This window comes from Podarcis raffonei, chromosome 14, assembly GCF_027172205.1.
Source record: "Podarcis raffonei isolate rPodRaf1 chromosome 14, rPodRaf1.pri, whole genome shotgun sequence".
Classification (NCBI taxonomy): domain Eukaryota; kingdom Metazoa; phylum Chordata; class Lepidosauria; order Squamata; family Lacertidae; genus Podarcis; species Podarcis raffonei.
Genome location: NC_070615.1, coordinates 34,336,995 through 34,552,397, shown reverse-complemented (window position 1 = coordinate 34,552,397; position 215,403 = coordinate 34,336,995). Strand labels below are relative to the sequence as shown.

At 44.8% G+C, this 215,403-nt stretch overlaps 6 protein-coding genes and 1 long non-coding RNA gene across 32 annotated transcripts; 4 read left to right on the top strand and 3 right to left on the bottom strand.

The window, feature by feature from the left end:
• The first annotated feature begins 27,985 nt into the window (after positions 1-27,985).
• LOC128401704 (galanin receptor 2b-like) lies at positions 27,986-33,747 on the top strand. Its single transcript, XM_053365077.1, has 2 exons — positions 27,986-28,388; positions 31,869-33,747. The coding sequence occupies exons 1-2, from the start codon at positions 28,015-28,017 to the stop codon at positions 32,617-32,619; spliced, it is 1,125 nt and encodes a 374-aa protein (XP_053221052.1). The 5' UTR covers positions 27,986-28,014; the 3' UTR covers positions 32,620-33,747.
• A 29,721-nt stretch (positions 33,748-63,468) lies between these two features.
• SMIM22 (small integral membrane protein 22) lies at positions 63,469-65,993 on the top strand. The gene is made up of 4 exons (XM_053365081.1): positions 63,469-63,645; positions 64,263-64,439; positions 65,153-65,229; positions 65,727-65,993. The coding sequence occupies exons 2-4, from the start codon at positions 64,304-64,306 to the stop codon at positions 65,772-65,774; spliced, it is 261 nt and encodes an 86-aa protein (XP_053221056.1). The 5' UTR covers positions 63,469-63,645; positions 64,263-64,303; the 3' UTR covers positions 65,775-65,993.
• Positions 65,994-67,526: 1,533 nt separating this feature from the next.
• On the bottom strand, positions 67,527-84,167 carry ROGDI (rogdi atypical leucine zipper). Of its 2 annotated transcripts, XM_053365080.1 has the most exons (11): positions 84,000-84,165; positions 78,932-79,003; positions 78,000-78,082; positions 75,687-75,741; positions 73,439-73,519; positions 73,216-73,311; positions 71,954-72,052; positions 70,198-70,311; positions 69,418-69,467; positions 69,032-69,158; positions 67,527-68,369 (listed from the first exon to the last, which is right to left on the bottom strand). In XM_053365080.1, the coding sequence occupies exons 1-11, from the start codon at positions 84,042-84,044 to the stop codon at positions 68,328-68,330; spliced, it is 864 nt and encodes a 287-aa protein (XP_053221055.1). In that variant the 5' UTR covers positions 84,045-84,165; the 3' UTR covers positions 67,527-68,327. The 2 variants fall into 2 exon arrangements, with proteins under 2 accessions (XP_053221055.1, XP_053221054.1); XM_053365079.1 differs by lacking the exon at positions 67,527-68,369 and having other exon boundaries at positions 68,480-69,158; positions 84,000-84,167.
• A 4,923-nt stretch (positions 84,168-89,090) lies between these two features.
• Positions 89,091-126,611, bottom strand: GLYR1 (glyoxylate reductase 1 homolog). Of its 20 annotated transcripts, none has more exons than XM_053365055.1 (17): positions 126,429-126,611; positions 117,581-117,617; positions 115,896-115,975; positions 115,064-115,120; positions 109,651-109,789; positions 108,921-109,139; positions 104,764-104,850; positions 101,266-101,322; positions 100,451-100,501; positions 100,273-100,346; positions 98,083-98,182; positions 96,517-96,627; positions 94,154-94,255; positions 93,288-93,450; positions 92,455-92,634; positions 91,815-91,939; positions 89,091-90,829 (listed from the first exon to the last, which is right to left on the bottom strand). In XM_053365055.1, the coding sequence occupies exons 1-17, from the start codon at positions 126,482-126,484 to the stop codon at positions 90,755-90,757; spliced, it is 1,713 nt and encodes a 570-aa protein (XP_053221030.1). In that variant the 5' UTR covers positions 126,485-126,611; the 3' UTR covers positions 89,091-90,754. The 20 variants fall into 20 exon arrangements, with proteins under 20 accessions (XP_053221030.1, XP_053221032.1, XP_053221035.1 ...); XM_053365057.1 differs by having other exon boundaries at positions 94,154-94,252; XM_053365060.1 differs by having other exon boundaries at positions 96,517-96,609.
• Positions 126,612-126,984: 373 nt separating this feature from the next.
• UBN1 (ubinuclein 1) lies at positions 126,985-158,580 on the top strand. Of its 5 annotated transcripts, none has more exons than XM_053365050.1 (18): positions 126,985-127,220; positions 130,144-130,962; positions 132,753-132,839; positions 133,675-133,770; positions 134,828-134,962; positions 136,161-136,264; positions 137,062-137,500; positions 139,140-139,210; positions 140,401-140,530; positions 141,703-141,821; positions 141,969-142,097; positions 142,550-142,693; positions 144,694-144,744; positions 145,453-145,495; positions 146,331-147,581; positions 148,253-148,508; positions 149,564-149,653; positions 153,480-158,580. In XM_053365050.1, the coding sequence occupies exons 2-18, from the start codon at positions 130,714-130,716 to the stop codon at positions 153,530-153,532; spliced, it is 3,447 nt and encodes a 1,148-aa protein (XP_053221025.1). In that variant the 5' UTR covers positions 126,985-127,220; positions 130,144-130,713; the 3' UTR covers positions 153,533-158,580. The 5 variants fall into 5 exon arrangements, with proteins under 5 accessions (XP_053221025.1, XP_053221023.1, XP_053221027.1 ...); XM_053365048.1 differs by having other exon boundaries at positions 133,675-133,812; XM_053365049.1 differs by lacking the exon at positions 126,985-127,220 and adding an exon at positions 128,986-129,078 and having other exon boundaries at positions 133,675-133,812.
• Positions 154,365-210,808, bottom strand: PPL (periplakin). 2 transcript variants are annotated; one of them, XM_053365046.1, is made up of 22 exons: positions 210,438-210,808; positions 183,594-183,693; positions 181,506-181,660; positions 180,286-180,406; positions 177,537-177,662; positions 176,364-176,405; positions 175,340-175,501; positions 173,901-174,008; positions 173,684-173,779; positions 170,174-170,296; positions 169,871-170,017; positions 169,004-169,155; positions 168,512-168,609; positions 167,594-167,751; positions 166,519-166,697; positions 165,798-165,936; positions 164,574-164,767; positions 163,730-163,880; positions 163,110-163,193; positions 162,834-162,950; positions 161,893-161,985; positions 154,365-161,271 (listed from the first exon to the last, which is right to left on the bottom strand). In XM_053365046.1, exons 1-22 carry the CDS (start codon positions 210,497-210,499, stop codon positions 158,611-158,613), a joined length of 5,268 nt encoding a protein of 1,755 aa, XP_053221021.1. In that variant the 5' UTR covers positions 210,500-210,808; the 3' UTR covers positions 154,365-158,610. The 2 variants fall into 2 exon arrangements, with proteins under 2 accessions (XP_053221021.1, XP_053221020.1); XM_053365045.1 differs by having other exon boundaries at positions 154,365-161,274; positions 210,438-210,806.
• On the top strand, positions 165,930-171,273 carry LOC128401707 (uncharacterized). The gene is made up of 2 exons (XR_008327510.1): positions 165,930-166,419; positions 171,126-171,273. It is a non-coding gene; the product is annotated as an uncharacterized LOC128401707 (long non-coding RNA).
• Positions 210,809-215,403: the final 4,595 nt, after the last annotated feature.

Below are 215,403 nucleotides of genomic sequence, written 5' to 3'. Positions count from 1 at the left end.
TTTAGAACTAAGTCAAGAATTTGGTCAAGTGGCAGGATTTAAACTTAACAAGTCAAAAACTAAGGTTTTAGAGAAAAACTTAACACCGATTGAAAGAGAGAGGTTTCAGAATGAGACAGGTTTAACCGTGGTCAAGAAAGTGAAATACTTGGGGATTAATATGACAGCAAAAAATGGGAACTTATTTAAAGATAATTATGAAAAATGTTGGATGGAAGTGAAAAAAGATTTAGAAATTTGGTCAAATCTGAAGCTTTCCTTGTTGGGTCGAATCGCAGCTATAAAGATGAATGTTTTGCCTAGAATGTTGTTTTTGTTTCAAACATTGCAGATTGTGGACAAAATGGATTGTTTCAAGAAGTGGCAGAAAGATATTTCTAGATTTGTCTGGCAGGGCAAGAAGCCCAGAATAAAATTTAAGATATTAACTGATGCAAAGGAAAGAGGCGGATTTGCCCTGCCAGACTTTAAACTTTACTATGAATCAGCAGTATTCTGCTGGCTAAAAGATTGGCTGCTTCTTGAGAACACAGACATTTTGGACTTAGAAGGTTTTAACAACGTTTTTGGTTGGCATGCATATTTGTGGTATGACAAGGTTAAAGCACATAAAGCATTTAAAAACCATATTGTCAGGAAAGCATTGTTTAATGTCTGGATAAGATACAAAGATTTATTGGAAAATAAAACCCCAAGGTGGTTGTCACCAATGGAAGCGAAGGCTCAGAAAAAGCTCAATATGGAGGCCAAATGGCCGAAATATTGGGAAATTTTGGAACAGGAGGGATATAGACTAAAACTGCAGAGCTTTGAGAAACTAAAAAACAAAGTGCGAGATTGGCTACATTATTATCAGATAATGGAGGCATATAATTTGGACAGGAAAATCGGCTTCCAGGTGAAAAAATCAAAATTAGAAACAGAACTGTTAGAACCCAAAACTAAGATTTTGTCAAAGATGTATAACTTGCTGTTGAAATGGAATACTCAGGATGAAACGGTGAAATCTGCTATGATTAAATGGGCACAAGATGTTGGACATAACATTATGTTTGCTGACTGGGAACAGTTGTGGACCACAGGTATGAAATTCACGGCATGCAATGCCTTAAGAGAGAATATTATGAAAATGATATACAGGTGGTACATGACCCCAGTCAAGCTTGCAAAAATGTATCATTTGCCCGACAATAAATGTTGGAAATGTAAAGAAACTGAAGGTACATTCTTTCACCTTTGGTGGACGTGCCCAAGAATTAAGGCTTTCTGGGAAATGATCTACAATGAAATGAAAAAGGTATTTAAATATACTTTTCTGAAGAAACCAGAGGCCTTCCCTCTGGGCATTGTCGGCCAATTGGTGCCAAAGAAGGACAGAACGTTTTTTATGTATGCTACAATAGCAGCAAGAATACTTATTGCAAAGTATTAGAAGACACAAGAACTACCCACTTTGGAAGAATGGCAGATGAAGGTGATGGACTATATGGGATTGGCAGAAATGACTGGCAGAATCCGAGAGCAGGGAGAAGAGTCGGTGGAAGAAGATTGGAAGAAATTTAAAGATTATCTACAGAAATATTGTAAAATTAATGAGTGTTAGAATGATGTTGGATTGAAATTAAGTGGTTTCCAGCTGTAATGCTTTAAGAGATATGAAAAAAAGGATTATAAATAGGTAATAATATAATGGTAAGGATTTGCTGAACTAACAATTTGGGGTGGAATACAAAAAAGGGAGGTATGAGGAGGTCCGGGAAACAAGTTAAAAGAAAATTAAGTAATTGAAAATGTATGTGTGTTTTTCTTTTCTTAAAAAGTTTCTTTATTCTGTATTTTTGTTATTCTGTTTTTTTCTTTTTTCAGTTTATTGTAATATTATAAAAAATCTTAATAAATATCTTATAAAAAGAAAAGAAAAGCCTCCTTTGAGCACAGTTAGATCAGAGGTTCCATGATCAGGATTCCTGATGGAACAACAACAACAACAAAAGAAAATAAACACCCACACAGAAACATACTGTATTGGTTTAACTCGCTTGCCAGACGAACTCGGAGGCTGTTAAAAATAAACGAAGGATTAACATTGGATTGATTTATTGGAACTACCTGGACTAATTAAGAGAAGCAGCACAAATGTGAGATGATCATCACTCCCGACCTCAGAGCATGGGAAGCCAACCAAAGATTTATAATTTGGCATAATATTTGGGTCGTTTGATTATTTTATAATTTGGAATGTTTTTAGTTTTTTTATTGGATTGTTAAAATGGAAAACTTAATAAATATTATTATTAACAACAACAACAACTTCAAGGGCCCCAAATCACAGCAATGCAATGCAATGCAGGAAGGTTTTTAAAAGAACATTTCCTCCTGATTAAATCTCCCAAGCCACTAATTGCTGGGGTGCTTTTAACAGCAGCTCAGAGCTCATCCGCTCTTCCTTTTTGTGCTGTTTCTAGGCACAAGTCAGGACTTTCCAGGTCTCTCTTTTTGCCTTTTCTTTTTGTCCCAGCACTTTCCATGGGAAAACCCATATTTTACAAGTGAATAGGAGCAAATGGTAATCCATGAAAAACTCAACTGCCATTTGCTTTGATTCACCTGCAAAATGTGGGTTTTTATAGAATCCTAGAATTCTAGTTGGAAGGGACCCCAGGGGTCATCTAGTCCAACCCCCTGCAATGCAGGAATCTCACCTAAAGCATCCGTGACAGATGGCCATCCAACCTCTGCTTAAAAGCCTCCAAGGAAGGAGAGTCCAGCACCTCTTCTGGTAGTTTATTCCATGGCTGATCAGCTGTTACTGTCAGAAAGTTTTTCTGAATGTTTTGTGGGAATCTCTTTTCTTGCAACTTGAAGCCATTGGTTCGAGTCTTACCCTCCAGAGCAGGAGAAAACAAGCATCCTCCCTTCTCCATGTGACAGCCCTTAAGATATTTGAAGATGGCTATCATATCTTCTCTCAGACTCTTCTTTTCCAGGCTAAACATACCCAGCTCCTTCAAGCACTCCTTGTAAGGCTTAGTTTCCAGACCCTTGATCATGAGTAGGCAAACTAAGGCCCGGGGGCCGGATCTGGCCCAATCGCCTTCTCAATCCGGCCCGCTGACAGTCCGGGAATCAGCATGTTTTTACATGAGTAGAATGTATCCTTTTATTTAAAATGTATCTCTGGGTTATTTGTGGGGCATAGGAATTCATTCATTTCTCTCCCCCCTCCCCCCCAAATATAGTCTGGCCCATAAGGTCTGAAGGACAGTGGACCGGCCCCCTGCTGAAAAAGTTTGCTGACCCCTGCCCTTGATCATCTTGGTTGCCCTTCTCTGCACACATTCCAGCTTGTCAACATCCTTCTTAAATTGTGGTACCCAGAATTGGACACAGTATTCCAAGTGGTCTGACTAAGGCAGAATAGAGTGGTACTATTATTTCCCTTGATCTCTGGACACTATACTTCTGTTGATGTAGCCTAGAATAGCATTAGTTTTTTTTGCTGCTTCATCACACTGTTGACTCATGTTAAGCTTGTGGCCCACCCAGATCCCAAGATCATTTTCACATGTACTGCTAGTAAGCCAGGTGTCCCCCATCCTATATTTGTGCATCTGGTTCTTCCTGCCTGAGTGCAGAACCTTACATTTGTCCCTATTGAAATTCATTTTGTTAGCTTGCACCCACTTCTCCAATCTGTTAAGGTCATTTTGAATTCTGATTCTGTCTTCTGTGGCATTAGCTACCCCTCCCAGTTTGGTGTCATCTGCAAATTTGATGAGGATCCTCTCAATTCCTTCATCCAAGTCATTTATAAAGATGTTAAACAACAACGGGCCCAGGACAGAACCCTGTGGCACCCCACTTGTCACTTTTTCCCAGGATAACAAGGAACCATTAATGAGTACTCTTTGGGTTCGGTCAGTCAACCAGCTACAAATCCACCCAACAGTTACATCGTTCAACCCACATTTTACCAGCTTCCTTGCGAGAATATCATGGGGGACTTTGTCAAAAGCCTTACTGAAATCAAGATACACTGTGTCCACAGCATTTCCCTGATCCACCAAGTCTGTAATTCCATAAAAAAAGAAAGAAATCAGATTGGTCTGGCATGACTTATTTTTGAGAAACCCATGCTGGGGCTTAATAATCACAGCATCCTTTTCTAAATGCTCACAGACCGACTGTTGAATTATCTGTTCTAGGACCCTGGTATCGATGTCAAACTCACCGTTCGGTAGTTACCTGGGTCTTGTTTTTGAAGATGGGGACAACATTTGCCCGCCTCCAGTCTGTAGGGATCTTACTTGTTCTCCAAGAATTTTCAGAGATAATAGACAAGGGTTCTGAAATTACATCTGCAAGCTCCTTTAGTACCCTTGGATCCAGCTCATCAGGCCCTGGAGATTTTTCCCCAGGGAAATTGCTGGGACCAGGATCAGGACCTGAAAAGTCTGGATCTGTGCCTTGAAAGCACAGCACAAAGGTTGTATGGATAAGCCTTCACTCTGCACCAATCAGCATGTGGCAATGCTCCCCTCTTTGTTGTGAAAAGTTTTGTGAACAGGTCAAGCTGTTGCTAAAGGCAGAAAAGCAGTTCAAGCTGGGTTTTGTTGGGTCGGTTGGCACCCCTAGCTGGATTTCCACACAGCAGACACTCCAGGAAAAACTCAACCACGTTCCGTCATAAAACAACAACACAACAGGTTTTTTTTTGCAGCTAGGAAAATGACAAACCAACGCACAGAAAATTGTCGGGTGGACAAACAATTAATGGGAAGATATGTAAACACCCCACAAGCAAGTCAGGATCTATGCTCATAGTCGTATCACTGCCTTGAAAACAAGTCACAACAAATGCTCCATAAGGAGAAAACATAGTCTGACATCCGCATAAACTTTGGGTCAGCCAATCATGATGAATAAACAGGTTTCCTGGAGGAGCCCCCAACTTGAATTCCAATCATAGTCATCATTCTGGCTTCACCCCACTTCCAACAGTCTCCAGAAGCTAAATCTTGGAGCAATAAACTAGAGGGAGCCTTAATGCCATAAATGGATTTCTTGGCCTCTTTTTATTTTTAACAAAAGGCAGCTGTAAGGTGAGGGGAAAAGCTATATGGGTTGGCACCATAGCAGAAGGGAAAGGGGGTTCAGCCTCCTCTGCACCATTTTATTGCCAAATGCCCCCCAAGCTGCTATTCAGGACGAACCCAATATATTTTGCTACCTGAGACAGAACAGCGAAGGAGGACCTCTCCTGCCTCCGCCTGCCCCCCCCCCACTCAAGGAAGGTGCACGTTACCCAAGACAGGTCAGCCAAGTTATTTTGGCAACAGAGGCAGAAAAATCTCACAAGCACCTCTTCCATTCCTTGGCAGTAAAAATGTAAACAATGCTTTTAAAAAAACCCAAACAGCCATTAGATGCCCTTTCTTGACACCCCTGATGAGTGCTGGGGAACCTGTGGCTCCAAATATATTGCTGATACCCCCCCCCCCATTAAATGCTCTTATTATTGTGTCAAGAACTTGTTACACAATGAACCCCAGTCAGGGTGAGGGGCACAGTTCAAGGAATTGCTCAAGCATATGTGCTTTTGGAAACACCAAAAGCATAATAAGTGGCATACCTACATTATATTTCTTATTTCCACATTTCTTTTGTTTTGAAGATTAATGTGACTATTGGCTGAATATATATATATATATATTCAGGGAGATTATATGAAGAAATACACACATGGTTGGCATGGGTGCAATTGGCATAGACAAGCCATGTGTTGATGGAGTTACAGTTGATGGGTTGGGTTTACAGATACATGCATTAATGTGGGAGGCTTTTGTTTTGTTTTCAAATGGGCTTGCTGTAAAACCATTCCCCGAGGCTTTCCCAATGGTTAAACAATATAAGTGTAACAGGAAACTGGTGTGATCTTGCTGACGTGGCATCGCAACACATGCACACCCACCCACACCTCTCCCGTCTATATCAAAGGGTGGTCTAGGCTCCCTCCAGCTGTATATTTTACCTAATTACACCTCTGGCTCTGAAGGTGACTTGCGTGCATTCCTCTTAACGGCGGTTTCTGCAGAGACACTTATATCAAACTTTTAAGAGCTCGTAATCTAAACAGGAGGCAGTTTGGCCCAGAAATCAAACCTCAACATTCCTTCTTTAGCTTAAGGACCACGTAGCAGCCACAGATCGGAGACAGCCAACTGCACCCCCACCCTTCTCATGCCTCAGATCCCTCTCAGATTCCCACAAATGGCACAGCACCTTTACAGATCCCATACCAATGGCCTGGGTGTCAGGGAGGGGGGATCAGGATCAAAGGGTCATTAGAAGGGAAGATCTGAAGTAGCTTTACAGATTGTCAAGAATGAACTTCCCTAGGATGTGGGACATAATCTATTAATGACGGATTGGGAAAGGCTTTGGAAGTTAGATTTGAAATTTTCTGCATGTACAGTGGTACCTCAGGTTACAGACGCTTCAGGTTACAGATTCCGCTAACCCAGAAATAGTACCTCAGGTTAAGAACTTTGCTTCAGGATGAGAACAGAAATTGTGTGGCGGTGGCGCAGCAGCAGCGGGAGGCCTCATTACCTAAAGTGGTACCTCAGGTTAAGAACAGTTTCAGGTTAAGAATGGACCTCCAGAACAAATTAAGTTCTTAATCCGAGGTACCACTGTACTTTACTGAAAGAGAACTACATGAAAATGATGTATCGGTGGGATTTACCCCCGGTTAAATTAGCAAAAATGTACAGAGCAAGTTCTAATAAGTGTTGGAAATGTAGAGAAACAGAGGGTACATTTTATCATATGTGGTGGGAATGTAGGAAGGTCCAAAACTATTGGGCAATGATTTATAATGAAATGAAAAAGAATGTTTAGAGTTACCTTTGTTAAAAAACCAGAAGACTTTTTATTAGGTATTGTAGCAGCAGAGATTCCAAGAGACCAGAAAAAAATGTTTATGTATGCTATGACAGCTGCCCGGATACTGTTAGCTCAAAGATGGAAAGAGGAAGCAGTCCTGACCAAAGAAGATTGGCAAACCAAGTTAATGGACTATGCTGAAATGACTAAATTAACTGGAAAGCTCAGAAATGAAGATGACAATTTAAAAAAGAATGGGAAATGTTTATTATGTACTTACCAAAGTATTGTAAACAGGTTAATACATCAGCAGGATTTTAAGAACACTTGTAATTTTAGAAATAATGTAAGAAATTTGAGGTGGTAAAGTAATTTGGAGTAGAAATGATACACAGTTGAAAAAGAAAATTAAGGAACTGGGGGTGGGGGGCGGAGTCATGGGTTTCAGAGAATCCCATTTTATGGATTTGATATTGTTTTTATTTACAGTTTTCTTTCTTTGTTCTTATGGTTGTGTTCATTTTTTTTATTTTTTTTGATTTTTTTATTTTTTTTGAAAAATTAATAACAAAAAACATTTTTTTTTAAAAAAAAGAATGACCTTCCCTGACTAGCCCCTGCTCTTTGAGGACTTTTCAAGCTTCAGTGCCAGAGTGGTGTAGTGGTCAGTGTATCAGAGTAGGACCAGGGAAAGACCAGGGTTCAAATCTGCAGGGTCCTTTTGCTTAAGGCTGCCATATTTCAAAAAGTCCACAAAATTGGTGAGCTTCTTTTAAAGGAAAACCTGAAAGTTGTTGAGCTTTGTTTTACAACCCCGCCCCACAATTAAGCCACAATTTTTTGAATGACTTGCCTAAGATCCAGAACAAAGTGCCACCTTTCAGAATTCCACTCCCCCCCCCCCGGATATCAATTCCAACTTTGAAATCCCAGTAAAATCCAGACATATGGCAACCCGACCTTTGCCTCACTGTGAGTTTTGAAGGGGGGGTTGTGTGTTTTGGTTCGGTCCTAGTTTTGAAATGTTAACATCTGGGAGGTTTGCATTGGAACCCTAACCTTTTGGTCCTTGACCAAATTTCTCCTTCATCCCTACCTAACGCTGAAGCAAAATCTGCATCCTTGGAATTCCTGCCCGCCTGGTTCTAGCCCTGCCCTAGCCATCTCCTATTACCACCATTCTGTTCTTGCAAAAGAACACCTTTCAAATACTGCAAAGAAAAATCCAGGTAGAAAATTTAGGATGGAAGAGCAAGCAACTTGAATAGGAGGCTGCAGAATACAGCGGGGGGGGGGGGGACATAGTAACTATGCTAATTTGCATAATGTCTTTGGAACACCAAGGCTGAAATCCTAATATACACACTAATCAAACAGTACGTTCCTTTGAATACAGTGGGGACTTACTTCTGAGCAGACCTATATAGGATTACGCTGCTGATTTGGTTTTTCCTGGATCCAGAATTTGGCATCAGAATTTGAGGCATCACTTCTCCATAGGACAGGCATAAGCAAACTCAGCCCTCCGGATGTTTTTGGGACTACAACTCCCATCATCCCTGACCACTGGTCCTGTTATAGCTAGGGATGATGGGAGTTGTAGTCCTAAAACGTCTGGAGGGCCGGAGTTTGCCTATGCCTGCCATAGGAGCATAAGAAGAATCTGCTGGATCAGCCCAGTGCCCTATCAAGTCTAGCATCCTGTTCTCATCTAGCCAACCAGATGCCTGTAGGAAATCCACAAGCAGGACCCAAGCACAAGAGCTCTCTCCCCTCCTGCTGTTTCCAGCAACTGGTATTCAAAAGCATTATTGCCTCCCAACATGGAGACAGAGCACAGTCATCATGGTTAACGTAGCCAACGATAGCTATCTCCTCCATGAATTTGTCCATGAATAAAGCAATCCAGGTTGGTGACCATCACTGCCTCCTGTTCCATAGTTTAACTATGTGCTGCCTAAAGTCGTAAAGTGGTACCTCTGGTTAAGAACTTAATTCGTTCCGGAGGTCCATTCTTAACCTGAAACTGTTCTTAACCTGAGGTACCACTTTAGCTAATGGGGCCTCCCACTGCCGCCGTGCAATTTCTGTTCTCATCCTGAGGTAAAGTTCTTAACCCGAGGTACTACTTCCGGGTTAGCGGAGTCTGTAACCTGAAGCGTTTGTAACCCGAAGCATTTGTAACCCGAGGTACCACTGTACTTTCTTTCTCCAGCCTTGCTCTAATATATATTCCTGCGCCACTTTTTGGTCATAGTCCTCCAGAGCAGCGTAGAACAATTTAAGAAAAAACACATAATTAAGACCAAACCTGATCAAAACAAAACAAAGCAACAGCAGTGACTGTGGCGCCCAAGTTGGTTAATGAAAGGAACGACCACTTCTAAGCTTTGCAAAAAAATATATATGCTGTGCAGTTTTGGAGCAGAGCAATGGTGCCTCTGTAGTTAAGTAAGACATTTGGACTTCAAATGTCACAAGCTGTTGGAAGGAGAATCTTTTCTGTCCCCAAACCATCTCCTTTCCCACAGCCAATCTGTTATGAGACTGGAGAGGTGGGTGGTTGTTTCAAATCAGGTTTAAATCCATTACTTAAAAAAAAAAAAGCTCTTGTGAGAAAAACCAAACAACATGTAACATCACAAACATATATGAACCGTCTCATTAAGAGTGTTGCTTGATTCTCTATTGTACTGTAAAACATTTGTTATTTTTTTACTTATGACCAGAATTCTCTTTTTTCATTTGAAATGCTGTGATATGCAGTCAATTCCACAGAAGGTCATGTGTGCCTGGTTACCAGTAATGTACCTTTTGTGCTACTTATTTAATAAAGGGATAACGTGTCGCTTGAAACTTCTTTTGTCTCTTTAGAATTGTTCCTGTCTTTCACCTTTTGCGTCAGTTTTCCCATCAATGCAATGGTCCAAGTTTCCTGGTACAATTCAGATAGCAGGTTGATGCCTAACTCTTTCCACCTTCTATCTATTGTCAAGATTGCTACTGATAGTAAGAATTTTCTTAAGTCCTTATTTGTAACATTTCAATTTCCCCCATCAAATATGGATAAAAGCACCATCCTGGGATCTAAGTCAAGTTTCTGACCTGTGAGTAGTCACATTTCATAAAATATCCCCCCCCCCCTGAATTCATGTACCTTCTTACATGACCACCACATATGGAGATAGGCACCTGACTCTTTGCACCCTCTCCAGCATACTATCAGCACTTGAACTTCTGTTAGGAGTGCAGGGAGTCAGGTACCATCTATGAATATCTTTAAATTAGTTCTTTCTCATTTGGGATGCCACTGACCGGAATGGAACGATGTCCCCAATTTTGTTCCACTTCATAGCGTCAATTTCAACCTGTAAGTCCTGTTAAAATCCTTACTTCTGCATGAATGGAAGCTTCTTCTTCTTCTTCTTCTTCTTCTTCTTCTTCTTCTTCTTCTTCTTCTCTACAAAGGCTCATAGCCCTGCATGGTGGTGTGGTTTTACCAAGATTGTGGCCCCAGAAGAAAGGATTGGGACCCTCTTCCCTGTGCACCATGGTCCCAATGAACTCTTTCCCTTGCCTGCTTCCAAATACTGTACAGTGGAACCTCAGGTTACATACGCTTCAGGTTACAGACTCCGCTAACCCAGAAATAGTGCTTCAGGTTAAGAACTTTGCTTCAGGATGAGAACAGATATCGTGCTCCGGCGGCACTGAAGAAAGCCCATACCAAGAACTAACTTAGTTGGTCTTTAAGGTGCTACTGGAAGGAAAAAAAAAATTTGTTTTGACTATGGCAGACCAACACGGCTACCTTTCTGTAACTAGATCTAGATATATATCTTTTGCCCCTGAACAGCACGCTTTTTGAGAAACTGGATTAATTCCAAAAATGAAAACTCATTGCAGATTGGTTCTGCTTTACCCCAAAGCGTGTCCATTTGAGAACAGATGCAGGTGAGGAAAATGACATTTGTGTGTGTGCTACAAATGGGCTAATGTGTGTGTGTGCATCTCAAGCCTAACCTGTGTTAATAAGGTATTCCAGGTAGCTATTAAAGATACAGTTGTTGTTGTTGTTGTTTAGTCGTGTCCGACTCTTCATGACCCCAAGGACCAGAGCACGCCAGGCACTCCTGTCTTCCACTGCCTCCCGCAGTTTGGTCAAACTCATGCTGGTAGCTTCAAGAACACTGTCCAACCATCTCGTTCTCTGTCGTCCGCTTCTCCTTGTGCCCTCCATCTTTCTCAACATCAGGGTCTTTTCCAGGGAGCCTTCTCTTCTCATGAGGTGGCCAAAGTTTTGGAGTCTCAGCTTCAGGATCTGTCCTTCCAGTGAGCACTCAGGGCTGATTTCCTTAAGATTGGATAGGTTTGATCTTCTGGCAGTCCATGGGACTCTCAAGATTCTCCTCCAGCACCATAATTCAAAAGCATCAATTCTTCGGCGATCAGCCTTCTTTGTGGTCCTGCTCTCACTTGCATACATCACTACGGGGAAAACCATAGCTTTAACTATACGGACCTTTGTTGGCAAGGTGATGTCTCTGCTTTTAAAGATGCTGATTAAAGGTACAGACTGACCACCCATTAAAAGAAAAGGGAAAGTTGGCAACCCTGGTGACAAATGTGGATTGTGAGTTTGCTTTGCACCCTGTTGCTTTGTGTCCTTTCCACCAGCCCAGTTTCGCAGCAATTGCTTCGCACCGGGAGTGGGTGAGCTCTCCTCAAAGTCAGGGGGAGGGAAAACTCAAAACACACAGGCAGAGAGAAAAAGAGAGAGAGAGAGTGTGTGTTTTGTGAAACGTCAGCAGAAACAGCCCCACAGCTGGGAAGGAAGGGGTCCAGCTGGCGCTCTGCAGATTGCAGACAGATGTGCACATGGTGGGGGGTGGAAGGGGGGGGGCAGAGCAGAGGAGGCAGTGGGAAATTCAGGCTGAAAGGAAAGAGAACCGAGGGGAGGGGAAACACCCAGTGTATGACAGCCTGCCCTACAATTAGGCAGCGAGGGAAGCAGGAGAAAGATGCTGAGAAGAGGCAGTGAGGTGTTGGAAGGACAGATTGGGTTTTGCCATGTGCTCTATCCTGCACTCCCTTAATCTAGCGTGCCATCTTCCAGTGGGGTGTCAGAAGCAGACCCATCACTGCTGGTGAAACAAGGGTGCTTCCACACAAAGCATTTGTGGAGCACTCATCCTGATTTGTGTGCAGGGCAATTAAATGATTCTGGCTATGTAAGCAGCATACACCCAATACATTGACAGGACACTGAAAGTACATTGAAAGCATGTGTCTCCCTGCCCCACCACCAAGAATCCTGGGAACGGGGTGGGGGGGACATCCTCATGTTGTTTCACCAGCATTTAAGTGCAATTTTACCCTAATAGATTAATGTTTGTATGCAATTTTGCCTAACATGTTCATTACAGCAAAGCATTTTCCCCTAACACAATGCATTTTTCTATGTTATTTTCACCAATATATACCTTTTGATGCACAATTCACCTTAGCATATGCATTCATGTGCACATTACTTGACGGGAGAACTGCACTGCAAAATTCAGAGAAGTTTACAAGGAGGGCTGTTTCAGTGTGCCGATTCTTTCGGAAAGTATGAATTACCGGTAGGTAGATTCGCCTCTCAATGAGAATCGGATTTCTCCCCCATCTCTAGTGCTTGTGGACTATCCTGGGTATCTGGTTGGCCACTGGGAGAACAGAACGGTGGATTTCACATGGGCCTTTGGCCTGATCCAGGCTCTTTGGGTTTTGCACATGTAATTCCTGAAAAGGACAAAAGGTGGCAGTGTGGGATAGCTACCTAAAAGAGAGAGGGAAATGGTGCTAAAATGGTAGGACCTGCTTTAAATCTAAAGCCATTCCAAAGGACGGGGTGGGGGCATGAAAAGCATGTGTCAGTTGGCATATGTACCTGGAGAAGGGTGACAGGCTGGAGCTTCCTCTTTTATACATGCTGCAAATGATATAATGCCTTCCCCACCCCTGAGCATGGACATGCTTGCAATGCATTCTCACTTCTATGCTCTACAAGCACATCTTTATTAACTGCAGACCATGAAATAACTTATTCCCATGAGTGCCCCTCAAAATCATACAATCAATGTAAAGTTTGATGCTGAATTGCCCCCAGCTCGCTCCTCCTAATACTGAATTCAGGCGGTGCATGGGGGAAATATTTATAATATTTATAGTTGTATTGTAAACATGCTCCTACCAGGGAGCTCATCTTCTGCTGAATACAGCCAAATCAAAATTATGCTCTGACACACTGCAGAAATTCTTATGTTACATTCATTTCATTGTTTGTCATCAATGTTCACTGGTCTCTGGTGGTGGTGAGGAACCTGTGACCCTCCAGGTGTTCTTCCTCCATCTCCCATGAGCCAGCACGGGCAGTGGTTAGGGATGGTGGAAGATGATGGTGGCAGTTAGAAGGGAACCCAAGGATCATCTAGTCCAACCCCTTGCAATGCAGGAATATGCCACTGTCCCATACAGGTTTCGTATCTGCAACCTTGGCATTATTTGCACCACACTCTAACCAGCTGAGTTACCCTTGGATGTCCAGTTCAGAAGCAGCTGGATGGCTGCAGGTTCCCCATCCCTAATAAGGGGGGACATTGATGACCACCATTCATGGCTCCAACCTGATGCAGCCACCACACCGCAGAACAGTCCTTCTCACAGGAAATTGCTGTTCCATTCTTCACGGCAACTCCAGAAGACCAGGGCCAACAGCACGAGGAACTGAAGCAACTCTGCTTTTATCTCCTGTTAAGTAATCAGGCTGCCTTGAAAAGGATGCGATTTAACAAGCTGAAATTACCCGCAGATTCCCAATTAATGGGGTTGCATTGTGCTGTTTGCTTCTAGAAAAGTTACCTAGTCAATGCTACGTGTGGGTTTGGGGGATTGCTTTGTCTCCAGTGTTCAAGGTTTGTCCTTTGATGCTAAGAACAAAAGAACACAGTGTCAAAGGACGTTTCTCACCCAGCAAAAAAAGCCTTCCTTTAAAAAACAGCCAGGCTAGAGTGATGAAAACCTCCACAGATGCTGCAGGCAACTAGTTGCGTAAGTTGGGCAAAGCCACGCTGGCAGTGACTTGGTTGCTTGGCATGCAAGTTTTAGGTTTTTGCAAATGTATGACTTTTGAGTCAGCTAACTTGACATTTCGAAAATGACACCGTCTCTCATATTGTCCCTCCCAAGGACAACTTTTTGCAAGATCAATTTGCTTCCAGAAGAGGCGGCGGCACCGGAGAGTTTTAAATTATCTTTGCACTCCACTCTAATCTCCAAACAGTGTGTGATTTCCAGGATTCCAGGAGTTCACCCAGGGTTTGTGTTTCCTTTTGGAAATGTGGCACAGCGGAGTCTATGGTGTCTTTATGATATATGGTTTCTTTACACATATATACAACCTGAGTTTACAGTGGAGGGGTTCATAGCATTAACATTCCAATAAGGTCTTATTTCTCCCATAGCCACAGTCTTGGATTCAAGAAGAGATCCGGCACAGCAAACTCTCTCTCTCTGCTTGCTGCTTTGCTTCTGGTCCACAACCACTCACCCGGATTCGAGTTTTGTCCTTTTCACTCTCTGCTCACAGAGTCCCTTTCTTTGTTCTCCTTACATCTCACTAGGTGTCTAGCCTGTCTGTTTCAAAAATCAGAATCCTTTGTTGGATTTTAACACTTGCTGAATTCAGGGATTAGAGGGGCCTGACATACAGTTTAACACCCCAAACTCCTAATAGTATCCATTCAGGGGCAGGGAACCTCTTTCTGATTGATGGCTGTATTCCCTTCAGGGCAGTGTTCTGAAGGCCACATGCCAGTGGTGAATGGAACAAGAAATGCACACTGTGTGTGTTGTGTTTCTCACCCTAATAGTGAACTCAGCTAGTGCATGTAGACAGAAATGGAACCACAACAGTATCACTGTGTGTTAGCAAAGGCGTTTAACACAGGCAGAGTGCGGGGAGAAAAGTCTTGGTGTCATTGTACTGAGGAAACTAAGCAAAACACTATAATTTGAGGAGAAATAAGCAGAGAGGTTTTGTCTTTATAGGTTCAGGCCTTGCACATAGCAGGAAGAAATGCAACTAAATGTACAGAGCAAAAGTTCCTAATAACTCCACAAAAAATCAGAACACCATGCTCTCTCACTAGAGATCGTGCCACCCTGCCAGGTTGCTAAGCAACACCTCCATCACCACCCCTCTAGGTTAGCTGACTTCCTGATAACAGAATTAACCCTTAAGTTACAAATGGAATGATCCCTGCTGTTGCACTCCCAACACTGAGAAACAAGGAGAAGTCACCAGAACACTTTGTGGGCAAACTGAATAATCTCAACTGCTTCAAGAATTTCCCAGGGTCCACTTAGAGGGAGCTATACCCCTGTATCTAATTTGTCATGTTTGTGGCCCATCTTTCTTCTGAGTTCTGAGAATTACAGGTAGGAAAACGCTAAGAGACAGTGACTGGCTCGTGCTCATTCAGTCTGCTCCATGTCCAACCATGATCTGAACTTAGGTTTCCACCAACAAAATCCAAACCACTACCTCTTTACACAGCACACAAATATTCCCTTCTTTCACTCCCACACTCTCTCCACAAGAACTTTTAAGATGTCAGATTTAACCTGTTAATTAAAGTGATTGCAGACACATTTTTCCCGAAACACACTGGGTGACTTTAGTATACCGTAATTACAGCCACAGTGGGGTTCAGAGAAAAATATCACCTAGAAGGCTAATGAATGGATATTTGTTTTTAAGGATGTGACTTCCACTTTGCGGGAAGCAGATCTTTTTGGATTGAAGGCTTTGGGGAAAATAAGAAGCAATCAACACATTTTGGAGAACATGGTGGCAGAATTCTGGACTCTACTGCTTGAAATTACAAGTGTGGGAATGGTCTTCATATTTTTTTAATCCTCTCCTATCTTACAAAAGACAAGAACCCTAACTGCCTTGAATGTAGAAAGCTAGTATATCACAAAGGAAAGTTCTCCTCAATATCCTAGCTTACTACATACATGGAGGATTTGTTTGCTTTTAAACCCCCCCCCCCCAAGAATGTATTCAAAATTAGTGGAATTGAGGCATTTGGGCCAGAGTCCATAGGAGGTATACAAGTTTCCCCCGACAATTCAGTATGTCTTTTGGCCAAGAGAACTTCCCCATATAGCCCTGGAGGCAGTGGCGTAGCGTGGGTTGTCAGCACCCGGGGCAAGGCAAGTAATTTGCGCCCCCTAACCTGTGGATTTGCACCCCCTAACCCTAACCCCCAGATGTTGCGCCCGGTGCGGCCAGCCCCCCCTGCACCCCCCACGCTACACCACTGCCTGGAGGCCTGAGGTGCCTGGTCAATTATGAAGCACCTGCTTAGCATGGGTAATCTCAAGTAGTAATGTTCTGAGGTGTCCATTGGGACTGGTAGAATGGGAGGCAGGGAGTCTAACTGTAGGTGGCGCCAAAACTAATGACAAGCAAAGCGAGAGCAATGAATGAACAAAGGATGGAAGAATTTCAGCAGTGGTTGGTGCACAATGGGACTGGTAGGGTGGAAGGCAGGGAGCCCAACAGTAGGTGGCACCAGAGTCAATGACAGGCAGAGCCAACTCATTCTAGGTGTCCCCATTCTCATCCTTCTCCCTGCTGCATTCTATAAGAGACACTGAGACCAGGAGGCGTGCATTGAAACCCCTTGGACTGGTTGTAGATACCGTAAGTAAGAAGCCTGGCAGGTGGGGGCTGGCTGAAAGCAGAGTGAGCTTCTGGGGACAATGCCACACACACCTTAACAGAGGAAGCTTCACTGATCTCAAGCAATCTGGCCATAATCACAACCCACTTCTGCCAAATTGCCTTCTGCATGGAAAACGGTTCGCTTAAAAAGATTTCTCATATCTCCCAAATTACTCTGAACAGAGAGTCGCAGAGCTAGCAGGATGAAGATGCAATTTCAAGGCCAAAGGATAAAAGCAAAGGCAGCTGCAAATGTACCAGATTATGTAATTTTTTAAAAAAAAATCGGCTCCAAACTCCATCTTGGCAGAAATTCTCTTGGGAGATGAAAGGGAATAAGCAAGTTGTCTTAGGGGAAGGGTCTGGCTATTATTTACCTTAACTGAGGATGTGGAGAGAATTCTAAGCATCAATAGCACTAGAGATGAGTTTGAAGTGCGGATCTTTAGGGTGAGCAGATTCAAAGGAAGGCTGATGGGGAAAGGATAAGATAAGATATAGATAAGACAATGGTCTGAGGCAGTGTGACATTCCTACAGAAAATGGGGGCAAGAGAGCCAGTCAAGAGAGCCAGCGTGTGCCACAGGGGAAGAGGGGCAGCGTTGTGTAGTGTTTGGAGTGTAAGATGAGGCCCCAGGAAGCCAGGATTCAAATCCTAACTCAGTCATGAAGCTCACTGAATGACCTTGGGCCAGTGACCGTCTCTCAGTCTGACCTGCTTCACAAGGTTGTTGTGAGAATAAAATGCAGAGAGGGAGAACTGTGTACACCACCTTAAGGAAGGATGGGATTTAAGCACAACAACAACAACAACAGCAACAGCAACAGCAACAACAACAACAACAACAACAGCAAATCATCTCAAGTTATTCCAGTGCCTGAAGCAGAAAACCACACAAAACTTTTCATCCTTGACCGTAAAAATACAATGATAATAAATAAAACAATTGACAATCTGAAGCTATGTAGAAATATGGGAGCAGCAGCCATGTTTTCCCCTGTATGATTTCCTCTGAGAGCACATCAAGCCATGTGATAAAGAGTTGCTATGGATCCAGTGCTGAAGCCTGCTTTTAATACTGTTTGTGCCTGCAAAAGTTTTGCAGAAAGCAACAAGTGGACCTAGCTTTCTGCTTAGTTGCCAACTTTTAAACTGATCACTTTCATATCTGCTGGGCTGGCAGGAATTAGCAGGTGTCAATGTCTCTTTCCTGCAAACAATCAAATCATAGAATTACAGAGTTGTAAGGGACCCTGAGGATCATCTAGTCCAACCCCCTGAAATGCAGGAATATGCAGCCATCCCATAAAGGAATTGAACCTGCAACCCTGGTATTATCAGCACCATGCTCTAATCAACTGAACTATCCAGGCTTATCTAATTCAAGCTGGGTGGGCTTGAACCACTAACCTTCTGGTTAATAGCAAGGCACACTGACCTACTTCGCCACAAGGGGCTCAAAAGTGGAAAGCGGAAGGAAGAAAGCATCACATTACAACCTCTACCTATCCAGCAACTCTTAAAAGCACAACAACAGGCAAGTCTATTCTTTTTTCTGGTCGGTTGGCACTCCTAAAACTAAGGCCAACAAGTAACTGCAAACTTTTTGGTTAGAGGAAAAGATCCTTCTCAAGACGTCATGATGCCATGCCTATTTCAGGTAGATAAAACAGCAGGGAGGGCATTTAAATCTGAAACTCATTAAATTGAGGGATTGTAACTGCAATATTTTCCCCCTTCCTCATATAACAGTGGAAAAAAAATCATCGTATTGGGTGGCAGGTTTTAAAGAATTATCTTCCCACTTTTAATACAACACAACGCAAAATTAATTTACCATTCCTAAAGTTAAAAAAAAATGGTTATGAAGGCAGAGAGATCTGTAGACCACTGGATTTGATTTGTATGCTATTGGAGAGGCCAGCAGCACTTTCGCAAAAGATTGCTATATGAATCGGCATCCTCTGAAGATTACCCGTCAGTGGTAAAGGAATGATTGCTAGAGGATGAGCAAAAGATTGGTTTGAATGTCATCAGGTTCCTGCTCCTAAAGTCATTTCTAGATAGAAACTAATTTTGATGATTTCGTTTCTTTTCAGCCTGTGCCTGCACCGCAGGAGGGACTTGTCCCAAATCCAGCCAAATTCTGAATCCCAGATTGGGCTGGTTTGGGGTCATCTGGTCTTGGGTTGAGTCAGGTCAAGGCAGCACCAAATCACTCTGGGTTGGACTGCCTGGAGTAGACCAGAGCTGCAGGCGCTATCAGCATAGTCATTCACAAGCGCCTTCCCCTCAGGGGAGGGGCTTTCAAGCTAGGGTTGCCATATGTCCTCTTTTTCCAGGACATACCCTCTTTTTCATGGGTATGGGAAATGAGAGTCGCCCTAGCAATCCATAGTTAAAAGTAGAAGTCGGCAAATATGTCCTCCTTTTTTACTCTTCAAAAGATGGCAACCCTATCAGGCACCCCACAAGATTGAATCCGCCTGCTTCCTACTGTGGTGGAGATGCAGTATTTTCTAACCCCCACAATAATATGTTTGATTAGGGGCAAGAAAGAGGGAAAAAATGTAAGGATAAATGGAACTGCTTGTTGAATTTAGGAAGAATAAATTATAAATGTAGATGATTCTAATAATTTCCTATGCAGCAAAATATTAAATAAGTATAATCTGAATATTATATGTATATTATGCAATGTGAGAGATTTAATAAAGTTTGTTTTACAAAAATTAAAAACCTAGTTCAACATTAGCCCTGGCCCCTGCCTCCGATGCCCAAATTGATTTGGAGCTGTTGAGCAACCTGCTCTTTTGTGCTTGTCCCACCCCCTGACTTCATGCAAATCCAAGGTTGTAATGTGCCACTACAAATCCTCCAATAGAGATTCAGTGATGGCAGGATTACATTTTTATGTATATCAGAAGATATACACAAGGTTAAATAATGTTTCTTTTTAAAAAAATCAACAATAAAAAACTGCTAATGAAGCATTACCCCTACTGCCTCACAACTGATTTGGATCCAGGTTAGGTGTTCTCTTGGTCAGCCTGGATTGAGGAAGGGGGACCGTTCACAGCCCTGAACTGCAACTCACCAAGACAATTGCCTTTGCAGCAGCCTCTAAGATAGGGTTGCCAGTAGCAATGGGATCTGTCAGTTTCGGTTCTCTGTGTTCCTCATTTTTCCAATCACGAGTTCAGTTCTCCATACTTCTGCAGCAATTTGCCATCTGAAAAAACCTTCCTAATGAAAATTCATCAACACTTTAATAAACACATTCTTTGTAAGCAAATGGGTTTTTTTTTTGCAAAGCAATTGATAATGCATTTCTGCATATTCTTCTCACAGATTTATATGCACACTTTATACTAGTACAGGTATATGCATTTTTGTAAACATTGCTTGGCTAGAGAACTGTGTTGCAAAATTCAGAGAAGCGTGTATTACAGGAAATTCCCAGAGATCCCAGGGAAGAGGGCTTTACTGTTAAACCACTCTGGAAATCATAGCTCTGGGAGTGGGGAAAGCGTCACCTAAGAACTCTCAGCACCCTTAACAAGTGGCAGCTCACAGAATTCTTTGGGCGAAGCCATGACTGTGGTTCCTTAGTGCTTTAAACATATGGTCTGAATGTGGCCTTGGTGTAGTTGAATAGGGGATTTAGTATCATAGAAGAGTTAGAAGTGACCCCAATTGTCATCTAATCCAGGCATAGGCAAACTCGGCCCTCCAGATGTTTTGAGACTACAATTCCCATCATCCCTGACCACTGGTCCTGTTAGCTAGGGATGATGGGAGTTGCAGTCCCAAAACATCTGGAGGGCCGAGTTTGCCTATGCCTGATCTAATCCAACCCCCTTCAATGTAATAATCACCACTAAAGAATCCTTCACAGATGTCCATCCAAACTCTGCTTAAAAACCTCTAGTGAAGGAGGGTCTACCACCTTCTGAAATAGGGCTTTCTACTGTTGAACAGCTCTTACCATAAAGTTCTTCATAATGTTTAGATGGAATCTCCTTTCTTCCCATTTGAATCCATTGGTTCAGGTCCCAGCCTCTGGAGCAGCAGAAAACAAGCTTGCTCCATTGTCCACATGACAGCTCTTCAGATATTTTAAGGTGGCTATCCTATCAGTCTTCTCTTCTCCAAGCTAAACATACCCAGCTCCCTCAACTGTTCCACATAAGGCTTGGTTTTCAGCCTATCCTTTCAAACTCTGCCCATCTGGTTACTCGGTGCAACATCAGGGTGGACTTGATGGTCAGGGAGGGGGAGTTGCTGTGGTTTGTAGAAATTCTCTCTCTCTCTCTCTGGTTGAGGGAGGGTCTAGAGTAGCGGTTCTCAACCTGGGGGGTCCCCAGATGTTGTTGGACTACAAATCCCATCATCCCTGAGCTCTGGCCTTGCTAGCTAGGGGTGATGGGAGTTGTAGTTCAACAACATCTGGGGACCCACAGGTTGAGAAAGGCTGGTCTAGAGTGTGTGTTCCTGTCAATAGGCAATTGGGACAGATTAGGGATTCTGTTACTTTACCACCCACCTCACTGCCCAGCAGTCTCCCTGAACAGTCTCCCTGAGAACTCCCAGACTGCTGGTTTGGGGAGCCTTCAACATCCATGCCAAGGCAACTGGCTCTGAGGTGGCTCAGGACTTCAGGGCTGCCATGACGACCATGGGGCTATCCAACACATATGACAGGCCACATTCTGGACCTTGTTTTCTCAACTGGGCAGGAAGAGGGGATATCTGAAGATGGGGAATATTGACATCATATTTCTGCATCAGTTTCTGGTAAAGATTCAAGTCCTCGCAAATTCATCAGCATTTTAGTGCAGATTTTTTTTCTAATAGACCCAATTTTCTTATGTAATTTTTCTAAGTATACACAGTTTTGCAAGCAACTTCCTGTAACAGAATGAATTTCTGAATGTCATTTTCACTTATCTGTGCATTTTTAAGCACACTTCTCTGTGATACATATACATTTTTGGTACACATCGCTCTGATTGCAGAGCAGCAAAGCAAAATCTGGAGAAGTGCGAATTTGCAAAGAGAATCATCTTTTTTGGTTTGTGCATTGTTTCTGGAACAGCGGATAAGCTTCGCTGCACTTCAAAATGTGAAGCAAAACAAATCTCTCTCCACCCCCAATCTCTAGCAAGCTACAAGGTGTGTTTTGGACTGAACACACATGGCTTTCAAGAGAATGGAATCTGCAGAAGCGACCAGGTCTCGAGACTCAGTCAGAGGCGATGGGGAGACTTGACTAAAGTGGAGGGCAAGAGGTCAGATCCTGGCATCCCAGTGTGGGTACGGAGCCAGAGAAATGCCCAGGTGGAATCAGGGGGAGTAGAAAGAGGAGGAGGAGGGTGGAGAAGCAGTGGCAGGAGGTGTGCAGCTGAGAGGGAGGGACGGAGCCGACATCACTGGCTGAGGATCAGACGGAGCCACGATGTGGCAGCGAAGGTCTGCAGCAATCAGGCAGGATCCTTTCTCTTGCCTGTGTGGAGCTGAGGCGCCAGGCGAGGTGAATGGAAATCTGTGAGCCCAGGAGAAGAGGCAGCAGTTTGGTGCTTGAGAATCAGGTAGGCTGGAGCTGAAAAACTTGCACAAAGACCTAAAGTGGTCAGACGCAAAAGCAGGAGGGACGAGTCTGCGGATGTGGCCCCTTTCTGTGTCTGCTCAGAGAGGTTTTAATGCAAATGCCACTTGCATTTATTACCAAGACTAAGGCTAAGCAGTCCCTGGTGGCCATTGCTAAGTGGATGTATTTAGCGCGCTTGCGAATTTTCTCTTTTAACACATGGTAAACAGTTGTGCACTGCATTGTTACGCTTGTGTTAAGGTTCTTTTGCATAATTATATATTGTGTTATGTTATGGATTTAGAAATAAAATGTAAGTGGGGCAAAATTAGGTGGCTGCTGTTGCTGCTGTTAGCAGCATCTTGTGGCACACTGACTTTCTGATAGTCTCTTTGCTCTCAGATGCGGGCAATGCCAGCAGTCAGAGTGTTTTGGGACCAGCTACAAATGTGGCTGTAACACCCTGAGAATCTTGACTGAGGATGGAGTTACACCTTGTACACCTTGTTAATATCTCATCTGTTCTTACATGAAGTTGCATTTAAAGGAAATACTGTTTTATTGTATTGTATCATTCATTCATTTTATTTCTTATTCGCCCTTCACCATTAAAGTCCCGGGGAGGGGGGGAGAGGCAATTTAAAAACACAATATTAAAAACGGTTTCAAATGTTCCTCACTCTGGGAGTGTGTGAACAACCAACAGTGGGTTATTGAAATAAGAAATAAGCACAAAAAATCTTCTGCCGTGCCAAAGTTGTCATAATAGAGCACGGGATGCTGCCTTATACTGAGTCAGACCCACCGGTCCATTTAGCTCAATATTGTCTACACTGACTAGCAGCAGATCTCCAGGGTTTTAGGTTTTAGGAGAAGTCACACCTGGAGATGCTGGGAATTGAACTTGGGACCTCCTGCATGCATAGCAGGTATTCTGTGGACTTTCTAAATGAGATATCTTCCACTCTAGTTTGCAGAAGAGATAGTAAGAGGGAGCAGTTAGAAGAGGGCTGCGCCTCCTCCTCCTCCTCCTTCTCTAAATATGCAAAGAAATTAAGGAGGTGAAGTGTCATATGGAGACCTGTGTGTGTGTGTGTGGCAGGGGAGACTCATCTGCATGTTTGTGTTAAAGACACAGAAGTAGGTAAGTTGTGTTTGTTTGTTTGTGGGTTTTTCCTAACCCACCCCAGTTCTGGGTTGAGGCAGGAGAAGCCAGGATGCTCATCATCACCCCAAGGCTTCAGGATTTAACCTCCTTCCATCAGGCCTGTAAGACAGAGCGATTCCACCTGGCCTTTAATTTGAATTCAGCCTGATCTTTTATTTCCCATCTCTTCCTTCCCCCTCCCCTTTTATGAAGATCACCTGCTCTGAGACCCCACAGCTAATTCTCCCCTGGTCTCCTTACTGGCCCAAGTAGGACCAATTCAACCAGCTAGCGCTGGGGATTATCTAACTGATTTTTGAATTTTATTGTTATTCATGTTTTTATACTGTATTTTATGCTGCTTTTATAATGAAGTGTTTAAAATTTGTTGTTAGCCGCCCTGAACCCGTTTTTTGAACCAGGAAGGGCGGAATATAAATAAAAATTTATTATTATTTATTATAAGGCATTTTTTTCAACTTCACAGCCAGTGCTTGATATTTTAAAAACGAGAGGCGTGGTGGAAGCTTATTTTCCGGGAAGTGTCCCCTTCTGACTGGCAGACTCAGAGATGAAGAAAGATACTTTGCAAATGCCCTAAGCAGTGAGGAATCCCAGCTGAGGTTAAGTCGTAAATGTTGATGCGTATCCTCAGTAGAATCTTGGCATAACCCTCCATTGCTTTCTGTAGAATGGACCCAAGTAATTCCTCTGGAAATGGAATGTGTCTGGGATGATGGCTTCCTGAAAAATTGCTATTTATTAGATTTTTATTCTTTCTTTCTCCCAGGGTGGCATATATTGTGCCCCCCTTCCATTTTACCTTCACAACAGTCCAGTGAGGTAGACTGGGCTGAAAGAACGAGTCTTACAAAAGCTCACTCAGCAAGCTCAGTGACTGAGCACAGAAAAGGATGCCTTCTAACCTGGAAGCTCTACATCCTGAAGATATACACAATTAAGCTTACCACTGCAGACATTTATATTAGTTCTAAATGAATCTGGACCCCTTTCCTGGATGATTTTGCTTTTAAGCCATGGGGAAAGAAACAAATCTCAACCACACACACACACACTTTGTCAACATTTGCCTGCTTTTGAGGTTTATAAGATGTCCATGGGATACATATAATTAAGTCAAGAAGTGTGAACTGGACTGGAAAAGATATTGGCAATGCGTGCCTTAATGGCGATGAAACACCAGTGCAGTAGCAGGCAGAGATCTGTTTCATCATAATCCCAGAGAGCTGGTGCCAGTCAGTGGGGCCACTACTGAGCTAGATGGAACAAGGATTTGACTCAGTATGAGGCCGCTTCCTGTGTTTTGCTCAAGAGCCCTAGCTCAGTGAGAGAGCATCTGCTTTGCATGCAGAAGGTCCCAGATTCATTCCCTGACATCTCCAAGTAGAGCTGCTGCCGGTCTGTGTAGGCAATACTAAGCTAGATAGACTCTCCAAGTAGAGCTGCTGCCAGTCTGTGTAGGCAATACTAAGCTAGATAGACCCACTATAAAGCAGCTTCTTATGTTCTTCCATTGCCTGGCCTATGGTCCTGGTATTAAAATTGTCCTCTCTTATTTATTTTTTATTTTATCACAATACTGGAGAAGATGGTGACGAGGCGGCTGTGGGCCTCCTAAGTCTGTTGTCCAGAGCTAACTGTTGCTAGGCAACCTGAGGCACCTTTCCCCCCATCTTTCCATTTCACCACCTGAGGCAAAATGAGAAAGTGCCGCCATGTCACCAAAGCCTCTCTGACCTCCCTTACCTGTGGTGGCGGATCTCGCTGGGAACCTGCCCTACTGCCGGTGGCTGAGGCTGCAGGGTGGGCCTGCAGGGGTGGCCCCTCTTCAGCTTCTGCCACCTGAAGCAGCTGCTTCACTGTGCCTCATGGGCAGCCCGGCCCTGTATCAATGGACTGTGGCTATGAATAGCTATTAACCACATTGGCTAAGCAGAGACAGCACCATAGTGCTCAGATCCTGCTTGTGGGCTTCCCACAGCCATTGCGGGAAATGAATGCTGGACTAGATGGGCACTGGCCTGATCCAGCAGCCAGGCTCCTCCAATGTTCTTCACGGCTTCTGCTCTTCCTGTTCTCTCTTTTTTAAATCAGACTTGGGCCGGAGAGCCCCTTCACACACAAGACTGTCCTTTGTAAGGTCAGACACCCAGCCCCTCTGCCTAAAATCCACCCACTTTCAACAACGACAGCCTAATTTAGAGTTATTGACCACATTCACATCATCCCACTTTAAACAGTCATGATTTCTTCCCCCAAAGGATTATGGGAGCTGCTGTTTGTTAGGAGAACCCCTATCCCCCCTAAGCTACAATCCCCAATAAGTCCCTCTTCACAGGGAACTCTGGGAATTGTAGCTGTGTGAGGGGAATAGGGATCCCCTAACAATTACCAGCATGTTTAACATAGTACACTTCCCAGAATTCCTGTGGCAGAAGCAATGACTCACAGTGCTTTTTCAATGTATAGTGTGAATGTGACCTTAGCTGAGTACCACCTTCTGCCTTTCTGGTCCTTCAAATACCCTTTCTGGTCCTTCAAATGGAGGGTAGTCCTTCAATCAGAGGATTGTCCTCTGTAAAGTAGGTCCCATGGCTCCCCTCTGGCCGAGTGTGGATTTGAACCTGAGCCCACCTCAACATCCTAGCTAAAGCATCAAACTGTGTCCAAAACTGTTAATTTAGAGCTGTGTTGCAAGAGAGACTGGCAATTATAACACTCCTTTCTCTGTGCAAGGCTCACGACTGTTGATTTAGCAAAACAAAATCGAAAAGCCGGGGGGAGGTGCGGGAGAGGGACGGACAGACGTCAGAGTCATATATTTCTCTAGCGTAATAAAACCGATTTTCTGGGCAAGTGTGTTGATTCGCCCCTTGAATCTTATTGCTGCACTGGGAACAGCTCTGCCCAGCTGTAGTCCATCATCTTCGCACAGAATGTGAGTGAAGTAATACCAGTATTAAATTTACAGCGACTAGAGATGTAGTAGCAAATATCAGGCTTGTATTTCCCTCCCCTTCCACGCATAATTCAACACTGAGTATTTGTTTTCCATTGCCAAATATTTAGATTAAAAACCTTTCTTGGGAAAAGCCTAAGACACTTTGACTGACACTGAGTAATGAGAGATCTGCAGTTTGGGAGTTGCTCATTTTCAAGGCAAATTTTTACCACTCACAGATTAAATCTAGGCTTCATTCAGCAACTCTCGGGCTGGGGTTCAACAGATCAAGGGCTCCTGTGCTGTGGTGCAAGGATGAAATAGTTCCCCTTCTTCTCCTTCTCCTTCTTCTTACATTTATATACCATCTATATAACCACAGAGCCTAGGACTTGCTGATCAGAAGGTCGGCAGTTTGAATCCCTGTGACGGGGTGAGCTCCCGTTGCTCAGTCCCTGCTCCTGCCAACCTAGCAGTTCGAAAGCACGTCAGAGTGGAAGTAGATAAATAGGTACCACTCTGGCGGGAAGGTAAACGGCGTTTCCATGCACTGCTCTGGTTTGCCAGAAGCGGCTTAGTCATGCTGGCCACATGACCCGGAAGCTGTACGCCGGCTTCCTCAGCCAATAAAGCAAGATGAGCGCCGCAACCCCAGAGTCGGCCACGATGGGACCTAATGGTCACGGGTCCCTTTACCTTTACCTTATCTCCCAAGAACCTCAAGGTGGGGTACATGGTTCTCCTCCCCCATTTCATCCTCACAACAACCCTGTGAAGTAGGTTAAGCTAAGAGATGGTGACTGGCCCAAGCACACCCAATGGCTGGGTGGGGATTTAAACCCTACTCTCCCATGTTCTGGTCCAACACTCTAACTGTCTAACACCACACTGTCTCTTTGCATGCAGAAGGTCCCAGGTTGGAAATGTCTCCTTCTTGAAACCCTGGAACGCCACTGCCAGTCAATGGAGACAGGACAGAGGTAGATGGACCAATGGTCTGATGTGGAACAAGGCAGTTTCCTATGTTCCTATGATGGGAGAGAAATTCGATTTTGTTTTGAGAAACTCCCTAATTTTCACTTCCCAAATGAATACATTAGCATGATTAGCTGAAACAAACCGATTCGTCAAAATTTATATTTCTCCGACTTTTGCTGTGTTTGCCAAAATACATATATTGGGGGCAATATATATATATAGCAAAACAAAAAAAATATTAAAATGAATTATATCGGGTAAGATTGCTTTCAAAAATGCGTTTACTACTCAAAACTGCACACAGAAAAATGTGTATTTTAGGGGGGAAATTGCACTAAAACACTAATGAATTTTTGCAAGATTTTTTTTTTTTTTAAATCGCCTTGTTGCAGAAATATGGAACACTGAATTTAAGACTGGATAAAGGAGAAGTTTCCCAGAGATTTCTGGTTGGCTGCTCTTGTAAAAATGGAGCCAGAGCATATGGACTTTTCATCCAATATATCAAGGCTCTTCTTCTGGATTCTTCTGGGTTTTTCTGGGTTCTTCTGGGTTCAAAAGCCAAATTTCCCGCGGTGCAAGATTTGGATTATTATTTTATATACAGCCTCTGTTGCAAGACCCTCACAGTCTCTTTCTCCCACCATTCACCCACAGATTTAAAATAATAATAATAATGACCGAACAGGAAGACTTTGCCAGCTTGGCTGGACACTGGAACGCCTCTGATGCCCACCAGTTCAGCTTGGCCAGTGTCATCGTCCCTGTCGTCTTCTCCTTGATCTTTCTTCTGGGCACCATCGGCAACAGCCTGGTCCTGGCCGTGCTGCTGCGGAACGGGCAGGTGGGGCACAACAGCACCAACCTCTTCATCCTCAACCTCAGCCTGGCCGACTTCTTCTTCATCATCTGCTGCGTGCCTTTCCAGGCCACCATCTACTCCCTGGAGGGCTGGGTCTTTGGCTCGTTCATGTGCAAGGCTGTCCACTTCTTCATCTACCTTACTATGTACGCCAGCAGTTTCACCCTGGCTGCCGTCTCTGTAGACAGGTAATGGAGACCCCTGCGCTGAAAAATAATAATAGGAGATCCCGATTCATCTAGTCCAACTCCCTGCAGTGCAGGGATCTTTTGCACAGTGTGGGGCTCAAACCCACAACCCTGAGATTAAGAGTGTCATGCTCCACCAACTGAGCATTTATATCCCACCTTTTGCTCCAAGGAGATCGAGGTGGCTTACATGGTTTGCCCCCTTCCTCATTTAACCCCCACGGCAACTCTGCAAAGTGGGTTAGGTTGAGAAGCAGTGACTGGCCCAAGGGAGCTCCAGTGAGTTTCATGGTCGAGCAGGACTTTAAACCGTGGTGTCTCCCAGGTCCTGGTTTGACACGTGGTTGGCGCTGTGGTCTAAACCACTGAGCCTCTTGGGCTTGCTTATCAGAAGCTCCGCGGTTCAAATCCCCCCAACGGGGTGAGGTCCCATTGCTCTGTCCCAGCTCCTGCCCAACCTAGCAGTTTGAAAGCATACCAGTGCACGTAGATAAATAGGCACCGCTGTGGCAGGAAGGTAAACGGTGTTTCCGCGCGCTCTGGTTTCCGTCATGGTAGCCCATTGCACTAGAAGCGGTTTAGTCATGCTGATCGCATGACCCAGAAAGAGGTCTGTGGACGAACGCCGGCTCCCTTAGCTTGAAAGCGAGATGAGCACCGCAACCCCATAATCGCCTTTGACTGGACTTAACCGTCCAGGAGTCCTTTACCTTTTTTCAGTCTGACACTCAAACCCTAGAACACACTGTCTTGCTGCTTGATGCTGGGCAGTGGTGGTGAGGCTGAGCAAAAATAAGAACTTTGCACAAATTCAGATCTCTTCTCTACCCCCCCCCTTATTTCAGTCCTTGAAATTTCAGTCCTTGAAATTTCAGTCCCTAATTTTTAAAGCTCAGTATTGGATGAATTATTAGTAGTATTATTAAAAACATAGTACAATATGATAGCTTAATCAACTCTGCTTTTGTCAGATTTTTCGATAAATTATGAGTAACTGAAGCATAAATATATGCCCCCCCCTTGTCTCTTTGTAATCTTGCAGAGCAGAACAATCAAAACAGCTTGTAATTTAAATCAAAATGAACTATTAAACTCTTCTCATAATGTTGTCACCAAAGTTACTCAGAAAAGACTCACTGAAATTAATGTACTTGTTTGGGTCCATTAATGGGCTTACTCTGAGTAGAACTTAGTTACACACAACCCATACATTTGCATGTGGTTTTGCAAATATACAGTGGCGTAGCGTGGGGGGTGCAGGGGGGGCCGGCCGCACCGGGCGCAACATCTGGGGTTAGGGCAAATCCACGGGTTAGGGGGCGCAAATCCACGGGTTAGGGGGCGCAAATTACTTGCTTGCCCCCGGGTGCTGACAACCCACGCTACGCCACTGCAAATATATATGCTATTTTGCCTATGTTGTCTCTTTAAATTTATGTTTATAATCTGATTATTAATAGTTTAATTAAATACGCTACATATATAAATAAAAAGAAACAACAATAACAATAAATTAATAAAACTTGCTTTGCCAGGTTTGATATTTTACTCCCAATTCAGTAAAAATCTGAGTAACCCACAATGCAGCCAGCAGGAGGGGTCCTATTGCTGGAACCCAGGGGTCCCTGGCCTTGTTCCCCCCTCCTCTTTGTCCTCACTACCCACCTGTCTTCCTTCCTCAAGTGTGCAAACATGAGGCCCGTAGGATTGCAAACATAATGCATTTGTTATACAGTACTTAGTGGCGCTGTGGGTAAAAGCGCGGGTGGCGCTGTGGGTAAAAGCCTCAGTGCCTAGGGCTTGCCGGTCGAAAGGTCGGCGGTTCGAATCCCCGCGGCGGGGTGCACTCCCGTTGTTCGGTCCCAGCGCCTGCCAACCTAGCAGTTCGAAAGCACTCCCGGGTGCAAGTAGATAAATAGGGACCGCTTACTAGTGGGAAGGTAAACGGCGTTTCCGTGTGCAGCTCTGGCTCGCCAGATGCAGCTTTGTCACGCTGGCCACGTGACCCGGAAGTGTCTCCGGACAGCGCTGGCCCCCGGCCTCTTGAGTGAGATGGGCGCACAACCCTAGAGTCTGTCAAGACTGGCCCGTACAGGCAGGGGTACCTTTACCTTTACCTTTTTTTACTTAGTGTTTTATTTTGTGCAACCATTTGAAATAAAAGAAATAAAGCTTGGAGCGTGTTTGGACAATGTGCATTTAGGGGCTCGCTGTTTTGCATTGGCTTACAATGCCTTCATAAGGAACGCGGGTAGAATCATAGAATCATAGAATCATAGAGTTGGAAGAGACCACAAGGGCCATCGAGTCCAACCCCCTGCCAAGCAGGAAACACCATCAGAGCACTCCTGACATATGGTTGTCAAGCCTCTGCTTAAAGACCTCCAAAGAAGGAGACTCCACCACACTCCTTGGCAGCAAATTCCACTGTCGAACAGCTCTTACTGTCAGGAAGTTCTTCCTAATGTTTAGGTGGAATCTTCTTTCCTGCAGTTTGGATCCATTGCTCCGTGGTGCTGTGGGTTAAACCACAGAGCCTAGGACTTGCCGATCAGAAGGTCGGTGGTTTGAATCCCCGTGACGGGGTGAGCTCCCATTGTTCGGTCCCTGCTCCTGCCAACCTAGCAGTTCGAAAGCACGTCAAAGTGCAAGTAGATAAATAGGTACTGCTCTGGCAGGAAGGTAAATGGCGTTTCCGTGCGCTGCTCTGGTTCGGCAGAAGCGGCTTAGTCATGCTGGCCACATGACCCGGAAGCTGTACGCCGGCTCCCTCAGCCAATAAAGCGAGATGAGCGCTGCAACCCCAGAGTCGGCCATGACTGGACCTAATGCTCAGGGGTCCCTTTACCTTTTACAATGCCTTCATCCAGTACACCCTACAAACCCCCAGGCCCCACCTTTTTTGGCTCAATCCCCTGACTCTCTGAACTTACAGACCTTCCCCAGTCTGCCTGGCAGTTCCTCTTATGCATCTCAAGATGTGATATGTGGGCAACCCGTGCTCTTGGCTGTCATGTCAATCTGACGCCTTTCCACAGCTGTCAAAATAAACTCTCTCTCTTTCCCCACCCCCGTCCCGGTTTTCTCCCCTGGAGGAGAAACAGATGGTCCATATCAGTCGCTTGTCATTTCTGCTCCCTGGGGTGCAACACCCCCTTCTTTCCCTTCTCCCTCTTCCTCCCCCCACCCTCAGCCTACCAGGGGAGAAGAAGCAGATTGCTCTTGCCAGACTTCCAAACGGAGTCCTTCCTTACAGAGGGCATACGGACTTAGATTGAGGGCCACATAAAATTAGGCTGATCTTAGGGTGTGTGAGTGTTGGGTGCAGAGGAGTGGTGGGAAGAACCAGCTGGGGCACCCCCAAGGGGAGAAGGCTCAGCCTGGGGAGTAATGGTGGGACAACAATGAATGGTCAGAAGGAGAAGATAAATGGTGCAGATAATCCCCAGCAATGCTTAACTCTGTTGACTTTTCTGGCAGATACCTGGCCATCCGATACCCGCTGCGGTCCCGGGAGTTGCGGACGCCCTGCAACGCGGTGGCTGCGATGGCCGTCATTTGGGGCCTCTCCGTGATCTTTTCGGGGCCCTACCTGAGCTACTACGACCTGATTGAATGGGAGGGCAGCTACATCTGTGTGCCAGGATGGGAGGAATGGCGCCGGAAGATCATGGACACCTGCACCTTCACTTTTGGCTACGTCATCCCGGTGCTGATCGTCAGCCTCTCCTACACGCGGACGATTAAATACCTGTGGACGGCGGTGGACCCCCTGGAAGACATGTCTGAGTCTAAGAAGGCCAAGCGCAAAGTGACCAAGATGATCATCATCGTGACTGTCCTCTTCTGTCTCTGCTGGCTGCCCTACCACGTCGTCGTGCTGCGTTACCTCTACGGAGACTTCCCTTTCAACCAGACCACCTACGCCTTCCGGCTCCTCTCCCACTGCATGGCCTACGCCAACTCTTGCCTCAACCCCATCGTCTACGCCCTGGTCTCCAAGCACTTCCGCAAGGGTTTCAAGAAGGTCTTCAGCTGCCTGCTGCGGAAGAAGGCCCGGAACAGGGTCCACGTTGTCCATGCTGCTCATACTGTCCACGGCTTTGAGGCAGGTTCCACAGAAGTCTCTCAGATGAACGAGGACAACAATGGGCAGCTGAATGGATGTGAACTGGATGCAAGGTCTCTTGTGGTCCCCACTGGACCCGGCAGGACTCTCCATGTTTCTTAAGCTGAGTTGAACGGCAACTCAGGCAAGTGGAGTGAGATGCTTCAATTCCAGAGGGTGTTCTCCGAGGGAAGAGGATATCTTTGGTGAAGTTCTTTGTTGAACGTGACAATGTTCTTTCTTCTGGGGCTGGACTCCAGGGCCAAAGGCAAAGGTCATAGGAGGATTGAAGGCCTGCTACTATTTCTGCAGCAGGGTCCCTGCCTCCAGCAGCCTAAGAGTCACCCAATTAGCATGAAACGGGAGCTTTTTTGCCAGTGTATGCTCCAAAGTTCAGTTCTTCAGTTTCACAAGAAAGGCATGCAAGCTCTGGAACAATGGAACTTTGCAGGGAACACAACTTGAGTCACTCTGAAAGAAGATATTGGAAACATGTACGTGCACATCTAGCTGAAAGGCAACACATGGAGACCTGCATTGATCATTGCAATATATCCCAAATGATTAATATTATATAATTATAAGACTATTGCATAATCTTAGAAGGCTGTGTAATCTTATAGGGGTGTCACTGTAAGGGGGGCGGTTGTGACTATCATGAAGGGACCCTACACTTCTGAATTTGCCACTACACTGCTGCCCATAGCCCAGCCTCAACCCCTCAAATGAGCACCCAAAGTTTATGGGGGAGGCACTGGCAAAGAGGTTCCACATCAACACTTGGGCCCACTGGGGCAAGTTGGGGACCTACAAGAACTAATGCTAGTCATCACAGCATCGTTTCTTTTTTCTTATTCCAACTTAAAAAACAAAACATTTTATAGTCAGCAGGGAGGCGGGTGGCATGTACATAGTTACAGGTGCTCATTTCATTTATTTTTACTTTAAGAATCCTTTATGCTTTTACTTCTGCAGACCTCAGGGTTCTGGGTTCCCCCGATTTTGCTGATCCCTCCCTCTTGTTTCTCATTTTGGCTCAATTTCCACTGGTACTCACCAACTGAGTTCCTTATTAGTGGGAACAACAGCAGCCCCTATCATGTCTATTATTCCCTTTAAAGTCACCATGCATTTTAAAAAAATAAAAAATGGTGTTTTCACACAAAGGCTAGAACACCATTGCCCAGTTAGCAGTCATTATTGAGTGTCTATTAACAAGTTTTTTCGAGCGGAATAAAAATTACAAATGTCCCTCCCCCCCCTCTTCTGACTACATAAAATAATTGTCCTCCCCTGTGGTGTTAATAAGAGCTTTCTCTCTATGCAGATTGAATCCTAATTGGCAGGCATCAGGGTACACGCCGTGCCCTGTGGCAACAATGGGAGTGGGAGGTGGCCGACTCTGATTGGATTAGGAAGAGATTTGCATCCACCTTCAAGTCATCAATTGGGCTCGGAGACCTTGTTGAATCACAGCCTTGTGACAGTGCAAAATCTCTTTCCTTCACATCTTAATATCACAGGGCATAACAAAGAGTGGTGTAATTACCAGTAACGCTCGCTTATAATTTCTGGGAGCCTAGAGCAGACCAGGTCATTTCCCCCCCTGATTAGCTAGCATTGCGGTTTTCTAATGTGACTTGGCTCCTACTCCTGGCTGATAGACTGTAGCGCACCGCTTGGCTTCATATAAATCAAAACACAGAGGGTGGGTGGGGGGAAGCTTGTTATTCAGCACGACCGGAGGGTGCGTGCCACAAGTTATGCAGAACACACTACAGTTTCACTTGAGTACAACCAATTTGCCTCAATACACCCAGTGAGTCACAACGGGCAGAAATGCCGGGCGCTCAGTCCATCCTTGATAGAAGCCTTCATCAAGCTTGACTTCAGTTGGAGGCGATGAGGGAGACACAGTGCAATTGAAATCTGCCTCTGTGCTTAAGGATTAAAGGGTGTCTTATCATTTCAATGGTTGGCTGGAAGCCAAGAAGGCACCCTATGGATGAATCCTATTCCAGAAGATAAACAGCAGCAACACAGAAAGAGGAACTACATTCAGAAAACTGTTTCATAAATCACTTTGGAAATCTAGCATTACTGAGATGGGTGGGGAACAAATTCAATTCGGCTTGCACTTAAAGGTGAACCAACCTAATTTGCACTTTCTGAAACAAGACGCAAACCGAAACAACAGCTGTCCTTCAAGATTCGGCTTTCCCAAATTTGGCAATGCATTTCTCTAGCCAATGCGTATGCAGATGCATGTACAAGAGTGAAGCCTGCATAGAAATGGATGTATTGGTGAAAATAACATACAAGTAGCACCGTGGGTTAGGGAAAATTTGTGTATTAGGAGAAATTCGAACTAAACTGCTGATGGGCTTTTCATGAGGACTTTTTTTTTTAAAAAAAAGCAATAATTCATGTTAGGCAGGTTCGTCTTTAAAAGTGAACAGGATTAATCTTTTCCTCCAAACCTAGTTCATATTTAAGAATGTAAGAAGGGCCTACTCGCATCCGACTAAAGGTCCACCTGGTCCAGCATCCTTTTCTCACAGTGGCCAACCAGATGCCTCTGGAAAGCCTGCAGTCGTGACCTGAGCACAACTCCACACTCCCCTCCTGCAGTGTCCAGCAACAGGGCATTCAGAGATATCCTGCCTCCAACAGTGGCGGTAGAACACAGCCTTATTCTCTGTGACTATATCTACTTCTTGTGCGAGCAAATGCCATAGTTTAACTATGCACTGTGTGAAAAGGGACTTTCTTTTGCCTGCCTCGGATATTGCAACATTCAGCTTCATCCCCGAGTTCTAGGGGTTTAAAGGGAGAAAAGTTTCTTTCTCCATACACCTCTATCATGCCTCCCTCCCTTCCCCTTGTTTCTAAACTAAAATGCCCCAATTGCTGCAACCTTTCCTCATATAGGTCTTGTTGCAGAACTGATGAAGAAGATAAACAATATTAAAATAGAAAAGTATAAAGAATTAAGTAGAAATTTTTTATTAAAATGGTATAGAACTCCGGCACAGATGGCGTATATAGGGAAAGGGTTTAGTCCCAAATGCTAGCATTGTGGTCAGGAAAAAGGACTATATTCACACATGTGGTGGGAATGTAATCTGGTTAAGGAATATTGGCAAAAGATTATAAAGGTAATTTCTGGATTATTTCAAATGAACATAGAAGTTAATAGGGATTTGTTATTTTCGGGAATACTGGGAAATAATGAAGTAAAAAGTAATAAGCAAGAGTTGTACAAGATTATGATTTTAGCTGGAATGTCAGTTATTGCTTTGGGGTGGAAAGAAAAGGCCAAATGGAATATGGAAAAATGGAATGATTATGTTTTTGAATACGTACAATCAGAAATATTTGCACAGATAGTGGCAGAGGATAGATGGGAAAATAAATGCCAAAGAATCACAAATAAATGGGCATTTTACAGGAACTGGATAGAAAGAGGGGACGCCAACCCTAACATACAAGCTCGAATGAACAGACTGTGTACCTGGATAAAGATATGAAGAAGGAAGGCCTGACTCGGGGGGAGGGCTGGAGTGGGGAGGGAGGGGGAAGAAAAAAAAATAAAATATATAGGTCTTGTTGCATGACCTTGGTCATTTTGGTTGCACTTTTCTGAACCTTTTCTAGTTCTAGAGGTGGCTCTGCTAAGTTGAGGTGGGCCCTTCTGGGGTCTCATTGTCACACACACACACACACACACACACACACACCTCTCCCAAAATGTCACCTACGCCAGTCATGAGCCTGCTTCCTTATCAAGTGTGCAGCCTCAGCGAGACCAGCCTCATGCAAACAGCCTCACCAACTTCATCCTGAAATTTTAATTAACTGCTAGACCATAATCAAATTACAATGCAGCTTGTCAGCTTGGCTAATTCAAAGCCATTTGTGGGGAAGCTAATCTATTTAATTGGTAACAAAAAAGACGTTTTCCATGGCCATAGACCATGGGGTGACTAAACATCTTTTTTTGGCCTGAGGGCAATAGTGCCCCATTACAGCCCTTTTGGGGGCCACATCCCAGTGGTGCCTGTGTCCAAAAAAAGACTGACAATGACCATGGACACCACAAACTTCATCAGCTGTTGTTTATGCTGCTTTCCACCCTCCCTGTCCCAATGGGCACCAGTCACCACTGGGTAGGTGCATTGATCTGCATCCCCTTGACTTCCATCCTTATTGCGGTGCTGGGCTGGGCAGAGAGGGACCACTCTGTCCAGCTCAGTGTTGCAACAGGGAAGAAAACCTCTCTGCTCGGCCCAGCACTGTGAAGCCTTGACTTGGGGAACGAGAAATTAAAATGGCTAGGGGATGCAGGACACAGCCTCTGCCATAGTCAGCCAGTAGGGCAATGGGGGCAGTCATGTACCCCCACCCCGACAACATGCACCTAGAAGGATGATACGTTGTGAGGATGCAGTACTGAGAAGTATTGTGGGGGAGGAAATGGTCCATTATCAGACAAGAAGCACCATGACTGCATGTCCTACTTGCACACACCGCAATGGAGTCTGGAATGTGGCCGGGCCTGGTTTCTCCCTGAAATTAGCAATGCTCTGAATTGGGAATCCATTTCTTAGGGTAGAAATGAACCCAGAGGAAGATTGTAGGCATGGAGAGCTTTTCGTTCTGTTTTTTGCTCTGCCCTTCAGATGCAGAACCTGGCAGCTTGCAGTCGTCAAATCCTTGCCAAGTTCTCCGGTCTCGTGGGTGTCGCTAAAAGGGCTTTTTGCGATGTCGTCCATTGCAAGTGCCCTTCCCTCCTCATCTCTGCCTGCTCCTAATTAATGGTACTCAAACGTCTTGTGTTCATCATTCGAAGGTCAGTTGTTGCTGCCACCGAAGACGGCTGCTTGTTATTGCCCTTTTTATTTCTTAACAACTTCCCAACATTGATTAAATCTGGTGCTAAAGTTGCCCAACATCTCCTTCCGTGGCCTCACATTCTCTTAAATGAGCTGGCTTTGTGGATGAAAGTTCAGCTTCCTCAAGTCCCTGCTGCTTACAGAGAGCTCTTCCAGAGGTGTTTGGTTCAGCTGGCACTCTGCATGTGCCCTAGAACTATGTGGCTTCTTTAGCTTCACTCTGCAGGGTGACTGCGCAATGGATATTCAGTCTTTGCCAGCAGAAGAGGGGAATCAACCCTTGGCACAGACTGCCTGCCCTCATTAGAAAGGGATTGCTAGTCCTTACAAGACCCAGAGGTGCAGGAACTTAATTGCTAAATATGTGCTTGATCATTTGCCATCTCCTAACATAGCACATGCCTCTATTCAGTCATTAATTAGCTCTGACGAGGCGGACATTTCCTTCTGGCCAGCACTGCAACCACACTGGTAACCTCAGCAACGGTCATTTGCAACATTGGCTATTTCTACTACATTATGGATTTACAAAGTGTTAGCGCTGTTCAGGCCTGTCACAAAATATACAGTGGCACCTTGGTTCTCAAACGCCTTGGTTCCCAAACCCTGAAAACCTGGAAGTAAGTGTTCTGGTTTTCAAATGTTTTTCGGAAGCTGAACTTCTGATGTGGCTGTCAGCTATTGTTTCCGGGATGCCTGCACCAATCAGAAGCCGCACCTTGGTTTTTGAACATTTCGGAAGTCAAACAGACTTCCAGAATGGATTAAGTTCAAGAAACAAGGTGCCACTGTATTTGGCGCTTTTGGTTTTGCTATTTATTTTGCGTTTTTGAGGCTTTTTCGGTTAATTTGTTTTTGTGACTGTGTGGAACCCAGTTCAGCTGATTGATTGATTGTGTGACTGTGGAAATGGATAAAAATCCCCCCTCCAAACAATGACTATCATCAGAGCAAGTAAGAAAAAATAATAATTTTAATTTTCATAAACTACAATACTGTTTTATTTATTTTATAGTACAGTACATTGATCATTGCTTTCATTTTATGGATCAATGGTCTCATTAGAGAGTAAAATTCATGTTAAATTGCTGTTTTAGGAGTTGTTTTTAAAAGTCTGGAATGGATGAATTCATTTTGCATTCATTTCTATGGGAAAGCGTGCCTTGGTTTTGGAACGCTTTGGTTTTGGAACGGACTTCCAGAACAGATTAAGTTTGAGAACCAAGGTGCCACTGTAGTTCATTTAAGCCGGTAATGTAGCATCTGACACACTTTTTTGACGGCAGATTTGCATGTGAATCAGAACTGTCGTATGATTCAGCCTCCTGCATTTTTCATTACAAGCCTTTGTAAAATCAAGCATGACCCTTATCTTTTGTGATTCCAAACATTATCAGTGTGGGGTGTATAATGCACTGTCATCCACAGATGTTTATTTGCCTCAGCCACTAGCCTCTGTAAATTGAATATAAACTACAGAAATGTATCAACAACTAAGGAGGTAAAATTAACGAACTAAATTATCACACGGCAGCCATTGCAAGGCAGATAGAATTACCAAACTCAGTTGGAATTTTTAAATTACGCAAATTAAAATGTGCAGCCCATTGTAGCTGCTCTTATTTTAATGGTGGCCGTGGAGAATTTTACACTTTTGTCTTGATCCGTAAGGAGAAAAGTCACACAATTTCCTGCCCTTCCTCACAGGTGAGCCTGTCTCTATCATCACTTGCTTTCAGAGGAATTTGAAAACATTCCAGTTCTCCCAGGCATGTTTGGTGACTGAAAAATGCTGTTCCTGGCAACCCCGAGATCGTTGGATGAAGGAGTGTTTGTAACTTTCACTGCTTTTGGAATGCTTTCCACCGTAAATGATTTTAGAATGTTTTAACTGTTTTGGAAAGTTTTTGCTTTCTTTCTTTGTCTTTAAATTGCATACCTGTTTGCCATCATGGTCTCCTTGGGGAGGAAGGGTGGGGTATAAACTCAATTAATCAGCAACAGCTGGCTGAAAAACCCTGGATGAAAGAGTAAATAACTCTTTATGTGAATCTCTGTACAGTCGTACCTTGGTTTTCAAACAGTTTAGTTCTCGGACATCTTAGCTCTCGGACGCCACAAATCCAGAAGTGAGCGTTCCAGTATTTTTGGAAGCCAAACATCCAACATGGCTTCCGCGGCTTCCAATTGGCTGCAGGAGTTTCCTGCAGCCAATCAGAAGCTGCACTTCGGTTTTTGAATGTTTTGGACTTTGAAAGGACTTCCGGAACATATTCCGTTCAACTTCCAAGGTACGACTCTACAAACAACAAAAGAACAGTACGTGAACCACGTTTTCAGCACTGCCATCTCCACATGGAAGAATCCAGTATTGCACCGGGATTCTCTTATAGCAACCCTCAAGTGCTGATGAAGGAAGCACATCCTAGATATCTCCTTTGCCCTCTGACAGTAGCCTTGTCCGGGCATCCCAGATCACCTTGGTCTTTGGCCATTTCAAAATTGCTGCTATTCTGCAAGTGGGATTCAATTGCATATCACGGCAAATTCAGGTTGCACAATTAATAATTGACTGGGTGGTATTGCATAACAACAACAACTATTATTGTTATTTGTTAAATTTGTATACCATCCTTCCTCCGAAGATCTCAGGGCAGTTCACAGCATAAAAATAGAAGATAAAAACACAAAATACATAATGAAAACAAGAATGAAAACAAAACAAGCCAATAACCTCCTTTTACTCTCTCCCTCCCACAAACACATTTAAAAGAATATAGGATGTTAATCAGCCAAAGGCTTAGTTGAAGAGGAACATTTTTGCCTGGCACCTAAAGGTGTACAATGAAGGTGTCAGGTGAGCCTTCTTGGGGAGAGCATTCCACAAATGGGGAGCCACTGCAGAGAAGGCCCATTTTCATGTTGCCAGACCTCTTGTGGTTGAGGCACGTGAAGAAGGGCCTCAGATGATGTTCGAAGGGTCCAGGTAGGTTCATATGGGGAAGAGATGGCTCTTGAGGTTATCACAGTCCTGAACTATTTAAGGCACTTTGAATTGGGACCAGAAACTTAACTGGTAGCCAGTGCAACTGGACCAGGGTCGGTGTAATAAGCTCAAATCATCTTGCCTGGTGAGCATCATAGCTGCCAAATTCTGCACCAGCTTCCCCCAAAGGTCAAACCTGCCTGCCAAAAAAGTTGGACCTTTTGCAGTAAGGAAAGTGACAGGAAAATCCACTGGTAAGTGTGGGATAATGGCTGCTTTGATGCCGTTGTCTAACCTTCCTGCAAACAAATCAGGAAGAATCCTCATAAACCAGCACCCATAGTTCATCGCTATGGCCATTTTGCTAATGAATATCCATTTCCCCCATGCAGATTGTGGTTCCATCTAGCCACATTATATCAGTTTGCTTCTAATTATGCTAATAATGTGCATCTCTCCTCACAGCAGTCTGTATGAAAGCACAAAAGTAATTAATTTGAAATTGAAGGGGAAAATAAACAATATGCAGAAAGTTCAGTCACTCTCTCGAGAGTCTGATGTGTTCTAAATTCAAACGTACAAAAACTGAGAAGATGGGAAGAGTTTCAAGAGTCCCACAGGCGAGGTTTGGCACCCTTGAGACTCTCTAGGCAAAAGCTGAAATGCCCCTACTGGCAGTTCATTAAAGAAACTTCATTGGTGCATGTTGACTCAATGCTTATTTAGATCTTTTTCTGTGATTTAAAACCTTGCCGGATCAGCTTAAAAACACACAAATATAATTAAAAGATATCTAAAACTATGAAACAGTAGAAGAATAAAATAACAGCATTAAACACAATTTTCACCAGAAATCCAAAACCTGGTAAAATAAAGTTCTTTGCCTGGAACTAAAAAGGCATTAAAATGGTTGCAAGGCAAGTCTTCTTGGGGAGAGGATTATGCACTTAGGGCCAAGGGTAGGTATATATCTTCCATTACTCTTTGAAAGCATCCTCTATTTGAAGGACAGTCTGGTTCAAGTTTGGGTGAAAGTTATCTCTTTCCAGTATGGGAGAGAGAGGGCCCAATTCGAAGTGCTGGTTTTGATCTTCTCCTGAGCTATGGCCAGCAGGTACCTTGAAAAACACACCTCCTTTTCTTTGGCTGAAACCATCCCCCATCCCCAGCAGCACCCTGAAATGCCAGGGTCCTAGTACCCTTAGCTTGCCTTGGGCCCTTCCTTTTAACAAAAAAAAATCCTGGTTTAGTGGCTCTGAGCAGTGCTGGGTCTAGCCACCATTTCAATTTCTCACAGTTCCCCAGAACAACACTACATTTTTTAAAAAAATAATTTTTTATTAAATTTTCCATTATACAAATTTGCCGTATCGAACAATTTTCACAAATTTCCACTTTTCGACTTCCATCAGCTTCTCTGCCAATCATCCATATTTTTCCATTTTTACACAATTTCTAAATTTAATATTGCATTTCAATATAACCCTTACTGTCCTATTTCTGTTTAACAATACTCCTCTAACTTTCACAAAGCCTCTTTAAATCCCACTAGCGTTGTTTGTTCATCACATATACTTTTCAGATATTCAGCAAACTTTCCCCAGTCCTCGATGAACTTGTGGTCCCGTTGATATCTAATCTTCCCAGTTAATTTGTCCAGTTCTGCATAGTCTATAAGTTTCATTCTCCATTCTTCAAGAGTCGGTAGTTCCTCCTGTTTCCATTTTTGGGCCATTAATATTCTTGCTGCTGTTACTGCATATTGAAAAAGTTTGTGGTCCCTCCTATTTATCTCTCTTCCTGTTATTCCTAACAAACAGAACAACACTACATTGAGGTCCGCATGGTCATTCTCGGGGTGCAGGAGGAGGCTAAGGGTGGAAGTTTTCTCTCTCTTAACCCTTCCCACACACGGGCTTCTAACAAAAAGTGAGCATGTTGAGGTTCTGAGGTAAAAGAATGCAAATCAAAAGCTCTGGCAACGCCTGTGAAAACAGTAATCACCCAGCATATCTTGTCTTGAGAGGCAGTCAAGTGTGTCTGACATATCTTCCCACTCCTCCTCAGGGGACTTCATTAGCATTTTCTGAAGGTTTATCATGCCGATCGTTCGGCAACCACTGACAGTTCCTCGGTTTATGTTGCTCTGGGAAAGGGGGGGCAAACTTCTGTGGGAAAAGATTTGTGGGGGTGTCATCCCCACCCTGGGGGTGGGAGTTTCCAAATGTGGCGAGTGGCCTTGGGTGCCCCCCTCTAAATCCTAACAGCCATCAAGACAGCTGTCTAAGAGAAGAACGGGAGGCGAGGAGGAGCTGTTCAGGGAAAGGGAAAGGCAAAGGACTGGATGGTTAAGTCCAATCAAAGGCGACTATGGCGCTCATCTCATTTTTAGGTCAAGGGAGCCAGTGTTTGTCCCCAGACAGCTTTCTGGGTCATGTGGCCAGCAGGACGAAAACGCTTCTGGCGCAATGGGACACGTGACGGAAACCAGAGCACATGGAATCACTGTTTACCTTCTTGCCGCAGTGGTACCTAATTATCTACTTGCACTGGTATGCTTTCGAACTGCTAGGTTGGCACGAGCTGGGACAGAGCAACGGGAGCTCACCCCGTCATGGGATTCAAATCTTCTGATCGGCAAGCCCAAGAGGCTCAGTGGTTTAGACCACAGTCGCACCCGCATCCCTAAGCAAACTATCAAGGACAATGCAGCCATAACTGCCACAGACATTGGCTGCAACTTGAAGTGAGTGCACTAGGAAGGAGGCGAGGGAGTGTTGGAGGGGAACACAGCATCGGTCCTCTGAGATTCTCTGCAAGGGAGGGGAGCCTAGAGGGGGGGAGTCATCCTATGCAACAGATTGGCAATAATTTACTCAGGACTGCTGTAAAAGGGTGCCTTTTTCACACATGCTTAGGCTTTAATGATCACTGACTGTAATGCTCGCCTCTCACTGCTATCCAACTCCTTCCTACCTTGCCATGTCCTCCTTTAATATACTAAGAGTTCACTTCGAAGAGTCAAGAAAAGCCCAAGCGGTGACGACCGCTGTTCATTTTTAAGAGGCCAACAAAGACTCTTTGTTTTGTTGCCAGAGACATAACACAACTACCCCTCTGGGGGACGCGACCCAATAGTATATGAGTACACCTGGATTTCTCCTTTCTCGTAAGCAAATAAGCACTCAGCTGTTATACATAACTGAAATATCTTTCGATAACCTTCCCTACAGCTAGCCATTTGATGCATTTAAATTGACAAATTATCATCCTTGCAGACAATGTTTGGTCTCCTATTGATTGGATTGGATGAATTTGTTTCTTGCATATTGCTTGAGCGGCAGAGATGGCACTTCATAAATTCAGGGTGGCTGGGTGTGGGGCAGAGCTGAGGGGCGCCATAGCTCATCTAAATTCAAACGGTGTTACTCTAATTTCTTCCTCCATTATTGGCCATTGTGAAAATATTAGGTTGCTTCCACAGCTAAAGCCCTTCTGAGGCATTGTTTTCCAGCAAGCGTCTAGAAGTGGGATTCAAAGGGAGATTGAGTGGATGTTCAAGACTGGCTAATTCCAGGTTGGAGGGGGCTCTTGGACAATGGCAGGCCCCTTCACCCATTTGAATACGAATTCTCTTCTGATTGACTGTGCTGCTAAGCCTTCTTGGTTTATAAGCACCGGGTAATTATTATGCTGTGTTTATTTCAGCTGCAAATTTCATAAAGGTCGCCATAGTTGTGACGTAGGTATTCCTGTTCAGAACCAGAGTGCAATGCTGCAATTAATCTGAGCTTAGAAACTAGAGGCAAAATTTCATTAGAGACTTCTATCGAATTATAGCACAGGGCAGGTAATCTTACACCACCATGATAAAGAATAATCATAGCTGTCAACTTACAGATTTGAAAATAAGGGACCAGCAGCCTTGAAAATAAGGGACCAGCAGCCAAAATAAGGGATTTTCCGGGCACAGGTATGTTCAACTTCTGAACCCCTCTGAGCCAAAGGCAGAAAGCCCAGCCAGCAGCCAAATGAAGCCTCATCAATAAGGGACAGCAGCGGGACATGGCGCTGGGATAAGGGACTGTCCCGCCAAATAAGGGACACTTGCCAGCTATGAGAATAATCGAATTAGAATTGTAGTGTTGGAATTTAAAAAATAGCATAACAACCCTCTTGACCTTCTGTCCCATATGGGGATCGAACATGCAACCTTGTCTTTTATCAACACCACACTGTTTCGCTTGCTTGGTTTCATTTCTGTTATGAAGCTCATACAAAGGCCTGCGGGGGCCCCAACAAGCTGTTAGCTTTGCTTTGCTTTTACAACTATCCATCGAGAGGATGCCCATTTGTCTCCACTGCAGACATGCTTAGGAGGACACTTCATAGCTTTGTCAAAGATGATAAAATCGTATTATCAGTGGGGGAAAGGGGGGGGGAATTGGAGGGCAAAAACAACAAGCTTCATCACTTCCGAGAATACAAGCTATAAAATTAACAAGGGAACCAGTCTGCTAGAGGTATATAGCTTTGGGGAGCCCTTTCAATAGTAGATAATGATGATGGATCTCCATAATTTCAAATAGTTTGGCTTAAGTCAAGGATTGGGACCTGTGGCCCTGAGGATGTGGCTGGACTCTAGCTTCCTTCATTCCTGACCATCCCTGGCTTTGCTTATTGGGGCAGACAAGAGTAGGGGGTCCTGCAACATCTAGAAGAGCACAGGTAGGGATGAAGAACAAATCTGATTCTGTTCACAGTGAAAAGGGCATTTTGCAATTTCTGAAACAAGAAGCAAACCAAAACATAGCCACCCCTTGAAATTCACACTTCTCCCAATTTTGCAGTGCAGTTCTGCAGCCAAGCAATGTGTACAAAAATGTATATGCTTGGGTAAAGTGTGCATTGAACATGCATACGTTAGTGAAAATACATGCATGCAGTAATGCAGGTCGTTAGAATAAGCTGCTATGCACACAAAAAAGTATATTATGCAATGCTGCATACGAAAAATGAAATTCACACTAAAGTGGTGATGAATTTTCTTGAGGATTTTTTTGGGGTGGGGGGTTGAATCGAAAAATCAATGTAGAAAAGTAGAGAGCTGAAGATTGAGAGATGGAAAGAAACCCCAGTTGACAGATTTGCCCATCCCTAGCCAGGAAGGAGTTCCACAGCATTGAGCTGGCAATACTGAATACACGACTCCTGGTTGGACCACGAGCAGTGAATTCCCTCAAAGACTTCGGTGACTGGGAATTGAGATGAGGACTCAGGTGGTATCCTGGACCCAAGTTGTCAAGGGCATTGCAAATTAATTTAAGCACCTTGGCCTTGGCCTGTAGCGTATGAGCAACCAGGGAAAGATTTTAAGCACTGGAGCTGTGTGTTGGTGGTACTCTGTCCCCACCAACAGTTGAGCTGCAACCTCCAAGGCTTGTGCTGGTGGCTTCTTTCTCAAGCCAAGAAGCATTGTGGTGGAGATTCTGGGCATACATGTCAGCTGTCTCAGAGGATAGCAGGAGAAAGGGGAAATGTCAAGGTGCCATGCAAGGGCAGCCACACAATCAAAGGCAAGGTTTCAAATGTCATTGCGCTTGACCTTTCATGGCCACCAGCAATTTCTGTCTCTGCAGCTTTGATGCAGCCCATGAAAGTGGTTCTGCGCACAGACAGAGCAGCCTTTTGCAGAGCAGAAGTGGAAGCTCTGCAGATCTTCAAGCCCTGAACACCAAATGGTGGCATCTAGCTCTGCAAGCCAAAGGTGTCGTGAGTGGTGGGTTTGGGTATGAACACCCACAAACTTCTTTGTCTGCAGGAAGGTCAAAGAATTCTGATGGCATCTGGAGCAGAAATGGCCATGTTTGCTGATTTGTCCTACATCTGGAACAGAAATCCATCCAATTTCCAATCTTAGTTTAGTTCTCCATATTTTCATTTATGAGTGCTTTTGAAAATTCATCAGCATTTCATTATGGATGTCTCCCAAGAAACGCATATTTTGCATGCAAGTTTGCCTAAGATATACATTTTTGCAAAACAATCTTCCCTGATATAATGCATTTTTGTATGCTGTTTTCATGACATTTATGCACTCTTTATCCTAGTACAGTGGTACCTCGGGTTACATATGCTTCAGGTTACATACGCTTCAGGTTACAGACTCTGCTAACCCAGAAATTTTACCTCGGGTTAAGAACTTTGCTTCAGGATGAGAACAGAAATCGTGCTCTGGCTAAACTGGTGCTTCGGGTTAAGAACAGTTTCAGGTTAAGAACGGACCTCTGGAACGAATTAAGTACTTAACCCAAGGTACCACTGTATTTGCATTTTTAGGCACACTACCTAGCTACAGAATGGCACTGCAAAATTCAGAGATGCTTGCATTTCAAAATATAGGCTATGCTTTCGTTCATGCACTGTTTTGCAAAGTGCAAATGTGATTTGAATTCTCCTCCATCTCTAGTAGCTAGAAGCCAGCAGCCTTCAACAGTCATCGGTGCTCTTTTAAGCAAGGCCTCTTTAGCCACCAGTGGTCACTTAAGAAACCTATTTAGCTTCCAGCTTTACAAGTAACTAGGGGAAAGGCTGTCTCCTTGCTTGACTGCTTTAATAAAAAAGCACATTAGCAGATGAGAATTGCCCTCATATGAACTCAGAGAATTCTAGCAATTGCTAGCTGGTGGTGACCATTGGGTCTGGTAGGGCAGAAGGTAGGGAGAGGAACAGTAGGTGGCGCCATAGCAGGCAGAGCCACTCCTGATTAGTAAGAAGTAAGAAGGTAGGCCAGTGGGAGCAGATTCAAGGGCACAGCCCCATTCATCCTAATAGACCAGCCGCCAAGGAGGGAAATAGCACCAAGCACTTAGACACTGTCCTTTGTTTTCCTATTGTGGGCCAAGTTCTATTTGATTCCATGTTCTCTCAAGCGAACATTTTCAATAGGCTTTGTTGTTCCCAGCAGAATGTTGGTGCCAGTAGCGACTGGCCACAAATCTGGATAAAAAGGAAAGAAGATAGATTGATGCTGCTTTTATCGACTCCTGCACAGAATGGTGCACCTCATATTTATTTTATGGCAGGCTGCGCTCACAGCATCTTGGCCCAGGGAGGCGGAGGGACAGAGAGGGGGACCCTGAATACAATTACCTTAGAGGATGCATTTGGAGCACTGGTTGCCTTTTAAATCACTGTGTACCCAACCAGATAGATCTTTCCAAGAGCTCATTCTGCTCTTCCTGGATCCCAGACATGGGCCATTCTCTTGGGAGGCGGTGCGTCCTCTCGCTCTTTTTCAAGAGTTCATAAATAAAACTTCTACGAGTCTGCAGTCACTGAGAAGTTTCTCTCATTCACTTTCTCCCTGCAGTCTTGTTTATTAGTTCTTGTCTTGCACTTTTATGAGCTTTGCAGGAATGAATTTCCAACATTGCACCGGTGTAGATTTAAGGGCAGTTTAACTGATGGATGCCTTATTAAGGACCATGGACATACTGTGACCATGGACTACCAATGTGTTCGATTCCTCTGCTCTGGTGAATGCTTAACGCAGCCATCAGGCAGCACCTCCTCCCACTCTTCCTTGCTGGGATCCGATGAGTTCTTCTTAATTTCTCAATGAGAAGCACCATAGCAAAAATTAATTTGATGTGTGTGTGTCTCAACAATTCTCCATCAAGTTATAAGAAAAGAAACAGCATCCAAAAACTTCTCAAAGGGCGGGCATATTGTCCAAATTCATTGCCTAGATTGCATGACCAGGCAGCGACAGCCCCAGCCCCCAGGGATCATAAGGAATAAAGACTCTGACAACGTTCTATGGAATTAAAATTAAGCCACAACTTTATTAAACATCTGAATGTAGGAAGACCTTAGGTTAGGCCTTGGGCGTTTATCTCTCCCAGCCCCCCAGCTGAGGGGAACTGGGGCTCATCAGGGCAAACGGGATATCGGGGTGCTCTGCGAGAAGTAAGTGTAGCAGGCAGCCCGGCCCATATCCCAGCATGCAGGGTAGTTCACTGACGACCTTTCAGTGTATGGCCAGTGACACCCATATATATAACCCCTTTAAGAAGAGGACCCTGGAATCGCAGTCGTGGGGGGGGGGTGAGTCACTACTTCACATCCCCCCCCAATAGGGAAGAAAAGACTAACGGATTCCACCCAAGGCCATAACAGCCAAAGTTGTGATGAATTGCTACAGGGAAGACAAAACCTGCCAATGCAGGAAAATTTCTTCCTAGTCCTTCAATAGCAACCATTCAAAGACCGTAGCAGCGCCCGCTAAACAGGAAGAAAAAGTTAACCTGCAAACTAGAAACATTAAACAAAGGGAGGGTAGGGAGAGTGAATCTCCAGAGCCGACTGCCTAGCTATTGTCAGCTCCACCCCCTATTTATAAATGGGGCTGGCCCCACCTCCCAGCAAGAAACTTGATTACTGGGGCTGGGTGCGAACCTCCAAAAATTAACACTGAGAGGCAAGCCAGCCCCTGTTTGCCAGTAAGCTCCTTGGGCACTGTAGCACCACGTGCGATCCCACAAAGTGCACCCACAATGTAAAGTGTGAGTGCTCATTGCTAAAGGAGTAGCTACTGTTGACATTAGGGGTCAACAACCTTTTGTGGGTCTGCGGGGACACAATTCAGGGAGTGACACATGCACAGGGTTCTGCCCAACTGGGGGGGGGCAGCATGCATGTGTGATGTCACGCGGTGGGAGGAGGCCCAATGGGGCCTGTCATGGTGGCAGAATATTGAGGAGGCCCGGCCCCCTCCTTGAATTTTTTTTTGGAGGGGGGGACTTGCCCCCTGCTCCCCCAGGTGGCACCCCTGCAGAGTGACATGGACACACACACATCCTCTGGCTGCCTCTGACTCCCAGATCACCCCCCCCCAAAGACAGAAAGATACAAACCGCGCATGCAGGCCCACTTTGCTTTTCTGTGGGGTATGCGTAAAAGTAGGATCCAGGAGAATTAAAGCAAATCCTCTTGGATGTGCAGGGATTATCACAGAGTGCTAACCAGTGCTCACCCTCAAATTAACTTTTGTTTACTTATTTATTATGCTGATATCCCACACGAGAGCCAGTGTGGTGTAGTGGTTAAGAGCGGTAGTCTCGTAATCTGGTGAACTGGGTTCGATTCCCCGCTCCTCCACATGCAGCTGCTGGGTGACCTTGGGCCAGTCACATTTCTCTGAAGTCTCTCAGCCTCACTCACAGAGTGTTTGTTGTGGAGGAGGAAGGGAAAGGAGAATGTTAGCCGCTTTGAGACTCCTTAGGGTAGTGATAAAGCGGGATATCAAATCCAAACTCCTCCTCCTCCTCCTCTTCCTCCTCTTCCTCCTCCTCCTCTTCTTCTTCTTCTTCTTCCCTCCAGGGAGCTCATGGTGGTGTAAACACTTCTCCACCCACCTCCCCACTTTATCCTCACAACATCCCTGCGAGGTATGTTGAGAGACGGTGCCTGGCCCAAGGTTGCCCAGTGGGCTTCATAGCTGAGTGGCCCCTGGAACCTCAGGCTTCCAGCTCTTAGTCCAACACTCTAACCACTACAGGACACTGCCCGCTCCTGCGCTCTTTCCCCTTTTAGGGCTCTTTACCAATCAGAGGGTGCCTTCAAATAGAGGACTGCCATCTGTAAAGGAGGATGCATGGGCACTCTACCAGAAAACGGGAAGGTCACATACAGTTCAGAGCGGTCCGATCATCGGCCTTCAAGACCTGTTGTGCACCAATCTTGAAGAAGCCATAGACACAAAGGTCAATGACTCATGCTGTCATTTGTGCCACCCCCACCTCAAATGCTGGGTCCCTTGAACTGCAGACTTGTGGCAGAAAGCTTCAAAAGGAATTGCTATGGCATGCCCATTGTGATCCATGTTTGCTGGCTGGGTCTGAGCCACCTTTTAAATTTAGGAACATAGAATCGTAGAATCGTAGAGTTGGAAGAGGCCCTGAGGATCATCTGGTCCAACCTCCTGCAATGCAGAAATCTGAACTAAAGCATCCATGACAGAAGACCATCCAACCTCTGCTTAAAAACCTCCAAGGAAGGAGGTTCCTTGGAGCAGGGGTCTCTCCCAGATGTACCTGGAGATGCTGTGAGGGGCTGAACCTAGGACCTTCTATATGCCGAGCAAATGCCTGAACACTGCATTGAAGGATTAGATAATATCCAAGTTGCCTAATCCTTTGAAAGAGGATTAGACAACTCCATCTATGATCACTATGTTCTACCTCCACTGTCGGAGGCAGTATGCTAGGAATCAGTTGCTGGGACTCACCTGAGCGGAGAGGTCCTGCTGGTAGACTTCTTGCAGACATCTGGTTTCCCAGATGTGAGAACAGGATGCTGGACTAGATGGGCCACTGGCCCAATCCAGCAAATCTTCCTATGTTCTTACGTCATAGGGCAACTGGATAGCTCAGTCAGCAGAACATGAGACTCTTAATCTCAGGCTTATGGGTTCGAGCCCCACATTGGGCAAAAAGATTCCTGGGACCAGATGACTCTTGTGGTCCCTTCCAACTCTACAATTCTATGATTCAGATTAACTGTCCACCTAGCTCAGTATACATTGTCAGTGGTTTTCCAGGAGCTATCCTCAGCCCTAGCTGGACATACAGGGGATTGAACCTGGGACTTCCTGCATGCAAAGCTGATGCTCTGCTACTGCTCCAGAGCTGTTCCTGACTCCTCTCACCCACACCAGATAAGCAGCTGGGAAGACAGAAGACTCCACTTTTGATGCCCCCCAAGGTGATTTCATGACAAGTGCTTTGTCTTGGAGAAAGAAAGAAGGAAGGAAGGAAGGAAGGAAGGAAGGAAGGAAGGAAGGAAGGAAGGAAGGAAGGAAGGGGGAGAGAAAGCCTCCATTGCATGGAAAGTATTTTGTGGCAGGAGGATCATCTAAAACTTTCAGATGTTTATAGCACTAAATGGAGATGAAAACCTTGTCAGAAGATTATCTGTAATTTCTCATCAGGCTATTGAAGAAAGACAACAGGACAGCATTATAGAGCCCAGACAAAATGTGACTGCAGTAACAGTTCACCTAATTATAGCCACCGAGGAGCTCAATAAGGAAAAGAGCTTTTTCTCTTTGACCTTTCTGATCACCAGGGCTTTACATAAAAGAGTGCATTAGCTTCTGTCTTTGTGAACAGCAGGAGCCAATCTTATGTTGACTTTAGCGGTGAAGCACAACACATCTGTACTGCTTATGAAACAACTTCAGTGAAGCTTAGGCAGGAATGGGCAAATTTCAGTTTTGCTTCCTCTCAGTTCCCCATTTTTCAAATCTTAATTTCAGGTCTCCACATTTTTGGATTATTAAAAAGTCCTTGTGAAAATTCACCAGCATTTTAGTGTGCATTTCTGCTAATATATTATTATTCTTACCATTATTCATTTCATTTCTACACCGAGGTCAACCACAGAATGCACAATTGTACGCAATTTTGCCAATTTTTGCAAAGCCATTCCCCCCCCCAATATAATGCATTTTCTATGTTGTGTTCACTGGTATATGCATTTATACGCACACTTAACTCTAGCATGTACATTTTTGTGCGTACTATTTAGCTGGAGAACTGCATTACAAAATTCAGAGAAGCATGAGAATTTTGAAGGAGAGTTATGTTTTGGCTCCCATTGTTGTGGCACAGGAACCAATGACAGGCATAGCCAACTCTTTCTGTGGTTGTTCTCCTCCTCCGCCTCCTCTTCCCTGCTGGGTTATGTAATGGCAATGCTGAGACTAAGGAGGCGGCAGAAGCTGACAGGCAGTGCTGCCACCTTCTGGGCTGGAGGTAAATAAGAAGGGGTGGCAGCGGCTGAGGGCAGAATGAGGTTCACCATTCACTGTAATGGATCTGAAATACAAAGTTTTTTTTTCTTTTTTCAAAAATTAGGGAAATGTTAAATGCATATTTTTCAAGGGTTGTGTACAGATTTTTGCATCAGTAGAACTTTTATAAGTCACTTGTATAAAGATGAATAAGGTTTGCAAATTGGATTGTTAAGACTATAAGGCTTTATGGACGTGCATGAATATGTCAATACAATGAAACCAAGAGGGGGAGTGGAGGGAAGTAAACTGAGTTAAGGTTTACAATTTGAATTTTTATATTTGGCTTGTTTTGCTTTGTTATTGTACTATTATTGTTTTGGGTTTTTTTTGTCATTTTTGGAAAATTTATAAATTGTTATCAAATAATAATATCACATCCAAAGTAGTGTAAACACCTAACCTGTAAAAAAAGGACACATCTGAACCCACAAATTCATATGAAGGTTCACATTCCAAGCCACGTGGATTCCTGTCTCTTTCTCCAGTTTCTGGCAGGCCCCCAGGGGGAGGCTTTGGCAAGCAGTTCACTCGCCCTCTCACCCTGGCCAAGGAAGTGCCACACTTCAGGGAAGCTTGTTGTTGACTTTTGCAATTAGGTGGAAAGCAGGAGCTGGTTGGAGGCGGCTGGCTCATTAGAAAGGGCTTTGCTTCCCCTACCTACTCTACATTACAGCGGCACTAATGAGCCCCTCCACTTTCCCCATTCCACTGAGCTATGACACCTACACTATTTTCACATGGCAACATTTGTGGAGTTGGAGCCGCACCACGCCCAAATGTTTCTCCAATTCGGCAGCATCCAAAGACCTTGCAGAAACCAGCCCCCAAACATTTTATTGATGCTCTCTTTGGGCTTGTTAATATATTGATTTCTTTATTTCCCCCCTGAAAAATAACAATTCAGTATTTATTAAATTTCTATCTCCCTCCCCCTCCCAGGAGAGCTCAGTTCTTTCTCTCTTTCTTTCTTTCTTTCTCTCTCTCTCTCTCTCTCTCTCTCTCTCTCTCTCTCTCTCTCTCTCTCTTCTCTCTCTCTCTTAATAATTACATTTCTATACCAAACCAATGCAATACTCTTTTTTTTTGCATTCAGAACATTGTGAAACACTTGAAAACAGTCACATATTATCACCACTAATAATTTCAAGGTTGACAGGATCTTTTAGTCTTCAAATGACTGGATGAACAGGGATGTTTTAAAATTCCTCCTGAATGTTTCCCTCACAACAGCCTATAGGTTCGGCAAAGAGATTGTGGCTAGCTCAAAGGCACCCAGTGGGCTTTGTGGCTCCAAGGCTGTTTTTTTAATGTCAGCGTTGAGACTGGTAGGACTGGTCTGGGAGGCCAACAATAGGTGGCACCAGAGCCAGCAGTAGGCTGAGCCAACTCATTCTACTTTTGTCCCCCCCCTCCTCCTCCTCCCCCCTCCTGAGTTCTACAAGAATAACACCGAGACTAAGGATGAGGAAGCTTGTAGGCAGTGCCACCCCCACCCCCTGGGCACACTGCAAGCAAGATGGCAGGCAGGTGGGAGGCTGACTTGGGGCAGAGTGAGGTTGGTCAGGCAGTGCCCCATTCATCACAATCGGACAAGCTTCCACCACTGAAGAGTTTTGTATCTTGAAACTGGGCTTGGATCAGTTTCCTCTGTAAAGTAGGAGACACAGCCACCTTTTGTGAGAATAAATACTTAAGCTACACTCCCTCTTTGGTTATTTAACTTATACAGTGGTACCTCGGGTTAAGTACTTAATTCGTTCCGGAGGTCCGTTCTTAACCTGAAACTGTTCTTAACCTGAAACACCACTTTAGCTAATGAGGCCTCCCGCTGTCTCTGTGCCGCCAGAGCACAATTTCTGTTCTCATCCTGAAGCAAAGTTCTTAACCTGAGGTACTATTTCTGGGTTAGTAGAGTCTGTAACCTGAAGTGTCTGTAACCTGAAGCATATGTAACCTGAGGTACCACTGTAATGCAAGAGACAGGGTCCTGAAGAACAACACTAGTCACTCCTGTGTAGCGATTGACTGTGTAGCAGTTTCCCCTGGCAAATAGGGGCAGTGGTGCATGGTGTGGAGAGAGGGGTGTGGCCTGGAGAGAGAGGGCGTGGCCTATAGGGTGGAGGTGTTGCTTAGCAACCAGGCAGAATGGCATGATCTTCGCTGAGGTAGCATGCACTTTGATTGACTGTGTAATTTTGAGGGAGTTTTTCATCTCCTGAAAGTTTAGTTGTTATGTAACAAGGCCGGAATTAAGAAAGACAAAACCTCTCTGCTCTTTTGTCCTCAAATTATACAGTTTTTGTTCGGTTTGCACAGTTAAGTGTTATCAGGATTTCTTTTCTCTCTGGACTCCGTCAGTGTTATTTAAGTGACTTTGCTAATTCATGGCAGCTGTAACTCCCATGTTGGGCTGCTGCTTTGGCAAAGCTCGCTGTGCTCTGGCTGCAACATTCCTCATTGCAATCACTTCGCAGAAGGTCTCTGAAGCTCTTCCAAGCGCCTTGCCAACATCTGGAGCGCTAATCGGGTCGTGTGTTCCTTCCTGCAGTGCCGAGTTCCATAATGCCTTGACCTCCAGCTGCCTGACCGCATTTGCTGTCACTGTTGTGGTTTTCTGGTGCATCACCTTGAGGCGTTGTGCTCTTTAATGAGTGTTTTTACCAAGCTGGGCCCGAACTGGGGGTTTATTTGGCAGCACTCTCCAGATACAGCTACTGGGGAGATTCAGAACTGTGCTGCTGACCAATGCTAGGTTAGGAAGCCCACAGAGGTCACTCCTTGAAGAGTTTTGAAAATCAGCATTATAGCTGGAAGATGGAAGGGTCAGGGTTTGTGGTGATACATCATAAGTGGTCATCTTAGAGGGATCGCTGAAGAAGCAAAGTGCATTGAGAGTCAGGGGAGAGCGTTGTCCCCCAAAAGAAAATAATGGTATATTGCACATTAATGCTCTCACTGTAAACCTGTTTTTCCTTAAATAATTCCTGCTTATTCTGATGGAATTAACTTTCAAGGAGACGAGGGTGGCGCTGTGGGTTAAACCACAGAGCCTAGGACTTGCCGATCAGAAGGTTGGCGGTTCAAATCCCCGTGACGGGGTGAGCTCCCATTGTTTGGACCCAGCTCCTGCTCACCTAGCAGTTCGAAAGCACGTCAAAGTGCAAGTGGATAAATAGGTACTGCTCTGGCGGGAAGGTAAACGGCGTTTCCATGCGCTGCTCTGGTTTGCCAGAAGCTGCTTAGTCATGCTGGCCACATGACCCGGAAGCTGTACGCCCGCTCCCTCGGCCAAGAAAGCGAGATGAGCGCTGCAACCCCAGAGTTGGTCACGACTGGACCAAATGGTCAGGGGTCCCTATACCTATACCTAACTTTCAAGGAAGCTTGCTTACATGGAATCAGATGATTGGTCCATCTAGCTCAGTATTGTCCACACAGACTAGCAGTGGCTCTCTAGGATTCTGGGCAAGCGGTTTTCCAAGCCCTACCTGGAAATGCAAGGAATTAAACCCAGAACCTGCTCTACTACTGAGCTATATAAGAAGATGCTTTATATGCATACTGTATAACCTACCTGTTTTAAGCAGGCCATCTCAGATTTATAGAAGCTTCTGATCCTAGTTCCGGATGTCCCATTTTGGCTATTGTGCTCTGGCCGCGCCAGAGTGTGGGAGCAAAAGACAGATCCATTCTTCTTCCTCCTTCTAGAAGCAGCACCGGCTAGATTACCACATTACTGCCTGCACGGACTGGCAGCAGCTCTCCAGGGTCTCTCTCATCCCCAACTGGCTATGCCAGGGCTTGAACCTGGCACCTCCTGCGTGCAAGGCAGACATTCTACGACTGAACCACAGTCCTCCTGATTCGGCATGTCAAAATTGCCTTCTTTTCAAGTAGTCCCAGCTGCCCAGCAAGGGGGAAGGTAAGCGGTACCTATGCGTGAGCTACTTGTTTGAAGTGGGGAGTGTTTACCGCCCTCAGTCTCTCCCCTCTGGGGTCACCTATGACCCTAATACTTGAGCGTAATTGCTCTGCCCAGGGATACGTGTCTGTAACTTGCACCAGAGGGGGGGACATGGTGTTCTTTCAACATGATTGGCATTGGAGGCCAGAGAGTGAAAGCAACAAGGTACTGGTGAGAGAATTCGCCCACCACACTGAAGACATGCTTTCCATATTGAATGTCCGGCGGGGCTTTTGGAAGCTCTCTTCCAGAGTCTTCAGATCTCGACCTGCCTCAAAGGGCAGAGCGAAGGGGCCCCTGACCCTGACCCTGCTGCTCTTGATACGGCTGAGAGCAAACTGGCTAAGAGCAATTCAGAAGTATTTATTTTTATTCTTGATGCTCTCTTAGTGATGCTTGCCTGGAGCTTCTTAAGGATTGGAAAAAGAGCTCTCTTGAGCAGCTGGGACCCCAAAAGTGTCCGACATATACTCAGAGTTGAGAGTGGATTTCATGCTCTTTATTCAGCTCATAGTGGTAAGGAGGAATGGAAGTTCCCCCACAATATCTGCTTTATATACATTATTTACACAATGGGCCCCACGTGATTGGTTAATTCTGGGATTCACCTGTAGGCCAATCAGGTTGCGGATTCACTTCCACCTGGAGCTGGATTGGGTGGCTCCTGTGGACCAATCAGACTGCTGCATTCTGAATCCTATTGTTCTAGGACCAATCAAACTGCTGCATTCTGAATCCTATTGTTCTAGGACCAATCAGACTGCTGCATTCTGAGTCCTATTGTTCTAGGGCCAATCAGACTGCTGCATTCTGAATCCTATTGTTCTAGGACCAATCAGACTGCTGCCTTTTGGATCCTATTCAACTCAGTACATAACAGTGCCCCGGCCCCACAGATTGCTTGAGGAGTGAGAGGTTGGCCTCTGCCCCTTTCTTCATGCTGGGTTTTGGCTCCACCTTCACTAAACATTTAAAACAGCACCGCACTGCTTTAAACAGGCATGGCTTCCCTGCAACGAATCCTGGGAAACTTAGTTTGTTAAGGGTGCTGAGAGTTGTCAGAGACCCTGCTTCCCCTCACAGAGCTATGCTTCTCTGGGAAGAAGAGGGGTCGATTGTTAAACCACTCAGCTGATGGGTCATAGGAGCCTGCCTTCCTCAAGTGGTGGGCTCCTGTTCAATAGAAACTGCTTCTCCCTCCCGGAGCTGCTCTTTGGCGCTGTCCTGCATGGCTTCAACACAGAAGGGGGGGGGGAGCCCTGCAGGGAGGCTTGAAACAGGAACAGACTTTGGCCTTTCAAAATTCAGCAGCGCCCTGTGCGACACCAAAATTCGGCACTCCTCAGCTCCTGCCTTCCATTTTTCTCAATTCACTATGTCATAGTTGTGACGCCCTGCGGTGCCCCCTCGGCTCGGCATCCAATGCGGCAGAAGTAGTAGCGCTGCTCTAAATCTACCTCTTCTTGCAAAGCCCTTTGCAGTCCTCCCTGTGTTCTCCTTTGCACCTCCGACAGGGTTGTGGGTTCGAGCACCATGTTGGGCAAATGATTCCTGCATTGCAGGGGGTTGGCCTAGATGACCCTCATGGTCCCTCCCAACTCTATGATTCTATGAAAGGAGAAGTGCATGGGAGCCCTTTCCGATGCTCCTCCTTTCAACCTCAGATGTTGGGGATTTGGTTTGCATGCAACAGCACTCTATATATGAAGGGGTGGCTGAATGATCTTAGACTCTGTGTGCATTGGGGATTAAGAATGATGGAGAATTGTGTCCAAGGAAATGATGGTTGCTGAAACATAAGTCGTTTAAATAGTGAATGCTGACTGCATGCCTGAACTCCTGAAATCAGAATTAAAGTATATTTGTAAGATCTGCAAGTACATATAATATATAATGAGTATATATAATATTCATAAATATGAGGGAGAAAGTGAGTAAAGAGAGCAAGAAAATGTTGGCGAGAAAGAAAATGTACCTCAAGTTATCGGTGTGGGCTCTGATGTTTAGGTGTGTGGGTTTACTTTCTGTTGTAAATGAGTGAAAAAATATCTAAAATAGGAAACAGTAGAATCTAGACAGCCAGGACTCAATTATACAGCTGCAAATAAAAGTTTGCAATGTGTTATAACATGCAATAGACAAATGTGACACTAGATGGCGAGAGTGAGCTATGCATAATTCAGTGTGTTTTTCAAAATGTTTTTCCAAAAAAAGCATTTTCACAGCATTTTTTTTTTTATATGTGTGTAGATTTCACACTAGCCTTGTGTTAAAATTGTTTGAAAAGAGCAGAAGGCAAGGCGGATATAGGAAATAGGATAAAGGGACTTTTGGCCTGATCTGTGATGGACATCTAGTTCCCCACTCTAAAACGTCTCCCCATGTCTCTTTCTGCAAGCCTGGGCTTGCCTCTGCCTAAACCACACCATCACGTTACACCATGTAGCCTTCATGCCTATTGAGCAAGCAACGCAAGCCTGTCACCTTTTGAGGTGTCCATCAATCTCCCTAACCATCATTTCAATCAGCGCCAGTCCTTGTAAATAAATGCAGCCTCCTCTGTGCCCTGCCAAGATCCATCAGTGCAAAGTGTTCCATGGAGAAGCGCTGAATTAGAAATATCATCCTTCCATCACCTGGCAATAACAATAGAGGCGAGAAGGTATTGTATATAAAGTTCCTGTTCCCCGCTTTCTGAAAAGTAAATATACTTAATTTGCTAGCAAGATGCAGCCTTGGTGAAAGCCTTTGGATGTGAGCTGTGCAGTGTGACTTTCAAAAAAGCAAAACCCTGGAAACAAAGCAATTTTCTGAATTAATTTCAGCCAAAGAGAAATGGCATTGTGTTTCCTTCCCACGTGGTGCAGCAGTACAACTGAGGATTGCTTGGGTGGCTTTAAAAGAGGATGAGATTCGTGGAAGATACGGCTGTTACTGCCCTCTCCCCTGGTGTTGTCCTTTGGCAAGTGAGTGGGGCTCAGCTCATAGGGGAGGAGGCATGTCTCCCTTGCTCTCAGTTGCCTGTGCACCAACTTCCACTGAGGACATCTGAAAGAAGGGCTTCATTTCCAGCCCTACCTGGAGATGCCCGTGACTGAACCCGGGACATGGAAAAGCCTCTCCTCATCCAAGAGGGGAGGTGTTGTGGGCGGGATGCGATTTCTGCATCAAGCAGGGGGCGTTACACCCCCTGCCCCACTCACCTGGCTGGCGCACCACGCCCACAGGTAAGCGCCCAACCGGGCGGCTTGGAGGGGGCGTGGTTTGCAGTTTAACTTACTGCTGAGCCAGCCATTCCGCCTCATTTTCCACCTTCTCGGCATTAGGCATTTTGGTTTCTTCGCCTACCTCGTAGCAATCGTCACAACTTTATTGGTATTGGCGGTTAGGTTAGGCATTGGAATGTGTTGGTGGTGTGTGGAAGGGCTAGGTGTGGCCATCGCCTACCCCTTCAAATTTGGGTATTCCGTTAAAGGAATCCGGCGGTCGTGGATCCTGTCTGATGCCTGTGTGGCAGGGGGCCATGGCACGACCCTCGGTGACATCAGGGGAGAGCTTATAGTTGTATTAGCATCAACAGGCTCCACCTTCTGGTGAATAAACCCCCTTTGGGCTCACCCCTCTCCGCGTGGGTGGAGTCAATCTGTCGTGGTCCAATGCCTAAGCCAATACCTTCTCACTTGCTGTAATCAATAAAGTTGTGGCCTTTTCTTGCCCATTAACCTTATACTCTGTGTCTGTGTGTCTTCATTCCACAAAGCGGGGATCAGGTCCTCGAACCACAAGCAGATGCTCTGCTACTGAGCTACGGCCCTTCCTGGAAGCTGCCGTTTACCAAGCCAGAACATTGGTCAATCTAGCTCAGTATTTCACACTGTGAAATACCAGTTGCTGGAAAACACTGTGGGGTTGGGGGCGTGCTCTTGTGCTCAGCTTTCTGCTTGCGGGTTTCCCCACAGGAATCTGGTTGGCCACTATGAGAACAGGATGCTGGACTGCATGGGCCATTGGCCTGATCCAGCCGGGCTCATCTTCGGTTCTTATTGCTTGCACTGGCTGGCAGCAGTGCTGTGGTGAGGCCTTTCCCAGCCCTACTTGTAGATGCTGGGGGCTGAAGTTGAGACCAGGTGCTGTACCACTGCAATACATCCTCACCCTTTCCCCTGTCTCCAGGCTCATATCACTTGCGCCCTCTTTAAGCTGTGTGAAATGGGAGAGGAGGAGTTCTCAACATGGAATGAAACAGCTCTCTCCAGTTCCTGCTCTGACACCCAGGATGCTTTCCTCGCTTCTCTCCATCAGTTGGGACCAGCCAGGTGTGAAAAAGTAGACACTGAGAAGCCCGCAAGCGGCCCGTCACATTGCCTTGCCTGCTGTCGCATCCAATAAGCCCAGAACTGGTGATTGTGTGCTATGTCCAAAACAGTTATTTACAATAGGTTTTCTTACTCTATAAACACCAGGCAAAAAAATATCCTCTCAATATTTTAAAAAAGCTTCCTACTCCATCTAAAACAAGGTCTCCAGATCATACCAGGTCAAGCTCAAAGTGTTACTATTAGTATATAAAGCCCTTAACAGCTTGGGACCAGTAACCTGTGAGATTGCTTTAGCCTGTATGTGTCCACTTGACGGCTTCAGTGTGCAGAAAACTGGCACTATTACAAGTGCCGAACAATACTTGTTCCATGTTTGTATGAAATTGATATTTTAGTGTGGCAACTGTCACACTTTGATTCTCTTTGCCTATTGACATCAGGCAGAGGCCTTCACTGTATTCTTTTTGGCACCTGCTTAAAACATTTTTGTTAGGCAAGCCTATCCAGTCATGTAGAATGTGGACATGTGCTTTAATCTGGTTTTTAACTTATAGTTGATTTTAATTACTTTTCGAACATTTTAAATGGTTGTTTTTAACGTTTAAAAAACTGATAATTTCATTGTTTTATTATTTTGTAAACCACATTGAGGTGTGTGGGTTTTTGTTTTTTGTTTTTTTACACCAGTTTTTGTTTTTGTTTTTTTACACCAGGATTCTGCACTAGGCCAGAGCCCCAGTCTCTGCTGCTGCTGAACAGGTGTGGCCAAATCCCCTAGCTTTCCGCTTCTCATACTGAGATGTACCTTTCCTCAACTGCCCAGCATTTATTCCTGTGTTAAGATGGAAGCTCATCCCTTTGGGGACTGGAGAACATCCTCCAAAAAATAAGGATGTGCAAGATCGGAGCACCATGGCTTGAATCTCCATATATATATAATTTTACACCTTCTGATGAAAAGAAAACAACATGGAGCATATCAGCTGAAGAGTTAGAAATGATTGTTAAGAGGAGGAAAAGGAAAATATTTCATAGCTATCTGTGCAAACTCAACACCTCTGTAACACCTGCCAAGACCAGAGAGGGTTTGTATAGGTTGTTAATATGTGTATAGCACTGCTGACATGAACGGACCAAGGTCTCAACGTCCTAAAGGGAAAAGAAAGAATTCTGACCAACATGGAGTAAGGGTAGAAAGAGGCAAATGCTTTTTCTCTTTCTCATTATATAATGCCATTTTTACCTCACGTTTTTCTGGCTCTGGTTTTAGTTAAGCCCCATCTGCATCATGCAAAGAATCTTGGGGACTGTGGTTTCTTAATGATACTGGGAGTTGTTGGAAAGCCCCTATTCCTCTCACAGAACTACAATTCCCAGAGATCCTTGGGAGGAGGGATTGACTGTTAAACCACTCTGTGAATTGTAGCTCTGTGAGGGTAACAGAGGGGTCTCCTAAAAATTGGCAGCATCCTGAACAAGCCGCACTTCACAAGATTATCAGTGGGAGGCAATGACTTTTTAATAGTGATATAATACTGCTGGGAAATGATATATAATGAAATGAAAATGATGTCTAAAATAACGTTTGTAAAACAAACAAACCCAGAAGCCTTTCTTCTGGGAATTATAGGGATAGAACTGCCTAAATTGTATAGAAATTTATTCATGTACGCGTCTACAGCGGCAAGAATGTTACTTGTCCAAAAATAGAAAGGAGAAGAAGTCCCAGCAAAGGAAGAATGGATATAAAAACTTATGGAATATGCAGGAACGGTGAAACTTACTGGAAGAATAAGAAATCAAAATAACAAACTTTTTGTAAAAGAATGGAAATGGTTTATTGAATATTTACAGATAAATTGTAAACAGATAAAAACACTGGCAGGATTGTTGTAACAACCTGCAGCTATATAAAAGTATATATATAAAGAAGATAAATAAATGAGTAAGTTAAGTTAATTTGAATATGCAGAAGATATTAAAAATAAATTTAAGGAACTGCAGAAAGAGGGGGAAGGAAGTCAAGTTTTAAAATGCCAGAATGAATGTAAAATGGCTTCCCCCAATTCCACTCCTTAGAACTGTAATTCGTTCAGGGTCCTGAGAGCAGACCCCAATTTGCCACAGGGCTACAGTTCTCAGAGTTCCCAGGGAAGAAGAGGGATTGGCTTTTAAACCACTCAGGTTGTCAATGTGTGGCCGGGATCCTGAAGTAGGCAAGGTAAATAAAACAACTTCGCCATCTGCTGGACACTCAGGAATTGCACGCATGCATTTTTTATCTCCAGAACCAGCTCTGTTCCCCAATTCCTCAAAAGTTTTCTTATTCCTCATTCATAAGAAGGTAAGAAGAGCCTGCTAGTCCAGCAGCCTATTCTCACAGTGGGCAACCAGATGCCTGTGAGAAAACTGCAAGCAGGATTCGAATACAAGATCACTCTCCTCTCCTGTGGTCTTCAGAAACTGGTATTCAGAAGCATTACTGCATCTGAACCATGGAGGCAGACAGTAGTCATCATGGCTTGTAGCCACTGTCCTCACAGGGCTCTTGAGAATATCAGTCAGTGTTTGAAATTTGCACTTCTCCAAAATTTGCAATGCAAGTCCCCAGCCACGCAACATCTGCAAAAGATGCATATATTAGGGTAAAGTGTGAAAAAACTCATATATTTAGCGAAAGTAAGAAATACATTATACGAGCGGAAATTTTGCTCTGCAAAAATGTGCAGATTAGCCAAGACTGTGCAAAAAAATATGAATATGGAAAGAAATTCACAATAAAATACCGATGAATTTTCATCTGGACTTTTTTGTTTTAAGCAAACTGATGTGGAAATGTGGAGAACTGAACCTAAGTTTGGAAAAGTCAAAAAACAGAGAGAAACTGGTACTGGCCTATGTGAATTAGGTTGGTTTGCCTTTAAATGCAAACTGATTCTAATTTCTCCCTCATCCCCTACCTAGGCTGAGAGAAGAGGATGTGTTTGCTATTTGTTTGAGCTCCGGTGGCTGCAGTTTAACTACCGGACTGGATACTTGCTGAAACAGGAACAAGGAAGTGAAAGTGGGTGGCACACCTACTGAAAACCAGGGAACAGCAAAACCTCACGAAGCAATACCTGCAGGTAACAATATATAGTTTTGTCACTTGTTATTTAAGCAGTTGATTTTCTAGGTTTTGTGTTGGTCACTTTGAGGAAGCCACTTCCTAATTTTGTTTTACTTCTGTAAACCAAGTTAATCTCCTTCCTCTGCTCAGTTTTGTGGGTGGTTCTTGGGACCTGGCAGATCCTAGGAACCAACGTAGAACAAGGAAGCATCTGTGGGTAAGGTAAATAGAAGGTAAGGGGCACAGCACTGTGCCAGGTGCCAGAGGCTTGGTGATCTGGAGTTGCTTATTTTTTGCTGCACCCTGAAAACTGCAAAAATGAGTGTATGAGAACCATTCTTTTGGCCTGACTGGCAAACCAGCAATTGGCCAGGTAACTAGTATCGGAGTCTGAAATGCTAGCACAATCCAGCCAGGGGCAGCTTCAGGTTTGAGAAATGGGATGCGGGTGGTGCTGTGGTCTAAACCACTGAGCCTCTTGGGCTTGCTGATCGGAAGGTCGGTGGTTCGAATCCCCGCAACAGGGTGAGCTTCCGTTGCTGTGTCCCAGCTCCTGCCAACCTAGCACTTTGAAAGCACGCCAGTACCATTGAGCTATATGCCTTCCCTTATCTTCTTTCTCTCTATCTGCAGAAAAAAAGGAACATCAGAAAGGAGGCTACAGACGACCAAGTATGGCTTCCTCAGGGAAAGATTTTGGCCAAGAGCTAAGTGATCAGATCCATGATGTACTGACCCGACTGGAAAGCAAGCAGATGTTCCAGACTGCCTGGGACATTGCGGCATTTGTCATTTTCTTTTCTTTCATTGGTAAGTTGGAGGGTGTGGCAGGGAAATGAGAAAAAAAACAGTTGCCTTTCACAGCTGATATTGTTTTTTCTCTAGACCCCGAACCATGTCCCTTGACGATTTGGGCGGATCACTATGGCTCAAGCTGCTTTGGTTGTTGACGCAGAAAATCCAAATGGCCCCATCCCATAGTGGTGCAAAAAATATAGATTATATATTGGAAGAAACTGAATTTTGAGTAACTAAAGCAGCCTTGCTGAAGCTAAGCAGGTCAGGGTTTAAGCAGTGCCTGGAGCTGGGAGCCCACTCAATGTCTCTTTAAGCTCCATGAAATGTCTCCACTGAACCATTTAACAGTACTGTAAAATGTGTGTCGTAGGACAGGCTACAGTGCTTCTTTGTGGGCTGGCCCCACTTTTCTAGATAGGGAACTCAGAAATTGATGCATCCAAGCTATTCTATCACCTCTACTGCGACCAGCTCCCTTTGACTCTTCCTCAAATTATCTAGTGGCAGCCATTCTATCAGGCTGCTCTCATCTCAGTTGGTCATTATAACTTTTAAGAACTGGCTTTCCCCCTCCCTCCTCCCCTCTTTTTCCTCAAGTGCCATGTATTTTAGATTGCAAGCCAGACAGCAGGGGCAGATGATCTTTGTGAGCTACAAAGGCAGCCTATTTTGGCTGAAGAGCATGGAAGAAAACACTTTAAACAACAATTCATTCTGTCTTCCAGGTGTGGTTCTCTTCATGGCCCTCATTGTTCTTATCCGCTGCTTTTGCTGTTGCTGTGATTGCGATTCATATGAGAAGGTGAACGTTTTCTGGTATTATATTCCAACAACTAGAGCAGGGATCCTCATTTTTGGGGGGACCTGGGAGCACATTTGGAAATCTAATTAATTATCATGGGCACCACAATAAACCCATTTCAGAGAGGAAAACCTTGTGATGCTCATAACTCCCCCCCCAAAAAAACACCCTACACCCCCTGAAACAGATGAAGAGGTGAGAGGCAATATTTTCCCCAAAAACAGGTACCCCCCCACCAAACTCCTTTTTTAAAAAAAATTGTTTTGAAAAAATGAGCAGGGGAGCATATGAGGTCATCATGATCTTGGGATGTGAGAAAAGGGTAATATGGCATTAACAGATCACTTATGGCATTAACAGATCACTTGGGCTAGAAGCAGATCCGGGCTCAAATACACAGCATAGGCTGCATTCACACAAACAGGTGCAATGTGCATTCCACACCCTTGCCATGGTTTACTGCTTGAGATTCTAAAACCTTGCTTTCCTGTACACAGGTCCCCAGAAAAAAGGCTGGCATTGAAAACCCAGGCATGGAGCTGTAGTTTTGCAATGACTGATCACCTAAGCAACCAGGAAGAGGACCAAATGTTTGTGCTTTTACTGGATTTTCTCATCTGCACAGGAATTAACTGTAAATTGGACCTTGCCTGGGCAGGCATGTATGATTAGGGAGGCACTGGAGGCCAGGTGCACCAATTGTGACAATACTTAGCCCACATCTGATTGCATATTAAACTGAATAGTCAAACCCATTCCCTACGGTTCGGTATCTTCTGCTTATTGATCACTGGAGAGAAGATCACAAGGCAGCAAACTCCTCTCCCAGTTGGTTTTTTAAGCCATCTAGTTTGTGTTTCATTAAAGGAGGGGCAGATCAAGATCAGCTAATTGGGTTTTCTGGCTGACTGACATAAAGCCATAGTAGAAAAGGGATAACTCTCAACAACCATCACATGGCATGGGTCAATGCTCTTTTCTTGTGTAGATCAAGATGCTGCATACTAATGGCAGACCTGCTGTTTCCCCTCCACCCCCTGCCCCCCCTTATACTATTTCTCACCCATGAATATTTTTGGCCAACTGAGAAACCTACACTTCATGTGTCTGGAGAAATGTGCTCTAGTCCACAAAAGATTACACCACAATTACATCGGTTAGCTGTCAACGCGCTGTGATGAAATTTCCTTATTTTGCTGTAAAATGGAGCCTGAATCAGTGTGAAGTCTTTATCCTCCTAGTTTCTTACAGTCAACTGCTAATTGCAGTAATAAAGTCACATGGCTATGATGGGGCAAGCAGCAAGAGAAGCGTTACTGTTCAAGGTTCAGTAGGTTCCAAGGAATGTGCTTTTTGAATGTTGCGGTGGACACAGAATAATGCCTCCTAATTAGTGTAGTATAGAAGTTGCATTCTGGGTCATCTTGATTTTGAACTGGGCTCTGTAGAGACTTGCCCTACAAACCACCAGCAGAGGGAGCCCCCTCGATTGTTTCACTGTCCTGAGAGATTTTGGGGCAGCCCTTAAGCCAGGGAGGTCCAATGTGTAGCCAAAAGGCTGCATGCGGCCTTCGTTGCCTTTTTGGGTGATCCCCAACAATATTTGAGCCCCCCCAAAAAACCTGCCTTCCCAAAGTAGGGTAAGGGAGGCACAGGGCTTTGGGAAGGAGATGTGGGGGCTCTGGCAGTATCCTAGAGTCCTCCTTCCCAAAGCTTAGTTACTGCTTTCCCAGCTTTGAGGAGACACGATGACTCTAGGACTCTTGCCAGAGCCTTGAGTCTCCTTCCCAAAGCCCGGCACCTCACTTAGCCAGCTCTGGGAAGGCAGAGCGAGGGTGGTGTGTGTGTGTGTGTGTGTTCAACTTTTGCCCTTGCTTCCCTCTCCCCCATGTAATGAGGCAGAGTGCAGCCCATGGGTTCTGTGTCAAAGTACTCTTGCAGCCCACTTGGGCCACTCTGCCCTAAGCCATGTCATTCCCCGCTACAAAAGTGCAACTGACAACTTCATTGTATAGTTTTTGTCATATGCTGAAGATACACCTCTTTGCCCTGGCCTTTGAGATTTTTAGGATCCTTGCTATTCATCTGATTGAAATATTAAAATTAGTTTAAAACAATTAGCATTCTACATGGTTGAAACCTGTTCTGGTGAAGGGCTGTTAAACAATTTAATAATTAACAACAGGCAGAGTCGAGGCATCCTATATCAACTTAATACATTTTGACTAACTCCAACTAACTAAACATCATTGGGGTCTCCTTCGAAACATAGGTTTGCAACTTCAGCCACACAGCACAATGGTCAGGGATTTTTATTTAACGACAACAGCAGACCAGTTCAAGGAATGATTCGTTCAAGTTTAGCAGCAACCGACCACTCTGCCACCAAGACAAACATGTATGGTTTGCATTGCTTAGTGGTAGACGGGCATAGCGATGGCTCAATGGAAGACATGATGGAGGTGGTGCCTCTGGCTTTCCACCGAAAGAACATTGTTCCCGACGCCACTGGGGTTAAATTGTAGAGATGAATCTTCCACATTGGCGCAAGAGATTTGGTGGTGGTGATGGAAGGGACAGCAAACCAAAAATATGACGAGGAAGGAATGGCTCTTTGTGGCCCACCACACACACCAAGTTGGTCCCTCTTGTCATCCCTCCATAACAGTCCAGCCCTGGCTTCATTTTCTCTGTTCACAATCACACCTTTTCCTCTAATGAAGGGAAAAGGGGAGCCTGTGGCCCTCCAAGTCTTGCTAGACTTCAGCTCCCACCAGTCCCAGCCAGCATGGCCAGTGGATCAGGGACAATGGGAGTTGCAGTCCTATGACATTTGGAGAGCCCGTTCCCTGTGCTAGAGGGTTGGGATTTGACTAGTGTTCACCAGCTTGGAAAGGAATAGGTGTACCTCTAAAGTGCTAATAAATAATGATATTCGACACATAAGGATGCCAACACTGGGCATGGTGCCTACCCAGCTGCCACCATGAACAGTGGGATCCAGTAAATCTTCACACATACACAGCTTATACAATGATTTCCTCCCGGGAAGAGAGAGAGTGGCTGAAATTGCAAATGGACCACTGTTTGAGGCAGGATCAGTAGAGCTTGTAGTTCCAGTAGCCAGAAAACACAGAGATCTGGAAAATAAGAGGGGGAGAGGATGTCAGAAACCGCATCATGCTCATGCTCAAGACATCTGTTTGGGAACTCCCAACCTAAGGTTTCCCATCTCTGCTGTAAAAATCTAAGAATGAGCAGGAAATGGGGATCCTTAATTCAAATCTCACTTTTGTCACAAGCTTAGTTAGAGGTTCTCTAAGCCTCCACATCCCACCCTCCCAAATCTGAAATATGGGGATAATATCAACCTACCTTGACAGGGCTGTTGGCTCATTTTTCCTTTGCATTTTACTTGAAATAGACTTAGCTGTAGCAGTCTAAATGCTCTAAATGTGCTATATTATTGCTAAGGGTTACTTACATCAGCAGGACATATGCTTTTAAGTTTCACACAATCCAACGCTATTTGCCTTGCCCCCAGTGTCTCCTTTTTCCACATCAGATACAGAACTAACACTTCACTAAGTATACCAGAAGTAGTCAACGTGGTGCCCTCCACATGCCCACTCAGCCCCAGCTAGCATAGTTAATGGCCAGGGATGATGGCAGTCCAGCAGCTTCTGTAGGGCATCGCACTGGCTGCCGCTGCAAAATACTTTCAACATCCAGCAGCCTCCCCTGGACCCCAAAAGCAAGGAATGCCCTTTGCCAACCACGTTCTCTCTTTCCACCACCCGACCTTGTCCTTCAGCTGCTGGCACAGCTGCAGGGAGACCGTGAAAAAAACGAGGGCGTCATTCAGCCAGGGCACGACACACTCCACTTTGTGGACATGGTTCACTTCATATCTTTGGTTGTTGAACTCACTGCACAGAGAGAGAGAGAGAGAGAGAGAGAGAGAGAGAGAGAGAGAGAGAGTTAGTTAGTTAGTTAGTTGCTGGGGGCAGGGAGGTTACACAGACAAGATTCCACCCTGTTCCCTCAGGCCTTCTTCACCATAGTGTGATGGCATTTATTCATTTATTTTATTAAATGTGTATACCACCCTATACCCGCAGGTCTCAACATAAAATCACAATATAAAATCACAAAATACACAATTAAAACAAAAACAACCCAACTTACAACATGGCCCCTGGGTTGTGTAGTATGGACCCTCCAGCCGGTCTGAAGTTCTGGGGGAGGAAATAAAAAATTACCACCCAGGGATTTTCAAAGAAGGGAACAGTTGTTCTGTGTAGACTCCACAAACTTTCTTTATTATAGAGGTGATGTGAATAGTGTACTTACAGTCTCAATATTTTTTCTGCTTCCTTAGCATCTGTTGTCATTTCCTGACTCTTACATTAGTGACATATGGTGTTGTCTTCAACCAAGTTCTACCCAAGAGTAGATCCACTGAAAGTAATGGGCATGACTAATTCAGGTCCATTCATTTCAACAGCTCTGCTCTGAGTAGAACTTGCTCAGATACAACCCACAAACATTTACCCAGCTAGTCAGAGCTTGTGCAATAGTCTTTCACAACACCCCCTAGAAGTAGTGATAGTAAATAGAAAGGAGAAAGATGTTAAGCAGCTGCTTTTGGGCCTCATCTACAGTTTTGCCAAAACTATCACCAGTGAAGATCCACCAACACATTTAAAATCAAAGAGCTTGGTTGGACCTACAAATGGCTTATGACCCTCAGCTGTATTAACCACAATATTTGGTTATATCTTAACCACAATGTTAAGATTTGGAACCAATGCTCTAACGCTGACCTTCTCCCCAAGTGGTAAGGGATGTCTCCTGTGTAGGGTTACAGTAGAGTAGACCCCTGCCCTGGGAGCAAGCTGGGGGTTACGCTCTATTTATTTGTATTTTAGGAGATTTATAAACAGCCCTTCAGCATCTTCCCGGTACCTTTGTAGAACTGGGTTGCAGAGCATGCAGCTGATAGACAGTCAAGCAGAGCTTATTCAGGTTGATGTAGAAATTGACGAGGATGTCTGGAGGCAGAGCAGGAGTGAACATTTTCTGTGGGGAAAGCAAAACCAGTGTATCATTAAGGTCCTTCATTTCTTACCCATTGAAAATACAAGGTTTCAATACATGCAGGACTGTGAACAAGTATCCCTCGAAGACAGTAGTCTTCATTTTTTCCCCTGACCTTTAAATCAAACATGCATTTGGGGACCCATTACTTGACTTTTTACTATGTATTTCTATGGTGGTGGCGCAGCTGTTATGATCCACCTTAGATCAGATCATGATTTGGTTGTGGGTTCCAGCTCACTAATTAAGACCAATGCTAGGACAAAGATTCTCAGAGTGTAAAGCAAGTCTCCCTAGAGGGGCCTGAAGTACTGTCAGGAGAAGAAAACATTCCCCTTTAGGCCCTGTCACTCAATCACAGGGACAGGAGAGAAATGGAACACCCAGCAGCGGAGCATATACCCGTGCTGCCCAGGGCAGGCACGCTCCCAAGGGAGGCAGGGTACAGAGGGCGCCCTCCCAGGCACGGGATAGCCGCTCGGGTGCACAGAGCAGCATGCACTCTCTGCAGCTGGGGACAGAGCAAGCCGCCTACCTGCGACTCCCAAACCTCCCCCAGCTGTCAAAACGAAGGGGGAAGGGAATGCCGCCGACAAAGTGGCACAGCTCTCCCACTTCCCCCGACGGCTCGGGGTAGGCTTGAGAGTTATGGGCAGACAGTGCACCAAATGTCACCCCCCCTCAGCGAAGACACCCGGGGTGTTCCGTCCCCACCGCACCCCCTTTCCTCCACCCCTGGGAATACCAACCCACCGTTTTACAACCGTTGCATCACTGCTGCAAAGATGGTGATGAATCTTTTTTCTATTCTGAAAGTCCCAGTCTCTCAGCTGGGCAAATACAAATTGGCAGACTGGGCCTGGCCCACCTGCATCAACATCTTTGGTGTCAACACTGACAGGCTGGCGCTCCCTGACCTAAAGATTTCAGGAGTTAAACAAAGAGCAATGCATCAGGGGCCACCTGTTAATTTTAATGAGAGTCAGAAACATCCAGTTCACCAAAACTGCTGAGCTCCCAAGGGCAAAGAGTCCCTCTGCTCCTATTTGTAACAGTTCTTTTCTGATCACATGCAGTCACAGGAAACTGTGTGAGCAAAATCTGTCTGCTGCAGCATGCCAGGAGCCCCCGTCTAGCAGCAGCCACCAGCTCCTTGGGGGGTGGGAAACCTCAGAAGGGCCCACTGCACCTGTCTCCCGCATTGCCAACGCTGAACAATTTACCACATCATGTAAAGCATTACTAGGGAATGGATTTGGTTTCCCTGAGCCTGCATATTGCAAGCAACATTCTAGTCCTCATGGATGTGCAATTAAAAAAAAAATGTCCAGGAAATTCTCAAAGCTCAGGAGACAAAGGCAACTTTGTAGGTAGGACTTTCAGAGTTTAGAAGGATGGAAGCCAAGGTGGGAGGATGGCTACTACTACTTCTTGACTTCTGTAGACTTGCTGTTGCCTATAACTTAAAACCTAAGCCATTCACACAGTACAGCAGGTTTAATGCACGTATACACAAAGCTGGACTTTTCTTAGAGCACAACTAAGATTACTCTTAACAGAGATTTGAGTGGGCTGGAGCAGGTGTGTGCTTATCCCTTCCTGAGAGACTGACAAAGGCAGTTACCGTAACACCACTAGAGGCGATTTCTGGCAGAGTCAAAGTAGCTGGAGTGGTGAGCCGATTCCGAGCTCTTGTCAACTGCAGCATCACTGCATCCATCAACTGGTGTGGAGAGAGGAGGAGGAGGAAGGCAGAGAGAGAAACCCACAATTTTATTTAGAGATGTGGCTGAAAAGTCTTAGTCATATGACGTTACTCCAAAATGGCTTTCAGTGTATCAAGAACCAAGCGTAACCCTGGCCTCTCAGGTACCCCGGAGCTTTCTTCGTATGCACAAATCATAATTGATGCGTAGGGTCCATCAGAAACATTTCGTTTGAGTTTTAGCAAGAAACTGCCCCCAAAACAAACTGCCTTCCTGGATTAGGTCAAAGGTCCCTCTAATCTCCCTGACACCAACTGCCCCGTGAGCAGGACCCCAGGAGAAGGTGGGAAGGAGGCCAAGACCACACCAAGGCCTGCTCTAGCTGGACTATCACCCTTCTTTCCCCAGATGATTCTACCACCAATTGCCCTGTGCGAAGGATCCTGATGACTTTATGTGTGGATATCATTCACTGAGGTTTTGGAAAATGTGGGCTTCTAAACAGCCTTAGAATAATTTGCATTCTGAAAGGTAGGACTGAAAAATGGTATCAATAAATAAAGTCCAGTATTCAATTAACAGCTATGGACAGCCAGGATTCTTACAAGCCAGATATCTTACCTCTGAGCATGGAGGCTCTATTTCCTATCTAATCTATCTAAGCCAATGGTCATCATTACACCTTCTATATTAATATCCCATTACACACGTCTGAAATCTCTTGTGACCTACATGGAAAGGAAGAAAAACCCTTCTGTGTAAGGGTAAGTTATGCCTCTGAATACTGGATGGCTGTTGCCTTCATGCCCTGCTTCTCGGCATCTCTGAGTCATTTAATTGGAGACGAGGCGGGCATTTGGCCTGATCCAGCAAGGCCTTTTAAAGTTCTGCTGGTTCCATACTAAGCCAGAGCAGTAGTGCCGCCTAGCCCAGTGCTGTCTGTTCTGGGAGCAGCTCTCCAAAGTCCCAGGTAGATTTCCTTCCCTGTTCTATGACCATTTGCCCTTTAACAAGAGATGCAAAGGACAGAATCTGGGACCAGACGCATGCTAAACATGTGTTCTGTCAGGGCCATCAAGCCACAGCTCTGTCCCACAATTGTTCCAGTTGCAGGTGAAGTGTTCGCTCATCTGGAAAAGTGACTGTCCCCAAGGAGAACGGAGGCAAGCACAATTCTCACCTTGAGGACCTCACATCCTGTCTTGAACTGGTAATTGGCGCCTCTGTTGGTAAGCAGGTAGATCGCTTGGTTGACATGATTCCTTGCATCCTGGATCTGAAAAAAGCACAAAGGGCAGCCCATCAGCATGCTGGGCCAAAGCAGGCAAAAAGAGTTTTGAACTTAGAAGCACATAAAATTTGCACAAATAAGATGCAAGAAGACGGGTTTGCAGTCATCATACCTGTTGGAGTTTCCATTGTTTATCATCCCGGAATGCAAAGTGTAGGAGCTGGTTATTCCTGGGCATTTTTAAGTTAATATCCTGAGAAACAGAGAAGGGTGATGAAGGGTGCATACACACAGCATACATTCATAGCAGTTCCCTACTAATGAAAGTCTAGCAGAGACTACTCTGACCCTCCCATCCTATTTCTGATTATTGAGGTCAGGATGCTGAGTCCTGGAAGTACTGTATCAGGTACTACATTTCTATAGGAGGAACAGCAAGCTGGAGAAAGCACCTTTTCTGAGAGGCAAAAAACATTATTCTGTTTGATGCCTATGTGGTATTAGGGTTTAGGATTGACAATCAGATAGCCCGTTAATGGCCATTTTCAGCCCCACACTGGATGCATCTGCTAACCAGTAGTTGGTTAACTGGCTTGGGAAAGTCAACAGTGGCAGTCATTACGTCAGGTTGCAAAGAAAGGAAGAAGGGTTGTTTTGTCACCTCTATGGCGGAACCAGCTGCCTCAACTGTCCCCTAGTGGCAGCTGTTCCATCAGGCCACCTGAATTGTTTCTATTCCAGCTAGCCCTTGGGAAGAGTTGTAACTTTAAGAGCTGGGGATTGAGCTTCCTTTTTCCCTCCCTGTTCTTTTCCTCTTGTGTGTCATGTCTTTTATTGATCTTTCTATGCTGCTCGAGGCCCTTTTGGCCAAAGAGAGGGGTCAAATTATTTGAATTACTTGATGCCAAGTAAATCTCTAGCTCTGTGCAATACCTGGCTCACCTGAACCACTGCAGCAAAAACAAGCAAAGTCCTCAAATAACCAGTGGCCCAGGACCTTGACTTTCCAGGGGCCTCGGTAACATACTGAAACACTGTGCCTGGTTGAACAGGGAGTAGAGAAAGATGCAACCCCCTCCTGGGTCAATTGTGCGAAGCCACAATTTAGCAGGTAAGGAACTTGAGATGCTGCAAGCTCTCAAATAAAAATACTATTTCAGGAATTACTGAAGTGGCACCTCCAGGTGCACCTGTGTCTGCAGGGGCTTTGCCTGGCCCCAACAGGGCCCCCTCCCTACAGTTAAGCTTCAAAGCAGCACTCTGTTGTAGCCAGTGGAACAGGTTGTAATATGTGCTTGATTGTGGTGGTGTGTGTATGTGTGGTGCCCACAACAGTTTCTCCAGTTTGCAAATGTGCCCCAAAAGGTTGGTGAGCAGTGCTTCCCAAACTTGGGTCTCCAGCTGTTTTTGGACTACAACTACCATCCTCAGCTAGCAGGACCAGTGGCCAGGGATGATGGGAATTGTAGTCCCAAACAGCTGGAGACCCAAGAATGGGAAACACTGATTTGGAGCATGCAGTAGTCCTACAGTTCATGGGACACACACACACACACACACACACACACACACACACAAAGTCAAATTCCTCTCTTGGATTTATTGTTACCAACCCCTTTGGGATTAGAGGCCATGTTTATCTGCATTGCAGCAATAGTGAACTGAGGCTGAAATAAGTTTGCTTAACCATCTGGGGAATCTACAACCAGGCCTCAATAACAATCCTAAGAGATCTGCATGGCATGTTGCCTGGCACTGATGGTGTGTTGGCTGCATTGCTGACATGGAAACCAAAAGCAGCAGGTAACTGTTGTGCATGAGCAGCCTGAGCAGCAATACGAGGGCAGGGGTTTCATGGTCCCTGTAGGCCTTTGAAAGACAATTCAGCAAGGTAAATGGCAAAGGCTCATGTGAGCAAGTGATACCAGTCAGTTGGTTATTTATCTGATTATGGCAGAGGTGCATCTGTGCCATACATTCACAGCATTCTTATACCACTTCAAACAGTTGCAGCTTCCCCCAAATAATTATGGGAGTTGTAGTTTGTTAAGGGCACTGAGAGCTGTTAGGAGACGTCTCTATTCCCTTCTTAGAGCTACAATTTCCAGAGTGGTCTAGCAAACAACCTCTCTACTCAGGGTACTGTAGCTCTGGGAGGGGACCAGGAGTATTCTAACAAATCTCAGCACCCTTAACAAACTACAGTTCCCAGGATTTTCGAGGAGAAGCCACAACTGTTTAAACTGCTGTAATAGTACTTAAATGCATAGTGGCCCAAGTGAAAAATAAGCTGGAATTCCCCCAAGAGGAGATCTGCTGACATGCCAAGAGTGTTGGAAGGAGATGAGGTTTTCCTGCCTGGCACCATCAGGGAGGTACCCACTCCCTACCACGTGAAACTTGCATGAGCAAATACTCACAGCCTGACACAAGGCATCTCCCTGAAGTGTCAGGACTCCCTTCACCTGGTCGGTGCTGAAATAAAAGGCAGTGTTGTTAACATGGATAATAAAATGCATCTAATTCTCATGGGTGTTTGGGGATGTATATATGCAAGCAAACACAAATGGTTCAAAGAGCAGGCCAGTGCTGTTCAGGGATTATATATTTACAGTTCTAACTTCCTCATTGGAACCATCAGGAATAGACAGCATAGAGAAAGACTTGTGCTATTTTCTGGTTTTCTCTCAGTTGCTGACATACTGCAAACAGCCTCCTTGTATAATTGCGGAAAGTGTGATTGAGCAAAACAAACTCTGTTTGTTATTTAGACATGAATCGTCTTTGTTTCTGCAAGAGGAATGTGACCATAAAATTGGGATTGGTTACGGATCTGATGACAGGATGCACACTGCTCTCAATAAAGTACCAAGTATGGTGGGTCCTCTGTAGCAGTGCATCATCTTCAAATGTAAGCTGGGAAAAGGATTGGATGGATTGGATGAATTTGGTGGAGGAAGGGGTTCAGCTCCCCACCCCAAAAAAGAGGAGATTCATTGTTTATTAGGATGGGTAGGCAATAAACTTTTACAATGTAATGGCAGGGAAATGTCTCTGTTCTATTTTTAAAAACTTTTATCATGCCAACATACCAAACAGTGGTAGAGACATAGATAACAGACCAGCTCTGCTTTGGCTTAACCCCAATTGACCTGGATGCAGCATCGTTCTGGGGCATTTTGAGGGATGGAAAATATGGCAGCCACCAATAGTGATAACCATGTTTCCTTCCTCTAAAGTGCCCTAAAATGACACTGCATTCAAGTCATTTTGCAGCTACAAAAAAGATGTTCAGGCTGCTGAGAGCAGAACTGTTCTGTTACAGAGAGCAGTGGTAACAAAAAAATGGTTAAAGAAGCTGCCCATCCACCCTCACATTGCTTAAGTAAAAGGCCTCCATGATGGCAGCAAATTTTTACTATGTATTACCCCTCACAATCAGAGAAATGGCCAGTTTGCGGTCTCTGAATAAGGGTTGTGAAATCTGGGAGGGGAGCATTTTGGCACAGCCCTACCTCAAAACTCAATGCTGTTATAGCTATTGGCAGAGGAAGAGCAGACAACAGCTAGAGGAAATGGGAGTTCTCTTCATCCCGCCCCCTCCCAGCCCATTTTTGAACATGTGCCTGAGCAGTGGGTTTAGAAGTGTCCATCCACCCACTTGGGCATTCAGCCCTTTATGGAAACAACGAGGCTGAAGACCAGAACCAGGGAAGGGACACACATCTTTCTGACTGCTTTGCACCTTTCTAGTGGTCCCCTTTGAAGAATTTAAAGCACATCTTCTCCTATATAGCCATGGGGCTTAAAAAAAACAACAAAGCAAAAAACTGCCTTTGTTATTTACACGTCTTAAGGTGTTGCAGTTCGGATTTACAATCTAAATAGAGTGGCGAAAATGAGATGGAGAGAAACAGGTGGATCAGTAATGAACGCAAGCACTGCAACATGAAATTAAAGTTTGGCTACCATTGGGAATGAGGACCAAGGGAGATAATAAACCTAAGGGTAAGCAGAAAAAGTGATTTTAAATCAGGTGTTCGGAGGGAGACTTGACCCAGCATACAAGAGAGGAGGGGTATCTTGGGCCAGGATACAGGATGTAGCTCTCCACGCCCCTCTGTCCAGCGACCTTGGGATTCTCCCCAGGCCACACCCCTCATTGTTTTGTACCCTCCTTGAGGGATTTTGTCTGGCCAGAATGTGATAATGCCTCTTGCTTGCCTGGATGAAGAGATGTGTATGTGGAAACTTCTGCATGGCTGGAATCTAGCCTACTGTACAAATCTGTGGCTCCACCCACTTTTGCATCTGGCACTGCCCACCATGGTCACAGGGCCCTTGGGCTGAAAAAGGTTTTAAGCTCCTAACATATACACTCAGAGAATACATTCCACACAAGGGGGAAAGGCAGCAAAGGAGAATGGATGGAGCTATTGAAGGGCAAGGATGAGAGGGATCATATCAGCTCCAACGTGTGCTTCTAATTTAAACTTAATTACACTGACAGAAGCTGAATAGTTTTCTAATCTTGACTCACAGAGGCTTCCTGAGATGTTGCCTGAGAAACAACTTTTGTCTGAGCAGCATGGTGTGGTGGGAAGTGGCGATGTAAGCTCCCAGACTTGGCTTCCCCCTCACTGGCTGGCCTGAGCCAAGTCCACTTTGCTTCCCCTCCCCTCTATAGCTGCTACAAGGAGACAACAGTTGCCCATGAAGATCTCCATACGTACTTTGAACTACCCAAAATAAAGTTCTCCTGCTTGATGGGTCCCTCTGAACCGCTCACAGGCAAAGTAAAGCGATGAGAAGCCTCCTGAGCAAGAAAGAAGCAGAGAAGAATGAGTGCCGCAGACACCAGCTGCCTCCCAAAGTTTCTTCTTCTTCTTGGGTTAGAAACTCAGAAAAGTGGCAAGACCACTCTGCTTCACACAAAAATAAAACCAATGGTATAACCTACCTCCTGCCTCCACACTTCTCTATTGTTTTTAAATACTTTGAACAGGTGCACCAGAGTTTCCTGTTTCTGGGAAATTTTATTCATCTCATGAACTTTAAGTACTTCATGGCTATCTATCTACACACACACTTCTTGGCTCAGTTAAAAACCCCCACAAGTAATCTTCATTTATCCACCTGAACAGACACAGCATAGCCGCCAAAAGCAGAAGTCTTTCAATCTCTCTCTGAAGTTGTAATTCTGATATCTGGACTGGGCATGGGGTGAGAAGAGGACAAATCTGCAGTACACAGTTTGGGTCCTTTTTTCATCTCTGCTACAAAGCTGGTCTGGCATTTGGCTCTTTGCTAGTGAAATTAGTGCATGGCCCTGGCTGGTTGCCATACTTGCATACTGTATTCTGGTATCATCATAAGTAGAGACCAGCATTTGGCAACCTAGTACCCTCCAAATGTTTTGGACTACAATGCCCATCAGGTCCAGCCAGCACGATGCTGGCTGGGGAAGACAGGAGTTGTGCTCCAAAGCTTATGGAGAGCACCAATTTTTGCCAAAGGCTAATATACAACCAAAACCCAGAATCCACAGCAAGTTTGAAATTGTTTTGTAGTAGTACGAGAGGCCTGAGAGGTTGCTAGTATGCCCAGTAACTGCTTCAGACAAAGAAACACACAGTCGGAAGAAATATCATTTTTGGGTAAATACCTTCAGAATATCTTGCAGCTGCCGTAGGACAGCATGAACCTCCTCTCGTAAAAGCCACTTGAACTCCTCTTCCTGCAGGGGAAAAAAAATACATATTAAAACCCCCTGCATTTATACTCCACATTTCTATAATATGATTCACTGAGAACTTTCGAAAGATATTTAGTACTCCAGTGCTACTCTCCTCTTTGTTCCTCCACTCATAAAATCATAGACTTGTAGAGTTGGAAGGGACCTTAGGAATCATCTAGCCTAACCCCTGCAATGCAGGAATATGCATTTATGGCACACGCGGATCAAACCTGCAACTTTGGAGTTATCTGCACCAGCCTCTAACCAACTGAGCTATCCACTCACATCATCACACATAAATGAGTAAGTTCTGCTGAAACTATCCAAAGACATTTAGAATGCTTGTGATCATGCACTTTTAAAAATGAAGATCTTACCCAGGCAGCAAGCTATGCAAGTTAACCAGAACATTTTTATTTAACATTCTTGCAAGTTTCACATGATTTTATTTTGCCTAGAAACTACAGGGTTTTCATTCATATTCAAATCAACACAGAAGTAAAGAGTACACAGGCAATGGCAAAATTGCTTCCTCCTCTTCATTTCCCAAGCACAGAGGGGGATTTCACAAGCTCTTATTGAGTCAGCAAGGCATGGGGTGTCCCCTTAGTTTAGATGGATCAGGTTCTGCTCTGAGAGGGCAATGCCTCTGCTGTCCTGCTCTCTCTGCTGAGAAAAAGCCACTCTTTGTTAGCCCTACTCAAATTAGAACTGATGGACAAGACTAAAACATGTCCATTAATCTCAATGGCTCTACCCTTTTTGTTGTTGTTTTTACAGTTTTGTGACCAAAGTGCCACAATTCATAGCTTAGATTTTCTATTGCACAAATTGAGCCATACCGATAGAAATATTTGGAAATCCAACATTTACCTAAATCAGTGGTGTCCAAACTTTTTTCAGAGGGCCAGATTTGATGAAGTGAAGGGCCGTGAGGGCCAACCAAAGGGCTAACCGAAGTTGTTAACCTTTTTTTTTTTTGGATTGAAGTTGTTGTTGAGCTTTTTTTAGGATTGAAGCTGTTGAGGGTTTTTTAGGATTTTACCCCAGGATATAAACTGCCACAGGGGCCGGATTAAAGCGAGCGGCGGGCCGGATTAGGCCCCCAAAACGGACTTTGGACATGCCTGATCTAAATAAATCACCCCTGAGCCTTATAGTTGCAGAGACATGTACATATGGAGCTTCCAGCAAGGCTCAACTTTGAACTGAGCTGCCTCCTAGTCCCTTCCCCACGACTCACTGTCTTACCACCACTCCTCCATTTATTGACCTGGTTCTGACTTTGACAAAATAAACTGTGGAAACGCCGCACCCAACATCTTTCCCTATCATGCAATGACACCTCAGTGTCTGTTCCCAAATAATTCTGGAAAGGTTTGGTTCAAAGAGGAAACCAACTATTCACAATGCGGACAACAATCCACTTGTTTACACAGGAGTGAATCCAAAAGCACCACATGGCTTCAGATAAACAGAAGCACTGCTGGATCCAGAAGGGGTGGTGGAGCCACAGTAAGGCTCCCTCCCCAAGGGCACCTTGAACATTCTTCTCCAGCTGTTATGAACACAAACAAATTCTTTCAGAGTGTCTTGAACCTTGACAGCACCTACACAGCTTTAATAATTAACTTGCATCTATTTCTAAGAGGCTGTCTTCATTTACTTTTAAGGAGAAAGGCACAGGGTAGGAGCCAAATCTTACCTCCCACCACCCAACCATCTTCTCTGGGGAACCTCTTAGGTCCAAACTGTCAAGTTACTTTTCATTTACGCATTTCTACTTGAATACAGATGTCTCCAGATCTTCTGCATTTAACAGCTGATCAGCACCCTTGAGTGAAACCCCTAAAAGTGCCCATCTGATACTGAGAGTTTGATACTGAGAGTACATTTCCGATGCTGGGCATGCACACAGGTTACTTGATGTAGAGTTCCCCATCTGTACAGCAGTCTGTCATGTTGTACAGGTTAAAACTGTACTTCAAGTGTGGAAATGCACCATGAATCACTCCCACTGGGTAAGGGTGAATCTGCTTAGGATCAAGGAGTTCACAAACAAACAAAAAATGCTGCATGTAAACTGAATAACCTTTTGCCACTAAGACAACTTACTCTAGCATGAAGAATTCCTTATGGTGTTAGATATATTTGTGTTACTCAAATGAACACAGTGATATGAACTGAGAACATGCAGCATAGAACTGTTGCTTGAACTAATGTTTAAACAATGCCCCAAGCAATCTGATTAAGGGCCAGAATACCCTTACTGGCATCAGCAACACATGGGACCTAAACAAATAAATAAATGCTTTGTTTCAGATCTCAAGTGATAAATGCTGCCAGATTAGATTTATGTATATTTAAGACTGGAGAAACTTATAAAGCAGGGATGGGGAACCCCAGGCCTGTGCGGCCAATCTTTATTTGGCCCTCAGGAGGCCCTCCATCACACATGCTCCTTGAGTGCTTTCGCCTAACTGAAATGTGTCCCTAAACTGTGATAACGCCTCTTTGCTTGCCTGTGTGTGTGGAAAAGTTTGCATGGTGGAATGCAAGGTATGGCACAAAGGCATGATTCACACTTTCAAGGCCCACTTTTGCATCTAGCCCTATCCGCTGGAAAGGAATGCAACCCTCAGGCTGAAAAAGGTTCCCTACTCCTGCAATAAAGTCTTCTATTGATGATAAAGCAAAAGTAAGTATTATGGCACCTTAATAGACTAACAAATTACTATGGTATAAACTCTAGGCCTGTACAGTTGAAATCAACAATACTGTTGGTGGATCCTAGTGTACAGAACCATATGTGCTAAGTTTTCAAGTACTTTAGCCAACCGGCGCAGACATGTGTTTGGTGCCGAAAAAGCGATAACAATGGTAACTAATGCAGCAGATGAAAACATTGTAGAGTTTGCAGATTCCTGAGAAACCTGAGGCATGTCTCCAACCCTCACAGCTCCAGTTAGGATCAAATCTATCAATCTTAATTTTCATCTGAAGCTGCAAAGCAACACACTGGCTATTCAGTGATACTCCACCCCCAACAATATACCTTCTTTTACAATAATATCCAAATAGCAAAGTGACAGACCTTGCTTCTAATTCAGACCTTTCAGCAACAGCTGCGAATGGCATTTAAGAATTCATGAAGGGAATGCAGAAAACCACTGCACCATCCATGTGCCTTACAGAACCAACCAATGATGTTTCATTGTGCTAGAACTGAACTGTCAACATTTGTGGATGCAGGCTTAAAGTGCGGAACTATGAACACAAACAAACAGAGATTGACAAATTTAGAGAGGACCATTCCATCAACTCTCCCGGTCAATTCTTGTTAAGTAGACTCTCCACATCCAGAGGCAGTACATCTTTGGACACAATTACAGGAGATCCCAATAATCATGAAACCTTGCTTCTAGGCAGTGGCCTCTGGCTGGCAGTGATGGAGAGAAAACGCTGGACAAGAGGGGTTATTTGCTCAATTCAAGAAGGAGAAGTTAATGTTGATGTTATTGCTATCTGCTTGGGGAATGCAAGACAGAGTCTGGGCATATACATGCAGCAGAAGAAAGTGGTAAAGAATCCACAGATGGCAGGATGGACTGTACCTTTTTGGACTGTATGTGTGCAGGGAGTCGTTTTATATAATGGTCCCATGCCTTAAAAAAAATCATTGTAACTAGAACACTAGCACAGCAAGGATCAGGCTGGGCAAGAAGACTTGGCTCTGATGAAGAAGCATTTAAAGACATCAAAGAAGCTTTCAAAAAAGCAATGACTTCCACATCTTGCAGCATAAAATGCTACAGTCATACTATCACCAACTCAAAGGATAAGAGCATCTCTGCTGGTTTGGACAGAAGTCCACCTAGTCTAGCATCATTTCCAACATGTGTCAAACAGAGGCCTCTTGCAGCCCTTCCTGGATAGATTAGGAATCTAAATTGGGACCTTTTGCATGCAAAGCATATGCTCTGCTAATGAGCTACAACCCCTCCCTGCTCCATGCTTTTGCTCTGCCTAACCTACTTCAGAAGACCAAAGAAGACTGTGGCACACCAAACCCTAAAAAATCATTATGACATCAGCTTGTGTGGACTACAGTCCACCCCTCCTGTGTAACAGGCACACTTGCACACACACACACACACACACACACACACACACAATGTTTGGAGGAATCAGAGGGCAAGGAAATGTGGAAAAGACAAGTGCTAGAGAACATCCTCTGGAAATCACAACCTCACAAGTATGCTGTAAGTTAAGGTGGGGTCCCTTGCAGGAAGGAACTTTGCCCACAACCCTGAACTCCTTGAATGAATTGTTAATTGGGGTGCAAATCTTATCTAACATGAGTGGTTTTCAAATCGTGTCCTGGAGTTCCTTGGAAGTATATCGGGTGATTTTATTCCTCAAAGAGGAGCTCAGCAACAGTGAACAGATTGCCCCTGAAGACAGAATGCATCAATTCACAAACAGCCCAGTTTTTTTCGGCAATTCATAGAAAGCAGGGGAAAGAACATCAACAGAGCCTGGCTGCTGGATCAGCCCAATGGCCCATCGAGTCCACCATCCTGCTACCCTAGTGACCAAACAGATGCATCTATAGGGAAGCCCACAAGGAGGACCTGAGTGACAGCACTCTCTCTGTGCTGGCAACATATTTCAAGATGGTGATGACGACGACGACGATAAATATCATTATGAAATAAGGTAATTATAATTTCATGGGAGGCGGCGCCGGCTCCGGCTCCGCGATGCTGTGGAGTGACGTCACGCACCGCCGATGCCGGCGCGGGTGACGTCACGCACGGCCCCGCTCCACACCGAAGGGGTTGAGCCAGGCAGAGCCGCTGTCGGTCCCTCAGGGCTGAACAGAGGCTCCTCGGCTTCTCTCGGCCAAGTGGGAAGGAGACGCCGCCGCCGCCGCCTCCGAACCCAGCAGCAGCTGCAACAGCAACGCGGCCGGCCGCCGCAGCCGCTCTCTCACCAGTACAGCCCTCTCGGCCGCGCTCGCCAGCGCCGCCATCCTCATAGCCGCGCCGCCTCTCGTCCGCCCTTCGCCAGACCCAGATCGATAACCGCCTCACCGAGATGCTCCACGGACCCGATCGCTTGACTTGAGGCGATGCGTGAAGCGCGGGCTCTTCCCTCCCCTTCGCTCCTTATTGGGCAGGAGTTTCAAGAGAAGGCGTTCTTATTGGCCAGTTCTGAAAGACCTTGCCTAGACGCCTCCACGAGGCTCCGCCCACTCCTCGGCTTTTAAATAACCCTAGAGATAGGAGGAGTTTACAACCACTTCCGGTCTGAACGTTTTTTTTCTCTCTCTCGGTGCCTTTATATTTATCAATGCCAAATGGGTTTTACCATAGAGGTTGGTGCCAAGGGCTAGAGCGGCATCGATTTGCATTTTATTTTTTTTGAGTGTGCCTACATCTATTTATTAATTGCGTATTTTAGACACAAGTGGGCATAGCCTGGTGCAGAATGCGGCGTAAACTCTTACCGCAGCATACACGAACGCCTCCTTAGACTATCTCTTACAGTTCATGCTTTCTCCTTTTTACCCGAGGATCATATTACATAAAACAGCTTTCCTATGTACATCCCCGGTGACAACTCTGACCTGCAATTTGCATTCCTTCCGAGTAATACTCCTCCCCACCCACCCTCCCACGATATATAAGGGTCTGGTGACGTCTCTTTCAGTGTATCTGAAGTGTGCATGCACACGAAAGCTCATACCAATGACAAACTTAGTTGGTCTCTAAGGTGCTCCTGGAAAGAATTTTTTAATTTTGTTTCGACTGGGGTCCTTCAGTTTTCACCGGAATTTCAGGGCGATAGAATTATAAAGACTATATAGTGTGTTTTATCTCTACGTTTTAAAAACTGAAGCCTAGCAACCTGGAAGTCAGGCGACACTCATGTATTTCTACTTTCCTACCTTTTCCAGCTTCTGAGGGTTGTGGCGTCATAGAGCCCAGTGACGTAATAAAGCAGGCTAGTCCGCCCAAGCGTTTTTTGGGGGACGTAGAGGGAGAATTGTGAAAACAACCAAGGGCAGATAATGTGAAATCCACCATTTTAATGTGTATACTATTTAAAACTGTATCTAAGGTATACAAAGATAAAAAGTGCTGTACAATTCTCTTTGTTTCCAAAGTGCAGAGTTATGTGCTGGTCAAAACGACATTACTGTATTCACAACCAAGGAGACAGGAAAAACCCTGCTGATGACTGAGCATGCTCAGTAGCCACGGAGTAGTAATTGACTGTGCTCGAAAACAGCCACAGAAAGGGGAGGGGCAGGGAATGGAAAATCCTGAAAAAGACATAGCTGGATAGAACTCTTGAGCAGGCACATTCCATCCTGCAACACACCGAATATAATTCAGATTTATATTGTAAACTAACGGGAGTTATCACATCCAGATTATAAATCATATAGCACTTCTTTGATTGGCATTATGTTCCCAGTGAAATAGTTACCATAAATTCTTCAGCTTGTGCTTTCCTTCTGTTTATATCCCACCTTTCTTTCCCAAGGTTGGGAAATAGTGACTGGACCAATGTTACCCAAATTAGTTTTATGGTTGAGAAGGTACCTGCATCAAAGATCTCCATATAACCTAATCACAACGGCAAGCAACTTTCATTCCCAATGCTCTTTGAAAAAGAAAGTTATGTTTACTGGCATGATTTATCATACCACTGTGAAGTTATTTTTCTATAGTGTATAGCAGAAATTCGCTTCCATAGACTTCCCCTTTGAAGCAGTTCAGTTTTTCAGGAAAATGGATACTCTCATTATTGTAGTTGATGTTTAATACTAAAGATAAACAAGTTGTATGCCTAAACAGAACCCCCATATTTAAATATTTACACAAAACAAAACTTTGTGCTAAAGCTGGCCTCTATCCAGTTCAAAACTTATCCAACCTGTTTGGGCAGCAATGTCTTAAAGGAGGGAGAACAGGAAATTCTTGCTCCCTACTTTGCCGCAGCACACAAAAATCATTGTGTAGCCAAACAGACATACGCATCAACAATCCCAAAGGCCAAAGGCAGGCAATTCTTCTCATTAGAATCAACTAGCCAAGTCATTTTATTATGGTCAATAACCAGTATCAAGACAAAGATACCAATTACAAAATTATAAAACTTTAGACAAAATAAGATGTAAAATCACATATAAGCAAGCAGTTCTAGGTGGTCATTTATATCAGAAAGGAACCCTTCTGACCTAGGGATATCCATCGTAGAACCCACTAAAACACCAGAATTTCATGTCCTCCTGAACTCTTTTGGCTTAAGAACCCCCCAAGGTAGCAAGCAGCCTGCAGCTAGAAACAGAAGGGGAAGGGCCATAGCTCAGAGTATAGTATCAGCTTTGCATGCAGCAGGTCTCAGGTTCAATCTCCAGGTAGGGCTGGGAGGGAATCTCACTTGAAACGCCAGAGAGCCACCACTAGTCAGTGCAGACAGTATTGTGGTTAGATGGTCTGGTGATCTCACTCCATATAAGGCAGCTTCCTTTGAACAAGAGCACTTGCCATGTCTAGAGCAAAGCTGTTGTCTGTCACTGTTGAATGACACCGCTAGATTGCTCTTTTAAATCCTTCAAGCCTAGTTCTGTATGTAGTGGTACCTCGGGTTACATACGCTTCAGGTTACAGACTCCGCTAACCCAGAAATAGTGCTTCAGGTTAAGAACTTTGCTTCAGGATGAGAACAGAAGTAAGGACCTCTGGAACGAATTAAGTACTTAACCCGAGGTACCACTGTACTCTGACTGGCAGAGGCTCTCCAGGGTTTTCACACAGTGAGTCTCTCCCCAGCACTACCTGGAGATTTCAGGGATTGAACCTGGGACTTTCGGCATGCAAAGCAGATACTCTAACATTATTTAGAAAACACAGCAGTTCTAGAGCTGACAGAGAAAAATAAAGAGTAGGACAATGGAAACAACTTTAACTGGGTTGTTTTGCAGCAGACAGGAAGAAAAACTGCCTGTCATTCTGGGATCTGAGTGTATAAAAGTGTGAAGTGTATCTTCAGTTTTAATACAGGAAAAACATAACATTGTGCTCTATGTATCAAAAGTAAGGGGAATGTTAGGCTTAACACATTTCTTTTGATTTAATGGCTGGTGCAGGGAGAGAAAAGAGAATATTGGTGGGGAGAGTTTAGAAACAGACAAGTAACATTGTGTTACCAAGAAAGGTTTTATTTCCTTTTGCCAGTAGCTTTGTTAATTGCACAAGAAAAAAAATCATTTCTTCTGTTTTTGCCATTTAATCATCACCACACATCCTATTCTGAATGACAAACGTTAATTAAAAACAAGGCAAAAAATTAAAAAAAAATTCACAACCTTAATTAACTATAGATCGGTCATTGAAGAAGAGGGAATTAAAAGAAAACTGCTTTTTCTTACAAGCTTTCCACAAGTGTCACATTTTTTTTTCTCTTTAAAAAGGATCCAGAATAAAAAGCAATTGCTAAAACATAAATCCCCATTAAAAAGTAACTTTACAGTATTGTCAACAATATTAAGACAACAATGACCAAGCCAGTTCAATCACACAGTCTTGTAATCCAAGCTTCCCCTCCTGCAACATCAACAGCTGGAATCTGAAGGGACCCACAAAAGAAGGATTTTGGAGGAATTGGCTCCTGAAGGTGAGAAACTGAATAGAATGAAATAGCGAGTCTTGCGGCCCCTAAAAAAACCCACCACAAATATATTGTGGCATAAAACCTGTGGGCCATAGCACACTTCTGACCCGTGAAAGTTTATGCCACAATAAAAGCTTTAAGGCACCACAACTCGCTCCCATTTTGCTGCAAGAAATGAAGGCAGCTATTCTTCTGAAGTGGCATTTGAGACTGCAGAGTGCTCGGCCCACCCTTGGCTTCTATCTTAGAGTGTTCTCGGCTGTTCTTGGTTTATCAGTAACTGTAGAGTCCTGCAGGAAGAACCACACCCACTAGCAGATCTTTATTCTCCTTGCCAAAGAAGCCACAAGATAGGCCTTCAATACAAGGAGTTACAGTTCTGTTAGTCCCACACCCAGCCTAGTTTGGATTTTTCGCTCCAAGGCAAAATAAAGTGTACTGAAGTCTGCTGTTTCTGTTTTCTGTTAAAGTTTTCTGAAGACTGCCTTTATCACAATATTAAGAAATAGCCCCCCCACACACACCCTGGACCTCTTTGGGATAGTACCTTAGGATCCTTAGCTACTACTTCTATCATTTACAAATCAGCCTATGTGAAGACTGCAAAGTATGTCCTCCAAAATTAAACTGCTCTTTCTGCAAGATCCTAAGCTGTCCTAGCAGGATCCAACAGGGAATCCATAAACTCACAACTGTTGTGTGCTCATTTCCACCGCTCATCAAGATAAAATTTCAGCACAGGGCAGAGTAGCAGTCTCTGATGGCTATCTATGGCCAGAGATCACACAAGCAGGACTGGAAGACCCTAGGGAGAGAAGGCTTCCTCAACCTGGTACTCTTCAGAAGATTTTGACTCATTCCCATCATGATGGCTGGAGCTGATGGGAGCTGTAGTGCAAAACACCAGGAAGGCATCAGTTTGAGGAAGGCTGCTCCAGAGGAACACTTAACTGGTTCTGTTTCCTTTCCCAGGCCGACTGCTAAAATACCACAGAAGTAACAAGCAACTAGAGGAGTGTGGCTTTTGTTTTTGTACTGGATCTACAAATGTGAAGGTCCTGATCAAGGTAACGTCCTGGTCCATGTGGTATATTCACTACAAAATGTAAGTATGGATTACTGTGCAGACTGGGTCTGTGCATATTAGGGCTCTACAGCTGCAGGACACCCATGGAAAATGTGAAATCTGATGTGTGAACAGCAAGGGGTGTCCTTCCTGCTGCTTTCCAAGTGTGAACACGGGATTCTCTTCCAAGACTAACATTGAGTTGATATACTTAAGACATAGGGGCATTTTCTCTGCTATTTGTACGGCACCCACTTTGTATATCCTTGCATTCCATTTTGAAAGTTCAGGAGCTGCCAGAGAGAACTCAGGACTGTTCATTTGACACCAGCCACATGGAAGCAAGTGGTCAAGTTCTGTTGGGCTCAAAAGCTCACCCTTCCTCAATGGCAGCTCTGGTTGATTCAAATAGATTTATTTGAATTCTCTGGGACCCTACTTGACTTCCAGTGAGACCCAGCATGGTAAATGGCCTCAACAGCAGAAGCCATTCCCCACTTCCCTTTACTAGGTTATTTCCAAAGTATGGGTACTTGGTCAATCGGCTGGAGCGCTCACAACTTCACCAACAGATGACAGCATATCAATTCAAAGCTTGTTGTCACTGCCATTCATGCAAGCAGAGTTTATTAGGCTGTATTAAAGTTCTTGCCAACAAATAGGCATATCTCCTCCACTTTTGCAGAAAGGGAAACATGGAAGTCAAGATTCTGGGTTTAGATTTTGGGTCTTCCTAAAGCCACTTTCTCTTACCTTGCCCTATGGCTCTCTGGCAACATGAGAAGAATCCTAATAATCTTTGCCAACACTAACAGCCACAGAAGATCAGGTGCGTGCACACTGTGCATGCTCTCAGGACATAAAACCAAAGGAAGACACCAAAGTTTCTACCTTTGCTCATTAAAACACATACCAGTTCATTTTCTGAATTATAAAAAGCAATAGGGTTTTACAGCAATATTCAAGACTGGATTAACCTTTTGGGAACTGGAGTCTTTTTAAAATCAACAATGGGGAATCTGTGCCCTCCAGATGCTGGGGGACAAAAATCCCTTTGTTCCAAGAGTGCCTGGGATTTGGAGTTCAACAATGCTTGGAAAGCCAAAGGCTGTTCTAAATGCATTTGGCATATCCAAGTGCCACAGGCATATGCTGGATCCTGTGTACACTAAAAACTAAGCTGTCTGAATGGGAAGGGCCATGGATGGAGCCTGTTTTGGTTCTCGTAACTAATTCCACTGAGATACTGAGGTGGGGAATATCCGAAACGACAATGCTAATTTTAGCCCTGTCGCCTTCTTGATTGTGACTGCTTCCCTCCTAGGGAAAAAAAGAGGAGCCAGGTTCCCAGGGGCTAGACCAGGTGTGGGAAATCTCTGGCCCTCCAGATGTTGCTGAACGACAACTCCCATCATGACTGGGCCACTGATCTTGCTTGTGGAAGCTGTAGTGCATCAGCATCTAGAGGGCCTGAGATTGAGCCACCCAGGTTCACAGGCAGATGAGACAGCCTTCTTTCAATTGTCCCTAGTGCATAAGAGAGGACAATGAACACATTACCCACAGCAAATAAGTGAAACAGCAGTTAAAAACAAACAAACAACCTCTTGAGGACACTGGTACAAAAGTGAACACCAGAAGAAGCCAACCAGCAGACTTCCTGGCAAGAGTCACCTCAGGGTTTCTGAGATGACCTGCAGCCAATTCCATTCTGTGACTCTGAGCATGTGGTGTTTGTTGTCAAGAAGGCAATGATCCAAGCCCTTTCCCTCCTACTCTTGCTGCTGCTGGCACAGGAAGGCTTGCTGTAGAATCTGCCCTTGTGGCAGATCCCAGGAGAGTTTTTGTATTTTAAAAAAGGAAAAACAATTGAGGAGAGGTGGGGGGAAGAAAAAGAGAGAGAGACAGAGAGACAGAGATGGACTGGTCCAGAGTTAAAACCCAGTATTCATCATCATCATAATTAATAATCATGGTATTAACAAGAATGGGGTAGCCTAGTGGATGTAGGCCCTGTACACAGCAGACATGTCATTGTCAGATTGGTCCAATGCTTTTGCTCGTTTGTAGACCTGAAGAAAGAGAAAGGCAATAAGAGAGTAGTCCTTTCAGAAAGCAAGTATTCTCATAATACTATTGGTTTCCCACTAGAATACACAACTGCCTCAGCAATATCTATAAACACTTCCCTTCAAGGAACGCTATGTGAGTTGGGGCCACAGCCAGCACCTATGTGTAGCTCACTATGAGGAAAAGCCTGCTGGCCATAATTAGCCCCAACAAAGCTTCCCCCCACAGGAAAGATGATAGTGTGTCATGTAAAAGAGCCAAAATATTCCATTAAAATATAAACTTTCAACAGCCATAAGCAGTATTAAATCACCAAACTCTAAACCAGGATGGGCAACCTGTGGCCTTCCAGATGTTGTTAGACTTCAGGCTTGCCAAGCATGGCCAGGGATGATGGGAGTTGAACAACGAATGTTCTACAGGTTTAATTCTAACCATGAGAAGCCAATGCAAACAAAAATGTTTTACAATGCTTTGAAAAAAATGGCTGAATCCCAGAGGACTTGGCAAATCAAGGAAAGAGTGTCATAATCAAGGGGCACCATCAAGATCACCTCCCTATAAGTGCCTGCTGTCTTTTGAAAAAAGGTGTGTGTATGGAATTATCAAGAGAAACGACCATGGTTGATGTGAAGCATGCAGATGTGAAGGCCCATTAAAAATAGGTGAAAAAATGGTCGTTTCCCATCCACCTCTTTTTCCCAGCCATCACTTATCTAAGCAAGTGTGATGCGTCCCTCTGGCGAGCATGGTGGGTGGTCCAGCCTATTTCCAAACTTTGAAGCTAAGGAGGAGGGTGGGAGTCCTTTGCCAGTGAGCCATACCTCCAAAGTTGGAAGACTGGGGGCCGCATGGCCAAGGCACCCAAAGAGGCTTGGCCATACAGGACCAAAGTGGCAACTCCCCTGACCTTTACAAAAAGGGGTATCAGGAGCTCTCCTAAAGATGGAACTGGAGCAAGGGAGGAGACCTGGGCAGCACACATACCTCATTGGCTGCAGCTGCCATGGGAGTTGGGTGGTTAACAGAATCGCCTAGTGCAATGGCTAATCTGAGATCCTTCTGGATGTATTTCAGGTAGAAATCTGGTTTAAAATTTCCTTGCAGGATGTCTGGAAAAAAAGAAAAGAAACAAAACCCCAGGTACATTTCACATTCCACTTTCCCAGCTGCTGACTTGCTTTCTCTCTTCCCTTGCAGATTTCACCAGTGCCAGGATCAAACTGATCCTGCTTAAAGACGTCAAGTAGAGTCAGATTGCTACTCTAAAAGGGATCTTCAAGGCAGATATCTTTCCTAACCCTCCTTTCAGTAACACTGCTAAACTGCTAAACTGTGACCCTCCCCCAACCACGGACTTCCTGTATCACCCCATATTTTTAAAAGCCTGGCTGTGAAGACAGATGAAGTAGCAACAAGCATGCAATGTTCAGTGGATAAAATCTTTGGCTTGGATGTGGGAGTATGAATCTGCAGCAAATCCATCCTACACTACACTAATGGAATAGTGAATCCCAGAAGCAATGCTTATCTCCTTTCCCCCACTCTTTGAACCCCACTATGCAACTGTTTGGTGACACTTAAACCAGCTTTCTGGTTAAGAAGAAAAGATGGGAGAGAACTTTACTTTGGCACTTCTGGTCCAAGAAGATGCTGGCGAGCTGTCCCTGGTTGAGGATATCCAGAAGAGTCTGCTGCGACTGACCAGTCACTTGAGCCAGAGTTAGTCCTTCTGCTATTGTGGCCATGAAGCTTCCTTGGACCATGTTCACAATGAGCATCATCTTGGCAGCATTGCCCACTTCCCCTGTGAGAGAGGCACACACTGTTGGACAGCTCTATATAAGGAAAAAACCAAGAACCTGCACCATGCCCACTGACATCTAAGCCGTTCTGAAAGACACCCAGTGAAAGCAACCACATCTTTGGTTTGGGGTGGGTGGACTGAATCCCTAATATAAATGCGTGCATGACAGCAACATGGAAGTGGCCAGAAAAGGGGGCCTAACAGCGGGTGGGAGCATAGTGGGCTTATGTGTGCTCCGCAGTTGTGCACATGACTCCTTACACAACCCTTCTGCAAATCAGGGGTTGCCTGTATCACTGCTTTAGACAGACGCTGGATTCCAAAACAATTTTTTTTTTTACCAGTTTTGTGTTCTTACCTAAACATGCTGAGGGGGAGACTCACCTTCCTATTCCACCTCTCAGAATGGAGATACTGATAGCAAGGGTGGGCAACATGGTGCCCTCCAGATCAACTCCTGATTACTGGCAATCAGCTGGCCTGGAGCTGCTGGGAATTTTAGTTGAACAACAGTGTGGAGGACCACAGATTGCCCATCCTTACTATACAAATCGAGGCACACTAAAGCCAACTGAATTCAGTGGGCTTAAACTATATTCTGCTTATGATCAGCCTACTATGATTCTCTTCAGCACTGGGATGGAAGGTATTACCTAGAAAAAAAGAGGTTTTCCCCATTGCTTGGAAACAACTACTGCAGTCTTCATATAAGCCCCTGTCACCGGCGGCTAGTATCACCAGCATGCCATCATTAGAGAGTTGTTGGTTCCCTGAAACTGGTGCCTCCAGGAAGCGACCACCCCTGGATACGATCACCTGGAAGAAACGAGAAGAAATGTCCCAATTAAATGGGGCACACACATACGGCACCAACCAAGAGGTCAAAGAGGAAAGCTATGCCTTGAAAACCATCAGGAAATACAGGAAACCCCAAGCACCTATTAATGACAGGAGCACCCATGAACTCCCTCTAGCTATTGGGTTAACCTGCTGTGGTGACACTGATGTTGAAAACACCCCATATATTGGCTAATGTTGACTATGTCAACAGGAGACTATTGACAGCGCAGCCACTTTTGAGGGAACCGAAAGGTCACATCAATTTAGGGGCAGCCAACTTGGTGCCCTCCAGTTGTTCATGGACTCCAACAGCATCTGGAGGGCACCACACTGGCTACCATTTCTTTAGATCGAAGAAAAAGTTCAGAGATCCTAAGGACAGTAGGCAGGTGCATGTGTGTGCAAAAGGGCATACAGTTTGCAAGAAGGAAATGGGCAAAGGAACTTTGACATGGAGAGAACGTGGTACAGGGAGGTGAGGCAGACTTCCACAAATCATTTGAATCAAAAATCCGAATCTCTGGTTACAGGTCTCAATTTTTAGCTTGCAAATTGCCTGGCTCTTTTAAGGTAGAATTTGCATGTAGCGGAAAAAGAGTGAATGAACACCATCCTGAAGGAGAGCTAACCCTATTACATGATTTAAAATAACACCAGGCACTCAGTTAGCAATGCTTACCTGAGCCAGTTCTGTAACAGTGTCTGCATCAACGGTGGACATGTCCACGTAGCACTTTCCTGGACGTATACCCTGGAGCACTCCACTAGGACCAAGCACCAGCTGTGGGAATAGAAGAGCGCCAAAGCAATAGGATGTCTGCAAAGGAAACCCACCTATGCCAATGCTAAAGGGCCTCCTGCTAACCATCTCTGCACAAGGGCTTGCTGAAAGTGCCCCCATGACTTGAGTGGCCTCAACATTATTTACCTTGTAGGATGCTGCTATTCACTTTAGACAGAGGATAGTTTTAAGGAAGCTCTAACAAAGGATCAGGAAGATGATGGCATTACTGCCTTGGGCTACATTTTCTCTCTATCTTGGATAAGGGATGTCTGGTTGTAGCTCCATTAGGATGTGTTACTATTTGCAGTTCCAGGCAGAGGGGAGGAACTGGACCACACAGAAATAAGACTAGTTTCTCACAGGGACAGCCGAGCATGCGCACACATCTGCAGTGCTATGCCGCAGTACCTGTATAAAACGGAAACTCAAAAGCAATCCAAAATTCATGCAGCCCAACTTCTTACTCAAGGATGAAACCTCCCATTCTATTAACTTCACAGCCTTGCAGTTACATATATATATAACAGCAGGGGTAAGATTTGATTGATGTGTTGACATTGTAGGGCTCTGGATTGGGTGCTGGTTATGACAACTGGCCATTTTAAATGATATGGGGAGAGAAAATCTTTTTTTAAAAAGGTAGCAGATGAAGAGTTGCCTAACTCCTGGGCTAGATGGACTTGGTCTGACCTGGCACAATGGTAGCTTCTTAGGTCCTATTAGGAGGAGCAGATCATACATTTTGTGTTACTCTACTTCATGTACACTCAGCCACACAATTATTTTTGTGTATTTTACTTGTATTGTGCATTGGTTGAGTTGTATGGATAACATGAGCTTAGGTAGGACCCTGGAGCAAAATCACTTAATAAATAAAAAAATATACTTAACTGTGCCAGGGGATTCTCTGCTGCTTTTCTGAGATTTTGCTAAGCACAGATAACAGTTTTTCAAGCCTACTCTTACAGCCACATAAGAGCTACAAAACTTGCAGCACAAGCACAGTCCTCTTTATTCCACCCTCTATTAGTAGTCTCGGGTTTTAGGAGTGTGCTACTGGGAAAGCACACACTAATCAAACTCCATCTGACCTCAGCCTTTGAGACCGAGGTTCAAGCTCCACCTCTTGGTGGTCTCATCCAAGTCACTCTCAGCCTCTGTTCCTCAGCTGTAAAATGGGAACAATAGCAACCTCTCACAGGGTTGGCTGCGGTTATGGAAAAGTCACAATAAAGTTATCTAAAACATTTTAAACTGTGAAGTGATACAATTTGCTTCTGTGGCTGACTGTGGTTATCCTATCCCACAGCACACACAGTCCTTTATTTGTTTTATATATTGCCTTTAGACTACAGCCTTCAAAGAGGATCATGAAAATTATAAACATACACTACACCAGCAACCACACAAAATGAAGAAAACAAAAAGCAAAAGTAACCAGCTCTGCCGAAACCTACTGTGAACTATTCCAGTCATTTGACAGAAAAGCCTTTAGAAGGAGATTAAGCATTTGGGCAGAAAGTATCAACGTACAGCCGAAAAGACAGGCTGACCTTGTTCTACATACTAGAGCCATGTTTTGATACTCTGATCAGTATCATAGTGATCAGAATCATATTTGATACTCTGGGAGGCACACTTCACTCTTAATTCTCACAATTTCTGTTCTCAGAACAGCAGCCAGACTTCCTCCTTGAAACTACCACTACCTCCTATTTCCCCCTTCCCAGTCAAGGCAAGACAACAGTGATGTTTCTGGGTTTTTCCTGCATCCATCAGCAATTGCATAAGGGAATCCTAGCACACACTTATTCCAATTGAATATTCTGATACAATTCAAATAGTCTAATTCTAGCATGTCCTTATATATATGCTAAGTAAAAAGTGAGGAAGGTTAATCAATGTTGCACGGGCCCTCACTGCTATAAGGAACACAGAATGGAGGACACCTCCAGTTTACTAATTTTTTCAAGGCACACTTCAGACTCTCTTGCAGCACACTAGCATGCCCTGATGCACAGTTTGGGAATTACTGTACCAGACAAACTTTGGGGCATCCATTACAATGAGGAATATGATTTCTGCACTTTCTTGGCTTAGAATTAAAGAGCTGCAGAGATTCATGACTGCAATCAATGGAGGGAGTCATTCATCAGGAGTCAGTATGTTTTGGAAGAGTTTTTGGTCATGGAAAGTCAGCGCTGTGTACAGCACTGAGAGAAAGGTGAGAGCGTGCAAGAAAAAGAGATAATCCTTACATCCTTGGCTGCCTTTGGATCAGATACGCAGGCGAAAGTGATGTCACAGGTGGAGACCACTTCAGCGGGGGTTCTTCCCAACCTTGCCCCCTCCTGGATGAACAAATCACACTGCAAAAGTCACAGACCCAAATGTAAGAAATGGAAACCACTGAATAATAAAGGTCAAAGCTGGCTTCGCTCTACCAGGGTCCCTGATGTGCCCATGGTTAACTGAAGAGGATTGCATCCTGAACCACATTCACATGAACAAAATGAAACAGGGCTAGGCTATTTAGAAGAACCTTGTTTTCTGGGTTGTGGAGATCACGTTCAGTGATGTCAGGTTCCCTTCTCTGCTTTCTAGAGTAGTTAGCTATCCTTTTACTTTAGGCAGTGCATTTAAAGGAGCATTCCAAAGACCCCAGGGGTTCCATAGCAACTTATCAGGCGCACAGCACAAGAGGCCAATGATAGCAGGCTACCTTCTAATAGCCAAACAGGTAGCAACAGCTAGAGCCCAGTTCCAAAACACAGCCCATGCGGGCTGGTGGGGAATAGAAAACCTCACCTGTCCTGAATGACAGAAGACAATCTGCTACTTTCTACTGGTGGCAGTAGGTGGGGATGGGTCCTGGCATTAGCTTTTATCATCTCTGTGTGGGCACTGAACATTTGGGCCATTCCCCTGCTGTCACAGGCTGCTAGATGGTAGCTCCAAAACCAAGTCTCTTGATTGCTTTTACCCCAGAATAAGGGGGGGACACCATTGTGAGTTTGATCACTGTTTTTAAGAATTAGACATGCACACTGTCTCTCACTCCACTGTGCTCAAGCAATCTATAGACTAGCCATTCCAGCTGGCTGTAGGAGAGGGACTTCAGGGTCCACTCCATTGACTCTGCTGAGACAGGCTGCCACTGGCCTCCTCTCATTCAAATCTTCCCATTCAAAAGCTACTTATGTGTTCACTACGAACTGATGCCTGAGTCGGCTTCTCTTCCTCTTCCCTCCTGTGTTGTATCTGTTAGGTTGAAAGCCTGAAGGGACTGACTTGTATGCCACTGATCTCATATACAAGCTATTCCAGGAGCCTTTTTGGCTGAAGGGCAGGGTAAACCAATGCTTCAAATAAATAAATCCATCTCCAAAAACTTGATACAAGAATGATGTGGGCACAGCTGCTCCAGAGATCAGAAGGCAGAGCTTCTGCTACTAGCCACAAAAATAGCACAAAATGAGAGGAAAGAACATGAAGCAGAGGGAAGGAAAATGTTACCATGGCTACTATGTTCTGGTGTGATAATTTAAGCTGACTTTGTCACAGCAGTGGTGGAGCTCAGAAATGCATGTCTCGGACGTGACTGACAGAAAGGCATACTTTTTGTCTAAATGGCTTCTCCTCATTACTATACTTCCAAGCTCAGTGAAACCCCACTGTTCACATTTGGGATGATGGCTTAAGGTCAGCCAAGCTGAAAGTCGCCACAGCTTCATAATGAAGTCTCTCTGCAGATGAAGAAGCTTAGACTAGGTGACTAAGACCATGTATGATATCGCCTCATACTTCCCAAAGAATGAACTCACCTTTTCAGCAGTCCGGTTCCAGACCGTGACAGTGTGACCCATTTTTAGTAAGTTGGACACGATGCCACTCCCCATCAGGCCAAGGCCAAGGAACCCTATCCTGGGGAGGAGAGAAGGAAGTTTGTAGCCTTGGAAATTTGCATAAGGGCTTAATGTGAGGTTGGAGATATAGACGCAGAGGCTCTTTGAGGCCTTGTGGGGTTCAAGCTTCATGGAAACAAGACATACAGAGGCAGGCAGCAAAGTGCGTAATTCATAGTAACAGAGGATTTATTGAGTGAGCACCAATGTTCTCAGGAGCAGGAACACCAAAAGGATCACATTTATATCCCTAGCAAAGAGCCAATGGCTGACAGACATAAAAAATCTGCTCTATACAACATGCCTAAACAAGCAGTCTGGACTTAAGAGACATTACTTTCTGCTCAGGCAGATAAGAGAACCTCATCCTAGGAGAACAAAGAACTGGGTGCACAAATCATACTCATTGATAGCACAAAACGGACTAGGACGCTGCAGTGAAAAATGTCTTGGGTCTGCATGTGCAAGGTCTAAATTTGAGTACAGTTCAGCAATGACTGGGCAACTCCCTCTCTTAGCTAGTTTGCCTCAGAAGGCTCAACACAGCATTTGGTATCCTGGTGTACAACTCACAGATCAAAAGTCACTTATGTTTTTGTAAATCTTTCTGCCATGCCACTTAAAGAGAATTAAGTGCTTGTTTAAGCTACAGTTCACATGTTAGCAGCCACTCTGGTTTCATGCTTAGGAAAAGCCACTGCTAACATGCAACGTTCCTTATCCAAATTAGTAAGGAGGGGAGGGGGGTATTGGAAGAATTTTGGTTGAGAGGGCCCTGCATGCACTTTAAGTAAACTATAAAGAGGCAGTGGCAAGAACAAGGGATACCAGAATGGAACAAAGACAAATTACCCTTGGAAACTTACAAAGAGTACAAGTGACTGTTTCCCTCCTCAATTAACAAAGGCGTTTCAAAACTGATCTTAATAAAGCTAACACATTTTAGCTTCCTGTATGTCTGCTGTTCAGTTCACAGCTGGCAGCACTTGCAATGCTTAACTAAACCACCATGAGAGGCTTGCGGCAAGCCACTGCTAAGACATTTTTACACTAACAGAGCCCAACCCAGAGGGACGCATTGTCTGCTTCCGAATTGCTAAGGGGAAAGGGTTTACCTGAATACTTTCATTGTTATATATTAAGTTTCCCTTCAGCAAGCCTGAAAAACGGACATTCCGAGACAGCTCCAGTGACAAACAGGCCACAGCCTGTTCTGCATCGGAGCAGGAGGGAAATTGCTTCCGAGAGCGAGGCAGGAAGTGCAACCGTAGCTCCTGTCACTCTAGAAAGGAGGGGGGGAAGCACAGGAAGTGCCAGAGGACACAAGTGTCACAGAGTGCAGTTCTTGGAAGGTACAATGCTTCCGCCTCTACCCATGTGTCTGGTGGTTTGGGGTTGGTGGTTAAACAGATTAGGCCACCTGACCTGCCTTGCAGGACAATGCTTTCACCCACATATAGACTGGGCAACTCCCAGCACATTCATGCAACGACCCTAGAGTTGTGATAAAAGCAACTTTCATTTTTCAAAATGCATTCATCGGACCAGCAGGCAGGCTCATTACGATATCCAGGAAGTCTTGCTAATTTTATTTATCATAGTTTGATCATGCTCTTCTACAAGAAACTCATTGCTTTTGACTTTCTTGCATCTCTTGGAGCCTTTTTTTTTATATCCTGGAAGGCCTTTGCAGCTATTTAAATTTCTAATGTTTAGACTAGCCAGTTACTTTAGTGATTCTCTGAATTGTTTTTAATGGTGTTTAATGTTTTGTTGTACATCACCCTTATATTTTATAATATGGTGATACAGAAATACTTTTATAAAAACACAAACTCACTCAGCCATTCCTCTTTTAACAAGCCTCCTAAAATCTTTATCCCAACTGGTATCTGCTTTGAATCTGAATTAGTTTTCCATATGTGATCTTATTTTCAACTGCTGTAACACATATAACTATGGTTTTAAAAAATGTTTTATATATGCAATTGTTATAACTGTTTACATATATGTATCATATGTGTTATATTGCAAATTGCTCCTTAAGCCAACAGGCAGACACGGCAGGCTTCAGAATCAGAGGGAAATGAAAGAAAAGGAGGTTCTTACTTCTTGTCTGTGGGAGTGATGCTGCCATTGATAGCCGTGCTGTCGGCTGCCTGGATAGACGTGGACCCTGTTTCCTAAGGGGTAGAAAAAACACAGCCATAAAAGATAATTTTACTTTACAGAAACAGGCAGTCTCAAAACTTTAATGCAGGCAAGTAAAAAAGGAAGTCTGCTATACCTCTTCACACACCTTCAGCTTCTTTGTGATGGCTTGGTAGCAAACAGCCGGCTGCATAGAGAGGAAAAGGAAAATAACAAATTTTGGGGAAAACTCTTTTGCTGTCTTGTAGGGCAAGTAGACCTATATACTCAGCATGAATAGACAATTAATTATGATCAAGCCAGAGACACCCCACCCTACTTTCTGTATGAGAAAAACAGTTCTTATGCTCAACACCTTCCCTCCAGGGCAATCCCAGACAACAATGTGAACTCATAGGTGAAGAACCAAGCTTAGAGAGATCTGGCAAAAAAACCCCAACCCAAGTAAATAATTATTGCAGGAGAACAGCTGCAGGTCAGTGGGTAGAGCACTTGCTTTGCATACAGAAGGACCCAGTTTCAATCACCAGCATTGGAGAGCAGCTGCCAGTCAGTGGAGAGTCTAGGCTTAGGGTGATACTGAGCTAGATGGATCAATGATCTGGCTCAGTATAAGGCAACATCCTATTTCCTACTCCCCAACCATGCTCCCTTAGGATGGAGGAATCTTTATGAAATGCATGTGGGGTGAAATAAATGACTGTTATCTCCCTATAGCTGCCTTATGTGCAACTTCTGGTGACCTGCTCCAGGAACTTTTAAAATCATACCTGTCCCATATGTACAAGTAAAAAACTGCTGTTCCTCAAGGAAATCTGAGGATGTCACGGCTCAGCTTTAAAGGCATTTTCACTTATGAATGCCAAAGCAAAACTAATGAAACCTGGCACAGAGACTTCAACTCCTGAAGTGCCACAAGCAATGAACTCATCAGCCAAACCTATTGCTCACCTTCTCTGTCTGGCTAAGCAGGAAGTGATGGAAATGAGGGTCGCCATCTTTCACAGGCTGCAATTGCAAAGAGGCAAACTTAGAAACCAAGGCAACCAAACTTCAAGTCTGAAAAGCCTCCACACACATTTTAATGGGTCGTCACTTTCTCAATTCTGAGGAGACTCCTTGATGTCTGCCACAGACTAGCAAGAGTCTTGTTTTTATCTCTGTACCTAATACAGGATGTGTGTCAAGAAGTTATCATTATGCTTGGTAATAGAGGTGGGAATTAAGAGAGTCCAGGAGAGGGAGGCTGGGGAGTTCAGCTCAGAAAGAATTGGCAGAAGGAAAGTAATTTCCAGGACATAATACACACAATAGCCTCTTCAGTGAAAGCCACCCATGGCAACATTATGGGAGGCTGCTTGAAAATGACTCCTTGGGATATATTTAAGCTTGTGATATATCCCATAAAAGCACTTTCCTTTTAAAAACAGGACTCATCTGAATGTATTGGTTTCTAAGTTGCAATCCTAAGCACACTATTAAGCAGCAAGCAATTTACTTTTGAATAAACATGCTTAAAATTCTGCTACAGGTCTGTGCTCTCAAATCTTTTTTTAAAAAAAATAAGTCACTTAGGAAGCCTTTTTTTTTTTGTCTGAAGAGCGGTTTATTACTCCTTTAAATAACTCAGTTAAGTACTACCCATTTTAAGAGCATGTTCATGTTAGATGGAAATCATCAATTTAAGTGAAATGTTTCTGATAAATATTAAACGGTGAGGGACACAGTTTGCCAACTCCAAAAACCAAACCTAAGGTGATATCTCAGAAACTACTTTGACTACTTTTTTTATCTTCTGCCTCTTGGCACCAGCCACTATCAACTCTTCAACTAATAATTGGTGTTGAGTGGTTATCTAATCATCCTTACTCCTCCTTATATTTTCTACCAATAGTTACACAACAAAGAGAAAGACAAGATTCAATTGGTATTGCATTAACAGTGTAATAGGTTTTGATGTTCGTCATCACTGCCTCTTTCCATATGAACCAGCCCAGATACAGAGATCATCCTCTGAGGCCCTTCTTTGTGTGCTTCCTCCACGAAAGGACCAGAGGGTGGAAACACAAAAAATGGGCCTTTCCTGTGGTGGCTCCCATTTTGTGGAATGCCTTCATTACCTATCTGCAGACGCCAGGCAAAAATGTTTCTCTATAACCACGTCTTTGGCTGCTTAACATTCTATGGCTGTTTAAATGTGTTTGCAGGCGGGAGATTACTGGTTTGTTTTTGTTTTATTATATATTTGGTTTGGAAGGAAATTTGTATTTAAAAACCCTGCAAGCCAAATGCAAAGATGTATTTAATTTCTTGTGCAGTTTGGCCCTCAGAACTAAGCAATGAAGGGTAGGAGGGGAGGGGAAATTGCAGGGAGAATCACGTGACAAGACTTCTATCAGCCAACAATTCCATGAGTTCTATCCCCTCTCTGCTATTGGACCTAGTACAGGAGTAGCTCATGTGGTGCCCGCCCCTCAAGGCATTGCTAGACTATAACACCCTTCATCCCTCACCAGTGGTTATGCTGGCTGGGGCTGATGGGAGTTCAGCAACAGTGGAGGGCACCACATTGACTAACCCTGCCCTACCAACTTTGCCAACTGCTGCATTCTTTATAGGAAGTCCTGCTGCCTCCTCACTGCTGCCAGAGGGCTGTAAAGTGGTAGCCCTGGAGCCCCAGACTGTGCTGCTAAGCTTCTACCCTTACCTCCTAGCTTATGAGTACTGCATTTCAAAGATCAAAGAGGCAACAATGAACATACTGAGCTATGCAAAAAGCAAATTCTGAACATGATGTGTGTTTGCCTTTGGATTCTTTCCTCCTTTCTTTCTAGGACAGACCTGCATGACTTCTGTGTTGCAGGGATTTTGCCTGGTAGTGTGAGGGGTCATTCTTTACTATAACTACATAACATTGGAGTCTAAGGGGTGGGAGAGAATAGGAAATTTGCAGTTGAGCATGCTAGTGTTTCTGGCAAGGAGAAGAGTGGTATCTTGCTCTGCATTGCTTCACTTTGTGGGTCTCATCCCCATTTCCCAAGTTATTTTCTCTAGCCCCCAAAATGATGAAAGACAGGAGCATTTCTGTTCATGTTCACAAGTTATATTTTTGCATTTGAGCCACTATGTTCATAACGTAACAGCTTTTTTTTATATTTCCAAAGTGAGTTTCTCAGAACACTTTACAAGTAAACAGGGAATAAGCCTTACTGAAATAGATGGGCCTTACTTTTGAGTAAACATATATAAGAACATGCTTATAGCTTGCTTCTCAGGCCTGGCATGCCTAGTGCAATAGTAATCTGAGACCTTTAAATACTAGTAAATGCACTGTTCATGGTATGTGATTTAAACCATTTTAAAGAGCTGCCCTAAGAAATGACTTATATAAAAATATATTTATTATTTATATAAATTTAATTTTAAAATGTTTTAAGAAGCTAGGGCATAGCTATTAGACTAATTAAACTAGGCTATTAGATGAAGACTACTATTGTCATCTTAAGACTGAAAGACTGCAGAATGGGTTTTGTCAGGAATGAGGAATGGCCGGATCCCAAGCTCCTCACACACACACACAACCCTACCATTTTGATAGGTAAACAGGGCTACACAACTGTCAATCACCTGACATCACCATGGCACCAGGTGACCCAACTTAAAGCACCAATGCATGGAAAAGTAACGCCTCTTCTACAGTGGGCTGGTTTGTATGCAACCGTAAACTATGGTTTGGTACTATGTACAAGTGCTGGAATGAGCAAGAGCAAATCATCTTCTCCCATGCAACCAGAAGGCCTTCTATAGATTTGAAATCTAACTTGTCATCACAATATAACTGAGGTTTAAAACAAGCTTTGGTTAAATTGAGCAAGCCAGCTTCATAATCCATGGTTAGTAGTTGTTTTGCTCAGAAGCTGACCAAAACATCTTTAAACCACAACGCCTGGTTTGCACATAATAAGCCAGGTTTCAATGGAAGCAAATCTAAACGCTGCAGAAATCCTTCTCTTGGCTGATGGTGAGTCCAAGGCTTTATTCAGGTTTGTTTCCGTTCATGCTAAACCATGGTTTAGTGTTATGTTAGAACGAGCCTAGTGGCTCCTCCTCTTGTTTCCTTTCGCCCATATGAAACAGACAGTAACTAGGGCAATGCAGAGATGGGTACAGGAATAGGGACAGTAAGAGAGAGGAGATGAAGTAATACAAGAGGTGAGTATTTGAAACTGGAAAAGGGGCATGATGCAAGTCATGTACAGAGAGGACTGGAAATGGAAGAGCAAGGAAGGAAAGGGTCTCTTGCACAAAATATGGGGAACCAAGCCTTCCATTAAGAAACTCTGATGTATGCAAAGTGGAGGATTACTGTGATCCACCCCACTGTGCTTCATACAACAGCAGAAATGCTAGAATTTTTTCCACTGAGGAAAAGACAAAGAATTAAATCACCTCGCTTACACTCGGTGGCCATTTAAAGCCAGCCATGGTGCCAGTCATCATTCTCTTCACTGTGCTCGATTCAGGGATTGTCAGATCCTGTGAAGCAAGGAGGAGATTGATCAAGAACAAAGTTTACGGACAGAATCCCAAAACTCTGCGCAGGATATTTGAATAGCAGCTAAATGAATATGTAACAAATATAATGAAGCATATTTTCCTCTTCCACATCCCCCAATCACTCTTTGGAAAATGTTGCTCTTACAAAGGAATACAACTTCCAAAACCAAGTAGTGGAACGTGCTTGCAAAATGGCATATGAAAACCTCTCAGTGGAAGAAAGGGGTTTGCGCTAGGAGCAAATGGCTGGGCTGGTTAGGAGAGTGTCATCTCTCATGTGCAAAAAAGGAAGGGAATGAATGGTGAGGAAGGGTCCATCTGTATTCTATACACAGAGGACAGAGAAGTGTTGACTCTACAATAATAAATGTTCTTTTCCCCAAGGTCTGAGCTTATAGTATTTGGTGAAAATTGGGCAAGTAATAATTTATTGGGGCCAGCTTTTAACAGGTAGTGTTAAATGAGACCTGGGATAATTTGAATTCTGGTAACGTACAGTATTTTTTAAAAAATGGGTTAATTTATTGATTTGATTTAATTTCTGTTTTGATTTAATTTCTAGGACCTTGGGGTGGGTGGCATGGACAATAAATCCAATAAAAGCAAATTAACCAAAATTAAGCAAGGACTTTTAGCAGCTTCAAGGTGACTCAAAGCAATCAAGCAATAATCCATGTAGCAAGATCCTATTGTAAACTTGGAAGCAAGTCCCCACTCCACCCCCAGGTTCACTAAGACTTACACCCTATTAGGTGTGCTTAACATCGTGAACGTAACATAATCAATGCACATGACAATGACTCAATACATGCTGTCCAGTAAATTTCACAAGCCAGGATGACATTTATTTCCAAGAAGGACTCCCTCATCTTATCTTATTTCCCTCTGCCATTATTGTCATGGAGAAATGCACTGAGAACACAGTGCATCTCAGCTTGCTCTTTTACCATTAACATCTTGCTTTTTTATATATATATATATATATATATATATATATATATATATATATATATAAAAAAACACCAATTTGCATCCCTTTCCTTGACTCAAACAGAACTCACCCTTCACCTCTAACCTAGTTTCTTCTTAACGGGTCCCAATTTCTGGAATGAAGAATTGTGCCAAAAGCACATTACACTCTAATCTATATCTACTGCTGAGGGAGAAGGAAAGCGATGAACAAAAGACAAAATCTTTACTGGTTTTGGAATCTTGGCCAATTTTCACTGCATGTCTTCTAAGCACCACCACTTTTTGCTTTCTATTTTAATAAATGATCTGGCTAAGATTTTTAGGTTTTTCAACGGACCAAAACATTATGATTCATATTATCAACCTTGGCTATTCTAAGCCACTATTCTTTTTATATGGTAGTTCTTACAACCATCAATCTTCAGCTGGGCCAAGTCCACACATTGGCAACCCTTATTAAGTATTAAATCCCTTTGGTGTAAGAGTTGCAAGAGTAACAAAATAGCCACCCAGTCACATAATAGGCTCCTTATCTTTTGCTAAACAAATGCTGGATTTTGATAGTTACAATCCTATACATATAGTAGTTACCTAAAATGAAGTGAACTTGATGGAAATTACTTTTGAGCGAACATGTGTAGAGTTGATGATAAAGATGCCCTTGCTGGTCTTCTCAAGCCTGTGGCATCTGGCTCTATCAGCTCTGCAGTAAATTCCTTCAGTTTGTGTGTATATAAGTATTTCGTATATTACATATACGTGGGGGGCTGGACTGTAGAGGCTGATTTGGCTAGAGCGGTAAATAAATTACCCTGAATGATAGCAGAACCTTCCCATTCCTTCCAAACCTATGATCAGGAACAATCATTTTCATCTCCTACCCCGGGAATCACCATGTATTTGCTTATCATGTAAAATGCATGTATATGATACTGGATCTCTTGAATATAAACAAAGAGCAACCAAGAGTCATTCAGTACTGCTGTGCAACCTCTAAACATTGTGTGTGGATGTGATGTGATGACTGGTGTCACAGAATTGTAGAGTTGGAAGGGACCCTAAGGGCCATCTAGTTCAACCACCTGCACTGTAGGAAGTTTCTCCCCAGTGTAGCGGTTGAACCCACGACCCTGAGATTAACAGTCATACATTCTACCCATTGAGCTATCACCTTGAAAGACATCTGTAGGGGTTGAAAGGTGGGTATAAATTATTTTACAACAACCACCTGAAGGTGTAGAGGGAGTTGCCACAGCCTCATCATAATCTAGGGAGCATTTTATCCCATCACCATCAAAGACCTCTCAGTAAGATGTTTTCTAGCCATCTTCTACAGCAACTTGCAAACCCTTTTGATTTTAGGCCGAGTGAGATTCCACAACAGTAACAAACCAGGACCATTTCAGTTGCCAAGAGGACTTGGGCTGTCACAACCAGTTCTATCTATACAAAGCCTGGTCCAACAGCCGTTCTTACAAAAGCAGGGCTCTCCTTCACTGGAACTGGGCTCCCACTCTCTTTTGATGATTATATTTTGAAAAATTACTGAATATTATTCAATGGGCAAGAGAGCATGCAGCAGTGGTAGCTGAATGAGCAGCGTCATCAAGAAGTCTGTTGCTTTCAGTAGCCTCTTTTCTTTCCAAACTTCTTGATAGTGCTGCTCCATCAGCCAGAAAATCCATCCATAACTGCCAACTTTTCTGCAATCCACCATGTAAAAAGGAACACCCCCCTCACCTGGTATTCAGCCAGTGACTTAGTATGCTTCTGAAATTCAAAGGGCTAAATTTACTACAGTCATACCTCAGGTTGCGAATGCTGTGGGTTGCATGTTTTCGAGTTACGTACGCGCCAAACCCGGAAGTACCTTAACGGTTACTTCCAGATTTTGGTGCTCGCTCACGCGCAGAAGCACCAAAACCGCACTTTGCGCATACGCAGAAGCGCGTCGTGCGTGTGTGCAGAGGCGGTGTTGCGGGTTGCAAATGTGCCTCCCACATGGATCACGTTTGCAACTCGAGGTTCCACTGTACTGATACACTCTCCAAAAGAACAAGTTAGCAAATATGCACACCCTCAAGCCAACTGTTTTGGAAATGTATAACCTAAAATAAAATCTCAGGGAAAATCCTACTTGCAAGCAGCTTCATCACATCTAAACGCAGGGATCTGGTCAGTCACCAATAACGTATCAATAATGGTTTTCCCAGACTGCAGGAATCTAAACCTCAAACTAGTAAAGATGAGAGTCACAACTGTGACCTAATAAAAGATGGCAGCGAGGAAGAAGGAAGCACTTTGTACCATTCAACTGAAAATGAGTGGAATGCAATTCTAGTAAATCTTAGCTGATTAGTAATCCTGTCTTATGCTTCTTAGTGGCATTCAGATTCAGCCTCGTGGAGCATTAGCATTATAGTAATCCATTCAACTGGTAAGAATTGAAGTAGGTAACATCAACCGCCAGAGCAGGAGATTCCAACTTTCTTGAATAGTTACGAGGTGGCCACGTTCCGCTAGTGAACATCTGTCAAGTGTCCAAGGATTGGACAGACCACAACGGGGGGTGAGGAATCAAAGGCTGGCAAAGAATTAGGAATGCATAGAAACGGACGTCTTCTGGCTGCGTCATCCACTTCTAGAAGCTTTCTTCGTGCCCATCTATCAAGGCAACTGGCCCTTTTCCAGCCTGACCGCACCGGAGAATGGATGAGATGGAAAGGGCTGTCATCTGACCAAACGTACAAATGAGATGGAGATGTTAACATATACCACTACTGATGGTGAAATTGTGCTCCGTTTTCTTGGTTAGCGTGCAACAAGATGGAAAAATGGTGTTATCTCGTTGGATTTCCCAGAGAGGAGTCACTCCATGAAAGCTGAGCACTTTGGAAGAGCCAATTAATATAAATGATTATGGCTGAGGAATAAAGGAATTGCCTGGTGGACCCTTGAACAGTTAACACATGCAACTTTTCAAATGGCCACAACAATGAAGTCATCTGGTTGGCTGTTAAGGTTACATTCCATCTGGACAAGCTCACAGAGCATGGGAGGAGATGCAAAACACAAACCTTCTCATCTTTAGGGGGGCGCCCTCGCTTCCGGGGGCTTTGCTCATACGTTCTCTTCAGAGGGGATTTTGAGCCTCGCTCTGAAGAAACGGAAGACACCCTCTTCTTCGGCTTCCCTTCAGACAAATTGGCTTTGTGTTTCTCTTCTCCCACTGACTGCTTGCCCCTCTCTTCACTCGAATTCCGCCGATTCTTCTCTTCGGTGGAGTTATGAGAAGCCTGAGAGATTACAGAACAGAGAGGATGAGGAAAAGAAGGGGCATGAGCTGGCATGGATTTTGTTGTCCCCAAACTCACAAAATCCAAACATGAGTTTTGCCAGATATCCGAAGAATGCCAAGGACCCTGAACTCAGGGCTTTAGCAGGTTCAAGCTACTATTTAGAACAGACAAGGAGAGGCAAAGCACAGCTGTGTGTTCTAGGCAGACACCTACTTTATATGGAAAAAAAGTTCTAACTCCAGAGTGCATAGCAAACACATTCCAACGCTGTAAGGAGATCCAGCCGATCCTTTTGTCACTGTTCACTTTAAGGAAGTCAGAGAGGTGACAGAATTGTGAAACTTAACTGCTTTACAACTTTAAATGTGATCCTAATCACTGTTTCATAGTATAATTCTTGAGATATAGTCTGTCACACCTACCTGGCAATGAAGTAAAAATGGAAGCATTTCATTCATTATTCCAGGGAACGGTGTCAGGAGGCAAAACTAAATGAAAGGACACTCACCTGGTCCTTGCCTTTGCCTTTTTTGAGGAACTCTTCCACAGCATCCACAGCTTGCTGGAACCTCTTGCCTTTGTTAATTTTGATCATTTCCTCTTTGTGGGCATGATAAGGCTTCAGCTGCTCCACTTTAATCCAAGCACTAATAAAAGAGAAATCAAAATGGTATTTTCCAGTCATATCGCTCCCAGAGGTAATTGGCAGCCCTTCCAAGCAAGATGTGTGGACAAAATCTGAATACTTTGTCCCCCCACCCCCACCGTATTCCAAGAGCCTTCCTTGGAACATATATACTTTCACAAGTGGCATACTACCTAGCGCCCACAGCAAATCCTCTTCTTAGCTAACATTATAATGCTTCAGTTATCTGTAAGCATTCCCTCCCATACCTCCTCAATTAGAGGTGAACCCAAGGTGCTGAAAAAGCAGTTTACTTGTTAACAAACCGCATCTCAAACATGTTTGTGCCTGATGTTTTTCAAGCAGAATAGTTCTTCCTCAGATGCCACTGATGGTTTTCAACGTGAGAGTGTCTTCTGTGTTCCAGGAAATCACTAGTGAAATCAGAAGTCACTTCTGACTAAGAGCTATTTTGCGTATAATGAATTGGGTAAATTAAGCTATTAAGGTTTTGCTTTGGTTTTCTTGATTCAATCTGGTGATACCCCTCACACTGCCAGACTTTCAACTCCAAAACAACTGAGTGGGATGGTGCTTTTTTTGTTGTTTTGTTCTTCAGTCAGTCGTCCAACTAGGATACCTGTGCAAAACACTGATTCCTTAGCAGCACCTAGCTGAATTAGGAAAAACACCTGTCTTTAACTGAACTCAACTATTACAGAATGAAGGGGAACTTATTCACCTCTTCTGTTTTCTTTTATATGCATTTCCATAGCATTTCTGATATTTCAAGTCCTAGACTTTGTTCCTAATGACATGTTTTAAATGAAATATCTCCTTCTCAGTAGGTATGTTGCTATATGTAATCTATTAACTTTACAACTTCTGTCACAGAAACAAAGAATCAGAATCCATGCATATCATTTTATAAGATAAATCAATATTCTATCTACAGAATTCCAGTGGAGTTGCAGAAACCATTGTTTAAAGGAGTTGTTGCCTCAATAAAATGCTTAAACACCAACTCAAGAAAATCACATTCCACCTGACTTTTAAGCAACACACCAAGGAATAGTATGCAGTTTTAGTAGACAAAACAATGTGGGAAGAAATTTTGGTCCATTAGAAAAAGGGTATCCAAAAGCAATAGTAGAGTAATTTGTTTATTAGAACCAAAAGTCTAAGTAAAAGAAGGGGTTTTTTAATTATTATTTATGAAGTTTATTAGTCATTTTTTTGCCACAGCAACTCAAAGCGAGTTAGAATATTTTAAGCAAAAAACCAAACACATATATACATTAAAACCAGCTTTGGAAAATAACCATCTACATTAAAACATCTCACCAACACAAAAAGGCCACTGATAGTTAAAATCCAAATCATTAAAAAGGTATGTTTTTGCATAGCACTTAAAGATATGCAACAATGGTGCCAGGCAAACCTGCCCTGAGCAAGCATTCCACTAGCAGGGAGCTAGCCCAATGAAAAGACTCTTTCTCATGTTGCCATCTTCCAGAATGCCTGTGGAGGGCCCCCAAAAAGAAGGGCCTCAGATGATGATTGCAGGGTCTGGGTCAGTTCGGGGGGGGGGCACCTAAGACTTTAGAGGTCAAAACCAGCACTTTGAATTGTGCCTGGAAACTAACTCATAATCAGCGCTGTCAGGCCAGAATTGTTGTTATATGCTCAGCCTTTCTTGCCCCAGTGAGCAACTTGTGCAATCTATCCTCCATTCAATCTTCAACTATTACCACAAACTGGGCTCTCCATTATGCCAAGTAACTATTACATCTGTCTTCCTCACAATCCCTACTCACCCGGCCTGATAAAAGTTATGAACTCAAAAAAGCTTTAATTCATTTCTTCTATGACTTGAATTGGTCCTAGTAGAATTATGCTACTATTGATTTCAGACTTTGGTGTTTTAAAGCAGTTTATCCTGACTTAACATATCCACACACATAAATATTGCAGACAAAACATATTATTAATAATATACAGTGCAATGCTAGCCAGACCTACTCAGAACTAAGTCCTAATGAATTAAATTGAGCTTACTTCTAGGTAAGCAGTTAGGCACAAAGCAGCCTTAGTCAGGAGGCTGGGCATTGAGAATGTGTATGGATCAACTCCTTTCCTTGTTTTGGCATCACAGTTGTGCCCTTTTGTTCAAAAATTGGGGGAAGATATTATGAACTAGGCCATGTATGTGACCATTCTGGCACTATTCCTTCTACAAACAGCAGCCATAAGTCACCAGAATGAGAGCTTTTTTCTTTTATTTTTATTTTAAAACCAAAAATGCCCGTTCACTTATTAAAGTTGATTATAGTCATGTTCAGCTTTGGATATTCCCAGTGCTTATACCGGGAGCTTAGACCAGGAATCAGCCTGGGAGCGTGGGGCAGTGCCGCGCCACCTGCCCACCGCTCCCAAGCCTCCTAAGGAAGTGGGAAGGGGGGGAGGCTTCCGGCAAAGCGGTGCAGCTCCCCCCCTCCCGGAAGCAGCACAGGAGCGCGGACCAGCGGTGTGCAGCCCACCTACCCACCGTTGCCCAGGCCTAGAGGTAACTCAATTGTGCATCAAGGAAAGCTGTATGAATAGCACCTGTCTGCTTATTCTGAAAAAGAGAACTATGGGAAAGAATACGAAGGCAAGCATAGCACTAAAGCCGTATATCTAACACTGAATGTCTTATTCAGCAAACCCTCAAGAGTTAAGATTTCTCAAAATTCACAGACACATACATTCAAGAATATTTCTACTAGAAACTTGCCTTTAAAAATAAATAAAAATAAAGTTGAATTGTGAGGCAACAGTTTGCAATCAAATTGCACACGTAAACAGTTTCAGCAGCAATATATGAATTTACCTGCCTCACACTGACATCGTATATGACATCACATTCAGGGCAGGTGGCTGTGGCTTGGCTAAAATAGTCTCTCAAGCAAAAACGAGAGGCTTGGTGGACATAACTGGACCCACAAGCCAGAGCTATTACTTGGTTAAAAAGAATGTTTCAGTCAAATATTTATGCATTAAAATAAAAATAGCTCAACCGTGACTATTCAGTTTCTTGCCAGAAGCCTACAATCAGGTGTTTTAGGGAGATATACACTATAAAAACATGCATACTGACTTCTTCCTGTTTCTGGCAAGAGAGGGAGGTTGTTTCAAGCAAATACAGCAAAAAAAGCCTCTTGGGAAGTCCTCCATTGTGAAGTCTTGTGAAATGCACATAGCACACATAGGCATACCAGCACAATATGCCAGAAACTCTCTCCTAGATGCACAAATTTTCTGCATCTGGCAAGACCTACAGTTTTAAGTCCTATTCCCAAATGGCTCTATAATATGATGGTCCTAATCATACATAGAGCGCTGGTGTGGCGTAGTAGCTAAGAGGTTAAACTACGTCAGGGTGACCCTGGTTCAAACTTTACCTCTACCATGAATTCAGCCTAACAATCTCAGTCTGCCCCCACTATTTGCACTTTGGGGATAATACTGATTTACCTTACAGGGTGTCTGTTAAAGACTACAATAAAATAATGCATGTAAAGTACTTTGAGTGGTGAAAAACATCATATAGTTTTTGTTTAGGGAAGTTTTTAATGTTTGATGTTTTCTCGTGTTTTTAATATTCTGTTGGGAGCCACCCAGAGTGGATGGGGAGGCCCGGCCAGATGGGCAGGGCATAAGTAACAAATTTATTATTATTATTAGTTGTTATTGTTGCAAATATTATACAAATGAGATGTAAATTAGTTTGTCAGAAGGTACATTGGGTTTTTTCCTTGACTACTTCAGGTTTATGTTGTTTTTCCTCAAAAGTATGGGTGGAGAGCACTTGCCTGAATGCTGCTTCATTACTGGAGGTATTGCTTTGTTTCCATTACAGAAACTGGAGGAGATAACCAGGATTAACAGAGCATTATCACACTTTGTCAGATGGTAACTAAATTCCGACTTAAAGTGAATGACTGTGACTCAAAGGCTCACCCGAGGATTAGACACAGGTCACAAAGGGCCCATTTCACTGAATGGTGTTTTTTTATTTTTTAAAAAAATCCCACTCTTATCCCAGTTATGTGATAAGAATAAATTCTGCATCATAGAAATTCTTATTTTTTATTTAATAATTTTATATACTGCCCTTCAGCCAAAGATGACAGGACAGTTTAAAGTATAAATGTACTTTGCATCAACTTTCCTGTTTCTATAAACACAGTAAGGGCTAGAAACTTACTTTGCTTGCCTCAGGAAACTATTTTTTTGCAATGCAATCTTCTATGCCCCCCTCAAATTGCAGAACACAGAGCCCTGCTTATATCTTGCCTTTCCCTTATACTTAAGATGTAGCCTGTACTTGAGTGAAATATCCACTGCTCAGCAGACAGAAATCATTCAACAGGACATGATTAATACATTCCTCCGGGCTTGCTCTTTAGCCAACCTCCTCCACCGAATTATATTATAAACTACATGCCATACTGATATTTGGTTTTGTTTGGTACATCAACATTTTCATTTTTAATCTGTTCATTAATCTATGCTGGAACTAAACAGCATTCCAGACCATTCGACCCACTTTTCAAAAGTTTTCACTGCAAATAAAAACATACTGCAGTTTCTCCCTTCTCCTTTTTTGTTCCCATCTCATGATGTTGTATTACTTCCTACCTGCTCTTCACCATAAGCTCCCATAGCAGGTTACAACAATATAAAAATGTAAGGTTAAAACCAGTTTAAAGAATTTACAAAAAATGGAACTACCTAAGGGTGAGGAATAGCAACAGCCTTGAAGCACTGACATGTATGCCCCAATTATTAGAGGACATATACCTGGCTAGAAAATAAACACACTCTCGTGTGGCACTGTCAGTCCAAATATTTAAATTATCAGAAAAAGAAAAAGCAAGTATAAAGGAGGAGTTTATGCTGTTGTCTAAAGCATAATGTGTTGAATACTGACACAATGGCCCAGTTTTTAAATGAAATTATCATATGTGGGTGCTTACAGCATCAGATCATTGGTCCATATATCTCAGTAGAAATACTTTGTATAAGTGCGACCTGCAACAAAATGTAGCAACACGGAGTACTTTTTGTTCACTCCCCATTACATTTCTCCTTCCACATGATTATCGGGTTTTTATTTTTCCTCCTTCAACGATTTGTATCATTGAAGTCTTACGGGGATGTTTGGGGGTTTCCCAAACCCCTTTGTTGTTGTTTTCCACTGAAGATTACTGAGCACCCGCAAACCTCTATTGTATCTTGAATCTGCTAATACCTCTCTCTTGTACGTGGTTGATGCAGTTTGGGCTCCAGCTCCTCAAGCACGGGAAGACTTGAAGCAGAAACAGAGGGATGGATGATTATGATACAATATAGAAGGTTCTCCTGGGATTGTTCACGCAGTTCCCAATGGGCTGTGCAGACCAAAGTGTTTGCAAAACCCACCATGAGGCAAATGCCTGACCCCTTCCCTTGGTTCTCTTTACTTCCTGCTCCACTTGTTTATGGAACCCAGAAGTCTGAATTTTGCAAATGAAGAAGACGGTCAAAAATGGGGGCCGGGAGAGAATGAACTAGATTGCTTTTCAGTTTTTTTACACCAACCAGTTTCTTCCTATTTCACTGGACATCACTGATATCAACTGCAACAATATTCAATATGTAAGTCTGACTTTCAAATTAACAAACCATACATTAAACCTGCAGCCCTCCAGGTATTACTTGACTAGAATGCCCATCATCCCTGACCACTGGCCATGCTAGCTGGGCTGATGGGAGCTGAAGTTCAACATCTGGAGGACCACAGGTTCCCCAGCCTTGATATAAATTTCAATGCCAACTACATGCTTTCAAATTCTTCCTAATGCAGGGAATGTGGATGTGTGTTAAATTGTCTAAAAAAAGCTATGGACATTTCTGATGCCTAGGTAAGCTGGTACATCAGCTTCTTCAGCCTTGACCAGCACATAGGCTCTAGAGGTTTCTGCTGCTAGCTGATAAATTAAGACTATTTTTACTGGTCATGAAATTGCACTGTGCCAGCTTTTCTACAAAGGCTCTAAAGTTTAAAAATAGATCCCCCTGGCAGAAAAGAGGTGGGTACATACTGATCTTCAGTCCCAAAAAACTTCACAAAGAAGCACTTCTTCCCACGAGGCTTCTTCAGGTCCTTAGGCGGATTAACAATCTGAGAGAGAAACACAGGAAGCCACAATTAGAGGTAATAAAAATGGAACTTTTCAAACATTCTCCACACACACAACCCGCTCCAAAATCTTTGCATGTATTGGTAAAGACTGTTGTGAAACAAGATTATTGGGGGGGAGGGGGAAATACCTTGTAACTAAAGGTATATTCACGCCAGAAAAAGAAGGCCCATATTCCTGAGTGCAATGCTACTCTTAAAACTTTGGGCTAAGCTTATTACAAAAATGCATGCAACATGTTTTTACAGGTATATGTAAAAATATCTCATTCTGAGATTTTTCTGGAAATCAATTATGTCAAAGTACTTGTGTAACACGTTTTAGGACTCTGGGTCACTAGGATGTACCCTAACAACTTGCACCACTCATATCAATCAACGAGCAAATGAGGCTATCTGTGTATTATGCTGTTCACAGCATGATGCCTTGCAATCACGCCAGTTACGCTGATATAGACTAAGTTTAGATGGTAATTCTGCAACAGGCTTGCATAGTTAAGTACACCATACACAACACAGCATCAGGATAGACTGTAATTATCCCTACAGTAACAAACTGATTGCAAGGTAAATGCCACAAAAGCACCAGCTTTTCAGGAGATAAATCCAGACATTTGTCACACTCGTCAATCATTTATCTGAGTGAATGGAAGTAATCAAACACTGTACTAATCGGTGATATATCAAATAATGAAATAAAGTAATTGCAGTAACTGTGCCTTTGATTCTAGCAGACACAGATACTGAATTGATATTGAAACGCCCACACTGAGCTCCTCCTACTAAAATTTTGCTAAGATGTTCCATTCTTTTATAGAAAGCAGCACTGTGAGAGGCCAGAGAATGAAAAACAGGCTGACAGCATTTCTGTAAGAGAATCAAACCCAAGCAATGAATTATGGTACATGAGCATGCTTTTCCTGCAGATCTAGAGTAACAGCACAAGAGAACGAGACTGAGTAGCTTTGTAAGGTACGAATGACATGGGCACACCATGCCATTGAGGCAACTCCTTTTCACCGGCCCGGCTGAACCAATTAATCTCTACAGGGCCAAGAGCCTGCCCCCAGCAACTGCAGGCCAGGCCAACTATGTGTGATTCCACCAGCATGGCATCTCTTAGCATAACATCATGGAACTTCTGGTGGATATTTAGGCCTAAATCTGGAGCTTTTACAAAACAAAAATACATTTACAAATAAATATTTAGCCTTCAAAATTTTCCTTGGGCTTTTATTCATTGTCATTTGAGTGAAAGTCCCACTGAACACAAATGGGACTTATTTCATTCATAAGATCTGATTGCACATTTTATTTGAGGGTGGTGTCAGGGCTTATTTATGAAGAAAGGGAAAGCAGTTTTTCAGGAGGACAGAAAAGGGGTTAAGTAGCTATATCCAGGAATACAATTGATTTCAAAACCCACCTAAACTGGTCTACAATCACTTTGTTTTATGTAACATGCTGTGGGTCAATTGAAATATTGGAGGAAATGTAGATCTATACATTGCATTTGACATTAATAAAAATATGTTACCCCAATAAAGAGAACACCAAAAAGTAAGTGAAGTGCACACTAGAACTCACCTTTCCTGGCCAAGGAGGATATCGGCCCAGCTTCCCCCTATAGAAAAACCAGAAGTCAGCCAATGGCTATGACAAACAGCAGCAACTCTTCAACATTCTTCACTTACACAGTACTACTAGAAAAGAAAACTGAGAGCAATTTAGGGGGGAAGTATGAATCCAGGACAATATTCTTCCATGGATGCTAAAGAATGTCCCCTTCCCTGTAACTGAGGCAAAATCTCGCCAGTATCTTCTTGAGTGCATGTTCCCATGCATAACAAGTTGATTTACAAACATATCCAGACCCATTTGCTGGACTGCCTGCAAAATCAGTCTTTATTTAATCATCAAATTTCCCAGCTTCTTCACCTGAAAGGAATTCTTTTTTGCCCCAGGCATTCAGGTCAGTGGCTATTTACAATCCTTGTGACAAGCCTCCCAAGGGCAGATGTCAGTAGGACAAATAAAGCAGCCAGAAAAATAAAGCAACCAGAAACATGCTTGGTTTTCCTAAATTTCAACTACCCCCTTTTCATTTATCCTGCATAAATTGGTTGCATGCATGTTTAGCTTGCAATGAGTACAGATTGCCTCAGGACCACACCAGGTTGAATCTCATAACTGTATTATCCATCGAATCCCAGATCAAAGCCAGCAATTCCTTAAATGCACCACTTTTCAAATTAAAATAGTATCTCTTGGGTCCCACACTATCCGAAGAGCCCAGATCCAAGGACTGTTCACATTTGACTGTTTCCTCACAAAGAGAGCTGCCATACATGGAATAACTATCTACACGATTATATATGAAAACTGAGCTCCCTGGAGCACATGGTCTCATCTAGACATGTATTCATGACAAAAGACAGGCATGTGAGTTTCAAGTTTACAGCTTACAAAATTCTCCACACACACCATGTTGTACTCCTTAGCGATACAGGTGTTCATGTTATGCCCCATCAATATTCTTTCATCACTTAAACCATTAAATCACTTCCCCACAGAAAATGAAGGGGGGAAACAGATTACATATGCTCACAGTATCACTAGACCCTTAGCTTAGGTAGGGTGAATGGTTTTATACATCTTCCATTGTCACAGAACAGAAATGGTTTAAAGTTAAGATTCTACAAACAATAAAATATCAGCTAACATATAAGAAGCCAATGTTGTGCCTTCTGGATGTTATTGGACAATGGACGCTAATTCCCAACATTTCTGACCTTTGGCTGTGGTGGTTGGGGCTGATGGAATTGGGAGTTCAATGACATCTTAAGTGCAACACACTGGTGACTCCTGCCTGGAGGTCAACTGGGAAAAGTACTTAGAAAACAACCCCAAACCTCTGCATTTTATTTCAGGCAATACAGTGGTACCTCAGGTTACAGACGCTTCAGGTTACAGACTACGCTAACCCAAAAAATAGTACCTCGGGTTAAGCACTTTGCTTCAGAATGAGAACAGAAATCGCGCAGCAGCAGTGGGAGGCCCCATTAGCTAAAGTGGTGCTTCAGGTTATGAACAGTTTCAGGTTAAGAATGGACCTCCAGAATGAATTAAGTTCTTAACCCGAGGTACCACTGTATACCTGTCTGATTCCCCACCCTACCCCCCTTGGGGGAAAAGGTTATCTGCAACATTTCCTGTTAAGAGAATAGCCCTAAAATTCTAAGTTTGTTTCAGGCTGGTCAAAGAATGTGCATTTTCATTAGCTTCATGTATTGAGGTTCTCTTTAATGCTGCTAAATATGGAAACCTAATGATTTTCTCATGAAAGAATGTGCTGCAGTCACTTTTAAGTAACTTATTCTGAATTGTTCATGCAACTACTTTACATGGAAGGGAAATGGAGTGCACACAGCAGTAAGGTACCTCAAATGCTGGAACTTGTCAGAAATAAAGGGGCGCAGGATATGTTTTGCCCTAGCTATTATATGCCAAATAGTTCACTGTCTGATTGTTATACCATTTCTAATAATAGTCCAAGTGGAAAAAAATGTTGGTGTATAATGTACAATTGATTGAAAGACCAAGTCTCAGAGGTCCAGGTGCTATGTTTTTACTTGCATACAATCTGAAAAAACAGGTTATACACACTTTGCAATGTCTATTCAGCTTCTTTTCCATGATGCTTCCACAAATCATGTTAATATCTTGTGGATCTTTTTTAGTGGTTCCAAACCTTCTAGGTCCCAAATTGGGCAAAGAATATGAAGGGTTTTGCCTCAAACTCTTACACAAACCAAATTTTGGGAAGAATTTTTAACCCAAGGAATGGAGGGTTGTCTAGAAAAATAATAATGCAGAGATTAAGTAATCACCTAAGGTAACCACAAAACACTGCAATAATGGTCCTTATTTTGTAGCCTACTAGATAATATACATAAATGCTGTTTCCAATAAATATTATTCACAATATTGAACCTATTGCTTATATTTATGTTGCCTGTCCTTGCTGTCTACAAAATCCATGTAAAACAACTTATCATAAAGCTGGTTTTAAATTCATATAGCTTAATACACAAGATGCATAGTCCTTGACTTACGGCCTGTTTATCTCAGTTTAGATTAAACCAGCACAGGCAAGCCATACTGCTAAGCTCTATCAAAACAGTCTGTTTCCATGACTCCACAGGCTTGTTTACAAAAAAAGAAAGAAAAAGCAATAGTGTAACTTGGGCTTAGACTGCAAGAGATAATAGACTGCACAGATCATTATATGCTAAAAGATATAGGCTTAGGACTAGAATGTGCCTTGTGTCTGCAGAAGAAGATGAGTGCCTATGGAGGCTCCCCCAAAGGGGGGGCGGGAAGCAGAAATATATTAGCTGATTCCTCTTCCCCCTCCTGCAGTTCCTCTGATACAGTTGCCAATGTTCCTTTTGGAGCAGCTTTTCAGGGGACCCAGGGCGGGGAAGAAGTAAATGACAGAAATCACTTTTCCCCCTTCCTACAGCAGGAGCATCCAGTGCCTTGACTTGACTCACAGGAACTCTGGATCCTGTCCATACTGTATAAAATACTAAATAATAAAATTATTTACGTTTCTTGCAATATGAAACACCTGGGGATCCACTGCCAACCCAAAGCTTAAGCTCTCTCTCACACAATCGTATTTCTAAGCAATAGTTTGCAGAGCTTTGGTGACAGTTTGCACACTTAGCCATCATAAGACAAGTTAAAAACACCATGGTAGATCAAGGTGAAAATAGCTAGTCCACACAGGAGAAAGACTAATAGGCATGGTTGGGTGGGGGGAAAGGATTTCCAGTAATTAGGTGGCAGAATCAAATTAAGCAGCAAGTCCTAAAGAATGGGGAAATGCCGTAATTCTTAGCCCAGACCAGTTTTTCTCAAACTTGGGTCTTAACTGTTGTTGGGACTAGAAGTCTCATCATCCCTGACCACTAGTCCTGCCAGCTAGGGAGTTGTAGTCCAACAACAGCTGGCAACCCAAGTTTGAGAAACACTGGCCTAGATGATCAGGCCCCTCATATTTTTCAAATTCTACCAGCAGCTATTGGTCAAGCTGTGCACTTTAAGGCTGCTTGGAACCCGAAGTTAACAACTGAGATAGGCTAAATGCACTGGATTAGACAAACATCATACTTTATTACTATTTTTTAGTTAGAAAAATATTGATGCTTTAAACAGAGCATAATTTGATTTTGAATATTTGACTTCAGCTAAATATAAACACACTTGCAGCCCCAAGTTTATATGGATTTTAGGTTTGGCTTTGATTTTAACTGCACAGCCAATCTGATGAATTCATGCTTGGTTTGTATTTGTATTTTACCTATTTACAAAACAAAATGTACTCTCTTCCTTTTTCTAAGATCACATGAAAAACATTTAATTACAACTTTGAAACTGTCATGCAGAAAACATGTTTGTCTAATGTTACACTGGCATCAACTAATGAATTTTACAAAGCAATGAATTTTTAGAAATGAAAACATTTCAGCCCTACATCACTGCTGAGAAGTGAAACTGACACAGATACTTACACCTCCTAGACAATTCAATATTATACAATATGTAGATGGAAGTCTTGTAATCCAAATCTTGCTATGGTTTCATTCATTATTAAAAACTGGTCCAACCCTGATGACACCCATGAATACATGATTAAATAGGTAACAATAAAAAACATGCAACAAAATAGCCAACTGGCAGTCAGCAACATTCAAGCTTAAATTAAAAAACCCCTCAAGAAAAAACACATCGATTCTGGGTTAGATATGAAAGGTGTATAAAGGTGCATAAAAATATGGAGTCTTTTTTATAGGGAGGTCTCATACAGGAATCTACAAGTTTTAGATGGTGGTCTTAGCCAGCTGTTACTTGCAGATGACCAATGACCTTTTTTTCCATGACACCCAACAAAAAAAGCAGCTCTGGAGAGAAAATGTGTCAGTTTCTCACTGCTTTTCAGTACCTTCAAACTGTAATACAAAGAGTTATGATGCTTCCAAGTGTATGAAAACACCAACCCAAAGTGAGCAGCTGGTCCCTTCCCTCAAATCTTCTCTACAAGTGCTGGGAGATTTGAGGGAAGGGCAGGTCTGTATTTCCTGCTTGGCACAAAACAAGCCCCCCTGCCACCATAATGCAGGGGAAGAGGACTAAGGGATTACTTTCCCTTTTATACAAAACTTATTGAGAAGTAATTTTGCCCCAACAAAATATAAAAATCTGGTGGGAATTATATTGGGATATAAACATTGAAGAAGATAAATAGATTTTTTAAGGGACCAAAGCACCACATAAATATGTCAGCAAATCCTAGGGAATATTTACTAAATACTGCATGGGTGTTATTTAACACAGAGGTGCCTATCTTATACACAGCCCAATAGCTCTCTGTTCTGTTGCAGAGGATGCCAAATTATAGGTACATACCAGCATATGTGGTGGGAATGTCCACAAAGTAGAATTTTGGAAGAAAGTTTTTAAAAGGTTATCTCAATTATAGCTCAGACAATTCCAGTAACACCAGCATTAGCCTTACTTAATTTATATATTCCAAATATGGACAAATTAGGAAGGAATTAATAACATTTATTAACAGCAACTAGAACGGTAATAGCCAGAACTTGGAAAACCTTGAATTTAATGAATATTGATCACTGGTATAGTATAGTCTGGGAAACAATGGAAAAGCTGTCACAAAAATTGAAGGTGGCAAGGGGACAAAGAAACAAGACATTTTACAAGGTATGGTGTGAATTACTTAAATATACAAATAAAATAACACATACCTTGCAATATGGCATAGATAAGCAGGTACTATTCATTAGCTTTCCCGTACTCTGTGTTTTCTAAGTTGATTTATTGAAGAATTCATTTTACTGGTTTATTGAAACCACCTGATTATTATCTTATTTTTGCCCTATAGGACACACTTTTTCCCCTCCAAAAATGAAGGGGAAATGTGTGTGCGTGCGTCCTATGGGGCGAATGCAGGCTTTCACTGAAGCCTGGAGAGCGAGAGGCGTCAGTGCGCACCAACCCATCTCACTCTCCAGGCTTCAGGAAGCTATCCACAAGCCTTGGGAGCCCGGCGGGAGTGCCCGCCGGGCTCCCAAGGCTTGCGGGCAGCAGCCTGCAGCCCGAAGCATGGGGCGCACTCCAGAGTGTGCCCCGTGCTTCGGGCAGATGTCCGCAAGCCTTGCGAGCAACAGCCTGTTCTAGGGGCTGGGGTCGGGGGAGCGCAACCTCGCCTTCGCTCCCGGACACCCAGCCCCGAGGCTAAAAAAGAAGCCAGGACAGCTAGCTCGCTGTCATGGCTTCTTTCCTCTTTGGGGCTTGGGGGGGAATATTTTTTTTCTTTATTCCCCCCCCCCCAAAAAAGTGCGTCCTATGGGCTGGTGTGCCCTATAGGGCGAAAAATACGGTATGTACTGTAAAATAAAGTATTTTACTTCCCTAGTGATCCATTTTTTGTTAGTCACGTCATGTTTTATTATTTATGTGTGTACAAAAAAATGCAGGGGAAGAGATAGCATGTGCTGAGATTTGAGTTTGTGGGTGTGCTTTAATTAGATTCACAGTCGCCAACAGCAATTTGGCAAGTGCATTTGTGGAACCCTGACTTCATGCCACTGAAAATTCATCTTCTCCTGCTAGTGTAGGTAGAAGTTATATCAGAAAGCACAAAGGGAAATGAAAGCAATTACCTTTCTCCTGGTATGGAAGACAGACCGCAAAGGCCTCTTTCCCTTAGGACAGGCTTTTCCAATCTGTTGCCCTCCAGAAGCTGTTGGACTACAAAGCCAATCATCCCTGCCGATTCTTACTTCAGATACTCCTAACACCACTCCTTTAACTGGATTTGCTGTCCATAAACCAAGAGTGGAGGAACTGTGTGGCCCTCTAGGGGTTACTTGACTACAACTTCCATAGTGCTTGGCATTCAATGGCCTTGAGCTACTACACTGGAAAAAACCCAGGCTTCACAGGCCCAGATAAAAATTTCATAGATTTAAGTCTTGCTTTCAGTTCTGTATTTGTGCACCAACTCCAGCATATAATTACTGGCTCCTTCTCTTACAAAAGGTGGCCATTACACTGGCAATTCCAGATGATTACCCCATTTGGTACCTCAACCCTAACACAGCCAAGCAATGACACCAACCCTGCATTTAAGCACCGGCCTAGAAACCATAAAGGGACTAATGCATAAAACTGAGTGTATAAAATTCTATGCTAGTGAATGAATGGGCTGGCAGAGAAACAATCAGATGAGGAAAGTGCCCACCCCCAGCACAGAAACACAACAGTTTGCTGCAAGAGTGTGGCCCTCCATCTCTTTTTCGCCAGTCCTCAGAAGGCTAGCAAACATTTTTGCAGACTAGCAATGTTATTTCCAGAGTATCCTCACTGCATTATGTGGGATTTTCAACAATCACTTTGTGCTTGTTAATTAAGAACATAATTTGAAGTTCTGGTTTTTGAAAAAAATATTTTTGGGCATATAATGAAGAGACAGTCAAGATGTATCAAATAATTTTATGGAACAGCTCCCTTGTGGCTCTTAGTGCATAATATGATTGTGGGAAGTCACAAAGGAGCAGGGAGAAAAGGTTTTGTACTACTCATTGAACAAATTCCAATGTAGATCAACTTATTTGCCCACTTCTAAACTATGCATTAACAATAGCCACACATTCTGTTGTTATAACATTCTAGAAAGGATCCAAATTTAGAAAGCATTTTTTGCAGAGTAACTACTACACTTCATTACAATTTAAACCTGGTTAGCTGTTGTACTGGGGGCAGGTTCCTCGGTTTTTCAAGTAACTCGATTGGACTAACTAGTGTAAAAAAGGAAAGTATCCTTTTAGTAGAGAAGCCATTACACTTTTCATGCTTCCCATTCGTAAAGTGGCTGCATTGGTGATCTATCCCACAAGACAAAATGAGAATAAAAATGAGAACAAAAGCTTGTGAGGACACTACCCAGTGAACACTTACGTGGAAGTATGCTCCCCTAAACTTAGTGGAACTTACTTCAGAGTAAATATCAATAGGATTACAATATAAAACCTGAATTTAAATCCCAGCTCAGCTATGGACTAACTCGGTGGCTTTGGGCAAGTCACTACCTCTCCACTTCAGATCCTGCAAAGAAGAACAGCAGCAACCTGAATCACAGGGTTGCTGTAAAAGTAAAATAAAACAGTAAGACATTTGTACATTAAGTGTGTTATTTAAAATAACTATCACTATTAATAACTTTGTGACAACTCTGCTTTAAGTACTCACTGCAATTTACAATGATTTCAACAAGTCAGATTTCAACAGTAAACAATAGCTTCCAGAACAACTCTCACTGAATTTAGTCGGTCCAATTAAAAGGATCACTCATCAAGCCACCTAGAGCTCCATTTATTTAGCAGTAACCTTGATTTGAATTTTCAAAGTACTTTTAATTAATTCATTATCGTACAATTCTAATTACAATCTTTGCTCCATTCAGTGCCATTTATGTCAGTGCCATTTTCTCCACAATGCTGTCTAAAAACTAAAACTAAAGGAAAAAAGTAGCTTGCTTAAGGCTTCAATAAGTTTGATCCTAAGACTTCCTGGCTCACACTGAGTGCTGGCAGGAATTTACCCTTGGCTCCATTTCTAGTACCAAAAGACCAACCCAACTGATGCGGAATATCCCTTCCTCACAAATTTGCCAGCTTACTCCCCCCCTCCCCACAACCAAGTCTGCCTCTTTACCTCAGTTTATTTCAGTACTAGAAATGCAGAAAACCAGAGGAGGCCCAAGCCTCTTAACTACTGAGTTTGCGTGTTTAGGAAACTGTAGTGGCCCCCAATATGGCTACATTTAATGGAAGCCATGGGGTGGTGTTTCAGATTTAACTCCTCCCCATCTCCCGACCACCCGGATAATGTTACTCGTTTTCGTCTTTCTTCTCCGCTCACACCAAAGCTTACCTTTTTCTGTCTCTTAAAAGTGAACTCCTCTCATGCCCCAGGCCGCGCCGCCCTTCGAGTCGAGTCGCTCGCCGCCACCTCTAGCAGCCCCCCTACGAAGCGACTTCCTTCCCCCCCTTAAAGGTGGCAAATTTCCCCTCTAGGAAGGTGGTCGGGAGGCAAGTCTAGCCCCACATCCCGCCCCAAGTCCTCGCGGGGCTGACTTGCCCGTGCCTCCTCCCACAAGGCGAGTCCGTGTTTGTGCCTGAGGAAGGGGGGGGTGTCCCTCCTTCGCAGGGCTCTGCCCACAAACGGCGGCGATGGCCGCCTGCGGGCTTACGAGGCCCAGGCCAGAAGGTTCAGCTTTCCCCGTTTCACCCCTTTCTAGAGGGGAGGCGCCCCCCAACCGCCCCGTTGCCACCCCGCAACTCACCACACCAGGTCTCCGAGCCGCAGGTTCACAGGAACAGCAGCCGCAGCCGCAGCCATTTTCCTGACCCGGCCGGCACCGTCGCTGTTGCTGCTGCCGCCGCTACCACCTCCTCCTCCTTCTCTACAGCCGACGCCGCCACACCCCTCCTCAGGCTCCCCCTCCTTCCGCCCCTCAGCAGCCAGAATTGGCAGCGACGACGATCCCTACTGCTATTCCTCTTCCTTCCTTCTCTCTCTCGCTCTCTCTCTCCCCCCCCCAACTCTGCCGCAGAGCCTACCGGGACACTGGCTGGCGCGCGCGCAGCACGCACTCCGTCGCCGCCCCCTCCCTCCTTTCCTCAACAGCAGCAGCAATACAAAGACCGACGGGAGGGGAAGAGGAGAGATGGATGGAAAGTGAAGCCCTGTAAGATCAGTGCTCTCTCTGATAGGCCGGTCCTTTGCATGTGACGAGGGAGAGGTCCGCGCGTGACCTCCCCCCGCCCCCTTCTCCTCCTGCTCTGCTTGTCAAAAAGCGAAGAGCGCGAGCGCGTTCCGTTGGCGTCACGTGACGCGGGCCTCGGGGGTTTCCCTCCAACCCTGGCTTGTTGTTTTTCGTTCTCTCCGCCCTCTCCCCTTGCACGTGACTTGAGGGAGCGAGGAATTGGATCCGGCGGCGGCGGCAGTTGCAGCAGCGGCGGCGCTTGCGGGAAGGGATAGCTGCTGAGGCCTCGGCAACGGTTTGAGGTAGCCGGAGGGAAGGCGGAGAGGTGCCGTGAGGCGACTTTGGAGTCGAAGAAATGGAGGCGCGCCGGTAAGCGTTGCTTTCGGGTAGAGGGCGGGAGAAGGGACAAACCTCCCCAGGCGCTCCAAAGCGCCTCCCTCGTTACCAGGGGCAACGGGGCCTTCCTTTCGCCACCTCGCCGGCTGGGAATAACCGACACCTTTTCTTTGAACCCGCCCCCCCCCCGCCCGATTAACCCGGACTTGGAGATGAGCTTCGGCCTTCTCCGCTCTTTCCCCCTAATACATAATGCAGGGGAAATGTGCGCGTGGGTGGGCAGCCCTTGCAGAGTGTTGGAAATTGCCATTTGTGCTTCTGCATTTATTTTGGGTCCATGGATCGGTGGGAGAGAGGGGAATTGGATACCACGAAGCCTGAACGAGGAGGAGGGGGAATCTTTTCATAGCCTCTTACACGCCACACCGGAAAACCCCTAGTGAGTTACATCAGTAGCTACTACCTGGGATGTCTGTAAACAAAACCTCCATGTGCTGGAGCAGTCTACGTCAGCGCTAGATGCTGTGGGTAAATAACGGTGCAGGCGTGTGGGGGAGAAAGGACCAGGGTTCTGCTTTTGTGGGCTTCCTGGAGAAGCTTTCTTGACTGCTTTTGGAAATTGGGAGCGTTGGATCAGACCAGCAGTGGAGGGAACTTGTACGCCTCCAGATGTTCTTGGGCTCTGCACTCCCATCACCCCTCAGGATTATTGGCCATGTTGCTGCGGCTGGTGGGAGTTGGGCCTCAGATTTCCCCACTTTGGGGGTTAAGTAGATATGTCAAGATAGATCTTGTACCCTTGCTGGTGTCTTTTGGACAACAGCACAATGGGGCTTCCCTATACTGAGACAGTGTACCTCTGAATACTAGGGGCAAGTCCAGAGGAAACAGCCAGGCATCTATCTGACCCATCAGTGTGTGTGAGAGAATGTTGAAGCAGGTGGACTTTGTTCAGATCCTGCAAGGCAATTAACCTATTTCTGTGTTCTAAATACTTTGCACTTGCATTAGTTACATTTCCTTAGTGTCCAGAGCATGTCACACATGTTATTTCAATCATCCTTTTAGTCATAAAACGTGAGCTAGTGGTTTTATCTCTGCATTCCAAATTATGAGGTGGTTGTGGTGAGGTTTGAAGGGTGGGTTGTTCAAAGGCCACCTTCTAAGTTTATATGATTTAAACTTTGGACTTCCCAGCTTTGCTAAGCAGCACATCATGCCAACTTTTCTACCTAAGCTTGAGCTTAGCTTTGCTACAGTGAACCTCACTTAGATAAAGGAGGCGGGTGGGGAGTGACTAAATGCCAGGAAACAATAAAGAAAAATTGGCCTGTTGTTGCCATGGGGACCAGAAGCATGCATTCCATTAACTCTCTGGAAACTGAAATAAGTTCTGTAAATAAAGGAATGCTATATGTGAATGCCTGGGCTACTTGGATCTCACAGACCTAATCCTGTTATTGTTCCATTGCACTGACAGGAAAGTGGATGGGTTTTGTTCTAACACTCAACCTGATGCTGTCAAGACAGAGCAGAACAGAGTGTAGTTGTTAGCATCTATCTGTCTCGAGAGACAATGGAATGTGTCTCCAGGGGTGAAGTCAAACCACTAGAGAGTCACAGCACTTGCTGTGGCTGCAGAGACTTGTAACTTGTAACTGTTGCCTCCTGCATTGTTTTTGCTGCGTTAGCGGCACTGAAGTAATCTCTCCGGGGTGACAACCTGGGCAGTGTGTATGGAGGTTTTGGGTTACATTTGGCACCAGCTTGAGCTGCAGGAGTTGCTGGAAAGAGGCATACAAGACAACTGTCTTAGGGACTCCACTCCGGATTTGTGTAGGGTTTACTCCTTAGCCTTTTCTTCTCCCAAGGATTTCCCACAAGGCAGCAGGTACAGATTTTTCCTTGGGGTTTACTCACAAAGCAACGGGTGGGGGAGTCATTTGAATGTGTAAGAGACTTTTGTAGCAGGTGCCCCCAAGGACATGACTCACACAAATGTATTCTCCAAATCATGTTGTTTGTGTGCGTCTCACTTTCTGTGTCATGGGGGAAACAAAGTACTATGTTACTGCTGTACACTGAACAGTCAGTCGTTCAGCGGCAACATCTCCACTTGTAGATATTTTATTTGGGGACAGCTCCTCATCCAAGCTGCCGCAATTGGCTTTTTCTCTCATCACTATTTAGAGGACTTTCTGTCTGCCAGTTTTCACTCTAGAGAGTGGATCATCTAATACTTTGTGTAATAATTTTGCTGATTATCTTCTATTGGCATGAAACATTTGCATCCACAATCTGTCAGAGCCCAAACCATGTCTATTGGTTACTGCCAATCCTAAAAACGTAAGAATTGCTTTGTTGGGTTAAGAACAAAATGTTTATGCTTAGCACTCTGTACCCAAAAGTGCCCCGATGAGTGCTCAGAGAGGGTGTAATAGTGACTAAGCTGTTATTGGTTGGTCTCTGCCAACTGGTAAGGACAAGCATGCTTTTTCTGAACATGGAGCTTCTATTTTTGCCTGTTATGGCTAATATTTTTGGCCATGCATGTTCTCTATGAGTTTAATGCTTTTCTGAAATCATTTGTTTAGTAGCAATTACTACATTTCATGGCATCCAACTGTGTAATTGAGTTTTGTGTGGAAAAATTATTTGCTTGGACGTTCAGAGATCTCATTCAGTTACAGCAGGAGTGGGGAACATTTGGACCTCCAGATGTTGCTGAACTACAGCTCCTATCAGCCCTGGCCATTGGCCATACATGCTAGGGCTGATGGCACTTGTAGTTCAGCAGCATCTGGAGGGCTAGAGTATCCCTACCTGAGTTACAGGGTACAGTCATTATTCAGTACAGCACCAGACCTGCCAGACAGGCCTCATTTGAAACATAGTCCATGGAGAAACAAAAATTGTGTGTTCACCTGTGCTGGAACTTTCTGATTTTGTCTTTTAGGTAGAAATATGAAGATACGTCTTTGGAAAGAAGTTTCAGAGTACTATCTACATGCCACGGATCTGGATTCATTTGGGTCTGAATGCTAGCAGATCGGCATTTGTATTCAGCAGAAGGCCGGAGCATATGTGTTCAGTGTTTTTTGCATTATGTCAGTTCCCAGTGTGGGAAATTCTCTGATGTGGAGTAACATAGCCCAGACTGACCTTTCCGGCCAATGTCACAATGAAACTGATTCCATAAAAGTTGCTCTGTTCAGAAAGTTCTTTCTTTCTTTCCTTCACGTTTGGCTTGAAGCAGAGTTGTGCTGCATAAACTTCAAGGGCCACATGCTAACCTGCAGTGGTGTGGCTATGGGATGATGATTCTTCTCCTCTTATGAAAGCAGAGATTGTTGCGTTGTTTTTCTTAAAACGCAGGAATCTAGCATATCTATTAATTTCTGCATTTGGCATCCATCTGTGTGTGCGTGTTTTCCAGTGGTGATGCCCTCATGTATATACTAGTCCAGACTTTGGCCTAGACTGTTGGAAACCATGCCATGATAGCAACTACAACGTAAGTCTAGCCATGACGGAACCCCACAGGGTCCAGCTCACCTCTCTGTCTGGTCCACTGAGCACCACTTTACTGAAAAAGCCTCGCCGGGAGGACATCACAGGAACAGAGCACCCGCCGGAATCTGAACCTGCGGCTGCAGCAGTTCGCATTGCCCTCACCCTTTTTGAGCCAGATCACAAGCGCTGTCCAGAGTTCTTTTATCCAGAGCTGCTGAAGAATACACGAGGAAAAGGGAAAAGCAGTTCCACAGGAGAAAAAGTATGTGGACATCTTATTGTTCCTGTTGCACATTCTTTAGTTGTGCATTTCAAAACCCCCACAACAAAGCTTTGAGATCTCTTGAGGATGGTGGACACCTGGCTTGACATCTGTACATGTAAAAAAGATCTAGGGGTCTTAGTAGATCTCAAGCCTTAACATGGGTAAAGAGTGTGATGCAGCAGCAAATTTTTTTTTAATACAGTTCTAAGGTGCATCAACAGAAGTATAGTGTCCAGATCAAGGGAAGTAATAGTGCCACTGTATTCTGCCTTGGTCAGACCCCACCTGGAGGACTGTGTCCATCCATCCACCATTTTATTTGCATTCCAAATTTCCATAGCCATAACCATGCTCAAGGCGGCTTACAACATGGGGGGAGGGATCAAAATTGCAAATGTAACAAAACTAGCTATGAAGAAGCAAACCATCAAAAAGTACACAACCAAACTGAACAATTTCCACATAAATCATAAAATCTAAAAGAAAGATACGAAAGATCAATAATGGCAACCCCCCCTCCACCACAAACAATACCCCAGCCCAGTTCTGAGCACCACAGTTTAAGAAATATATTTACAAGCTGGAATGTGCGTGGAGGAGGGCAGCCAAGATGATCAGGGGTCTGGAAACAAAGCCTTATGAGGAACAGTTGAGGGAGTTAGGTATGTTTAGCCTGGAGAAGACTGAGGGGTTATGGCAGCCACCTTCAAATGTTCTTCCTTGGAAGTTTTTTAAACAGGTTGGATGGGCATATCTTACTGGGAAGATACTAGAAAACCTATAAGATATTGATGGATTTAATTATTAAGCAAATCAAATGAGATGGGAAGGAGAACTGGGATGGCTTATTTTAGAGAAGCAAGGGAATAAGATTTGTAGTTAGGTGCATAGTTCTTCTTCACTAAGCTTATCAAGTACAAAGGCACAATATAAGTCATTGTTGAGATGGTATTTGACACCTGCAAGACTAAATAGGATATATTCAGTAAATCAATTTAAATGCTGGAAACATACAGCGTGGAATGCACATTTGTTGCCTATGTGGTAGGCTTGCCTGAGTGCAGCTATCACTGACATAATAGGGACTATACTGAGGCCCACTCCAATGCTGGTTTTATTCAGTGTAATTTAAGATGAGATGGGGAATAGATTGAAACTATTGTTACGTATTCTGTTGATAGCAGGCAATATACTGTGGGCTAGAAAATGGAAGAATCAAGAAGCTCACTTTGAGTGGGATTGGTTAATAACATGTCTGGAATTGGCAGAGTTAGTTAAAAAGAGGGAAGGAAGTTTTGTAGAAGGTTGATTTCTCTGGAAGAATAAGCTTTTTACTTGAATTTTGAAACATAAAATATGGATATAGTAAGGCTTTGTCAAGGATGGCTGATGCTAATATTTGAGCTGGGACTAAAATCTCTGGTCTTCAGATATGTTCTTGCTGCTAAACAACACTGAAAAGTTTGTTTACAATGTTTATTTTTAGGGCACATACTTGACAAATTTCTTTCTCGTGTAGCTGCTGGGTGTTGGGTTTTTTGTTGTTGTTTTTTTTTAGTCTTTTAGACTGGAAGCCCAAGGGCAAGCTCTCCTGGTTTTGTCAATGTATCCTACAGCATGAACCAAGTCCCCACCTTTGCAACACACCACGTCTACAAGCGTGAATCTCCCCGGAATATTCCAGACTCTCTCTTGGCCCTTAGATAAAAGAGGCATCTCTGTGAAACAGTGTGACAACTGACTCAATTCTGATGTTGTTCACCTCCCTTTTTGCTTCCCCCCTACAGAAAAAAGACCTTGCTGATCCCTTCAATGATGAGGAAAAGGAGAGGCATAAAGCAGAGGCGCTTGCCAGGAAGCTTGAAGAGAAATATGTACGGTTCTTCATTGTGGCTATGTACCAGAATAAAGTCTTGGTTTTAGCTTTCTTCATAAAAATGTTGTCTTTAATACCAGGGTGATTCTTGTGTTTATATTCATGTTAGGAGTGTGTATACAACTAAGAACTGCTATGGTAATTACTATGGGCTGGTGCCTGATAAAGTGATGTGTGCAGCACCAGTATTCAGGGAATATGAATATTTACATCTCTCCCTTCCTTCAAAAAGCTCATGGCTGTGTGCACGGTTCTCCCCTATCCATTTTATCTTTACAACAATCCTACTGGATAGGCTGAGATAAGGGATAATGACTAGTCAAAAGTTACCTAGTGACCTTCAGGCTGGTTTGTTTGGGCTGAGGGATATGGGAATTCAGGTCCAGGCTTCCACATCTGCCCCTGCCACCAGCAGAAGGTTCTGCAGGTGGCAGATTTAGCAATGGAAGTGTATTTGATCCATTGGACCAAAGAGCTTCTATGAATGGTTGCAATGGGGGGGGGGGACCAATGGCTAAAATGTTTCTATTTGGAATAAAGTTAAATTGATATTTTAATCTACTCCTTGACAATACCTGATGGATGCTTATTTTTATATGTTTTATTACAAGTACTGTGTATGTGTGTTTTAAATTCTGTTTCCCTCTCTGATTATTTGTATGGGGTTATTGGGTTGTTCTTGTTTTTATTTTGATTATGTATTTTGTGTTTTTATGTTGTGATTTTAGCCTGTGACGTGTGGGTATAGGGCAGTATATAAATTTAATTAATAATAATAATAGCTTGCCTTCTTTCGAGCAATTATGGGTAACCATCGGCCTTTCTTGTTTCAGGGTGGAAAGAAGCGCAGGAAAGATCGCGTCCAGGACCTGATAGATATGGGATATGGATACGATGAATCCGATTCTTTCATTGATAATTCTGAAGCAGTGAGTAGCAGTGGAGGGCTCTGGTTCCCAACAATAAAGCAGGTGATGAAGCTGTCTGCCCTAGCAGCAGTGGGTGCTCCAGGTAGGGTGAACATCCAGGCCACATCTGCACAGAGACCTGGTTTGGAAGCTGTGTTTCTGGGTTCCAGAGCTATGTTGTTTTTCCTGCCTGCAGGTAGGGCTGGTAGTGTCCTCTTGTCTGACAGTAGGAGCTGTTTGACAGTGGAACGGTCTCCCTGGAATGGGGGTGTGGACTCTCCTTCCTTGGAGGTTTTTAAGCAGAGTTTAGACAGCCATCTGCTAGGGTTGCCTTAGCTGAGATTCCTGCATTGCAGGGGGTTGAACTAGATGACCTTTGGGGTACCTTCCAACTGATTCTGTGAAAGCCTGGAGAAGCGCTACCAGTCAGTGTAGATAATACTGACCTCAATGGGCCAGTGAAATGACTTGGTGTAAGGCAGCATCTTATCTTCCTGTGATTTCTAGGTCATCTTCAGGTTCATTCTCCTGCATGCACCTTTTACTCTGTAGACTCTTTGGGTCTTAAATATTGCAATTGCTGGGGGAAATAAATTAAACAATGCACATTATTAAACAGTTGCCATTTGGAACCCCTCCCCAACCTACTGCAAATTGCCCAATGATCGGTAGATCTTCCCGCCCCTGCTCTAGAGGACCCTAGGACCTGGGTGCATGCTTAGAGCTTTCTTCCCTTTCTTTTCTTCCTAGAAGACTGGATTTTAGCATACATGCCTGAAGGGGGGGGTTTGGGAGTGGGAGCTGTTGCACCCAAAACAAAACTGGGAAAGATCAGGGCACAAAGCCAGGCATCATAGTCAGGGAAGTTAATAAAGATGAGGGAAGAGAAGTAAAGCTGTTGCCAAAATGTATTTCTGTACAAAATGATGCAGCTGTAAGAATCTGGTGTTTTTGCATGTCCAAAGTGACTTCAAGGCCAATTCACTGGAAAAGTGAGCATGGTTTCATTGGGGTTCTTTCACACGTGCACCCACCGGTTCTACAAGAATGCTGACTGATCTCTCCTCTTTGCCCCCAGTATGATGAGCTCGTTCCAGCATCTCTAACAACCAAGTATGGAGGCTTTTACATCAACTCTGGAACTCTACAGTTCCGGCAGGCTTCGGAGTCGGAGGATGACTTTATCAAAGAGAAAAAGAAGAAATCACCTAAGGTCTGGGAATAAGACGCTCTGGGTGCTTTCTTTTTTAAATAGAGCCTTCAGTAAAGTGTGGTTTTGTTGGCTGACAAAATGTGACTGCAGACGAAGGGGTCAGTGGGTGGATGTAATATTTTGTTACCTGAAAGAAGCTCAAAGGCTGAAATTATGTGTGGGCTTACTTACCCCAAGCAAAGCAGAAAATATAAAAATAGTAGTTCAGCATAGAGGACATAAAGACCTTCAGTGCACTCTTGACAAATCAGGAAGTAGATGGTTTATAATTTACTCTGCTTGCAGTTCATATTGTAAGCAACACAGAGTGATCCCTTTAATGGAAGGTTATAGTGTCTGAGGTCACCTCATAGCTAGTAGGCTTTCCCTCCCTTTAAAAAGAAATGAAAGTGCTACCTGTGGTTGATAGTTCATGGGTAGGAGGAAATCAATGGACTTACATTAGTCACGTCCATTAATTTGTTCAGAGTGTTTCTCCGGGTCCCACCTGCAATGTACATTTAAAGCAATTTACCACTTTAAATAGTCATAGCTTCCCCCAAAGTATCATGGGAATTGTTGTTTGTTAAGGGTGCTGAGAGAGCTACAGTTCCCAGAGTGGTTTAACAATCAATCCCTCTTTTCAGAGAACTTCGGGAATTAAAGCTCTGGAATGGGAATAGTGTTCTCCAAATCACTTTCAGCACCCTTAACAGTTCATAGGATGTCTTGTGAGAAGCCATGGCTGTTTAAAGTCATAGTGCTTTAAATGTATAGTGTAGATGGGGCCTTAGTTGGATCACTAACTCACTAATTGCATTCTGTGGGTGACTTCATTGAATCTGGTAGATGAAAGAGATGAGGAATCTTCTCTTGGTCTTTGCATGACTCCAAGCTGTTGTTCTAGTATTAGGGGCTGCTTGAGAAAGTGTTTTGCAGCCCTCTTTGGGCTTGGAGACAATCCTTAACAACCTTATATCTTCCTTGCCCTTAGAGATGCTTCATCTTTTCCTTTTACCATGATGGAGAGTTAATCACTTGTTAGCAAGCGTGTTCATGAATGACTACATGCCTGAGCAGCACCTTTCTCTCTTTTCATAAAGGTGCTGCTCAGGCATGTAAATCCATCCGTGAACACTCTTGCTAACAAGTGATTAAATCACTTAGTGTCTTCTTAGGTGCTACATAATGACAATTGTTAAAATTATTTAATTCCCAGAAACGAAAATTAAAAGAAGGAGGTGAGAAGATGAAGAAAAAGAAGAAAGATGATTCTTATGAGAAAGAAAAGAAATCTAAAAAATCCAAGTTTCCCAAAACTGGGTAAGTCAGCTATTTGTATCAAAGTGCTTTTTTTAATAGACGGGTATCATCTTTCTCCTAGATGGAACTTCTTTTGTGGATTTTAAAAAGGAAACGCTAGAAAAACAATTTTAAGCCTTGGAGTGTGATATCTAAATTAGGCTCAAATCTCTCTTTTTGCCACCAATTTTCCAGATTTGTGTTAATCAAATCTCTGTCATAAACAAACCAGGAAGGTTGTGAGGGTGAGCAAGATAAGGATTATGAATTATTTTGCATGATGCAGAAATAAATGCTATAGATGATTTTAAAAATGAGTTGGCAAGAATTTATTTTGATACAGAGCTTGTTCAGATGACCCAGCAGCGAAAAGGAGTCAAGTGACTGGTCATAATTTCCTTTGTGATAGAACAGTAAAATGAATAATGATTCTAGAAGAAATGACTCTTAAGTTATTGACTTCCACAAATACACGTACGTTCACGCAAATAACTTTATTTCACCTGTCCTCTAAAATAGCACAATAAAATCTTCCTCTTACCAATTTGCAGTTAGGACAGAATGTGTCACCTTTTATAAGCTGCACTGCCTCAAGCATTGCTGAAGGTTGGAGAGTTTATATGATTTACTCACAGGCTGAAAGTCTCTGTGCACTTCCCTGCAAGTTCCATGGAACATAGTGTGACATCTGAAATAACATGTTTAGGATTCTGCCATAACAATCAAATTAAAGTTCAGTGCTAGGGCACTGTTAGGTTGTAGATGCTCAAATGGCTGGACACCTTACTTCCCTCATATGTACCATGTTTCCTTTATAGTTTCACAGCCCTGAATGCAAGCAAAGAAAAGAAGAAGAAGAAATACTCTGGAGCCCCAAGTTACAAGGAAATGCTGAAGAAGTTTCAAAAGGAAAAGGAAGCTCAGAAGAAGCGGGACGACGAGCCAAAGCTTATTGTCCCTTCTCTGGCTGAAACGCCAACACCACGTGAAGTGGAAAGCCTGCCCGATCCACTCCTCTCTTTCTTTGGCCACAGCAGTGACAATGAGCTCCTTCAAGCTGCCTCAGCCATGGACTCCCTGACTGATCTTGATCTAGAACAGCTGTTCAATGAATCTCCAGAAGAAAGCCCTTTCCATGACATGGAAGATGGGAGTGACCCCCTTGGGATGGGTCTGGAGCAGGACATCAAGCAGCCTCTCTCCCTCCCCGAAGGACTTCCAGGATCACTGGAGAAGCGCATTGAGGAACTGACACAGGTAACAGCAGATCATACCGGATGTGGCAAGTGATGTCTCTTGCAGGATAGACAATAGGTACAGTTCAGGCTAGGAAGCAGCCTTAGGCAGAGTCAAGAACACTGGTCCATCTAGCCCAGTCTTGTCTTCACTTCCTGGCAGTGGCTTTGCAGAGTTTTAGGCAGGGGTTTTTCTTTACTTGGGGGTGCCAGGGATGGAAACTGACCTTTTGCATGCAAAGCATGTGATCCTCCCCTATGGTTGCTGCTTGCTTCCATGTTTTGAAGAGGTTCTTTATGGAAAGAATATAATATATATAATATATTCTTTAAGGACAGCAGTTGAGGACAGAAGGCCGTCAGAGTCTTGCTGTGGTCTGATGTGAGGTGGCGTTATTCAGAGAAGTTGGGTTGTTAATGAGTGGCAACAGCCAAGCTGGCAGTCCTAGAGCCCAACTGAGCTGGGTGCTTAGGCAGTTGTGAGGTTTGTGTGCCATTCTGAGTTACTTATTTCATAGATTTGTGGAGTAGGGGGTTGTACTGCTACACCTGTGGACTCTGAAGTACAGTTTGAGGTTTAGGTGGAGAGAATCTTTGTATTATGGTTTCAGTCTATAGCAGAGCTACCTCTGTTCTAGATTAACTATGCATGTCTGAAAAGGTTAATGCACCTGATTCCAGTAATGAGATGTGGAATGATTTCCATAACTTTTTTTTCCTTAGAAAAAATCCTTAAAATGCATATTTGCATGAAAAATACCTTAAGACCCAACTGCACCCAAAAACGTAATAATGAATGGATACATTGCCAATCTAATTGTGTAGTTTCAAAGTTATAATTAACTTTTTTCATATTGACTAAGAAGCATATAGTAAAAAAAATTCTTTCTCATGCACGAACTCATTATATTGATTTGTGACTGGGAGGTTGTTTGGGATGTGCATAAAATTAGAACCAGAAGTATGCATATTCCAAGCAATTTAGCACATGGGAAAATTTTCTAGAAAAATTGCATTCTTTCCCATTTTTCCTCCAAGAATGCAAAGGGCTTTTTCAGCAAAGGCACTTTTTGAAATTATATTCCTCGTTGAATCAGAACCTGTTGCTTAAAAGGTTGTTTGAGTCTGGAGTATCACATTACAATAAAATCTAGATAATCAATTAAATGCAGGTGTTAAAACACAAATGGCAAAAAGGCAACTCAAGCAGAAAGATTCCATGCTGCTTCTGAAGATGTCCAGACTTTGGGGAAACTTCCAGAGCAGATTGAGGCTCAGGAGGTAGAGGTTAGGAGAAGGGGAAGCTCCATTGCATTTGCTGGCATGAATCTCTCCCTCGGATTTTGGCCATGTTGTGGAAATGAATCTTGGCTTCCAGAACTGCAGGGGAAAAGCTCCAATGGAGGAATCAATCCTGACTCATTTCAATGTTAATATCGCTGCAGCTTTCTACAGCTTTGGGCATTAACCTAGTTAGGAGGAATTGAAGCACCTTTCCTATGAGGAAATGCTATGGGGCTGTAACTTCTGTAGAATATACTGACTTCCTCCCCCCTTTCCCCCCCTTCCCCTTACACCCTCTCCCCCCCCCCCCCCCGTTGGCCCTTTTCCTACATCTCTGGTTATTAACTATTCTGTGTTGGTCTTTTTGTGATCTCCAGGCTGCCAGGGTGGCTGAAGGAGAAGGCAAACACAAGTTCTTCAACCAAGAAATGAATAGCATATTGTTGGAGTAAGTCACTTTTCCCAAATGTACCATCCAAACCCTGTGAGCTCAGAGAATGAATGTGAGAGAATGGTGTTTGCATAAGTCAGATATAGGCAGAAGATACTAGTAGTTCTCTGGGTGATTTCCAGTAGATTAAGAAGGGTTACTGTCTTCCAGCTATCAGCAGTAGCAGCAACAATACGACTTCTTTGCTGCTGAAATCTGGCTGCCGAAATGAAAAACCCTTGGGGCATAACCAGGAATAGTCATGGCAAGGGCCAGGGGTGTTTTGCCTCATCTAGGGCACATCTAATGGGGGCCAGTTTGTGTCAATTCAAGGTGCTGGGTCTTAAGCTTCCAAAGCTCTGCTTGACCTCAAATACTTGAGAGAACTATATCTACCATAGGTTTCGCTCCACATGTTCGGTCCTAATAGTGCAAGAGACTACTATATAAAAATGAGTGGCAACAGCCAAGGAAATCTGCCCATAGTCCTTGGAAACTCTTGTTCAGATTAGCTTTTGACTTCTACATAATACATCTTTTAGACTTTGCCATTACTGTTTGCCACTAATTCCCCCCCCCCTTGTTAATATAATTTTTACATATCAGTTATCATTCATACAACAAAACTTCACATCTTATACAATCTTTTTGGACTTCCATCAGCCCCTCTGATGGTCTTCCGTTCTTATCACTTACTCTGCATTTCTTAAATTCCTATTGCCTTTAATTATCTTAACTAACTGTCCCCCTCATTACCTTTTTTTTTTAATGCAATATTCAAATAGTCCACCTTACAAAACTTCTTGCAAACATACAAGTGTAAAATGATCATCACAATTACTCTCCAAATAGTCCGTAAATTTATGTCAGTCTTCTATGAATCTCTGGTCCCGCAGATTTCGAATTCTTCCTGTTAATTTATCTAATTCTGCATAGTCCATCAGTTTCATCCTCCATTCTTCTTTTGTCGGTAATTCTTCTTGTTTCCAATTTTGTGCCAATAATATTCTGATTCCCGCTCCCCTTGTTATTCTTGTTTCATTTGTTTTTAACCTTTAACTTTTTTTATTTAGATTTTAAATTGAAGCTTTTTTAAAGGGCCTTTGCAGTATTTTACTTTACCATGTTTTGCTTGGGCTCCCTTACTCTGCTGTCAAAGGGAGGCATTTGGATCAGAGCTAAATAGTTTTGCCTTTTTCTGCCCTCAGTATAGAGCTGCAAACTCGGGAGTTGAACAGCCAGGTCCGCTCAGGGGTGTATGCTCACCTGGCCTCCTTCCTGCCTTGCAACAAAGACACCCTGCTCAAACGTGCCCGCCGGCTTTACGCCTATGAACAGGTGAGTGGTCACATAAATGCAGTGCTACTAGTCAGTGTAAGCTAATTCCCTCCTGTGGCGCACATGCCAGTGGCGGATGGGTTCAGAGGCATAAGTGGGTGGACCAATAAATGTTTTAACTTCGTACCCTAAGGCAGTTTTGTCTCACACATCAGTTGTCAACCCAAACAAGCAAGAAGCATAATCAGAGTTCAAGGACATCCTCGTCAGGTAAAAACAAGGAGGGTGTGTGGCCTAGGGAGAGTCCCAAGAGACAGATGGGTTGTATTTGGCACCCAGGCCCCTGGTGTAAGTGATAGTGGTGTCAGCCATAGAAAGAAATGTTCCATGTCATAAACTGGATTTGTGAACATCTCTTTTTGGGCTCAGTGCCTGCTGATGGAGAAGGGAATGTATGTATCTGAATTTCAATGTCATCGTCATTTCTAATAAGGGATAAAAGGTTTCCACATGAGGGCTGGCCTAGATTTGCCTTTCTTTAACCTTGCAAAAAACAAATTCTTGGTGATGAAAAGGGAATTTTATTTATTAAAAGCTTTTTTATACCAAATAGCCCAAAGTAATTCCTAACACATGAAAGAATTGAGCCATACAAAACACGCTATCAATTTCACAAAATCAAAGAGCTACAGGATAAAACAGGAGATGACCCAATCCAGCCAAATGCCCATCAGAAGAGAAGGGCCTTGCTACTCCACTGGAAATGTGAAGAGGTAGCTTTCCAATCTTCTTTAGAACATAGGGTCTATAATTTTGAAGCCACATCTGAAAATATTTGACTCCCAGCTCTTGCTGTCTGAACAAGCTCTAAATATTATTATTCTTCATTTCATTTCTATACCGCTTTATATTTTTAAGGAAAAAAATCTCCAAGCGGTTTACATTAAAATGTCAAATAAAAGAATCCAGGAGAAAACAGTATAGAAGAAAGTTGAATATAAAGTATAACATTCAAAGCAACATAATTAACAAGAAGTTAAATATGAAAGATGGATGGTAAGCAAACTACATCTGAAGTCTAGACCTCATTTAGTGGTTAGGCTTAGATGAGTAAGTACGGTAAGGGGTGTGCAAAAGGAGTGCTTTCCTCTCAAAAGCAATCTCACTGCCTGTATGGGCACAACTTAGCATGAATGCTGGGTCAGAGTCCTTAACTCTTTGTTTTTCTGCAGGGAGGGCGGATGAAGGACCCTCTTCAGAAACTCAAGGAAGCCATTGGCAGGGCAATGCCAGAGCAGATGGCCAAATACCAGGAAGAGTGCCAAGCGCACACCCAGGCCAAGTTTGCGAAGTGCGTTTTCAACTTGTTTTTTGTTTTAGTCTCTGCATTCCACTCCGTGTACACCCAAAGCTTATACTAGTGGGGCAGAGGCATATTTTAGAAGTGGATCCAATTGCCATTCTGCACTTCAGTGTCCCTCTTCTCTTCTTGTCTCAGGATGTTAGAAGAGGAAAAGGACAAGGACCAGAGAGAACGGGTTTGTTCAGATGACGAGGAAGATGATGATAAAGGAGGAAAGCGGATCATGGGACCTCGGAAGAAGTTTCAGTGGATTGATGAAATCAGGTTGGCAAAGTCAGAGGGGACAAGACTGGGTTTTACAGCCTTGTTCCCTGGCTTCAGGGAAAATGCACCTGTATCTGCCTTTCTGGGCATTACAGCTTTATTTGTTGCCGAGTTGGTTCAAAGGTACGGGGGCTGCAGTTTTCACCTAGGTCTTGGTGTGTTTTGAATTTAAGACCCAGGGTGGGGTGTCTGGTATGAAGATGTCACCTGGCTTCAGCATTTTGGCCTTGGCGTTCATCTTGAATTTGAAGCCCAAGATTGCTGCTAGGTTTAGGACAGATCTGTTGTCTGGTTCATAGTGGTGTGTACACTATAGTCCAAATACAAGGGCTGAACTTATTAAGGCTGTGTTTAAAATAACCTTCCCAAAATGAATCAATTTAGGGCTTGGGGTTGGGGGACAGGGGGCAAAGAGTATGGTCTGGGTAACCTAGATAAACTTCCTCCTCTAGGGATTTGCTCTGTCAGGCAGTGAAAATCAAGCTGGACGGATATGACCGTGAAAAGAACAAGGCTCAGTCAATGGAGGATTATGTGAAGACTTTCCTGGATGCAGAAATCAAGCCACTTTGGCCAAAGGGCTGGATGCAGTCCAGGTGAGAGGGAACAAGGCTGACTAATCACTATGTGCTGTAATTTAGACATAGCAGAGGCATCCCCAACATCCGAAAGGTACTCCAGGCCCCATCTCTGACCCTATTGGCAATGCTGGCTCTGTCCCACAACATCCTGAGGAGCACAGGTTCCTCAACCCTGCTTTCAATGTAGGGAAGGCAAGCCCACAATAATGGTCATTTTGAATGTCAGGAAATGGCAGTTCAGCCATTTTATTGATGCCTGTAGTTAGGGCTGTGCAATAAATTGCCATACCCTTGAATACCGGTATTGAAATAACGTTGTGATAAGTGTTTCAACAAGGCAATATACCCATGAACAAAAGGTTGAAATTTGACAGCTTCTGAGGAGGTAGCCCAGCCGAACAGATACTTTACATATACTTTGCAGGCTTTGTTTGCTCTCTCCCTCTTCCCTCCTATAAGCCCTCACACAAACTAGGAAACTCAGCTTCACTGGTATGTTTCTTGCTACTTTCCTCAGTGAGAAGGTAGTCATATCTCTTCTTGCTTTGTTGTCCCTCCCCTCTCTGAGAAATAAGGATAGAAGCCCTTAGCTGCAGCCAGTTTTAATCCATAGCAAGCACACAAACCAACTCTTTCAGCAGAACTTCCTGCTCTCAAAACTCTGAGCTCAGCTAATTATGCAGAGCCAGCTAACAATCCAGGAGCAACTCCAGTGGCTAGGCTATCAAAGATCCAGGGGGAAAGTAAACAGGGAATGTAAACAAAGAACTGGAAAGCACTTCTTCCTTTCTTCCCACCCACAAAGGGAGATACAAAGGGAGAGATTAATGGGATGAGGGCTTTGGGGGGGGGGAGGCTTCTCTGTCAGGGGGAAATGGAGAGGAGAAGATTTAACTGGTTGCCTTCTGCTGAAATGGGAGGTTGGCTATTGTGTGAGAATGGTGTGGAGGGTCTATGTCGGTAAGCAGTGCAAGCAAATGTGTGTCTACTCACAAGCAAGCCCTACTGAATTCAATGGGGCTTACTCCCAGGAAAGTAGAAGTTTAGCTGAACTCAGTGGGGCTTATGCATGCATAGATTCCACTTAGACCCCTAGTGGGGAAGCAGATGCAACTTTACTAGTAAATCACTTGAACTATTTTTAATTTAGTTGAAAATATAGTATATGGAAGTCATTTTTATTAAATCTACTACTTCCTTACATTGTAAAGCCCTCAACCACCGTGGGGAGGCACAGCAAGGCCCACCACCACTGTGGGGAGGTGTGGCAAAGCTCTCTGCTGCCCCAGGGAAGGGCAGCACACCATCCTCCGTGATGGGGCCCTCCACCGCTGTGGGGATTCCTGGTCAGGTCCTCTGCCTGCAGATAGGTGCAATGAGGCCCTCCTCCATCGTGGGGATGCCCAGTGAAGCCCTTGTGTTCTGTGGGGAGGCACAGCAGGGCACTTCTCCCCCGTGGGAGGCCCTCAGCCGCCATGGATATATGTCATGATATATTGAGATATCATGATGTCTATTTGGTGATCTATTGTGATATTGAAAACCAGATATCACCCAGCCCTACCTGTAGTGTGAGTGTCAGTGGCATGACTGCGAGTAGAGCTTCTCCTGCCACAGTGGGCCAGGCAGCTGCATATGATGAAAGGAGACCTGCAAAAGAGGTTGCTTCAGATGTTTAACAGTCGAAGCAATTTTAGAAGTCTAAAGGGGTCTTCAGAAGGACAATATGCAGGGTTGCAACATGATTGCTGATGGCTCACTTGCTGCTCAAGTTGGTCGTCGTCATCTTTGATTTACATACATGGTTTCTAACCCACAGCAAGTGCTGTCTGCATGTTTTTGTGTAACTTTTCTTTACAACAGTGGGGTCTAGAAACTTCCTTTTAAAAACAGAAAGATTCTGTTCTCAGGATTCTGCTAGAGGCACTAGGATCTTAAGCTTGAAGGGCTCATTTCTGCTGCTTGGAGATTGATCCCCAATAGATCTGGCTCACCTTCCTCTCTCCTTTTTTCAGGACCCTCTTTAAAGAAAGCAGGCGAGTGCATGGTCACCTTACATCAATTCCGTGAGTATCTGCCTGTGCTTGCAGTACAGGAAATCTGCCCTGTGCTCCTGCTGTTTAGTCCTTGGTCACGTTTTGTCACTCAGATGGCAACTGTGCACGTGGATATCCTCCAGCATGGACAAACATGAACTTCTGCGGGGCCTTCTGCCTTATTGCTGTTTTTTATTTGTGGATCAGACATGAGAAATGGTGGAATAGCACTGCCAGCACATCTTCGGTGGAATAGCAATGCTGGCAAAATCAGATAAAGTTTGAAGGAACAAACTGGGATCAGTATGTGCTATACTGCACAGCAGCAGTCATCCTTGGCGAATGTACATGTGAAGCTGCCTTGTGCAGAGTCAGGTCACTGACACACATGGCCTAGTACTGTCCGCTCTGACTGGCAGCAGCTTTCCCACTGATTCCCTGCCCCCCCCCCCCAGCTATGTGAGATGCCAGCAACTTAAAGGTGGGACCTGGCACATGCCAACCAGGTCCTCTGCCACAGAACCACAGCTCATCTTTATATGTGTCTGCACCCCAAACACACACAGCACTCCCCAGGGTTGTTCACCATTTGAGCACATGTCTCAGTTGTAACTGGCCCCCAGGGTTTGTCGTAGGCACTAGAAGGCTTAAGGTTCTCTAGCTGGCCTCCCCTGGCAGGTTACATCATGCTGACCTGGAAGTAAGATAATCTCTTCTCTTACTTGTGTTTCCCTACAGAACAAAGAAGAAAGTCATGGCGCCTCCAAAGGTGAAAGGAAAGGTGAGCAGTTATACTTGGGCTCCTATTAGCACTCATCCCTGATTGCGTCTTCTTGGGACATATGAGAATATGGGGAAGATACAGTTGCTTCTTGTGTACATTGAAACAGCTCTCCAGGACCCACTCCTATGATTTGTGCCCTGAGTTTACATGGTGCTTTTCTAGATTTGATTGTCAAAGCAATGTAAGCCCAGCTAGTTCCCTGCGATGATGGCCTTGGAGATGAACATTAGACTTTTAAATGTGTGTTTGGCAGGGGTAGGGGCAGACAACTAAGAAAAGTGAGGCCAAGGTCCAAGTGAACAAGATGAGTGTAAGCCACTAGTTAAAGGATGTTTAGGTACTGGCTTTGAAGGATTTGAGCCAAAAACTTCATGGAAAAGAGGTGTAGCAAATTGGTATCCTTTCTGGATTAATTGCCTTCAAGTAGGCTTTGTCCTGATAGAAGAACTGAAGTAGTCTCTACAGCATTCAGCACTACAGCTGGAGGAAGTGTCATGTTCTAGGAAAATGCATGTCTAGCAGCATCCAAAGCTCTCTCCAGATGTTCATATTCCTGCATTGCTTTTAATTTTCCTGTTGAAATTGCACAACTCCGGAATGTATGGTATAAAGAACTCTGCCACTTTTAACATAAAAGCAACCCCATTTTAATATTCTCTTCCTGGTAGCAATTGTCCCTTTGCACAGCATGTACACAGCTCCTTCTGTAATCCATTTTATCTAGAGCCTTTGGGCAAGTGATACTCCTTCAATTTCAAATGACTAAGAAAAAAATAGCTGGGCAAATAGCATTAAGCCTACAACCTGTCTAATCTCCCTTTCTGTCTTCCAGGAGTCGTCCTGTAAGCCAGATAAGAAGTTGCCCCTTCCTGTGCCCTTGATCCACTCAAGCAGCGGAGTTACGCTTTCTCCAGAGTCGCAGGGAGTTGCAGTTGGCCTCAGCCCTCAGACCAGGGAACTCTTGGCCATGAATTCAACTCCAGCTCCCAGCAGCACAGCTGCTCCTCCCACTTTCAGCATGGACGACTCTCTGGATGAAGACTTGATCCACAATGCTGCCTCATCTTTGGAAGCTGTCTCCAAGGAACTGGCTGTTCTTAACAGCCGGACGGGGGGAAGCCCTGACTTCACCCTCCCCGCCACCCCAAAGGTGCCTTTGGAGAAACCCCCCATTCAGACCACATTGGAAGAGAAGAGGAGCTTCTCCAAGCCAAGCCCCTCACCTGCCCCATCTCCAGCCGGCAGCTCTCTGCAGTCACCGCTCAACTTCCTGGCCGAACAGGCCTTGGCACTGGGCCAGTCTCCTCCGGACAAAAAGACTGAGAGCTCCAGCTACAGAGAACTCTCCTGCCAGGCAACCCCTGCAAAGACTCCGGATGCCCACCAGTCTAAGCCTAAGCATCACAGCCTGCCACGCACCATTCATGGGCCCCAGACCTCGACCCCAGTCCAAACACCCCAGGTGAAGGTGTTCCCCCTGGGCTCCCAGCAGCAGAAAAACTTTTCCACATCCCCTCCCTTTGTCAAGCTGCAGGGTCCCAAGATCATCTCCCCTTTGCCCCAGCGGCCTCCTCTCCATCAGCAGGTCAAGACCCCCACCAAATCACCCGGTTTCCATTCTTCTTCCTCCTCCTCCTCCTCTTCGACCATCTCCCCAGGGTCTGGCAGCGCCCACAAGACCCCTAATTCCTCTTCTCTGACCCTGAGCTACACGGGGAAGCACCCCAGCACCCCTGGTTCCTTGGGGCAGTCGTTCAAGTCGCCTTTTGTGGCCTTGTCGCGTCACATGGCAGCTTCTTCCAGCGGCTCCACGTCCAGCATATCCACAAACCAAATCTCCTCCTCCTCCACGGGGAACCTGCTCCCAGGCACATCGCTACCTTCTCCTGGGCAGGCTCCCAGTCGCTTGTCTCCAAGTTCCATGGTGAAGAAGGCCCTGGTCTCCCAGAAGCTGACCTTGGTTGCTCCACCGGGGGGTCCGAACGTCAGTTCAAGCGGAGGGACGCAAGGAGTGGCCAAGTTGCTGACCTCTTCTTTGAAGCCCGCTGTAGTTAGCAGCACTGCAACCTCAACACCTGTGCCGGTAAGTGGTCTCTCCCAGAGGCCTGGTGTCAGCTGACCAAGTTCCTTTTTCTTTTGCCCTGTGAACCTCCCTGTCTACCTTGATTTGGCTGCTGCTGCTACTCTTTAACTCACTGTTACCAACTCATGCCATTGAGAGCCAGTGTGGCGCAGTGGTCCAACCTGGGAGATAAGGATTCAAATCCCCACTTGGCTACCAAGATCACTGGGTGACTTTGGGCCAGTCGCTTACCTGTCTGTTTCAGCCTGACCTACCTCATTGATTGGTGGCTAGGATAAAATAAAGGCAGAAGAACCATGTGTGCTGTCTTCAGCTCCTTGGGAGGAAAGGTGAGATGTAAATATAGCCAGTAAATAAATGTCCTCTTTCATTCAGGAGACGTGTTGCAAGGCTGTCCACCCCCTCAAAATCTGGAAAGTGATTGCTAGAGCTGTGTGCCTGGCACTGTTCTGAGGGACCTGCACCAGGTGGCATTGGGTGGGAGAAAACAGCTTCTCTTAGCTATCAGCAGTAATTTCTGGAGGCATGGGAACTTTCTTTCCTGGAAAGATTGAAACCCATCAATTGAATTCTGAGGTTGTGCATGAGCCTCTGTGTCACATGCTTCCATGACGGATGACAGTGGACTGTTTCTCTGCTCTTCTGATGGTTGCTTTCTTTCTCCTTCCCAGAAAGGAGCCAGCGGAGCAGTCCTGCTTACCAGTTCATCTTCCTTGAACGTCCTGTCTCCCGCTTACAAGCCCGGCAACCCGAAGCTGCCAGCACCAGCCCTGAGTTCCACCCCACTAGGAATTATCTCTCCAATCCATTCCTTCCCTCTTCATGTGATTTCCTTCAGCTCTGAATCGTCCCCCAAGTCAGGGGTGTCGAAGGACGCCATTGTCACGGGACCGGCCCCAGGGACTTTCCATCATGGCCTTGGCCACAGTAAGTGTTTGAGAGGGAAATAGGGGCCCGCACTCCAGGGAAACAGCCGTTGTGAGCCCTGGAGGGCTTAATTTGGCCCTCAGGCCAGAGTTTCCACACCCATGCGTTTAATGGCCTGGGCCTACCAGGGTATGGGAAGGCCCACTTGCTTCCATGAGAAGCTGCCCGATCCTTGAGGTCTTCCTCAATGGCTCAGCTCAGGGTGCCTCTTAGAATGGGGTAGCCTACCAGGAAGAGGTAGCCTTTCCTTTGGTGGTGGAACTGCCTCCTATTCCTCATCAGCTATTGCCTGTGCCTGCATTTAGGTGTCAGGTAAAACAGCCTTGTCTGTTCAGTCACTCAGTAGCTTTGAATGTACTGGATCAACATAATCTGCTGTTTTTTTATTTGCTAGATGTCTATGCCTTTGTTGTATTATAGTGCAATTTTGGGGCTCGTGTTGTGAGCTGACTTGGAATCTACAGTTGTGCTGTGGGGTGTAAATAATTTTAAAGAAAGATGTGGGAAATGGGAAAGCAGCAGGAATGGCTTGCCCTGGGCAACAGTAGAGGTCCGACTGCCCCTGTGACCTATTCCATGATGGCTTGGTATGTGTGAATGGAGCCCTTGCCATCACAAATCTATATTTTATATCCCTCACATTGCCCTGGATCAGTTGCTTTTCAGTAGAGTCAGTTCATGCATTGGGCTGCCAGTAATGCACAAGAATTATTAACCCACTCTTGGTTTGCAGGGGCTCCTCTGAATGTCAAGCTCCACAACCAGCACTGGTTGGACAAGCCAGGCTTCTTTCTTCTTTTCCCCAACAAGTCTCAGCTCGAACTGAATTGTGCTTTGTAGCCCATCAGTTGAACTAGTTCCACCTGATTGTTGGCTGCAGAACTTGACAGACATTGGGGAGGGAGGGGCCGCTCTTCTTCATTAGAATCCACCAGCAGACATCTTCTTCTCTGCTTGTTTCTGTCTTCAACATACATTTGTTTCTCCTTTATTCCATCCTCCTCCTCCTTTTTCTCTCCTTTCTTTCTCTTTCTCTCCTCTTCCCCATTTTCTAGGTCTTTTGGCTGGCTTGCCCTCCAGCCTGCGCCAGGCAGCGCCCCTCCCACTCTCAGTGCTGCCTGCCCATTTAGCACACAGCCTGCCAGGTAACTCCTCTGCTGCTGCTGCTGTTGTTGTTTGTCTTCTGCACTTGTGAGTCACCCCGCAGGTGCCCTCCTGCTTTGCAGCAAGAGAGCCGCCACCCTTGCCATTGACTCCAGGTTCACAACTCCCGTGGCTTAGGAAACCTCTGTAAAGCCCAGGATGCTCTAATGCCATCCATTTCTTTTATTTTGTAAGGAACATATTTTATTCCAATTTCAAACAATTTTATTTCAGGAGAAAGATATGAAAATATGTATTGAAGCTGTGCTGGAACACAGGAAGCTTAAATAACCCTTCCCCTTAAATATTAGGAAGCTGTCTTAAACAGAATCGGATCATTGGTCTGTCTAGCTCAGTATTGTCTGCACTGACTGGCCATGGCTCTCCCAGGTTTCAGGCAGGGTTCTCCCCCCACTCCTGCCTGAAGATGCCAGGATTGAACCCGAGGTCTTCTGCATGCAAGGTAGATGCTCTGCCACCAAACTACATACAGCTGCTTTCTCAGAAAAGCCCCAGGTTACAATTTTACACCCCCCCGGCCTTTCTTTCTGTGAAACACTCACATGTGGATTAACTGTTGTCCACAAGGCACAAATACAGGGCTGGGCTGGCTATTAACATGGGTGGCTACCCCATGGCCCATCTGCTGTATGTAGTCCCCAATATATTTTCAGTGGCCCATGGAGAACCTGCAATATTTTGACACTTTTCAAGGTGGGAGGCTTAGTTTCCGCAGGTCTTGCAATCTTGCCTCAATGAGAGTTTTAAATGTTTTCAAAGGATTTCCTTTAAGTGTTCCTCAAACGTCCACCTTGTTTTTGAGCTGCAAACGTCTGTGTTCACTGGGCTTCTTGAGCCCTCATCAATCCTAATGTCTTTATTTCCGGTAACACTGACGCTCTAACTGCCAAAGGGGAGCTGGTCTTGACTGATCAGTCCCAAGAGCTGTTGAAAGCCTTGCAGCATTAAGTGGGACGGAGCATCACAGCTGCACTTTAACCCAGCGGTAAATTGAGTGGTGAGCACTAAATGAGCTAGCGGGGAGCAGAAACAGAGAGGAAAGAAAGAGGGGGAGTTCTTCATGACGGGGAAAGGGAGTAATTAATGTGGAGGTCAATAAAGTAACTTAGGGAGTGGGAGCATAAATTGTTTCATTTGAGAATGATTTCTAAGGAAATGAATGGAGAGGAAGCAAGAAGGTTGGTGTAGGAAGTTCTTCAAGTAGGCTTTAATGTTTTTAGTTGGAAGACAAGGAATTACATTTGTGGGTAGGGAGAGGAAGAAAGAAGCATTAAGTCCATTAATAATAGTTCCTTACATGCTGGTTGTGGCCTCCACCTTACGTATCACTGATATATTTCTTTTTTTAAAAAAGAAAGAAAGAAATACAAATAAGGTTTCTCTTTTTCTCCCATTCCCATTTTGGCATGTATCCCTTGGAGGATTGGCTGTGGCTCAGTGCAGCCCTCTGCTCGGAAAAGGTTCAGCAACCTGTTTTCTAAAGCCTTGAAACAAGACATGGATGCTCCTGGCTGCACTAGGTGTTTAGAGGAACTATATGGCAGTTGGCAGTCTCTTGTTAAACTTTCTACATAGAAGTCACTTGGGGATGTGTTTTTTTTCCCATTTAGGAGTTCGTTTCTGTAGGTTGCCCAATCTCTCTGAAAGTACAGAACATGGTGCCATGGCAACTTGGTTGCTTCCCCTGCCCCCCTCCCTGCTAATTAATTTATTGCTTGTTTTTATTGCAAAGCTGTTGCTAATAACTTGTGGTGATGCTGCTGCTGCTGCTACTTCTGTTTGTTGCGGAGGGGGGTTGTGCTGCTGTGTTGTGTATCCTAAACGTAATTTTAAATTGCGATGTTTTAATTGCTTTGGATCTTGTGGAGAACATAGGAAGCTGCCTTCGTTCACAGTCAGACCATTGGTCTACACTGGCGGGCAGAGGCTCTTCAAAGTTTCAGGAGAAGTTGGTGATTGAGGCTGGAACTTTCTGCATGCAAAGCAGATGCCCTGCTAATGAGCTCCAACCCTTCATTCACTGCCTTGGGTATCTGACATACTCAGAGTGTAAAAATAGCATTTACATTGCTTAGGAACACTTCACTGCATAGTAACAATACTTCAGATAACAGCACAGAGTGCAGTTATTATTAGCTTTTCTTCAAAAGCTCAAAACACTTGGGGTGGCTGAATTTCAGCGAATCCTTAGCCAGGCCTTGAGGAACTTCCTCAAGTAACGTAAAAATATTCCTCTCTTGGAAGACCCACATTCAGGAACCCTTTCCCAAAGGAAATCCACCTCATTGCTTTCCAGTGGCCAGGGGAATAGCATGTATTGGTGCAGGAGCTTTTGAGGTCTCCTGGATGCGATTGGATGGGTAGATAGCTGAAGCTTTGTAAGCTGACCTTGAGGAAACATTCTTTGGAATATGTTCCAGAGCCGGGGTAGGTGAACTGTGGCCCCCTAGATGTTCCAGGACCCTAACTCCCACCATCCCTGACTATGAGCCTTGCTGGCTGGGGTTGATGAATATTTGAGTCCAGCAACCTCCATCCCTCCTCCAGAGGATGGGTTTTGCTGTCTTGCTTGAGGTCTACAGGCTGAACTTTGCAAGTGTGCATCAGACAGAGTGCTGTGCCAAATAGCAACCTGCAAAGGAGCTGCCACAGGGAGAACTCTCTCTTTTTGCCTCCGCTGCTGTGCTTTTGTCTTAAAGGTAAAGGTACCCCTGCCCGTACGGGCCAGTCTTGACAGACTCTAGGGTTGTGCGCCCATCTCACTTAAGAGGCCGAGGGCCAGCGCTGTCCGGAGACACTTCCGGGTCACGTGGCCAGCGTGACAAAGCTGCATCTGGCGAGCCAGCGCAGCACACGGAAACGCCGTTTACCTTCCCGCCAGTAAGCGGTCCCTATTTATCTACTTGCACCCGAGGGTGCTTTCGAACTGCTAGGTTGGCAGGCGCTGGGACCAAGCAACGGGAGCGCACCCCGCCGCGGGGATTCGAACCGCCGACCTTTCGATCGGCAAGCCCTAGGCGCTGAGGCTTTTACCCACAGTGCTACCTGCAACATGGTCATAGAATGGACTGTTAGTGCTTGGCACATTTCAATTTTATTTTTTAAAGCATTTATTGAAGAGGGGTTGTAGCCTCCCTGTTGTGTGAAAGGGTTTGCTTTTACTTAGCACAGTATGCCATTCATTCACCTGTATAAGGAGTACAGTGCATTGTACCATCCTGGAACTCTACAGATTTTGTCACCACATTTTGCTGCATGTTTAAGACAAATCATCCATAACTCATCAGTACTTGATTACACCAGTGATGCACTATTGTGAACCAGGCTTACTCACCAACCATACGTGATATCAAGAAGAGTCTTGGGTGTGTTTTTGCCTGCCCACAAGACCAAGGATGAGAGAGAACTTAGCTAGGGGAACCTAAACCTTTGTTGTGCACATTCATTAGAGCATGGGAACATGGGTACCATGTTTTCCTTCTTCCCTCCTATCCGTCTTCCTCTTCTTTGGTCCCTGCCAAATGCTTGAGAAAGCCTTACTGTCCCATGATGCAGTACAAAGGACAGCAAGGCCCAAGCTGTAATCATTTGAGGATCCAATTCTGTTTACAGAACTTCAGTTTTTCAGTCACAGGTTTTTTTCAGACTGCAGTGATCATCCCTTCCTGTCTGTCAATGTCTCTATTAATTAAACTCTTTAGTAGCTTATGGCTAGTAACACTTGCTAATCATTTGGTAAACTAAATGTTTGGAGCTTCCACTGCTGGGGTGGGGACAGTAATAGTTCTTCTTTTGCATCTCTTTCAGATACATCTCAGCTGCATGGTAAAGGGTCCAATGTACAGCCACGGAAATTGTGACAGTTCGAAAGTTGAGGACATGACAAGCCCTGATAGGGACTTGCAGAATGAAGCCACGGACGCAAGGTGCCCTTTCTCCCCACCCCCTGTTCCTTTTTGAATGGAGTTGATCTGGAGGTTCCTTCCCTGTTTGGACCAGTCCCTTTCCACAGGGATCTGTGCCTCGCACTAAGAAAGGAAGCACTTAACTGGTGCCGTTCTGGCAGCTGCCCTGGCTTCATATACTTCAGGCACCTGAATGGGAGGGAGAGATGCAGGCAGGGCTCTAGAAGCTGAGCACAACAACCCAAGCCCTTCTTGTCACATACCTCTGAATCCAGTTGTTTCTCACTCCTTGATTTTCCAGTGGACTATGTGAAGGTGCTTGAACATTCCTGCTTTGGGTTTACTTGGCTGGCTTAAGCTAATCAAAGAGTGACAGTCACAAGTGGTTCCTCCCCCCCCCCCCTTATGGTACCTGTAATAAAGCTATGCTGACGTCAAGCAAGAAGACCCCCCTTCCTCTGTGGCATCATTTGTAAAGTCAATCAGCTCATTGGTCTTCTCAGAAGGACAGAGACTTGTGAGGCCTTGAGATGCATTCATGAACATTGGCATTCTGATCTTTTTGTGTTGCTTCTCTGCCTTTTATTTTCTGGTATGGTCAATCCTGCCCTCTTCCCTGCCCTGTCATTACCACTGAATGCATAGGATTGGACAAGTCCCCTTTCTTTCCCAGCATGTCATTGTGTATAGCAAAGCCGTAATTCCAGTGCCTTTTATGGTGGAGCAAGAGTGCAAAACATTTCAAGCTCTTTTTGTGTGGGCTCTCTCTTTTGTTGTTGTTTCCCCCCCCCCCTCAAAAATTCTTAGCTGTATTTAAGACGTGTTGGGCTTTATTTGATAAGAGCTTTTTTTCCTGGAGTTATACACTACTTTCTGGACTTGACCTTGTGGAGTTGCCTAGTGCCAAGCAGAGTACAAAATAGATATTGATCAGTAGGTGTGGAGTATGTGGACCTGAGTTTCCCCAAAAGCAGGGATGGGGAACCTGTAGTCTACCTGAAGATGATGGACTGCAAACCCATCGTTCATGACCATTGGCTATCCTGGTTGGGGCTGATGGGAGTGGGAGGGCCACAGATACACCATCCCTGCCCTAAAGCTGTTTTCCCCGGGCTCAGATTTCAGCAGGTGTTCTGTAAGCAAGACGAGATCTAGAGCTCTACTTTTGCTCTACTGGAGGAAAGAGTTCTGCATACCAGTGCACAGAGACATGGGTGTGTGGAGCTGGCCCTCTGTAGGACTACTGGGTTGCGGACCATTATCTATTTGGAGATGCTGTTCTAGCACCAGCATGATAATGGAACCATTGTATTCTGGTGACAGGGCAGTTCCCTCTGAGAACCTTTCCTGTGCAATCACTGGAAATTGGGCTTGACCCTCTTCATTTAAGAGCTTGCTCAGGCTTTGCTAAGAATCTTGGTGGCTAAGCTCTTTTGTGGAGGTCTGGGGAGTAGTGTATGCTCATCAGGGCCAGCGCCAACCCCACCAGTGCTCTTTGCTGGAAAGTGAAAGTGGTTGTGCATCAGAGCTGTCATAAATACCTTGCTTTGAGGAGGTGACTGACAGCTCAGTTGGTCAGTGGGTAATTTGTGTAAGAGAACCAGGAAGGGGTGGGGGCTGAAGGACTAACTAAACCTTCCCCCTCTTCACTTGACCTTTTTGTCCCAGTATGCTGCTTGCCCTGGGGAGAAAAGAGGTTATGAAACACATTGCCACAAAGAGGGGCACATATGGCAATCCCTGTGAAAAGAGGCTTGCTGGAACAAGCAGCCTCTTCTGTTCCTGGAAGGCCATAGACCAGGTTCGGTCCAGTGGCTTGCAAACAAAAACTGTTCATAATAAACCACATGGCTCCTCAGGGTACTCCCTTCCCTTCAGAGCCCTACATTGGATGGTTCTTCCTTGGTATCAGAAAGCTCTTGATCCTCTAAGTGGTGTGAGCCCCGTTGTTTTTAAAAAAAGAGAAAGAAAATAAATCACAATGAGTTCTGCTTGGATTATGACCAAATTTGGAGCCAACTTCATTCCTTCAACATGCCTGTTTTGAAGTCCAAGTAAATATGGACATAAACCCTAATTAATTTGTACATCTCCCCAACAAAATGAATTGGATTATGTCAAGCTTATTTATGAAAATATATCCATTATTTCCATGAGAAAGTAAGAATAATAAAAACTCTAGGTTGTAGTAAAAGAGCCAAAGACCAAATGTTAAGATTGCCAGTTTTGAAGCACAGAAGTTTGTAACAGATGGGCTTGTTTTTTGTTTTTGCTTTTTTCTGGTCAGGCCTCAATCCTGCTGGGTGCTAATTACCTCTTGTGAGAACTATTTTATCATTTCGACAGGATTGAGGCCTTCTTGAGCTACTTGCAATTCCCCTCTTGTTGCTCTCCCTTGAAAGCTTCTGTTGTCAAAAGCTACCTGTGCATTTGCAGTGGCTGGAGCAGAAACTTCTTGTTTTAGAAAGAAATCTCATGAAGCCTCTTGCCTCAGGGAAATGTTATTTCTTCCCCCTCCTCCTTCCCCGCCTTTTCTTTTGCATTGAACAGTGAGAGAACTTAAACAGAGCCATGGCAGGGCAGGGTCTATCAGCGTTTGGTTGGAACAAGAACAAGAGCACTGGGGTCTCTCTCTCTCTCTCTCTGCCTTGGCTTTGACCCTTTTGGGAGATTTTTGTTTATGGTGGGCATGTGCACCACCAGATGGCACTTAAAAACTTAGAAAAGCAGCTTCTTTGAGTGTGGGAAGAGCTGCAATTTATTTTTGTGTGTGTTGTGGGTGGGTGGGTGGGGGCAGGGGCCTTTCTAGCTAATGAGGAAGATGGAGGAGACGTTTAAAATGGCTAATCTTGTATACAGCAGCTGAATAAAATTGTTTTCCAGTTTCCAAATTGCTGTTTTCATTCTCTTTATTTTCAAAGAAAAGGCAAAGAGGTGACCATAACTCAGTGGCAGAGCAGCCACTTTGCCTGCAGAAAGTCTGTGGGTCAATTCTTGGCATCTCCAAGCAGGGTGGGGAAAAGACTCTTGTCTGGAACCCTGAAAATCTGCTGCTAGTAAGTACCAATAATCCTGAGACAGATAGGTCCAGTAGTCTGTCTCAGCATAAGACAGCTTCTCGTGTTCCAATACCTGAGACTCTGCCAGTTAGAGTAGATGAGCAAATAGTTTGACCTGTTACAAGACTGCTTCCTTTGAGCTGTGTTGGGAATGCAGCATGGCTGTTTTGTTTTTTAAGCTTTCCGAAGGCTTAAGAAAATCCTGTCTCTCGTCCCCAAACCATACTGCCAGTCGTCTTGGTATTTATGTGTGGGGCTGCTTGTATTGAATTATTTTAAATTCTGCAGCCTGTGTACATTGTGCACAATTTATTTTGTTTCTGTTGTCAGGTAGAGGGACTGTGAGCTAGTCAGGCCCTTGGATCCTGGCAGTTTTACTGAGCCTGGAGATTGCACTAGGCCCATGACCTCAGAAAAACTAGCAGCTGAGATGACAGTCTCCATCCTTTTTCTGCACCTGCTTGGATTTGTGTAACACAGCCTGTCTATACAAACTGTGAAAATGCCAACGTTCTCCACTTTATATGTCCTTTTACAAGCAGTGGTGTACATACCAGATGTAGTGAGACGCCCTGCATATCGTATCTTTTATGTGAACAAATGAAATGGCAAATATTAAATGGGAGGAAATCATCAGGTTAGATTGCTGCAGAGTATTTTTTCATTTATTTGGGTGCATAAATAAAATTTCCCATTCCCTTCTACAATGCATACTTTGAGAATTCATACAGTCAAATAACAACTAAGCAAACACCAGCACAAATATCATAAGTACCCAGTGTTCCATTCTAACCGTGACAATGGAATGAGAGGCACTTTTGGGGATTGTTAACTGCAGCATCCTCTATTTAACCTCCTTTCCTTTTTAAGGACTGGAGCTTCCCTACACAAGTATGACTTGAAAGATAAGCAGGTCGCTCTAAACATACACACACATATCGTTTACTCAGTTACACAATCATAATCACTATCTTAGACTATGTACTAGAGTCTGACAGTTTATTATGTAGAAAGGAGTTGCACTGTGCTTAAGTGTCATCTTATGCTGGAGCTTCTACAAACGTATTCAATGATCACAGCATAGCATTGAACAGCATCTGCCTTTAGACTGCTATTCTTCGCAGTAGCTGGTTACTGGGTCTCCACTGGTGAGTTTATTCTTCCTTTGGCTTTATTAGTATTGTCTTTAAATAACATCCAGGAGTAAAAACCAGTTCCTGCGGTAACAATATATGCATATAGCACTTTAGAGTGCTCAGAGAGTTTCACATAAACTCAGCTGTCCTTACAACAGCCCTGTAAGATAATGCTAGTGTTTCTCCACACATTGCAGAGATGAGGGTTAGTCAATGTTGATGCCTTCCTGAAGTTGTTGAACTACAGCTCCCATTATCGCTGGCCATTGGCCATGCTGGTAGGGAGTTGGGAGTTCAACAACATCTGAAGTGCACTAGATTTGCTACTCCTGGGTGAAGGGGCTTAGGGGGGAAATGGCTCACCAAATGAGTTCAAGATTAAGTTGAGATTCAGATGGGATTTCACAAGTGTTCAGCTATCACTCTTAACTACTTCACTAAGGGAATGTGTTGGTAGAGACCACATGAGCTTGGAAAGCCAAGCTGGAGAGCTCTCATTCAAAAATAGCATTGGGTAATCATTTGATTTCTACCCACTCCCTGCCACCCCAGTGCACAGAGGGGTTTGCCACTGACTGGCGGGGGCAAAAGTAACATGCAACTTTGGCAAATTGGAGCATTGGCTGGGGTGGCAAGTCATAAATATTTTTGATAAAAGCAAGTAAGTGCAGCTTAAAAGCACCCTAACGTTGGAGAGCAGGCACTAGGTTTGGGGAATATACACCTATTGGAAGCAGCAGGTAGTAGAAGTCCAAGTTTGTAACATTCGGTACAGCTCTAGACCAGCTGCTTAAGAATAGTTCTTTTTTTTAAAAAAAAAATATCTCTCTTGAAGCAGCTATTTCTGTCCAGACACCAAGACAGCCAGCTCCTGGATGGACAACTCCTTGTTGAGGTAACTGTCGTACTGAGCCATGGTTAACCTTCCATTCTTCAAGGCATCTTCAATTGAGAACTTCTTCCCTGACTTCCTGTCAAGGATTACTGAAGATTCGCCACTTGGCCCTTTCATTGTGATCTCTTCCCAGTCGCATTCTTGGCTCTTCAATTTGACATACAAGCTCCACTCAATAAGCCCGAACCTGTGGGCTTCTTCTGGTGACATCTCTTTCCCGGTGTCTGGATCAATGACCACAATGGAACGTCTCAAGTGATTTTCTCTCTGCTCTCTCTTGATAGCTACTGTCTGAAGACGGTTTTGAAGCTGTTCAATCTCGTTGTCTTTGTCTTGAGATAACCTCTTCAGATCATCCAGCTCTCTCTCCAAAGCCTGGAACCGGGAGTCTAGGTTCATGCCGCTGTCCACCTGTGACATGTTTCTTAAATCCCGGGTTTCTGTTACTGTGAGTTCAATCTCCGATTGCAACCTCCGCATCTCCAACAGAAGGTTCTGCTTTTCCAGATGCAGCTTGTGGTTTTCCTCCCTCAAAAAGTCCAGCTCCTTGGAAGACTTGGAGTTGTTGAATTCCACTTCTGACAACTTGGCCTCTAGCCTGTTGATGTCCGTGTCTAGTTCCATCTTCCGCCGGCTTTCCTCCTCCAGGTTGTTCTTCAGCTTCTGAATCTCGTATTCAGTGTCTCCTTTCTCCACTTGGATGCTCTCGGAGAAGACTACTTTCTCCTTGACTTCCATCTTTTCCAGTGCCTGCAGTTTCTTCTGCAGGGCTTCCAACTCGGCCTGCAGGACTTGCCTCCTATGTTTTTCTTCCTCCAGTTCCAGCTTAAGCAGAGCATGCTCTTTCTCCTGCTGCGGATCTTGTTGGAGGATCACTTTCTGTTTCACGGTGACTCTCTCTGTTGTCTCCTTCACCTGCTCCTCCAGCTCGCTCAGCCTGATCTTCAGCCTCTGCACCTCCAGCTCTGCCTCCCGCCGTGCCTGCCTCTCTCTCTCCAGCTCATCCAGCTGGCGCTCCAGCTCCGACCTCCTCCGCTGCAGCTTGCGCATTTCGTTTCGGAGTGAGTCAATCTGCTGCAGCTCATTCTCTATGCTCTGTGAGAAGGAGCTGACCTCTGCTTTCAAAGCAGGGTCCTGCTCCAGTTTTACCACTTCCTGCTGCACCACCTTCTCCCTCACCTGAGAGAGTTCCTCCTCCTTCTGTCTGATCTTCTCATCCTGCAACTTCCTCTCCCTTTCCAGGTCCAGGTGCTTCTTCTGCTCTTCAGCCAGCTGAGCTCTCAGGGACTCCACTTCTTCTCTTGTTTGGGGGTCTTCCCGGTACTGCAGCACCTCCTGCACCACTTCCTTTGTCTGGACTTGAGGCTTGGCATCTTTCAGGGTCTGAATTTCTTGCTTCAGCTGATAGATCTCAAGATCCGCCCTCTCAATTGCTCTGGTCCGGTCCACAATCTCGTCCCTGAGAGACTGAAGCTCCATCTCAGTCTCTGGGTCAGCCTTGTATTTTATAACTTCCTTGATAACCTCTTGCACTTCCACCTGGGGCCCTCTTTTCTTCAGGGCAGCCAGCTCATTCTGACAAGTTTTCAGCTGCTCTTCCCCACCCCGGTATCTCCTTTCCTGCTCCACCAGTTCTAGGCGAAGGTTAGCCACTTCGTTTTCAGCCTTGGGGTCTGGACGGACAATCTCCCGGACTTTCTCCTGGACAATCACTTTGGCATTCTCCTCTTCCAGAGCCTGGATTTGCCTGAGTAGCTCTGCTTTCTCCCTCTCATTGGAGCGGCCTTTGGCCTTCTCGTCTTCATACTGCCGTCGCAGCTCGCTCACTTCCCTTTCTGTTGCTAGGTCCTTCTCCACTTTCAGCACCTCCTTGACAGTGATCTTGCCCTCAGCCATCGCCCGCTCTTTCTCCAGCCGCTTCAGCTTGTCTTGCAAGAAGCGAAGCTCTTCCTCTTGCTGCTTCCGCAGTGTACTCTCCCTGTGTTTGTTCTCCTGCAGCAGCTGATACTCTGTCTCCAGCTGGGGGTCGTTCTGCAACTTCACTACTTCTTTTTCCATCACTTTCTCCTGCTCCTTGTTCTTCTCATTGGAAAGAGCATCCACCTGGTGGCGCAGGAGAGCCATCTCATTCTGACGGTTCCCTTCCTGCCTCTTGAGATCCTCCAGCTCTTCTTTCAACTTTAGGATTTCCTCTGCCTGTGCCTTATCCGGCTCAATACGGAGGACTTCCTTGACCACATACTCCTGCCCACCTTCCCTCCTCTCATGCTCCAGGGTTCGCAGCTTGAGTTTCAGGACCTCCAGTTCGTCGTGCAAGTTTTGGTTCTTGCGTTGTTCTTCTGCCAGGTTCTGCTGCATCTTGTGAAAACTCTCATCGAGTGCTGGGTCAGGCACTTTCTTCAACACTTCCTTCTTGACCACGGTCTCCTGTGGCTTCTGGTTCTGCAGGAGGAGGATGTTTTCCTGGATGACCTTGATCTCTGCCTCCAGCTGCTGTCGGCGCTGGCTCTCATCGTCCAGCTCCTTCCTTAACTTCCAGACTTCCTCAAGCGGCCTCTCAAACGTGTTGGTCTGAGCAGACTCCTGCATCACTTGGACCTCTGGCTGCTGCCAAAAAAGAAAAAATTGATGAGTTGCTATAGCTGGAGCATCATTTGTCATTCCCTCCACCCTCTAATCAAAGACAAATGTTGCCAGATAGAAACTCTTTTCAAAGCTGCTAGCATCCTATGCATGTTACTTCTGAGTCTGGCTGTCTTTGAAGGAGCTGCTTCCCAAGTACAGGGCTGGGGAACCTCTAGCCCTTGAGATGTTGCTGGACTCCCAACTCCCACCCTCCCATGCCATATTAGCTGGGGCTGATGGGTACTGAGAGCCAGTCTTAAGCTACAATCATAATTAGAAATCCCACTATATTCAGTAAGTGTGTGTAGGATTGCAGCCTTAGTCTGCCACCCCCTCTTTTTAAAAAGCCTTGCTGGCATGTTCTGTTAAGTGATGATGGAACCCTTCCTTGCCATCTGCATGGGCATATTCTCATTAAAAATTGGCATGCAGAGTTGGGATGTTTTCTCACAAAACAGCTCTGTAACTTGCAGCCAGCTAGGATTCTCTGCCTGTCTTAAGTCTGCACCCCAGCCTATGTGCATCTTCCTCTTTCCAGACTTCTGCCTAAATAGCTAGAACAGAGAGAAGCAAATTAAAGCCTAAGCTTCTCACACTCACTTGTCTCAAGAGATTCTGGGCAAACTCCAGGTTCTGCAGCCTCTGCTTATTGACAGCATTCACCTCCGTGAACTTTGCAGCCAGGAGAGCTTCCTAAGAATGGAAAAAAGAAATGAGGTTAACAAAAGGTATTAAGAACATAAGAAGAGCCATGCTGGATCAGGCCAATGGGCCATCTAGTCTTACATTCCTGTTCTTAGAATAGCTAAACCAGATGCCTATGGGAAGCCCATAAGCAGGACCTGAGCTTTGCAGGAACCAATTTTCAGGCTAGATAAAAGAAGCTGACAAACTCCTTCCATGCTTCTGGGGAGTTGGCAACTGTGGCCATTGATGAGGTTTTGGACAAGGGAGGAAGCATTCAGAAGGGTATTTCTACAGTCAAGCAAGTTTTGGTTGATGCACCACCCAACAAGGCCTCTGGGCACCCAGGAGAGATCAGTGTCTTCCACCCAGTGCCTCTCAGCCTTGATCATTCCCCATCAAATTTATGACATCGAGGCCTAGTCATGCAGTGGAGTCAGGACATCCTTCCTTTGTCGGAAGCGACACTGGTTCTGGTTTGGCAGAGCTGAGGCAAGAACGCAAATTGTTGAGACAAATCCAAGAATGGACCCAAGATGGTGTCAAGCCACAGAGCCAACTGCTGTTTCCTTCAGGGTGAACATAGCACATTCATAAATCTTCTTTGTATGGAGCCAGACCACAGGTACATCTAGTGAAGTATTACCTATGCTGACTCACAGTGGCGCCCCAGGGTTTCAGGCAGGGTTCTCTCCTAGCCCTATCAGGCCATATCAGGGATTGAACCTGGGGGCTTCTGCATGCAAAGCAGACACTTGGCCACTGAGCTATGGACCTTCAACATGAAAAATGTTGAAATACTGCCTAGAGGAGTCACTTAGACCATGGTGGAGGGCTCATCAAATACTATCAAGTACCTCTTCTTTCACTTTAGCGGCTGGAGACTGGATTCTGGGTCTCTTACTCATGAAGCCATTGCGACCATTTTCCAGGTCAAGGATGGATCTCAGCTTCTCTGCTTCAAGTTCGTAGTCCTGCAGAAGAGAGGGAGATTAAAATCTACTTACAGAGAACCAGACACAGCTCCTTAGTACATCTCTTCTGTGATGGGGTTGTTTTCGTCCTGTAAGCAACCCTTTTAGCCACACAGGCAGCTGTTTATCTGAGCCACCCCCTTGTCCCGCCATCCTCACCTTCACTGCTTGCTGATACTGTTGAGCCTCGGCGGAAACTTTCTGAACATCTTGCTCTTTGCTGGCAATTTCCCCCAGCAGGGCCTGCAGAAACAGATCAAGCAGAAAACGTGAAACAGCGAGAAGCCAATGGCAATATTGTCTTTTAGATCGGGATAGCTAATTTGGTCCTACTAGATGTTTCTGGGTTACATCTCCCATTATCTCTGGTCTCATCAGGTCTTCCCAGAGCAGTCGGGTTGCCATAAGGCAGATGGGCCACTGGGCAGCAAGTTTGGGGGTGGGGAGAAGAAGACAACACAGATGAGAGTCTCCACAAGTTTAATTGGGGCTGTTAAACTCTGTGTAAACCCTGATTACGCATGCAGCTGGAAGCAGCAGGGTGTGGGAAGGAGATGATGCAGACCATGTTCTCTACCTGCATCATTTAAAACCCTAATTAAACATTAGGGCTGTGCAAGACCCCTGATTTCATTTGGGGTCCAGTCAAGATCAGGGCCAGATTAGGATCACAGTCCTACTGCATAATCCGCTTATCACTGGGTGCAAGGGAATCGGACAAGAAAGCTGGATGAACTCTGAAGCTCCTTCCAAATCTTACGATACTGTTCTATGATTACCTGTTGGTTCTTCAGCTTGGTTTCTACTTGAGTGACATTGTCGGTTTCTTGAGGCTCATAGTTGGGCACGTTACAAAGGAACTGGTTCAGGTTGTTGTAGCCACTGCGATAGTTGGAGTAGGACAATTTTGCTTTCTGCAACATCTGAGATCTGTGAAGGGAAATGGAACAATACTTGCTTGGGATGGACATTAGCAGAAATGTCACAGTGCCATTAACTGTAACACCCTAGTAGACCAATGGTTCCCAATTGGTGGTCCGTGGATCACAGGGGGTCCATGGTATGTACACCAGTCAACTGTCCAGGACATCGCATGGGGGGTGTGCTCTCGTGTGAGACTGTGGCACCCAAAAACATGCAGGTCATGTGACTTGTGTGGGACTGCGGGCTGGAAGACATGCACCCCAGTCTTGCACTGGAACATGTTGAAGGGGTCACATAACAAAAACTACCAGAGAGATATAGCAACCTTTTCAAAAGTAGTCAGTGGCTTGGCTTTTGAAAAGCAGGGGGTCTGCAGTACTTAGCTAATTGGGAACCACTGCCCTAATCTAAACTAGACTAAATATTTGACGAATTTGGATGAACTCTCCCATTTTATAGCAAAAAAAGTCTACATTTATCTGCTTCCTTTAATGCAGCTCTCAGTTGCAGCTCCCATTTGTATGTATTAACCACCATCCGTTTTGAAAGCCTCCAGGGATGGGGAGGACGCAAACAGCTAAAACGTCCTCTGCAAGATAACCTGGTGACACAGGGCTGGGGAAAGAGGGGTTTGGACATTCCTTCTCCTGCTTCTATTGCCAGTGCTTCATTCACCCCCTCTTCCACTCAGAGCCTGACCTGTGATCTATTTGCTTGTTGAGGTTGCCGAACCGCTGGTTGAGCTTATGGAGTTCAGCTTCCTGGCGCTCGATGTCCGGGCAGTGCTCTTGGAACTGGCTGGCCAGGGCATTGGAGCACTTCTTGGCTTTCTGCAGATCCTGCTCTGCCACGCTCAGCAAAGGCTGGTGGGCCTGCAATTCAGAACCCAGTGCCTGCAGAAAAGTTGGGGGTGGGGGGGAATGGATAATCAAGTATTTTAAAAGATGTTAACATTTTTACCCTACCTTTCTAGGACAGCCTCACAAAGATTTAAATCTGTCACAGTACAAATGAAAACACAAGCCTCAACAATAAAAGACAAAAAGCAAGAAAGCAGCATCATACAAATTTGCTAGGAACCAGCAAATGACATGATGTCATCCCAAGTTCTATGAAAAAAAACACCCACCAGGTTTAAAGCAGGATGGAGTCTTAGGAGCCCATTTAAAAGCAGGCAAAGAGGTTTTAATTGTATGGATTTTATGTCGTGGCAGTCCCAGTTCTTCGTGGGGACAGGACTAAGTAACCCTGGCAGCAGCCATATTTTCCCTATTTAAGTCCCCTTGGGAGTGATGGAATTTCATCAAGCCCTGTTGGGGTTTGGGGGCGGGCTCTCTCTATGTTTACTTGAAGGTACAGGATAGCAAGGAACCCCATGGGCTAGCCACTCAGCCCGTGTGTGGCTGGATAGTGCTATTTTAGAGTGTTTAAAGCAAATGTGTGGCACCTATAGCCCTCCAGATGTTGCTGAACTACAATTCCCATCATCCCTCACCATTGGCCTAGCTTGCTGTAGTTCAGCAACATCTGGAGGGCCGTAAGTCCCCCAGCCCTAGTTTAAAGAAAAAAAGAAGGGAACAGAGGCAGTGTGCAACCCTGCAGGTCCTACTTTTGACTGTGTTTTAAAACCACGGGCTGGAACCCGCTGGATTCTGGATTCTGAAGCGGACCAGTGATCCAGTTTAGGTCATGATTCCACCCAGATTGGATCAGGTGAATCCACTTTGGAATCTGCGCCAGGTGGATTCCTCCTCCATCTCTTATCACAGCTGAAGCGGACCCCCTCTCCCTTGTCCCTTCAGCCAGAGATGGGACAATAGGATGACCTCAGAAACTGTACTGACTGGTGACTGTCCGGATACATTTGGGCTGTTTAGCAGCATTGCCTTTGTTTTGAAAGCCCCACTGAAAGCGAGGACTCACCAGCAGCTCCTCTCTCTTGCGCTCCAGGGCACCTGTGTCCTCTGGAATAGTGTCTTCAATGGCCAACTTGTTCTCATAGCCAGAAATCAGGTCCCTCCCTTGCTGCAGACTCTTCTCAAGGCGATTGGCAACATCCACTCTGTACAAGACAGACAAAAGCAGCTCTTCAAATAAACACAGCTTTACAGACATGGATACCCCTTCAGGCAGAAGACGCAGACGGGGTTCTGTGCACATGGATGGATGCTATGATTTCGCAGGAGCAGAGAATATCTGCAGTGTGTGGTATTAGGCAAAGGAGTTGGCATATAGAAAACCTCGCCTTTTGTCTAGTGTTCATGGTTGCAATGTATTGTAAGCTATTGCGGATATTCCCTCAGCAGCCAGAGAGATGGCTGAAAAAGATTTTTAATGGGTTGGTGGGCTCCTTCCAGGCCCTGCATACTGGCCGTCCCCCATGACCAGCAAAGCCAGAATAAATTATGCAAAATAAGAAATATGCTAATTTCCTGCTCATGATTTATACAGGTTGCACGCAGAGCAGGTGTTCTACTACTGAGCTGCAGCTCATCCTCCAAAAGCAGGTGCACCATATGGAGGTGCTTACCAAGAGCTCAAACAGGTGAGCCAAGCTACCAAAAGGACCCCAAGATCAAGAGCAGGTGGTGAAATTTCATGTTCCCTTTCCAAACAGACTCAGAGAAGCTGTACAGACACCTACTTCTCCTGAGCGGCGCCAAGCAGCTGGATGACATGGTTGTATTTGTTGTTTGTCTCTTCTGCCTTGTTCTTTAGCAGGGAGGCACTTCCTGTGTCTGGCACGGACTCTATGAAGGTTTCACACTCCTGGATCCTGCGTGCTTTCTCGGGTTCAATACGCCGGACCTCATTGGTGATGTTCTGCAAAGGGGAGAGAGGTGGGCAGCAAATGAGCAAGCGAGCATGGCACTGCCCCTCTGCTGTCTGTGCCGGGAGCAGCTGAGTTCTTGAGCCAGAATCCTCCTGGGCTGCAGCGTAGGGGGAAGAAGGGTCCATAACTCTGGACACAACTCATAGCATCCTGCCCGGCTCAATATTAGGGATGGGAGGAACTCAGTTTGAGCACTCAATTTCTCTGTTTTTAAATCTTAAATACAGTTCCCCACGTTTCGTCAGTAATTTGAGATTAAAAAAGAAATTCTCATGAAAACTCTTTAGCATTTTGGTGCAGTGGTGAGGATTTCCTACAAGATCTTTCACAAGCCAAAGGCCAAGCAGCCCTTTCTCAACAGCCTTTTATCCTATCCTTCACTATCCATGTATGGTTGAAATTGTGCAAGTCAAATGCATGTAAGATGCAGCTTCACTGTTTTCTCCACCTGTGGGTTTCATCACTATTGAGAATAAAGATTCTATAAAGTCTTAGATCCAGCATCCTGTTCCCACCGCGAACAACCAGCTGTCCTTGGGAAGCTGACAAGCAGGACCTGGGTGCAATAGCACCCTCCCCCCCTTGCGATTCACTGGTATTCATAGTCATCCTCCCTCAACAGGGGAAGGAGAACATAGCTTTGCCTTCCCCCATAAATTTGTCTAACCCTCTTTAAAAGCTGCCCATGTTAGTGGCAATCACTACATCTTGTGGGAATAAAGGCAACACCTCTTCCTCCCATGCCACGTTCCTATCTTAAGGGCAGGTTTCTATCTGCATTCAACAATGGTATCCCCCTTACCTGTAATTTACAATGGTGTGATCAACCAATTGCCATTCTATCAACTCACTGCAGAATAGCATTGGGGGGGGAGAGAGACTTTACCTTAAGATCCTTGGATCGCTCTGCGCTGTCCTGCACTGCCCGGCTTTGCTCTAGCGGCGGCCGCAGGTTTGCCGTGATGGCCTTCTCTTGCTTATCCAACTCACTGTTCACTTTCTCCAGCCCCGCCAGCAGCTGTCGCCCCTGGACTGATGCTGCATCTGAGGCAAAAAACAACAACAGCAGCAGGTGGAGCAGAAGGTTTTATGTTTGGATCCCTGGTCAGCAAGTACATTTGCTGGGAGAAGTGGAGAAATAGTGGCTAAGGCCCTTAGACTATCCCAACAAGGGGCCTTCTCATAAATTGTGCTGCTAAGGAGGCTAATATTGTGATGCACTTTTCTAACAAATTTCAAAGCGGTACAGTACAATCCCATCTTACCCACATTTAACTTGTGCGATTTCAGCCTCACGTGGCTGAATGCCAGCTGGTTGAAATTGTGCCAATTAAATGTGCACTTTTAAACTCTCTGCCTTGCTTATTGGCCAAGGCCTGCTCACCAAGCCAGCTCCGGAAAAGTAAGGGTGGTCATGTGGGGGTGGTTTGAGCATAAGTGCTTTTGTGTATACGCAGAACCCTTGGAACTGAACCTCTGCATAAGATGCAGTCATATTGAATTCACATTTTCCCCGAATCACACCAAAATGTATCTTCTGCATGGAAAGCACAGATTCTGCTACTGAACTATGACCCTCCACACAACCATATTAATAAAGAGATCTCTGCATATACATTTGCATAATATACAGTAAACAGATCACAGAATTCTAATTCAGGTTTCCAGAATTGCAGCATTTTTCGGTGCATGGTATGCATAGTTGCTGAATTTGAACTCATTCACTGCTTGTGATGAGCTAATGGCCCTTCCATTTTAAATGTGGAACTCAGGCATTCCCCCAGGCATGGTGTGGGACACCTACCTCCAATGCTGTCTGCCTTCAGCCCATCATATCGCTGCTGCAGAAGGCCCTTGGTGCCAGCTATCTTCTGTTTCACGCTCTGATACTGACCGGTGATGCTGTGGGACAAGAAGAGATTGAGCCAGTTGGGCAAATAGTGGGGAATAGGAAGCACTTTCATGCTTAAAATGAATGTGGAAATAGACAAAAGGAAGGCCTCTTGTCTGAACCAACAAAGAAGCCACCAGGACTGCTTGGCACTAGCATTATTACTGCTACTATTAATACAATTTATGAGACGTTTGACATAGAAGGAGCCTCCTTAAAATAATTAAAAACATGAAGCTTGGCATAAAACGTGGAGGAAAGAAAGAACAATGCATTACAACAAAAACCCGGCAATAAGCTGCAAAACAAACAGAAGCAAAACAGACCAACTATAGACAGCAACTTCATCCTAATCCGTCAAATGGCTGGTTCGTGTCAACACAATCTGGATCAGGGAGCACTTACTTGTCAGCGTGAGCCAGCGATTCAGGATCTGTCGGGGGGATCATGAAGCAGACGCCAGGGGCACTGATTGCATTTCCTGCGCTGTCGGTAACTTCCCAGATGTCACCACTGTTCTTGTGCAGGGTGTATCTGGCTCCACGAGAGATCTGGCACTGGGGTAGAAAGAGTTCAGCATAAGCACATGTATCATTTCTCCCACCCCCCAGTGGTCCCAGGAGCACATGTTTTGCTCTGGTGCCACTGGTTAAAAGGGGGTCTTTTAGCCCATGGCTGGAAAGACCTCTCCCTGAGACCAGACAAACACTGACAGACAGAGGAAACAAAGCTTGGCTCTACAGATGAAAGGGCTGGTTCAAAGCTTGGGAACCTTCAGCCTGTAGACCAAATATGGCCCACCAGACCTCATTTGGCCAGGTCCACCTGCTCCGTACCTGGCTTATAACTTCAGGTAGATGTTGATGTGGCTACTTAAAGTGAGCTTCTGGTTGTTCTTTTGCTGGAGCAAGGACCGCCTCACCCATGAACAACAGTTGGAAGGAACTTTGCTCCAATAGTATCAAGCAATTTCCATTGAAAATGCTGCTAAAATGGAGCTTTCCCCCTTTGTTTTAGCAGCAGTCTCAAAAGATTTTCCCCTAATAGACACACATTTTGGTTAGAGAACTGCATTGCAAAATTCAGAGAAGTGTGAATTTCAAAGGATACCGACATTTCAATTGGATAATTGTTTCAGGAAATGCAAGCTAGGTTTGATCTCATTCAAATGTGTACCCAAGTATATCCCCTACCCCACCTGAATTTACCAGGCAGACCTTTTGCCCGTTGAGCCATCCTGTGATGAGGAGAAGGGGCAACATGGCTTCTTACCCGCTCACTTTCGTAGTCACAAAGCGCTTCCACCGGGATGGGCTTAAGCGGGGTCTCCCGGCGGAACTTCAGAGGGAGCACCTGCTGGCTGCGCTTCTGCAGGGACTTCACCACATCGTCATACTTGTCCAAGGCCTTCTCCTGGTCCTGGTGAAGACAAGGCAAAATCCTGATGCACCAGGGAAGAGACGATCAAGGCAGACAATGGGATATGGACAAAGCTGTGCTGGCGAAAAGCAGAGGGGCAGGGCCATAGCTCAGTGTGATGTGCAGCTGCAGTCAACTCTCACACTCAATACTTGCCTCCAGCTCCCTCAGCAAAGATTCAATCTGGTATCGATCCTTGAAATCCGGGCTGTATTTCTGGTCCAGGTCTGTGTCCACTTTCCTGAGAAGGTCCTGGGCATCCTTAGCATCTTTTTGGAACTGTTTGGGATGGGAAGCAACTCAAAAAAGTCAAGGGATTCCCTTTGAGACAGAAAAACAATGCACTGCACCCTCACAACATGACTGTCACAAAGGGGTGTGGACACTTTTCCCTCCCCCTCTCCCTGTAAGGCAATAACTCACTTGTTGGTAGAGTGGAGAAGGAGAAGAAGAAGAGTTTGGATTTGATATCCCCCTTTATCACTACCCAAAGGAGTCTCAAAGCGGCTAACATTCTCCTTTCCCTTCCTTCCCCACAATAAACACTCTGTGAGGTGAGTGAGGCTGAGAGACTTCAAAGAAGTGTGACTGGCCGAAGGTCACCCAGCAGCTGCATGTGGAGGAGTGGGGAAGCGAACCCGGTTCACCAGATTACGAGTCCACCGCTCCTAACCACTACACCATGAAGCTCCAGCTACAGGCCCTAGCATGGGGGGTTCTAGAGATATGAAATACTATTCTCTCTTTCACATCAGGGATTGGAGCCTGTGGTCCTCCAGATGTTGCTGGATTACACCTCATGTCTTCCCTGACCATCCGCCATGCTAGCTGGGGCTTATGGGAGTTGGTTCCCGCCCTGTCTTAAACAGGATAGATTCAGGGATGGCTGAATCTATCAATTTTGGTCCTCTATCTCTTTTTCCAACCTTAAATTTAGTTCTCTGGATTTCTGCAGCTATTTGTGATTTAAAACAACAACAATGTGAGCATTTTAGTGTGAATTTTTCCTAATCAACACATTTCCGCATACAATTTTGGCAAATGTACATATTTTGCAAGGCAATTTCTCCAATATAATGCATTTTTGCATTTGTTATTTCTCTAACAGGTGCAGTTTTAAGCACACTTTTCCGTAATCTATGCATTTTTGAACACACTGGTCGGTAGGAACCACACTGCAAAATTCAGAGAACTGCAACATTGAAGGAAATCCAGTTTGTGTATTCAGGAACTGTGAATTAAAATGCAAACTTAAATTTCTCCCCCATCCCTTCTTCTGCCACCCATCCCCACCCTCCCCATATTCATTTTATGAAGAGTTATGTTTCGATTGTTTATGATTGTCTGGTGTTTATTTTATGATTGGAAACTGCCCTGGGATCTGAATGTATATGTTGAATGTCAGCCTACAAATAACAAACAAAATGAGTTTGGGACAGGTAGGTTCAGGCTGGATCAGCAGTTGCATCACCACCGTTTGTGCTTTGTTCCATTTAGGGTTTGGGGATTCATATATTTTAAAAAAACAGGAAGTGGGTGACAACCTGCAAAAGAGGACAAGCTTTTCTCCCACCTCTGTGAAAAGCAGCAATCTATCCCAATCACCCCTTCAGTGCAACTATTAAAGAGACTGTTGTCCCTTTCATCTGGTTACATAGGAGCATAAGAGAAAGGAAGCTGTATTGCACAACATCAAACCTTTGTCCATCTGGCTCAGTACTGTCTACACTGACCTGCAGCAGGTCTCCAGGATTTTGGGCAGGGTTCTATCCCAGCCCTACCTGCAGAAGGTGGGAATTAAACCTGGGACCTTTTTCATGCTTGGCCACTATGCTATAGTCTTTTGCAACCTAAAGACAAAAGCAGGAGCCTGCATAGGGGTGTTTTAAAGGGTCCCACGCACAGTTGTGTGTGGGCCTCTTGCCTAAAATTCAAGTAGTCAAAAACTACTACTCCTACTACAGTCGACAAGAGAAAAATGAAGGGCAGCAAAATATTACCTGCTAACTAGGGAATTCTCCAAGCAAAGAGACATGCCTACTTTTGCCCTGAGGACAATCGGAGCACAGAGTGTGGGAGCCTCTGCCTTTCTGAGCCACCTGCAGAAGGCAGATGCCTCCTTGATCAGTAACACCTGACAGCAAAGAGGTTCAGGAAAGAGTGACGAAGGGGGGTAAAACAGGTTGGGCAAGATTGTTTTCTCACCAGCTCCTTCGGCTGTTTCCCATACAAGCAAGCATTGCAGCACCCAACGTGGGTACCTGCTTGCTTAACACGAAGCCGTGCTAGACAAACTGTCTGGCAGGACAACTTGCTATTTGGTTATCAGGAAAGAGCCACCTCCCTGCTGTCCTCCCCTGCAAATGACAACATCTGACTCACTTGCTCAGAACAAATCCCTGGGCTCAGAAGTGTGTGCCCTTTGCACCAGGCCCTGGGGGGTGGATCTCAGGGTTTGTGGGGTAGGGAAAACAAAGCATATCCTTCAAGGCTGAAATCTGCCCACAGCTGCTCTATGGGACAACCAGGCCTCTGGGCCTCCAACACTGCCACTAATTGTTCCATTTACAGCCACCCATGTCATCGCTCCCTTAGTGCTGCCATGCTGGTGGAAGCAGAGACACAATGGAGCATGTTTGGGGAAATCTCAAGGATTGTAGAAATACACCCCCCCAAAAAAAACCTTAAATAAGGGTTGCAAGAAGTTTTGTGAGGAGTATTATTAGAAATATTGTAAAAATGAACAAGGGGGAGGATGGTCTGTTAAGAGATGTAAAGGCAATATAAAGTTAAGAAATGCATAAGAAGTGGTTAAAAAGGTGGATCATCAGAGGTGCTGAGGGAAGTCTAAAAAGATTGTATAAGTGATAAGTTTTGTGGTACATTTTATAATTTATATGTTAAAATTAATAAAAAATATTATTAAAAAAACTTAAGTAAGGTGGGGAAAATCCCTCCCTCCTCTAAACCCCCCCAACACCCGAGGACTGAGCATGCCCAGTGATCACCAGGGGTCATGGAATGTTGAATATCAGCTGGAAAAGTAAAACAGAAAACTGAGCAAGGGGACAGTTCACAGAAGTGTCGCCCAACCTTTTTGGAGCAGCAGTGGTCACATCTAGAAATATGAGCAAATTTCAGGAGACCACCACAATCAGCCTCCTCCCCTCATTGGAGTTTTTCCCCTTCCTGATCTAAATCATTTAAGTCAACCGCACTCAAGCCAGCCACTGCCAAAAGGTAAAAGAAAAGACTACTGGGCCCCTCAAAATGGGGTCTTCGCAGGTACCAGGTAAAGCACAAGGGGGCACAACAGTAGGGATACTAGGGATTCTCTTTGGAGTAGATCCACTGTGTTGGATTCAATGCAAGTTCCACTCCGCAATCCCACTGAAATTAATGGGCATGACTGACTCAGGTCTTTCCATGGGTCTACTCCAAGTAAGACTTAGCTGAGTATAGCCCACTGAAACTACTGGACCTAAATTAGTCTTAAATTCTAGCATGTCTTCTCTGAGTATGACCAACTCCAATTGAAGTTTACAGTATCCTGAAGGATGTTGGTTGGTTGAGATCCTGAATGGGAGCAATCTTCCTAGAGGGCAAAGATAAACTGCGGCATTTTCTGACAGCCCCTCCTTCTAAGTGTCCTCAATGGCAAGGTACCTGGTGATAGTCCTCCATGAACTTGAGGTGGCTCTCCTCACAGATAAGCAAGTTGAGGTACTCCTTCCAGTCAGCGTGGACTGCCTCAATGTGAGCCTGCAAGCAAGAGGATAGCAGGTAATGCTCAGTAGGTCACAGAAGGGACCAAGAGAGACTGATAGGGGACCAGCTGGGGGTGGAGAAAGGACCTCATGCGCATGGCAGCAGCCAAACTCACCTCAATGGGGATCTTCCCAGGGTGACTTTGGGCCAGTAGCTTATTGCCGTCCTCATGCAGCTTGTTGATCGCTCCCTCTTTTTCTTCCAAATTCCGGTTGATGAAATTCTAAAGGGAGAAGGAAGGAAGCAGAGACGTTACCATCTTATGTCTGGGCAGTCCACAACCCAGTCGGGCAGAGTGGTCCAGGGGGGTTCAGCACCCATTACTATTTCCGCAGCAGGGCCCCTGTCTCTAGCGTGCTTAGAGGCACTCAGTCAGCATAAAAGGGGAGCTTCTCAGCCGCTATATGCTCCCAACACTAAGCATGGAGGAACACTGAAAACACAAGGGGCTTCAGTTTCAAGAGACTGGTGTGCAAATTCTCTTATGTACAATGGAACTTCAAGGAAAAGATGGATATTGGAGCAGTCCAAATCATTTCCCCATGTACAGGCACAGGAAATTACTAGATGCAGGTGAAAGGCAACACATGGAGATCTGCATTGATGGTTGCAATGCATCCTTGGTTATTATTATTGTGTAGTCTTCAAAGGGCATGGCTGTGACTATCATGAAGAGACCGACACTTCTGAATTTCCTACTAACACTATTGCCGTGACTTTCAGCAAGTCAAGGAAACATTAGTTTCAACCCCATTCCACACAGGGCCTTTAGTTGGATCGAGGTCGTTGGAGTTTACAAAGCTTCTCTCCACAGGTTACCTCTTTTGTCTCCTTGCCAGGTTTATTTTCCTTAATTGAATTTATAAAGAAATATGGGGGATAGCCGATGTTCATCATATTGAGAGGAGACCCATTGAAATTTATGGATCTGCTCTGAGGACAACTTAGTTGGCTGTCACCCAATGTATGTAACACTTAAAAGAGTTTTGTATCTAACAGTCATACCCAGAGGAGACCCACTGAAGGAAGTGGGTCTAGTCTGAAAATCATGTAGTTGGATACAAACCAGAGTAGCAAAGGCAGGTCCCAATCCTGAGCAGTTTACAGTCTAAAATTGTGCAATGCAATTAGCAACAACAATATCACCACCAACACCATTTATCTGACACCTGTGTAGACACTAACTGTTAAGCACATGTGAAACACATTCTTTCCAAAAGGATTCTGAGCACTGAGTTTACCCTTCACATATTTACAATTCTCAGCAACCCTTAACAAACTAGGGGGTCCAGACTTTTGTGAGGGGGAAAATGGGCTTTGGATGTGCTTTGAAAGTATAGTGTGTACAAAGGGCTTGTGATGTCTTAAGATGTACAGATCAGATTAGTTCATACTGGAATTCACGATGATTACCACCTCCTTTAATATATTTCTGCCCTTCAGCTTCAATTCAGGCTGAATAATTCAGATCCAAATGCCAGAATGCGTTTTCCACACAGATCTCAAAGTCAAACTGCCTCCTGAGGGGGGATAAGCTCTGGGGAGAAAATGTACCTCGTACTGGCGCCGGCGGCTTGGGTAGTCGAGGTTACGGTCGCTCCAGTCAAACTGCATCCTGTCTTTAGCCTGCTGATCTAGCCAGTAGAGCTTGTTGGTGCAGCGCTGCATGTAATCCTGGAGCGAGTTCAAATCCTGCTGCCTCTGTTGGGATCCTGACTGCAAGCAGAGAGGGAGTTTTGTCAACCATCAAGGCTTGGAGATTGGGAGTCACAGAGAGCAACTCGAGAGAGGGCTAAGTCTACTGTGAAATACATAACTTGTGCACTCCTGTCTCCTGGTGTCAAGATTCTAGACCACATTGAGTTGGGAATGGGAGGGGCAGGGAAGGAATAGCAGTCGAAGTATCTTGTGCACTTTGACCAAGCTCTGATCAAAGTAAGGAACAACAGAGAGTACATTCAGGGTATGACTCAAAGGGCCCTTAAATGCTTATTGACGCTGATCAAGGCTTCATGTGCTGAGATACAGTTTAGGGGGGTGTTGTTGGGCAGGTTGTTATTGATATTATTTTGTGCATCTTTATTTTCATATCTTATTATGATTTATGTGGACATTTTCAATTTGGTTGTGCACTTTTCGATGTTTTATTGTTTATGAGTACTTTTGTTATGTTTATAATTATGTAATTTTTTTCATGTTGTAAGTCGCCTTGAGTACGTTTTGAACTATGGAAAGGTGGCACGTATTCAGGAATCCTCCTCAGCGCTGCCTTAATTCACATGGGGCATAGCATGCCAACCAAGGTCTCAGCCACACCATACATGTAACACACACATAAATCATATGGCTTCCTCCAAAGAGTCCTGGGAACTGTAGTTCACAGAGCTACAGCTCCCAGCACTCTTAACAAACCAAAGTTCTCATGATTCTCTGGGGGAATCTGTGTACATTAAATATGCTCTGTATATGGTATGAATGGGACTCAAGAGTCTCCTCACATCACCTCTGACTTGCTTGGATGTACCAAAGTTAGTCCCTGATCTTTTGAGGACGGAAAATAAAAAGAACAAGGTCTTACCAGCAGTTTCTGATATTTCACCTGGAGCCCACTCATATATTCCTGGAAACAAACAAAGAGAAAATGAACAAAACACTGGACAAGGCCCCCAACAGAGGGTGTTACCACACTTCCCAAAGCAAATAAACTTGCTATGTGCATGCAGCTTTTAATCAAATGATCAATCGATCACTGGGGAAGAGGCAATTTGCATCCCCCAAGAGGGTACTGGGTTCTGTCTAACTCCTTTCTTTTTCTTTTTGCTCTTCTTGCCAAAATCAGTGAGTCTTTGGGAAGGAAAGGGGGAAGAATGATGGAGGGGAGCAGATGAAGCCTTTGTGCTGGGGATTAGCTACCCCGATTTGTGTATTAGATTTTTATTCTATCCTTCCTCCAGTGATCCTATACCAAGGAAATCCTCTCCTCTCTCATCTGGTTCTCTAACCACTACAACACATGGTCTTGGTTGGTGTATTTATGTGTTTGCTGTGGGAGACGGTTATAACACACGGCAAAAGTGTTTTGTTGAGTATTTATTTATTGGATTTGTATCCACCCTTCCTCCCGAAAAAGTCCAGAGCAGCCAGCACATAAGCTTTATCTTAAGCATTCTAAAGTAGTTAAAACATTATAAAAATAGATTCAGTAAACAATAAATACAAATGTTTTCAAATACCTCCTGAAAATTAATAAAAGTGAGTCAGACGCACCTCACTAGGGAAGGCATTCCACAAATGGGGAGCCACCAGTGAAAAGGCCCAACCGGGCAGCCCCTCGTGGTGGCAGCCCCAACAAATAACCTCTCTCATTCAAAGAGTAAAGCTTACAGAGTCTCTCATTTAAAGACTATGTAGGCTGTGGAGGAGAGAGGAGAGGAGCTAGAGTTAGGTAGGACAAAGTAACATCTGCAACACTTACTCAAACCCACTACACAAGGTGGTGTTGGCCCTTGAACTGTGTTTGAATCACTTTTTGAGAGATTCCTGAAGCTCCTGAACCTTTAACTGGGGTACATCGGGCAGAAATCCAACAGGTTCAGCTTCCCTCATCATTGGAGCCCCTGTGACGGGGAAAAGCTACACCAGTTGGATTTCTCCTGTCACTGCTTAAAGGCACAGGAACTGCGTAAAACCAATTCTGTCCCCTCCCCTCCTCCCGAAGAACTGCAAAGCAGGCATTAGAAGCGCATGATACCTTGTCACCTTCCTTGCTGATGTGCGGTCCTATAGCCATCACTTCATTATGGAAGATGTTGTGCTCCTCCACCTGACCGTTGACTGATGGCAAGTCAGTGCCGAAGCCCTTGCTGTTCAATATTTCCTAGTGGTAAAAGAAAAGTGGGAGGTTCCAGTCTTTCCGCCAAACTCCTGGCAAACAAAGCAGGCCAAGAACACGGCAGCACAGGAGGCTGCCCTATACAGAGTCAACCCATCAGCCTGTTTAGCTTAGTATTGTCCACAGCCAATGTTCTGCAGCCTTGGGTTCCCCAGATGTTGTTGCACTACACCTCCCATCATCCCCGACCATTGGCTAAGCTGGCTGGGGCTGATGGAAGTTGTAGTCCAACAATGCCCGGGAACCGAAGGCTGAACACTCATCTACACCAGCATGCAGACAGTTCTGTGCCAAAAATTCCTCCTGCATTTTTTTTTAACATTCCTCATCAGAAATTGCACTTGGAAATTATCAAAGAGGACAGGGAAATCCTTATGGGTGGGATGTAGGGATTTTGTGGCATTTGCCTTATTTTTGAGATGGCAGGTGGATGCTGTTGAGCATCCTTTCTGTCGTTCTACAAACCATGTCTCTAGCAGTCTGCATTCTGCAGCCTTCCTGGGTGCCCACATTTCAATAAAGACCATTTAATTAAACCATGTTCAATTAAAGGGAAGACAGGTAACTCTTCCCATAGGTGGTTTTTTCTTATTCCTTTTTTTCAAAACAGCAAGCACGGGCAGCCAGAGAGTTTGCAGTGCACTGAAGAAATGTTGCTGGGAAGGAAACAGAGACACCACCCTTGGCTACCTTGCAAATGAAAAGGCGAGTTTTGGGAACAAGGCAATAAATCACCAACCCCTTTTGGCAGGGCCAAAAATGTCTGAGAAACCAGAGGACAGATTTCAATGCAGCGCTACCTCCAGATGTCCCAGTGATGGCTGGGGCTGATGGGAGCTGTCGTACAAAACATCTGGAGGGCACCAGATTGGGGACAGCTGGTCTACACTGATTTGGCATGCGCTGCAAAATTCAGTGAAGTGCAACTTCCGAAAAATGGCTGCATTTTAGCTTGCATATTGTTTTGGAAAGAAGGTTCACCTTTTAATGCAAACTGAACTGAATGTGTCTCCCGTCCCTAGATGCAAGTATCTAGAATGTTGTTGCTACTGTCTTTCCCTTCCTCCAAAACAAAAGTGCCCTGTTTTAAGCCCACTTGTTGCAATTTTGCACAGGATGGCGCTCAGCCAAGATGCAGAAGGCTCCCTCCTGTGATGCTGGATAGCCGTGCCCTGCCCCTGGCAAAGGGAGGGAAGCTCTCGCCAGGCAGCCCAGAGACAGAACTGCAAAGCTAGCAGAACCTGGGCTGCTGCACAAAGCCTCTCATTAAGCCAAAAGCTAGGGGGCATCTCCAGCCAGCAGCCAGGGAGGATTTGGGGGGGATTTGCAACTGGAAGCTGACAAAGCAACTGGAAGAGGAGCAAAAATCAACAGCGGGGAAGAGATCTGGCAGCCTAAAGCTTTTATCTCTCTACCCCATTTTGTGAGCTGATTAACAGTGCCCAGGCACCTGACGAATGGGGCGGGGGCAGGACTTTCAATCAAGACAACGGACACTGAGTGAGCTTTTCAGTACATTCATGGCTGGACGAGAAGTTGATGGAGACAGGTCCATCCAGATGAATGGGGGGCTGCCCCACCAACCTCAGTCTGCCCTCAGCCAGCCCCCACCTGTTTACCTACCTCCTTATTTACCAGTCCAGGTGACAACACATCTTCCTCCTTAGTTTTAGTGTTAACCCTTGCAGAACTCAGCAGGGAGGAGGAGGATGGGGACAGGCTCTGTCTGTCATTATGTCTTCTGGCTCCACCTACTCTTGGGCCACCTGCCAGCCTACAGGTGGAAGGTACCATTTCTGAATGCCCACCCCATACAAATAAGGGAGCTTCATCCCAGTGATGGAAGTACTGTAGCTATTTTTAACTTTAATATATAGAATTGTTTTAAATTGGTTTATATATACGGAGCTGTTCTTAATAGGGGTTTCCCCCCACTTTTATTGTTTTCTGATTGTAACTGTTTTATTTGTTTTATAATTGCGTATTTTACTGTTGTAGCCCATTCTAGGACATTGTGGTTGAGATAGGAAATCTCAATAATATATAAGGAAACTAGGCAAAGCTTATAGTGCATGGATTACATCAATGTGAACTTTTTAAAATGTGCAATTAGCAGTTAAAGGGAAGCCTGAGACGTACTGGGGTTGCAGAGGGTGGGGAGGGAGAAAATGGAAGGTCTGCAAACAACTGGGGTGAGGGGGTGGTTTTTTGGAAAGTATGCTGGAGGATGAGCTAAATTCTCCACCACTGGTCCAAAATGCTGCTCTGGCTTCAACTTTACACCCCCCCCCCAATTACCTACCAAAACAAACAAATATCCCCCATGCAAGTTACCTGGATTCAGGCAATTAACGTCATGTTTAGTTAAGGACCAGAATGGATTAAAAAAGGCTCTTTGGCAAACAGAAATCTAGCACAACAGGGAGAAAAGTTCAGGCCCAGCTCTCTCTCTACTGCACTACATTTCTAGTTCCAGGGAGATGTGCAGGAGAACTCCACTTAGTGCTGTGCTGGATGCCCCCAAAGCCCATATTTTGGAAGAAATGGCTCCAGTCTAAAGAAAAAACAGATCAGATGTCCACTAACTGGATGCAAAGCACCTACTCACCTGCTTCTCTTCAATCACCATGGTCCAGTTGACTTGAGGTTCAATTTCCTGTGGGGTGAAGTTGTAGATCTGATCATGTTTCACACGCAAGTTGCCCACTCTCTCCTTTAGTTGCCGGATGCTGAAGGAAGGAGAGAGGATACAAGCAATTACTGGTTTCTCTGAGCAACGTATAGACGAATGATTCCCTCTCCCCTAACTGCAATACTACTCTCCTCAAAGTGAAACGTTTTGGACCCCCCCCCCCAAAAAAAACCCCTCCTACCCCACATTGCAAAAATGTTATATCAGTTAATTCTGTTTTCCAAGTGTGGATTTTAAGGATCTACACTAATTACTCAGTAACACACTCTCTCAGTCTAACCTACCTCACAAGGCTGTTGTGAAGATAAATGGGGTGGTAGAAGACCTGACTTGAACTAGCCTAATGTGTTGGTTTGAATATATATATATATATATATATATATATATATATATATATATATAATGTGCATTTTGAGAGAAAATTTGTATAGAAATGCATTTTTTGGGGGGTGGGGAGAATGTGCTTTAAATCAAAATATTTAAATCAAAATATCAAAATATTTTGGCACTCAAACCTGGACTTACAGTTGAGGGTGTGCTAAAGTGTCATCGACTGATAACAGATTTGCTCATCCCTAGATGAAAGTTTCAAATCAAGCACCATCCGATATTGCAGTGGGGGGGGGGGAATCTCTGGCCCATGGGCCTAATTGAGTACATTAGGCCTCTAAATGTGGCCTGCAAGGCCATTGGGGCAAACTAGACCCACCTGTCTGTCAACTGATGTAATATGATATTAGGTGTGGAGATCTGTTATCTCCAACCTAAGTGTTAGCTCATCTTAGTGCTGTGGTGCTTAGTGCTGTGGTGCTCTTTACAAGGCGGCAGGCAGTATCTTATCTCTGATCTTAGCACTGTAGGAGTACAACTTTACTATCAAGCTAAGCCTCTGCTGCTGCTGCCTTTTGCAGTCATAGAGCAGGCAGAAGCTTACTTCTGATCTTAGCACTGTAGTCCCACCATGCTAAGAACAGAGATAAGCCTCTGCCTGCTCTCTTGGTTTGAACTTTTCATCACCTGCCAGTGGCCCCACCCATTTGTCAAAATAGTGCACAAAAGGAGGGCCCAACTCTGGATCTAGCACTCCTCCCAGATCCGCTTCCCCACCCCTGCCCTACTGGCTTCCCCAGACTCACTCTTCTGTGATCATATCCCCCTGTGGGTGTTTCATGTGGCGAGCGATGGCAGCATCCCCATCCAGGACATAGAGGAGCTTATCGGATTCTATTAGCTTATCTGCCGTGAGGTCTTGGTACTCAGCAGGTTGACCGGCCTTAAGCTTGTGCAGGTCCTGAGAGAAAGGGAGAGCAGGCTTATATAAACAGCAGAATCAACACAGCGCAAAAAGAAGTATCTCGGGTCCTCTTCCTAACCCGCCAAACCTACAGGGAAGAAGAACTGATCCAGGGATCACTCTAAACAGATCCACTCCACTTCTGTTCTTCACTCACAGCTTTGAGCTGGTTTTCATTGTTAAATAGAAGCAGAATCAATAGAGCTGTGAGGTTAGAACATTAAGAGAATGGGACTCCGAATGAAACAGTAGAGGTGGCATCTCCTTCCTTCTAGGTACAGAGGCTGACCAGACTTGGCCATTGAATCTTTCCTCAAGAGTGATGACAGGCAGGACCTGAACCAATGGCTTCAAGTCACAAGAAAGTAAATTCTGACTAAACATCAGGAAGAACTTTCTGGCGGTAAGAGCTGTTCAACAGCGGAAGGGACTCGCTTGGAAGGTGGTGGACTCTTTTTCTTTGCAGGTTTTTAAGCAGAGGTTGGATGGCCATCTTTTTGGGTGCTTTAGTTGAGATTCCTGCATTGCAGAGGGTTGGACTAGGTGGCCCTTGCGGTCCCTTCTAACTCTACGATTCTGTGACAGCATCCTTCACCATACATCAGGCCAGGGGACTACTATAGCAGAGCTCTGGGAGAGGAGAATGGTTAGGGACTCAAAAGGAGTAGCCGGGTGAGGTGGGGAGCTGCCACCACACAACACAGATCAGCTGCCAGAGGCTGCTGGCTCACTCTGCCCAATGCCAGAGATGGCTGGTACCCATTGGGACTGGTAGGATGGAAAGCAGGAAGCCCAAATAGTCTGTAGAGCCAGAGTCAATGGCATTCTAGTTTTGTCCCCCAACCTCTTCCTCCCTGCTTAGTTCTACAAGGGAACACTGAGACTGAAGAGGAGGAGGGAGCCAATGCCAAGTCCCAAGGCAGGCAGATGGGGCTGGCTGAAGGCAGACAAAGGTCGATGGGGCAGCGCTAAGGGACAAATGCCTCCACTGCCTAATGGTAGGACAAGCCCTGCAAAACAATAACCGTTGCTAGGTTAGAAAGTAGGAACTAAGCCTATTTTACAATCTGAATTGTATAATTAGAGATGGACATTTGTCACCTTAGGCTGCATTTACATTTAAACTGGTCTGAACTGATGTTTCACCCAAAAGTAAGCCTAGAAAAAGTAGTTTTGTACAGGTTTTGAGAACACTGTGTTAGAGAATTCCCAGTATCCTTAACAAACTACAGATTCTCTGGAGGACACCATTTGCTTTAAAGGTAAAGGTAAAGGGACCCCTGACCATTAGGTCCAGTCGTGGCCGACTCTGGGGTTGCGGCGCTCTTCTCGCTTTATTGGCCGAGGGAGCCGGCGTACAGCTTCCGGGTCATGTGGCCAGCATGACTAAGCCGCTTCTGGCGAACCAGAGCAGCGCACAGAAACACCATTTACCTTCCCGCCGGAGTGGTACCTATTTATCTACTTACACTTTGACGTGCTTTCGACCTGCTAGGTTGGCAGAACCATTTGCTTTAGATGTGTTTTAAATATATGGTGTGGATGTCACCTTATTTGGTTCCCCCAAATGTTCAGAAGCCACATTTTGTTTAATGTTACTTTTTTTCAACCTCTGGTTCTGTGTTTTATACTGATCTTATTTTATTGCTAGTTTTTTTGTTGTATTTTTATCTAAGTTTTCTTGTGTTTGATTCATAGAATCATAAGAGTTGGAAGGGATCCTGAGGGTCATCTAGTCCAGGAATTTCAACACACGTCCCCATCCTATTTGAAACCACACCAGAGCCTGCTTAGCTTTGCAAATGTGCTAGCAATTTTATTGCTGCACCATTATTGATATGATTCATTTCTATGTAAAAACCATGTTGAGGTTATTTTAAAAAAAAAATTAAAAGTGGCATATAAGAATGCTGAAATAAAATAAACTCACGTTTTGCATCTTAGAGTCTGCTTCCACAATGTTCTTTTCCACCTGGTCAGCATTTTTCTGCAACTTCTCAATCAGCTCAGACAACTCCTTGCTGGATATGCTGCAAAGAGAGAAAGAGAGATTTCAAGAAGGATGAAACAGCAGATCACAGCCAGCCAGGAGCTCACTCAGGGATATAAGATACAAGGAGCAAGAGTTCCCCTGTGCATATGCAAAGTGCTTTTAATTCACCACCAAGTAACTGCAGCCAGTTGGCCACAATTTTTGGAATAAGAAGAGGAGGGGATTCCAGGAAGCACTCAGCCCCTAACACCTTACAAAATAAACACTACAAAAACAGCAGTTGACTACACTAGTCTGTAAAATCAAAAGAACAGTAGACTACTTCAGTGTAGTGTTTGAAGGACTTTTTTCTGGTGAAGATAAATGTTTATAAAGCACTTTGCTTTCATAGCGAGTCTAATTTTTAATTTGCAAAATGCTTTCACAACCTTTATCTTCATCCAAACGAGCACCCTGTGAGGTTGGTTGCAGATAGCACCATTTTAATGCTGGGGGCGGGGTCAAGGCTAGTAGACAGCGACTTGCCCAAAGCGAAAGATCAAAGCCATGTATGTGTAACACTTGCCAATTTCTTTTTACTGGTCCTGCTTCTGTGCTTTTAAACAGCAAATGAACAGGCATAAATCACGTGAAACCTATCCCTAGTAGGGAATTAAGAGCTGGGTAAAGTTTAACTCATCCATGTCATGCTGCTGTAGGAGCCAAAGGAGCTGCCCATGAACAAAAGTTGGCAACTGGCCATTGATGATGCTTTGGACGAGAGAGGAAGCATTCAGCAATTCAGAAGGGTGTCTGCAGTCTAGCAGGTTGTGGTTGATGCTCCACCCATGAAGGCCTCTGGGCACCCAGGAGAGATTAGTGTCTTCTACCCAATGCTACTCAGCCTTGGTCATTCCCCATCAAGTTTCCTGCATTGAAGCCTAGTCATGCAATCTTTGCTTGAGGGCAGTGGAGTCGGAACATCCTCCTTTTGCTGGAAGTGACACTGGCTCCGGTTTGGCATAGTTGGGGCAAAATACCAAACTGTTGAGGCAAATCCAAGATGGTGTCAAGCCACAGAGCCAACTGCTGTTGCCTTCAGGAAACAGCCTTTATAGGGGTGCCAACTAGAATAAAATATCTAGGTGCATGCACACCATTTGAATGACAACGCCCATCAACTTTGGAGAGGGCCTGAACCATTCAGATATGTTATTAGGGGACGAAGGGACCTCGGCCTCTAGGAATTGGCTCCTATGGAGTTAGACCATTGGCCCATCTAGCTCTGTACTGCCTAAACTGACTGCCAGAGGCTCTCACAGGCTATATACGTCCTTATTTATGAGTGTACGCCTCCTTCCGGCAACTCCTGCTGCCAAGCTGGTGCCAAACGTATTGCTCTGTTTTCCTTTGGACCACATCAGCGAGGCTGAGAGGAGGGTCTTGCTATATGGGCAGGGCAGGATTTCCATACACAGTGCCCAGGTTTGAGCCCCAGAGAGGTCACTTTGGTGCTGCAAACGCAGCAAAAGCAACATGGGAGGCAGCAGTTACGAGTTACAAGTCTCTGCAGCCACAGCAGGCGCTGTGATTCTCCAGCGGTTTATCATTATTTATTATTGTTAATTCTACTACCTTTTTATTTTTTTACTGGAACCTTGAAGTCCATCAAGTAGAGGAAAGCTCAAAACAGTGGTTTGTGTGAAGGCGGAACCAGGTCCAAAATGGGGCAGAGCCAATGACCTTTTGAACCCCATGAACCATACTCTGAGATAGTCAGTAAATCAGCATGGGAGTTACTACAGATCAGAGATCCTAACAGGGTTAGACAGAGGCTAAGCCTGCCTGCTGTCCTATCACCCCTAATTTGCCTCCTTCAGGAAGCAGACGCTCTCCCCTCTCTCATTTGTCTCAAATTTCAGTCCATCGAGGCTTCCCCCTTAGAACTCAGTGGGATTATTCTGAAAACTAAGTCACCCTTGTTTGCAAAGTCTTCTGAATTAGAGTACAGTGGTACCTTGGGTTAAGTACTTAATTCGTTCCGGAGGTCTGTACTTAACCTGAAACTGTTCTTAACCTGAAGCACCGCTTTAGCTAATGGGGTCTCCTGCTGCCGCTGTGCTGCCGGAGCACGATTTCTGTTCTTAACCTGAAGCAAAGTTCTTAACCTCTCCCAGCTATAAAGGGACTCCTGCTGCGGGGAAGCCTCGGACCATCGGCTGGGTGAGGACTGCAGGGCCTGCTCCCTTCCAGGGCCTTTTCCAACTGGCCCAGGGGGCGTGGCCCAGGCCCTCTCTCCCAGCTATAAAGGGACTCCTGCTGCGGGGAAGCCTCGGACCATCGGCTGGGTGAGGACTGCAGGGCCTGCTCCCTTCCAGGGCCTTTTCCAGCTGGCCCAGGGGGCGTGGCCCAGGCCCTCTCTCCCAGCTATAAAGGGACTCCTGCTGCGGGGAAGCCTCGGACCATCGGCTGGGTGAGGACTGCAGGGCCTGCTCCCTTCCAGGGCCTTTTCCAACTGGCCCAGGGGGCGTGGCCCAGGCCCTCTCTCCCAGCTATAAAGGGACTCCTGCTGCGGGGAAGCCTCGGACCATCGGCTGGGTGAGGACTGCAGGGCCTGCTCCCTTCCAGGGCCTTTTCCAGCTGGCCCAGGGGGCGTGGCCCAGGCCCTCTCTCCCAGCTATAAAGGGACTCCTGCTGCGGGGAAGCCTCGGACCATCGGCTGGGTGAGGACTGCAGGGCCTGCTCCCTTCCAGCGCCTTTTCCAACTGGCCCAGGGGGCGTGGCCCAGGCCCTCTCTCCCAGCTATAAAGGGACTCCTGCTGCGGGGAAGCCTCGGACCATCGGCTGGGTGAGGACTGCAGGGCCTGCTCCCTTCCAGGGCCTTTTCCAACTGGCCCAGGGGGCGTGGCCCAGGCCCTCTCTCCCAGCTATAAAGGGACTCCTGCTGCGGGGAAGCCTCGGACCATCGGCTGGGTGAGGACTGCAGGGCCTGCTCCCTTCCAGGGCCTTTTCCAGCTGGCCCAGGGGGCGTGGCCCAGGCCCTCTCTCCCAGCTATAAAGGGACTCCTGCTGCGGGGAAGCCTCGGACCATCGGCTGGGTGAGGACTGCAGGGCCTGCTCCCTTCCAGGGCCTTTTCCAACTGGCCCAGGGGGCGTGGCCCAGGCCCTTTTTGGAACAAACTTTTTGGGAAGGGTGGGAAGTGTTCTGCCATTGCTTCCCTGTTCCAGGTGGTTAATGTGCTTTAAAATGTCCTCAAGCAGTCGGTGGCAATTTAAATTTTTATTTCTTTTTTTCCTTTTTTCCTTTGTTGGGGGTGGGTGGGATGGATATTTGGTTGGGGATTAATTTTAGTATAATTGTTCTGTTCTTTTTTGTTGTTGTTGTTTTATTGGTTCTGTATAGTTTGCGTTTTGTTTTTAAGGGGCGGGATCAGGGCTGCCTGGGAGTGGGGCCCCAGCCAACACGATGGCTGGGACAAGTTCCACAGGGGGGGAAGCACTGGGACATCCGATCTCGGTGATCATGGGCAGGAGGCGGAGTTACGCTAAGACCAGATCATGTCATTACCGAGGAGGCAGGTTTAGTCGTTGTCTGAAGACTATCCCTGCCTCCGGGTCTGGCCTTGACCGGATGGATACTGGAATCAACAGGGGAAACCTACATGACCTGAAGGTGTTGCTGTGTAATGCCAGGTCAATGATGAATAAAACCACTGCCATCCACGACCTGATTGTGGATGGAGGATTTGACCTGGCATGTGTGACGGAGACCTGGTTGGAGGAAGCAGATGGGCCTGTCCTTGCCGCTGCTTGCCCACCAGGTTTCGCTTACACACAGCAACCCAGGTCATGTGGGCGGGGAGGGGGGGTTGCAGTGATTTTTAGGAAGTCACTAGCTTGCACCAGGCGTCCTACTGGGAAGATCCAGTTTTCTGAGTGCATGTTCTGGAAGTTGGGCAATAGGGGCAGTACAGGATTCCTTTTGGTGTACCGACCTCCCCGCTGCACCAAGGATTCCCTGTCTGAGCTGCTTCAGGTCGTGGCGGATTTTCTCCTGGAGACACCTAGTTTGGTTGTCCTAGGGGATTTTAACATCCATGCCGACACGACCTTACAAGGGGCCGCTCGGGACTTCGTGGAAAGCATGGCCTCCATGGGGCTGTCCCTGAATAAGTTTGGCCCAACTCATAGTCATGGACATGCCTTAGACCTGGTGTTCACCTCTAGTGACGTGGGTGATCTGACACTAAGTAAAAGTGAAACAAAAGAAGTGCCATGGTCAGATCACTTCCTGGTGCAACTGGACTTCTCCGCGACCCTTCCCCTCTGCAGGGAGGTGGGACCAATTCGGATGGTCCGCCCCCGCCACTTAATGGATCCAGATGGTTTCCAGAGAGTGGTAGGGGATGCTTTATCCCATGTTGATGGCCTTTCAGCTGATTCCCTGGTGGCCCGCTGGAATGCGGAGTTAACCAGGGCTATCGACTGTCTGGCTCCGAAGCGCCCTCTCCGATTGCATGGAGCCCGGACAGCCCCGTGGTTTTCTTCGGAGCTGAGGGCGATGAAACAATCGCTGAGACGGCTAGAGCGTCGGTGGCAAAAAACTCACTCCGAATCTGACCGGACACAGGTTAGAGCTCAACTTCGAGCCTACCAAGTGGCGATAGCGACGGCGAAGAAGACTTTCTTCACCGCCTCTATTGCATCTGCAGAAAATAGTAGCAGGAGACTCTTTCAGGTGGTTCGCAATTTAACGGAACCACCTTTACCACCGGGGCCTTGTAAAGACCCCAAGATCTCCTGCAACGATTTTGCAAAGTTTTTTGCAGATAAAATCACTCATATTCGGAAGGAGCTAGACACCACCGTGGGAGCAGGGCTGGGGCGGGAGAGTGCTAGAGCTCTGTCTGGTCAAGTTGCATGGAATCAATTTCAATCCGTTACCCCCGAGGATGTGGACAGGCTGCTTGGACGCGTGAAACCAACCACCTGTCTCCTTGATCCTTGCCCATCCTGGCTAATAAAAGCAAGCCGGGAAGGGCTGGGCGATGGGCTCTGCGGGGTGGTGAATGCTTCCCTCTGTGAGGGAACATTCCCAGATCCGCTGAAAGAAGCGGTCATTAAACCGCTTCTTAAAAAAACATCTTTAGACCCGGCCAGTATGGCCAACTATCGCCCAGTCTCAAATCTTCCATTCTTGGGCAAGGTGATTGAGCGCGTGGTTGCTGAACAACTCCAGGCACGCCTGGAGGATGCGGACCATTTGGATCCCTTCCAATCAGGATTCAGGCCTCATCATGGGACTGAAACTGCCTTGGTCGCGCTGGCTGATGATCTCCGGCGAGCTAGGGACAAAGGTGAGAGTTGTTTCCTGGTTCTGCTGGATCTCTCAGCGGCCTTTGATACAATCGACCATAACATCCTTCTGGACCGTCTAGAGGGGCTGGGAGCTGGGGGCACTGTTATGCAGTGGTTTCGCTCCTTCCTCCTGGGCCGTGTTCAGAAAGTGGTGGTGGGGGATGAGTGTTCAGACCCCTGGGCCCTCACTTGCGGGGTGCCTCAGGGTTCCGTCCTCTCCCCCATGCTTTTTAACATCTATATGAAGCCACTGGGAGAGATCATCAGGGGGTTTGGACTGGGTGTCCATCAATATGCAGATGATACCCAGCTCTACCTCTCTTTCAAATCAGAACCAGTGAAGGCGGTGAAGGTCCTGTGTGAGTGCCTGGAGGCAGTTGGAGGATGGATGGCGGCTAATGGATTGAGGTTGAATCCTGACAAGACAGAAGTACTGTTTTTGGGGGACAGGGGGCGGGCTGGTGTGGAGGACTCCCTGGTCCTGAATGGGGTAACTGTGCCCCTGAAGGACCAGGTGCGCAGCCTGGGAGTCATTTTGGACTCACAGCTGTCCATGGAGGCGCAGGTCAATTCTGTGTCCAGGGCAGCTGTCTACCAACTCCACCTGGTACGCAGGCTGAGACCCTACCTGCCCGCGGACTGTCTCGCCAGAGTGGTGCATGCTCTGGTTATCTCCCGCTTGGACTACTGCAATGCGCTCTACGTGGGGCTACCTTTGAAGGTGACTCGGAAACTACAACTAATCCAGAATGCGGCAGCTAGACTGGTGACTGGGGGCGGCCGCCGAGACCATATAACACCGGTCTTGAAAGACCTACATTGGCTCCCAGTACGTTTCCGAGCACAATTCAAAGTGCTGGTGTTGACCTTTAAAGCCCTAAACGGCCTCGGCCCAGTATACCTGAAGGAGCGTCTCCACCCCCATCGTTCTGCCCGGATGCTGAGGTCCAGCGCCGAGGGCCTTCTGGCGGTTCCCTCATTGCGAGAAGCAAAGCTACAGGGAACCAGGCAGAGGGCCTTCTCGGTAGTGGCGCCTGCCCTATGGAACGCCCTCCCATCAGATGTCAAAGCGATAAATAACTACCTGACATTCAGAAGGCATCTTAAGGCAGCCCTGTTCAGGGAAGTTTTTAATCTGTGATATTTTAGTGTATTTTTGGTTTCTATGGAAGCCGCCCAGAGTGGCTGGGGAAACCCAGCCAGATGGGCGGGGTACAAATAATAAATTATTATTATTATTATTATTATTATTAACCTGAAGCACTATTTCTGGGTTAGCGGAATCTGTAACCTGAAGCGTCTGTAACCTGGGGTACCCCTGTACTGTTTCTTATAGTTCTGAAACTTGAGGCGCATTCCTGCCTGCCTACCCAGCCACCCCCCAAATCCAAATTAGAAGCCGTCTCCCTGCTTACATTGCAAAGGGTTAAAATATGCAAAAGCAGGAATAGCCCTTTGCATGACTCCCTGATAAGAGCACACAGGGACATAACAGGCAACTACTTCTGCAGACAGTGAATGGGTGATTTGGACTCATGGAAATCTTTGGTTATTTCATTTATCTCTCATAACATAATAGCTGTTCCCTCGTGGCAGATAGTTTTGGAATTACTGTGCTGGAATGATGAAAGCCTGGCACTTGACAGAACCTTTTGGTGAAACCTCCCTCCTGCTTATACAGCACTGTTCCTACTAAGCAATTGCCTCTTGACTTGCCAAGCTTGTTCTCTCTCCTAGCCAAGCATCCTCTCGGACGGAGGGTGACTCACGGCTCCTCTGACTGACAGTTTTGGACAGGAAACGAGACAGCAGCACAGCATCCGGACAGGAACAACCAGAGATCCTGAACAAGGGGCAAGGTCTAATGAGAGGCTTGTGCACTGGAAGAACTATGCCAGCAGCATTCCTAGGCTTGTGAAAACCGAAGCAGACAACCACAACCAACCAACACCCCTCCCCCCGTTTTCCTAAATGATGCCTTAAGAAACAGAACGCAGCTTTTGCTTGCAAATGATAGGAACGGGTAAATTGGTCAATTCTGATTTCTCTCATTTTCTCCCAACCTTCTTCCATTCAGTTCCCCATGTTTCCACTTCAGTTTTCAAAATTAGGGTGAAAAAGACCCCACGAAAATTCATCAGCGTTAAGTGTCCTCTATTTGTCAAGACATGGTCAAAATCACCCCCACCATTTTCCAAATATTCTCCCCCTGTGAAAGTGGGGACTGGGGGGTGGCTGCTTTGGTCTCCCCACCTCCCTGTTTGAGGGCTCTCCCCCCTGCCACCTGATTCTGCATGGATGGTGATGTTTCAGATATACAGTCGTACCTTGGACCCAAACACCTTGCCTCCCAAAACAAATCGACTCCCGAACAATCGAAACCCAGAAGTGAGTGTTCCGGTTTTCGAACAATTTTCGGAAGCCAAACATTCAGCACAGCTTCCGATTGGCTGCAGGACGCTCCTTCAGCCAATCGGAAGCCACACCTTGGTTTTCAAATGGTTCCGGGAGTCAAACGGACTCCCAGAACGCATTCTGTTCGAGAACCAAGGTATGACTGTATATGGTTTTGCACTCAAAGGATGGGTTTGCTATTAGTAATTGGCTACTGCAGAAAATTATGTGCTAGGATCAACTGATCTTGTGCTCACAACAGAGCCATCACAACAAACACATGAGCTGAACCTAAGAAGTGTGAAGATCCCAGTTCAGTTCTCACCTTGGCCACAAACTCACAAGGTAGCTCTAAGCAAGCCATTGTCTCTCAGACCCACATCTGAGAAATGTGGCTAATAATAAAGTCACCAAGATTATGAATGTTTGAATTGCTTTGAAACCCACCCCCAATATATAGACAGATAGGATAAGGGCCTTTCCAGATTAGTTTGGCATTTTTAATTTCGTTTTTGCAGGTGTATTCTGCAATATGTTATTGATGCAATAATAGTGCATTAGCAGTGAATTTATTCTGAACTGTCCATTCACCATTCTGCTTGATTCCTTGTTCTGTGATGCTTCCCCAGTGTTGCTGGAAGGAAACACTTGCACTATAGTGCAATAAAATAAACAAGAACATTTTTGGCGCAAGAAGCTACAGGATTTCAGCAGGGAGTTACTGGGATAGGCACTGGCTGAAAACAAAGATTATGTCTGCCCTAAAACCTTTGCAGCGGTAAACAGTATTTGAAAGCAGGAGCACAAATAACTACCCCAATAGCATCATGAGTGCAAATCATCATTAATACATGGTAAAAAGCACTTCTAGAGGTGCCCTGAGTATTATCATTAGCATCAGAAACTCCTCCAGTACAATAAGGTGCAACAGACTCAGGAAAAATACTCCTACATTGGGTCACAAGAAGTCAATTCACACAAACTTACAAGTAGGGGCAAATGCACTTTTTCTGGTTGGTTTTGGCCTACCGCAGGCTTCACATTCATTCCGGTTGTATTAAACTTCAAGCTTGGTGTCTGTCACTGTAGCTCTGCTCGATCAACAAAGGCATGCCATTCCTGCCAGGTTTCATGTACCAGCAGCAAATGAACAGTATTGTGGAAGGGACAATAACCATTCAGTTTGCCTTTCAGACCCTGCCAGGCAGGCAAAATGATACCACTGGACTCTGGTCAGCAGAAGGCTGGAGAAACAAAACTCTCCACAGCAGCTCCGCTGAGAAGCTGCACGTGCCAAACTGATTTACACATATGAGACTTGCAGCTAAATGTTGCAGTGTGACATGCTCCTGTCCAAGGCTCCAGTCAGCCATGCATGTTTTTTCAGAGTACTCCATTCCATTCCCCCTCTGGTTTCCCATCACATCCCCATCCATCGCACCAAAGCAAGTTTGGCACCAATTCTCTCATGTGATTTATTCCATGCATGAATGCTGTTGTGCTGTGGAAAAAAGGAGCCTTAAAATCAACTCTGCACCACAACCAATGTAGCTTTTATTGTTATTGTTATTGTTACAGAAAGGTAGCCGTGTTGGTCTGCCATAGTCAAAACGAAATTTTTTTTTTTCTTCCAGTAGCACCTTAAAGACCAACTAAGTTAGTTCTTGGTATGAGCTTTCGTGTGCATGCACACTTCTTCAGATACACTATCTGAAGAAGTGTATCTGAAGAAGTGTTCATGCACACGAAAGCTCATACCAAGAACTAACTTAGTTGGTCTTTAAGGTGCTACTGGAAGAAAAAAAAAATCATTTTGTTATTGTTATTTTTACATTTGCTAGGGAGATACTTTTTTCTTTCCCTTTTTAAGCTGGCATGCTCTTTCTGTTTCTCTCAGAGAGTTTCTCATTTTTCCAATCTTAAATTCAGTTCTCTACATTTCTGTAGCAATTTGCAAAAAACAAATGTATGATTCTATGAATTCTATGCATTCAAGGGAACATTTATCCTAATAAAAACATTTTTGCAAGCAGTTTTCCCTAATATAATGCATTTTCCCATGTTCCTTTCATGAATGCAAACATTTTTATGGACATTCCTCCCTAATACATGCATTTTGGATACGTTCTTGCTTGGAGGACTGCATTACAAAATTCAGAGGTGAATGAATTTCAAAATAGCACTGTGTTTTGCATTATGGTTCAAGAAGTGCAAATTAGTTAGTTTCTAATTTAAATGGAAGCAAAGCTGAATTTCCACCATTACCACACCATACTCTGCAAGAAATCTGGAGATTGCAGTTTTTGTTGCGGGTGTGAGAGCCTTAGACTCTTCACATAATTATTGTTCCTGCAATTACTTGGCTATGATGAAAGTTAAACCGGTTTGATAATAGTAGTTCAGAGTTGCAGTGGGGAAACACCCAGGACTTCATCCACTATGGAATGAGATTTTAGATGTGAAATATGAAGTGTTTTTTTAAAAAAAAAATCTTACCCCATTGCAAATAGGACATTATTGTTCTTATTTCCTGAACCTAACTTGTTATCACACCCGTTAAAAATATGCAGCCAGTATTACTGGAATGGTCTTCAAAACAGAGATCTGCATTCATGCTAACAACCAGAAAATGATTACCACAATCTTATTGTTCACCCCAGTTCTAAACTCATTTACTTGATATTTAAGCCTATGGTATTAGTGGATTTTATTTCCCCTACATTTGGAGGTTTTTAATTAAGGGGGGAAAGTGAGTAAGAGGAGACATGATAGAGGTTTATTGTGTGGAAGATCCAGGATAAAATGAAGTAATCCACACAGGATATTGTTAAACCAGATTTAGTGATATCCCAATGACCGTGTTCTTCTTCCACTTTTGCAGGAAGTATGCCTCAGAATTACCAGTTGCTGAGAATCTCAAATAGGGACTGTGCTCTTCTGATCAAATCCTGCTCACGGACTTCCCATAGGGACACCTGCTTGGCCACTCTGAGAAGAAAATGCTAGACTAGATGAGCCTTTGGCAGGGCTTTCTTTAAGAGATTTCAGGGTTTCAGCACAAGCTGGCAAAGACTACAGAGGAAGCTTTATCAACCTGCCTAAGGAGTCAGGCGAGTGCTTGATTTCACGACTACTATAAAAATACAATAAAAGAAGAAGAAGAAGAGTTTGGATTTGATATCCCGCTTTATCACTACCTGAAGGAGTCTCAAAGAGGCTAACATTCTCCTTTCCCTTCCTCCCCCACAACAAACACTCTGTGAGGTGAGTGGGGCTGAGAGACTTCAAAGAAGTGTGACTGGCCCAAGGTCACCCGGCAGCTGCATGTGGAGGAGCGGAGACACGAACCCAGTTCCCCAGATTACGAGACTATCGCTCTTAACCACTACACCACACTGGCTCAATAAAGGAACTTGGTGGGTCTGTGGTCGCAGGGGCAGGGACCAGGTGTAAAACTCCTAAGACAGTCATCCTCAGGTTCAGAGCTGCTGCTCAGTTCAAACCGTATGCCAAACGTTGGTTAAGGAAGATTAAACTATAGTGTGATGTCTGAACTAAGAAACTATGGCACACAATGCTGGAAAACCGTAACTGGAAACCATGATTTCAAGAGGGTGGGAAGGTGATAGACTCCAGCTCTCATCATACCCAGCCAGCATAGGATGCTGGGAGTTGTAATCTAGCAACATCAAAGAGGAGGTACAGGTTCCTCATCCCTGCTGGAGTAAAAGGTGACCAACTGTTATGGCTGGATCTCAGGGAAATCCATTGTAGGACTAGACTAGGAGGACCTTTGGTCTGATCCAGCAGGGTTTTGCATTCCCTATGATCAGCACTTGAGGCCTTATTAGAGGCGGCTCCCTGATTGGCTGCCCTGATCTGTGACAGGGCCTTTTCAGCGGTGGTTCCCTGGTTACGGAACACCCTCCTTAGTGCGGTGTGCCTGTCTCTACCTTTTTAACTTTCAAGAGGAATTTGAAAACATTCCAGTTGACCATTTGGTGGCTGAAGAATACTGTTCCTGGCAACCTCAAGACCACTGGATGGAAGTGTGGCACTATAACTACTACACCATCTTGAGCTTTTGGGAGGAAAGGCAAGATATTTATGTAAAGGGTGAGAGCTCTCTCTCTCTCTCTCTCTCTTTCTCTCTCTCTCTCTGCACCTGGTCAGAGGCACTGGCGAATGCAAGACCACATTAAACTCTGAGTAAGGACATCAACATGAACTACTAATGGAAGGCAGATGTAGTGTGGAGCCATTCAAGAGAACAGATGGTACTAGTATCCATTTGGCTGAGATTGGTTTTCTTTTTCATTAAACACTGTGGCTTAGCCATTCTTGGAGGGGGTCAAAGGACCTGTTTATTTACTGGAAGGACACCCTGGGCCTCCCTCTGTTGTGCCAGGGCATGGGTGGAGCAGCAGTAGGTTCTTTTGCCAAAGAATCCTGGAGGCTCTTCGAGACAAATTACTCACCCTTCTGCACTAGAAACTGCTTACCATCACTATTATTATTACAGTGGTACCTCGGGTTATAGACACTTCAGGTTACAGACGCTTCAGGTTACAGACGCTTCAGGTTACAGACTCCGCTAACCCAGAAATAGTACCTCGGGTTAAGAACTTTGCTTCAGGATGAGAACAGAAATCACACCGCGGCAGCAGCGGGAGGCCCCATTAGCTAAAGTGGTACCTCAGCTTAAGAACAGCTTCATGTTAAGAACGAACCTCCAGAACGAATTAAGTTCTTAACCTGAGGTACCACTGTATTCATTATTTATTGAATTTAAATACCACCCTATACCCGGAGGTTTCATGTACAAGCACTTTGCAAAAGACTTTGCCATCTTTGCTCTTTTGTTTTGTGTATACCACACTGAAGTTTAGTGAAGATTTGACAACCCTAAAAAGTATCTATTTTACAAACATGGAACATTAAGGCTGTGGGTTAGTGACTCTAGCAAGATATGCATATATGAAAAAAATGAGAGCATGTGATATTAAAAGCACACATTCTCATTGCAGTAGACACCCCCTTTTTCTTTAATTGGTGCCATATATATATATGCTCTCTTTTATTGCACCCTTAAAAATTGTGACTTCAGGACCACATGGGTTTTCCCTCCTCACAATCGCTGCCGCTTGTTGCACATAAACAGACCATTTGCATTTCCCACCATGGCTGGCCAGGTTCCCCTCAGGTGCACCCAGGGGCAGGCAAATCTGTCAATGTTGGTTTCTCTCTGTTTTTTGTTCTTCCAGTCTTGAGCTCGGTTCAGATGAATTTTCATGGGGAATTTTAAAAAATGCAAACATGCTGAACTTAAGATTGGAAAAACAAGAAAATGAGAGAAACCCAAAATGACAGATTTGCTCCATTATACTTGCACAACTCTGTGGACAATTTTATCTGCAGTCCTCAGCTGACACAAAGTAGTGTAGCTGAACAAAAGAAACTGTTGGACAATTTCCGCCTATTGTGGATTTCACTTATCAAGAAAGCTCCGGAGAATCCCTTCACTTGTTTGCTCTGTGTGAGATCTTGGCCTTCTGAACTTAGCATGACCATCTACCATATTTTTTGCTCTATAAGACTCACTTTTTCCCTCCTAAAAAGTAAGGGAAAATGTGTGTGCGTCTTATGGAGTGAATGCAGGCTGCGCAGCTATCCCAGAAGCCAGAACAGCAAGAGGGATCGCTGCTTTCACTGCACAGCGATCCCTCTTGCTGTTCTGGCTTCTGGGATTCAGAATTTTTTTTTTCTTGTTTTCCTCCTCCAAAAACTAGGTGCGTCTTATGGTCTGGTGCGTCTTATAGAGCGAAAAATACGGGTATCTTCTCCCACTCCCTCCTCCTCTCTCTCTCTCTCTCTCTCTCTCTCTCTCTCTCTCTCTCACACACACACACACACACACACACACACAATGTGCAGAACAATGAATGAAATTCAGGGGAAACCCCACTTATGTGGGGTTTCTGTTCCCGGTTGCTGCACTGGAACCCACCCCACCCCATTCTGCCCCTGCCCCACCCCCTTTTGGTGCCGAAAACATTGTGCACATCAGAGGGAGTGTGCATGCTGATCATGCGCAGGTGGGGAGATGCCTGTACAATAGCATTGATCACACTTCCATTCTATTTTCAAGCTTCATAGCCAAGAATTTTTGTCTTATTCTGTTCACACCAGTTTGCCTGCAATCTTGTGTGAGTAAGCCCCACTGAATTCAATGGGGCTTACTTCTGACCCCAAGCAGACACACATAGGATTTGCAATGTCAATCAACCTACCTAGTCCAGGTAGATAAGCATTCACAGAGACTGTCTGGTTAATAATTGACTGCTTCCCGATATCTCCATCCCATTTAAGAACAAAAATATGACAACGGAAAGGCTTTGTGGGGAAAAGCCCAGCTTATCAGCATCTTCAGATGTCAGCGAGCACATGTCAAGATTAGCTCCAAAGAAACAGGAGAAAATGGATTTCCCATTGAGTGCTTGAGTCACTAACAGGGAACAGCTGTAGAGACAGTGACCAGAATTTCCTACCGTGAAAGTTTTAAAGAAACCCCCATTTCAGTACTGCAGCTCTTGGTGACACCCTGCCTGCTCCTTGATGAAAGAAGAAAGCGGGTGAGAAAAATGCAAAAGTCCTTGCAGGTATGTCTTAGTACCTAGGATCAGGTAGGAATGGCATCAGAAGAACAAAGTGGAATTGAGGGGGTGTCAACTCAAGGCACATTCCAAACATAGCAAACCTTCAGGCTGCAGGCATTTGCCTGCCAAAACACACACACGACCAAAACAGGAAACCTGAACACCTGAACATCAATTGCAAAGTGCTAAGCAAAAGGATTCTTAGCAACTGGGAAGCCAAAAGCAAACCAGCTTCTGTTTCTCTCCGTTCCTCGTTTTTCCAATATTAAGTTCAGTTCTCCCCATTTCCACACTGGCACAGACTGCTTGAATTTGTCTGAACAAGGCATAAGCTTACTACAGGTGGTCTGGGTAGGGGGATGTGTGGAACCCAGAGAGAGTTTGCCAACCCTGGTTCCCCCGCCCTAGTCCTTTCCTTTCAGGGCCAGATCAACAGACACGGGTCCCTTTTCTCTGATCTCATTCTTCACCTCCACGCCTCACCCACACAGAGAAACAGATATATTGAGGCAGAAAATCCCAACTGGCCCCACAGTTCTCAGTTAGGGCCTTTAAAGGCCTAAACGGCCTTGGTCCTGTATACCTGAAGGAGCGTCTCCACCCCCATTGTTCAGCCCGGACACTGAGATCCAGCGCCAAGGGCCTTCTGGCGGTTCCCTCATTGCGAGACGTGAGGTTACAGGGAACCAGACAGAGGGCCTTCTCGGTAGTGGCGCCCGCCCTGTGGAACGCCCTCCCTTCAGATGTGAAGGAAATAAGCATCTATCTTATCTTTAAAAGACATCTGAAGGCTGTATTGCTGTATTGTTTTTAACACTTGATTGGGAGCCGCCCAGAGTGGCTGAGGAAACTCAGCCAGATGGGCGGGGTATAAATAATTTTATATTTATATTTATATTTATTTATATTTATCTGCATTGATATTTCACGCTGCTCATAGTTAATCTATGGGACTCACTTCCACAAGAGGCAGTGATGGGCACCAACTTGGATGGCTTTAAAAGAGAAGTGGACAAGTTCATGGAGGAGAGGGCTATCAGTGGCTACTAGTCATGATGATCACACAACCAGGTTAAAAAGCAGAAATACTTCTGAATACCAGTTGCTGGAAACCACAGGAGAGGAGAGGGCTTTTGTGCTCAAATCCTGCTTGCGGGTTTCGCAAAGGAATCTGGCTGGCCACTGTGAGAACAGTGGACCAGATGAGCCATTGGCCTGATCCAGCAGGCTCTTCTTATGTTCTTTGAGTCTACTCTTCACCATGCAGTCCCAGGAAGGGTTACATCCAGCTAGGGATGTCAGAAAATTCCAACAAAAATGGAAAAGGAAGCAGAAATTGCTACAGTTCTTTTGTTCACGGTGGTCAGGAACAGAAACAAGTCAAGCGAAAGCAATTGGTATCTGTTCACATTGTAGTTGCTTGTTTAAGTCTGCAAATGACAAGTAATTAATGACTTTTTTTGACATTGGTTTAACATTTCCATTACATTGAAAGAATGTAAGTTACATAACTTACATTAAATAGCAGGCAGCGAGACAAATAACATACTATTTGGCAGAAACCGAAGTGCAGCTGAACAGAACCAGCACTGATTCTGGTGAAAACTAGTCAGAATGGCAATCGCTGTCTTCTCACATACCTACATCTAGCTCAGTACAAGCGGTTTAACTCATTATATGCATTACTAGACAATACATTAATCTGAATCAACAATAGCTAAAACTGCAATAATACTGCAAGGGGAAGGTATTCTGAAATAATAACTTGTTCATCCCACACTTTTCAATGCATTTCCCATTCACTTTCCTAACTGTAGAAAGTCTTTTTTTTTAAGTGGGTTTGCTGTTCTAGGATAACAGAATGTTTTAACCTACTTAACAAACCTAAAGTACCTAAATAATACCTAAAGAAATCAGCCCTGAGTGCTCACTGGAAGGACAGATCATGAAGCTGAGACTCCAATACTTTGGCCACCTCATGAGAAGAGAAGACTCCCTGGAAAAGACCCTGATGTTGGGAAAGATGGAGGGCACAAGGAGAAGGGGACGACAGAGGACGAGATAGTTGGATAGTGTTATCGAAGCTACCAGCATGAGTTTGACCAAACTGCAGGCGGCAGTGGAAGACAGGAGAGCCTGGCGTGCTCTGGTCCATGGGGTCACGAAGAGTCGGACACGACTAAACGACTAAACAACAACAACAACAACAACAAAGTTATGGGAGATGCTTCAATTTCCTCATGCAACATAATGTAAGTCTGGAGGCCCCCTGAATTTGTTGCCTTCTCTTCCTTTCAAGGCTTTTCTGAGAGAGGGGGTGCAGAGGCAGGGTCTTGGCCTGTACACCTTTAAGATCAGACACGGATCCCCAGCTACAGGTGTTCAGTTCTCCCCAGACTTTCACTGAAATTCCTTCCTGTCATCACCACCAACCACATCACCATCATGCTTGTTTTGAATTTGTCACTCAAAACTGCAGTGGGAATAACAACTCACATTTCACCTGCGCACTGAGTATTAATTACTAGGGTTGTTTTCAAAGTGCTAAATGAACTGATGAACGTTTCACCCTCTACCTCGAGCAAGGAAATACAATCAAGAGTCAATCAAGAGAGTCAGTGTGGGGCATGGTGTCAGAGTGCTGCACTGAGACCTGGGAGACTGGAGTTCAAATCCCCACCTGGCCATGAAGGTCACTGCCTCTCAGCCTGGCCTACCTTACAAGGCTGTTGTGAGGGATTAAATGAGGTGGAGGGAGAATCATGTACACCACCTTAAGCTCCGTGGAGGAAAGGCAGGATACATATGCAATAAATAAATAACAAACAATAAGGTTGGCTGTTCCACAGTGCCATGTGAACAGGACTCTGTGGCCAAAAGGGAATTTGTGTGATCAGCTAAATAGCCACTTTCATTCTACAGCATAATTTTCTCTAGAAGCTGAGTCTTCATTAAAAGAAATGAAGCGTCTTGCCTCTTGTGGTTGAGAAGATCATCTTCAAGGTGACCAAATCTCAGAAAGGAGAAGCCAGGCTAACAGATTTACTGTGGTTTATGCCACGAGAAATTTGTCAGTGACACAAGGTTCATTGTGTATGTTATATAAGCAGAGAAGCCAATATCTGCCATAATCAGCCGAAAGGTTTGGAATAATTTTTAAGCTGCATTTGAGCTCCAAGGAGCTTAAATCAACATTATAACCTACCTCACAAGGCTCTTGTGAGGATAGATGAGAGAAAGTGACTTGCTCAAGGCTGGCCAGAGAGCCACGCAGTTAAGCAGAAATATGAACTTGGGTTTCTTTGCCACATCCAAGGCCTGGATGCCACCACAACAGCTGCAAGCAACTGAGCACTGCTGTCATTAACTCTCTGGAGCCTAAATATGACATGTGAGCCCTCTAAACAAAATTTCCCATGCCTTCTTACAAGACAGTGTTGGGTTTCCCAGATGTTGTTGGACTTCTGTTCCCACCATCCCTGCTCATTGGCTAAGCTGGCTGGGAATGATGGGAGTTGTAGTCCAACAAATATCTGGGGGAACAAGATCAAAGATCAATGTCACAGGAGAAACATGCATAGTACACATCCACCTTTGAGTATATCCTACACAAATCTGGAGTCGAGCCCTTAAGACGGTTGGGTGGTGACTTAGATTTCTCCTTATAGCAACTCCTGCAGCCAAGCTGGTGCCAAACGGATTGCTCTGCTTTCCTTTGGACCACATCAGTGAGGCGAAGAAGGGGGTCTTGTTGTCTGGGCAGCCGGGGACCTCCATACACTAGGGCTGGGCGATGTATCAACAAAGCCTCACAGGCTGCCAGCGCTTCTGCCACCCCCTGCCCACTGCCATGAGGAGGCTTCACAGGCTGCTGATTATTGTGCCCTTGCTGCCAGGCTGCCACTGCTTCTGCCCCCTCCTCCCCCCCTTGTTGATCCTGCCACCACCAGGCTGCTGACAGTCCCAGATTATTTGCACTCACTCTGACTCATCACCGTACTTTGTATTGTCCTGAATACCACCATTTGGTAGCCAAGCCCAAAACCAAATCAGACCAAATCAGTCTCATTTGAATGCATTTGGGCTCGCCTGCTGCTGAAAGTGACCATGAAGTGATTGATAATATCATCATTTATCAGTTTTAGACCCTTAGGTAGTAGCAGTTGCCAGGACATTGTCTTGTTCGCCTCTGCGTAGTTTGTTCATTATTTCAGGTAACGTGATATATCGATATATTGCAATGTTTAGCTGCTGATATATCGCAATATCGAAAACCAGTTATCGCCCAGCCCTACACACTGCCCAGGTTTGCACCCCAAGGAGGTCACTTTGGTGCTGCTAACGCAGCAGTTTGACTTCACCTCCAGAGGCACACTCCATTGACACTTGAGACAGATGGATGCCAACATCGACAACTAGTCAAATTGAACCTTACTGGAGACCCTAAAAAGAGCCTTCCTGCCTTCTCTCCACTATTTCCTAGAAACAGCAACATAGGAAGCTGCTGTATACTAAGTCACACCATCGGTCCATCTAACACACCAGGATCTCAGACAGGATCTCTCCTGGAGATGTCAGGGTTTGAACCTAGGACCTTCTTCTTTCAAAGCAGATGTTCTACCACTGACTTACAACCCTTGCTTTATGTCTACAGACATTTCTAAGCCCTTACTGGCTCAAAGCAGAGCCCTCTGATTGGCTGAAGGGCTGTGTATAAAATGTCCTACTGCTTTAGGTCTGGCACATTTCTGTGGACTTGCTACTGGCAAAGAACCAGAATTATGTCCTTCCGCCGAGGCAAGAAATGGATGCCTCACCGGTCTCCATGACCTTGCCTAGCTGCCAGTCAGTGCCCTTGCTCAGTTGCTAGTCTGGCCTACACCCTTGTGAGTTATCAAAAACTGGTTGGTTTTCCGATAGCAGCATGCGTACTTATTGTTTAAGTTGGGAGCAAAGAAGAGGGCAATAGCAAGAGGTATTGGTACTTCACAGTATGGCCCCATGTGTCCTTTGAAGCAGGTGTGGGGAACCTCAGGCCCGATGGGGCTGATTGTGGCCCCCCAGACCTCTCTGTCTGGCCCTTGGAACTCTTCCCAATCCACACCCTCTCTCTCAAGCCACACATTCTCACCAGTCCTGCTTCTCAAGCACATTTCCTGGGGTGAATGTGTCCTTGAACTGCAATAACACCTTTTGCTTGCCTGGATAGAGGATGAAGAGCTGTGTCCTGTATATGTGTGTTTGCCTAGAAACCTCTGACTTTGGCTGCCTGAAATGTAGCCTCCTCTACAGGGGTAAACGTCACATCTCACTGCTCTGCCCACTTTTGGCCTTTGGCCACACCTATAGTCCAAACGGGACTCCACACAATCCTGAAGGCCAACTGCTTTCCTCCCTTTGCATCATGCACTTATGATTTAGCTCTTTGAAGCTAAATTTTTACTCTGCTCATTTTACTCTGATTTTTATTCTGCTCTTCAGCCGAAAGTAGCTCCCAGAGCAGCTTGCAAAGATCAATATGAAGATGGCTCTGGCCCTCAGGCTTACAAAAGGATACAAAAGGGAAAGGGACTGGGAAGGAAGGAGGAATAAAGCAAACACCTGAGCCTGGTTCTTAGTTACAAAGGACGGACGGGAATTTAAAGGTGTGCAAGGAGAAGGATGAGCCCATAGTGACTTTCAGCAGAGCTGGTGGAGTGACTCTGCTTCCCTTCTCTGTTTCTACTGCAGACTGATGGAGTGACTGCTGCCAGGTGACAGATGAGGAAAGGAAGAGCCGATGGAGCTGGCCTTTCTGGAAAGCTGAATATAGTCTCCTGTTGGGTTGAGTGGGGTAGCATTGCCAGTGACAATTCCTAGGGGCTCAAGTGTCCTGCAAAGCCAGTAGAGCCCATAATGCCAAAGGCAGTGTGGCCATTTTCAACCCTTTGGAGCAGTCAGTCCTGGGAGAAGCTGCCATTAATGGAGGCATGATGCGTAGATCATTTTCTCAGTGTTTCATGCCCCAAAGCTCAACCGCCAGTGACAGTCCAGGAATTCAGAGCCTGGCATGCTGCTCAACAGTCCTGGGCAGGTTTCCCTTCATTTTTTCTCTATGAGAAGCTGCGGCTGAAATAATCGACTCTCCTTGCATTCAGAAATACAGTGTGTTTAGCCCAATTAAATTATAGCTTTCTTTGCAATGCGATTATTTTCAACCTACGTTTGAAAAAAATAGAGGGTGTGTTAAAATGAGCTTCCTGTCAGCAAAACCCTTATCAGGGACACAGGAGCAGGATAAACAATGGGCAATTACTCCCCCAAATATCCTTCAGCTGAAATCTTTCAGCAACTTAAAAAATGCAAGCTGCCAGAGGCAAAAACAGCAACTGCCTACCTACCAGCATTTCTGTGATAGGGCTATGGAAGGGCTCTTCTGGCATCACTGCATCACATGCCATGGCTAAGAAGGAAAGCAATCCCTGATGTCGGAAGAATCTCAGTCAGCAAGTGATGGGCAAGACTTCTGCTGCAGATGTTGGACAGCAACAGTTTGTTGGAACAGTACGTTTTGTCTTGCTTTTCTTTCCAACACAGAATGTAAGGGTCCTGGGCAATAATAACCAAGCAATAACAACCTCTTCTTTTTAGCAAAGTGGTTGTCTTGTGTGCCTTCTGATCATTCCCTTGGTCTAGATGGGCCAGTGGTCTGATCTGGTATAAGCAGCTTACAATATGGGTAGGGACTGGTAGGGACACAAGAAGCGCCCTGCTGGATCAGGTCAAGGCCCATCTAGTCCAGCATCCAGTTCTCTCAGTGGCCTATGAGATGCTTTTGGGAAACCAAAAAGCAGGACTTAAGCACAACAGCACTCTCTCTACCTGTGACTTTCAGCAACCAGTATTCAGAGGCATACAGACTCAGAGAGGAAGCAGAACATAGTCATTGCAACTTGAAGTCACTTGAAGTCAATGCAACTGCCAAATTCTCTTTTAAAATCATAGTTTAACTATATGATGCTTTGAAGAAGTATGTTCTTGCAGGTTTCCAGTGGTCAATTTGAAAGGTGGCCCTGCCCCGTCCTGGCATGTAGCCTCCAGAAGTTTGCCCTGAGGGAATGCAGCCCTCGGGCTAAAAAAAGGATTCCTCACCCCTGGGCTAAGACAAGCAGGTTGTTTTAGCTTCAGATCTTCATCTGTCCAATGGGAATGGAAATAACAACAACAAAACAGAACAACAGCAATGCAATAATGATTCTACTGAGTTCAGGGTGCCTGGACATATTGGTTAGATTTTCTTTACTATTGCAACAACCCTGTGAGGTAGACTGAGAAATAATGTCTGGCCTATGGTCTCCCAGTGAGCACTTCTGCCAAGTGGAGATTTTTAATTCTGCTCTTGCTGGCCAAAATGTTAAATGTTCTCTGACCACTGCATCATAGCTGTTGGACAGTGAAGACATTTTAAAGGGCAGTGGGTCCCAGTTTGAAAACCTCCTTGTAGCATTGAAACTAAATACACATTCTTTCTCCAATATAACCTCAAAAAGCAAGCAAACATGGTGACGCTGATTTTGTCACTTTGTAACAGAAACTGGCTATGGACATGACCTTGCAAAGTTGTTTTTACAAAAGAATGACAGCCTGATGAATTGTGCAAATCATGCCACCATGATGAGTTCCCCCATCCCACAAAAATACAACCCACTTGTTTGTGTCCAATCACAGAGTAGTATTTGCTGCATAGCAAACGTAAAACGCATTGGCAATTGCCGTTACATCTCTCAAAGTGCCGCTGCACCCTCTCAGTAGCACCTCCAATACATAGCTTTGTAGATTATCCACCGTGCTAAGCACTTCACAGAATGGCACTCCAGCTCAATTTAGACCCCACTTAGATTTATCTGGGAGTTTCACCACCTTGCTCCCAGCAATTCAGAGCAGCTGTCACATTGAGTGATGGGATGCCCCCCTGCATCAATTGTCGCTTTCAGATTCTTAGGAAGATCATCCAGTCCCTAGATCTAATTTGTAAATGCAGATTGCATGGCGGAACTTGGATCTGTTCCAGTTTCCCCTTCTTGCTACAATGAGTCATTGAGCAAAATGAATGGCAATTTGCCTGTCTCTGCTCGGAGTTTTGAGTATCTTTTCCATCCCCAGCAGTATTCTGACATATTTACGCATGCAAAAACAGTGGAGCAAATCCTTCATGGACTGGATAACAATAGACTTTTCCTTTAAAAAATATTGTGCTTTTAACTGTAGCCAAACACAGAGGTAAAGGTGTTTGGGAAAAACTATACCAATTATATTTCTGAGTGTCTGGCTGGTACAAACTGCACAGGAGCAGGGCCAGAAAAAAGCCAGCAAAATTCAGCCTTTGGTAAGGCCCACCCTCAATATTAAATGTTTTCTAAATATTAGTTAGTTAATTAGTTCAGTGTATTTATATCCTGCATGCAGGCAACTTTTTACCTAATCACTCACTAAGAAGTAACACATTTCAGTAAGTTTAAACATGTTGGGCTATCTGTATTTATGTTCTGGCAGTTCTACAATAATTCCCCCTCTCCACAAAATCACTGGCTATAGGCCAGGGATGGGCAAATCTGTCAATTTCAGTTTCTCATTTTCTCACTCTTCAGTTCTCCACACTTTGACAACCATTTGCAATTAAAAAAAACAAACCTCAAGGAGGTTCGTCACCATTTAGGTGTCAATTTCTCCTAATATGCAGTTTTATATGCAATTTTGCATAATTTTTGCAAAGCAGCCTTCTCTAATAGAATGCATTTCTGCTCATACATGCATCTTTATGCAGTTTACTCTGGTATAAGTACACATTACTTGGCTAGAGAACTGCACTGCAAAATCCAGAGATTTGCAGATTTTGGGAAATGTAAATTAGTTAGCTTCACCTTTATTTGCAAACTGAATTGATTCCCCCCCTTCATACCTCTCCCCTGCCCAAATGCCCTCTGCACACCCCTTTCTTTTAAGCTTGTCTCAGCTGTGTGTGTTTCAACATTTAAAACAGCTACCCACATAGCAGGGCTTGACGTGGTTTGGAGGTTGAGGAAAGTCACTCCAATGACCCACCCTGGTTAAATCTCCTCCAGATTGTTCAGGGTATGGTTGGTTGGTTTTTGAAATGGTGTGACTGGCACAATTAATGAAAAAGAGCAAATAGCAAACAAAGCACATCAGAAAGGATCATAACTCCAAGTTGCCACCCTCCTTCTGACAGCTTCTCCAAAACAAGCCCTCCAGAACAAGAACGCAACGCCCACACAAAATATGCATCGTGCCTCATCATAACAGGATTCCCCAGACGACATTTGTTGGGGGTGGGAGAGAGAGATCCTTGAAGTTCCAAGAAATGTCACAAGCTCATGTCCAAAGTTTAATACAAAAAGTTTCCACATGGCTGTTTCAAGGAATGAGGCCAAACGGACTTGCAGCTTCTCTAGGGGCTTGTTAGGACCAGGGAAGAACACTTTCCCCCCCTGCTTATATGGAAATTTGAAACTTGCCTCCAGAGTGGAAGATTAGAAAGGAGGGTTGTGTAAACAGGGCTGAAGTGCTAAGTTGTTGGGCCTCCGCTTTGCAGGGAAGTTTTTACCCACTGACCTGAAACACATTTCCCCACAATCACAGACTGGGGAAGGGAGAATGGTAACAAACATGGTTGGTTTGCACATTGCGTCTGATTAGGGGCTGCTGCTGCAAGCTATGCAAGTCATGGTAGAAAGCTTCACCTGATGGATTTCTGCCTGCTACTTGGCAGCTAATTTTGCACATCGGTCCTAATTAGCCAGACTGATCTATCTGGAAGAAGAGCAGGGTAGAAATAAAATTATAATGGTGGCTACGTAGTGTTTAGGAAAGGCATTTTGTACATGCTCAGAGGCATACCCTATCACTACTTCTAGTGCAATCTCAAGACCAGGGAGGCTGTGCTCAATAGCAGAGCAGATACTTTATATGCAGAAGAAGTTCCCTGGTTAATTCCCTGGTATCTCCAGCTAAAAGGGTCAGGTAGTTGATGACAGGGAAGACCTATGCTTGTGTGATTAGAAGTCAATCTATATATATTGTTGAAGGCAGCTTTATATGTCCACGTTGAGCCATAATTCTACTGCACTATACAGAGACCCTCATAAAGCACGGGGAAGCACTTTCGTAATCCCTCCTTTGGAAATCTGTTTACAAACCTCCCCAGCATGAAAACTGGTTTTAAATTGCTGTGTTTTATACACATTTCAGCTTTTCCCTGGAATCTCTCCTGTTGTGATTTTATTCCACTGTGAATCAGATTTTGCAAAATGCCCAAAGTGCTCAGTTGGATGGGCTGTGTGCAAATGTAATAAACAGAACAAAATACTCAATGCAATAAATATAGAGAAACGCTGCCAGAGTTATGGTGGTCATGTACATAAGATATTGGGGGTCCTGCACCTTAAATTAAAACATATATATGTGCATGAGGCTTTGTAACGCTACAGAGAAGCAATAGAGGACTGGAGGAGAATGGAGGCAAGGATAGAGTATGCAATTATTTCAGTTGCAAGCCAATCTCAAGAAGATCTTCTATAAAGCTATTAAAGATGCAAGAGCACGTCTGTTTTTCACCTGGGCTATCCCAATCAGAGTGGGCAATACTGGGCTACTGGGCTTGATTTTGTGGTCATTTCCCCCCCTTGATATATAAAATGGTTTGACCTGGTGCAAGGCAGCTTCTTATGTTCTATTCCTGCTTATTAAATCAATGCAAGTTGCTGCTGTTTTAATTAGGACACATCGAAACATGTTATTTGGCTGTGGAAAAGTAACACATCAGGTGCATGCCAGCATAAGATGAGAAGAGGAGCAGAGGGAGGAGAAAACAAGAAAGGGTGATGAAGCCGCACCCTGAGAGATTAAGTTCAGGAATGTGGCAACAATCTCAAACAAACTATTCTGAAGAGGAAAATTAAAGCTGCAGCCTGTGTGTGCATATTTCCCTGCGTGGTAAACCCCATTGCACCCAGTGGGATTGACTCCTGGGTAAATGCACACAGGATCAGGCTGCTCAAACTGTATATCTTGTTTCGGTATGAGAAATAATGTGTGAGAAAGTACTATTGAGGATACACAGAGGACCTGTCACACGCAAGTTAGTAACCATAACTCTTCATATTTAGGAGCAGAATGTCAAGAAGTTAGCTCAGCTGGTTGGAGCAGGGTGCTGATAACATCAAGGTTGCAGGTTCGGTTCCCGTAAGGGGACAGATACATCTTCCTGCATTGAAGGGGGTTGGACTAGATGGTTCTCAGGGTCCCTTCCAACTCAGGTTTCTGGATCATTCTTTCACTTGCCCTCTTCAGCAACCACCAAACACACAGAAATTAACCTGGAAAAGCTTTCTCTGTCACCTGATCTCTGTGCCAGGTAAAGGCAGCTTTCCAAATATCTGCCTTTTCAAGCTGCTGCCGCAAGACACAGGAACACAGACAGCAAACAAAACAAAACAAAAGCAAACCTGCTTTCAGTACAAGGGCTCAGTGACACGAATAATACAACACAGAAATACTATAGAACATGTGCAAAGTCCCTGCTGCACACCACTCATTAACATAGCTGTCAACGTTTCCCTTTTTTAAAGGGAAATTCCCTTATTCCGAATAGGATTCCTTGCAAGAAAAGGGAAAAGTTGACAGCTATGCTCGTTAATCCACCTACCCAGGTACTGGATTTGGGGTGGCGGTAGTGAAGGCAAACTGGGCACAGGGTGCAGCTTAGTGGCAGGTTTGATCCTGCACGTTTTATTTTAAAACAGAAATGAAGCAGATATATGCCAAGAAAGCTGTTAGCAAAATGATGCTCCTGTGACACTGGATCACAGAATAGAGGTATGTATTGTAGAAAGTCCGGATAGGAATCTGCCTTATACTTAATCAGACCATTGGTCCATCTATAGCTCAGTATTCTCTACACTGACTGGCAGCAGCTCTTCAGAATTTCTAGTGGGGAGCCTTTCCAGGCCCTTTCTGGAGATGAACCTGGGACCTTCAACATGCAAAGCAGATGCTGTACCACTAAGATATGGCCCTTCTGTCTCTCCTATTGGTCCATCAAGCTCAATATTGTCTACACTTCCTGGCAGTGGCTCTCCAAGTTTTCAGGCAGCGAGACTTTCCCAGCCCTACCTGGAGATGCCAGGAATTGAACCTGGGACATTCTGAATGCAAAGCAGATTCTTTGCCACTGAGCTACAGCCCTGGAGAATCTAGGCGACAGCTCCAGGGCTGCCCTGGAGATCTGAAACTGTACAGGTACAGCTCACACCTGCTTGTTCCTCCCCACAAGCTGCCTAGTCAGGAGCAGGATCTGTATGTCGAACGACATGTGTAAACAGAGTGCAATGCTCACCTTTTCTTCTGCACTGTCGGGCTGTACTTCCCTTTGTTTCTCTTCTTGAACAGAGAATGCATAATGTTAACCCCAGGGTTCAGCAAGTGCCGACGGAATCTCGTTCCAGTGGAAGTCCAAAGCAAATAAAATTAAAACGAATGAACCGGCAAGGCTCTGTCACACAGCTCTTGTTGTTCCCCCTGGTGAAAGGTTGCTGGTTTCTCTTTTTGATGCTAGATCCTGCAGTTTTAGAATAGTTGCTGAATGGAGAGAGGGAGAGAGAAAGAGCAACTCTGCGGCTACCTCAAGTCCTGCTTCTCTGGCACTTCTGCCAAAGGAACTGCAACTCTCCCAGGCCAAGCGAACTGGGAGTTACCTCCTCCCCCTGGAGGTGGTGCTTACCTACCACACACATGTCATGGGCCCAGGCGGAGCCAGTCTAGGCCATTATTTCCTCGTCAGCCTCTGCCGGGAGCAGTTGTTGCTATGACTGCCTATGACTAGCACATCTTTCTGTCACTGGCAGTGTACGAGGGTTGCAAGATCCATTCAGCCCTTTCTCCTTTGACTTTAACAGCAGCTCAGCAGGTATAAGTTCACCAGGTGAAGCTTTTTCACCTAACAGGAAAATAAGGGGCTGGGGGACAACCTCACCAGTTAAATTCATGCACCCAAGGCTGCTGTTAAAGGCTGAGGAACAGGAGGGGAGGAGAGTAGTGGATTTTTTTTTATGGCTGACAATGTTTAAACTGCCTTATGGACAGTTTGATCAATAGGCATTAGCTGGTGATAATGTTTAGTTCCTTCATGCCTTGAAAAGCTTCTCCTGTTGATTTCAGTGGATCAAGCGGCCTTTCAGGCCACAAAGAGCAGATCGGGCTGGTCCCCCCCCCCATCAGATGGCAGCCCTATCTGTATCGTGGAGGGAATTCCAGCGATTGTAGCTCTTCTCAGTTTTGCAGCACAAGCTTCACCGGCATACATTCCCTGGCTAGGCAACTGTAAAAGATAAAGGAGCCATATCTGCTTTCGAATCTAGTTACTTTAGATAGGGCTTAATTTTAGCCCCAGAGCTTCCCCCCCTTTTTATGCCTGTACTCAGCCATTCATTAAATGGATGCCTCTTATCACATTAATCTGAGTTGACAAAATACCCTACCATTTTGTCAAGTGTAGAGTACAAAGCATTACTTGATCTTATCTTCACAACAACCCTGTTAGGTTGGCTGGGTCGAGAGGTAGCGGCTTGCCCAAGGCCGTCCAGTGAGATCTGGGGCTGAGCTGGGAACTTTGTCCCAGTCCAAACTCAAAATTCAAGCCACTGCACACAAGAGCAGCTAGAGTGCCTCTGACCACATGCAGAGTACACATTTCTACCCATTTAGTAATGATAGCCATATGTGGACCTGAGCTCCTGCTATTCCTATATGGGTGGCCAGGTGATCAGTGAAGGCAGGCTGTAGTATCAGCACCTCACAATTTGGGCTTTGCCTGGGGCAGGCTGGAATACCCTTGAAGGCTGGGCCAAGCAATGGGAACAGCCCTTGTTTTTGAGAGACTTTTCCTGTCCCTGTAGAGGTTAATCCAGCCCTTTCCTGTTGGGGTGGATACAGAAGTACACAGGTTGCACCAGACCTCAGGAGGAAGTTACAGGAGAAGGCCCATTTGGTTGCTAAGCAACATCCCTGTTAGGCCTAGGTAGTATTTCTGCTCCCTCTACTCATCAGTGACAGGGCAGGTGTGACTTTGAAAGCACACCTTTGGATAAACTGGTTTGGTGAGCGTGTTCTTTCTCAGCAAGGCGTAACTCCAACCTCGATAGAGCAATAATTAACAGCCCACCCACCACCTCATCATTGGTCTTGTCACTTTTGAAGCAGGGATATGACCAACGTCCCCCAGTTTGGGACCTTGAGGATCAGAGGCCTCGGGTGTCTTAGGTCACACCATGTAACTGTAGCTGGGGAGGAAAAAACCCACTTCCAAACCCTTGATTCTGAGCCTGTCCGGGTCCAAATACCTCCTTTTAAAAGGGCACCTGCTGTTCAGGAAACAAATATTTTATTGACTCATTGCATTTATTTACTGCCTTTCCTCCCAGGAACTCAAAGCAGAATGCATAGTTCTCTTCCCCACCCTCACTTTTTCCTCATAACAACCCTGTGAGGTGGGTTAGGCAGAGAGAGTGAGGAAAGCCCTTAACATCCAGGAAGGTACATGGCTGGGCGAGGATTTGAACCTGTCTTCCTGCTCCTAGGGCAGACCCACACTATACCTTTGAAGCAATCCAAGGCACATTTAAAGTACATTATATCCCCCAGAAAATTCTGGGAACTGTTGATTGTGAAGGTTACTGTGACTTGTCGATCTCTGAGAAAGAAACTACAATGTTCATGCTTCCTGGGGGGGGGGAAACTATGTGCTTTAAATGTGTGTTGAATGTACTTTATGGTGTGGATCTTTATGGTGTGGCCCCCTAGTCTGACATTCTAACCACTACACCTACTTGCCCAAAGAGGATTCCAGCCATGCCATGTGCTCCAACTGTCCCTGTTAACCAGAAACACTCTCTGTTTTCTGGCTCCTGTCCATCATGGTAAAATACTGTCCACATTTTTGTCTCTGTTTTTTGTTTTGGAGATAGACATGTCTACAAATGTGTTAATGTGCACTTACATCCCTTGCAGCAGCAGTGGTGAAACTTGTAGGGTCTACTTTGTTTTGTATTAGAAAGTGAGATCCACCAGCTAGAGCTTGGTGCAAAAGACATAACACACGGGGGGGGGGGGGGAATCTGAGTTCAAGAAATGATGGTTACGAGTACCAGAACTGAACAAGAGCTCACAGTCCTGCCACACAAAAATCCACACCTGGTTGCTGATTCCCCACCCACCCCAGCTGCAAGCTGTCTCCTTTTCAGCAGTATAAATTTTGGTGTGGGTGATTTTGTGGTTGCCGCTTCTAAACAATTAGGAGACATAAATCCTTGCCAATAAAATAACCAAAGATCCACTGGTAGATCCTGCTTCTGCCTATCACTTCTTTAAAGTTCCCTACCTAAGCAATATTGGGACGCGGGTGGCGCTGTGGGTAAAAGCCTCAGCGCCTAGGGCTTGCCGATCGAAAGGTTGGCAGTTCGAATCCCCGCGGCGGGATGCGCTCCCGTTGTTCGGTCCCAGCGCCTGCCAACCTAGCAGTTCGAAAGCACCCCCGGGTGCAAGTAGATAAATAGGGACCGCTTACTAGCGGGAAGGTAAACGGCGTTTCCGTGTGCGGCTCTGGTTCGCCAGAGCAGCGATGTCACGCTGGCCACGTGACCCGGAAGTGTCTGCGGACAGCGCTGGCCCCCGGCCTCTTGAGTGAGATGGGCGCACAACCCTAGAGTCTGTCAAGACTGGCCCGTACGGGCAGGGGTACCTTTACCTTTACCTTTTACTTAAGCAATGCCTGTTGTCTTTGTCCATGGAGTTTTCTTGGCAGGGATACTGGAGTGGCTTGCCGGTTCCTGCTCCAGGTGGATCACGTTTGGTCAAAACTCTCCACTATGACCTGTCCATCTTGGGTGCCCTGCTCTGCATAGTTCATAGCTTCTCTGAGATATTCAAGCCCCTTCGCCACGGCAAGGCAGTGATCCATGAAGGAGACTCTTGAGAGTCCCATGGACTGCAAGAAGATCAAACCTATGCATTCTTAAGGATATCAGCCCTGAGTGCTCATTGGAAGGACAGATTCTGAAGCTGAGACTCCAATACTTTGGCCACCTCATGAGAAGAGAAGACTCCCTTGAAAAGTCCTTGATGTTGGGAAAGATAGAGGACACAAGGAGAAGGGGACGACAGAGGATGAGATGGCTGGATAGTGTTCTCGAAGCTACCAGCATGAATTTGACCAAACTGCGGGAGGCAGTGGAAGACAGGAGTGCCTGGCGTGCTCTGGTCCATGGGGTCACGAAGAGTTGGACACGACTAAACGACTAAACAACAACAACACCTAAGCAATACACAGACTTACACATTGTCAAAAAAATAAAAGAGGAAACATATCACCCAAAGAAGGTGATGTATAACTTTGTGTGTGTGCTAATTGATATGTAAGGATGCAATTTAGAAAGAATCCAGCCCATCACACCATAATGAGGAAGACTGCCATTTGGTGAGCTACATGCCCATTTAGTCTGTTGTCCATATGCTAACTGTGCATGGGCTACTTCAAGCTCTCTGCTCTGCCATCATAGGATTCGTTATCTTTAAACATAGCTTAGACCAGACAGCTTTTCAAACAGAGGACATCTTCAAACAGAGGACTGTCTTCTGATATCCGTTCAAATTGTTCTCTTTAAAGCATTGATGTCGCGGTTCAGAGTTGCAGAGGATCAACAACTCATTACAGTTTCTGCAACGGGGTCCCTGTTTCCAGTGCCTCAGAGCTGCCCAATTGGCTTGAAGGGAGAGCTTTTTAGGCACTGAGAACTCTCCTCACCTTTTGTGCTTTATCCAATCAGAGTGAAAGGAGGTGAGTCAACCACTGAGAATTGGCTTCAGTTTCAAGAGAAGGTTGTTCAGTTTCACGATAATAGTGAGCAAATTCTGTTACATGCAATGGAACTTCAATGGAAACAGAACTAACGTCACTCCAGAAGAAGATACTGGAGAATGCCAAATCATTTGCCCATGTATGTGCATGGTAAACAGTAGATATAGCTGAAGGGCAACATGGAAATCTGCATCGATCATTGCAATGTATCTGTAATTATTATTACTGTATAATTATAAGATTACTGTATAATCTTAGAAGGTTGTAGAATTTTATAAAGGGGTGTGGCTATAAGGAGCCATGGCTGTGACTATCATGAAGGAACTCTGCACTTCTGAATTGGCCACTATACGAGTGCTTTAAAATAGAACACATAACCACCTTGCCCAAGTCCCTCAAAAATAAATATCTGAAGGACAACCAGATATGGCAGCATGGGAGATCTATGACT

Excerpts from the sequence above, each read along its gene's own strand:
- ROGDI (XM_053365079.1), bottom strand. The coding sequence starts at position 84,044 with ATGAGGATGGCGGCGCTGGCGAGCGCGGCCGAGAGGGCTGTACTG. Across the intron at positions 79,004-83,999 it reads CGGCCGAGAGGGCTGTACTG|GAAGAGGAGTTCAAGTGGCT; the intron begins GTGAGAGAGCGG and ends TTTCCCCTGCAG. Across the intron at positions 69,468-70,197 it reads TGCAACCCAGTTCTACAAAG|AACTTCAGACCGGCTGGAGG; the intron begins GTACCGGGAAGA and ends TTCCTCCCCCAG.
- SMIM22 (XM_053365081.1), top strand. The coding sequence starts at position 64,304 with ATGGCTTCCTCAGGGAAAGATTTTGGCCAAGAGCTAAGTGATCAGATC. Across the intron at positions 64,440-65,152 it reads CATTTTCTTTTCTTTCATTG|GTGTGGTTCTCTTCATGGCC; the intron begins GTAAGTTGGAGG and ends TCTGTCTTCCAG. Across the intron at positions 65,230-65,726 it reads ATTGCGATTCATATGAGAAG|GTCCCCAGAAAAAAGGCTGG; the intron begins GTGAACGTTTTC and ends TCCTGTACACAG.
- GLYR1 (XM_053365055.1), bottom strand. The coding sequence starts at position 126,484 with ATGGCTGCGGCTGCGGCTGCTGTTCCTGTGAACCTGCGGCTCGGAGAC. Across the intron at positions 98,183-100,272 it reads ATCACTCCCACAGACAAGAA|GATAGGGTTCCTTGGCCTTG; the intron begins GTAAGAACCTCC and ends TCTCCTCCCCAG. Across the intron at positions 94,256-96,516 it reads ATCCAAAGGCAGCCAAGGAT|CTGGTGCTTGGTCCTAGTGG; the intron begins GTAAGGATTATC and ends CTATTCCCACAG.
- LOC128401704 (XM_053365077.1), top strand. The coding sequence starts at position 28,015 with ATGACCGAACAGGAAGACTTTGCCAGCTTGGCTGGACACTGGAACGCC. Across the intron at positions 28,389-31,868 it reads GCTGCCGTCTCTGTAGACAG|ATACCTGGCCATCCGATACC; the intron begins GTAATGGAGACC and ends CTTTTCTGGCAG.
- PPL (XM_053365045.1), bottom strand. The coding sequence starts at position 210,499 with ATGCATTCTCTGTTCAAGAAGAGAAACAAAGGGAAGTACAGCCCGACA. Across the intron at positions 180,407-181,505 it reads GGGGATATGATCACAGAAGA|CATCCGGCAACTAAAGGAGA; the intron begins GTGAGTCTGGGG and ends TCCTTCCTTCAG. Across the intron at positions 163,881-164,573 it reads AACAAGCAAATAGATCACAG|ATCTCAGATGTTGCAGAAAG; the intron begins GTCAGGCTCTGA and ends TTCCCTTCACAG.
- UBN1 (XM_053365048.1), top strand. The coding sequence starts at position 130,714 with ATGACGGAACCCCACAGGGTCCAGCTCACCTCTCTGTCTGGTCCACTG. Across the intron at positions 137,501-139,139 it reads GCATTGAGGAACTGACACAG|GCTGCCAGGGTGGCTGAAGG; the intron begins GTAACAGCAGAT and ends TGTGATCTCCAG. Across the intron at positions 148,509-149,563 it reads CCATCATGGCCTTGGCCACA|GTCTTTTGGCTGGCTTGCCC; the intron begins GTAAGTGTTTGA and ends CCCATTTTCTAG.